Source organism: Leptosomus discolor, chromosome 5, assembly GCF_034619465.1.
Source record: "Leptosomus discolor isolate bLepDis1 chromosome 5, bLepDis1.hap2, whole genome shotgun sequence".
Lineage (NCBI taxonomy): Eukaryota > Metazoa > Chordata > Aves > Leptosomiformes > Leptosomidae > Leptosomus > Leptosomus discolor.
The window spans coordinates 21,874,766-22,163,123 of NC_141395.1; the positions used below are offsets into that span (position 1 = coordinate 21,874,766).

General features: G+C 40.9%; 6 protein-coding genes and 1 non-coding gene across 9 annotated transcripts in view; 4 read left to right on the plus strand and 3 right to left on the minus strand.

Annotated features, from left to right (window-relative positions):
* Positions 1–42,252: 42,252 nt before the first annotated feature.
* CERS6 (ceramide synthase 6) lies at positions 42,253–172,376 on the plus strand. The gene is made up of 11 exons (XM_086465516.1): positions 42,253–42,422; positions 81,898–82,003; positions 85,656–85,786; positions 109,925–109,982; positions 136,513–136,563; positions 140,921–141,013; positions 147,862–147,990; positions 152,031–152,137; positions 168,078–168,234; positions 169,255–169,278; positions 172,215–172,376. The coding sequence occupies exons 1-11, from the start codon at positions 42,253–42,255 to the stop codon at positions 172,374–172,376; spliced, it is 1,188 nt and encodes a 395-aa protein (XP_086321642.1).
* Positions 172,377–188,588: 16,212 nt separating this feature from the next.
* Positions 188,589–192,121, minus strand: SPC25 (SPC25 component of NDC80 kinetochore complex). The gene is made up of 6 exons (XM_009957160.2): positions 191,968–192,121; positions 191,817–191,882; positions 190,867–191,013; positions 190,624–190,728; positions 189,717–189,815; positions 188,589–188,713 (listed from the first exon to the last, which is right to left on the minus strand). The coding sequence occupies exons 1-6, from the start codon at positions 192,119–192,121 to the stop codon at positions 188,589–188,591; spliced, it is 696 nt and encodes a 231-aa protein (XP_009955462.1).
* A 7,775-nt stretch (positions 192,122–199,896) lies between these two features.
* G6PC2 (glucose-6-phosphatase catalytic subunit 2) lies at positions 199,897–206,556 on the plus strand. Its single transcript, XM_009949286.1, has 5 exons — positions 199,897–200,114; positions 200,441–200,550; positions 203,728–203,839; positions 204,733–204,848; positions 206,045–206,556. Exons 1-5 carry the CDS (start codon positions 199,897–199,899, stop codon positions 206,554–206,556), a joined length of 1,068 nt encoding a protein of 355 aa, XP_009947588.1.
* A 5,615-nt stretch (positions 206,557–212,171) lies between these two features.
* Positions 212,172–259,080, minus strand: ABCB11 (ATP binding cassette subfamily B member 11). Of its 3 annotated transcripts, XM_086465001.1 has the most exons (30): positions 259,005–259,080; positions 254,111–254,132; positions 253,698–253,708; positions 252,503–252,543; positions 250,356–250,597; positions 247,328–247,415; positions 246,274–246,407; positions 244,241–244,412; positions 242,368–242,492; positions 241,474–241,648; positions 240,255–240,368; positions 238,153–238,263; positions 236,108–236,233; positions 235,104–235,307; positions 233,666–233,836; positions 233,087–233,294; positions 232,326–232,377; positions 230,937–231,015; positions 230,875–230,902; positions 228,228–228,247; positions 227,200–227,343; positions 222,730–222,834; positions 222,470–222,631; positions 220,159–220,362; positions 216,621–216,862; positions 216,352–216,508; positions 215,126–215,323; positions 214,134–214,340; positions 213,114–213,260; positions 212,172–212,372 (listed from the first exon to the last, which is right to left on the minus strand). In XM_086465001.1, exons 1-30 carry the CDS (start codon positions 259,078–259,080, stop codon positions 212,172–212,174), a joined length of 3,966 nt encoding a protein of 1,321 aa, XP_086321127.1. The 3 variants fall into 3 exon arrangements, with proteins under 3 accessions (XP_086321127.1, XP_086321125.1, XP_086321126.1); XM_086464999.1 differs by lacking the exons at positions 228,228–228,247; positions 253,698–253,708 and adding an exon at positions 252,647–252,694 and having other exon boundaries at positions 227,200–227,358; positions 230,880–231,015; positions 232,326–232,404; positions 233,093–233,294; positions 252,503–252,551; XM_086465000.1 differs by lacking the exon at positions 228,228–228,247 and having other exon boundaries at positions 227,200–227,358; positions 230,880–231,015; positions 232,326–232,398; positions 233,093–233,294.
* Positions 229,431–229,502, minus strand: TRNAG-UCC (transfer RNA glycine (anticodon UCC)). The gene has a single exon. It is a non-coding gene; the product is annotated as a tRNA-Gly (tRNA).
* On the plus strand, positions 245,707–276,880 carry DHRS9 (dehydrogenase/reductase 9). The gene is made up of 5 exons (XM_086465002.1): positions 245,707–245,781; positions 272,332–272,679; positions 274,345–274,603; positions 275,610–275,773; positions 276,650–276,880. Exons 2-5 carry the CDS (start codon positions 272,361–272,363, stop codon positions 276,874–276,876), a joined length of 969 nt encoding a protein of 322 aa, XP_086321128.1. The 5' UTR covers positions 245,707–245,781; positions 272,332–272,360; the 3' UTR covers positions 276,877–276,880.
* Positions 276,881–281,800: 4,920 nt separating this feature from the next.
* LOC104352955 (retinol dehydrogenase 7) overlaps positions 281,801–288,358 on the plus strand; it is a 7,313-nt gene continuing 755 nt past the window's right edge. The window contains exons 1-4 of the mRNA XM_086465962.1: positions 281,801–281,828; positions 284,430–284,747; positions 286,350–286,608; positions 287,863–288,026. Coding sequence (XP_086322088.1) covers positions 281,801–281,828; positions 284,430–284,747; positions 286,350–286,608; positions 287,863–288,026 — 769 coding nt within the window. The remainder of the gene's footprint in view (positions 281,829–284,429; positions 284,748–286,349; positions 286,609–287,862; positions 288,027–288,358) is intronic.

The following is a 288,358-nucleotide window of genomic DNA, read 5'->3' on the forward strand; positions in this document are numbered from 1 at the left end:
TTGTGCAGCTTATTCAATGAGGACTTTAAGTTAATAGAAGGTTATTCCAAAAAGGAAAGCAAGTTACTTCTGTTTTACTGTGTCGCTGAGAAAGCTGAAGGAAGGGTAAACTCACCACTGCTTAACATTTCATCAGAGGGTGTATCAGCATCTTGCAAATATGGAATCATTTGTGCACTGAAGTTCGATTTTCTTACAAGCAACAGTTAATCTCAGTATAGGGGCTCCTAGTAGTAGAAAAAAATGTGGCATGTTTTTGTGCTAAACTAATGATTCCTCTCAATCTCATTTTTAAAAGCTAGGGGATTAAAATGTTTTCATATGCACACATTAGAAATTATCTGCCATGAAAGTAAAGGTCAGCAAGACTTGGAAGAAGAAGTATTAAATTGTCATTCGATATTAAGCTTAACACCAAGACTAGACAAACTTGTTAGTAGAGAAGACCTTTCTGCCAGAGTAGCATGAAAAATAAACAAACAAACAAACAAAAAACCCCACCAAAAAAAAAAACCAGCAACAGCACAGGCCAAATCAATCAGCACAGAAAAATGGGTTACTCACTATTGATGGAAAACAGCCAACTTCTCCATCTGTACTCAGTTGTTGTGGATGGCGGCAGGGGGTGGTTAATTCCTGAGCCATGAATTTCTGTGATGCTCCTGCCGTATCAGTATCTAAACTGCTGGTTTACATCTGATACCATTAAAAAAAAATTTTCTTCTGATTATTGTCCAAATTTGTTCCACTGATCCTGCAACTCTGGGAATTTCTAGAGTGCACCTGCACTCTGCAGTTTCTTGAAATGAGCAGGGAAGAACTTTCCAGGATAGCAATTTTATAAACAGTGGGACCTGTGGGAAATGTTCTGTACGTTCAGGGTACAACTTAAGAAAAATATCAGAGCCTCAGATTCGGGTAAGATAATGGAAAAGAAGGCAGCAGCAGGACCTTGAAGCGGTTGGTCTGTGCCAGTAGGCCAAGCTGCCTTTGAAAAGCAGGTCCCCTGCTGGAGACATAGGAGAAGAGCCCAGCAGTACTGCAGGCTCTGCTATTCGAAGCATTAAAGGCAGTAGTTCTTTCATAAGACTTTTCAGACACTGAAAAGAATAGCAGTCTGCAGATTTTGGAGATTCCAGAGAAAGAGCTAAGGCTTACTTAAAATCACTGATCTCCAGATTGAAGTGCAGAACGGTCTTGTCTGAACATAGTTTGGCTTTTCCTAGTGCCTGAAGACATAGGATTCCAAGAGATTTTCTGGGTCACAGAGTCCAGCCACCAAACGATTGATTCCAAAATGAAAAAAAGGCTTTACATAGCCAGGCTACAATCAAAACCGGCAATATTTAAAACCCAGTAGGCCACCATGGAGGATGAGTTATGCCAATGCTCAGATCTTTTGATAGCCCCCAGTAGTACCCTCTGCAGATGGGGCGGGAGGGGGGCTAGTATTTAGAGCAAAATGACTCAGACTTCATTTCTAGGTTTGAAGGATTTAGACAAGAATAACATTGGTGCTTACAATAACATTTCAGACCAATTAATAAGCTTTAGACATAAATATACCTGTATGAAGTCAAAGACAAGCATGAAGACTGGGGTTAGTAAGCAATGGTACGTATACTGGTAGCATGCACAAGAGATAGCTTCCATCCATTCCTTTTTTTCTGAATAGAAAGGCAGCAGAGGCAACCTAAACAGCTGTATAAGCTAGCATAGACTAAACCAGAGAGAGAAAGAACTGTTCTCTCTGCCAGCACTTCTACCTCAGAGAAACAAGAGAAGTAAAACCATCCTCTCTCCCCAAAAATGGCCTAATATTGCAGTTACAACCATCACATGGTGTAGCACAATTATGTACGTAAAGTTTGAAAGCCTCTAATTTGGTAGTGGTGAGGGACGGCTGTGCTTTAAATGACATCATGAGACAGAAAGGCTGACACAAGCAGCTGGTACTGATGGGAGTGTACTAAATGGTTTCAACCTCCCTTTCTCTTCTAGTGAATGTATAGTTACATAGGTAACATGCCCATGATTGCCACTAGAATGCTTGCTTTCATCAAAGCTTGCAGGTTAGGTTAGTTTCTGCTCACACGGAAGACATGAGAATCTTGTTGGTAATTAACATTATGAAAACCGTCTTACTTAATATGCTGGAAAACCATTGATTTGGAAGTTGCTCTCAGCCGTGCTCTTACTAAGTCTCACTGAAATTAATGTCTATCAGAGCACAGTGACCTTACAGAATAAAGCACTTTTATTTTTTTTTCCTGGGTTGAAGGCCTTGATGCCTTTGTCTCCTTTCTTCTCCCCCTCCTTGTAGAGCTTTGCAAGCTGTTCCACTCAGCAAATTTACTTCTTAAACTCAGTTAGGAACATTTTGTGTTCTGGATTGTTGAACCAGTAACTATTAAGCTAGAGTTTATTGTTATATATCCAAATGGGCCTTTTAATTATTTCCTTATATGCCATACCCCAAGCTGTTACCAGTCCTTGCAATAGAAACTTCCATTGCCTTTCTGGTAAGTCCAGTCAATGCCACAATACATGCCACTGTGATTAGTGACTTTCTATCAGAAACAGAATGAAGCACTGTTCTGTTTCATGTAAACACCAAACCTTTTTCTTAAGTATTTTCTCGTTTGACCACCCTATTTTTCAGGCCACAGATACAGGAAATGCTCACATCTTTGTCTCAACCACTCTGAATGTGACAGGCTTTGACAGGTATATTGAAGATGTCACTTAAAAGAATAATGGAGCCTATGTGACCTTCTCTGCAGAGCTGGAGAGCAGATGTAGCCTTAGTCTCAATAGAGCTTATTCCTCAACGTCGCAGCTAGCATCACATGGTGGGAACCACTGTTAAGGTAGTTAAGTCTTCACATCCTCCCCATCCAGTTTTTCAAATGAGACCATGAGAACACATTTTGCAGTTAACTTGCTGTCGCTAGCAAACCAGCCAAAACTTGAAAATCACCAGCTGAAAAATGACTAGATCATTCCAGCACCGTAAGCACCAGCGACTCATTACCTAAATGATGCCATGATGGCACACCAATGATTATACATTTCAAACATTCAAAGTTCAGAACTGTGCATACACCTGGAATATTTACACATTAGCCATTCATGTGTTGGCAACAATAGCCTTTTTGCAACAAACGCCTTTTGGAACCTGCAGGAATGACAATTTCTGCTGTGATGATTTGAATGAATTTAGGATACAGTCACCATGAAGATGACAATGGACTAAAGATTACTGTTGCTTTTGAACTCCGGTTTAATATCATTAAGATGTTGTGGAGGTGTCTGCCTTACTGAGGCTTTTAGCAGGAATGAACTCTCTGTAGCTGTGAATGGATAAATCTCAAGCATATAAAAGAGTTGATCTAGGAACTTCCATGGCTTTCATCACTGTAGGATATGAACATCTCATGCATGTTAATAAATTAATCTTCCCATACCAAAAGGCTGGGGAATATAATTGTCTCAATTTTGCAACTGGAAACAGAGAAAGCTTAAGGGATTTGCTAAAGGTCATACAAGAAGTCTGTAGCAAAACTGGGAATATAACACATATTTTCTAAGGATGGGATTTCACACAGCCTCTCAGCATGATCAGGGACCTAATCTGGCTGACAGCTAATTCCTGGTTTGGTTCATCTGAAAACATTAGCTAGTTCACCAGGCAGCCAAACAAGCGATAGAGAGGATAAACAGAAGAGACGTGAGAAAAGTGTGGGCAAAAGCAGGGAATGGGATATGCCAGCATTTAAGCAGCAGCACAGTTTTACCTTTGTTGGATGATCATGAAATGACACTAAGTCCAAAACAAGTAACTTAATTATAGAAGGCTGTTCATCATTTGAGTAAATGACCCTGGCCTTCACTCGTTTTCTGTTCAGGATCAAGGAAGGAACAGTTCATACTTTACTGGAAAGCTACAAACTTCAATTCAGCAATGTTTATGAAGTGCTTGAGTTCTTGGGATTGAAACACTTTAAAATGTTTTCCTTTTAGTTTTGGGGATGTAAGCTGAAATAATTTTGTAATCTAAATGCCGTAAGTGTGCCTGTATATGAAACACAAGCATTAAACAAAAATTTGTGATGACATTTAAAATTTTGAGGTTTTTTTTTCTGATGGAAAACCTGGAATCTGATGGGCAGCACTTTCTGGGAAATCAAAATGGCCGTTAGAAACAAAATAAACCTTGCTCTTATTTTATGCTTTCTTTTCAGCATTATGATTTGCAAATGAGAAATTAAACTGTCCAGAGCTGCTGGCTAAATTTCCCCTCAAGTAATTAAACAAGATTCCCAGTCCAACTTGAGCATTATAAAATGCTGAGGCTCCTGTCTCTCAGGACAGCCTGCTCTGCTTTCACAGGACTGGCAGAGCTCCTCAACCTAGGTTATCCTTGAGGAAGAAAGCTGTTTGATGAAGAGCTCCCGCGCATGTCAGGGAGCAGTGAGGGCTGGGCTGCCCCATGAGGGCAGGTGAGCCAGAAGCCACGGCTGCCAGTAAGACAAACAGGGCCAGTGGCCACACCGAGCAGGGGGCAGTCTGACAGGACCCCAGCCAGGCGAGGGGGCAGGCCCCAGCGATGGCAGCCAGTGTTGATGTCAGACCGATGACCACCAGGCAAGTCCATAGGGACAAGGAAGGTCCAAGCTGCAGCTAGGAAACTCAGTCAGCAAGGCAAGGTCAGGATCAGCAGGGTGCAAGACTGGGCACTACTACAGCGTAGTAGGCTCAGGCAACGATGAAGCGTAGCTACAGCATGTCTCAGGCAAGGACCCCAGGCAAGAGCCTGAGCTTGAACACAGCAGAGGACCCAGGCAAGGCTTCTCATAGCTCTTTCTTGCAACTTGGCAGTTTTCACAGCACCCTGATCTGAGGTTACAGAGCACCATGTCCAAGCTGACCTTGAGTACAGGCAGCGAAACCCCTAGGAGTAGGGAAAGAGGTTGCAAATCCTGTTGGTGTGCTCAGAGCCCTGGCAACATGGGCTTAGCATCAAGAAGTCTCAAGTGTTTCTCTTGTTGGGAGTGCTTGCCATACCCACCATTAATTTCCAGAGTTGCAGGGCAGGGCAAAAGTACTGTCAGCATAGCTTCAGATTTGGATTCAGAAAACTGGTTATTGCTCTAATCCTCTCTACTCTAATAAAGTGCTGAAACACGGTCATCTACCCAAAGAAGAAAGTCCAGAAGTTGCCATCCTTTCCTATTTGTCAATTGAAGCTCACAAAGCTTCCTGATACCAAGGCAAGCTGTGGAATAATGTCTGAAACAAAAATACGGTAACAAATGAGTAGTCTCCACTCTAGGAAGATTAAAATCCTGTTAAGGCATTAAAAATAGAACTCAAATCTAAAGAAAAATCTTTCTTCCTCAGAACAATGAAATGCTTTAAAGTCCCTGAACACTAATTCCTTTCTCTCTTATCTGTAAGAGAAGCTAAAACGTACAGTAATAATCTCCTCAAATATTCACAGTATTAAAAAAATACGTTGACACAAATATTTATATTTTAGTCGTCTTTAAAAGACCTTTAAAAATTGCTTGGGGTCTCTCACCATTTGTGGAATTGAAGAAAAGGAGGCTTTAAATGTAGTGAGATAAACAACATTATCTCCTAATGCATCCCTTATTGTTTTTATGATTTCTTTTAAAATCTAATTTGTCCGTGAATGACAGAAACGTAAACTTATCAATGCTGTGCTTTTAATAGACAAGAAGCAGAAATTCAGCAGTTCAGGCACAACCTATTTTTACGTTTTATTTGCTTATCATTAAAACAAACAAACAAACAAAAAATCAGCGAACATCACTATTCACAGATGCCTTACCCATAAAAGACCTACATTTGCTATACAACATGCCAAGAAAGCACTGCTAATTTTGTTCCAGTCACCACCAATAGTACATTAACTGTGCACAGGTGTCAGATACCCTAATATAAGCAGGTTTTGCTGTTATAGCCTGTAATGCGCCCTCTGCAAATACAGCAATCAAGGTCAGAGCTCCAGCCAGGTACTCTGGCCACTACGATTGCACCTACAAAACTTATAGTAGCAGAAACCACACTTTAACTAGTTCTGTTTGCCATGCTTATGTACAGCTGCTCATTGTACCAAAATAAAAGCCTAGTTTTGCCAATATACAGGAAAACATATAACAATGCCAGTAAAATGCAGGTTTTCCTCTGTTGGTAAACAAGTCCTAGCATAGACACACCTTTGTCTTAACCAGTGATTACTCCAACACGTGCCATAGCGCTGGTATGAAGTAGTCACTGATACAGGTCATACCATTTACACAAAGCATCGGCTAAAGTGATGTAGTTCTGGGATCTGATCTTTGAGTGGCACCAGAGAGAGCTGTATTGAAAGACGATGCTACAAGCAAGGGCAGCAGGCACAGCTCGCTCTGGGATGTGTGGTGTCCAGATTGAATATTGCTGGGGAACAACCAAAAAGCAAGAATAGTATTAGGTGGGAAGAATGGGGCAGCTGGAAAGCTCTGGGACAACTGAGTGTCTGACAGTACAAAAGACAACAGGGAGATACTTAAACAGAGCTTTCATCTGAATCTGTAGTGTCAGTGGGAAAAAAACTGTCTTGGACTACCACCTCATTTTCTATAGTAACTAGAAACTTTTTAACACATCATGCACATTAGACTACGTTTACTTAGAATAAGTTTACTGCAAAGCTGTATTACAAAGACTTGAGCAATGCACTACACATATATTTGAAATGTATGAGTGCAATGTCTTTTAACCAAAGGAAAGTGGAACTATGAGGGAATATGCAACCTGTCTTAGCTGTGTGCCTGTAGGAACTTACTCTGGTTTGCTACAGTGGATTGGGTTGTGGCTCAAAATGTGAGCAAAAACTTCATTGTCCACTCCAGGAAGAAAATCAGCAGAGGATAGAAAACACCCCGGTGTTCCACATGGGACTGAGAATCAGTACAATGCTAAGGGGAGACAGCTGACAGACCTCAAAATCCAGGAAGACCTGCAGGTGGTTCTAACAGCAGCCACGCAAATGAGGGCAACACTTAACGTACAGGGAAAAAAGAAATGCCATGAAAGCCTTTGCTTCTGTGAGTGAACAAAAGTTAAAGGCAGGGAGGTAAATAATTATTAGATCAAAAAAAGGATGATTGGCTTGAACAAAATGTGGACTGTGATTGCCAAAAATATGTCTGAAGAGCAGAGCCTGCAAAGTTAAAGCCATTAGCACAGGTTGGGACAGGAGCTGCCCAGCTCCACTTACCAATTCTGGAGCAAGATCCCACCCTTACGTCAACTCTTTTTTTAAAGACAGCAGAGCACTGATCTTTACGATGTTAAAGAAAAATATATTAAAAATTATAGTCTATATGTGGATTTAAAAAGCAAACACAAGGGTTAGTAAAGTTTTATATTGGCCTCACTGTAGCTTCTGTGATATCAGATTAACTGTGGAGACTTGTGATATGCCACGGACACAACTTCAGTGGAGACAAAAGATTAAGTCCTAGTGACAGAAAAAAAAAAAAAGGCATGGGTAAAATCTTTCATAGACTTGTTTATGTCAATGGCAAAAATATATAATTTAATATTCTCAGTCTGCTGGAACAGGTATGCGAAAGGAATATTTCAGCTAGGCAGCTGGTTGACAAAGTCAGACTTGTTTAGCTAGACAAATACTCTAGGTTGCAGTTTGCGTGGCACAAGTTTGAGCAGGTCACAATGAAGTTGGTTATCTTTTCCCCCTTAATTCAGTACGTTGCTGAAAGTGATTTTAAAGTAATACCATCCATACTGAAAGGGATTGTAGTGAAAGTATCAGATTCCATTTCATTGATGTCATATCCTGTAGCTAATAGTGCAAAGTGCAATTTAACAGTTGTAACAATGAATCATTGTTGGTAACCTGTGGATGTTTTTGATAGAAAACTCCAAACTAGAATGCTTATAATGAAAGAAGCTGGAGGCAGAGGAAAAGATGGGATGTGCAAACCTATATTGAAATAGAAAACCTGAAGTAACAAAAATGGTGACTACCTAAGAATTAATGCCTCTTGGAAAAAAGACAAAAATGGAAATAAGTCATCACACATCAGAGATGACAGATAAAGTCATCTCTAGCCAGAGACAGTGAAAGGGACATATGGCACCTTACCCAGCTCCCAGAAAGGAGGGAGTCCAGACATGTACAGAATGAGATGTAAGAGTGATGGTTTGCTGCAGAACTGAAGCAAGACCACCAAATCCCCTGATATAAAACAAGCGGAACAAATGAATTTTCCCTATCAACAGTGACAGTGATATCTCTACTGAGATCACTCTCATTTTTAATTTGTTAGCCGTCTAAGTAGGTTCCTTTTATCACCCGGAAATTTTAAAAACACCCATATATTTTTAAATGTCCAGAAAGAAAGTTGAAGCACAAAAATCAGCTAAGGACTTTCCTATAGTCATTCACACCACTTCAACTGAAGGGCAAGAACTCCTTTCTCTGCTACAAGGTTTTCAGCAAGCAGATATCTGAATGTATTCCAAGAATCTATTAATACCGTGGTTAAGGAAGACCAAACAGGTTTTTTACTTGCTTTTAAATCTGATATTTTTTCTCTAATAGGTAGAACATGGTAGCCTTTAATAATCGGAAAGGAAATTAGTATCTCCTCTGCTGCTTTGTCAGAGAAGGAATAAAGTACGAGTTCTTTTTTGTTAATTCTCCCAAGTCTCCCAGCAAGTGACAATACATAAAGGGTTTTCTGTTGTCTCTCCCTAAAAGGGACAAGTCTATGTTGTCTCTTTTTTGTACTTCTGGAGTTATATAATAGTATTTTTCACTGCTTGAAACAATGCAATATGTAAACTCAAACGATGTAGGAGTTACAACATTTGCAAGACATATTTCTTCTGCTGCAGTAAACCACTATTTTTAATGAAGCAAACAACAGCAAAGGTTTCCTTTCACAGTATTTGTCTGCATATTTATTGATATTTTCTTATAGAGTTCACTATGAACGCTGTATTGAACAATTAAAAACCAGCACAATTATAGACACAGAGAGAGAAATTAGAAAACGTGTTTACTTTTTAGATTCAGATCTTGTCTGCCAAATGTCTTAAATCAAATAATAAAGATTTATACTTTTAATTAGTGCCTTAGAGTCTGGGCTGTGAAGTACATGAACTACTCTAGGCTTACACAAGATTTTCCGGTAATATGAATAAAATAGGTTTAGTTTTGTTTGCTTAAATTAACATTTGCACTGCAGATAGTACTAGTCCTCTTCAAAGCTGCTTAGAAATTCTGGCAAAGTATTTATCCAACTGTGTAATTTCTGTGAAGCACTGATATCTGAGCTAGTCAAAAAGCAGGAGGAAGAATTTAAATCAGTTTAAATGTTTTTCACCCACAAGTGGCCAAAAAAGAAAAAAAATTTGGCAGGTGCGTTTGCAGAGAATGTAAATGTAACTCACAAGAGGTGTAGGACTCGGCCCTAGTGCCTAAGGCTCACTGACATCAGTAAAAGTGAAGCATCAGCCCAAGTGAAGCATCAGCGTATGAATGATGAGACCCTTCAGGAAACTGCCTCTGCTGACTGTGATGGACCCCAAGCTGGGCACAGTGGTCTCCCTCACCATCACCACTAGAACTGTTTTCTTTGGACATGTATCCAACCATATTTAAACACCTACACACCCCAATGACAATGTGAGATCTCTGAATGAGCCTCAGGGTTCAAAGGTCACTATTACTTTTAAATGGAAATCTTATATTCTGCAGAGCTGGGCACTGATTCAAGTCCTAGATATATATATCAGGCAGGCTGCCTTCAGCCGGGGGAATTGCAACCTGACACACACATTATGAATCAGGAAAGTAACCTGTATTGATTTGTATTAGTGCTGATCTTGTGTTCCTCAGCAAGGTTCAGGTGACATTTCCACTCACTTGATGAATTATAAGTTCATATCATTTGTAGCAACAAGTCAGACAAACCCAAAGAATTATCACTTTCAAATGAGAGATTTCATGACAGAAAGAGCCTATGTTTTCTCAGGTTTTGAAGTAGTTTTAATACTTTAATATTTTAATGGAAGAAGAGTAATACTGCAGGTGGACAGAGAGGCTTCCTCTGGCTGCAGAGTCAACACTGTCTCAGACTCCACCACCCCATCAGTCTTCAGTCTCTTTGCAGAGAATGCCACCGAGCATCATTTAGCAGCAGCCCCAAACTGCAAGGAAAAAATGAACCGATTTCAAAGCAGCTGCCACTCACTCAGCCAGGGGACAGGGCCACGTACACTCTGTAATCACAGGCAAAAGGACCTATCTTACCTGCAAACTGTCAGTTTCTAGGTTCATAGGTTAGTTTTTAATTCTCACTCTTGCCTACTCTTTGCTTATAAGTTCAGCTATCTAAGCAGTTTTCAGAAGCTTGAATTATTTTTAGCAGGTGCATGTGTACATCCTTCTGCTACTTATAAGCCTGTTCAGTCAGAGAGGTTTATTTAGACTGTAGCATATATATATATTTATACTCTCAGCAACAAGGTTGTGGGAGGGAATAATCTCTTATCATTCTAATTGATGCTGTTGGGGGATGAAGAAAAAAGAAGTTTTCAGGTCACAAGCTCTTCAGTTCTGAAGCAGAAGCAGCAAGCTTAAAGATGGGTGCAGGTCAGAACCGGAGACAGCTGGCATGGACAGTGTGGTGGGTTGACCCTGGCTGGATGCCAAGTGCCCACCAAAACCGCTTTATCACTCCCTATCCTCAGCTGCACAGGGGAGAGAAAATACAACAAAAGGTTTTGGGTCAAGATAAGGACAGGGAGATCACTCAGCAATTACCACCACAGGCAAAACAGACTTGACTTCGGGAAATTAGTTTAATTTATTACCAATCAAATCAGAGAAGGGTAATGAGAAATAAAACCAAATCTTAAAAGACACCTTGCCTCCACCCCTCCCTTCTTCCTGGGCTGAACTTCATTCCCAAATTCTCTACCTTCTCCCCCGAAGCGATGCAGGGGGATGGGGAATGGGGGTTGAGGTCAGTTCATCACACGTTGTCTCTGCTGCTCCTTCCTCTTCAGAGGGAGGACTCCTCACACTCTTCCTCTGTTCCAGTGTGGGGTCCCTCACACAGGAGACAGTCCTCCATGAACTTCTTCAACATGAGTCCTTCTCATGGCAGACAGTTCTTGATGAACTGCTCCAGTGTGAGTCCCTTCCACGGGGTGCAGTCCCTCAGGAACAGACTGGTCTGGTGTGGGTCCCCCACAAGGCCACAAATCCTGTCAGCAAACCTGCTCCAGCATGGGCTCTTTTGTCTCCACAGGTCCACAGGTCCTGGCAGGATCCTGCTCCAGGACAGGCTTGCCACAGCATCACAGAGCCCTTTGGGCACCCACCTGCTCCAGCGTGGGGTCCTCCACAGGGTGTAGGCAGACATCTGCTCCACCATGGACCTCTATGGGCTGCAGGGGGACAGCCTGCCTCACCATGGTCTTCACCACAGGTTGCACGGGAATCTCTGCTCTGGCACCTGGAGCATCTGCTCCCCTCCTTCTCTGACCTTGGTGGTGCCTGCAGAGTTGTTTCTCTCACGTATTCCCACTCTCTGGTGCAATTACTCCCATGCAGTATCTTATTTCCCCTTTCTTAAATACGTTATCACAGAGGCGCTACCACCGTTGCTGATGGGCTCAGCCTTGGCCACTCTGTCTTGAAGCTGGCTGGCATTGGCTCTATCAGACATGGGGGAAGCTTCTGGCAGCTTCTCACAGAAGCCACTCCTGTAGCCCCCCACTACCAAAACCTTGCCATGCAAACCTGTTACAGATAGAAACAACCCTTGCCTTCAGGAGAATGTTTTTAGGACACAGCCAGTGCAGATCTGGCATCTCAGTTTCATCCCAGGCAGCTTTCCAGAGATGAGTCTAGGAAGGAAAAAACATAATTTCACCACATATTAAAAGTCATAAATTCAGTACAGATAATTTACATCATACCATGCCTGCTGTCGTTCCAGAGCTGCTGACTCTATATCCTACAGCCCTGACATCTTCTCTGCTGCCCTTCTTGCTGTCAGGCAGCTGTGCCTTACAGATGCCAGTCACCGTTTTCCCACAACTTGTTTAAAGGGTTTAAACTCCAAGTAGTTGCTCCCTACCTGTATTTTGCCTGAGGTTTAGTGACTCTGTACAGGACTGAAGAAAATCCATGTGTTCAAGCACTCATTTATTTTCTCCAGCAGTATCGGAGCTCTATAATAGATGTGATCTCTCATCTTTATCCCACCATAGCTTTACGATACCACTCCTTACTCTACCATATACCCCAATTACTTTTCCCTGTGGGCTATTGCTGGCACTTACCACGGACAAGGGGGGTGAGAGCACATGCAGTAGATGTGTGCAAGGGAGAATACAGCTTGTGTTTGGTTTTAGCATTGGCTGTATTCACAGACTTGGAGCTTTTTGTAAGGTGGCTGTGTACAAGCTGTGTCTATCAGGGAGCAGCGAGGGCTGAGCTGCCCCATGAGGGCAGGTGAGCCAGAAGCCACGGCTGCCAGCAAGGCAGCAGGTCCAGTGGCCACATCGAGCAGGGGGCAGTCTGGCATGACCCCAGCCAGGCGAGGGGGCAGGCCCAGCAATGGCAGCCAGTGTTGGTGACAGTCCGATAACCACCAGGAGAGTCTGTAGGGACAGGGCATGTCGAAGGTTGAGCCAGGAATTCCAGGCCATGAGGCAGGGTCAGGATGGGGAAGGAAGAACCCTGGCACAGGCAAAAGTGAAGCTTAGGCAAGGGTCTGAGGTTAGACGCAGTCTCCAAGGCGAGGACCAGAGGCCCCAGGCGAAGCATTTCAGAGCTCTTCACAGCAGGCTGGTCCAAGTCTCCAAGCCATTCTATATCAGAGTGGGCCTTGAGCACAGGCAGCAAAACCTCTGCAAGCAGGCATTGCCTGGTGATGCTTTTTGGGCCCTAGTAGTCCTATGGCTTCATTTTAACTCAGTTTTGTCCATTGGGAGTTCAGCTTTGCAAAGGGTAGGGGCTGCTGGTGGGGACTGTACTGAAGCAGTGTTTCTTGACATGGGTCCATCACATCTAACAGAGCTCTAAAGTTTAGGACCAGGACCTTGCAAGTGTTATAATATTTGAAGACAAGCTGATGCAGGTTAATATTTTGTACTAGGTATGTTGTGCTTAATGACGATCAAACTGAAGAATTCATTGCTCATTTGCATGATTATAGTGAAATTTTTCAAAATTTTCATCATACACGGGGATCCAGATGGTTCACAGCTGTACCTGGCTCTTCCTAGCTCTGGAACATGATCAGATGAGATGGGAAGGACAGCCAGAAATTTTGTGGCAATGTAATGTTTCTCCCAATGTGTGTACACTCCAATGCTGTTTCATTTGTTTATACTTGTTATTCTGTTTTCATCATGTTACCTATTTTTTGAGTCATCTTTCCTTGTCATTTAAAAAAAAAGTTAGAGATTAACAGCATAATCTGACTGCTGAGATCTACCTTCTAAAACATTTTCCTTTAATCAGAAAGGACATCTAAATTTCACAGGCCTTTTAAACAAGTCTTATAAAAGTCTGTATTCAAATGTACAAGAAGAGAGAATAAAGGGAAAGAATCACTAAAAATTTACTTCTTCAAGAAAGTTTTCAGTTATTCATTTGCACCAGCTTTATTCCCTGGTATATATGTGCAAGCGTAATGAATGTGCAACATAATTTGGTTGGTATACAGTGCAGTAAACAAAGCTCTTTGTAAGAGAACTGCAAAACCAGATGGATTGCTAATGTGAAGGCACTCGGGGAAGCTGCAAGTTACTGGAATTACCCTACCATCTTCTGTTCCTAACATTCAGTTTGGAGGGTTAAATAGTTGTTTTGCACAGCTCTTTGGAAGTGAAAAAATGCCACCCCACTATCATGCTGGCATACCAAAAATATAAATCTTTACACAGTTTCCACAGTTTATCTTTCTTCAAATACAGTATTTAGCATGAAGAGTGATTTGGTTAAACTATTTTCAATGCTTTGATTTTCCCTTCAAAAAAATACCCAAATCTAGAGCCTACCCTCAGACTTCAAACATGCCCCAGAGCCCAGAAGGCTGGAGAACAGAGACCTGCGTTTTCCCAGAAAAGCCCGCTTCTCCCGCCTTTGCGGAGAACGGGCAAGCTGAGGCACAGGCAAATGAGACAAATATAAAACAGATTCACGCCAAAAAATGGGCCCTTCTATTATCACTGCCCTATGGTATGCTTGTTGAAATATGCCAGTGGTCGTGGGAGCAACTGCTCGGGGCACAGGGAGGCTGGATTTTGCTCCCCACTGAATGCCTTTTCCTAGAGAGAGCTTGTTCAGTCTCTCTGAGACAGGGCCGTCAGCACTACACCAGGTGCAGCCACAAGCAGGAAAGTCTTCCAGCCTGGTGCTATCAAAGAGAGCAGGGCTGTGATTTTCTCTGATTGTACCAATAGTCCCTTGGCAAAGAAACTAATTAAATTAGGATGATGGAGATGAAATTTATGTCTATTTCATTATTAAATGACTTAATCAAATCTTCTATCAGAAAGCAGAAATTGTGGACCACGTAACACTTGAAGTGATAAACTATTAAAACAGGAGCTGAGAATGAAGTAGCAACTTTTAATGAAATACCAACTCTAAAAATTATGTCCCAAGTTTTTCTTTGTTGTGTATATTTTAAGTCTGATCATGGCTTTTACTGTAAGAAGTGCTTTGACATAGTTACTGTACGCCACAAATCTTAGAATTAACTAGGTAATCTTCCAGCAATGTCATTATGGCAACTTAAGCGACTGCCATAAAATTTAAAAAGAAAAAAATCCTTCCTTTTCTGTTCCATTCATTATTATTATGATTCAAGTCTTGGAGAGAGTGAGGGAAAGAAGAGAAAATGGAAATCATTTCATGTTCCAAAAACATAGAGTTGAAGGCATGTATTTGTTTTAATCAGTATTATTGTAACTTCCATCAAGGTTATCTAAAACCTGTCTCTTGCCATTTGTCTGCATTTTGGTTTTAGAATACAATTTTTAGGGGTGGGATGTCCCAGGAATTTGTGGAGGGATACCAGGTTCTAGCTCATGTCCTGAAACAACTTTTTTGTTCCTGACCAGCACTGGCTCCGTTTGGGAAGGCAAATGGAAAGTAACCCTGGGGATGGACACTGCTCTGCATAACAGTTACTTTAAAAAGGCAGATAAGATCATGCCAGATCAAAGCGTGATCCCAGAGTGAGGGTCTTGCACAAGATGCACATGTGCCTTCTTCAGCAGTAACTTAATTTCCCTTCTCAACACCCAGGTAACAGAATAATGCTATCTCAATTAATAGTTCTAGTTGCACTTTTCTAACTTCTCTATGTCATGTATAGTGACAGTCAGGCTTTCAGCTATTGAATTTCCCATTAAAATCCTGAGACTTGATTCCTGCTGCCTAAACAACCCTTGCTGCAATTGCTGCTTAGATATTTGTGTCTCCCCAGCCTCTTACCCCTGTCAAACCTCAGTCAGGCGATCTTTGGATCAGTTGGCACCCAAATGCCTTCAGATGCTCTTCTCACCTGAAATCTATCATGTCACAATAGTCTTTTTCAGCTATTCTTCTCCCAGACAAATCAAAGGACAAGATTACTTCTAAGACCAATGCTCATTTTACCTCTGCAATGAAAATCAAACCATCGGGAGCCAATCAACTGATTCCTTAGAGGAAGGCTGAAGGTGGCAGTCAGATAGCTGTCACCTGCCTGACCTCCGCAGCAATGGAAAGGAACCTCAAGCAGGTAGCTGCCTCCCTTCTCCTCCAGGTAGTCAAGATGTGTAAGGGTTGATATCTGCCATTTTTCCTGACCTTTTCCCTATGGTACTGGAGAGAAAATTGCTTGTCTGAACTTGATGTATTAAATTAAATTTTTAAGCATGTAATATTTATATTTTGTGGATAAAAGTATCCAGTAAAGCAATTTTAAATATGTACTTTACATTTTAATGTTGAAATTGCAGAGGGAATTTAGGGATGAACACCGACACGGTGGCTAAGACACAAAGAAACAGGCAGTAGGGTAGCCACCTCTCCTGGCTTTTCCATAAAACTGGATTTTAAAAGGATGCTGTAGTATCCTTGGTGATTAGATATACTAGAGTACTTTTCATAAGCACTACAATTTTAACAAACCTCTATAGCTGCACATAAAGAAGAGGAGAATCCACCCAATCTCTTGACTATTGAAGTACTTTCAAATTGCATTTCAGAATCCCTTATAGAATCAACATTTTTTTAATTGGTTACTGATCCTGGTCTTTTCCTGCAAAACCCACTAACACTCCTTTTATTCTACTAACCCTATTCCAGCAATTCAAAAGTCCTATCATACTTATATTACAACCTTTGTATAACTCTTCAGTGAGTTCTTCAGGTTTTGACTAAAAATAAAGTGCTAAAATTTACAGAGTTAATGCTGAGACTGGACCTGAGGAGTGATTCCCAGCTACATGTTCAGATGATGGCTCTATGCAGTTAAAAGCAGTGGTCTCAAAGGAATAGCAGTGCAAAACTCTTTGAGACAAATCTACAATCAATAAGACCTCTTATTTGGATACTGGCAAAATATCAGTTGTTACTGTGGAGTGGATAGGATAATTTATCACAAAAGTTCCTACGTGCAAAACATACAAATTTTTTTAATGCATGATCTTTGAAATCACAGAGGGAAAATTCAATAAATATTTTTCTTTCATTACATAATAGCAGGTAGTTTGCCAACTGATGCAGCCATCACATACTGCAGATCACTTATTTCCTGGCAGTTAACATCGTTACTGGTGTGATTGCTTGGGCAAGTTTTTGGCTGTATACTCCTATTGTTTTAACCACTTTGGTCCTATTTGATCCATGGTAAAATGCCAAGGAAACAGTGATATGCTTTTCCACTCTGTCTCAAAGGTCCTCCTTTTCTATGCTTTGATCAACTTTGATGCCTCTGGTAATGAATTTACAGATTAAGTGAGCTTTTCCTTTTCCTAGAAAACATCATTCAAATTTAAAAGGCGGAAATTTTTCTCTTCCCTCTTAGTGAAAAGTGATCAACCAGCCTAGAAAAATTAAGCGGTGCTACTGGATTCCTAATTGTCTATGCCCTGATTAACTGTCATTTCTATCTCTTATTTTGTCTTCCTCCTCTTGACTTGGTACTTATTATGGCGGCTATACAGAGACACTGAACCTCTGCAGTTCCACTAATAATTAAAATATTTTAACTATTTCAGGGAAGAATGAAAATATCCACAAGAAAAAACAATCTTAAGAGAGCTGACTTTTTTTGAGAACACTGTTACTCCCCTTTCCATGCTTGAAGCTCTCCCTTACATAAATAAATAATATTTGCAGATGCTTGGCAAAATCAAATTGTAGTGACAATGTAATCTGATATATCCATCACTGGGACTGCAGTTGGTCCTTAAAGGAGAATGGACTTGCTCACCAAATAGATTTTTTTCTGTCTCCCTCTGCTATGATTATCCACTTTATATGCCTCAATACCAATAGAAAAGGTCATCCTAGTTCAGAAAATGCTGGCTAATAACCATGTAAAGACAAAGAGACTGCAGAAGTTGCTGTCCTCCAGGTCTGAGATAACAACTTGAATCAATGCCTGGTCTCTATAGAGGAACGGATTTGTCTGAAAGAACTGAAAAACGAGAGAGTGTGTATCTGAATGCAGATTTCTTGAGGCTTTATAAATTATTTTTGAAGTAATTGAAGGCTCCATCTTGTGCCCAGCTGTAGCTGAAAACAGAGTTCACAGTCAGTAAATTTAGCTAAGAGCAGCATTTGGTGTTTTATGGTGGATTTCCAAATTCTACTTAATTATTACGAAAAGAATTATTTGCAAGAATTCCTCCTGTAGACCATGTGATGTAAAACTCTACCTGACACAGCATGTAAAGTTTAGGACTGTTATTTACTTGTGTAGTATTTCTCTTTAATTTAGTGAAGTACAGTTCTCAGGAAACTTTCCAGTGAGATGTAAAAGTACACTTCACTAAAGATAATTTAGCCATCTCTGTTGCTAGTTCTCCTTAGCAGCCCAGCCTGTCATCATCTGCCCTCTCATCTCTTTCCCACTTTGTTTTCAAAACTCTGTTCCAAGCAAGAGAAGTTAAATCTGCTGATTTCTTGCCCTACATTTGTCAGGCATTCCATATGTCTTGGTATGTAAGCAGCATAGTGGTGACTTTCCAAACTGTACAGTGGCACCAAGAAGTGAAAAGACAATGAATTCTTGATAAGCGGTAACAGCAGCACATCAGCAGCTAAAGAAACAAAATTAGCCTCCTGTCTGTCCCTGTCTTGTTGATTCTGTTGTGCAAAGTCGATGTTATGTAGGAGTTTGTATCAATAAGATTAGAATAACATTTGTGAAAAAATCAAATTCTGTGTCTTGGCAAGAAAATATTTTTTAGTATTAGACAATGTGTCTATTATAGAAAGTAACCAATGGTTTATTGCATCTTGATTTCAGTGAAAGGAAACAGAGGGATGCAAGATGTCTTAGTACCTTACACAGTCCTCTTACACTACAAAATAGAAGGAATGTAGCTGGCGCCTCACCCTCTGTTCCTAAGGTGGCCAGAAAATGCCAGCTCCCAGGAAAAGTCTGTGCAAATGCAGCTTTAACTTCCTGTGTACTTCAGACTTCCAGATGTAAGTCATCAAGTCCTCCTATATGAAGACAATCTCTGGCAGGAGGGAGAGTGAGGTTTGGTATCTGCTGTGCTCAAAAGTTATTTGTTAGAAAGACTAAGATAAACACAGACACTCCAGATGGGTGGCCAAATGCAAGTAGTGCTGCTGACCATAGGTCAGATCTGGCAAGAAGTAATTTCAAAGGTTTGAATGTGAAAAGAATAGAAAATAGAAAACCTCCTCCCCACAACTTTTTATAAATGGGTGCAGTCAAACGTGTCACACTGCAGGTTCCATCTCATATGCTGGAAGATGCTGTTCCTTCAGGATAACCAGCTGCTTATAACAAGGTGTAAGGTCCCCTTCCATGTGCCTGTGGACTTAGCACCATGCAGAAGGGACTTATTGTGAAAAATAAATTCAACAGGACAGATACAAGAGGAACTCACCCGCAGCTATGAGGCAGCACCATTCACATGTCTGTGTTTTTACTAGCTCTTCCCAGCAGTATGCTCCATTTCATATCTGGATTAAGATGTATCCTGGTGAAATTAGATCCTAATTAAAAATATTAAACATTGAATATAGATCAAATATTGCAATGCCACAGAAGAGAGAATATAGAGCATTTCCCAACATTATGTTAAGTCATTTTCAAATCAAATACATTTTCAGGCTATATATCTATATTGAAAAAGTAATTTTCCATAAATAGCAGTTTGCCGTTGTAGGACAGAATAACCTTGAACAATAAAGTTAGTGGGAAATTTTTTCATTTGAGCCAAATGACATTAAGTTCAAGCTCTTACTCAAATATGTGTTCAGCAAAACCCACTAGGTTTTTAACAAATAGATAATAAGCCTCAATCTTGCATGTATTGAAGATGACAAGACGTTTCTGTCATTGGCAAAATACAGATTTTAGTGCACACATGAATTAACATAGGTGTCCTTGGTACATATTTATACATGAACTGTATGACTAATACGGCAGTCCAGCATCTCTAACTGGTTTCAAATGAAAGAACCTGTATCAGCTCCAAAAGAATGTTTATATTCGGCCATGAGAGCACAGACATCCTCCCTAGCTCTTGAAAAAGATAGATATATGTCATAAAGCATGAGCTACCAAATTAGACCGTCAGTAATGTGTATTTTAAAGGACCCTGAATATGCATTGTAACATGGTCAATACAATACATTTGTAAGAACCTGTCAGTGAATAGGAGAAATTCACACATCAGAAAATATGGAGGGTGTATGCCTTAAGTATTCAAGGTTAGCTATTCAGTTTTAATCTCAAGAGTCTATTTTCACCTTGATGTGTGAGCATTAGTATAAGTGGATGCATGTCAATGCATGAATACTTCAGAAAGGAAATGCTAACTGATGTTACAACAAAATATTAAAATAACAGTGGCTGAAGATACTTCTTTATAAACATCTCTTATGGTACATTGGAATTAATTTTGTAGTAGCAAGGTATCCTAAAGGGGTACAGTGAGACCTAATTAATATTTGCAGCACATTGTGTCTGGGTGAAAAAAGCTAATAGAATTCTGAATTATTAGTGCCCACATGTCTTCTGTACTGTGACTTATGAGGAACTGTCCAGGTCGCCATAAAGCATTACAGGGAAACACAGGGACATGGGCTGAAACACCTTCTCATCAACTTGTACCTAAGACTTATTTTTAATAACAAACAGTTTTATTTCAAATTACTGACAATCAAAAAATACATCTGGAACCAGTCGTGTCTCTGGAGTTCTTGACTTTCTGATGTGATGATCAAACCTGAGACAGTTTTATTACACATGAAAAGCAAGCACTCTTCATACAAATAAATCAAACAAACAAACAAACAAACAAGAAATTGAAGGGATCTTAAAAGTGTCCTTAAGTGTATTTGTCCTGTAGCATATGAAGTAAGGAAAAATAACTATAATTGGTTTCCCATGTTAATAGGTTACAAAAGGTCAGTGTTTCTTCCTGCTAAGTTACTTGGAAAATAGTATTTAATATAAATATAAATATAAAATTGGTATCAACACATTACTGATAAAGAATCATCGCTGAAGCCACTTTCATATGTGTGTGGTATACCACTGGTGAAGGACCCAGTGTGGCAAGTGGATTTCAAAGTCAGACTTTAGATTTCCCTGGTTTAATGCATTTTTAAAAGGAGAATAAGACAAGATAAGCAGGAAAGCATCAAAGAAAATAAGTATCATCAGTCAGAAGGAAGTTTCATGTGGGTGGGGTTTTTTGGCAGTCCAGCTTTCAGAGATACATCCTGCATATCAAAGGGCAGTCTTCCCTGATCTCATCAGTGTCCAGAAAGAAGCTGGTTCTGGGAGGCTGTCATTTGCAACAAGCTATAATCTTGCAGTTGATTTCATACATCCAGCCCCTCCATATTAGTATAGAAATCATTGCTTCCTCATAGGAGGAATTATCTTCCTATTAGTTAAGTCAATACTGTAGGCAGCTTTTCCATATTCCAAAACCCCGGAATGAGCGGTCAAGCTTATAAAAAGCAACTCCTTCATTGCCATCCCATTACCCTTCTTTTTAATTCAATACCATTTAAACACCACGGCCAACGTGAATTGTGCTGCAAGTCACAGTGCTGATCACTGCAGACAAGCTGCAGCTTGTTGGTGAGTATTTGATGTCTTACAGTCGAACAGCATCAGTTTTGCAAATCAATGATTAGGCTCCTGAGTGACTTTTGGCAGCAGCACCAACAACTACACTGTCTGAAGCTGCTGTAGGAAGACTGTGAGGAATTAAAAAGGGAAGGATGTGAAACAGCTCCATCTGAGGGAATTATTTTTTATTTAAACTCACTTTGTTTGGTGTCAGTTCCAACAAGCATTAACTGGCAGAGAGGAATATGCTACACACCTGGAAGACTCAGCAGTGGCAGCAGCACCAATGCCACCTTTCCAGAGCTCTCTGCAGAGCTCCCCTTTTCTCCCCTAAAACCGTGCAAAATAAGCACAAGGAAGTGAGACTCCCTGTAGTACTTTCACAGTCCCCATTGCTACTGCTGCGTTCACTGACATACTCAGAATCACAGCTGCTTTTATTTCACCCTTGGTCTGAGCTCTTAGACATGCACAAACACGTACTAAACGAGGCTGCAGGGAGCTAAAACTCCCTTTTTTAACTGGTGTAGAGCAGGTGATAACTGGCTTGCACAGGGATACATTCTCAGAGATACATTTCTTCTCAGTAGCTGATTGCTGCTGGGCAGTATCAGGAGTTTGCTCATCTGAGACAATCAGTAGATCCTGCTTACAAGTGCAGACTGAGCAGTCAAACCTATCAAGCAGCTTGCCAGGTAGAGAAAGACATCTAAGGGCCATCCAGGAGTGTTTTAAGAACATGGAAGAGCTGAGGTGCTAGGTCCTGCCTCCTCTGAAAATGCCAGAGACTGGCCTAGAAACAGTGCCTGAGCTCTGCCCAGACCAAGATGGTTTGGATGCACATAGGATCCAAAGTTCAGGCCTAATTACCAAGAATCCTGGTGACAGTTAATTAAAGAACTCTGACAGTTTTGTAATACTATACATGACCACACTATCTATTTATTGTGGAAATGACTGTATTTGCATGATACTTTTTCCTGTCCTGCAGACTAAAATTATCCTCGTTTAACAGCTGGAGAGGAAGCAGAACTACAGCAATGTGAAATGATTTGCCTAAGGCCATGTTGTGTTTCCTTCACAGAAATAAGGATATGAATTCATATTTCTTGGCTCTCAAGCTAGCTCTGGTCCCCATTCTTATTCTCGCACCTTAATCAAATGATCATTTTTCTCTGTTTTTACAGATTTTGTGTAGAGCAAAGAACTTAATTCTTGACTTCAAACAAATCTTTGATCAGATTGTTCACTCAAGCGTTACTGAAAACTTGTTATGGCTAATGTGTCCAGGAACACAAGCAGGGTATGCATAGATGATCTGCTTGTACTGATATAATCAGAATCTTCCCATTAATATATTATTAAAGTTACATCATTATGTTTAATTTAGGTAACTAATAAAGAAGTTATTTGCCATAAGCTTTTAAAGAAAGGTTGAAGTAACTTCACTTAATCAAATATACTTGACTTGCTGGGGTCCCTAAATACATTTTTAAATAAGGTTTTAAAAAACTTACAGCAAACAAACTTGTTCCATAGTTGCCAGAAAAGATTATATTAAAATAGCTTTAAAAACTTATCCAACAATCCCCCAAACTCATAATTTTCGTGCGCTTTTTATGCTGTGCAACTACAACATAAAGGTGAATACAGAGGTATTAAAGAAACTAATGTTTGGGTTTTATCATCCCAGTTTAATTCTGCAATAGAAAAGAAGCTGAAATTATCTAGGAGGCTGTCATTTAGGAAATTATCCAGGAGAATAAAGCACAGTTTGTGAAGAGAGAGGGGAATTTTTAAAAATGGTCTCTTTGAAGTTCCCCAGATTAGATAGAACAGATTTTTCAGTGCTGAGATATGCAATCAACTGTAGATTGGAAGGGAAAAATTAAGCTAATTGTATGTCTCATAGGAGTTCAAACTAATTTAAAACTTAAAATGAAGCATCACTGCAGGTCTCTCAATGGGCATCTGTGGCCAAAAGAGCAAACAAGTCATTAAAGGGAAAGAAAAGCATAGCAGATACAGTGTGACGGAAAAAATCCTGCCATTGTTTGTTCCCACACTGCAGCATCAGCTGCATGGTCTTGGTAACTCCATGTCAAAAAGCATATCACAGAGCTAATTAGAGTGGTTTCAGGAAAAGGGGTGAATCAGAAAGAGATGATCAATCAAGGGAATGGAAAAAACTCTCCCATGGAGGCAAATTAGAAAGACAAGAATTGTTTGCTTTAATGAGGAGATAAATAAGAGTATGGTAGAAAAAGCCTGAAGCTTTCTGTCTGTGCTACTTTTATAGACAAGACTAAAGCAACATTCAATTAAATTAAAAGATGGACATACAGAAGTAATGAGTCTGTATACCAGACACATAATATAACCTTTGTGTTCACTAGCATGAGGAAAACGATGAAGGCTGACAAATGATAGTTAGAGCGTACCTGGATAACAAACATCCAGAGTTGTAACTATGGACAAAGGTCTTTAAAAGATACATTCAAGGGATTCACAAAATCTCTATTAGATCAGGAAGAAATCTAAAGCGTGTGTAGGGGGAGAGTGGAAGATGTGATGTTTCCCTCATCTGATGTCTAGCAGAGGCCTTCCATGTTCTTCTGAAATACCTTGTACTGACTGCTGACAGATAAACTGAATCCTGGACCAGATTCAGCTTGGTTTGTTTCAGTTCTTGGTTTGGTCTGGTTTGTTCATCAAAAAAATTAAGTTCTTGACCTTACATTTTGTAAATGTATTAATTGCCTTGAATGCATTGGCAATCAACCAATTGCAGTGATACAAAACACTGAAGTAGCATCTGCCTGCTGATGAATTTCAGACATGAATTTACAAGGCTGGAACTCTCCTTCAATTCCTGCTTGCTATGACCTGTGCTATGTGTCAGGAGAAGAGGAAGAGCTGCAGAGCCTCCTCCCAGTCCGCCCACAAAGGCTGTACTTGCCCTGAAACATCCAGGCTGGATTCTCAGCAGGTCTGACTCAACCTATGTTCCTTAATCCTCCTGCAGTCATCAGCTCTGATGCAGAGCCTCCGCTCTGTCCTCCTGCAGGCCCTGTAGTACAGTGGGCATAAGGTTAACAGGAGGTTCTCCCAGCAAGTAAGGATTCGTTGTGCAGTAAATGTCTTGAAGCCTCAAACAGAAGAGGCCTCTGTAAAACCTTGTCAAAGGGAAGTGTCCTTGGGCTGTAAGTGCTTGAATTTTTGAGGTATCATTACTCTTTTTCCACAGGGAGATTGCTTTACATCAGGGACAAGTGCAAGGTGCTGTGACAGTCCATTTTAGTGAGAAGCAGGCTAGCTGAAGGTAGAAGGAAGTAGTTTGAAACCACATATGTGTTTCATATGTCTCGGATTAAACCACATCAGAACATAAATTGCTCTGCTTACAATAGTATTTTAATACAAAGTAGTTATTTAAAAACAAATACACTTCATCCACATATAATTATTCCTAATGTGGCATTTAAATGATGAACAATCACCCAGTAACTGCTTTTGTTCCGGTGCAATGACATTCTGTGGTTTATCGCCTGTTAGGTTCTCCAGCTAGATCCTGGGCTTTATGATAGGGTTAATTTTAACCAGCTCATGACTACAAACTTTTAACAGATTGGTTTACATTAGGATTTGAAAAGGTGTTAGTAAACACTGCATGTTAAACTAAAGCTTTCTCTAGCAGAGTCTCAGTGGAGTAAGCACAGCCACAGGGTACATGAGAATAACAGCTGCCAAGTGAGCTGAAAGATTTTTCACAGTGGGGCATCCCTTTCTCCCAGTTCCCAGCCTGGCAAGATGGATATGATCTGGCTGCCAGCATGTGCCACTGCCTGAAACTCTTGCATGCCAGAAAGCTGACTATTTGCAGCACCCGGTTTCCACACAGCATGTGTGCAAGGAGGCCAGATTTCCAAAGAGCAGAGTTTGTCTCACAGGTGGGGCCACATCACTCAGACTTTCACGGATTTATGCAATATCAAGGATTCATTTCCAGCCTGCTACCTTCCTGCCAGAACATGGTCACCAACTCCCTAGGGATGATGGTTTGCCTTCTTTTAATTGTGGCCTCAATTTTGCATAATGCACTCTGAGACATCTAGCCCTTGGGTTAACTTTAACATATGGTAGATGTTGCACATTCCTTAGTAAACTGTCTGCTAGTGTGAAGCCAGGAGGAATGCCCCAGGAGAAGATTGTGTCTTTGCTAAGTGAATGTATGCAAAACAGTTGAAGTGAAACAGCTTCTGCCCTGGGGAATCTGTCTCAGAAAAGAACTTAAATGTGTAATGACACCTTCAAGAGTCCACCCAAGTGAATGACAGTGGGACTCTCCCATGGTGCCTTCCAGAACCACAGGGCAGGGTGGCAGCACATGGGCTGCAGCCATTGCTCATCCATGTGGCACACTTCCCTCCCGGCATGTTCGCACAGGTGGCATTGCAGTCTGCAGTTTTCTTTGGAAGGGTGTGACTAATTGTTTACATCTAATTGACGGATTCCTCTTTTGTCATCTGTTGCAAAAGTGAGCAGACCCCCCACACCTCTCACCTAGCCCCTGCTGATGTATCTGCCATTAGCATGGGAGGCAAGAAGGCAGCACCCATGGGAGCCCAGGGGTAGCTGCGAGGATGTGGCAGCGTGGGCAGCCCTGCACTGAAGCCATCTTACCAGGGACTCCACCAGGGCCAACCCTGCTGTGGGGCACCAGGCACCCTCCCAGCAGAGCCAGATCGAAGTCAATCAGGAGACTGTTTCTGTCTGTCCTGACCACCTGGTGAGCCACAGCCTGCTCTTCCCCAGGTTATGACATTTGGAGACAAAGAATTCAAAAGCAGCATTAAGCAGATTTTCCCCCAAGTAAATCCCAGTCTTAGGAGCCTGAAGCATAATGGAGCGGCAAGGCAATTATTTTTTTCCTCCAACTGCTAACCTTCCTTAGCTTCTGGCCTGCCTTTTTGCTGATTCTCAAAAAAGGGTGATTTGTAGATGTTTATTGCTGAAATTTGAAGTGATTTAAAATGAATGCTTAGATGTAGTATCACTTTGAGAACTAAGTTACTCATACATTACTTATTTTATAAGCAGTTAATACTTTTTAAGGACTTTTATAATTTATTAGCACACTTCATATCTTATAGTTTGTGCAGAAATGCCAATTAACCTACACAATGTGCAGTCAAGATAGATGAGGATTAAGTCCCTACAGCCATGTGAATAGCAGAGGTGCAATGACCTGAAAATTGTATCCTTAGCTCCTTTGCCTGTAATTAACATAAATTCACCAGTGGAGTGCCTTTCCTCTTTTTATTAATCTTTTATCTCCAGTCCTGGATCTCTGTGGTTCAAGCAATTAGGACAGATAGCTTATGGTTTCTTTACTCTTTCAGATCTGACTTCAGACTTGCAAGGGCTGCTTGACCAGGCTTTTAAGCTGGGGGACATGTGGGATGGGATGTGACCATCCTGCATATGTGCAATAGATTTCCAGTTATGCAGAAAATGTCAAGGCATGTAACTAACCAGCTCTTCAGCTCACATTTCTTGTGCATGTGTTTTCATTGCACATTTCTGAATATGCATTATGTCTCCTCTTCTTTACTCAGTGTTAGCCCTTCCACACCTTGTTTTGTTCTTTGCTACCTGCTGGCCCACAAGTACAAGATGCAGTGTAGGACCATGGAGGACGTCCTTTTGGGCGTGGAGCAGAAGCTGAGAACAAAGGACTTGTGGCCTTCTCTGCAATAACAGAGGCATAGTTCAGGATAGGATGACCAAAATATTTTAATAAGGAACAGAAGTGATGCTTCAATGCTGTCCCCCTTGTTTCCAGAGGCACCTAGTGAAAGTAAGAGTCTACTGTTCTGACTCCAGTTGCTGTTGATTGGCATAAATTTTCACACATCTTTTGCTTCTGGCTTGCATTTCAAAGCTACACAGCTGTCACTAGAGCCGGTCAAATGAGCAGAGCTGCAGATGCATGTGGTTAGCAGACCAGGCGGACAGTTGAAACTTCTCAAGTCCTGATGTGGCTACTAGTATCACCACACAAGTCAAGACTATCAGAAAGAGGTGTCTAACAGAGAGACATCAGGGCCAGTGTTAGATGGCTGTGGTGAATGCTGTAGGTAATGCAGGATTCAGGTTGGTAAACAAGTTCATTACAATGTTCTTTTTTCTCTGTGCAATTACTTTAGGTTTAGGCTCAAGGTAAAGACGAATGCAGACCTTTGTGTGTCCTTGAAAACAAAAAATGTATTATACTATTTCTGATATTTTAAAAGTGTAAAAATGAAGGTTAAGGGAGGTGGCAGGGCTTCACAGGGACAACAGGAAAACTTCAAAAGCAGTAGGATGCTTATGCTGCTGCTCAGAGTTGCAGGAAGACTGAGCCGTGTTTTGGCTTAGAAATCTTGTCCCACCAGCTGAGATATTTATAGCATGCTCCTTTGTGCACCTCTTTGAATATAGTTCATTTGTTAAGCAGGAAGGGTCTTAAAATTGGTTAAATGTTTCCTTAACAAGTTCTGATATCAAGAAGATCTGGAAATCTACAGCTAAAAGAAATGATGGAGAAGGCAAGAATCAGTGTGCTGGGAAATAAGTCACCATGAGTCACCATCTGACAATGCTATAGCAGGTCTATGAAAGGAAATAAATCTAGTGACTTAATGGGCAAAATTGATAGGATTAGAGGTGTGCTGAGAAGCATCTGATTAGAGTCATCTGTTTAAGATGGAATGACATTAAAAGTAGAAGGTCATAGGATTTAAGGATTAGGAATATTAAGCTTAGAAAAATAGCAAACTCAGAAGTCAAAGCTGCTGGACAGTCATTTTTGGCACATCATCAGTTACTGCAAAATAGTGGCATGTGATTGGCATAGGTATGCAGTCTGAGCCATGTATGGAGATGTGGTTATTCTACTTGTAAAACCACCAAATCATCTTCAAATTATACGTACCTTTTACTCTTTCTTTTTTTTTTTTTTTTTTTTTTTTTTTAAGGCCTTTAATAGCTAGCCTAGGAAGGCAAAGATTACTAAAGAATCTTTTTCTCAACAGCCCTCCTGATGTGTGTCATCAGAAACAGACAAGATGAGAAGAAATGAGAATTTGCTAGTAAAAGATTTCTGGAAAATGCCATGGTACTTACCTGAAACATGTTATCATTTATGCAATGAAAGGGGAACAAATAACTACTAATTTAAGGTGGATCTTGTTTCTGATTACAGTACTTCCACACAGCTAAAATAGACATACTGTCAGCTGAGTCTACGTAGTCTTGGCATAAAGAGAGAGGTGGAAGTAGTCTCTCCAGCAACCTTGGGGCCCCAGTTTCTATTAACACAGGAGTTTCCCTGTCATGACGTTGTGTCTCCAACCCAATGTTATGGCATGGCCAGCCCAAGAAGGGGTAACTGCTAGTTGCTCTACTAGCAAATCTCACTCACAAGTGATGGTTAAGTAAGATATTTTTCTGTTGTTTTGAGCTACTAGATCGGGAAATAGCATATGAAGTGGCCCTTAAGGTAAGTGATGTGCTGTGGACAAGACATCAATTTCTACTACTACCAGGCAGATCATAAATCATCTATAAATGACCCATTGCCAAGTGCAGTTCCCTTCATAGCTGCTTCACCTGATCCCTGAGTCAGTCGGCGGTGCCATCAGAGCTCAGACTTCTGCTAGTGCTGCTTCCTGCTCCTCCAAAGCTAGTAGCAACAGAGTCCTGCTGCTGGTAGCCTTTCTGATAGTCCTTTCAGTCGCACTTTTTCTCTGTTACCTGAGCCTTTTGCAGATTAAACAGCAAGTGCTGAGGTAGATGAAGAATGAAAGATGAGAGGTTTTTAAAACACAAATCCATTTATCTCCTTGGCAATATGCACTCCTTAATGCTGGTACCTTTTTCCATCCTGAAATTGAAAATCTGTCAGTGTTACTCCAAATCTGATTGGTATTGGTGAAATCCTTGCTCGTGCTTGTATTTGCCTCTCTCCATGCTGTTTTACTAGATAACCAAACATGCTGAGAATGTTGTGGTAAACATGCTGACTATCTTCAATACTTGTGGGTGAGTGATTTTTAAAGCATATTTTAGTACCCTCCTAATTCCTATTTGAAGCAGCCTGTATACACTTTGCTGGTTTCTCTCAGTTATTGGGCTGATTTTGTAATCAAATCAGCATGAAATAAAACAGAACATCATAATTCTGTGAGTGCACTAATAAACAAAGACATTAACCATCTCAAATAATACTGTGGTAAAAATATATGTATTTTCACAGCTTAAATTTAGTGAACATTGAATTTGATAATGAGTGGAAAAATGACCACATACACAGGAAAGGACAGAAGAGTGGCAGTCAAGTGAGACAGAAAAATGGCTTAGAAAGCAGTAAAAAGTCTGCAAAAGGAAAGAATTAAAAATTGTTGATGCAGAAAGTCAAAGAAATAAACAGCAACTGGGGATTTAAATACCTAATTAATATTATCTTGCTACAAAAGGACACCTGCAAAGCATGGACTACTGGATCTTTTTACTGTTATTGATTGGTAGAAGAAAAGAAAAAGATAAAATTGCTGCTTCCAGCTGCAGTTAAAAGCAGTTGATAAATTGACAGTAAGTGCTCCCTCACATGGTGACTACCCACACTGTTGTTAACTCTGCCCATCCTTGCAGATGCTTGTACTTTGTTTAGTGCTCAGTGTTATGTTTTTTAATTCCTCCCCAGTTTGCTCTATATCGGGTAATAGATTCAGTAAAACACAATTCAACACAATAAACTAAGCAGTGAAGTATTTTCCTAACTTTATGCACTGAAGTTTTAACAACTTTTCAAATTAGAAGCTGACCACTTCTAATGCTGACAAAATGTTACTAGTTCTAAAGTGGGGATTTTCTACTTTTTATATTACTACAGAGCCTGAGTCAACATACTGTAGAGTGTAAGACCTTACAAGATGCATGCTGAAGATTTAATCCCAAGACTGTTTGGACTCTCTGCTTTCAGACTGACTTATAAAATATTATTGTAGTGAAATAAACACATCAAACACGCTATTATGGTACAAAGAAAATCTTGTATACATGTTGCAACAAGCAGAGGATTGTAGCCATAGTATTGTGACATTATCTGCTGACTAACTTCAAACAAGATCTAAACATCCATGTAGCAGAAGGCACAACATATGACCCAAAATAACATGCCAGGGAGTGTTTGTTTTGCCTTGCAGTGGAAGTTCAAGCTAGAAACTACATAACATTTTCATAAAAATAGTTGAACCGTCCCCATCTTTCCACCCCCCTGTGCCCAAAGCTGTGCTCTAGGGGACATCAAAAATATAATTCAGGGGACTTAACATGCTTTAAAGAAGTGGCATTTGCTTAAAGACAGGCAAACTGTGTATTTTGGAATGCAATGCAGCTCTGTGTGTTTGGCTCTGCTTAACCACAGCTCATGTGAAGAGTTTTTGTGTGTTTGAAATTGCACAGCTATAGCACACTGCCTGCCTTCCCCCATCATTTCCTGAAAAAGCTTGTTATGGTGCTGCTTTGGTGCAAGAAAATGTCACTCCCGAATTGAGGCAGTGGGGTATAACCCATCCCAGCTCCATCTCCCATTCCTAAAGGCTGCAGTGTTTCTTCTGCTCTGAATCACAGCTGTGAGATTTCACAAGCAATGGAAACTGAGCTCCGAAGACTGAAGAACCTGAACTTGTTGTGGCAAGACTGGAGAGCACCAGCCTTGTCCAAGCGATTTGGGTTCAGCTGGAATCATGTCAGAGCATTTCTCTCCATCCCCTTTCTGCCCCTGAGGGCGGAACAAAAGCATGTTGTACTTGGTGATCAAATCCACTGGAAGGTGCAACAGGATAAAGAAAGATGATCTTTTCCTTACTTTAAACCGTGTCCCTTTAACTCCTTTCCTACTCCTCCTGCCAACACTTTGGGCCCCAGCCAGCTGGATCTTCATCCTCTGTTGATATCCTAAATGCATAGTTAGAAATGAGTGCATTGTGGTTTGCATTATTTCATTTGTTCATTTCTGTAATAAGTTCTTATTTCTAAAAGCAGCATTTTCTTCCCGAGGTTTAATTACTTGGGGTTTCAGTAAATGAAAACCTCTTTTACTGATAAAAAATAGTAAATAATGACAGAGATAAGCAGTTTTCAGATATTTAGTCATAAGATAAGATTAGTTAAAAGATTATGTTTAACATTAAGTGATACCATATTTTTTTTTCCCGTGGAGTATCCTTTTCGAGAAAAAGCCATTGTTTTGACTGAAACTTTGGGGAATTTTTTTTTTTTTTTAAGACTGCCAGAGTTAATTGATATTATTCAGCTACTCTCATTTACTCCCTTCAGAGTTCTCCTATTTAATTTAGCTGTCTTGATACAGACCTCACTCACCAGGAAAGCTCCTAAGCTTTTGCAGCTGTATTTATTCTGGTCTTTTATGAAGTACATCAGCTAACAAAAAGTAGTTTCCAACATACAATTTATGTTTGTAAAGTTCCCAAATTACAGCCTGGCCCCCTTCATTGTGCAGAAGGAAAGGCTTCCTCAGCACAGAGTGTAAGGAGGCAGCACTAGCACAAAAACTGCTTTGCAGCAGTGCTGATCAGCATGTAGTTTGATACCTGAATTTGGTTACCATGGAACGATGAAGACCACCAACCTTAACAGTATCTACTGTTAACTGGGAAATGAACAAAATAGTACAACTACTCTGTGCCTGGTGAAAGGATGCCCCCCACCAAAACTCTGATTCGAGAAAGTTATTCATTGATGTACTTGATTTGTACAGGGGAGTTGCATAGAAATTCTTTTGATGGTACCTCTAATCAGTTAAAATAGCCTTCTCCTTTGTTTTGTTCATGATTTTGTATGAAGTTCAAATGTACACCAGTTTAGGAAAACAGCAACAACTTGGTAACAGTCAGAAAATAATCAGCTCGGTCACCTGCATTTTCTGTCAGTCTGATATTTTTCCTCTAAAGTCAGAGACAAAACTGCCACTGATTTCAGAGATGTACACAAATGATAAAAAAATCCACAAAACCACTCATGTGTAGTGTTTTTTTCTTATCTCAACACTATACGCTTTTAGGAACTCTGGCTTCTAGGTCAAAAGAGACACGGCCTCACAGTTTTGGAATCTTTTCTAAAAAAATTATCTCAACTCTATGTATATATGTAGAATACAATGTTATGCTAAAAACACATTTCTAATAACCACTTTTAATCCTGTTTGGTAGAATGCTTATGTAGTTAGATTATGGTATGCAGATTATAAGCTTAGATCTGTAAGTCTTTCCAAGTACTTCTTGTGGGGTTTGCTAAGCTGACTTACAAATTTTGCAGTCCTCTGCCATTCATGAGGATGTCTGTCTGTCTGTCTGTCTATGATGTACCCACTTTACAGTCAGCCTTGCTTTACAGAACAGGAGGAGCACTGATAACTCTAGGGTTCTCCCCTACACAAGGCAGAAGTAAGCACTCAAGGCAAAATTGCCAATATCTCTTCCTTTCTCTTGGTTTGAAATGCAATGGGGAAAAAAAACCCATAAAATAATCACCAAGCATTAGAGCCAATTCAACCTTTTCAAGACTAAGTATTACTTCAGAAAATGTAGTCTTTCTTACAAATAAGAAAACTTTTAGTAACAAAGGTCCAGGAAAAATTGTTCCTGTTGTTGATATTCTCTGTAACATTTTTATAAATTGGTGTCTCAAGCGTATAAAGAGCCAGCATTGCAAATATGTTGTTGTTAAATTAATTCTTAGTCAAGTTTCCATAAAACAATTTTGGTGGTTTGTTTGGAGCCCTGTGAAATGTAAAATCCTTGAAAAAACTTCTCTAAATTTGCCTTGTCCTTCCGGTAAATATCTCACAAAAAGCATTATGGTATTTTTCCTCGAGCCTTTGGAGATATATGAGTAGTGTTGAGATGTCGTGCAGCATCAGTATGAGTATACCAGCTTATTTGCTGTGAATTTTTGTAGTCTCATAACAAACTGGCAGTCCTGCTCTTCTGCCTGAGGACCTTCTCTACTCATTTGGTTCCTCGGTATTCAGTTTATACATCAGTGAGGCAGTAGCTACTGCATGGATTTTTCAGGCGTGTCCAATGTTAATTATACTGATGACACTAAATTCTGTGCAAATTCTCTCCCTTACTGAAAACGAACAATGAGGTCAGCTCTGACACTCTGCAAATCACACCTGTCATGTTTGGTGGGTACAGGAGGGACGGTTGAGGTTATTCTCTCTTACTAGCACAGCTCAGGACAAATTCACTTGGATTCCTCTTCTTCCTCTGCTTCCAGATGAGGATGCTTACTGGTCTGCTGCACAAACCAACACGGTTGATTCTCACTCTGTATTTGTATTATATCCTTTGTGCAGCCTTCCTGTTTCTGTGTAAGGTGAGACTGATGTGTGGGTGAACAAACGCCCTCATCTCCTCTTCTGGAGGCTTGGACTGATATTTGTAAATCTTTACACTTTTTAATCAAAAAGACAGTTGCTAAACAAGCCACTGCTTATCCCAAAAGGCACTGTGGATGAGAACAAATTGAAGGAATGATAAATCCCTGGATAGATTTTGCCGCTGTGCCCATGTTACCGTGCCTGGACACAAAGCAGCTATTAGCCTGAGCTGACCAGCCAACTCGGCAGCCCAGGTGGCAGCTTTGGGTGTCAAGAGAGTGACAAAGGCTCTGGAGAATACAAATGGGCTGCAGCCACTAATTCGAACAAGAGTGTAGCCCACTAGGAAAGGTAAAAGCCCACTGGCCAAAGATGAAATATAACATTTAAATCAAGGTATTTAACTGTTTTATATAATAATATAGTGCCCATATACATTGTCTGGCAGACGAAGTATGTTGGTGGTTTTTGCTTTCATGGGAGGAATAAAAGCAATCCCTTTTTCATACTTTGGGTGAAGAAAATCCTTATTTTCTGTTGATTAGTTATCCAACATGAACTTGCGAAAGAGAGAACACACACTGGGGCAGAAACAAAGCTGGGCAAGCTTGAAGTGTTGTTCTCTGATTTTGCCTCTCCACAACTCCAGAGAAAACGGAAAAAGAGTATTCTATTTCCAATTCAGAAAATGCTTAAAGCCATACCTAACTAATTTACTGTGTCACTGTCCGTAACAGCTATGGTCTGTAACAGAGGGAGGAGACAAGATGGTGTGTTAGCTTCCTTTTTTGGCGTTATGACTGTATTTACAGGATGTGGTAAGTCGTTACGTTCACTACAGAGCATAAGCAGTGCTAAAGTTACCCAAACAGGGTTGGGCCCATTGAGTTATCAACTTGGTTTTCTGGTACCTTTTCCACTTAACTGATTAAGTGCAATAACACATGACCTATAATCTTGAGAGCCTTGACACTGTCAGTATAGCTAAGGGAATCTTTAATGACTATCTAAAGCTTTAAAGATATACTTGTATTACAATTATGATGTGTCTGATGTCACCCAATCCTTTGATTTATATTTTACTTCCAATTCACTTAAAAAGTGAAATACCCTTGTTTTTGCAATGTCTTTACAAATTAAAGGACACTTTGGTTTGAAAATGTCAGAATAATATATTTGATGACTTGATGAAAATCCTAATTTGATAAATTCAGCATGAATTCTGTGACAGTTTCAGTCAACCCAAAAGTACATTTTTGGTGAAAAAAAGTATTCTGCCCAGCTCTCCCTCCACAGCTGTGAAATAAGTACATCAAAATTTATAAGGCACATGTTTAAAACTATGTAATAAGAAAATAAAAATCTCTTGCCAGCCAGTTACCTGTCCTCTAACTCCTAGGCAAACAATAATTTACATCTATGTGGAGTCTTTAAACCAAATACCAAATAGCATTGGCTTCATTCACGTGTGAACACAAAGTGTTACCAGATGACTAATAGATGACATTGTGACAGTGATGTTAAAAGAGCTCTGAAGAAAAAGCCGAGATGTCCAGGTGAATGTTCTTTTGGGCAGAATATAATTACCTTGAAAGCTGCCTGAAGGTGATTGGTAAATAAGCGCGTTTAGTTCCGACAGTAATTTCTGGAGTTGTCAGGGCTGTGGTTTGATAAGGCAGTAAATAACTCCCAGGCTGCCAGGACTGGAGCACAACCTGCAGCCATGAGATGGGAGGTACTGATCTCGTAAAAGCTCACACTGGCAATGCAAATACCCTGTAAACAGTGTGACGGGTCAGCATTGTGGCAGCTGACTTTTTATGCCAGATTAGCGCTCTCATTGCGTGGAGGGTCAGGTATTGTCTGTCCTCTCACAGCTGACATAAAGCTGGCAGAGACTCCAGATTCCTTGTTCATTGTTGAGTCAGGCACAATAATTTGGTTGGGCAGTGCCCAGATTTTACTGACTGTGGAAACAAGGCCTGGCTACTGGAAGTCTACAGTCCCCCAGAGCATCTCCAGGTGTTGGGGAGACAAGATCCATACAGCTCCACACTGGCTAATACCCTAAACAGTAAATTCTGATCATTTGAAGGTTTGAAAAGCTCCTTTGTTAAGTAAATTATAACATGACTCTATAGCCCAGACCTGACACATAAATAGATATGAAGTAGATGTTTCTGAAATGCCAGTTGAAGTGTAATACAGTGTATCTAGTTTCTGATAAAACCAGCACTTTTTCCAGCCACCTGTCTATGCTAAGAGTTGTGGAAACCTCATTAGAAGTCTTCTTGCAGGATAATTTAGTTAACATTTGCAGAAGATTCAGACTGCTCTTACTACAGTTTGAATAGGGTCTAGTTCAGTTTAACATAAGCTTGGGTAGTTAAGCAACATTGAAATCAAGTGAACTATGACTGTATCACAATTAGGATGTACACTTTGGCACCCTTTCTCTAAATCTAGAGCAGGAAGTCAAACCAAAGTGAGCAGTGGAGACCAATGAAGCATGGGGACATACAGTGACTCAGGCAATCCCTGCTTCCTCCTCTCCTTCTGATCGGTCTTCATAGAGCAGTTCTGTTTCAGGTCTTGACTTTAATTGGAGGCCAGCACAAGGCACAAACACTTCCGAGGCTTGTAAACCTCTCTTCCAGCTAGAGCTACTTGTCCACACATCTTTTCATGACAGCCAAACTAATTACCATTGCATGTCTTCCCAAGTGACAAAATTTGTCTGCCAAGACAAAAAATTGGGAAGTCTGTGAAGTAATATATCTTGGGGACACCTACTGTAATGATGTATTTTAAGCACTATTACACAGAGCTCTGGTACTGATTTGAATTCAGTGAACTTTGGTAATTGGGTGAAGCCAGATTGGTCTCTTCAGACCAATACAATCAGTTGGGACTGGTTTGATTAGCCCAGCACAGCTTTTGTAATGAAGACTGATGCTTTATTTGTGTGATTTTTTACTTTTTCGGTGAAATAATTAGAGAAGCTGGCAAAACTAGCAGCACAAGAAACTGGAAGTCCCCACAGCTGCTGAGACCAGCAGGTAGAAAACATGTTAGAATAATGACAGCTCAGGACCATGCCTCGCACTGCTGCTTCCCCCATGCCCGTGGTCCTCCACATTCCCCAGGAGGGCACAGAGCAGTCACGCAACACCCAGGCAGGTTTTGGCCCTAGGTGCATCATTAGTGGCCTAATGATATGGACCTATGGAAATGGGACTGTGACCGTTGCCTTTACACAGGTCAGCCATAGCCATCTCTTCTGCTGAGGAACAACCCAGTTCAGATTTGGATAACAAAAAGTCTCAGTAGATTGCACTATTGGCACCTGTACTATCCAGTCCATTAAATGGACTGGCCCAGAGTCTGATCGCAGTTCCCCGCATGTAAGCCTGGTGCTACTCCAGAATTACAACCAGCTAAATGAGATAAAAAATTTGGCTGGTTGCTTTCAATTCTTCAGCACTCCTTTAGAATCAAGAGGTTTTGCTGCAGCTTTTCCTGTTTTGGTGGAGGAAGTCCTCCAGGTGGCCAGCAGTATGGCACAGACACATTGGTGCTGACAAATACGTGTTACCAAACTCACTCAAAGCGGTTTAGAGATGCAATGCATGTTCCTGTTGACTGCAGATGGATAAATAAATCATGGCAGGTAAATAAAAATAGTGGGCTATTACCCGCTGTAAACTAGTAAAGCTGTTTTTGAGGCATTTCCCCAGTAGGAAAGATTGCTCTCAATATCCTTGAGAGCGATCCAAAGCCTCCAAAGTTTTGTTATAAGGTTGTAACTCGAGCTGTATTTGCAGCATGAATGTAGTGCCTGAAAACTTCAAATGGCATTTCTGTGCTAAACAACTGAGTCTAAACAGCATCCTTCTTTTCTATGCAATTTTTGCAGTACCTGTTGGAACATTGTCCAGATCAACTGCTACCTTATGTGTCCCATTACTTAAAGCAAGTTTCTCTTATTTTAGAGTGGTGTCTAAATACTGCTCATTTTTATTTTTAATCTTTGCTTTGTGTGCATTTATATCTATGTGGAAGCCTAAGACAACATGAACCATTGCCTATTTTAAGCAGTTTAATATTGATAGAAAAGAAATTTAAATTCTCCAGAGAACGTTATGAATTTTCATGGTGAGACCCCACCTGCAGTGCTATGTCCAGCTCTGGGGCCCCCAGCACAAGACAGACATGGACCTGCTCGAGCAGGTCCAGAGGAGGACCACACAGATGATCAGGGGGCTGGAGGACCTCCTCTACGAGGCCAGGCTGGAAGACCTGGGGTTGTTCAGTCTGGAGAAGAGAAGGCTCCAGGGAGACCTTCTAGCGGCCTTCCAGTGCTTAAAGGGGGCCTACAGGAAAGGTGGGGAGGGACTCTTGATCAGGGAGGGTAGTGATAGGATGAGGGGTAACCATTTCAAACTGAAAGAGGGGAATTTAGATTAGAGTTTAGGAAGAAGTTCTTTACTGTGAGGGAGGTGAGCCACTGGAACAGGTTGCCCAGAGAAGCTGTGGCTGCCCTCTCCCTGGCAGTGTTCAAGGCCAGGTTGGATGGGGCTTTGAGCAACCTGGTCTAGTGGGAGGTGACCCTGCCCATGGCAGGGGGGTTGGAACTAGATGGTCTTTAAGGTCCCTTCCAACCCAAACCATTCTATGATTCTATGATAAAGGACGGATTTCTAATATAACTGTATGTAAAAATAAATCACATAATTAAAGCCCTCAACATTTACAAAGTTATTTTTCACATCTATTGCCTTCATTGATGGTATCAATGCATCTTTAAGGTCCCTTCCAACTCAAACCATTCTATGATATCTACATTGGAAAGCATCACATGTTTTATTCTGATCTGTGAGGAAGTAAGTACTAGCAATCTCCCAATCTGATGTGAAGAGGCTACTGGAAGTGCATGGCCATGGGGATGCTGGTGGGCAAAGGAAGACTTCTGCTGTGTGAAAATGCAATTAATACACTTGTTATAAGCCTGAAAGAGGAACTTTGTTAGACTAAGAACAGTAATTTTATTCCTAAATCTGAGAAACATTTTCTTTTGTGCCTAAGATCTAACCTGGCTTCTTGGTGCTAAACAAACAAACAAGACAAAAGCAATGAAGTCCTTCATTTTAGACTGGCAACTCTGCTGGCTGTTCAGGGTCTTGAACTAGTGATGTACAGTCTGCCAGTTTTCTTTTTTTTCTTTTTGGAGCAGAAACAGAAGTTCAGTAACTTAGGGAATTCATGTATATGTTTTTATTTAGTTAGTAATGTCATATACTACAAAGAGTGCCCAAGGTGGGCTTTTGGGCTTTGGAGAAAGCAGACTTTCAGCCCTTTACATTTTTGGGGGGCAAGTTCTAGAACTATCTTGGAATAAGCTGCTTCAGGATATGAGACCACATATGAAACCACACTTTTTAAAGTTTTGTTGAGCTCCCTTTTGTGATACAACAGTTTTAAGAGGCAGAAAAACAAATCCTGGCAGTATCTTTCCCTCCAAAGCATTCAGGCATCCTCATTACATAGTCCTGTCTTGGCTACATCTACATAATTGCTGCTACAATTTGAATTCAATTAAAGGCTTTTAATTGGTCATCCTCCCAAACATTTCAGAAATGTCATTCATTTTCAGATATGCTTAAAGATCTGTCATCCTAACATAATTTTAGTCTGACACAAAAGTCAATTACACTAATTGTTTGGCAGGAATTAACCTCTTATGCATCATCAAAGTATTACTGTTGCCAGGTTCATTTTGCAAAAATCTATTCCTTTCCAGTCTCTGTACACAAGCAATGCTGAGTACCAGTGCCTGTGATCCTCAGTACTGGCTGGGAAAGAACTACTTCATCGTATTGGAAACAGACATAAATATTGATTGGAACATTGAAATATACTGCAAAAAGACAGGTCACCTTCAGGTGCAGAATAATGAAACCAATTTTCTGATTAAAATTAACTTTGTCCTAAACACAATTATCATTGATGAAGCAAATGGTTTTCTGTGTATTGTCAGCTATTAAAATGATATCTAAAGACCTTTCCATCAATAGATTTCAAAGTTTATGCTTCCGAGGTCATCTTGAGGACATGCACTCATATCTTCATTTAAGACTCACTTATGCAAGTCCATTTAGAAAGTGATCCGGATGATTTGTGGATTGTCACTGAAGAGAGGTGTACGTATATGTGAGCTCAGGTGTTTGCAACACAGTGCTGGAAGATGAGCTCTCAGGGGAAGATTTGGGGGTTCTAGGTCACCTGGAAGAAGGGTGAAATCTGTCTGTGAGAACAAGGAAGTGAGATATTAGCCAGTCACATTTTTGGCACTGGCTAAAAGAGGTTTTGCTGATTGGGGCAAAGAAATGTTTTCTTCTGCTCAGAAAATCATTATTTGTAAGTGAAGAAGGCTGCATTAGAGGTGTGCAATTCCCATGGTCAGTTTTCCCTCTGAACTGAAACCACAGCAAAGCCCTGGGTTTGGACAGATAGCTTGTGTCAGAGACTCACACAAACCTCACATGATTATGGACAGGGCAGGCATCTGTGGCGAGCTGAGGGCTCAGATGGGCACAGGCAGCGAGCACTGTGCTAACCACAATGGAGGAAGAGACAGGGCGGGGGGGGGGGTGGGGGGGTGGAGAGGGTAGATCTGGCAGTGATGCTACAGTGCACACTTTTTTTCAGATGATTTGAAGGACTAGGTGTCCATGGAGCAGCCTCCAGCTACCAGCTCTTTGCTCTCTCCCCAAGAAGAAACCACAAGAACTGAACCAGAATATTTACAGACACTTAGGATGTTGGCTCAGCAATAAAACAGAAACGTCCAGTGGCAGGTTCACCCACATGGTTCCTCAGCCATCCTGCCAAAGCATTCCCTGAAACTTCCCCAAAATGTCCTAGGTGGAAATTCCTTCCATATACAGAAACGGTTTGTTTTGTTTAAATTGGTATAGCATTTTTCACAGCATCAGGGTCATGGGTTTAACTTAGAATTTTCTTCGGCACGGAAATGTCAGTACAGACCTGAGAAGCTGTGCTATTAACATTTCAGGAAGGGCAAGTAGAGTCAGTGAGAGGAAAAGAGCAAGCTAGCAGAAAACCTAAAGGCAGGATGGTAAAACTTAAGAGTGTGCCATGTGCAGAAGTCAGCGTCTCTTAGTATTCAGTAGCCAGCTGGAGAGTGTGATGATACAGGGGAGAAAACTGAAGCCATCTAAAATAAAGTGAGGCAGGGCAGACAAAATAGTGATGTTACAGGAGCAGTATGTATGAAGTAATTTTGCATGTGCCTAGACCACCGTGTGTATAATCCAGCAGCTACAGCTACACTAAAGCCTGCTAGCCACCTTTGCTGTAAAGTCTAGTGGAGACAATTATAGTTTTCCTCTTTCAGCTTGTCTCTAGAGGGACTGGGCAGTGAGATAAGGAACCGAAAGTAAAGACCTATGTAAAGACCAAAAGGTTTTCTTTAGCTGGGAGTGCAAAGCCACAGTCCTAACCTCAGTTTTGTTGCTGATGATACTTTCCCATGCCTCACTCACGCCTGTTTGCTGTACGTGCATACAGGGTTAAGTCATTAAATGTTTCAGAGGGCCCTTTCAAGCAGGACAGTCCCTCTCCCATTGAAACACCTGGGCAGGAGAGGGCTGAGAGCAGCGCTCCTGGCAGGGGCTGCTGGCGGGGACCAGGCTGGGCAGCCGACACCGGCCCGTGTGGCTGTGCAGAGTTCAGAAAAGGAGGGCGTTTTGTCGCTGCCATCTATTTCAATCAGGCGACAGCCTTTCTAGGATGCCGGGAGCCGCGCGGCGGGAGGGAGGGCCGCGGCGCCCGGACGCGGAGCCGCCGGGCCAGCGCTGAGGCGGAGGCCGCCCCCCAGCCGGGTGTAGCGCGCTGCCGCTGGCAGCCCGGGCCGCGGTGAATGCCCCCAGGCAGGGGTCCCCGGTCGCTCGGGCCGCGTAATTTCTGGTTCAGGGTTCGTTGGGGGGTTTTGGAAGCGGAGGGGGGGGGCGGGGGAAGGCGGCTTGTGGCCGCCCGGGGTGGCCAGCCCCGGGGCCGCCAGCCCCGGGGCCGCCTGAGGCGCGCGGCGCGCCCCGAGGCAGCCGAGCAGCGGCGGGGCGCGGGCGGGAGCCAATGGGGGCCGGCGCGGCCGTGTGACAGGCGGGGCGGCCGCTGCCCCCGCCAGGCGGCCGGGGCGGGGAGCCGGCACAGCGCGCCGCGCCGCCCGGCAGCATCATCCTCGGCTGCGGGGCTGACACACGCCTCCATCCTCCTCTTCCCCCGGCAGCCGCTCGCACACGCCTCGCCGCGGCGAGGGAGGCCGGCGGGCGGAGCGGAGCGGGGGGCGCCGCGGCAGACAAAGCAAAGATGGCAGGGATCCTCGCCTGGTTCTGGAACGAGCGGTTCTGGCTGCCGCACAACGTCACCTGGGCGGACCTGCAGAGCACGGAGGAAGCCGCCTTCCCGCAGGCGGAGGACCTCTACCTCGCCTTCCCCCTGGCCTTCTGCATCTTCATGATCCGACTGCTCTTCGAAAGGTAACGCCGAATCGCCCGCGCCGCCCCGGGCTCGGCGGGGCTCGGCGGGCCGCGCGGCTTGCGGCGGCCGCTCGCTGAGGGGTAGCCGGGGAACCTCGGCTGCCCGGCGTCCTCCTCCCGCCGCCGCTTCTCTCCCGGCCTTGCCGGCCTCTCGCGTTTTCCCTCCCCCCTCGGTCGGTCACGTAGCGGGCCCGATGCGGGAAGGTGGAGGGGTTCGGGAGGCAGCCGGAGGCAGCCGGCGCTCCTCTCCCGCTGCCCGCAGCGCGGCCCGGAGCGGGCGCTAGGAGGCGAGGTCTCCCCGGGAATGGGCGCAGCCCTCACTCCACCTGCGGCGGCCGCGGCGCCCTGGCCCGGCGCTGGTGGCGGGAGCAGGAGAGCTCTCCGCCACCTGTGCGAGCCGGGGCCTGTCCGCCCGCGGGCCGCTACCCACGGGCTGCGGCGGGGTGCTGTCCGGCCCCCTCAGGGAAGCCCCGCGAGAAGCGCTGTGGGGACGGGCCGGGGCGGGAAACTGACCCAGCGGGAGAGTTTGCCCGTGCCCGTGCCCCAGCCGTAGGGTCGCTCTGCGGAGAGTAAACCGGGGCGAAGCCCGCGCTGCCCTCCCAGTGCGCGGCCGCGGGGCGCGCTACGCCGCGGCATAGGGCTCGGCCTCAGTCCCGCCGGCCGCTGTTGAACTGGGGCGTCGGGTGGGGACGGGAGGTTCGATGGTGGGCGCGGTGGTGCGCCCGAGCGGAGTTTTGCTTGGCCAGTCTGCGCGGTAGCGGCGTGCGCGGTCCGTGCCGTGTGTCGGACGTAACTCGCAGTGCTGCCGGGACGTAGGACCTCCCCGAAGAAATGCTCCAGGCGCTGTTCATCACCGTTCTTTGCTGAATGCAAAACACACATTTCACAAACGCAGAAGTACGTATATATGTATATTTAAACGCAAGGCGTCAAACTGGTGACTGGTCAGCAATGACTTTTTATTTTCTGTGAGCGTTTCCCCACGGATATTTAGGAAAGGCCGCCTGTCACAGGGAGGCAGCTGAAGCGAAGGGTTGCTCACTTGCGCAGGCTTCTGTGCTGCCTGACAAAGGTGGTATTCCCTCCATCTGCAGAGAACAAAAGAGCGATTCCCTATGCCAACACCTACGTGTCTTCAGTGCTGTCTTCCAAGGCAATGCTATTAGGGTAGTCAAGGAAGATAAAGGAAGACCAGTAGGTACCGCATGCCAGAGGAAGGATATAAAGATGCTTTAAAAATGATAAAATAGCTGATCTGCCAGGTAGCACTCCACATCTCCTAAGTATTGCTTTGCCCTGATTAGTATATGACACCTGGGATGCTGGTTTTTGAAAAACTTGGCTGTTTTCATGGCTCAGTTGAGAGGACCACATTTGTTTTGAAAAATAAGCTGTTGTGGTCTGTTGTTAACTTCTGTGATGCTTTACAGATTTACTGAAAAAGACAGCAAAACTTGTGGTCTGCCTGGAAATCGCAGGTTATCAAAAGTTAACTTAAACACTTACTTATTTAATACTTAGTTAAATACTGCATTATAGTTACAATTTGAGTACCAAGTATTATTTAGATAATGTCAAATCATTAGTGGGTTTTTTTCCCTTTGCAGTCTGTACAATGTGTACTTTGGAGCACTGAAAGTGGGTGCATGATGTGGCATCTCTTGCCATCTGAACTGCAATATGTATCACAGCAGGGCTGTGTTTAGGTGGAGGAACAGTTAGTCAGGGAGACAATTTCAGCCTAAACTTAGAATCACGTTGTTTCTACTGGTTCTGATGCAGCTGTTGTTAGTGTTAGAGAATCTACTCTGATTATTTAGTAGTCTGTATCCATTCCCTCTAGTTATTTTTCTTTGTTCAATTAATGGAATTTTAAATTTTGCAGTACATTATATTTTTAGGTGTTAGATATACAGATAAGAAAATCAGTACAGTTTCAGATTTCTCTTATTTGCTAGCCTAATTTTGAAATTTAGGTCTGAAAATGTGTTCTGCTAGCCTGATAGTGGGGAAGAGACCTCCAAAGAGATTTTATTAACAATTACTTATGTATGTATTTTTTCCTTTCTAATTTCAAATCAATTGCAAACTCCTCTGTGAGAGTAGGATCAAGCAGGTTTGTGTTGGATTAATCCACACGGCATGGTACAATTGTGATTTTTCATGTAGAGCGTTTTATTAAAGCAGGCTGAGCAAAAGCAACTGGACCTGCTTCCACTGATCAAAGCAGGGGGATTGTCTTTGACTTGAATGGGGGAAAGATCAAGCCTTATTATTGCTCATTAGTAATTTATTTCGTCAGACCTCTGTGCTTTGTTTGTTGGGAGCCACAGAAATGCCTCATGCACATCGTTAATTAAAGGCTTGCAATTATTTCAATTGATAAAGCTAGACAAGATCTGGAAGGGAAAAGAGAGGAATGTCTGTTAACTTGATCATTTTTCGTTCTTCTGTGTATTAAAACAGCTACATTTTTTTCCTTTCAAAACTCAGGTTATGGATGAGTGGTGTTGTACATGCTACATCCTGGAACAGTCTTTTTGCAGATGTGTAACAGTTCCCTGTTTTTGCAATGGTAGTAATTAAAAATAGATGCTGTGTTTAAAAAAAAAAAAAGGTTTACTTTAAATCCATAGTTGTACTGCAATATTTGTAACTTCAGTGTATTTTCTATTTTGTTTTGTAAGATACCTAATTCAGGTGCTCTTGTAATACTTTATACTGGTAGGTAAGCATTCACAAGGTGTTAAGAATCTGATTACGTATTTTATGTCCATTATGTGTTTTGTATCCATTATTTCCAGACTCCTTCACAGCAGCTGACTGCTAGGCTGCTGAAGCAGTGTGGTTTTACTTTCCTTGCTATGAAGGGTGACTAACTTCATGGGTCTTCACAGTAGTAAGAAGTATGGTTCACAGGGAGCTGTCATTTGGACTTCATATGGCTTTGCTTACAAAGTTTGTGGTATGTCTGGGGGGTAAAACTTGTCATGCTAAGGGTTAAAAGTTTACTTCCTTCATATGTATATTTATATACATATATATTTGTGTGGACATATTTGCAGGCTCAACTGAAATGACAGAACTTGGAAATTTTGTTCTATACATGTTCACCTATTATTAACGGAGTTAATCCTACTGGGGTTTTTTTTATGTGTGTGACTGGTTTGGTGAATCAACTAACAAAGTCAAGAAAAGAGTCTAGACACTTCTGTGGTTTTGTTTTTTTTTTTTCCTTTCAAATAAACTACTTTTGTTGATTCCCTTGTCCTGCCATCTCTGACCAGCACTCTTGAATGAAAGGAAAAAGTAGATTAGAACATTAAGTGTATGCTGAATCACTTCAGCAATTGGATCTGATGATGGTGATGAGTGTTCTTGAAATAAGCTTTGCTCTGAGGTATAATCTCATAACCATGAGTTTTAGTAGATCTATATGCTGAGGCCACTCTAGTTATAAATGAGGTGCTAAAATAACTGCCTTTCCTCTTTTCCCTTCCTTCTTATTCATCTCTTTCTTTAAACACAAAGTACATTTTGGAAAACTATAGTAACTAAGTGCAAAGATAGCGTTACCTAGTAATCTAGAAGATGGCAGGAGTTTAGCAATGCAGTGGTAATATGGGGTCATACTGCTTCATAGTATCCATCCATTTTGTGTGTCTGACTTTTTTTAAAGGCATGTAAGCAACTAAGGATCCCCTCCTGTACTACACAATGCCTTCAGCCATAAGGAGATGACTTAAGTGCTCAATAATATCAGTCTCTGTCTCCCCAGATCCTTTCCAGTTCTAGTGCAGGCAAGAGAAGTTAAAGCTGAATTGAAACTGGTCTTGCTAATAGCAGGGTGTTGTAGTTTTGATTGGCCTAAAAAAGATAAAGAAGCATCTATTATTCTGGGCAAATACAATTTTTCTTCTTTTATGGGGTCACATAGCTCTTCATCCTCTGTCCTAGACCTCACTGCTCAGAGGCAACATCCTTTCCTATCCTCCCAAGCCTGTCCTCTGTGAGGGGCATGTGGTTATATGAAAACAATGTTCACTCAGCAATTGGTGTGCTTGTTGGACACAAAACAAGAGGGTAACACACCTCTGCTTTAGAGGCTTCTCTCAAGGGAGAAGTTAGCTGAATCCTCCAAAGGAAGTACTAATTAAACGGATTTCTGATGTGGTCCAGCAATCTTCTGAGTCAAGTAGTCTGATATTACAGTTGGCTCATCTCCTCAAGTTTCTCATACCTCATAATTGTAGTTGCAGTATACTTTATTTCCCTCACCTTGTAAGCCGCACTTTGGGCTCAGATCTAATGAGATCGCTCCATAAATCTGCAAACTAGGCTTATAATGCCTTTATTGTCCTCTGGCCTTGAGAGGGGAGGTGGCAGGGGGGGAGCTGGTGCAGTTCTCAAAGGTGAAGTTGATATTCCTCAGGTGATGGAATGGCTTATGTGGTCAGGGATAGCTTGATTATATATAGGAACAGCCCTCCAGCTGCGCTAATTTAAACTGAGCCAGCCTCATCATTTACTATGTCAGATCAAGATACTCTAGACATTGAGCATATGGAAATTCACAGCTTTTGTGTGACATTTTGCTTTTATAATGATAATTCAGCCTCAAAGGTAACCTCAGCTGACTGTTATTTAGTGAGACACAGTAGAATTCCTAGTGGATCAGGGTGACAATACAATGACTGTATGTATGCACATATATATATATTTTGCTAACTGTAAAAATTCATTCGGGTGACGATACATTAAAGCCTTGCAAGAGTTTTTCGTATACGGTGTATACATACAAACTGGATTTCTGTAATTCCTGAGACATCTAGTGTCAGTGCTTTCTTGCAAGAACAAGGAGGCTAGACAGGATACATCATTTGGAAGAGGGTGTACAAACTTGGTGCATTTCTAGCAGCCTGAAACCTCAGCTGGGGAGGTTGGGTGGGGCAATGATCACTATTTCTAGCAAAATTTGGTTTTAGGCTGTGATATTTGTAGATTTCTTGCTCAGTTCCCTGTGTGTTAGGTGAAATCTGATTGTTCAGTATAATTCACTTGTGTGTCAGTGGATGCACGTGTTCACTGACAGTAACCTCAGTTTTTTCCTCTACTTATTTTTATCATTTCATAAGATGGCCTGTAGGGTCTTTTTTTGCATAATTACTATTTAATAAATGCTTAATTCAGTTGAAATGGAATAGGACGTTGAAATTGATAACTTCCTATGAAAAGACACGGGCAATGTAAAGAAAAGAACAAAAAAAGCTATTTCTTTTAAACTTTAATTTATTTTTAAAATAGTAACAATAGAGCATTAGCAGTAAATAGCTTTAAAATAAACTTATATCTTGCTAATGGCACTATCAATTTCTCTGTATTTCTGTTCACCAATTCACTGTCATTTATGTTTCCTTTATGTAAACAGATTTTGTTTCCTAGGGTTGCAGGGTTTGAGCTTCAGCCACTAACACAAGTAGATACCTCACAACAAAATGATTGTTTTTACCTGGAGACCCATTGCTTGTCTTGGGCATGGGAGGAGCTCTGTCTTACCAGCTCTGACCAGTGTGGTGTGTGCTCACCCGCCTTAATTGTGTCTGTGTTGGCTGGTATGCATCTCTGTTGTGTAATGTAGTTGTGTGTTCAGATGTAAGCTGAGAGTGTTCCTTTAAAAGAAGGTCGAGTGCATAAAATGCATACTGTTTAAATGTTCTTGTACATGCACATTAGTGCCAATCTTAAAATTGGGAGTTAAATGGGAAATATGTGTTGAGCTCCAGTTGCCAATGCCATTAAAACTGATTTCTAAAACACTCAGGTGACAGAATTATGACAGCCAAACCACAACTCGGCTGAGGGGAAGGTTTCAGTGACAGATCACTAGTGGGTACTGGGAGCCTATTACTGGGCCAGAGCTGCTGTTAGTGGGGTTTTGTCTGAGTGCAGGTTCCAGTTACTGTTAGAAACTCCCATTGGATTCCTGTCTGGATTCCTGTAACTGCACAATTTGATCTGAATTACCTGTGGCTCTTTCATTGCTCCTACTTCTTCCTGTGTCACTGATTAACAGGCATTTGCTAAGAATTTGTTCTCAGAAAAAGAGATCTTCTGCTATGCTGCCTCTTTCTACACATCTGCAGACCAGTGTCTTATTAGTCCATACAAAGTATTTAGTAAATTAACATTTGGGGAAATCTGTTTGCTTGACTCTATCTCTGTTATCTGTCAACAGAGCAGAGAGGAAGTGGATGCCTGAGCTGAATAGTGCATACTTGACCATATTTATATATTGTTTTTTTGGATTTTTTCCAACAGTTGTTAAATATCCCATGCCTACTGTAGTTTGACAGTTAATTAGCATTTGGGGTTTCTGTGCCTGTCTCAAGGTGGTCTTGGCGTTTTGAGAAGAAAGTTAAAATTACAACATAAAAGTATGTAGTTTTCATAAGTGATGTAACGTTATATAATGTTCAGTAGTATTCTTAAGACTGTAGTTGCGTCTTATGGACAGTCAGATGTGTATCAACAGTCCTTGGAGGTGTTCATCTAACACCTTGATTGTTTTGTGGTCTCCCACACCAGTGACTCCCTTCACTTACTGGGCACTTACAGATTATGGTGGTGCAGCAGGGATGTGCATCCAGGTCAAAGGAAAGGGAAGGAAATGTGTGGGTCTCTGATCATTTGAAAGAGGAGTAAGCACTACTGTCTTGCTTTAAGGTGAGCAAAGTTTCTGACAATCAAGTGGGCTGAGATATTCCGTCCTCTGCGAGGAAGTCTTTTTAGCACATGGTCCTTACAGAAGACTAACTCTACACCATCTGGCATCCATCAATTTCTCACGAGGATGATGCCTTTCTGGTTGTTCTGAAGTAGTCAAATTGTGGCGGAGGTGGGAGAGCTGGAGTATTTAGCATAGCCTGTTATAATCTTAGAGATGGTTTTCATGATGCCGGTGAACCTGTAACACAAAACTGTGTACTTCTGTACCAAAAGCAGAGAGTAAAGTGTAATGATTTTTTTTTCTATGTAGTTAATAAATACCTCTCGTAATTGCAAATTTTGCTGTTGGTAAGCTTTCATACTGCTGAGCAATTGTGAAGCCTCATGTAACTGTTACTGATGAAGCATAATCAAATTTTAACTCTCAAGGTAATTGTCTGTAGAATTACTAAGAATGTCTTAGAGCCATAAAGAAGCATAACATCCCATTAGCCATGTTGTGTATTTTATAATATGTAAGATACGTACCTATTTGTATATTGGCTATTAATCCAAGTCACATTTTGCACAGGGAGAAAGGTTCTCCAGGCTACCTTGTATTAATGAAATATCTTTATCAGGTTCACTGACCTAAACCTCATTTTAATATAATAAATGATGCACTTTAAAGTTTGGTCTGAAATGATGAAAAGCCTTCTTTGCACTCACAGGTCACACTAGGATGGGTAAAGCAGGATATCTAAATCACTTGCATTTTTTCCCAGTGTGAGTGCAGTAAAAGCTTCCTTTTAATAGTACCTTCCCTGTCTTGGTTTCTGCTGTAGGGGTGGGGGGGAATAACCTATAGTACTGTACTTAAAAAAACAAAACAAAAAACCCCCAAAAAACCCCCCAAAATCCAGCTGACATAGTTACACTGTGCAAAAAACAGAAGATAGAGCTCAGAGCGTGTTCATTGGCATAAAATCTTAGATTCTTGCAGCTCAGTATTTGTGCATTCAGTAGTGTTTGTCTGTCCTTTGTAACAAGCTAGTTGCTCTATTTTTGACAGTCATGGGATGACCCACAGGAAAAAGTGTCTCTTTTATTTGTTACACATCTACTTGTTGCCCATTTGCCACCTTCTGAGATAAACAGTGTTTTTAGTTCTGCAAGCAGAAGGGAAAAAGGCTTGATAGAAGTGATGTTGAAATCATCACTTTGGAATTGGGATCTCTTCAGTCCCATTTCAGCTCTGTTGCTGACTGAATTCAGTTCTATCTGACATTGTGAGGTACCTGAACTTTCACTGGGACTGTTGCTTACCGTGTCCCTGGGACTCACATCCTTACTGAGAAGAGAGTGGAAGCAGAGGCCGCTCCCAGCTTCTGCTTTGCTATGGTTTTTGGCATCCTGTAGTTACACAGAACTTTAAAGTATGAAAGCTGCTTTTGCACAAATACTGTCTACCTGGACAATTGGTACAAATGAGCATAACTGCCTAGGCTAATCAGAGATGCTTTCATGCGGTGGCAGGGAATTGCTAATTTGGTGCATGTTGTATAGTGCGAAGTAGAGAGACCCTGCTCACTCAAAAGCAGTTTCTGATCACAAAAGTGAGGATGTGAAAAGAAGATCAGAGTGGTAATTGTAATATTACTTGTGCTTGCTTTTGCTTGTGTCTGTTGTGACTGTGTGATGTATCTGTTGCTGAGAGAAATGCAGTGGTCCACATAGCTGGAGATAAACTGCCTGGTGTGCTGTTGTGAAGGGGACAGTCCGAACAAGGTAGGTTCCTTGAGAAGTACAGAAATTAGCCTTAATATGGCCACTGCTGAAACTTTGTAGGTGGGCAGCATAAACATGGAGCGCTAGCATAAACCTGCAGGCATTACAGTGTGACAAAGCAGACAAAGTTAAATCTATGTGCAGTAAAAGTGAGATGAGAAATTTTGGGGGTGGTGGGTGAAGTCGGGTGGTGGTAAGCTCCTCTGATACGCTTCTCAACCAGGAGACCTGCTCAGCTGGGGAGCTGGAGGGCTCCAGCCTCTCACCAGCTGACTGATGGGGCTGTGGCTCTCCTGGGCACTGGCTGTAGCAGATGAGACCAGTGAGTCATCAAGACCGGAATCCCCCTTGCAACTGGTGAGACCAGTTGCTTCTGTTGAAGATAAAGTTTTAGGAAATGAGTGAGTTACGAGCAGGAATGTGCCTGTTGACAAGCTTTTCTGAAGTTGTCCATTAGATTTTCTTGAACTACCTGCTGTTTACTACTTGCAGTTGTCCAAAGCATGCTGCTGGATCAGATGATTGAGTCCAGTTGGGTGTATTTATTCCTCTTACAGGCATCATGTTGGAAAGAAGCCATTGAGAAAAAGAAAAGCAAGTGGTTAGACCACAAGCAGAAGCATGTTTTGCATATATTGAAGAAATAATTGGGTAGTAATTGGGTGGTTGATACTTATCTGTCATCTTTTCCCGCAAACCTAGTATGAGAGAAGGGAGAGAACTTACATGGTAAGAGGGTAGCCTGAAAATATGAACCGTTCCAGTGCCAGATGCTCCCCAGGATTACAACACCCATTGTACTAAATTAACTTTGCAGTGATTGCATTGATGTGATTATGTCAAATTGAACTGCAGAGTCCTGGAAGTGCTGGTGGACAAGAAGTTGAGCATGAGCTAGTAATGCACCAGCAGCCTTGGGGAAAGTGTTGCCAGTAGGATGAGGGAAGAGATTTTTCCCCTGTAGTCAGCACTGGTGAGGCCACGTCTAGAGTGATGAGTCCAGGTTTGGTCTCCACTCTACAAGATATGAACATACTGGAGTGAAGGCAGTGAAGGGTCACTAAGACAATTAAGGATTTGGAGCATCTGATGTATGAGGAGGGGCTGAGAGACCTGGGACAATTCAGTCTGGAGAAGAGAAGGCTCAGGGGGATCTTATCAGTGTGTACAACAAATAACCTGATAGGGAAAGTAAAGAAGGCAGAGCTAGACTCTTCTTGGTGTCCAGTGAAAGGACAAGAGGCAACAAGCAATTGATATGCAGGAAATTTTGTTTAAATATGAGAACAAACTTTCTGCTGGGGTGGTGGTGAAACACCGGAACAGGTTGCCCAGAGAGGTTGTGGAATATCTGTCTGTGGAGAGACTTGAAAACTAACTGGGCACAGTCCTGCTCTAGTTGACTGTACTGTGAGTAGGAGGCTGGACTTGGTGATCTCCAGAGGTCTCTTCCAGCCTTGGTGATTTTGTGAAATCATAAACCTCACTGTACGGCATGCTTTCACAATGAAGGGCTCCGAGGGCCTCCGGGGATCCTATGTCTGTATGAAGTTTATAAACTGTGCTGGAAACCTGAATAGGTGAGGCTTAGGTGGAACTTCACTGTAAGCCTGCAGGAGAAACTTAATTAGGGCAGAGCACATAACACTTGATTGAGTGGACATCTGGATTTTCCATTTGCTGTAGAATGGGTCTTTTGATTTTATTGTAGTCTGGCATGTGAGCAGATGGGATGTAAATCAAGAAATAGATGTTGACCTCTTCTACCTAAGACAGGAACTACCTTGTGAGTACCCAAAATGAAGTCTGAGTTGCTGTGGTATAAACACATCCTGTTCCCTTCTAGGATCAATACTTTTGAGTCTCCTACAGCATTAAATTTTATTATAACAGGTAATTTTGAGGATAATTTTAGTTTTGTTCCCCTTAAGTTGATTCTTCTCCACATTGCAATATCTCCAAGATAATTTTGGTTTTGAAAAAAAATTCACAGCAAGAGGTGCTTAGAAGACAGGGAACAGTGATCACATGCCTTACTGGAAAAGCTTTAATTCCCTTTGTGTTCAAGATAGTGAGAGTAAATGAGTCTTAGGAAAAAAACAAGAGAGCCCAGTCTTTAGTTCCACATTCACTAATTGTTTATATAGGTAATATATGTATAGTTGTAAATACATATGTTTGTATGTGTGACACAGTAATTTATACAGCACAGCGGCATCCTAGCACTCTGACATAGTACTTTTTTTTTTTTCTGTTTTATTAAATATCATTAAATTAAAAAATTTTCTTTAAGAGCAGCTATAGAATATTGACTGGTCTAGAAAATTAGATGTTTCAAAATGTCAGTTTGGGGTGATAATGAAACAGTTTGATATTTGACAGAAGAAACACACCCTATATGCTAATTAAAGGAACTCTCATGTGTGCTAACCTGGAATTATTATTTTCTAGACCATTTATAGGAAATGAGAAAAATACTTGGTTTTCTTCCAGTTTGGAGTGAAATGGAAATTTAGAAATGTCAAAAATTTCATCAGGAACAGATGTCCTGACTTTCAGCCAGCAGTGATAAATGGGTCTGGTTACAAGACAACAGTGTAGAGATAAAAATGAGATCTGTATAGCATTACCAGCCTCCAGAAGCATATATTCTTGACCAGCTCTTAATTTAAGAGTTAGTTAGTTTGCATCTGTATGTGTGGTGCACAGAAAGTTTGTTGTGTTTGTGTTGTTTTGTATTTTATTTATTTGAGAAAAAAGTTGTATCTCTGAACAGGTTGATTTTGTTGAAAATAGGCTGATGGTTTCCTAGAATCATGGCAAGAGCTCCAGTCTCTAGCCTGGCATTTACCTTTAGTTGTCAAGATAAAAAGTGCCCTAGCAGACATGGAAGAACGCTACTTCATCTTGCTTGCTCTTCCACTGAGAGCTGACTTCAAGGTTTGAAGAGAAAGTGCACTTTGTATCCATCACCGTAGCACTACTTGTGTTTTGCCTTGTTCCCTGATTGGAATGACTCAGGCGTAACACCATGGCTTTGAGCTTTAAATACTAACAGCAAATCTCTTACTCAACTAAGGTGCCTTAAAGAATAGAAAACTGCAAAGTTACCTTGAAGCATCTACCTTTACTCTTATTTTTAAGTGCATTGTAGTTAAATCATTTTCCCTATTCTAGAGGGTGGCTTTAGTGGTGGTAGAGGGGTTTTTTTGGTGTTTTTTTTTTTTTTGTTATATTTTATTACCATGTTTTCATTTATAACATGTAACGTGACAGCCATCACATCTTTGAAGCACCAGGGCTGTGTACAGCTAGAATTTAGGATTCTGTTTGTTTCATGTCTGCTATGGAAGCTGCCTGTTAATGATTCAAAAATAATGCATTGTTTTGGGGCAAAGCATATGATTCACGGCACTTTAACACACTCTCTCACTCCCCATCTTACAGCTGTGCCCCATCTCAAAATAAATTTCCCTTACATGTCTCAAATTAAAATTAAGGTTTATTCCAGTATTTCTTGCTATGCATATTTCTGATCTTCAGCTCTTCTTCTGTGTACCCCATAAATGTTTCCTTGTCCTGCATCTGCTCCCATCTTATTTTTTCTTTTTATTTGCTCTCTTGTTGATCCCTGCCCCCCCATTTGAACAAAAGCTGTCTATCCATGCATGATGTTCTGCAGAGCTGCTGATGGTGAACAAAGGCAGATCTGAAGTTTATGTCTTGAGGTTTGTCCATTGCTGCCCAGCTGTTGTGTATGGAAGAGGCAGAAACTGAAATAGAGGAAGCAAAGTCTTTCACTCCTCTTCAGTGCTATTACAGGGTGTAGTGACTCTATCATTCAGATGAGCTACTCTTCCATTGCATCTTTATTGAAGGCTCTTCCATTGCACCTTTATTGAAGAGCAGTGGTAAGAGCATTACAGACTCCTAACTTAGCTTTTAAAATCGCGTTTAATTGTAAAAGTGCCATAGAGGAAGGCCTACTGAGTGCAGTGGTGTGTAGGAAGATAGGTTCGGGTTGGGGAAGGGTTTCAAGGTGATCCTGATTCTATTAAGGATCTTTCTCAGTTTGGTGGAAAAGAATGTGTTGATCAATTTAATCACTAAACCATCGAAGTGTTTATTAGGAAAAATCATAGCTTCTTTCACATTTTCTTTCAACAAAGTCCTGTGTCCATACCAGGAAATATTCCTTGAAAAATGGTTTGGATATAACCCAAGTGCATTGACTAAGAAAATGACATTATCTGCTAAATAATCTGCCATCTTCTCCCAGCTCTCAGAGCACAGTACAATGAGAAACCATATACAGAGCACGAGGTAGCTGTCAAAGCAGGGATGTTACCAGCTATGTGATCCATAAAGGGATTCACAGAGCAAGGAGAAGGTAACCTTGGTTTCAGTCCTCTATATCCCGTGTTTTGTGTGCAATCTCCAGAGGACTTCTGCTTCTCTTGAATAACTGTGTTTGACTTTAGACCCTGACCAGAATAGGAAGGTGTTATATGGATTGTTGTTTGATTTTAATTTTGTTTATTCACAGTGGTGATCCTCTGTCTTGGGGAAGTTTGGGTGTCGTCGTGTGTGTCGTCGGCCCCCCCCCCCCCCCCCATTTTTTTCAGGACTAGTAGTGTATGTTCAGCCGTGGAGTATTGTTCTGTCTGAAAATCTCACACATAGAAAGTTAGTTAACATTTGATGTTAACTAGAAAGACTTATGCTTTTTTGACAGACTAAGACGTGGGCCTCTGCTCCTGCATGGTGTAATGTCATCGTTCAGTCAAAGGGATCACATGGTAGCCTTGTTTCTCCTACCCTCGGTCCCTTTTGAACAAGAGCATCTCTAACACTGACTAAAGGCATCAGGTCTGCAACTCTGCGACAGGCTGCAAGCACGCACCTTGTGGACAGCTTTCTTGTGTCCTGCCCCAGTTCTGCTCTTGCATAAAGCTGCTTCTTGGTGGAGAAGAACGTCTGATACATCTGCAGTGGTTGTAGCTCCTGTCAACAAGTGTAGGGTGGCCTGGAAGGAGTATCCTGGTGTTGCCCTAAGAGGTACTGTGCTGCAGCTGCATGGCTGTCGGGCGCGTTGCAAGTAGCTTAACACGGACCCAGGTGTTCTGTGTAAACTATCGTCACTGCCAGAGTTACAATATGAGCATCTATTAAGACCTCTGAGTACACACAAACAGAAAAAGAAAAGTGTCATCCTTGATGATGATGATGTTTGTTACACATGGTGATTTTGTGATTTGGAGAGTACAACTGGGGTGGGGCGGGGGGGGGGGGGGGGGGGGGGTGGACATGTGGATATTAAATAGGTTCTAATGATGACCTCCAGGACGGTTTCAACAAGTCTCCTGTTCTGGTTCACAACAGGGTGCTTTTTTTGCCTTGCCTGGCTGCTGGTGTTTATTTATATTGAATGACATAAGGAGGCCTCTGAATGAGTATGCTTGCATAATGAATAGGAAAATGGAGCATACTGGATCCACCCTGTATTTCGTTACAGTTCCCCTTTGCCAAGCCTTCACTTGGAGAGTTTGGTTAAATGTCCTCCCTCAGCTTTGCCTACAGAAGAGTAAGTTATCAACCAGAAAGCTTACTTGCAGGAGTGTGCTCTGCAGCCTTCAGAGCCACTACAGCTCCAGCCTGTGGGACAGTGATTGAAAGTATCATGTCTGGTCTTGCTGTTGACATTGAAAGAGCAAGGCTTCTGCCCTCAGGAGGTCTAACTTTGAGTGTTACAGTAAAGCAAAGGACTCAAAATTAGTGTGGTCATGCTCTTTACTGCTGATTTTGAGTGATCTGTTGTGTAGTCTTAGGGCCTGGGATCTTTTTTTATAGTATGAGTGTAAGAACAGTAACTGCTTCATGCTTCTAGAATGTTTTCACATTGTTTAATGAGAACTATCACAATAGCAAAAAGTTTTCAGAACTTACTGCAAGGTGAGCCTTTCTGCTGAACAAAACCCGCTTCGCTGTGGACAGTTTACAGTCTTACAGGTGCAGTTGCTTCTGTTCTGGGATAACTTCAAAATGTGGCTGGCATATATGAGGATAGAGAGAAAGAAGGAAGATAGAAAGTTTAATCTTCACACTTGAGTTTTCTGGGATATTTTTCTCTCCATCTCTTAAAGACTAAGTATAAGGTCCTAGTGACTGACAGTTGCCATCAACCGTGCATAGCATCCACTTCTAAAGACATGCCATTAATCGGTCTCATTTGTGCTTTGGCAAGGAGAGACCTGGAACAAGATGAAATTAACTACAAAACATGCAGAACTTGTGGGAATCCTTACTGGAAATCTGTTTTGGAGAACCCAAATCTTGAAAAAAGGCATTGCAGCTATAAGCTGTAGTGGCCACTGGAGAATTTGCTCTTCTTACTTTTCAATACCTGCTTAAATAGTGTCTTGCCTGGAAAACTACCAGCGTATTACTTAAAAGAAACAAAAGAAATACTCTTCGTGGTAGGAAAGTGCAAACTGTCAGACTATCTTAATTTCAATGGTATCGTCTTGCTTTGCCATCCATTTACAGTGTGCCCAGAAGAGTCATACACAGGGTTGGATTTTTTTCCTTCCTTATTCCTTACCTCCAAAATTGTATTGAAAACATAATAATAATAGTGATGATGGTAATATAATATTTGCCTATTCCAAAAGAATGTTTTGAGATGCAGGTCTGTAAATGGGACTTAATGCATATGAACAGTTGAGAAAGGTCTGAGTAATAATATGATGGCTGTGTAGCTGACTGTGTGTAATAAGACTGTGTAAAGCTGAAAAACTAGCAGAAGGGAATGCTGCTGCTTTTCTATGGAAGTATAACACTTGGCATGAAGATCTGCGAGTAGAGAGCTGCTGTGTGTTGGCAGTGCTCTGTATCAAAGGGATGTGTCCTCTTTATTCGACTACATCGAAATAAATTTTGGAACACATCAAAATCTGTATTTTAATCATGCTTTTGGACATCTGAATGGTATTTAGGACAGGATATAAAAAGTTAGTATTTACAAAGTTATTGTCCTGTAATTGTTGTAATTTTAATGAAGGACTTGGTTTACTCTTAGGCTTTATTTATGACAGTAGTACACTACTGCAGTGTACTTCAGCTCTCTAAACCTAGTTTTAGGTTTAGATCTTGATCCTGCAGCTGGATTATTTATGGTATAAATGAAATAGTGATTAAATGTAGGTTCTTTTGGTCCTACTGCAGAACACACTGATTGATTTTGATGTTCCAAAGCCTCTTAACTAACAGTGTTAAAATAATGAGTAATAAAAACAAAAGTTTGAAAACTTCTGTGCCATCAATAAATATTTGCATCTCAAATGACAGATCATGACAAGTCAACCCCCTCGTGTGTGAGTAATGCAAATAATTTTTGCGGAGACACAGTGCAGCAGCCACATGGCTTGTGGTGTGACAATCTGCTGCTCTTCAGTATCTTGACACTTCTGTTGCTTACTTGGAATGTAAAGTTTAGGAAATTAATTACTCTCCAAATTCCTCCTGTACTTGTTAGGTAAAAATTGTTAATGAAGAGGTTAAGAACCAGAGGTAGGAATGGGGCAGAAAAGTAGAATTGGAAGGAGCACACAGGCGTTTTCTGGATTGTGGGAGAGGGGACTGAGACTAAGGATACAATGTGAGGCAGGGGGGAAACATGACCATGACGTATGTGCGTGCAGCTGGGAGGAGCGCAGTGTAACTGGGCATGCCTATTTGTTCTCACTAGAAACAATGTGCATTTGCAACTGCTCCTTTCAGATATACTTCTAAATTCAAAGGTATATGAGAGCTCTTGTATTCTGGGAGAGACTTGGTGTTTTTGTGATTTGTCTGCCTCAAGTTGTGCATGGGACAGATCTGAAAATTCTTAAGTAAAATTTTAATTCTTCTTTTTTTTTTTTTTTGAGGTAGGCAGTAGAAAGCCATGTTGTTTGTATCATTGCAATCTCCTCCCACATGGAGGGGTGTAGAACGCCCAAGCACCACTGCCACCTTCTTGCAGCATCTTTAATGAACACAGAGGACAAATAAGAAAGAAAAGAGATGCCAGCTGGCTAATGTGACCCAAAATTATTACGGACTGGTATCTATTTATCTCTGCTGATGGCATCTGGAAATGTGCCATTTGAAAGAGACAACACCCTTGCTACTCTTTCCAAATTAAGTCAATATTAACCTTGCAGGCTTGGTTGGAAAATGTAGGTACTGTTACTTCTGGCAGGACTTGGTGAGAGATTGGCTCTTCATCATTCACCAGAGCCATGGATGGTCAGTGAGACCAGGAACACCGACAGGAAATACAGATTTATATAAACCTTTTATTTGGGGTAGGTGATTTCCGTCTGTAGAAGTTACAAGTAGTAATAAACCAAGCCAATTTCTGATTCTAAAGTGAGAACTCCGAGGACAGAGGAATTGCGGCTGGGCATGAGATGAGGTGACATGCTGTCGTATGTCAATATAGCCAGGAAGAATGGGAGATACTGAAGATGGAGCAAATGGGTGAAATTTGAGTCTGGTGGGCCTTTTGTGGGGAAATAAGCAAAATACTTTTATATGACAAGAGTTCTTTAAAATGGACTCCAGCCTTTTCTTTGAACTGGAAAGAGACCATTGAATCTGCCTGCCAAACTCTGCTATTGACAAACCAAGAAGACTGATAGAAGAATTCTTGATTTCAAGATAGAGAGCATTTTAAATCAGCTAGATGAGGTATCCTTCATATCCTTAGGCTATCACGGTACAAAAAGTACTGCTTGAAGCACCTAGGGATACTTACAGTGTGCTGCTCTGATGACTTGATTAGCACTAAGGTTTATTTTATGACATTAAAAATAATGCCAAATAATTGTTCTTGCTTTATGCTATACAGTAAGGGAGGACGTGTGTGTGAAAGTGTGCCTGTATGAGAGAGAAAAATGGTAGTGTTCTCTAGTAACCCAGAACAGCTATGATTGCCTGGATCATCTAGAAGCACAAGATGCTTTCAGCAATTAATTTATAAACTTAGCAGATGTTCATTATGGCAGGAATCCAATAAAGGACAAGAGCTGTTATCTGAAAGACTGGTAGTATGTTTTCCCAATCACTGAGGCTTAAGAAGGAAAGCCACAAACTTTTATTTCTTTATTGAGAAACACCTGTTTCATAAGGGAGATCTTCTGTTAAGTTTCCAATTAGAATATCTATCATAAGATGTTTTAATGATCTAACAGAAGGAATTTAAACAATTGAAAATTGTTTACTTGCTTTCTTTACTTAATGCAGTTTGACTGTTCCGAGAGCTGCTGTTGAATTGTATAAAACATTGATTTGGGTAGCTTTTTAAATAAATGAAGGAAAAAGTAATTTCCAGCTTGATTTTCAAGTATACTGTAATTTCAGCAGGTAGTTTAAAAGTAAAACTAAACTTTGTTTCATATAGAAAGCAAACCGAGTTGACAATGCTGTTCTGCTAGACGTCTTTAAAGAACAATGCCAGTTTCTGATTGAATTGTGGAACAAGAAATCATACTTCTGCAAATGAAGCTGATCAGATTATTGTACAATTTGTCTGTTGAACAGGATGGGGGAAAAAAAACCCTTTTGAATCTGAGACTGTGTTTCTCATTCTGGGACAGTATTTAAAAAACAAAAAGATAAATAAAGGAAGTATTGTTTAGGTAAATACACTATTCTATCTGACCTGTGTTGAAAGGATTAATATAAACTGAAGCTTCAAATTTTTATAGAAGCAAAAGATCTGTATTAGACCATCATGCATGAACACTGCTCAGGAAGAAGGATTGAGCATTAGGGTACAGACTTCGAAACTGGGTATGGGCTTTGCTTGGAGTGAATCAAAGTATACTGGATGCTGCTACCTGACAGTGTAGTGGTTCCAGAATGTTTTTAGCTTGGCAATTTTCTCACAAATGCTTGTTTTCCCTACCGTGCTTTGTCCATCTCCTCATATTCACCTCAATAATACCAGCGCTGCCATTTCTTTCCTTACCTTCTGATCTGGTAGACATTAAGTAGAGCTAGTTAGATTGTGGTTTACATCTCATTTTGTCCAGATTCCAAGTGTCCTTCTGGGTTCAGGTTCAAGATGCCTCCCCCCTCTTAATGTGTCACTGTCAGAAAAACAAATGAAACAAAAGACAACCAACAAGAAACACCTAAACCTTTTCCTCAGGATTTCCATAGCTGTTTATCTAAGGTAGTGAGGCAGTAATTGTTTATGGCTTGCTGAGTTGAGGATGAAAAATTATCCAAGACTGGGAAGGTTTGTGATGGCTATAGATTAGATCCAGCTCAGAATCAAAGGCCAGATGGGGCTGATTTAAAGGAGTTATGTGTAGCATAGCCTTGTCTTCAGAGGAATTTAGCCAAAGACATGAAAGGTAAAGGTAAAGAAACGTCAAAGACAAAGGCTCCCCCTGCACATTACTGAATTTAGGATGCATTCTGTGTAGTCTGCTCTTCAGCTATATATTGTGCTCCAAATGGCTTTTTCCGGTGGTCTGTGATAGCTCTGGGTTTCCTAGTAAGCAAAAACTGCTTTAGTAGCATAATTGAAACTCTGCTGAGCACCTGTGCAGAAAGAGAAATACGACAATTTCCATTAATTGGGGCTAAAACGGCTCAAGACTGGTTGTGTGTTTTGCCAGATGGATCTGCAAGTGTCACATTTCACAATGGCTATTATTTTCCATCAAAGCAAATGAATGAAACAGTCCTGCTTAATAGCAGCACGCTGTTTCCCACCACTGAAGTCCCTTGGCTGCTTGTAAGCAGGGTATCCCAGTCCTCCTCACAGGGGAAGCAGCAGCATGAGCAGTGTCCACTGTCACCACACTGTTAGAGGAGGCACTTGCCACTAAGAATCAGGACTGGTTCCACCACACAGCCACTGGGGCATGCCAGCATTCCGCCAGCCTTCAGCTGTTAGCATAACATCCTGTGTCACTCAACCATGTGAAGGTTGCGGTATGTGGCTTGTCAAACCAGTTAGGTTGGCCATCGCTGCAGTAAGTCAGGAAGTTGATTTCTTTGCCTTCTTGCAGTAACTTGTCAGGCAGCATATTGCGTGTGGTGGAAATGGAGTTTGAGAGCGATTTGTTTTAGTATTCGTCTGATACAGAATTGCATGTCTTTTTTTTTTTTTTTAAATGATGAAAGAGAGTGCCTTCTGTTTGTGCCACAGAAGGAGAGAAATTAATAAAATTGAGTAAGCTGAAATTGGACTGACTTGATCCCTACATTTTATGAAGAACATTTAATGCCTTTGTGATAGTGAATATATGAATTTCAGTATGAGACCTTTTTTCCTAAAACATAATTATTTAAAACATACACAGGGTGACTAGTAGATACAGAAACTAGTATTACAGTTACTTTTCGGAATTCTAGTGTCAAAATGGAGATATTTATGAGGTTTCTAAAACTGTTTACTCACGAAGCTGTAGAAATACACAAGCAAGATGTCATTAAAAGCAGCAGATGCTATAGTGGTTTTGCTGGAAGCACAGCAAAAGCAAAAGCATGGCAATTTCTCTATTTTTGCCTCTTTCTAGCCTGTCTTTATCTGCCTCTTGCCTCCCTCCCTTCCCTTTTATTTTTTAACATGCATCGTTGTTTGGCTACTAATGGATCCTGGTAGCATTGAGTACGTATGCTCTAGGATTAGGATTTGTGAATTGGAAAGACTATAATGATTTAATTTTTCCCCCTTCCATCTGTATAGATGCATAGATAACCCCCCTGATATGTACCAGGCAGAAGTAATCTGAGACCTGCATGACAGGTCTGTTGCATTCTCATGAATTGATTTCTTCACTAACTACTGAAAGCTAAAGGGGAGGAGGGCTGGGGAGGAATAGCAGTGAGGTTGACTAGCAAAAGATTTGACCTAGTTTTTTCAATCTGCATGGCTCTGCAGACAGATTCAGTTATAAATCTGCCTCTTTAGAAGAGCTTTTATTTATTTATTTATTTATTTTTGTTCCCTGCAGGAGCAGCTGCATTTGTTTTGAATGTTCAAATTTAGTGGGTTAAAACGTAAAACTTTGTCATCATTGTATAGTGTCATGGAAATGTGCATGTATGGTGAGGAAGTAAGGGAAGGCACCTACTGTGGGGCTTTCTGCTTTCTACCCTGTCCCTCCATCATTTTCATTTCTGTGTATTGGATAGCTGCATGACATTGCATGCTTGGTTTTTCATCCTGCCTGCAGTATTACAAACTGCATGAAATACAATCACTCTTCACTTTGTGCAGGAGTTGTTGTGATGCTGCTTTGCACACAAAGCTAAACAAGGCTGAAAGACCTTTTTTAAAGTTTTTGATAACATCTCTAAGCTAATCGTTTTGCCTTCTTATTTCTATTTATAACAAGTGATCCTGGCCTTTACTTGGTTTGCTTGTTTTTTTATTTTTCTTCCTTTATTTAGCAGTAGAGGACCAGGGATTAGTACTAAATACTATAACAGCATGGGGATTCGTGACAGACTGACCCAGTGCTTTGACCCTCCAGATGCTCTGGATAAGCATTGCAACAGACATCTGAAGGGGGATAGTCAGTCACTGAGTGGGTAGGTGTATAGGTATGTGTATAACATTTGTCTTCTGAAGTTTGATTGCAGAGATGTTTCCTTCTAGAGCCATTTGTTAACTGAAGTGCAGGGCTCTGTTGCTGGCCAACAAGGGTTTTACCTGTCTGCGTTCTTAAATAACTGGTTTTGTTCTTGACCCACTTGCATCTGGTACAGGAAAATGATACCCAACTGAAACCCAGGGAACAACTTCTGTTTCTGAAGCTGCTCTGAGATGTAGCTGGAACTGCATGAGGAGACTGCATAAACCCATCCTTTCTGGTTGCACCCTGGCTTCCTACCTGCCCTGGCCTGAGGCTCTCTTTCATTGTGCTTGTCTTGGTTTGAAAAGACAGGTGTCTGTGGAGGAAGGCAGGAGCCTCCCTTGAAATGGAAAGTGCAACCCCCTTCCCTCCAAATTATTATAATTTTGAAATTAACAGGCCTTCAGGCAAAGATATGGGGAATAGGAATAACAGTTCTTTACTAACATATATATATATATAACACAAGGCAGGGAAAAACAAACAACCCACTGGTTTACACTGACAGAGTCAGGAATACAACCTGACACCCTGTTAGGGTGGCAGTAGCAGTCCGATAAGATGCTGGCTGCAGTCCTCCTGAAGCGATGGATGTAGTTCTGTGGAAGCAGCAATCAGGTAAAAGAGTCTGGTCTTCCTCCGAAGGTCCAGTGGTCGGCAGGTAGCTCTTGTCCTCTGGAACTCCAGTGGGGGGAAAAGCTCCTCTGGGAATCCAGTGGAAGAAGGCTGCTAGGGTGTTCAAAATCTCCGTTTTTATTTGGCATGGACTGCTGGGCTCCTTCCCCCCCCTCCCCGGGCGGAGCATCTCACAATGGGATGGGGAGTCGTGAGGCAGTTCCTTGATGGGCCATTAACAGGAGATAGCCCAGGAGCGAGTTATCGATGGGTCAGGCGATAAGGCATTGTTGTGCCCAGTAACAGGAGATAGTCCAGAGGGGGGAGGCAGGGAGCACCGCCCCACCTGGTCTCAACAGCTCCTGAAGATGGTAATAGAATATATTTTTTTTTTCTTTTGGCACATTTTACACTGTAACCCAGGACAGTGCTGTAGGCAGTGGTGCTGGAGCACAGTTTCATGCCGCTTTGCAGTTTCTCCTGTTCACTCATGATCTCTGCTCGCTTATGGCATTGGCTGTGGCTCTAATGTTGGTTCTGGCCAGCTGGAGAGGCTCTTGAAGACAGCAAGTGTTTCCAGCTCCCAGTTGGCAAGGAGGGGGCCACAGTAATGGGGAAAGAGTAGAGCAAAGGTGGTGCTTGGATCAGGCGAGGTTCTGTAGACTTCATGGGAACTCCTTAGAGGTTGTCTCTCTCTTTATCTGGCCTGTATGTGTCAGTCAACAATATTCAGATACTTTAGGCCTGGAAAAGTATAGTTTCTGCATGCTGCTGTGACCTTGGTGTAATAGCATTCCCCAGCCCTCCTCTTTCCTTCTGTCTTTGGTTTTGCAAGTGCTTTTCTCTGAAGCTGAAAAGGTATCACTGTAGGTAGAAGCTGATACTGCAGTGGGGTAAATTCATCACTGTTTCCAGTTCTAAAGTAAAATTGGTGATCACACTGTAGTTCTGGGTGTTCTGAAGACTTCTGCTTTTCTTTGTCTTCCTGCTATAAGCATGGAAGCAGTGGTCATGCTCTTTGGGAGCTAGGCTGTGTCAGTTACATTTCTCTAGAGGACAATGACTGACATGCATGTCAAGAAAGTGACTGTCAGCCCTGGAGCTGAAAGGAGGTGCCCGCTCTCCGAAGCTGCTCCGAGTATCCTTCTGAGGCAGTACATCTGCTGGCCTGACATTTCCAGTCCCACTATTAAGTGAGCTATGGTCTTAGGCTGTGATACTTCCTTATGTGTCCTGGATATAGATGTCCTATCCAATCTGTTCTCAAGGGAAGACAGAGTTTGGTCTATAATTCTGTGTAAAGTTGGTAATTATCAACTACTCTCAATGCTTGCAAAACCCTGCACAGTTGAAGCACTGTGCAAATACTTAACTGATGTGCATGCTGAATGTTTTGGAGTGTATGCAACAGGGAAGTCTTGGCAACACACTGGCTGAGTGCCTATGGTGAGCTGTAAATGCTTGTATTTGCCTGGGCAGACAGGCTGTATGAGTAAGTCTTCAAAATGAGTCCTGCAGCGATTCCTACCTAGGTGTTTCCCCACACTCTTCAATGTCCTCCTTTCTTCCTCCTGTTACCAAGCATACAGCACTCCACAGTTCAAGTGCAGCAATATTACACACGGCTAATCTCTAACCCAGCTGGGTGAGAGACTGGCTGTCACTTCCATTTCAGTTGGCAGACCAACATACTAGATACCATACTAAATAGCTTTTGTGCTTTTTCCACTGAGCTGTCCATAATTCTCCATGAATTATGCTCCAGAGTGCTCAGTTCGCTGCAGTACCTGGAGCAAGGGCATGAGCTTTAACGACCTTTGGAAGAGGTGATCCTCAACAAGACAGCATGTTTGTGTCCAAGTTCTGCTGGGTGGGTTTTGGTGGTTGGGCTAGGTTAACTTGTGCCTTTAGGAGTATCCACGTTGCTTCTTTACTCGGGCTGCACCCTCACATTGCCTGGTCACAGCTTATTTTAAAGGCAGAATGTTTTTCTCTTTGACTTTTTAGTTATACTCCTACATAAGAATTACTTGATGACAAACCTTAGGAACTGTATTTCTTCCCATTTAAAAAATAATGGTTCATGGTTCACAATTGCATAAAAATCTTCTATAATCACATGATTATAACTCAAATGGGTTCCCAATTTTGGTTAGCAGTGTCTGGGTTTACATTCTAATAGAAGGTACTAAACCAATTCAGAGCAGAGCAGAGTCCAGTTCCTCTGTAATGTGATGGTGGTTGTGGTGTGTGGAAGAAGCTGGTTTTATTCCAAGCAGCATGTGCTGTGGAGTGCTTAAAAACAGATAAATAAGCAATGATCCAAAGGAGATGAGAAGGTATATAGCACCCCTATGAAGAAGTACAAAGAGTAACAAATACTTGCTGCTTTAAAAGTTTTGAGTAACCATTATCTTACAAGTATTTTGTGACCTGTCAGGGCAGATAAGTTTTTCAGCACTGAGAATTTGTCTCCTCCTTTTTTTTAATTCAAAGTCTAATAGAAAAAGAGCCACCTCTTGTGTTATTATCTCAGCATCACTTACTTGTGGCATCTAATAGCAACCACCAGCGGACAACTTATACCCACCTGCCCAAGTATTTATTTTTTTTTTTTTTAAACCCTCTGCTGGTAGAGATGAGCAGTTATATAGAAATACTAGGAGGGAATCACATTTCAATCAGGTGTCCTTTATGGGACCATTCGAAATGTGCAAGTTGCTCTCAAAAGTCTTGTAATGAGCTAGAAGAAAATAGGATTCTAACAGTTTCCTGTGTGTTTCGATGTACAAAATACCCTTGCTTTATGGATCCAAGGTGTAAATGATTCACAAATACCCAAGATATGAGATTACTTCTTTTCTTCTGTTTGCACGTGCTGCAGCACTGTCAATTGCTGTCAAAACTGGTGTGCCAGTATGGTTTTCGTGCGGTGAGCTCCTGTGGCTGGCTGGTAGCCGTGCGTGCAGCTCACCAACACGTTGTGCCACAAGCCTCCCTTCCCTGTCTGATGTTTCTGGCTGCAGTAGCCCAGGGAGTCGCTTCCAAAGCGGCGTTTGGGTGATCCACTAGCAAATCCTATTATTTGTTAATAGGATTTGTTCTTGCACTGTTTTGTCCGATCACTAATTGTTTATCGCGCATTAGGAGTACAATGAGATGCCTGTCAGCTGTGTTATGAGTATTTTGTGTGCAAGACTTATTGTTTGCCTGTGATGGCAGGTTTTGCTTTGGGAAAGCCTCAGTATGGAAGGCAGAAAACAAAGGCCCCACGTTTCAAACACTGCATTATATCCTCTGCTCTGGTAGGCACTAGTTTCCCTGGCTCCCCGATAGGCGGAGAGGTGCATAGCGGGTCAGTAAGCTCATCTGGAGGGCTGCATGCTCTGCACTTGTGGATGCAGAGCCACAGCTGCTTTCCAGATTGCCTCTGCCTTTCCGAAGGAGTGCCCCACTGAAATGGCAATCAAACAGGAAAGCATTAAGAAAATTCAGAAGTAATTTGAAATAGAATAGAAAGATGAAGGTGAAAAATGTACAAGGAAGCTTGGAAGCTAGTGAGAACTGGTCGCTATTTTTCTTTGTTGAATGTTTTGCTCAGTCTTGGTGGGATTTAATGATCACACAACACAGGTAGAAACTACTGAAAGGGGTCCATTTGAGCTGGTTTTTGAGGTGTGAGCATTCATGTAGGTATCTTTACAAATCTTTTGCTGAAACACTTCTTTCAGAAAAACTAATAATATTTCTTTTAAATTATAGGTGTCCAAATACACTTTTAAAATCCCTTTTCTCAGAAGAGAATACTCTTTAAGAAATACTAGTCAGATTTCCAAAGCAGAATCTGAGTGTGGTCCTGTGATGGCTTAATGAGCTTCTAGAGAGCTCATGCTCAGGTTTGCTTATGTCTCAGGTTAGCAATGCTGTGCTGATGGAGTGAATTGGATCAGGTCACTGATCCAGCTGAAAGCTGGATTCTTTTCTAGGGAGGTGGGCAGGGATAGTCTGCAGTTTCTTTAAGCCCTAATCTGCTGTTTCTGTGGCTGCAGGAAAGGTGGCAGGGTGGGACGAGTGGGTAAGGAAGCCTGACTGCTTTGAGTGGCTGCCCCTGCTCGGGGTGCTGTGCCCAGGCAGGTGGGGACGGCCTGGGGGAGCCTACCCTGACCCAGATTAGTTAGACACAGCTGGAAACTCCAGCTGCGAATTTTGAACAGTCCTTATCTTCTTGAGTAGTCTTAATTTAAGGATAAAATAGGGATTTTTTTTTTTTTTGCCTATTGGTATTGGTTTTGTATCTATTTGTATATATTTGTACATAATGTATATATTTCATTATTTCCTTATTATTATCTTTTATTGTTATTGTTTTATTAAAGCTGTTTTAGTTTTCTTTTCCAAACTGTAAAGTCTGTCTCACTTGTTCTCTCTCTCCTTTTCCCTTTTGGGAGGGGAGAGGGGTTAGTATAGAGCATCTGTCATTTGTTAGTGGCTGGCCCAGCCTCAACCGATGACAGTATTGGAAGTTAATTAGAAATAAACTGGAACTAGATTTTTGTACCAGTTAGGAACAGGATTTTATTCTGAGCTTGTGCAAAGTGTCTGGAAAGAAATAAGGCTTCCATTCTTGTAATTGAGTAGTCAAGACAATTTGCTGAAACTTGATTGTGTATATGCACACATCTATAACATAAATAAATATGTATGACATTACATGTGCTTTATGTATGTGTGTTTGTTTCTGTGTACATGCCAGCCAGGATGAAAACTGGTTCATCTTGAAGTTCCCTCAAAAAGTTTGATGATTTTGTGACCTAGCTCTTGGAATGAAAGTTTAACCTCCAAGCCAAACCAACCATCCCTATTTCAAGTACTTGTAGAAATACAGTGAGGTATGCATGACCTATTCCCTCTTCAAAGAGAACAGTTTTCGTCAGAATAAAGATTTAGTGTGAGCTTTCATCTCAGAGCAGGAAAGTTCCTGAAACACGTCCTACCTCCTGATGTAGGGAGAAATAGGATTTGCACCAGAGGTAAGAGTGAGGCACGTACTTAAATTCTCTTTGTGGTATGCCATGACAACCCACGCGCAGTGGAGGAGGCAAACTCACAAGAGGACGAAGAGGAAGCTTACAAATATTCAGATACTTTGTGATATGTGCTCTTCTTTCAAGACCTGAAGTTTGTGCCTCTCCCAGGTAGTGTGATGACAATGTTCAGGAATAGAGCATGCTTATAAATCGTGCAGGCAGGGTGGGTCATTTGCTCAAATGCAGATGCACGCTTCTAGCAGATGAGTGGAGGTTTGGGCACGGCCGGTCATGCAGCACCTGCCCTTGCTCAGGGGCTGGTTGCAGAACCTGTGGAGGAAGGCAGCACGGTGGGATCCTTGAGCCAGACAAGTGTTGAAACATTTTGAGGACTTACATTATTTTTTTTAATGTTCCATTAAATATAAACCATCTTCTCTCTTTTCTGCTTTCAAAAAATGCATGCTAACCCGACGTAACATTTTAATGAGTTCCTGTTCTAGGTGAAAAATATAATGTCTCAACATCTCAGACACCTTTTAGTATTTTCCAGGAAGGCATTGCTGAACTGTCCAGTTCTGTTCTGTGACTTGCTGCAGTCTTTTGTAATAGTATCAGATGGACTGATCGTTGTTAAAGTGATCACTAGGGTTTTTTAACTACATCCTTCATTATTTTGCCTCCTGGTAGTAAATAGATCAGAATAAGGAAAATAAATTAGAATGTAAGAGGAGGACATTGATGAGATGAGCTATCACTTAATGACCTGGCTAAGGACTACCATGGAGGAACCTGGAGGAGCAGCATTGGCTTTATAGTGGGCAGAGTTACATTATTTGTCAGAATGCTTGCTGAGGCTTTTACTTCTTTAGATGGCTGTTCTGAGCCGCTTAGCAACTTTTGGGTCATGTCCAAGCAGCAGGTAACTGCAGCTTCTGTTTGCATCTTGGAGCTGCCTTGGTAGATGAAGGAGAGCTGCATTAAGAGTGTGTGTACATGCCAAAAGGCTGGTGGATGGTATGCCTTGGCTAAAGCTTTAATGTAGACAGAAGTATTGCTCACTTTTTTTTTTTCTTGCTCACATATTGGAAATGTGACCAAAGTGAAAGATCAAGTAATGCTGCAGGGCTGGTGGGTTAGAACTGAGCCATTCTGTGAGGGTGGTCTACTGCAATTTAAATATTATATTGTTGCTCTTGCCTTTCTATCTATGCTTTTCTTCCTGCCCTTTTCTCTGTCCAGCATTTAATCCCATTTGGGCCATGTGTCTTTTCATATGTTGATGTTTTATGGCTGGCTGTTCACTTTGGTTGTCCCAGACTTGCTGAAATAAAGGGACATATCAGCTCTGTATTTTAGGAGGTGACAGAGGGGAGTAGGAGACAAATCTAACGGGTGAGGAGTGGCACAGAAGGGTTGCATTGGGATTGACTGTTCATTTTTACCCAGCACAAGAAGTAAAAGACTGGAAATGAAACTGGCGAGTGACGAGTTCAGAATAAAGGGAGGTGGTTGTCTTCACACAGCCTGAATTTACACGGGAGAGGTCTGCCACAGAGTGTTGAAAGTTTGCATGGGCTCAGTGAGATATTAATGCAGCTTAGGGAGGGAGGGCTAGCTCTTTGGGGACTGCTGTGTGCAGAGATGCCTTTTTTGGGCTAGAAAGTCCCTAAGCCGCAGCTTTTTAAAAGTTGGGAGAATATTTTTATCTCCACTGACCTTTAGCAGTGAGCTAGAATTCTGTAGACCCGAATTGTAGCTCTGACCCTAACGTGTGTCCTGATTTTACTGTGTGCAAAAGGGTGAGAGTAATACCTTCAGCATTGTATCATCCATACCTTCTATAGCCTTGGTAATGCTGGTGAAGGGAAGCTGAGAGGAGACATTGTGTGTGAGAGGTGGGTGCATCTTCCCTTCCATTCCCTTCTCCCTCTGCCTCATCTGTGCTTGGAAAGTTACAGAGTGACTAAACTCTTTATTTTTAGACATTACAAAGAAAGAAGGCATTAGACAGCTGGCTGCAAAATATTTATTTGTGGCCTTTCTCTACATTTGTGCTGTTCTTGTTGCTATTCTGGAGAGAGCATGCAGTTCCTCCCCGCTTCAGCTTTTCGGTCTTAGAGTTTCAGGAGAAACTGAAATGCATATAACTTCATGCATGCATATATTAAAAAAAAAAAAAATGCTTCCATGTTTGGAAAACATGGCTACTTCTGTTTGTAAGCTGCTGGCCTCATTTTTGTCACATTTTCATAGTAGCTAACTGAGCAAGCAACTGCAGCACTGCAGGTAGAGGCTGCGCTGGCGTATTCCCATATTGGTGACTGAACACCCTCTGCTCCAGTCAGTCCTGTTATGAACTAACCTGCAGCTTGAGATAGTCCTCCCAAACCTTTCCGCTTGTGAGAGAAAGGATTACATAGGTTTACTGGCTCAGTGAGCCAAAAGGGTTTAGCAGTATGTGTGAACAGGGGCTGGAATCGGGGCTGCAATCAGTGGGGTCTGGCCTACAGCCTGTGATGGGAGCTAGCAGGTGTGCAAAGGTAGCTGAAGCCAAACAGATGTTACTGGTTTTTTGTGATTGGAGCAAAATCTCAGGAAAAAGAGAATATTTTTGACTTTGCACAATGGGGAAATGTGACTTTTAGATGTGTATGTTCAGTCAAAAAAAAAAAAAAAAAAAGGCAGAACAATATAAATGTGAGAAATCCAGCCGCAAAAAAACCCACGGTTTTACAGTAATTGAATGGTATGGGTCAGACATATCAGTCGTGCTCCTTAGAAGTAACTCTGTAGGACAAAGCATTTCATAACACTGAAACTGCTGCTGAGTGATGAGGATAATTTGTTTTATTTACTTAAAATGGTGTGCATTAGTGCCGCACTAGCCGGTAAGCCTGCAAGCTGAAATACAGCTACTAAATCCTTTTTTTGATCATAGCTACCTTTCACAGACTGTTGAGTAAAGTGAAAATTTATATTATGTGAAAGTACTCTTGGATGGAAGCCCTTGAGTCTCTTATTGCCCTGAAGCATATTACTGCGACCAAATTTTCTTTTCTAAAGCTGATCTGTATAAAACCATTTTTCATTTACATAGCGTCCAAAGTATGAAAAAACACTTGATGCTGAATGTTGTTTTGCTAGGCAAATATGCTGGATTTATGGGGCGCTTGGTTTCCCAGCTGAAAAATTACTAAAACCTTTTTGAAGGTGAAGCATTGCTCTTGCAAGCAGAGATGGAGCAGCTTTATACAGCCACGACGTGTATGTGTCAGTACTCCTATTGCATCAAGTGTTACAGGTGTAGTGCTATTCTTTAGCCTATCTTTTATATCCATCTTTGGTATATATTAAAGGAAAGAATATTTTCTGTCAAAAGACATAAAAATGCATGGGAGTGATGCTGTAGTGTTACAGGGGCTGTGGTAGTACTTGAGTACTAGCGACTGGTATTCCAGGGGGGTATCTGGCGGATGGAGCAAGCCTGATAGAGCCCAAGTGTAACGATGCATTGGCTTCTGCCACCACTGGCTTCTAGGACTCTGCCCACACTAGATCCTAGCAAATGCCTGCACTGAGCAAAGTGTTGGATTGTGCTTTCTTATTTTAGATGAGCAGTTTCTCGTTCCGCACGATTATTTCCACCAGCCCTCAGTGGCACTACAGCCTGCTGCCAGCTGAGCTCCCTGAGGTCCAAATATTGTAACAGATGTATTTTCTACTGCCAGTTTAGCTTGTACTTTGATGTTTGTTATGAGGGATGAGCAATGCCCTTTGTTAGGAAGAATTTCAAATAGCTTCCCAGCTCTGTGTTTAAGAAGTAAAGGACATTAAAGTAAAGGTGATCAATATGTGGGTTGGTTGGTTTTGGGGGGGTTGGTTGGTTTTGGGTTTTTTAAAGCCTTTTAATGAAACTTAGAATACTTTGTAGAAATGCTGAAATCAAAACCATGTTTGCTTGTTGGAAAAGTTTCTCAGGTCAAAACATTTACAAGAAGCTTTCAAACCTTGAAAAAAACCCCAAACCCCAAAGTACTGATTTTCCAGCAATCTTTTTTGCCCCCTCTGGTGAGTGTAAGTGCTGTCTAGTAACGTAAGCCAAAGAAAGACAAAAACCTGACATATTCAGTAGTCTGTATTCTCTCACAAGCTGCTTAGCTTTTATTTTTAGAAACACTTGTGGGTTTCACAATATAGTGCTTAGTTTGTATAATTTGATGGGAGGTATGGCATAATGATGCTGGTGTGGAAATAATAGCTAATGCATCTCTAACAAGGAGAGAAGGAAAAGCGCCAGACCTGTCAGATGAAAGGCAGATGCATATGTGTGCTTTTCTGAAGTCCTTTCAGGAAGCTTGGGAATAAGAACCCCTGAAAGGGTTGGCTCTGAGCTCTCCTGAGCACTGCCTCTGAGGCAGCACTTGTGACGCTCAGAAGCAGAAGACTCTTGCTGATGTACTGAGTTGCGTGCTGGGCTTCTTGCTTGGGCAGGTGGGCTCTTACCTTTGAAAAGGTTTCATTGTGGGAGTCGTGACCCATTTCCCAGCACACGCAACAAATTTTAGTGAAGTTAACTTTCTTGTATAGCTGCTGGATGAGGTTAACTAGATTAAGACCCTTGTTTGTGCTTCAGACATTGTATTGTGGTGGGCCTTCTGTAGCAGAAGCTGTTGGGAAACATAAAGCTAAAATCAGTGCTGGGATAGGTATACTGAAGTGACTACCCCACTTATCTATTGAATTTGTCCTAGGAATATTAAAAATTTTCTGCTTTTTTATTAGTAATAAAAGTAATTTCTGAATTAAGTAGATTAGCTATGCAAAACTAACAGAACAAATTCAGCAATTGTTTTTGTGTTTTCATGGCAGTAAATCTGTTGAGCGTCTGCTCAGAAACAAGCGTCTTCTGCTTTCACTCATCGTTGTAGTTAGAGCAAATTTAGATTGTTTCTGTTTAAAACCAGCAAGCAATGTCCAACAAGTCAGACAATTGTAATCAAAAATCCATGAAACAATCTGTGTTTAGAGAGCATAAAGTAGATGAGCTGGGAAAATTTGTTCTGCATCAGTCTTTCAAAAAGGGAGCCAGACTATTCAAAACAGATTTGGGCACTTCTTTAGCACAGAGAGGAATTTTTACTGGTTGTAACTGCCTTCCTTGGTATTTGTAAATATACTAACAGGAAACTATGAGATTTGATGGACATACTTAATTTGTAGGAATAGTTGCTTGGGGTTTTTTTGTAATGGAGCTCACAGCTGGCTGGTGTTAGCAACATGACAGTCTTATATGCAAGCACCACTTCAACTATGCCTGTGTCCAAGAGAGAGTTCTTACCAGGTTCACAGAGGTGCTGTATGTATGTAATCAGATCATACCACTTAGCTCAAACTAGAGTTTGTTATACTTGGAGATGACTCAGATGCTCTGCACGCTTCACATTCACTGTAGTTTTCTCAAGTTTCTCCATGTAGATGCATCCTCAGCACAGGAGGGGGTGATTCAAACTCTCATCGTGCACCGGCAAGCAATTAGCTCAAATGTCTTTGTGGACATGAAAGGCTAAAGCAAAAATGCATATTCTCAATGTTCATGGGGACTTTGTAGCCAGGGTTCTGCCTGATGGATTAATGGAAATTTTAGACTGTTAGCACAGATCGTGTAGGAGCAGTCTCCAGGGTGATTTTATGCAGATGCTTTGTGCCAGGCTGAGGTACCTTCCCAGAAAACAGATTTGCTGATCGAAGGATGGAGGGGCTCCTTAAGTTTTGGCTGCAATAAGAGGCCATTAGTCCTGTCCGTTGATCCATAACATAACCTACTTTTGATAAAAATGAAGGACAAAAGGGAGTGGTTCAAGCTGTGATCAACAGATGTTTTAAGAAAGCGTGAAATGTGTACTAGCTTAGCTTTTATTTTACAGAGCCTGTTAGCCATTAAAATGTGTTACACCTAGATAGAAAGAGTTATTGCTTTAACAAGACTCAGGAGGAATAAGAAGGTTGATAAAAAGCTAAGAAATGACAGTAGTAGGGCAGAAACTGAAATGTATTCAGTCTTTGCTTGCAATCCTCAGGAGAGGTTTCGAGGTCAAGGAGCAGGCAGGTCACTTGTCTCAGTGCATGTAGTTTGAAAGTTTTAAATTAAAAATTTAACAGATTTCAGAAACCTTCTTGACATACAAGAACGTTTAAAACATATTGCATGTGAATGGCAGGACAGGTTATTAAATCTGATAGGGGAAGTCCATACATTTTTTTTTAAAAAAAAAAAAAGTAAAAAATCCAAGCTTATTTTGTTGGCAGTTATTCCTTTGTTTAGGGCCTAGTAAGACTTCTTGCAGCTCCATCCCTCATGATGGTGACTTATTTTAGGTATGCCAATTTTAAATGTGACAGTGTAAAACACTCTTTTTGATCTACATAAAAGAACATCATCTTGATTAAGATTCTCTTGAGTGGACAATCTTGTCCTTATCCTGTAAAAATAATTGGGCATGAGTTCAATAGCTTTTATTGCAGATTACGTTAGGACTATATAGTAAATTCAAGAATTAGATAGTAAGTTGTTATCCTCCCGCAGTCTGGGGGGAAAAAAAAAAAAAAGAAAATCCCTAGTGGACTTTTTTGTTCGTTCAGTCTATTGCTGCACCATTCTTATCAGTTCGTGGAGTTCGAGATTGAGAGAAAGGGAAGAGTTGTGGAGTTTGGGTTTTTTATGTTGTTGGATTTTCTTTTTCCATTCTTTTGCTTATTTGCCTCAGTAAAAATGGAGAAAGGTTTATGGCTTTCAGTTTCTGGATTCTTGCTGTCTTGTTCTAGAGAGAATTTTGGTGAAATGAAGTAGTTTCTAAATAAAGCAGAAACATTTGACAAATAAGCATTGCAAAGTAGTACGATTTTATCACTTCAAAGGGCATGGGAAGGAATCCAAAAATGCTTTGAACTGGTTAACGTGTATTGCTTGCCAGCTAGCATTGTCAATTATTTTAAGACTGATGCTTCTTAAATCGAAAATTTAGAACAAGCCATTGAGTATTTTCTTCATATCTCCCCATACATTTAAAAAAAAAAAAGCATATTTAATTACATGAATCAAATATTCATTAGACCTGTTAGCTTAATGGGTTTTGTTTGAGGTTTTTTGGCCCTGTTTGGAAAGCCTTGATTCTTGCCAATGTTTTAGGCTGTTTGAAAAACCTGTAATCCATTTACCTCGTTGTGGGCTCTGTGGTGGTGTGAGCATCTTCAGAGCTGCTGAGAAAATGTTGAACATGGATTTGCTAAAGGGCAGCCACTGTGATCAGCTCAAAAATGGCAGATGACCTGCTGGTATGAGACACTACATTGATGGGCCCTACAGGCATATTTCCAGTGCCCCAGATGGCTAAAGAGTTGCTATGTATTAATTTCTGACCACAGTGAGGGCAAAGATTATATGTCACAAGTAGGGCTGTTTGATTTGCAGTAAAATCCAGAGATTTTTTTTTTTTTTAAAAAAAAAAAAAGGATCTTTTTACTTTTCTCCTCCTCCTTCATGTGGTGATTTAAAATAAAAAAAAAAATTAATGGAGACTTTGCTAGTGCTAATGAGCATTAGCCTCCAAGGATATGAGGGTCAGTGCTAACCATTTCTAGTTAATTCTGGGATTAAAATGATGTCATTTGGCATGATGAAAAGCAGTAAACGAAAAAGTTTATATGGTAGTTTTTCAATGGTTTTCATTGGTGCCCAGCGACAGGACAAGGGGCAACAGGCACAAACTGGAGCACAGGAAGTTCCGCCTTAACATGAGGAAAAACTTCTTTACTCTGAGGGTGGCAGAGCACTGGAACAGGCTGCCCAGGGAGGTTGTGGAGTCTCCTCCCCTGGAGATATTCAAAACCCGTCTGGATGCAATCCTGTGTGACCTGCTGTAGGTGAACCTGCTTTAGCAGGGGGTTGGACCAGATGATCTCCAGAGGTCACTTCCAACCGCTACCATGCTGTGATTCTGTGACTCTGTAATTAATTAGTAAGGTTCAAATGGCCAGTGAAGGAGAACAGAAAAACCTCTGTGAGTCAGTGGGGGCATTTTCCTTACTCTTTTATTAGAGGTTACTGTATCAGTGATCCTGCAGTTATGTTTCCAGTTGATGTGCCCAGGATGGTTTGTGCTTATAGTGGATCTGACCTGTTTGTATTTCTAAAGAGAAACTTTTACAGGGTGTGGAGTGCCCAGACAGTGGAGTCAGCATATTTTTAAGCTGTAATTTTATGAATGTGAGGAATTAGACATCTAGTGTGGAGCAGTGAGAATGGCTTCTGAAGTCTGGGGGTTTGGGGTTTTGTTTTCCATGGGGTTGATGGCAGGGTGGGATCCTTGTCTCTCTCTATGCAGCAGTGTGCCTGCTGTGATCACTGCGAAGATCAAGTGGTGCCCAACTGGCATTTACCTTCCTCAACCAGGGCAAAATTAATTTTTAGTTGGGGGGTGTTGTTGGTTTTGGGTTTTTTTAAACTTCGTTTTCTACTTATTCATCTGTTGTAATAGCGGCTGTCTTTGTCTAGTTGGCATTTGTTAAAAGGCAAGTGGGAAACCCAAATTGGTACTCATTCTTGATCAAATTTACATACTTGTGGTGAAAAGATGTTTCTTTCTATGCTCCAGGGGAGATGGGGGATCATTTTGCAAAGGGTTTCTTGACTGATCTCTGTGTTTGGGGTGGAATATGAGGCCTTGCTGAGACTGTTGTAAATGTGAAAAAAACAAGATCCAAAATGCAAACCAACACCTCCCTTCAGGGGGTACAGGACACTCAGAAATGCTTGTTGGCTTCAGGCAGATGATGCGGTATTTATGGGCCTGTGAAGGCTGAGTGCTTTCCACTCTGATGATCTGCAATAACCAATGTTATCTGAACTGCCTGGCTGTGGGCTTTTTGGTTTTGTTTTTAAATGTGGCTTTAGACTGTGAATGAGGAAGCTGCCTTTAAAAAGGTTCTTGAATTCTGAGTTTAATTCCCTTTTTTATGTTGTTCTTTCATTACTAGATCCAGAATAGATGGGGCTGCATTCGGCAAAAAATGCTTGTCTTAAATTTCTGTGTAATTGAATACCAGCTTTCGATTCAGCTATACTGGAATCCATTGGAAAAGCGTTTGTTCAGATTTACATGTTTTAAAGAGAAAAGTTGGCAATATACTCAGTTCTGCTCTCCTTACTCTTTCACAATAGTTCTTCGCTCTTAATTGCAGTACCTTATGCAATAAATAGTCCCATGGGTTTCAGTAAGACTGCTTAGGGAATCAAACACCACAGCATTAGCAGAAATGGAAAAAATGAATAGTGCTTTTAAGAAGTGCAACGTTTGGCAAAATACTCGTAATTTGTACATGTATCAAACATTAATTCTCTTTTATTTACTTCTGAATCTTTTAATTTATTATGGAAAACTGGTGAGAATTATGTTAATGATGCTTTTTATGGCACCTGGTGTGACACTTGGGATTCTATTGATTAAATTCTACTTTAAAATTTATTTTAATCTTGAAAACCAATTTTTATACTGCAAGCTTGAATTTGTTAACTTTTTGTATGAAAAGTAAATATCTCTTAAATTTGACCAGTTCCACCAAAGGCAATCACATGGACATGGCTCATGCACACTTGAATTGGTGGTCATGCCTGCTCAGTATTGCAGGCATATAAAATATTTCTGTTAAAAGTGCTTTATTTCCATTGAGTGTCCTAGTAGGAATTAACAATCCCTTGAGGGGATTTTTTTAAAGCTGCTTTTTTTTTTTTTTTTTTTTTTAAAGTGGCAAAAAGAGCACAAGAGCATATCAGGAAAGAGACCTTTGTGCTTTGGTTTTTTTAAGCTTTCTCTGTCCCTTCCTCCTTGACATAGCTGGCCAAGATCATCCTGTGTCTTGCAGCTGCGTAACCTGCACACATCCTTACTGTGTTTTGCTGTCTCTGTGGACAAGCTCTGGTTCGGGTCATGTGCTCATTCTTCCAGTGCATGTGAAAAATATAAGCAGCAAAGGAATAAAAATTTATATTCCTTTAGCGAATATCAGATTGAATCAGAAAATGTGTTTTGTTTTAGGTAATGGATATAACATCATCATTACAGTTCTCTTCTCTTTTTAAAATCTAGACAAACACTTTATCTGTGCTTTGTTCTGGATTTATTTAGGCTGTTCATTAGCCAGACGTCATTTTAAGAATGGCATTTAAGCAACCCAGCTGGTTTGCTTAGATTTAAATGAAGATCAGCTCAGCATGAAGCTTGTTAGAATTGCTTCTTGTGGAATTTTTCTAACTGGGACTTTTTAATCTGCTTTTGACTTTTACCAGATTAAATTTTTTTTTTTTTTTTGAATTAACATGTTTAGGGAACTGCCTTTCTATAGGAGTCATATCATGGCTATCTCATTCCTTCACTCAGCTGGAGAAAAGCAAAGCATAACTTGAAAGATGCGTGTTTAAAAACAAAACAAAAAAAAACACAGAAAGCCTCCACTGAACAAAAAACCCAAACCTTCCAAACAAACAAACCCAAATCAAGTCTTACTTCAAAGGAGGCTGACTTTGCAAGTGCCCAGAAAATCCATCTGAAACAATTTTTATTTTTGTTTTAGTGAATGTGTCTTGATGTTGCTGTTGATGTTGATGGTGAAGGCTGAGCTTGGGTTTCTCCATGAATGCGTGAAGCTGATGAAGTTGTCTCTCATTTCTTTTATTTGTTTTTATTCCACCTGCAGCATTCCTCTACCCTGTTTCTCCTTATAAGTAGAGGCTTGTAGGGCTTTGTAAAATTAGCTTGAACACTGATTGACATCCCCTTTACTGTCTGTCTTAGGCTTGCCTCTTGTCTGCCTCTATTGCTTTCTCTTCAGGAAATTATTTAAATTTCTTTAATTACTAAGACTGGAATTTTTGGGTTATTTCAGCTTTTTGGTGCAAACAGGGACATTCTCAGCCCGTCTGTTACATTGCTAGAAGTGTTTTACAACTTCTTCAGCACCTTTTTGGTTATCAGCTAACAGCAATGGCCAGCACTGGTTTGGTTATGTCAGTATTGAACTAGAGAATACAATTCTCACTTCTTCTTTTGTCACCTTATACTTCAAGTAATATACACATTTCCAGAGTAACTAGGTTGCAGTGTATTTACATATAACATATACAGAGCTTATATGCTTCTGTTTCATGAGCAGAAAACTGGACTGCTTTCTTCTCAAGCTTAGCAGTGAAACTGGTATTGTCAAAGCTCTTAACTCTAAAGCAGGGAATTTACACTTGATACAGTGCCATCACTTTGGTTGATGCTATGGAGCTAGTAGTATGGTTGCAATCTGCAGCTGCTACAGATTGTAACCAAACTTTTACAGAGTGTAATAAGGTGTTTGGGTTGTTTTTTCTGTTATAACATACAAGAATCAAATAGTGAGTTCACTGATGCGCTGTCTTTGGATATACTACTGCCCACCTCCCTTGCAAATAGCCATGAAAATTATTTCAGGCTATAGAATTGGTTTTCATGTGGGAATAGGATCAATATATCAAGAATTTTTCCTTGGGAAAAAAAGGTAGTCTGGTATCAGCTGTCTTTCTTTACCAAATGCTATTGCTGTAACCACTGTAACGTCACTTAGAACTTAATTCTCTTTAATCAGCTTTGCTGTCTTAAACATTGCAGAAGCAGCAGTTGTAGCTCAAAACAGTGCTTAAAATGTGGCTTGCATGTGGATAAGAATTCCGTGATTTTTAAGAGCTTGTGCTCATTCAGTTGGATAAATGTGGAACTATTTCTTAGCTACTGAGTGTGTTGTTTTGGTCCCTGCTGGCAAATGAAGTCATCGGAAATGGAAGTCTTTTAAGTGAAGTCAAGAGTTACGTAGTTCAAAGATGGCAGAAATTCATACTGTTCATATATGAATGTGATTCCTATAGAGACTTTATAGCTTTCATGGGGATTCTAGAGTTGGACTCATAGTCAGAAATAATTTAGTTTTTAGTGAGTAGAATGGTGGTCTTTGAGTGTATGTAATGTAAGCTATGTAATTCATCTCTAAAATGTATTGGAGACACCCAGTTTACAAACCGAATGAACTTATAGATTGATATTTGGATCTGTGAGATTTTAGCAGAAGAGTTTGAAGGAAGAGCAAAGTCTTTGAGGCATGGCTCAACACCATTTACACTTTATGGTTTAGAAAATTGTATTGACCAGGCAGTTTAAGTGCTTGCTGCCTTTAAGGGCTTTGTTTGCAATTTCCACTGTGCAAAAGGAGTCCTGAGGCAGTAGCTACTCTGAAAACTGATTTATGAAAAAGGCTCTGTTTGAAGGAGAATATTATGTGCTCCTCATCTCTGCAAGCTGCCCTGCTTTTTTTTCATTAGTTGGTGCTTCTCTAGGAGGCATTCCTGTCATGCTTTTGTTCTGTCCCTTTTTTTTTTTCACAACATGAAAGAAAATCCTCTGTTTCATGTGCTCTGTGGAGTTCCTTTCATCCTTCAAAGTGATATTGCTTACTTTGCGGTGTAATCGCCTGTATGAGCTTGCTTTTGGACTGTAAGGCTAAGTATTGTTTTTGTTGTCAGGGTTATAATGTTTGCTCATTTACTACATGTCATTGATTGATAACAGTAATGAAGTAAATAACTGAAGGGTTTCACTTGAGTTTTCATTCTTCTGTTTCTCACAGGTTCATTGCTAAACCATGTGCCTTAGGCCTTAAAGTCCAAGCCAATGGACCACAAAAAGCTCAACCTAATGCTATCCTGGAAAAAGTTTTCACAGCTATTACCAAGGTAGAGTATTTAACTAAAATATTTACCTTCTAAAGTGGGATATGGCACTATAAACTGTCTGAACAAAACAAAGCTAACTGCTAAATGCACTGCTGCATTTTTACAGCTAAAATCAGAACATAGAAATGTCAAGGTTGTCATTGGCACGCCAACTTAAGCAGTTGTGCATCCCTTTGTGACATCTCCTGTAAGCTTTTAATCAAAAAAAGTTGTTACAGAAACTCTTTGTAGGTGCCATTTGGCCACGTACTTTAATTTGCTTCTTATCTTTTAGAAATTTCCACAAAATCATTGTTCTTTTTTTGGGGGTGGTTGGTTGGTTGTTTTAAAAAAGAGCAAATAGTGATCCAGTGAGATTTGCCTTACTGTGTTGTCCATGAAACTTCACAGCTACTCCTTCTAGCGTGTAATGGGTTTGCATGGCAAGGCTTTGGTAGCAGCAGGGGCTACAGCTGTGGCATCTGTGAGAAGCTGCTGGAAGCTTCCCTTATGTCCGATAGAGCCAATGCCAGCCAGATCCAAGACAGACCCACCGCTGGCCACGGCCGAGCCCATCAGCGACGGTGGTAGCACCTCTGTGATAACGCATTTAAGAAGGGGAAAAACTTACTGTGCAAGAGCAATTGCAGCCAGAGAGTGGGAATATGTGAGAGAAACAACTCTGCAGGCACCAAGGTCAGTGAAGAAGGAGGGGAGCAGATGCTTCAGATGCCAGAGCAGAGATTCCCGTGCAACCTGTGGTGAAGACCATGGTGAGGCAGGCTGTCCCCCTGCAGCCCATAGAGGTCCACAGAGGAGCAGATGTCTGCCTACACCCCGTGGAGGACCCCACGCTGGAGCAGGTGGGTGCCCGAAGGGCTCTGTGATGCTATGGGAAGCCTGTCCTGGAGCAGGATCCTGCCAGGACCTGTGGAGACAGAAGAGCCCATGCTGGAGCAGGTTTGCTGACAGGACTTGTGGTCCTGTGGGGGACCCATGCTGGAGCAGTCTGTTCCTGAGGGACTGCACCCCGTGGAAGGGACCCACACTGGAGCAATTTGTGAAGAACTGCAGCTTGTGGGAAGGACTCACGTTGAAGAAGTTCATGGAGGACTGTCTCCTGTGGGGGGGACCCCACACTGGAACAGAGGAAGAGTGTGAGGAGTCCTCCCTCTGAAGAGGAAGGAGCAGCAGAGACAACGTGTGATGAACTGACCTCAACCCCCGTTCCCCATCCCCTGTGCTGCTTGGGGGGACGAGGTAGAGAGTTTGGTAATTAAAGTTAAGCCTGGGAGGAAGGGAGAGGTGGGGGCAAGGTGTCTTTTAAGATTTGATTTTATTTTTCATTACCCTTCTCTGATTTGATTGGTGATAAATTAGACTAATTTCCCCAAGATGAGTCTGTTTTGCTGTGGTGGTAATCGCTGAGTGATTTCCCTGTCCTTATCTCGATGCACGAGCCTCTTGTTACCTTTTCTCTCCCCTCTGCAGTTTCGGAGGGGAGTGATAGAGCAGCTTTCGTGGGCACCTGGCATCCAGCCAGGGTCAACCCACCATGTAGAGGAACTGCCTGAGCACAAGGAGCTGGTGGCTTACTGCTGTCTCAGCTGTTTATATTGTGATGAATGTCCTTTGGACTGGGTGGCAGGGATGGGGAGAGAAGCTAGAAAAGTGAGGGGAACTGACCAAATAATGTTTTAGAGCTTGCAGATTTTTTTTGTACAAGTTTTTCCCCCACCAGTTATGTCTGTCTCTACAGCTCTCACTGTGTGATATCTCAATGAAACCTGTATCATCCTGTCCATACTTTTGAAGCATTTTGGACTTTCCCCTAGCAGTGAACAGTGATCAGGTGTCCTTTAGTGTTCCATGAAGACCTCAATGCAATGGTCAGCCGCTTTGTAGCGGAAAGGCATGTGAAGGGCAAAGCCACTGTGATGCAGGAACTGCCCAGTCCCACCTTGGCTCCAGGCTGCACCTGGGCATGCCACAGCAAAGGCATGAGCCTAAATTTCAGAGAGTATTAGAGTCATAGAGTGCAAAATTTGGTTCAGTGTCAGGGACAGTGAAACATGCCATGGATCTGACTTGCTTGTGTGTCCTACCCTATCCTGAGATCACCATGGCACTTGGTGGTTTTTCTGTCCTGTTTTCAGGGAGGGAGTTGCATGTACCTGCTTCTAAAAGCTGCAGCACATGTGCTCTCAGCCAGACTCAGCTGGAGGAAGATTTTTTTTTTTTTAATTTTTCCTTGCAGAGTCTGCTAGTCAAACACATGGCCTGAGTATGTGAAGTGATCTAACTAATGCCTGTGAGTCACGGTAGGAGCTGGCATACACAGCTCCCAGCACCCAGAGTACAGAGACAAGTGGGAAGAACTCCAGAAGAAAGTATATACTTTCCTGCAAGAGTTTGGTATGGCTGTCTGGTAGCTCCTCTCAAAGACACTGCCCAGTTTAGCTAGCCGTGTTTTATTGAATCACGTGCAGTGTTTCTTGCTAGTCAAACTCCCAAGAGCTGCATCAATTGTTTGATTTTTCTAAAGTTACAGAGAATGGCTTTTCTTAACCTTCCTTTGAAAACCTAGTGCCTACTTTGGTTGACTAAAAAACTTTTTGGGTTTTTTTTTTTTGAGATAGATGGCAAATACTTCACTCTTCTTGTCTCATCCTTTCGTTCCCTTTCCTTCCTGCCTTTTTCTGGAGGCTGATAGATGAAACTTTAGCGTGACAAAAGCTTTGCTGTTTTACCTCTTGGAACATTTTAAAGAGTCTTCATTGTGGCAGCTCTTGTATCTCATTCAATGTATGTAACTGGCTTGCAGAAATAAAGCTTAAACCTACAGAATACAGATTGTGCAAAAGCTTTTCCTGTTTCTTTAAAAAAGAATGTGATCAGGAGAAATACATAAATAGTCCTCGTGCAGTACTGTATGCATAGAACTACTGCATGATTGGAAACATGGCCTGTACCAATCTTCTCTGTATAGTAGTCAGATTAAGGACAAACTCATTTTCTTTTGCCTTACTTTTGCACTGGTTTGCAGCTGCTCTCATGGAATGAGAGTTCCATATTTGCTGCTTCGGAGAATAATTGTGTGTAGCTAATTTTACATTAAAAAATTCTCTCTTCCTGCTGTCAAGGTGATTTTCCTTTTGAAGTATCACTTTAATGACCTCATTTTTTAACAGTAACATACACTAGCATGAGATATATCTTCTTTCCATGTCAGTCAAACAATCTACTACTGCAACAGTCGATAGGACAAAGATCCTCATGCAGGAAGATGGAACAGGTGTAGTGTGTGGCAGGCAGCATGATGTTTGTAAGCCCTGCTGCTCGAGAAATGCATGATATTTTATCCCAACTCATCATAATCTTCAAGTTTCAAGCAAGTTTTCATCCCATTGTCCCCTTTAAGTTTCTTATTACTAATAACCTGCACGTGATATTACACATATATCCTTCTGGATTAGTAATAGTCACTGTAAATATATTTTGATGTGGATATGCCAGCAAGAGATTTCTGTGACAGTAATTTTATTTCTATGTATCCATGTGTCTGACAGGCAGCCTGTAAGACCAGTGAGAGGCAATAACAGTGGTTCTAAATTTAAACTGGAGCTACTGCAGTTGGGCAAAGAAATCATTTTTGTCCTTCTTTGTTTTATAGCATCCAGATGAGAAGAGGTTGGAGGGCCTCTCTAAGCAGCTGGACTGGGATGTACGCAGCATTCAACGTTGGTTTCGACAAAGACGCAACCAGGAAAAGCCCAGCACACTTACGAAGTTCTGTGAGAGCATGTAAGGATGCATGTTGTCTTCTTGAATCTTTTTGAACCTGTGTCCTCATCAGTTTTCCCCTTTGTTCTTCACTGTTATTTTTGTAGACAGGTAGAAAACGATACAAATTCATAGAATATAACTTCTTGAATGAGAAAAACAGTTGTCTTTCTCCTGAAGGAGTCAGATTGTACTTTTTGTGTACTTTCAGTGGCGAAAAGCTTTCAGAAATCAGGAGATTATGATTCAATACTGTCAGGGTGCCAGCCTGATCATTTGAGACAAATTACCTGTTATTAGGGTGGGAAGCTGTCTTTACAGCACAACCTTTAGCTATACAATCTGACAGAGATCTGAGATGGAGGAGTAAAGATAAAAGCCAATTGGGTTGTTAAACCCCTTCTTTGTTTTTTCTCAAAGCTTGTCCCCCTTACTAGCCCATTTCCTTGGGTGCGCTGAACTCTGAGAAGCTAAAGGCTCCTGTGCTTTCTCTAGGAAGTTATTTTTCACCTTCACTTCTAAGGAATCTTTCCCAGCATCCAGCTGCTCTTCAAACTGGTTATCTACATAAAGGTTGTTTTTCTAATACAACTCCATTGGTTTTAGTATCTGAGTTCCATTTCCATGCCAGCTGCATGTAACGTGTTAGTTCTTAATCTGCATTGAAAGAGCATGGAAAATTAAATCTACTTAAAATATTTACATGTTTTTCTTAAAAGAGGACTGATAGACATTGAATTCATAACAAAACACAAAGAAAACACTAGTTTATTTCCAAGACTCAGTAATTCCAACACTCAGCCCTCTAGCACTGCTGAATGTTGTTTCTTTGATGTGGAAGGTCATGCGTTTAAGGCAAATTTTACATGCTTCAAGTCAAGAGACTTGGCAAATATTGCTAAGACCATAAACAAGTATTGGCCTTATTATGCCCTGTTCATCAAGTAGTTGTGTTATTGCTGGCTTAAACCTCTAGTTACACTTTTTGTTAGCGGGGAAAGAAGTGTTAGGTAGAAATGTCAGCAGAAATAGAGGAAGCCTGTTTAAGTTAGAAAGTAGATCTTAATTAATCTTGTTTTCCAAGTTTTGGAGTTTTATTATTCCTAACAATTCTGAAATGATTTCTTTAAGAAATTGCAAGTAAAGGAATACAAAAACACTGCAGACCGGCCAGAGAGACAGGGGAATGTGTGTATGTGTGTGTGCATATATATATATATATAAAAACATTGCAGAATATGCTGTTGTATCATTGATACAGATTTCCTAAATATATTTCATACTTTTTTGTTTTGTAGGTTTCCTAAGTATTTTACTTAAACTTTATTTTCCTGTGAAAGACATACAGGAAGGTTCATAATATGGTCCTGAATAAGTAATGTATTATGGCTTTTTTATTTTTTAAAGCCAAACCGAAGATGAAATGTTATTCATGTAGCAACTGATACTTACTTTCGACTAAGGACTGAATAGGAGAGGAATTAGAAGAGTTACTGTTAAGCATATTGTCTCTAGCTCAGATAATTAGAATCTTTTTATTTTAGAAGAAAGATAAATTGTCTAAAGATGATTGTCCTTTAATAAACAGAAGAACTTAACTGTCAGAATGCTTAAGTCCTTTCCTTGGTATTTACCGCTAAAATCCACCCTACTTAATATTTAATAAAGCCAAGCATGGGGAGATTATGGATAAACCTAGTTATCCTGTTATCCTGTTGCTAGCAGCTTGTGGTCTTAGAGTTGCTAATTTTTGAGATCAGAAGGGCAACCTTTTTTCTACAAGGGTTGTAGCTGTTAATGTATACGCTTGTCTGCTTAACTTGTACGAAAGGTTGGGGAAACTTGGAAAAAAGTTAAAACTGTATTACTGTTAGAGCTAGCATATTTGGGTGGTATGTTTGGCTGCTTCTATAACTCAGGTCAAAGACTTCACTCTCTTGCATTAGTGCCAGCACATTTGGGCCGACCTAGAGGTAGAAAAAACTTAAACATACCATGAAATAAAGGCACAGATAGGAAAGTTATGGGTGCTGAACTTGCTCCTTTCTGGCATGCATTATGGAAAAAGTGTGCAGATGAGAGCTATGAGTGCAAACTGGGAGGTAAAGTCAGGCTGTAATGAATGCCATTAACTTATGCTGACAGAATTAAGTGCCAGCTTCATTTAGAGAGGGCCATTGGGCATTACTGTAATATGTGTACATAATAGTGATGATAGTAGTTGTCCAGAAAGAAGCAAGGTGGCGTAAATAATAATAAGTGGATAGTTCAGCTTCTCTGTGCTTGTGGTTTGTAGAAGGTGCAGTGGGAATTGCCTCCCCATCTCTGTACGTACATGCTGCTGTGAGAATGTGCTGTTATCCAACTGACCATGTGTGCATTGCCCTGATGGCATTTCCAGTGGTGCAGTGTGTGCCACCAGCTGTCCTGTCACGCATGCTGGATGGAGTTGCTGGTAGGTAAGTCAGAACAGCACTGCGAAGCCAGGGATACCCTTTTTTCCCCTCGTGGGTTTTAAACAGGTGTCTAGTTAAATTTATCCATCAGGGCACTAAGCGAGATGCTTCACTTCAGTGTTTGGAGGAAAGAAGTCTTTTGTATGAGGTCTGTAGCCTCTTCACAGGTATTGAGTTAATGGGGTGGCTTTTTGGATGAAGAGTCTGTGTGTGGCAGCTGCTTCGGAGCTCTGGACTGCATAAAGGACATGTTCCCATGACAGTCATGGGAAAGGGAGCACTTCAAGTCTTCAGTAAGTGGGGCACCAGTGGAGGGTTTTGTAGCCCTGACAGAGAACAAAATGTGTTCTTATGTAATAAACAGGCACAGCAAGCAAAATGACGGTGATCCCCACCTACGCTTTCAACTGTTGAGCTGCTGTTGTCCTTCTAGTGAAGACTTCAGTCTTGCTGGCAACTGCATTGATTGACTGTGACTGGGGAGAAAAGTGACAGAACCCACAGCAAACGTGGAGCCGTTTAAAAAGAGCTACAACTCTTTTTACATGGAGACGATTCAATTTACTGCTAGAAAAAGTGTTCCTTGGGCACAGAGTGGCTTTTCCATGATGCAGAGGAGAAGGCAGCTGTGCCAGAAGGGCCGTAGGCCGTTTCTGACTGTCTTATCTTTCTTGCCAAATGAGTAGTGTGGTACTATCTAAGGTAGAGGAGCTTCAAAGGACAAAGGCTGAGAGTGAAACTCAATGATAAACGCACTTGGCAGGGAAGATTGACACCCAAGATCCAGGCCCAAACAGACCAAACCAGTAACCTTAATTATTAGATTCTTCTTGTCTGAGATTTCTTAGTTTCTCTAGCCCTTACCTTCTTTTCCTTTTCAAGAAACTTCAATTCTGATCCTAAACAGAGTGCAGAGGATTGCCAAAACCTAGACTTCTTTTTTTTTTTTTTCAAAATGGAATAATTCCTTTGCTGCCAGCCTTCATCAGATGTCCTGGGAATTACCAGATGGTGGTTATATGATGCAAAAGGCAGCAATAAAATCTCTTGTCTATAGACACTGTGTGTGCCACAGCATTGTAGTGAAAATAAATTACTTTTCAGGGACCTTAACTAGCAATCACCCCATAGAGTTTTGTGTGTCAAGAGAAGGCACCATTTGATTGTCAGAGCTGTGGAGACCACTAATGGTGAGACTTCAATGGCATCACATACCTGCTTAAGATTTCAGATACTATGGTGAGAAGTACCTATACAAAATATGAAATAGGTAATTTCACTAGGTGATGATTCATGATCTAGTATTAGTCAGAAAGGCAGTAATAAATGGGGTGCTGAGGGTTATTTTACGAGCAAGTCAGTGGGTTGTTTCTCAAGGATTTGGTGATTCTAACATGAAACTTGGAGTTAACCGGAGAGTGTTTGTAATCACTAGGAAAGGCATCCACCTAGTATAACATCAGATTGTAATGCTCAGGCACTTAGATTACTGTATTGGCTGCAGGCGAGAATCTTAGCTTTTCCATAGCTTTTCTTTCTCTTGTGGGATTTTAAGTAGTTTTGCTCCTTTCGTCAACTTGAAAGATCCAGGGTGCATAAAGGAGAAGAAAAAGTGGTGAACAGAGCGTGCAAAGTGGACTTTTCTACTGCCATGTGTTTCTGTTGGTTTTTATTCCTTTATCTCTGTCCCCATGGCACTACCTTTCCTATCAAGGAAAGACAAGCTTTCTTCTGAACACAAGGAAGGTGAGGTCCTTGTGCTCTTCACTTTGAGTATGCAGTGCACGAGAAAACACAGAAAGTAGATTACCGTGAATCTTTTCTGAAGCTTGTGTGGTTTCTGTGTTACTCATGGGAGAGTATCTGCAGTATTTTACAAGGCTATAAGTTGTTTCTGCAGAGGACTATCAATCTGTTTGTAATGTTGTATCTGAATATAGTAGAAAGGGAATTCCGGGCATGGAATAAGCTAGTGGGGAAAGGCCTTCAAGGTATGCTGGGAACAACTGGGAGGATGTCACTCTTGGAAGACCATGAATGGTGACTTTGCTGATTGCCAGACAGAATACAGGATCCAATAATGTCCTTGTTAATGTCTGACGTGTCAGAAAGCCAATGCAGTGGTGATTCCCAAACCAGTTACAGTCTCTTCCCAGTTTCAGTGTATTGCACTGCTGCTCACACTACCCGTGTGTAGGCATGTCAGCTTTTCTCAAAGACTAAATTGCATAGAAAAAGCAGGTGTCCTGTACTCCTCCCTTACTGTCCAGAGTAAAGAAAAGGAGCCTGTAATGCCCTAAGTTGTTAGCCTGGGACTCTGGAATGTCATCAGGCTCGTGACTTGTCTGTCCTGCAGCTATGTACATTTAAGCAAGCTGTTTATTAGGGACGTTACCATTGTTTCCAAGGAGTGGCTGGCGGAAGCATATGGCTGAGAGAGTTTTTTGAGTTTATGCAACAGTCAGCATGTGAAAACATGGAAATGTGCGACTAAAGACACAAAGATATTTTTTTTCCTCATTCTTCTCTAAAAGAAGCTTGGTTACTAAAGTTCTGTAAGTAGGATGTCTTTTAGTTTTGATGTAGGGGAGAGAAGACTCTCTGCCTCATCTCCTAGCCGGAACGTACTCCTTTTCCTAAGGAAACTGTGTTTATGCATATTGCTTTTGGGGAGATTTTATCTATCTATAGCTGTGTATATAGTGTGTGCACATGTGTGCACATGGATAGAGATAGATAGAGACAGATATATACAAAATTTTTTTTTTTTTGCTTGTCATGCACATTTGTGTGAAAATTTTATGGACAGTTTGCAACTTCTTGGCCATGGACTTCTGGACAAACAGAGTAATTCTTTCCTACAAAATTGTACTAGAAAAATGGCTATGCGAAGGAAAGAAATTGAGACAGCTGCTTGGTTGTTGAAATTTTGAACTGTGCTGATACGAATCTTAATGCACATAAAAGAATTCATCAATCTGTGCTTTGTGTGTAGCAGTAAAGCACTAGAAAATAAACAGGCATCAAAAAGCTTCTAGCTCTGAATTTTTAATAGACTCAGGCCCTCTTAAGTCAGCTTCTAAAGCACTGCTGAATACAATGATCTTTGAGATGCAAGGAAAAATATGTGGTAAATGGTATTATGGGTCCATTTAATTCTGATTTGTGAATACAGGTTTTCAGCTGCCTCAGTGCTACATGTAACAGAGGACTAACCAGTGTTTCAAAAACCAGAAGAGAGAACAAGGGGATGGGTCTGTAAATCTGTGCTATGTGCTCTGGGGCAAGTGTGATAGTTACTGTCCAATAGCCATAGAATTGCCAAATCTCCTCGTATTCATCTGCTGTTTTCCAAGGGACATGAATGTCTGTTCTCTGTTCCTCCTTGCTCTCTCACAGGTACAAGGCATAACCTCTCCCCTGCTGCTCTGGTCTGTTCAGATCTAAAGCACTGGTAACTCAACCCGCTGCTTGGTGAAAGGGAAACTGCACACCTAAACTAGTATGCTGATAAAAAGTCAGAGGTTTTCCTTGCTATTATAGAATAATAGAATAGTTTGGGTTGGAAGGGACCTTTAAAGGTCGTCTAGTCCAAACACGAGAGCTCAGCCTCGTCCAACCTGACCTTGAATGTTTCCAGGGATGGGGCTTCTACCACCTCTGTGGGCAGCCTGTCCCAGTTTTCCACCACCCTCACTGTAAAAAATTTCTCCCTAATATCTAGCCTAAATCTACCCTCTTTTAGTTTAAAACCATTACTCCTTGCCCTATTGCAACAGGCCCTGCTAGAAAGATTGCTGCCTTTAAGTGCTGAAAGGCTGCTACAAGGTCTCCCTGGAGCCTTCTTTTCTCCAGGCTGAACAACCCCAACTCTCTCAGCCTTTTCAAATTAGTTATCTGAGGAATTACTCTCACTTAACATAAATCTTTATGGCTGACAGGATTTCTTGTTGTTGGAACGAACTATTTTATTTTTATTTTTATTTTTTATTATAACACACACACACAGAGCCATGTCCACAGTTGTTGTTTTTTCCATGTGAAGTCCTTGTTGGTTTGTACTAGTTGTGCTTGAAAGACCAGTTAAAGTTGAGTCTGACAGCATTCATCAGAAGTAAGGACCACTTTAATTGTGTTTTCTGAAGGTCTTTATTGATTACTTATTTATTCTTTACTAAATGTCATGTAACTAAGTAATGTGTATTTTTCCATTAAAAGATATGAGAACTTGATGTCAATGAATCCTGATTGATAGCAGTATGTCATAAAACTGCTGGTGAAAGTAAATTGGTGGCTCTTAAATAGCCATAAATTGCTTGTAAAGCAAGAAGCGTGTTCTTGTTTGGTTTGGTTTTTAACCACTAGAAGAAGGGAGGCATAAACCTGCTGTGTGATTTCTAAGGTAGTAATACTAGAGAAAGAACAATTAATAACAAAAATGGATTCTTGGTGTTGTCAAACTTGTGACGTTCTATTATTCTTTTTGTATGTTAAGTGCCTCTAAAAACAGCAGCTTGAAGATCAAAGAATCATGGAATGGTCTGGATTGGAAGGGACCTTAAAGATCATCTGGTTCCAACCCCCTTACCATGGGCAGGGACACCTTCCACTAGACCAGGTTGCTCAAAGCCCCATCCAGCCTGGCCTTGAACACTGCCAGGGAGGGGGCAGCCACAGCTTCTCTGGGCAACCTCTTCCAGTGTCTCACCACCCTTGTAGTGAAGAACTTTTTCCTAATATCTAATGTAGATTGGCCCCATTTCAGTTTGAAACAGTCACCCCTTGTCCTATCACCACACTCCCTGATCAAGAGTCCCTCCCCACCTTTCCTGTAGGCTCCCTTTAAGTACTGGAAGGCCGCTAGAAGGTCTCCCCAGAGTCTTCTCTTCTCCAGGCTGAACAACTCCAACTCTTTCAGACTGTCCTCATAGGGGAGGTGCTCCAGCCCCCTGATCATCTTCATGGCCCTCTTCTGGACCCGCTGAAGCAGGTCCATGTTGTCCTTATGCTTGTGGCCCCAGAGCTGAAAGCAGTAGTGCAGGTGGGGTCTCACCAGAGCAGAGTAGGGGGGAGAATCGCCTCCCTCGACCTGCTGGCCACACTACTTTTGATGTAGCCCAAGATGCGATTGGCTTTCTGGGCTACGAACGCACACTGCTGGCTCATACTCAATTTTTCATCCACCAGCGCCCCCAAGTCCTTCTCCACAGGGCTGCTCTCGATCCACTCATCATCCAGCTCATATCTGTGCTTGGGATTGCCCTGACTCAGGTGCAGGACCTTGCACTTGGCCATGTTGAACTTCATGAGGTTTGCATGGCCCCACCTCTCCAGCCTGTCAAGGTCCCTCTGGATGGCCTCCCTTCCCCCCAGTGTGTCGACCACAGGATCTGAGCTCTTATTTACTTGAAAGAAAGTTAACATCTAAGAAAGTCACCTTTGCCTTCACAATGGAACCAAAGGCTGCACCTTCACTGTCATGCTCCATTTTGCCCCAGGCTGTCTCATCTCCCAAGGCCTGCACTTCATGAATACTGATTTGCTACTGGACCCCCCTCTGTGGTGAGGCTGCTACCTCTTGCCAAAAGGGAATGCAGGCAGTATTGAAAGGATAATTCATTGAAAAGACAATTCGCTCCAGCGTTTCCTTCAGACAGATGATATGGATATAAAGTTTGCCAAATCTGACTCTTCCAGCTGGGATAGTCTTGTTATCCAAGCAGGGCTAGTGCCTCGACTTTGTGCCATAGGACAGGCAGCACATGCTTGGTCTCAGGCTATAGGAACACCATTCCGACAAGATGCAATGCCTCAGTCTTAGTATTTCAGAAGTGTGAATCCTTCTTGCAGGGACAGAAGAAAGGAAAGGGGGGGTGACAAAAAACCCCACAAACCCTCATAATATTTCAGAGCTGTATTTCATATGAATGTAAAGCAGATTCTGGGCACATGCTATCCAGTGTTCCAGCCCTGAACATTGTGGATATTAGCCCATCCAAACTAGTTGGTCTCTTGTAACCTTGAACTGTATGAAGTGTCTGGGTAAGGATTCATACATCAGGTGATACAGGTTTAATAATGGTCTTAGTGTAAGGCAAGGGGAAACAACAAAGGCTAGCTTTTATACTACTTAGGGAAAGCTGTCCTTGAAGGCAATAGAACTGTTACTGGTGAAACCTTTATAAAGCTGGGTTGCCTGTCACTATTTCTTATTGTGCTGCTAGACTGAGCAGAACCAACTGTTTCATTGCCATTCTAAATTAAAATTTTCATTAAATGTAATGTAAAAGTATGTTACTTTGCACATGCAAATAGTGGCACAGTGGCTGTAGATGCTACAAGGCTTGTGCAGGAGATCAGAGGGACAATGGAAAAAGAGAGAGGGTTGCCTTAGTACAAGGTAGAAGTGTATGGAAATGATGACTTGTATAAAGAAAAGAAATGGAGAACAGCAACTGCCTATGTCATTGTGCAAGAACCATTGTGCAAGAGATATTAAATGAAAAAGAAAAGGAGCATATTCAAAATTGAAGTGAAAACAGTTTTTCACACTCTTGGTAATTAAACAGGATTTCATGTTTCTGTCGTGGAATTCGTTGGTCTCCTGAGGCAATAATTCAGCAGTAATTTTTAATTAAAGAGATTTTTTTATTTACTTGGGCAACCAGAATATTTGGCATTGTCCTCGTAAATAGATTGTACCCGTTGTTTGCTTAGAAAACTTGTGAAGACTAATCTGAAGTCTTTAACTATAAAATATCACATATGCTGAAACTGGAATATAGAGGTAAGGAAGAGAACAGCCATGTGAGCAAATGGCATTTGTGGCATGAAGAGCATAGCAGGGAGTAGGGGCTCAGGTGTTGGCAGTCAGATTTGTGAGGCAGCTTGGTGAGGGAGGACATAGGTTTTCAGTGAGATGTGGAAGGAGTTGGAGGCTTTGAAACTGTTCCAGAACAGGGAAGATGTGACCTTTGCTGAGTGCAAGAAAAGTTTATTATAGCTGCAGGTCATAGGGAAGTTGAGATAAGTCATGGATGCCAAAAAGAGGATTCTTGATTGAAGTCATCTAGCAAGCGGCAACTAAAGTGTAGAGAGTAGGAAGGACAGTCTGGTAATTGTTATCTATAGTAAGCATGTAAAATACTGCAATTTTATCACAGTACTGTACAAGTTACATCTAAACTCTGGGATAGATACATTCAAGGACCTATTATTCTCTTAAGAGTATTATATCTAATAATATCACGGAAAAGGAAGAAAGATGTGCTTGAATGCAAGGCCTCAGTAGAAGGTAAAAGAGAATGAGGCATCTATACTGACGCTTATGTCAGGGAAACTAGTACTGTGCAAAAAGGCCTGGGGTCATGTTTGGATGTATAAAGCAAAGACAGAAATCCTGCTCCATGTTACAGCTCCTTGAGAGTAGCACTCAGTAGCTCTGTAGATTACTGATTCCTTTGTCTGATACCAGGTTACACTAAGTAGAATTTCTGTTTCTCTCTAAGCTACACGTCAAGTCAGTGCAGGAGAGTATTGGTGAAGCTTTTTATATAGTGTAAATATGCTTTTTCGTATGATGTTGTTCAGAGCTGCTTCACTGTTGGCTTCCCTGCTCCAAGAGAAAGAGGGTAAGAAGTACTGATTGCCTAGAGTTAACATAAAATATAGTCACTTGTAGTTTGAGTCCCTGGGCACATAAATACGTTAATGGCTGGCAAGCTGTCCTAATTTTAAAGTTGTGAGAACACAGTGCAGCCACTGACAGCAATTTTAATTCTGCTGTAACACTTGCTCTCTGGTGAATCAGGACTAAACATCTTGCACATACCTCCTCTCCAACACACAGCTTGCTCAGCACTCACACTTCCAAAGGCAGAGTCTGGGCAATCACGCCCAGCAGCTACAGTGTGGTTTGTTGTGAGTTTATGCCTCCAGCTTTGCCTCTCAGCGCATCTGTATTAGGCTCTGGACTACTCACACTTCTTTGGTGTCCAGGCTGGATAAGTAGCTTAATTATACATCCTTTTATGATTTCATTATGTGCTTTGTGCTGTGGTGTACTTGCACAGGCTGGCTTAGGCTGTAGTTCAGCAGCACAGGCTACTATTGCAGCTATAGTAAGCAGTAAAGGCCACCTCCCTGACCTCTGCTTCCTTGCCCTCCCATTTGCCCTGCCCTGTGCCAGACAGCTGTACAGGTGTTTCATAGGGCAGCACACTATACTTACTGGTGTTAAAGGTCGCCCTACATAAAAACATAGGGTGCTTGTCAGTCACATTTTCCTGTTGCGGGTCACACGGTGGTCACATAAGCATGCTGGAGTACTGTTGCTTATGGTAATGGGGAATACGTACGCATCTGAGTAACAGAAGGGAAACTGGGGAGGCATGGGCAGTACTTGCATTCAGTGTGAAAGCTCAGGTTTTGGTGTGGTGGAGGGGAGAAGGGAGGGAAATTGCTGCAGGCACCTGGCGCCTTCTGATGTGGCAGGATGGGAGACGTAGTGTGGTGGAGCAGGGCATGGTGTGCCATGCAGTGCTCTAAGTGCATCTCTTCCTGCTGACAGCTCTATACAAGTCCTTAGATTAACACTGGCTAAGATAATGATTGCTTTTCTGCTGAACAGGTGCTCCTATGGCTATGTTTACACCCTTTATCTAACTCTTCCTATCATTATTTCTCAATTTTGAATACTAAAATACTGGTTCTGGCTCTGCTCTTGTTGCCCTGCTATTCGACTGCATTACAATGCTGAACCATCTGGTGAAGGGGAAGGGGGGAGCAGACTTCTTGCAACTCTGTAGTATGCTGCTCAAGAGGCTCCAGTTAGTTCATGAGTAGTAACAGACCCCAGAATTAGGCAAGGCTGGCAGTTTCCCTTGTGATTCCTTTCCTGGCACATCTGCCATGCTCACATGTGAATCTGGTCTATGATCTCTGTTTTCTCTTTTTAAGCTGGGCCTCAGGACATCTCTGTGCCCAAACATGGGATTAGGGGGAAGTTAAAACATTGGTTAAGTGTCAGGAATTGACAGTCCTCTTCCCATGCTGTTCCGCTGGAGCAGACAGGCAAAGATGTCCATGCCATGTCCTCGGACTATGCTCACTGTATTTTTAGACTGTGCTGTAAGCACTTTTCATTTTGCATCTTATGAAATCCTCCTCTTCCCTCAAATTGGATTACTTAAAACTTTGAATTCCCTGCCCTTACTGCCTTCTGTGACACAGTTTTTAACACAATTAATAAATTTAAATTAACTCATGTGCTGGTCCTGGAAAGACACCATCACTTAACATTATCATTGAACATTAAGCAAGGTTATAATAAATTAACTAAGTTTCCATTCCCTTGCGGTTTGTCTGCGCTCATCATTATTTTATGTTATGGAAATTAAATAATTCTTCCCTAAGTTCTAGTTAATGTGAACACCAGTTCAAAATCACAGTCGCAATATAACAATTAAAGGCAACTAAAGGAAAACTGCAAAGACTGCAGTAGCTGCTGCTTTCTTATGCTCCACATGCCTTGAATTGTCTAGCTCTAGATTATGGAAGAGACCAACTGCCTTCTTTGGTCAGCATTGGCTTTAAATTAAGTTGCCAAACACTACAGACAAGTGGCTTGAAAGTGAAGGAATGTGGAGACAGAGCTGGGATTTTTCAGAGGAGTGTAGGGGATGTATGGCCAAGAAAGCAGGGGCTCAGTCTGGGATGCTGGGATTCAAGACTACTTTTGATATTTAGTAGATGGAAGTCACAGGGCCTAAAAACTGACTCTTGATGGTTTGGGGAGGATCTTCTGTGCATTCAGCACAGGGTGTTCGCCCAGTTTCTCTTGTTCTACTTGAAGCATTGGGCTGCTTCTTCTTTACCATTTGTTAGTGTATTTGTGATGCTGATCTCTCCTAAGTGGTAGATTTCAGGTACTGATATCTCTTGTTCTCTTGATAAAAATTTTTCATTGATGCCAAAATTTGAGGTCTTGCTTTATTTCTCTTAAATGAAACTTTCCAATAATAAACCCATTCTTGCCCAAGTAGAATAGCAAATAGTGTAAAATAGTTATTATGTATTGATAGTGAAGTTTTAATTTACTTCTTAGATCTGTAAAGTGCTTGTAAGTTCATTTCATCTGTGATGCTGGATTTACAAGCTGAGTGGGAGCTGGGAAAGGCAGCATAAACATTTCCTCCCTTTCAAAACATATTCTGCTCTTTTCATTGTTTTTATCCTGTATGTTTGCCGTTTGCTTCATTTATGTGCCTTAGTGGTTACTTGTGCAATTTTTGCCTTGTACTTTTTACCTCCTTATTGCTTTGTCTTTTCCTAGAAAGTTCTTTGTTCTGTTTCTAAGATGTTAATTTTGTTACCAATCCAAACTAGGCTTTTGTTCAACCTGTTATGTATTTTTAGTATGAAAGCGGCATGAGCAATGTTTGCTTAGGCTGTAATAACTTTCTGAAATACATTAGAAGCATGTATTTATTCATGAAGAGTTACTGTCAAATTCAGAATAAATTCTCCAATCTTCTGTGGTTGCAAATATTTGGATCTTCAGTAAATGCAGATATGCACCAAGTTCTACTCTTATTTTCATTTAAAAAAGAAAGACAAAGATGAACAAAATGCTAATTTAGAAGCATACCCTTCTTACTTCCATTTCTTCTGTCTTCAGAGTTGTTAGCTGTTCTGCATGTTCTAGCACTAGCAAATCGTGTTTGCCAGATTCACACTGACCCCATACAGATTTGCTCTTCAGGGGTGCCTTTTGCAGCAGGTTGTTCTCTTCCACAGGAGACTGCAAACTACACAGACTCAGTAATCCAAAACTATTAGGTATCTTTCCCTATTTCAGTCTCTACCAAAAGAAAGAAGCTTCAGTATGACTTGTTCTCTACAGGTTGCTAGTCACAATCAACCCGTATCAAAATACCTTACTTGCTGAAGGGTAGTGGCAGTAAGGGTTTTTTTTAATACACGGCAATGAATTAACTGGCATGCAAGTCCTTACTCCTCTCTTCTCCCTCATATTTATGTTGTTACACAGTTTTATGCTACTTTTGATTACCTTTCATTTTATAGATACATGGACTGTGTGCGTCTGTTCACTGAGACACAGAGTTACAGAAGAGAATTAGCTTCCACATTATTTAATATTTTTCCCTTTTCCCAGGCATTTAACCACAAGGTTTTCTGTGTTAGTAAGTTGTCCAATAACATACTTTCATGCTTTTTAGAGAAAGTTGAACTGAGTATTTTCTTCAGGTGTAAATAATTTGTAAGCTATTGTGACAGCTTGTCATATGCTGTTCTGACTTTTTTTTTTCTTCCTCCATTTTCATCGCTGAGAGCTGAAAGCTCTAAACTAACGTGGGTCAAGATGATGCCTGCCTAATACTGTGTTTGTACAGCTATCTATCAAAATGCTTTTGTGGAAAGATTTCCCCTATACCTACATGGAAACAAATTTTTGATTGGCAGGATAGTTTTTGTGATATTTGAGCATAACATCATATGTATGTCCAGGACAGCAAGGTAGGCATCACTGCAGTATTGTTAGGCTCAAAAGAGGCAAGCGGTGGCCTGTAGCTGAATAGGTGTTGCCTGTGGCCTCAACAAGAACATGTACGCAGTGCTGGTGGAGGTGAGAAACTTGCTAGTTCCCCTAATGCTTTTTGGGATGATGCTATGGTAGTTGTTAGTGTAAGCACAGCATATAATAACCCAATGTTCAATATAGCCTCTGTCTTCTCCTGCTTCAATGTCTCACCAGGGTGGGTGTACACAGACCTGCTGTGGCAGAACACAGAGCCCAGGCTGCAATGGAGACCTTTCTGACAACTTCGTCTATATGCTACGTTTTTCACTTCACATGCATTCATGTGATTCCTCTCATTCCGTTTTACTGATCTCATTAGTATGACAGGCCCTTCTGTTTGTATTGACTGGTGCCCAGCTTTTGCTCATTCAGAGATCCTTTGTTTTTCACTTCCCTGAAGTTCAGGAAACTGGCAGCTGAAAAAAACATGAGTATGTGAGAGTTAAATTTTGTTATGGATTTCTCCAGAGGAGTCAAGTAATGCATCAGCTGATGTAGTCCCTGTTACTTGCAGGTTAAATCTTCTAGGATCAGGCCCTGAAACAGGCTGAAATTGTGGCTATCAGGCTATTGGGCTTCTGGCTTCTTTAGTTTTATTCTTGCTCCTCTGACAGCACTTTTGCATGAAAAATAGTACAAAAATTTCCTGTCCCTGTTTCTTTGTGGCGTGCTTGGAATACTGAAGGATAATATATTAAATATTTAAAAATAAAAAGCGCGCCAAAACCAACCTTCATTGTAACAAGCATCTTACAGTGTTTTTTCTCAAGTTTTGGTGATGCAACAAATAATGACTGGGAGGTAGGGAAAGGGGAGGAACAGAAACGGCTAAATGTACTTCTTCAGGATGAAAAAGGGAAAATAAAATTAATGACAAGGCGAGGGTTGAATGGACTGCTACAAACTTTGCTTCTTCTCCTATATCAACTATGACAGCACTGCAACTCCTGCTTAGAAGATGGTCTGGTTTATCATCTGAAATGAAAGTACAGAATGTGAAAAAACTGCAAACCCTCCCCAGAATACTGATCTATAACTGTGTAATATCAAGGGTGTGTGGTTGCTGTGCACAAACTCAGTGTGTGTTGCACAGATCAAAGTATGCTGCACAGCTGGGTGGTTTCTTCAGGGAAATGGAGAAACAACCCCAACACCTAGCCTAGTACTGGAAAGATCAATACCCATAAGGGATCAGCGTCTGCTTTAGCAGGCTAAAAACCAATCTGAGGCATTTGACTTAATGTTACAGGAAAGTAACATTCAGCATGAGAAAAAAAAAAAAAGGAAACGGCTAATACAAGTTGGTCTAAGAAGACAATTACCTGTCACAGAAGTGGCATTATGCACATATGATGACCTCATGGCTAGGACAACACTGTTAGGTGAAAAGCAAATGCAATCTGAAAGATTTCAAGTTTTTATTCCTCTAGAACTAGAAAAAGAGTGGGACAGTGAATGGCTGTTGTGATATACACAGGGGACCTGAAAGGCCATGTTTGGCAGTGACATCTGTTTTTTTCTGTGTGCTCTTCCTGTGAGCTTTCCAGATAGTAGTACCTCTTTGTAGGGCAAGATTTGTCAATACTAATAGATCTCTGAGGTCTTATCAGAGCTTTATTTCATGTAGTCCTCGAAGCACTCAGAAGAGAACAGTTGCATAACCATTAAACAGAACCTATGTAACTTAGGAGGAATTACCAAAATATCTATTGTATTATGCATCTTTTCTGGTCTAATTATATAAACATGCTTTATTATTTATAAAACTGCATCACTTCAAAATTTAGTACTATGTTTCCTTTTTTCTGCACTACTAAATTTTGCTCTTACGACTTTTAGAGCTGCATTTTGAGCATACAGATTTAGGACAGGACTAGTCTCAAGTGGCACTGTAACATTAAATATTAAATAACTGATTCAAACTGCAGCCAAGAGAAAAATCAGATGACAGTCAAATCTTAAGCCAGAAAGCTGAAGTGGAAAGCAATACAGATTTCTCAATTTATCATAGCTGCTATTTTGCACATCTTAGTAAGGTGTACTTAACTGTCTCCTTCCTCAAATAACTTCTGCTTAACCATAATGCAGGAACTATTTACCATTTGCATGGTTGCCCCAGTCTAACTCAACAGCAGTACCATGCCAAAAAGGGCAAGAAGATTTTTATTTGTTTATTTAGTTTTAATTAACATTCTTTACATCCGCTTGCATCTGCCAGGCTTTGCAGAAATGCAGCAAATTATCATTATGGAAATCCTGGGAGGCAGCAAATTGGGGCAGTGGAGCTACTGCCATCAACCATGTTGTCACACTTGCAGCTTTGTATGGGACTAATTATCAGGAATGAAAATAAGTAAAGATTTAGTGGAGGGTACAGACTGTTTGAAGCAGAGTTGCACTTCTGTCTTGTTTCAGAACCATTTGAAAGTAAGCCATGGGGCCGTCCTACATGCTAATTTGGTTTCTGATCTACTCTATGTTTGGGTTTTCAGTGTGTAGGTCTGTCATGATCTAAGCATGTACAGATGTAGGATTTAATAAAGCTCTTAGTTTATTTTAAAAGAGCTTTATTAGGTGAAGAAGATTGTGAGATTGGAACTTGGAGCAGAAATTCTTTAGGAGATCTCTCTGAAAATTTGAAAATGAAAACATACATCCATGTGCACCAGGCTGAATGCTGAGACTGTGCCACCTCGGTTATCAAATCACCTTCACCCTGTCTTATTTTAGTTCTGCCTGGAAAAGAGTTGGAACTCTGATTTTCTAAATTCCTTAAAAAGCTGATGTCTCAAAAGATGCTGGCAATTTGTTGCTTTACTCTTCTAAGTAGTGATGCAGGCTGTGAAGTATTCCAGTCATCCACCATAATCCCCTAGCAGTCCTGTGGGATAGTACTGCTCGCTGCTTTTGTGTGTTAGGGCTTTGGTGAGGGAAGGCAAAACATCCAAAAAGATTGCTCAGAATGAAACACAGTAACACCTGAATTGTTGTGTGTCTGATATAAAAGCATGGTTTTATGTAAGATTAACTACTGTAAGATTAAGTCTTAATACTGTAAGATCAATGCTTGTGATACAATACAAAAGGTCTTAAGCTTGAATTTGTAAGACCATTAAATATTTAGGGTGATAGTAGTCCTCCTACATTTTGGATGGATTAAGCATTATTTTTCTGTACTCTGTTTTGTATTTTTACATGGTTTATTGCCTAAAAAATATTATCTTTGTGAGGATTTTTTTGTTGTTTTAGGGGAGAAGGGTTGCTGTTTGTTTGTTGGTGTTTGTTTTTAACCTAAAGTGAGCTGTAGGTTGGTAGACAATGTGACAGATGTTAAGAAGTTGATCCAGAAGTTCGGAGTCCATTGATTTTGGGATCATCCTCTAAATATGTCTCCTTAGACGGAACCATCTAGAAGGAATGCATACCTCTGGCTATGTTAGGAGCAGCATTAATTGGATTGTTACCCTGACTGAATCAGAAATTTGAAGGCTCTGATACAGTGTTCGGGGGAGCAGAGAAATGCAATGTGAGGATAAAACATGGTCTACTTTAAGTCACAGTGGGCGTGTGGGGAATTTAACAATGCTTCCCATTTAAAAGAAATAAATATTCAGTATTGTTTAAACTTAGCCTCAAAAATGCTCCTTTGAGCACTCTCACAGTGAATGTATGCTTCACAGCCACAGGAAATCATTGCAACAAAAACAGTTTTCAGTCTCAGATAACTATTGCAATAGCCCAGCTATCTGCTTGCCCAGTTCAGTCAGATGGTGGGGATTAAAATGGAGAACAAGATGCATGATGTCAGTTCAAGCCTCCTCATCTTCTCCAGAACCAAGGCCCACACCTGTGGAGTTTGTGTTAGGCTTTCGCATGAAAGCCTGAGCCCAGAGGTCTGTCTGCCACTGCCAGGAGTTGAGTAGAGGGTCACAGAACAGCAAATCTGAAATTTTACTGAAGTGAATTTCCATGGGAAAAACTTCAGGAGCCTGCAGTTTCTCTGAAAATAGTTTTCAAAGCCAGAAAGCCCATTTCTTCAACTGCAGGCGATGTGGTGAGCCTATGGCTTGTTGCTAAATAGGAAGGATTTTTTAATGTTAACTGTTTTGAAGTGTGGCGTTCTTACATTGCTGTTTGTGGTCCTGACTGTAGCAAATCAGTGGCAAAAGCATCTTTTTAAATAACAGCCACAATTCTGGAAGCAAAATTATTGTTATGTTTTCAACATTGTGTGTTTATTATGTTTCATCTTTGCTTGTCAAAAGGCAGTTTGGATCCTTGGACACCATTGCTGGGCCGCAGGCACTGATTTGAGCATTGGAGCCATTAAGGGGTGTGTGCTTATGGTGGGGAGGACTGTGCACTGCCAGGGGTGTGCTGCAAAGTTGGGGCTCTGCAGGAGTTCCTGTGTTCGCAGCCCAGCCAGCCAGTCTTCCTGCAAAATAAATGGAAGAAAGGGAAAACTGCAGAAGCAGAGAGGCCTTGTGCCTCTTCAGCCTTACTCCTGGGAGAAGCGACCCTTTTCTTGGGAGTGCAGCTCACTCTGCTGGACAGCAGGTCCGTGAGAAGGATGGCATCTTTCTGACACAGAGCATGAACCCCATGTGGAGGGCTCTGCAAAATATGTGTGCGTGTATATTGGGTAGGGGCGTGCTTTGCTTGAATGTTGCTTGAACAATTTGTTTTTATTAGCTGAAGTTTAATCGCACATTTCGGAGCAGAAATTTGGAGGGAAATTTTAAGGACAAAATTCATCAGTGTGACAAAGGGAACCTGGTTGGACATATGCATGAAATCAGTGAAGTGCTTGCTCAAGTGTGCACTTAAATAGTTTTTGCTGAATTGAGCACAATGGGGTATACCACATTAGTTGGCAGAGGTTCTTCAACTTATCCATCTTCTTAGTGTTCTGAATCATGCTGAAGCATCTTTAAAGTTTCATTAGCAGCTCAGAGTTAAAAGGGTTGAGAAGTTAAGAAACTGTCTGCATTTTGGATCAGGAGTGTGCTTGCATGTTGAACAACAGCAGTCAGATCTGTTGCTGCACTCTTGAGGTGCTCTAGAGCTTTCATCTTAAGACTACATTAGAAAATAATTTCTTTTTTGTTACCAAAGAGTCACTTTTTAGCTTGACTCTTCGCTGCAGTGTGTCACATCCGTGTTTGAAATGCTGGCCTGCTAAGCACTAGCACAACCTGAAGAATTTGCCAAAAATGCCATATGTAAACAGATATGACCTCCCTCATTCTGAGCTTGAGCAGACCTGGTCAATCTGGAAGTCTTGTAGGCATGTTGGTGCAGGACTAAAGTGAACTTCATAAACCCTATTGCAAGCAGACACATCAAGTCTTCCAGAACACTTGTTCCTTGAATGCTTTCATCTGGGTTTGCTGAATTTAAATTAACTAAAAAGTCTTTCAAGCAGCACACTTTGTGTGTATGTGGGTCATTCATATTTTCTGTCTCTCTATAATGGACTGGGACAGTGTTTCAAGTCTAAGGGCCGGAGCAAATTCTTACAAAACAAAGCAGCTTCAGCCGTGGTGATTTTTCAGTTAAATGTAAATTGATGTGACGATTGTCCACAATGGGGTGCTTCACCTAGTGGTTTACATTGTATTGCTTTAACAGGGCAGCGAGTGTTAATGGGGGGAAAGGGGAACAAAAAATATCTTAGTACAGATCTTGCCTTGCTTTTCCTTCAGTCTGTTGGACTCTGCTACTGCTGCTTTAGAAGAATTTGTTCCTTTCCCTGTTGCAGACAACCAGCTGTGACCCAAATGATTACTGTCCCCACATTCAGTGTGAGCTGCTGATGCTTAAGAAGGACCTTGAGCAGGATATCATAAAGGGTACTAGAGAGGCTTTAGGCCACTGGCCAGACATGTTCCCTTCCCTGGGGTCTGTGCCTATTGAGGCTGTGCTCAGGCTAAGGGCTTTTTCCAGCCATAAGAGTTGGGACTATTACCTAGGACAAATTAAAGACCTCTCTTAATTGCTTTGTGAATTCAGTTGGGAATGAGACTTGATAACTTCACACTTAAGAAAAATGTCCTTCTCTTCTATGATGTTCTGTGCAGACAGAAATAACATTTTGCCTAAGTTCCTGAAATAGTAAGGTGATTGGGATGCTGGGCCATACTGTGAGTGGGCATGATTCCTACTCTTAGCTGTTTCCCTCCACTTGCATCTCTTCATCAGTGGGCTTCATTGAGACCCAAACAGAGGGATAAAGAAGTATATACTGTAGATTTTGAATGGTGGATTTCATTAGAGTACTTGTTGCAAGAGAGTTGAATTGAGAGTTCACCTTTGGAGGAATCTTGCTGAACAAATCTGCATTGTATGAAACATGTTTGTCTCGTACCTTCTGGCCTTGTCTGTATGATTTTGAATGAATAATGCAGCTTCATAACCTAGCTCCTGTCCCTTTCCTTCACATTCTTTATCCCAAGTCATAGAGTATTTTCTGCTGCATAAAACAGCTTCACAAGAGATGGTCCTACACGTGACAACTTGGTGGCTAACAAATGCTTCAGGAGTGTGTGAGATGACAGAGGAGAAAATTGAACCTAGGTTTTCCGAAGTCTGGCAGATGTTCTTACTGCTAGGCTATGAAGTTAAAAGGGGTTGCTGTGGGGGAGTGAGGACTGCTCATATGCCAATGAAGCGTCAGCAGGGTTTTAGGTTACTGGCTTCCTGCATCAAGGTAGGAAACTGCCAGAGAACTGAGTGCTAATTCAGTTCCCAGTGTGTCCAGAGGCATAGTGATCTATGTGTGACCTTGTACGAAGGATTATTGGTGTATCTACCATTAAATTTCTTATAGTACGTAGCTGACAGCTATAGATAGACTTCCTGCCTTTTTTTACTCTACAGCTGAAGCTGATAGGAACAGTATCCCTTAGTTTTGACTATTTGTTGTACGTATATTTCTTCTGACTGTAATGCCTCATAAATGCCACTCATTCTGTAAATGGTCTTAACTGTTGATTTAGTTTAATGTTGGTTTTATACATCTCAGTATATGTTAATTTGTAGGTAACAAGGATCTAGTTACATCTTTGCCTCTTTTTTTAATTTTCTTTTATTTTAGAAGTCAGTTACAAATGAAATATCTCCAGTTGTAAGGTCATTGGTGTTAGCAGTTAATGTGTAACATTTACTAAAATGTTGAACTTAGTTACTTAGCTAGTTAGACCAGCTGTATTCACTTACTGTATAATAGCAAATACTTTAATAACTTAAAATTCATTTTCTTCCAAGCCTTCTTGCGTTCATCTATTTGACCTTGGCCAGTAGATGTTTTGCTGTTAATTGCAGCAATAAACTGTCTACAGGTAGTGGTAAAACAGCATGCAAAACTCCTTGGACTTCTTTGCATGGGATTGAAATTCCAATTGCAGTATTGAGCCAGCAGAATTTCCCTTTGAAGCGCACAGAAAAGGCAGCTAACTGCCTGGTACAAAGTAGTGTAAAGTCCTTTGTAGCTCTGCCACCACCAGAGTTAGCTGATTAATGATGATAAACATGCTGGAGGCCAATTCCAACTTTGCTTTGTTTTGAATTTTTCTCTATTGCAGTCTGACCAAGCTAGAAGTTTGTTGAATAGGTTTTGTGGCTCTTGTTTAGCAGGAATAAACAATTTTTTCTACCAATATTACTTGGTTTTTTAAGAAGTTAGCATTCCGACCAGCTTTGTCTATCACCCAGTTCTGAACTTACTTTGTCTTCATCTTCTGGTGCTCAATCCAAGTAGACTTGTTTGGCAGGTTAGGGAAAAGGAGGAAAGAAGACCAACAGCACATATTAGCACACATTTGTATACATGTATCACCTTTGTAGCATTCGAACAGTTGGAGCAAGTTGTTTTTCTTTGGCAAACCCAAATAACACCTGGTGGCTCTTAGTTCTGAGTTTTTTTCCAAAGCTCCAGAAATTCTCATACAGGGCCATCCATGGCTTTAGTGCAGATCTACAGCAGTGGCAGCACTTTGGGAGGTGGGTGGAAAGTTAGATGGGGAAATCGGTGTTTCAGGAAAAAGCTTTTTTATTTCCTCTGAGGTGATAGTCGCAGGAAATGCTGCAACCAGTGTCTTCCAGACATCTGTGCAGACTGCAGAATCCCTGAGACCCACCATCTAAAACTTAACCATTAGCATGTTTCAAGTACTTTAGACTGTCTTTGAACTCCTCTGTGGAATATCGCATCTCCCAACACCAAGCTACAAGTGTCCTCAAATATGTTACGAGTTTTGCTTGGAGAAATGTGAAATAAAGGAGATATTGAGGGGATTTTTAAAACAGGAAAACTCTTTGTGAGGAATTCGTCATAACTGCTCACACTTAGGAGTGAAAGAAGGGCACTGGAAGTGCTCAGCAGTGAGATTAGGTTAGACAGTTTTTCCCTCCTAGTATTTTTATTTTCAGTGACAGCCTTCAAACTTTCACTGAGGTATGTACCCTTGAAGTTAAATGGCAGGTTTTCTAGCCTAGGACTAGCCTAATGAGAAAGTTGTTACCCAAATAAAACCTTCCTTCCTATTGCTGTCCTTGCTGTTTCTTCCATGTGTGTGATCTGAAGGTCTCTACCAGCGCAACTGATGTTTTGCCTCTGAGTACTCTATTTTTGCAGTATCTTGAGGAAACTGCTGGCATGAAAGCTGCGAGCTGTGTTGCTAGTGTGACTGAACCCTACAAGGGATTGTATCATATCAGTTGAACAAATTAATCTCTGCAGTGCTGTAGAGGCTATAGAATAAGAGGGAGTTTCTGTTCAGTTGAAGTATCACACTTTAAATCTCATTGATGTTCTTAGACTCTCCTGTACTCAACTTGTCAGAGAGTTATTTATGTATAACACAATTTTCTTTCTAAATACTTTTAAAAATAGCTTTGAAGAGAAAGCTTAGGATTTGCGTAGGAGCATTTTCATTTTCAAAACTGTTCCAATAATGTCTGAACACACTTCAGTGCCAATTAACCGTAAGCTAATATTTTTACCAGTGAAGAGAAAGTTGTGAGTATTGTAAAATATATAGTTGAAGATGATTCCCGCTGCAGTATTACCTCACACTAAAGAAGCCTAATTTCATCCAGTTATAAATGTGATGAATAGGACCTCGCTGCTGTCTACGTTAAGCATGTTTGTGTAGTCACTGCAACCCTTGGAAAAAAAAACCCAGGAATTCCTCCAAGAATTTACGCTGCATGAGGTTTTGATTTAATTTCCTTATACTTCCATTGACTCTTCTTTCCTAAGCCAATAATGGATCCAAAAGATAGGAAGATACTCTGTATGTCTTCTTTTATTGGGGAAGGGAGAAAGACATAGAGGAGAGGATGATTTCATATTAAATTTCCTGCTGGTTTCTCTCTTATTTTCTGTGGTGTCTTGATCCTCGCTTCTAGTTTGTCTCTATCTGAAAACAAAAACTAGAAACCCAGCAATTATTTCTTGTGTACTTGGGGAAATGTAGAATAATCTTTATCAAGGAAACTTTTTGGAAGTGGAGTAAATTGTGTGTGTGTGTATATATATATATATATATATATATATATATATGTATCCAGCATATCTGTCTGACAAATGCATTCCCTAAAACCAAGAGTGAAGTGCTGAAACCTGCTAAGCAAAATTCCAGCTCGTTGTGAATGATGCTTTTCATTACTAAAGACTGTATTTGATGTGCAGCACTCGAAATTCACCTGTTGAAGACTTAATAACATGTCCTATTATCATTGTCCTAGTGTCTAATAACAAGTGAACTTCCCTGCAATAGGTGTGCGAATTGTCCTCTGCCCTCCACTGTCCTGCTAGTTTTCATGAAACTTTAAAATTGTCCTTGAAAATTTGATTATTTTTTTTTCTGTCATATTTAGGTGAAATTAGCCATTCTTTTCAGAGGGAGGCTGAGAAAGCAGGCACATGAGCACAATGCATGATAACAAAAGTTGTAGAAAACCAGACCAAAATTTTGCTTCAACTTCTGTTAACTTGACCAGGGTGTGGTCATTTGGCAAAGCTGTAAGAAATCATGTGTTGAACAGTAAAGTGTGTAAACCTGGTATCCTAGAGTTAATCTCTTGTGCCTTTTGCAGGTGGAGATTTACATTTTACCTTTATATATTTACCTATGGAGTACGGTTCCTGAAAAAGGTAGGCACTTGTATTATTATGCTTTTATAACACATCATGGATTTGTTTGAAGTCTCATATAGATATAATATAAAGCACAGGCATAAAACTTATGTTCATGAAGAATAAAAATTAGAATTTAATTTGCAGTCATAAAATTAATTGCTACTGGCATTGGTAAAGAATGTAAGTTCTTATCAATATTTAATGGGGTAAAAAAAAATTTGTTATAGCAACATGCCTAGTTCACTTTATTACTATTTGTTATAGGCATTAAGCCGGCAGTAAGGCTTAACAGAGTATTCATCTCAATTTCTGCATCATCCTTGTTGAAATGCCTCTGGCAGAGGTTACTTTTTATTAACAAACGAAACCTGTTAGTGTTTTATAAAATGCTATTTTTTGTCCGTTCTTTGTCTGATGTACTATGGAAAGAAGTTTCCATGGAGTTTCCCATCAATGTTGTGTTTTTCATTTTTTAAGCAGAGAAGGGTATGGATAGCTTCTAAATGCCTTGCCATAGACAGTGATATGGCTTTATGGTGCAAACTCTTTTTACAATGTGACTAGTTCTCAGAGCTTTTGTGCACGTCTGGCCATATTTGTGTAGTTCTGAGAGGTGAAATTAGGGGTATGTGTGGTCTCAGAGCACTCATGTAATCTTATCTTCATTTGGGACAAAAATTTTACATGAGAAACCTTATACTAATGTTTCTGGTGCTTTGTAAGTGAAAGTAGCTATTAAAAAAAATCCTTATCATTTTTATGGTTGTAATTCTTGAGGCTGTCCCAGATGCCAGGCACTTTAGTGCCAGCAGGACTGATGTGCCTGTGCAGAGGGGAATCAGAGCAGTTCTCGGCTATTTAGCAGTAGTTGGCCCCAGAGGAAGTGTGTGCACCAGTCCTCCAAACGGACCAGAGCAGCATGTAATGTACAACCTCTCCCTGTCTCCTGGAACACTTATACTTTGCGTGTACTTCATCCACTAACATGCTGTATGATCATGATCTGATGATGTTTCCTGCCTTTGATTCCATCCATGTTTGTGGTATGAAATACAACAATAGTTTCAATAAGCAATTGTCACAACCTGAAAGGTCACTTGGCCTGCAGGTCACGACCATGGGTTCGTAGGGTTCTGTAATCCATGAGGACACAGAGGCTTTCTCCTCTGAATTTTTCTACTTTATTACAGATTACCACAAATACCACAAAAATCACCATTAGCAAGTATCACAACATCACTGCTGGAAAGCATATCTATGACTAATACAGTGGCTTTCTCTTAGCACAAAGAAAGTGTCCATTCTAGGAAAAAATCTGAATACCAGCATTTCTAAAGACTAAGAATACAGTAAGTGCATGCTTCGTGACAAGACGTTGTGCGCTGTTTCTAAAGGCTGAGTTAGCATGCAAAGTGCAGGATGTCTTCTGCCCAGTTCAGCATATCACTGCAGTTTGAGGAGGGCTGGCTGACATAGCATGGTTGTTTGAACAAGGTATACCATTGCTTGCTTAACAAAGATCAGTTGTGTAATTTTGCTGTAATTTTAACTTCCAACATGTTCAATTTTTAGAAGGAGAACTTGTTCGTTATGTAATTGTGTATGTATTTTTAATTACTCATTTTTACAGTGTTGTAAATGAGTCTTGCACATGTTATGCTCTTGTCATAATTCCATTCCATTGTTCTACTTCATATACTCTGGTCTTTCACATAGGAATGTATATAAATTAGCAAAATTATTATTGTGATTGTATTTATATTTACTCCATCTCCCTAGTAACATTGTATAACTAAAAGAAAGTACAGGCTTTTTGCTGTTCATTCAACACCAAAGATTTTGCTGGGTCCACTTTGTGGGGAAATCTGGATTTGCAAGGACTAAGATCCAGATCCGAAATCTTCTTTCAGCACTTAGGTACAGTACCAAAGTGGATAATCCTTTTTAATTTGCTTGGCTTTCTTAATGGAATAATTGGAAAGAAACACTTAATTGTGTCCTTAGGAAGCTAGTGAAAAAAAGTTGTGTGATAAATTCCCATACAAATTTTATAGAAAGATCTTTCCTTCAAAAAGATGTTTTGCCTGGAGAGAAAGTTCCTTTCATAGTCAGCGGTGTCTTGCTGTGCTAGTGCTACAGTAGAGATCTGCATCCTTTCAAATAATAAGGTCTGTTTGAGACCGTCCCTAAGATACCTAGTCCAGGAGACTGATAAGCATGGTGAGTGAGCCCAGGTGCATCAGCAGCCCTGATGGGTGCAGTTCCATCACAGCAACATGTGCTGCCTTACTGGGAGAGGGTGAGAAAGACTTCAGTACATGTTCTGAAGAACGGAATATGCCACCAGCATAGCACCACATTGGAGATACTCATTTTGACTTCGTTGTTAACCCCAGCCAGCAACTAAGCACCACGCAGCTGCTCACTCACTCCTCCACTCCCAGTAGGATGGGAAGAAGAATCGGAAAAAAAAAAGTTAAACTCATGGGTTGAGGTAAGAACAGTTTAACGACTAAAATAAAACATAATATAATAATAATAGTAATAATAATTGTATTGAAAATTAATATAGCAAAAAGAGAGAAATAAAACACAAGAAAAGACAAGCGATGCACAACGCTGTTGCTCACTCCGCACTGCTGACTGATGCCCAAGCAGTGATCCGCTCCCCCTGGCCAACACCCTGCCGTTTATATACTGCGCGTGACGTTTCACGGTATGGAATATCCCTTTGGCTAGTTCAGGTCAGCTGTCCTGGCCACTCTCCCTCCCAGGTCCTTGTGCACCTGCTTGTTGGCAGAGCATGGGAAACTGAAAAATCCTTAACTTGGGATAAGCACTGCTTAGCAACCACTAAAACACCAGTGTGTTATCAACATCGTTCTCACACTAAATCCAAAACACAGCACTGACCAGCTACTAGGAAGAAAATTAACTCTACCCCAGCTGAAACCAGGGTAGACTTAAAACCTAAGCTAGTACATAACTTTGGATAGCTGGATAAGACATTTTGATACAGTATGTCTTTCAAAGATCCAAATGTGATAAGAATATATTTTTGAAAGCGAAATTGCATTTTGGTGCTTTTCAAATGAACAGAATTATTCAAAGTTAGTTGGTTTGTCTGTTTCTGGATAGTTGACATCCCTGATTTGAGAAAGCTGGATTTGCCATCTTGAGTGCTCCTTATTAGCTGGTCTTATGACTTTTTCCTCACAAGGTGTGCTCTTTAGAAAAGTGAACCAATTCAATTGTACAGAAGGTTCTCCCTAAAACACTATGCCCAATGCATTGCCTTTTTTATAGTTTCTTTGTTGGTTCTTGAATTGCCAGGCAACAAAATACTGACTCCTGTGTTATTGTCCTTCCCTCCCAACTTGACCTAGTCTCCTTGCAGCCTGCCGCTCCTTTGCTTTGCTGCATGTGTTGCTGACCTGATGGGTTTTTTTGTTCATGTTTGCCTCTCAGATGTTCCTTCCTTAGTTTGTGGGGATGCAATTCATCTTTACCTACAAGACTGGCATGGAGCCCGCCAATTACTTAAGCACCACTTTGAGCTAGTTTTGAGGTCCTTTGCTTTGTGCTGGCCCTTTGCCTAGAGGTGAATTTCACCTCTTGGATTCTTTCTGAAAACACCTTTCTCATAATGCCCACAGCACATGAATCATTACTGCTTTGTCTTCTACTGTCATCTTCCCTGCTTGCTGCATAAATCAATATTACTGCATCAATGCAGTATCAGCAGAAGGGTGGATGTCTGTGTTTCCTTGTGCCCACCAAACTGCCCAAGAAAGATCTAACGAGTATACTCTAGCAAACCATCATTTTTGCAAAGAATGTCATTAGGTCCTCGGTGGCTTTGTAGAGCTGACAAGCTTATCTGGCTTTTTGGGAAGACATGCCCAAGCTTAATAAGCAGTAATTAGTTAGCAGTCTTACCAACTCTATTTTAGTTCTCCAAGTGTGATACTGTCAGCGTGGCACACGTGCTGACATTAATTTATTTTTATAATGGTAGTAGCAAACTGCATTAAACTCTTACATTTGCCTGGCTAGAGCATCTCGCAAGGAGAAAGAGGCCTGGAGTTTCAGCTTTGATTTTCACTTCCCTACAGAAGCACATGAACGCTAATAAAGCTGTCATTCGGAGCAGTCATAGCTCTCTCTAGAATGCCGTGGCAAGGTTGTCTTTGTTACTGTCCATAACTGCAGTTAATGGCTGATCTAGATAAAAGACATTTCTGCACCCAAGAAAGCAACATCTAAGTCTTTGTAGTAACAGCTGTGCGTGGTATGAGATATCAGTTCTTTTGCTATGCTGTAATTGCTGAATAAATTGCTGGAGATTTAAAAACTTTCTTCTCACTGAAAGCTGTGTCTCTTTATTGAACTGTTCTCTTGGGTTGTTTTTTCTAGTGATAGATGTGTGCTGTTAAGTCATAAATAAAAAAATCTTGCTTCTGCTGAAGAGTATTTTTAAAAAGTCTCAATTCACAGGGAAAAAATGCCTAACAAAGCTTTGTCTTCCAAGTTTGCTCTGTTGCAACAGAATCTGTCAACCTATATGTTTTAAAGAAGTTTTTGGCTTAGTGGTGTTGGCAGGACACTTAGGTTGGACCATTTTGCTGAATAAAGTTCACCATGAACTTGTTGCAAATTTGCGGTGTGTAAGAAAAACTTAGCTAGACCCAGTTAGATAAGGAGAGACGTCCTTTATTAATGATGCACACCAGGAACATGGGAGCCTTCCCAAAGATGTCCACCTGCACATTGCAATCAACAAATATTTATATATTAAATTCATACGTATTTAGTTTATACAATGCATGTTCAATTTCATCCTCTCAATATTCATTCTTCTTTCCTCACTTCTGATGCAAATTAGCATGCAGCCTCTGTTGTAGTCTTCTGTTGTTCTCTTTTGAGTAGGTGATATAACTTCAGTAGGTGGTCCATGAGTTGGAGGTCTCGACCACTCCTTGAATTGACCATGTTTGGTCAAGGAACATGTCCTTGGCTCGTAGGCTCTTGGCTTGTAGGCTCTTGGCTCGTACCTGCTTCGGTCATGATTCAAAGATTATACACAATGGGTACCATCATAAATCCTGTCTTGCAAACATCTTGGACTACAACACATTTTCCTTGTTTCTAACCACTAACAGATTATTGGTTAATGAATACTTTAGGTCTGGAATTTTACGTGAGTATGCTAGCAGCATTGGCAATACAGATTTTATTTTATATTTGATCTTTTATTCCATTTGAGACTTATTTTCCCAATATAATCATTAGTCTCTTTTACTAATATTCACTAATTAGAATTCAAGATGGGAAAAGTAAGGGGATTTCTAAGTAGTATCCTAAAATCCTAAATTTGGTGATTTCTGTAATAAACTCAGGAAAATCCTTTAGGTTGGGAAGGCAGAGGATTGGCGGTAGGGTCTCCTGCATGTGGCTGTTTGTTGTAGGCCATGGTGTCATGGTCAGGTGCTGATGTTGTATATGATGGTTTTTAGCAATGTAAAGTGTGCAAAAACTCACGCTTCCACCCTCTCTCCCTCCCTCTATCCATATGGATAACTGCTTTCCGCATCCTCTGGATCATAAAACAGCTGCTTCACAGCATTCTCCCCCGCCTCCTGCCAACTCCACTGCTGAACTCTCAAGGCAGGAGACCTTTATGGAGTCTGCACTGGTCTTGTCCTCAATGCCTCCTAACTCAAATGGGTGTATGTTGTCAACTTTGCCTTTGTTGTGATAACACAACTCATGAAGTGACATTGTATGTATGAATGAACTTCTTTGTTGTATCGTGTACTGTTGATGGCATACGGTATATCCAGATGCTTGGGCCTAAAGAAACATTGAAAGTGCAATTTTTACCATTGGTATCTGCCTTCTTCAATCAGGAGGTGATTTTAACTGCAGGGTGCAGCTGTGTGATTGGTGAGTCTTACAAATATTTGCAATATCAAGAAAGTATGTGCCCCTTTCAAGAGTTACAGTGAAGTGAGAGAATTAAGTCTCTGGTAAGAGAGCAGAGAAGGCAAGGCAGTTGCTTACTTACTCATAAATGTACCATACGTAGAGGAACAGCTCACAGCGTTCCAGATACTCAGCCAAATCATTGCATCACCTAGGAATTGTGTCTTAATGTGTATGCATAAGAGACCAACAGACTTCAGTAAAATTTGTGCCATGGAGTTACTAGTATTTAATTACCATATTAGCCATTCCTCCCTTCTGCAGTTCCTGTGTACCTGTAGCCCCTTTTTTCTTCCCTCTCCTTTGCATCAAAATAAGTAAATGAATATTTCAGAGCTGCAAGGTTTAATTTTATTAGGGGTTTTGCTGTCATTGTCTGTTACTAGTGAAGTAACTAATGGCATGTCAATGTCAAAGCATCTCAAAGATGAAATGGTTTCTTTGGTCTTTGTTTCTTTTTTAGATGTTCCTTATAAATTCTTGAAGTCCTCTCTGACATAACATTTTCAATTGTAGCTATCTTATTTGTACTACCAAGTAGTGTAAGAGTGGGATGAGACTTTCTGCTTCCCAAAGAGTCTTTCATTGTTGAAGTGAAATGTATGTTTGTGTCTGTTCTTCCAAACCAGAACTTTCAATCTGATGAAAATGAACTGTTAACTTTCTAGGTAATGAGTATAAAGCAGATGTTGGGAGATTGATGGGTTTGTCACTCCACCCTAGCACCCCATAGCACTGTGTGTTTCAGGACATGCCCTGCAGTGTGATGGCTACTGCACTGAAGGGGTGAAATAGGTCATTGTAATTAGGATTTGAAGTCACCTCTGTCATTTCTGATAATTTGAGAAGAGGGGATCGATGTAAATGTAGGTTAGAGTTCAAGACAGTTCACTTTCTACCTCAAATATTACCATTTTCTGGGGTAGACTTGGTGATGAATATTCTTCTCTGTGAGGAAACAGACTGTGACACCAACTTTCAAAGAGAAGGTGAAGGTTTCTTTCTTTACTCACTGCCGACTCCATTACTCGCTGCTTTCCACAGCAGATTTAAATCATTTGGGGCTAAAGAGGGAGTGGCCCACAAAATCCTTTAATGCAAAGAATTCACCTTTCCATCCACTCCTCATTGCCCCCATTCTTGGCAAAATGGCAAATGCTAGATTTGACCATCCTGTCTTAGTTTTCAAGCTTCTGAAAGAGACATTAGGTCAAGCCTTGCTACGTTTTGGCAGTATGGACCAAAGACAGTCCTTTCACCTAAGTGTGTCAGTGCTTCATCTGAAGTGAAGCCAAATTTAAAATAGCTTTGTATTTCTTCTAGAACACCCACAGATTGTCCCCCAGCGTAAATGTTTACTTTTTTAAAATTTGCCTATTACATGCTTTTCCTGTAATTTATATGTATGAAACTAGAGTTTGGGGTTTGCTTTTAGTTTTACTTTTTAAACTAATTTCCATGGTTCTTGTTTTTAAATTAAGTGGTGAAAAAGATGACAGAATGATATAGAACATAAATGCCTACAGTAAGTGGTCTTACAATTTCTGTTTACTCTTTTATTAGCTTAACAGTAATCCAGAGTAAAGGCAACGATAAGAAATTATCTAATACAAATCTAGCATTCTTGTGTGGGTGGTACTGGAGCCCTAGTAGTGTTGGAAAGATTTTCATCTTCATAGGTAATGCATGACGAGATAGTGCTAGTTAGTGGCTTAGAAGACCAGTTGATCTGTGATGCAATGACTATTATAAAGAGGTATTTGGTCTCAAATGCCATCATCACTGTGAAGCATGATTATGAAAATCTGGTACGGCCCTAGGTCTTCCTAGGAGTTGGCATAATAACCTGCATACCAAGAAGCATGTTTCTTTACCCTGGTAATAAATATACTACAGCATTCTTTGTATCTTTATAAATCAGTATAAGATTTGAAGCATAAAAGATAACTAAACAATTATATTTCCACTCTGATTATGTATATGCAAATTCTTCCCCTTTCTGACTGTAGCTGAGATTTTTCAGCACTACCATTTGTTTCATTTGCACATCTGCAAAACACTTCCTTGCAGAGCACCACACCAGTATTGATGCCAACAAGACATTAAGTTCCAGTGACATTAAACCAACTGCTTTGCTTATCGCTAACATTAGGACAAGATAACATTTTTGTTTTCTTCAGTAGCATTTGCAATTAAATCAGCAGTGGCTTGCCTCATTAAGAGTTAATGGTCTGATTGTGCTCCCATTAAATGGAAAAATTAGCATTAGCTTCGGTGATAAAGAAACAGAGTGAGGAATTCGGGATTGGCTTGTTGCTTGCTTGCTGATCCTTAGTGCTAAGTACTGTCTGTATAATTCTGTAGAATGAAAAAAAAAAACTTCACAAACATCTGGAAGCAAAGCTTCCAGGTGACATATGGTGACTTTTCACATTCAGTTTCCTTCCTTTAATTGCCCATGAGAATTACAAACTCACAAAAGAGCAGGAATTCCCTGCAGTAAGAGTCTTGTGAAGTCTGTACTGAGACTTGGGATCCTGAAGTTGCATGTAAGTATCCTACTGGGGAAAGGACCATCTGCCTAGATAAACAAATAACTTTTGACTTGCTCTTTTTCAAATTTAGTGTTAAAGTAAGGCTGATGATACAAGGATGCTGTATCTGTGTTTGAAAAATGCCAGGTGCAACAAGCTTCTGTATGTATGCAGCTGATGGAGCATCAGTTCTGCATCTCTCTTACTAAGGAGTCATCCCCTACAATAGAACTGTCTGTCATGTAATTGCAACTGCTAACGGTGCAAGTAGATTGCAAAACAACAGGAAAGCCATACTGAAGTGTAAATTTGACTCCAAAAACCTACTCAAGTGACGTAAATGTATGGAAGGCAGCTAGAAAAATAGCAGTGTAGAATGGAGGGGGAAAAAAACCCCAGCAGGTAGAGCTCCACTTCTGCTGTTATGAAAGTTCCTCTTTCTTGAAACCATAGGATGTTTCAGAGGAAGAAAATGAAGTGCTTATCCTTCTGTATGCACTAACCGCTAAGATAGCCAATTACTGTGTGACAGCAGGAGATGCTTTGTTAGTGGCCTACAGTTTCTATGCAGCCTTAGAGAGAACCTTGCTTCCTAATGCTTTTTTGTGAGCAAGGGTGCTTTGTTTTGCTGCTCAGCTGAGTTGGCATGGTCTTTGCCTCTTTTTGGAATAAAATAGCAACAGCAATACATGCAGATGTTACAGCCCTGGGAGAGCAGCATAGCATTTGTAAATGCTGGTTTGGATTGCTTACAGTCAAGAATTTGAGAGCCTAAAGTCAGACCACTTTCATTTGAAATACAAAAAAAACCCCCTTATCTCTTCATGGTGTGGTGACTGGGTTTTGACATAATTTCTGTATTACAGTTTACCTGTATCTCTTGATTACTGAGATTATAAACCTTAGAGGAAGTAAATAGTTGTTGATATGTACAGCAACTTCATAAAACTATTATATTTGGGGAAATGGGCATCTCTGTGATGAAGATTGTGAGTTCATATCCCTGTGGGCAATAAGACTGTGACACAGGAACAATAGGATGTTTACCTGGAGTGATGTCTCATTTGCCATTCTGGTTTTGGAAGTTTCCTGCTATCTATCTTTCTATCAATTTTGCAGCTATTTTGGCATTAAACTGTTTAATAACTTCACCCTATGCTGTGTCTTGCATCTTCTGTCACTGATACTTCATCTTCGGTTCCTTCAGAACATCCTGAGGTCTGTTCTGGATGTGATTGAATGTTCAGATGTCATCAAATACATCATCATTTATTTTAGCTGTTAAATAAAACAGTTTTTGAAACACTAGCATACGCTTCCTCTCCTTAAAGGAAAAGTGTGTCTCAGTTTCTGGTCACTAAGCTGGTGAGTTGGTGATGACTTATTTCAGTCAGGTTCAGGGACTACTAAAATGCAACTGCCGTCACTCTTGTTTGCTCTAGTTAGTCATGGTAAGATGTTTTGAAGGACCTGCAAGAGGCAGTGGACTCTTAATTTTGGCCAAAGTAATATTATAGCACAGATGCTCGCAGAATCGCACAGAATGGTAGGAGTTGGAAGGGACCTCTGGAGGTCATCTAGTCCAACTCCGCTGCCAAAGAAGGATAGCTTAGTGCAGGTCACACAGGAACGCGTCCGGACGGGTTTTGAATATCTCCAGGGAAGGAGACTCCACAGCCTCCCTGGGCAGCCTGTTCCAGTGCTCTGTCACCCTCAGAGTAATGAAGTGTTTCCTCATGTTGAGGTGGAACTTCCTGTGCTCCAGTTTGTGCCCGTTGCCCCTTGTCCTGTCGCTGAGCAGCACTGAAAAGAGCCTGGCCCCATCCTCTTGGCACCTGCCCTTTAGATACTTAGAAGAATATTGATGAGTTACTATTAGTGTAAAATCACTGCAGCACTTCTGTGTGCATTTATATAATTTAATCTTATTTCCTTTAAATGGAAACTTTTCTTAAATGATGAATAAATGGATGAAAACCACACACTGTCAGTATTATCCCAAAGTTATTTCCAATGTTGGAATATTAAGGTTGAATTGAGTCACTCTTACGATTTTAAAGAGCAAGTATATGTTTTTCCCTATTATGAAAGATGTAGTTCATTGTATTTCGATCACCTATTTCTTTCTCAGCCATATAGGGTCTCAGCAGGCTTGTGGAATGCTCAGCATACATTATAAACACTTCCCTACACTGACTCAATAAAGTAGCTTCATTCAGTAACAAATTGCTTTGTCTAATAAACAAGGAATGTAATTTCACAGCTGTACATGAGGTTTTTGGTGCTGGTGCTGTTTTTTCTTAATTGTTCCTCTAAGAGCTGAGTTGTATCTCCATGGAGCAATAGAGGCTACAGGTTTGGTTGGTTATTTGTTTGTTTCTCTTTTCCTAACCTGGTTTGTGTAGCCTTGCAAAGAATGACCTGAGCCCAACGTGAGTGAAGTCAGTGGTAGTTTCCTACCTGCTGTACAGCATTTGTTTTCTGGCCTCTCTATCTCAAGAATGGCCATGGAAATCTCATGGGCTTATCTGAAGATGAGTAGTTGGGAAGGAGGTACAGCTTTATCCCTGCAGTTCTCTTGGAAAGGCTGGTTTGTCATAGTGGACCATTTCCCTGTTGACCTCAGTTCTTCTCTTTTGTACAGCCCAGGGCTTGCTGGCACTGGGAGTGGCAGGACTGTTCTGAAGAGAAACTAAATTTTACGTAGTTCTATATAGTCTTTCCTTTCCCATATACTCCTTAGCTACCTCTTATGTCAATATTTTCTTCTTTTAACTTTCTTTGTCAGATCACTGCACTGCTTCTCCCCACTTCTTAAACTGACTTTATTATTTTGGGGAGTGGATTTGGGAATCCTCTAAGTCTGCAGTTTTGATGTGTTCCTGTGGGCTACAGAAAGGCTACCTTTTTCATTCTGCTCTTGTTGCCATCTTTTTACCATGGTCACTTTATCCAGTATCCACATGTTTTCCCGAAGAAACAGGTAGCAGTGACCTCGATTTAGCTCTCAGGGTCAGTTGTGGATCAGCAGACTTGCATCAGGGTCTTTCATCTTTCTGGAGATTATTTGTTCCCGTCAGTTCTCTAAAACGAAGAGAATAAATAAGGAGTTTTATTTCTGAACATCGCAATTTCCAGAGTGCTAGTGAGAACAGGGTGCTTCTGCCTTCCTCAGCAGTACTGTGCCCTGTCACCTGGCGGTTCAGTAAGACAGAGGGTAGCCGGGGTTATCATCAATTGGCTCTGGAGGTACAGTGGAACCAAGCCAGGGTGCAGCTGCTTTGAAGCCAGCTGGTCTTTCTCAGTTATCCAGCAACTCTTCACTGTAGTCACACTATGGGAGGTACACATGGTAGCCTTTTCAAAAGCCTCATGCTGGTTGCAATGTTTTTTTGAACTGTGATTTTTAAGAATGCTTTTGAAGTCATCCCACCAATTTCATGAGAGAGCAGTTGTAGCAAAGGTGACTGCATCTGCAAAGAGCTGTTCAGATATTCAAGCGGAGCATGGCCGTGAGTATTTTTCTTTTCCTAATGTCACTGATTCTGTATAGATATCACTGAAAAGGATTCTTTCGAGCTTGATGACAAGTTTCAAAGTTGATGTTTTAGCTGCTATACTTACTTGGGAAGCTGTGCTGTTATTTGTGGTTACTGTGCACACTAGGCCATGATAGGTGGAGACTAGGTCTGCAGTAGAACGAAGCTGCTAATAGAGAAGATCCCTGACTGTGCTTTCAAACAATCTTGTGTAATTCCTTTACTTGGCATTGGGTAGAGAAATGAAGAAATAAACAGGAAGTAATTTTGAAAATCCTGTTTGAAATGAAACCTGCAGTCATTGGGCTGTAAATGTTCTGCTCTGGGATTTGTGCATTGTTGCAAATTAGGTTGCAGGTAAATAAATGTAAGTATATATTCTTCAAGCATATGTAAGGATAACCAACCAGTATATAGTGCCAATACCATGCTTCATAAAAGCCCTGTGTTTTACAACTATGATAGCTCAGAAACATCCTGTTGAATAAAAGCCCTTGGACTTTGAGAGCACTCTCACAGGATTCCTGTATAGACTCTTCCCCTCCACTCCAGCTGGACTGATCCTTGGCTTCTGATTCCTGAGCAATGCACAATGTTTGAAACCAACAGATACAGAGGTGTCAAGTGATTTAATTGGACTTCTGGATTTTCATTTGCTCAGGATCATGAAATTACCATTTCAGTTTTCAAAATAAAAGGTCGTGCTGCAGTTTAAATGGAGTTTTAGTTAGAATATTAATGATATTGTTCTGAAGGAAATAACAGAAATGTTTGAATGCAGAAATTAATAGTTTCAAATTCTTTGCACAAGTCTTCTGCAGTCCATAGAGAACATCCTTCATGGGGACTCTTGGTAACTACTGTCATTAGAAATAAAGAATAAATTTATTTTTCCTTGATATTGTATGGGAATCGTAAGAGGGCATCATTCATACTTAAAGTACTGACAACAGCTCTTCCCACTGGAAGCTATCCTACACCAAAGATCACCTGTAGTAGCCCAGTTCCACAAGGCAGCAATTGGTAGCTGTGGCTTTTTTAACTTTTTGGATTACTGTTACGATAAAGATTCATCATGGGTAGGAATTAATTTTAGTAGATCTAATCTGTACCAAAAAAAGCTGCTAAATTGAAAAATAAATTTCTGTATTGAAAATGTCTAATACCCTGGACAGTTTTTGGTCTTTCTAGCAGTTGAACAGACTTGATTCTGTTGTAAAAGTTTCTCAGCTATTGGAAAGCTATTCGCAGAACACGTTGCCTATTACATCATTTGGAGCAGAAAAAAATGAGCTGCCTCAGAATGGTCAGTATTTCATTTATAATTTCAATCTCTTGCTGTACCTGGTGCATCTACTTTTTCATGAAGCTAATGCTTCTGGATATTTTGCAGAACAAATAATACTAGAAACACAGCATCTCAGAAATATTCACGCCACTGTTTGGATACATCTGACTGTCTGACTCTTACAATGAGACTGCTTAAATCAAGCTAAATTGTTCTGGTTTTAATGCTGGGATACCAAAGCATGAGTTTGTGAAATACCTGCCACCTTGGTTTAAACCAGAACTTACTGTAGAAAACAACAATGTGTCAAGAGTTGGAAGCAGGAGGTTTGCCTCCAGAGCCCTTGCTACTGACCTCTTGTCTCCTTCATTCTTGAATAACTTGAAGCAGGCATTCAGTTGGGCACTTTTTCTAGTCTAGTCTGCATCTGTTGTGACATTTCCTTCCCATGTTATACTTGAAAGGTTGTTGTATTATCTGTTACTGAAACCTTGGAATTACTTTTGTTCAGTGAGCTTATCTGCCAATACTGGATAAATACTCTCATTTAAATGAAGAATGTCAGAGGCCACTCTGGATCCTTTTTAGCACAATGCTAATATTTGATATTTTACTGGGCTATTAACAGAGGGATACTGTGATATGTATGCCACTCAGGAAGGAAATTAAGCATGTCTTTGGCAGATTGTACTTGCTGTAAATTTTATTTGGACTCTCTGGGGTTATTTATTTTTATTTTTTCTTAATCAGAACAGAAATGGCTGAGTATCTGTAAGTGTTGAAAATTGTTAAGCTAAAATAATTTGGGATGTTAGAATCATACTGTTATTCCTTTCCGTGAAAGCAGGGCTGAGCGTTAGGTGTTAAATAAAACAATTTCTAATGCAAGCAGGAAAGAGCACTCATGTGAGTCTCCTGAAGGACACTGGTGTGAAAAAGGGGAAATGCCATATTACATTTTTAAATAAGCATCATGAGTGGAAAGGTTCCCAGTAAGACCAAAGTTAGATCCCATCTAATGGAAAAGGAATTTGCTTCAGAGGTCTGTTCAAAAGGGCATAAAAATTGTTGAGGGCATTTAGGAGAGATTAATAGAGTGCTTTGGGTGTCTGAGATATGAATCATGAGTCATGCTGTATGAAAGATCAAAGTCAGTGGAGAAACTTAATTTTAGATAACTCCAACACTTCATTGTACATCAACTGGGAAAATGAGTGCATTTTGGACAATGAGGATTCATAAGAGAAGGCCAGTCAGCATAGGAAATAATTTATTGTGTAAGCTGTTGGAAGTTAAGGTAATAACTGGATCAGACAAAAGAGGACAAATCTAAGCTGGCTGGCAGAATTTATTTGTGGCTGAAAGGAAACAGAAGTTTTTTGAAAGAAACAAGCAAAAGGAGAATATCAGTGATATCCTAATTCAGTAATAGGACCCTGATGGCAACAAGACTTTCAAATGCAGACAGTGGGGGCAAAGCTGACATAAGCATGGGGAGGAAAAGGGAACGTGCTGATTTAAAAAATATCTAGAATTGAATTTCACTTTATCAGCTTGGAATCTGTGTGTATTTAATAACATCAGAGTAATAAGTAAATGCTCTGTAATCAGCAATTTGAAGAGTTAGAATCATAGTCGTTTAGGCTGGAAAAGACCTTTAAGATCATTGAGTCCAACCATTAACCTAGCCCTGCCAAGTGCAACACTAAACTGTATCCCTAAGCACCACATCTACACCTCTTAAGTACCTGCAGGGATGGTGACTCAACCATGTCCCTGGGCAGCCTGTTCCAATGCTTGACAACCCTTTCAGTGAAGAAATATTTCCTAATGTCCAATCTAAACCTCCCCTGGCACAACTTGAGGCGATTTCTTCTTGTCCTATCACTTGTTACTTAGGAGAAGAGACCAACACCCACCTCACAACAACCTCCTTCCAGGTAGCTGTAGAGAGCGGTAAGGTCTCCCCTCAGCCTCCTCTTCTCCAGGCTAAACCCCAGTTCCCTCAGCCGCTCCTCATCAGACCTGTTCTCTAGACCCTTCACCCGCTTCGTTGCCCTTCTCTGGACACGCTCCAGCACTTCAGTGTCCTTGTAGTGAGGGGCCCAAAACTGCACACAGGATTCGAGGTGCAGCCTCACCAGTGCCGAGTACAGGGCCACGATCACTTCCCTACTCCTGCTGGACACGCTATTTCTGATACAGGCTGGGATGCTGTTGGCCTTCTTGGCCACCTGGACACTGCTGGTACTGAGCCAGCATCTTTACTACTTGTACATTACACTGTTGTTCAGGGCAGCGACCTTGTGTTCCCCTGTGGACTGGTTGCCAGTTTTTACTTCAGCACTGTATTTGTCTTCTTGGCAGCTCAGCTTTCTAAAGATATAAATTTTTCAGTATCCTATACATAAAAATAGCAGATCTAGAGGAAATAACTTCCTGAACTTTTATTTGGGCAATTTTATGTTAAAAATAGGTTTAATTCATCTGGAAACTAAGGTGGCTCATTCATACCTGTAGCAAAGTATTTAGCACAACACTCATCTATTGCCTGGAGCTTTTCATGTTTTGCTATTCAGATGAATGAAGCAGTCCTATTTTCCACAGCTAATTAAACCTGAGCAAAGAGTACATTTTTGGATATAAGAGCAGGTTATTAATAATCTGACTGGTGCTTTGAGTTGCCATTATTGGGTTGAACTCACTGTTGAGGTAGTGACTTGGAGAGGATAGCTGTGTCCTCAATTAAGCGAGTAAAATCTGTAGAACGATACGTATTTTTATACTATAAGGGCTTCGATTCATACAGCTGCTTCACTTTACCCTTAAATTTGTAGGGAAAAGAAGCTTGCGAGTTAAATAAATGTATTATTGGTAAGCATTTTTTTTTCGTATTATATTCCCTTCCAGTGTTACCCTGTTACACCTCCCAGAGCTTTCTCATTTCTCCTGTCTATTGATGGTCTTGGCTACTGGCTATTGAACAATGTCAGAAGTTAGCATGCGGAAATACTGCTTTAAGTTCAAATCTAATTCGGAGTTCTGCTTCTATTTTTTAGGTGCTATTATCTCACATGTGACTTAAGGAGTTTCACCAGGGATTTCTGGTTTTTGTTTGTAGTTATCCCATCCTATCCCCAAGATTTGTAGACTCAACAAACTGAGGGAGAGCAAACTCTCAACTCTTGCCCAGTTACTCTAGGTTTTTGCTGTGCCCAAAATTTACTGTTTATGGTTTTATACTAAAACTTAATACAAATTTAGCAGTTATAAAACATAAGCACAGTTCCTCTGTTCTGGTCTCTACCAACCACTCTTACAGTGCTAGTTGTTTTGAAAGATCAGTTGCAGAAAAACACCACAAGTTATGTCTGAATAGATCCACTGGGGGGATCACAAATGGAAACAACAAAATGTTTTTATCTGTGCACTTCCACAGTGGGAGGAGATGGTGAAAAACAGAGAGGAACTGGATGTAAAATTTTATGTAGGTTTAGACATTTTTAAAGGTTTGGGAATTTATTTTGGCCATCTTCCTTTGGTCTAGTGAAGTAAATGTTACAGCCACTGACTCAGAACTGAGCAGGAAAGAATTCTTTGCAAACTGTGTTTTTATATTAAAATTAATTAACATTTCCCCCCACTCTCATTCTGTTAGAGGAAAATACAATATGAGAGAGATTTCCTTACTGGGCTTTTTTCAGGCAGTACATGGTACTTGTGGCAATATTAAATACACCAAGAATTAGTTCAGTAGTAAAGACACCTGCAGCCCCACGAGTGAATTGCCCAGCTGCAGTATATATACACTGCACCTCAGAAAAGTGCAATGGTTGCAGGAGTGGGAAAGGAAGAGGCTACATCAATCTGTCCTTACTTGTTGCTTAGAGTTGTGCCTGGTTTTAGCTGTGCCCCGTGACTGAAGTGCTTAGAAATGGGTCCCTATCTAGTGACCATCACACTGGTGTGGCTGGAGATGGGGTGCTTTTGGCCCACCTGCTCCAGCAGTCTGTCTGAAGGAGCTCTGCTCCCTGGGTCATCAGGTGGGACTTGGTGGTGTCTCTGTGTTTAGAAGCAGTCAGCTCCTCTGTCAAGGTTTTAGTGGCAGCACTGAGATTGCGAAGTTCACTGCCAAAAGGCTTCCTCACTAGCTGCCTGTAATGGCACTGTGGGATTCAAACACGTTCTTGCCTCTCTGGGGATAAATTTTGGTCCTGTGAACTAGAAAAATCCTGCCTTTCCTATTAAAAATTCTGCAGTTGCAATAATTTTCTGATTTTTTTGGACTGTCAGGGATGATTTTGAGACCTTGCTGCAACGTGCCCATACAAAGGTACAGCAAGACACAGCAGCTGGAAGAATGGAAGGTGGAGGGGGTTTTGTTTGCTTTTTCTCTATACAATTTTTTTCCAGTAGTCAGTGTAGGTTAATAAATACCAGTCTTAAACATCTTGTTTTGCGCGTGGAATTGTGCCTTGGTGCTCACTTAGTAAAGAGTTGTTGTTTTGTAATTATTAAAACCAGACTGTCTCCCTTTGTGCGCTACATGCAATAATGGAGCATGTCATATGTCAGTGCAATAAGCCCTTAGGGCACATGGTGAATCCTGCACGGGAAAGCAGTTCCCTGGGGATTTCCAAAAGTCAGCACCAGGAGTACGATGAAGGATGTGATGGTAAATGCTTCATATCAGCACGTGGCATGAAAGTTAGTGGCTGGCCGAAGTCAGACAGATGCACTCTTCTGTCAGAGCAGCCACAAATAGGAGCTGTAATTACAGAAAGTAGATATGTAATGATGAGTTTAATTATTAACCACTTTCCTGTATGCCTTTGAGCAACTGTAGTATCTGAGCGCTGGAAACCCTGGAGCTTTGTTGAAGCTACATCCTGTAGGAAAATGAGGACTACTATGAAATCATGCAGCTCTGCAGTGATCTACCAGGGGTGAACTGCCCTATTTATTTTTTTAATAATTGGCTTTTGGGATTTTTGCTGGTCTCTTAAAGGTGTAATTTTATACAAGTCACCCTCTTACAAAGATATGGTTTGCCAAGTGTAAACCTCAGAACCCTCTCTACAAACTAATTCGAGACCTACAGTTGCGTTTTCCTGTTTCATAAATATCCTCTTCGATACAAATTCTAGGCTAATCGATGCGGTCTGGCTCTGTGATCGAAAAATACAAGGCAGCTGTAAAGCTAATGGGTTTACAGCTCCTTTGCTTCACCAGTGTTATCAGGCATCTGGAGTGCTCAGCTGAATGTGTCGACTACTTTTTATGCACTGTTCTTACTGTGCAGATACAGCAACTATAAAATACATTGAGTAGTGTTGCTGTGAATCCTGTTACCCGCAAATGAATAGGAACTTCAATCTGGCTTCTACAGTATTTGTATAGACCTTCAGCTTCTCTATAAACTGTCGTAGCACCGCTGGCTGTCCAACTTGCTCATGACAAAACAATCCTTGAAAATGTTACCATTACACATGAAGGCGTAAGTTTTAAAAAGTTTTGCTTGCTACAAAGCAACTAGCTGAGGAAGTGTAAGAGGAAGAAGGTACATACATGAGAGCAAATATTTTAATGGCTGCGCCTGGTAAGGGCTGGTGGCTGGCTGGTCAAAGCAGGGGAAGGAGATGCTACAGCTGCCAGCTTCTCCAGCTGGAGTGTTCTTCATTTCTATTCAATGCATGCAATGCCTCAATATTAGGACCCTTCCAGATTCTCTACAATTATCTGTTCTTTCTGCTGTCTTCATTTTCCACGTCATTTGGAAGTTGAAATTATGCATTTATCAGCACAAGACATAAACACCAGATCTCTGTACATCATCTTTTTAAAGGGAAAAATGGATGTATGTCATGCATGGAGCTTACTCTGCCTTTCTGGAGATCATTTTATGTAAATAAATCCAAACTTGAATTAATCTTTTTTCTAAAAATACTTTTGTGCACACGCATATATTTGCATTTGAAATGTCAAGTGCATCTTTCAGTGATTGGTGTTAATCTTGGCCTTTTATGTGTCCTTCCATATATTTTATGGTTTCCGATTAGTAGAAGTATCATTTTTAATTATGTTTGGAAATCAGCAGTGCAGATTGCTGAGAGGAAAGGCTGAGCGCTCTTCATTGCAAAAGCATTTTTACCCCTAACACCTTGCTTCTGCAGACACAAAGCACTGAGCTCTAGAGAAAAAAAAAACAGTTCTGCAAAAACTTGTAACAGCTTGCTTAGTCACAGTATATGAGAAGAGAACCTCAGGAGGTTCATCAGCAACGTGTCACATTGTCTTCACTTCTGTTGTCAGCTGTGCCAAGAAATATGAATGACTGCTTGGGTCTGTGAAGAATTTATGAATATGCTATTCCTGGTGTGAGAAGCAACTGCATCCCAAACCAAATTGCCAGTCACTGGAAGGAAGAACACACACAAGTTGATACAAAATAGTAGCTATGGATTTTGTTGGTTTGCTGAGTTGTCTTTGTTCCTAGCATGGGGTTTTGTCAGAACATAGTGATTTTGTGGGTAGAGGAAGTATACTTAATTTTGATGTGTAGGTGCCTAAACACTGGTGCTTGCAGAGAGTCAGTTTATTCCACTGTTCAACCTGCCATAAACAATACCAGGCAGTGCTGTTGGCGTCATTTGCTGCTAAGGTTGTACCTTCAATGCTTGTCACAGGTGGCCAGTAGAGACTGGAAACCGTCTGATGTATTTTTTAAATCAGTGAGACCTTAGTATAAGAAATGCTTAAGTAGTAGCAAAACAAATATAATAACCAGGGATGATATTAACATGGTTCGGATCCTGTCTTATCCAAGGTAATTTTTCAGAGGATGACAAGAACAAAACACATTTTTAGGTAATCAGAGAAAGTTTCCAAGACATCATAAATCAGAAGTTCTTGGAGGCCAGGCCAACTTAGTGGAAGATGATATAAACTTTGAAAAGCTGGCTCAGAACTTTCTTCTGGTTGTTCCTTTATAAATCTTCTAAAAATTGAGGAAAAGGAGGAAGAGTTTAATTTTCTTGATGCTGGAGAGGAAAATGCTGCAAAATACTGATATTGGTAAAAGAACAAAAGTCACTTTCTGTGACTTGTAAAACTGTGACTTGTTTTAAAACAATTGGAGTTTTTCTGTAGTTAAGAGGGGAAAAAAGTGTATTCAGTTGTACATTATATGCAGAAGTATTCTGCTTAAGAGAGAAAGGCTGCAGTAGTCTACGCTTAATACTGATCCCCATTGAGACAAGTAAGAAGATGAGGAGGGAAACGCAGTGGAATTTGTATCGAAGAAATTAATTTATTGAAAAATCTCTTGGTTTTACTGTAAATGGGTGGAGTAATTTTTACACTAGAACATAAAGCCTCTGGCATGGGAAACTACAGAAGGATGCTTTTTATGCTGCCTGGTAATCTGACTTTCTCTCTAACATCAGCAGCCATTCAGCATACCATGCCAAGAGGATGCAGGTGTTGCAGAAAGAAAAAGAAAGTGAGCAATTTAAGTAATTCCCCTGTAAGCAACTGCTTCTTCAACCAAGTGATGTGCAATAGGAATGCTGATTAATATATTGAAAAAGAAAAAAAATTGCTATAATCACTAGGCATAATTGGGAAAAAAGTGAACACTGAGATACTATTTAAGAACATAGAAGATCATATGCAAAAAAACCCTACAACCAACATCCCAAAACAACTGTTTGGGGATGCATAATTGGCCTTCTGCTGATGTTATGACAGGTGCTGTACACTAAAAGGCTGTAATTTTCAGTTCCTGGGTAATAAATAAGAAGAGGAAAGTATTAAATATTTCTGTATTTTGCAGTCAACAGAAAGATTGTAATCTCCTTCTCTCCTGCTGTTGCAATCGAACTTCTAGGTAGATGAGCTATAACTGTAAAGCTCAGAATATGGCGTGGTGTTGGCCCACATGAGCAGAAAATGGTGTTCTGCCTGTGGTGGGAGAAGGCAGCTGCTGTTAAGGAAAACAGTGTGTATATGTCATACGTCATACATATGTATCAGGCAGCAAACGTTAGGTGAAATTGCACACAGCATTTGGGGGTCTAAGTAAATGCTAATCAAGAGGAAATCTTCTGGCCTCAGTTGTACCACTTGTTTCCGTGAAGAGCAAGGACTACTCTAGCTTGACAAGAGATATGAATGCTGTGAGGCTTCTTTGCCCGTATCAGTCCAGAATAAATGAGGTGGGTAGAACTTTGCCAAAAGTATGAATTATCTTGACTTTAATTAATAGTGCTAATTTCTGTTCCGCTTGATGTTGCTTGTACGTGTTGGAGACAAATTATGTAAAGCTGTATCCAAACACATTAACCAAGCCAGATAAAATCTTGGCCTTTTTTGTTTGCGGAGTAGTGAGCATATACAAAGGGAATGATCAGGATTTCTGTATTGTGCTGGTTTTGTTTTACAGGATCAAGAGTTTTCTGATTTCAAAACCAACTTAAAATCTTCTTTTGGTCTGAGGATGTCTCATTTTGGTTTGAAATGTGGTTTTTACCATAAATAGGCGTTTGTGGTATGTGGGGATTCTGTCATGTTTTTCCTGGATTTTTACGTGCTGTATTCTGATAAAAACAGCAGGTAGACTGTATTTCTTTATTTGCTGGAAAAGTCAGAAGATTTTTCTTACTTACTGGGAGAATGGTTTGGGGAGTTAGAACATACCTGTGTGGTTAGGAGTAAATTAGGTGCATAACAGCTCTTTTTAATACTCCAGACTGTGAGGGCGGAAGCTGCTCTGTGGAAAGCCGAGTTTTGCTGTCGTGATGCTTAGTGATGTACTTCTGGAAGTGTTTCTTCAGTGTGTTACTTGTTTCAAGTTTATGGACTACAAAAAGTAAAAATGAGTGCCAGCAACACTCTTCATTTTTTGCCCATCTCTTATTTATCTATAGGCTTACACTTCCAAGGACAAAGCAACACCAGTGCTTGTGGGTACAACTTGCATATGGAATTTCTAGTTGTGCCAGGTACAAGGAAAAATGACTCAGTTGCTGATCCAGCAGCTTGCAGTGAGACAAACTGTGGAAGAAGCTTCACCTGCCCAAAAGCAGTTATTTCGCAAATTTATGTGACCTACGTGTATATATATTTATATTTACAGACACAAGCTGATTCTATAAAATGTGCATGGAATTCTCTTACACCTGTGACATGCCTGATACATGCACATCTGATGGTTGGCTTGCTGACAGTATGGGAAAGTATTTGCTCATGACACGTATGGCTCTCGTCTGTCTTTTTGAGAACCTAGCCTGTGGCTTTTGTGTGTTTCCTATACTCAGTGGGTTCTGCTGGGTACATATGGTTGAGAGAGGGGTATTCTTATTTTTATTACTGTATGATGAACCAAAATTTACCTTGTTATTTTAAAATAGTACTTCATCAGGTGCATCTATTGCCTCCCTGATAAAATACACACAAAAATACCTTTCAGCCAAAAAGGCTGTCTAGGGAATTGATCACAAATGGAAGGTTTTTTATTATGCTACTTTTTTTTCCCTCCATTTACTATCGAAACTGACCTTTCACATATTAGGTACTAGCAGCACTTTGAGCAAGACATGCAGATTTTCATTGCTTTGGGGCTTCTGAAAGCCAGGGCCCAATTAGAAGCTTTCTCTCAAGATAAGTGGACAACAGATGCAAAACAACGCAAGGCTTGTGGCTAAGCCGGCAGACTTCTCAGAACATATGTTCTTTTATTTCCTCAAATTCTCAGTCGTTCCCTTGTCTCATGAGAAGTTTTATTTCTGAAAGGGTTCTTTAAAGTTACTCCCTTTAATCACAGAGAGATTTGATGGAGCTTTTGACAGATATTCCTGTAAGAAAATGAAAATAATAGAGACTTGTTCCTTAATATTGGAAGTCACAGCAGATTCAACAGCTGTTTGTCATCCTCCTCTGTTGTTGATACTGCACTGATTAGGCACTGCATCAAAGTGTGGTAAGGCTTAAGTTTCCATCTGAACTCCTTTATGTTCTGTAAGAGAGGTTGTCAGCATTGTAGGGCTGGTGCTTTGTGCCTGACATAATTGATGCTGAAGTTTTTAGTATTCTATTTCCAGCTTAAGGATGCCTTTTTGTTATCAGGATTCTCTTCTCCAGTCCCCCCAGGTTCCTCCCTTCCTCAGAGATTATATACGGAGGACAAGAAGGTAAATGGAAATTTTGGGTGTTCAACAGGCAGTGGAAACAGTAGCACACTTTTTATGTTCATCAGAAAAGGATCTGTTGCAAAGCCAAGTCAGTGACCTTTTCTCCCTGTCCATCATGGGACTTTTCAGGAAGAGCTGAGCTCACAGTGAGCTTGCCTGGTGTGAGGAAGTTCACAAATGTATCCTGTGAGCACACGCAGGGCTCAGCTGAGCCCTGAGAATGCCAGTATTAGGTTCTTTCTGATTAATCCACCTTTCACCAGTGTGTCTAGCTGTCACACTGCAGATTGTGTGGACTTTTTTAGGATTCTCTCCTTCCTGCTGAAGCCTGCACAGAGTTTCCCACGGTTGTAAGGTTCACAGAGGGCTAAACAAGATGCTTCTTGCTCCAACTATAACCATAGTCTACATGAGAAGTTAGGTTCAGTCTAGGACTGTGTTCATTGTCGAGGTCAGAGAGGAAGGCTGTGCTTAAACCAAGCTCTTTCTCTGCCTCTTCCCTAAAACCTTCCAGGGCAAGCATAATAAAATCCCTTGCTGCTACAACTGTTAGAGGCAACTCAGAGATGCCAAGACAATGTCAAGGGGAGGGGAGTCTGGGGAGGAAAGAGGGGTAAGAAAGTGGTGTAGGTGCCCTGCTGTCTTAGCCACTGTTGCCCACATAGGATCCATCAGGTTTCCAAACAGCTACTCAGAAGCATTTTGTTTGAGATGGCAGTGTGGCTTTCTGAGCCTTATGTGGCTCGGAAGAGGCAGATGTTCTGCAATGTGTTGGTCTTTGAGGCTTAATGCATATATTATATTGTCTGTCAGTTTGTGGTATCCTTTCAGGTTTTGTGGTTATGGGTTCCTCCAGTGAGGCCTATTTCATTTAGCGTTCGGCATTTTAATTGCACATAAACCTCAGTATCTGCAGCTCCTACAGCAGGCATCTCTCTGAAGAAGCCTTAAGATGTCATAATATTTGAAAGAGAAAAATGTGCATTTTTTGCCAGCACCTGTAATTTAGGTTGCAAAATAATTGGATAGGAAGCATCTCTTATCTCTTGTTGAATCTGATATGAAAGACAGTTACAGCTTTTCAAACCTGGCTAAAACTATAAATTATCCTACAATATTTGGATGGATCTAATTTAGGCAGCTGTCAGACAGAAATGTTTTAGATTCTGTATATTAGTAATGCTTGCAGAGGGGCTGTGACTGTTTCCAAAAACCTTTTTTTGTTGCATGGAGAACACACTTAGCACAGTAACTACTGTGGAGATGTTTGAACAAATAAATTGCTTGCATGAAATAATTATTCCTAATAGAGAGAAGGATTTTAATCATTCTTACAGCATCCTTGTGAGAGGTGTATCAGAAACTCTAGGAGTTTTGTTATTTTAAACATTGGTATACTGCTCAGGTTACCGTAAGAATTATTCCTTGCCATTTCAGGAGCATTGGGGGTATAGGTGTGCAAATTTTACTTTATCTTATTTTCCATGTGAAGGACACATTCAAAAAACTAGAAAGAGTCTTTAGCAATCATATTACATCACTATTAACCAATAAAGGCTGATACAATAAATGACAGCTAGAACTTAAGGTTATCAGTTGGGAATTGGGCTGTAATTCTGACTAGCATTTATCCTGTCTTTGGATATGGTACAAATCCTTCCTACCCGGCCCGATTCTCAGCCACACACATCTTAGTGTTCGTTTTATTTGGTTTGATGCTCACCCATTATATTTTGCATGAGTTTGTTATTATCCTTTGACTGAGCTGAACTGCTCCACCTGATGGTGAAAACAAGAAAGTGCCGTCTCATGCAATAAGGATTTATTTGAAAAAATATAACCTAGTGGAAGCATTTGATGGTGTAAGGGTAAGTGTGCTTTAATCCAGGATAATGATGTTTTATCCCCTTTGTATTTGGATGTAGAGCAGTTAAGGTTATGTAAAGGAGTTGCACAAAGATCTTGAATCCACAGTTTTCTTCAATGTTTCTAGTGAGATACCCAGTGGGTGGGTACTTGTACTGTGGACATATGCTTCTCAAAGTCCAGATGCTGCCAGAACCTGAAATGCAGCTGTGCTTTGCAAAACATGCATATCTGAAAGGAGTTGTTCTTGCTCGTTCATGAAGAAGGAAGTGTGGCTGTTCTTATTAACCAATGTGGAAATACTTAATGGTTCAGTGTGTTGGGTAGAAGAGCTTTCCCATATGGTATTTTCTCTTTCGAGTCCATTTAGTTGCACAGAAAAGGGGGTAAAAACTAAAGAACTCTGAAAGAAACAACTTGCTTACAAGAAAAGATTTAAAAGGTTCTCTTGTGGCATTGAAAGAGAAATAATCACACAAATCTTGTGCAAGCAGCAAAGAAACAGGAAGCATAACAGAACTGTATGTTCCCAGGTCTTTTAGTTTGCCCAGCTTTTTGCAATGCGAGACTCTGTAGATACATGCTACAATAAATTTGTCTCTGGCACCTTTCATGTTGGCCTAAAATACCAGTATTGTCCAAGTGATAGCAAGATCTATCATCTCTGGATGATCATGTCTTCAGCCAGGAAACCAAAATGTACGATTTGCTATCTTGAGCTGATGGGGCTGGGATGAAGGATGGATCCTGTATGGAAGGATGCTTATATGTAGCAGCATATGCAAGGAATGTTCTTTAAAATACTTGAGCAGCCTAAGGCCAAGATTTCCTGTGCTATTGAGAAGGTGCTGTGAGATCTGACCACCCGAACGCAAGCTGATTACATTCATCCTGTGCTCCTGCAAAAGTAAGGTCATGCTGCACCAACCAAAAATCTCTGTGAACAGGCAGGCTGCTCCAAGGCATGCTGTGAAGCTTTGAGGAACCTCCTTGTTGTGTTCAGTTTTTGTAGCCTCTATTAAAAATTGCAAATTTTAAGCTGTTCCTGTAGTTTTGTCCTTCACTTGTATTAACCATATACACTTACATTGCCCAAAATGGTGTGTACAGACCTTTTTTTTTTTTTTTCCTTCTCTCTCTCAGGCACCCTGGCTCTGGAATACCAGACAGTGCTGGAACGGGTATCCATATCAGGTAAAAGTTATAGCGCTGCCTAAAAACAAACATGACACCTCTGCAGAGCTCTGTTTTTATTATGGTGGAGCTTTGTGTCAATGTGTTAGTGTGAATAGGCTACTCGGCATTTTGGAACATTGCTAGATGCTCCCCATCTTGCTTGAGTTCAGTATGGGAAAGATGAATGTAGCTGTCATGCCTGTTTTGAAATGAAGCATCGGATCTGAAAACAGATCTGGGAAATCTAACTGTGAAAGCAGATATCTGCAACAATGGTAGAATGGTCATTTTTTACAAAGTTTTGAGGATACTGAAAGTTTTAACAAAGCCTCAGATTCAGCGGGTTGGGAAAAGCCAGTATAGTCCTCATCGCTGTTATACTGCATACAGGGTGGGACTTAATCCCTGGCAGTTGGTGTGATCAAAGAGGAGATCAAAGAGAGAAGGTAGGTTTCTCCTTTAGGTACTTAAATAAGGGTATCCAGTCCTGACCTCATGGAAGCTTACAACAAAAGAAGGTGAAATTAATGAGAGAATTGAGAATGGTTTCAAGTCTTTATTTTCAGCAATGTCTGTATTTTCATGGATTCAAAAAGCATCAGTGTTTCTCTCTGTTTTAGGTCAAAGTATATAATTTAACTTCAAAGAAAGGACTTAAATCATTTATCTTCTTTACTAAGGAGAAGAATGCCACTGTTAAAGTAAAAGGACCCTTTCAGGTTGTGCCCTGCTGCACTCATTCCCTCTTTCAGTCCTCCAAAACAATTTTGTTCAGGTTTGAAATTTGGGTTCCTTAAAACAATCTGCAAAGCAACAGTAACAGTACACTTATTCCTTACTGCACTGCTAAGATTATAACTAGTTCCAGGAATATTTAATTCCGAGGTCCAAGTTCTGGCCATCTTTCACAGCAGCAGTTGCCCAATGGTGTGCAGGTGCTGCAGTAATGCCAGGATTAGCTGCAGCCCCACAACTCCAGAAATTATTCTCTGCCAGGGTAAGAAGGAGCAGGACAGGTGAAAGGAGAAGGGTAGAAATTTTATCGTTATCTGGTTGAACAGTGGCTTCCGAAGTTTGCATACCCAAAGAGCTTTGAGAAACTTAGGTGTTTTCCATTCCTTTGTGCTACTGGACATAGTAGTTAAAGTATGGGATGTATTTAAACAGAGCAATCAACCTGCTCTAAAGGATTCAATGTATTTTTCAGAAAAGATAACTCCTGAACTCTGCCTTGGCTGTACCACAGCCTCATTTTGCCTCCTGGTCTGATAGAATTAACTTTCAACATGGATGTTGTGAAGATCAGTGAATTAATTAGATGTTCCCTTTTATTATTATTAATGATAACAGTAAGGTAGCCCTTTCAAGGAAGACGTATCACCATGTATATGGTTAGGAATGGATTATGGAAACCATTTTGAGAAAGCTAAGAGCCACCTGTTTCCTTAATACCCTTCGTATAACAGGAGGCAACAAGAGATTAAAATTGTGAAGAATAATTTTTGCTTTTGTTGTAAATCAGAGATAACAAAAGTTCCACATGTGACCTAGTGTCATAGTTTAAGCCCACCCAGCTGGCAACAAAGCACCCCGTAGCTACGTGCTCACCCCTACCCTGTCCCCTGAGGAATGGGGGGGAGAAAACACAACCACAAAGCTCAAAGGTCGAGGCAAAGCACAGGCTGCCTCAGAGCCAGGGTCTGCTGCAGGCCTGGACCCTGACCCTCCCTGGGGCCCTCCACGGGCTTCAGGCCAACCTCTGGGCCACCGCTGGGCTCCACGGGCTGCAGGGGCTCAGCCGCCAGCTCACCACGGGCCGCAGGGGCTCAGCCCAGCACCTCCCCACGGGTCGCAGGGGGATCCCTGCTCCGGCACAGCTCCCCCTCTCCTTCCTCACTGACATGTGTGTCCGCAGGGCTGTTTCTCTCACCTCTCCCTCCTTGGCTCACAAAGACTCACAAAGAACTTGCCCAAGACATTTTTCACTCTTGAATAAGGTTATTCGCAGGGGCACTGATTGGCCTGGCCTTGTCCAGAAGCAGGTCTGAATTTGAGCCAGGGGAGCCTCTTACTGGAGCCACCCCTGTAGCCCCTTCCCTCACTACCAAAACCCCGCCAGACACAAACCCAACACACCTAGTAAGACAGTCTTAAAAATTTTTAATAACATTTGAGGATAACTTTTGGTAACTTTTTTAATTAGTCTGAAGTCTAACTATAAACCTGAGCTTCTTTAAAATGCTGCTTGCTTTTTTTTTTTCAGCATCCAGGAGTCTCAATAGGGATCGTTGAGGCATCATACTTAGCTGCTATCCAAATATAATTGACATTGAATTCCAAAAGCTCCAACAAAGAGTTTGCAATGTTGTGGGTTTTTTGCCTTTTTTCTTTCCTAAAGGGCAGAGTGTTCAATCTTCATCCCTCAGAGATTTTAGGAACAATTGTTTGTCAGAATTGATATGGCAGCAGTCACTGGTGCCTTTCAGTCCTGTTTTCTGCTATTTTTGTGTTATCACATGCAAAAAGAGAATTACTTATGGTGAAAGATCATGAATCTTGCTGGTTAAAGAACATATATTTACCAGACTTACCAGAAAAACAAGTTCATTCAGAAAGTTAGTTATAACTTTTAGAGGGTGGCAACTATACTTACTGTATCTAAAATCATGCTACTAGTGGAGAGGGGCCCTACAGAAAGCAAATCATCAAATAAAATTCATTATCAAAATCATTGCCTCAGAGATAATATGTCTACTGGGTGCTAACCAGGATTAAGTACTGTGTTTTCAATTTGGTTTTTTGTTGTTTTTTTTTTTTTCTCAACTAGATAAAATTTCTAATCTTTTGTTTGCTTCAAATCCGTTGTAAATTACTCAACACAGGATTGCAGACATACATCTGGACTTACTGTACATATAGTCAAATGGATCATTTGGGTGACAGCTTACCCATAAGCACAGAATAGTCCTATTGAAGTTAAGTCTATGGAGAACAGAAACATAACATTTAAACTAAGTTATACACACACTATTGATCCTTTCATGGAGGGAAACCGTGATATCTTTAGAATCGCCATACATTATCATTATATATGGATTTAGAAATGGTAATGCTATTATTAATAAAGCAGCTGACAATCTTAATTGTTTTACTAGAAATTTTCCCCAGTGAGTTGTCTTGCAGTAATGAGTATAATAGTTGCGGTTCATTGCTAGCTCATATTCTCTTCCCTTTTTTTAATTACACCTGATTAAAAGCTTACTGGCACTCTCACTGAATCAGAAAAGGATTATATTGACCCAAGAAATAGCTTTAAAACATTGATTTTGAGTGTACATTTTCCATAAAGCATAAGCATATGTCTGTATTTAAATAACTTACGTAGAGCGTTCAGTGGGTACCTAAGGACTAGTTTTCAGCTGCAAAGAACTGGTCTGCAAAAGGGAATGGGAATAAAAGAGGCAACTGAAATGTCTCTTGCCAGTCAAAATAACTCATGCCCTGCTTGGGTGCATGGTTGTGCCAGTGCGAACTGCTCTAGAGATGGTTGATCTAATCCCTCAGGAGATGCCCTCAGGAGCTTCTCCTGTGTCAGTGCCCCTCTCTGTCACTGCAGTGGAAGACATGACTAGCAGGGAGGCACAATCACATGGAAATCAGAGTAGCTCCTAGGACTGACTCTCTTAGGCCGGGGGCTAAACAGCTTATGCGTGCCACCAGTTACCTTCTTCGAAGTTACTTCAGGTTGGTTTTGGCTGTGCATAGGTTCCCATGTCTTGTTTTTATTTCTTTTACTTCTAAACATCTGTGTAACCATGTTGTATATCAAACAAGACACCTGGATAAATTTAGTTTATTTTCTTCTTTCCAAATGTTAACATGTTCCCAGAAAATGGTTAGATTCTTTAAGAGTAGGCTTTTATATTAGAAAGAGCCCTGTTTAAAGCTCACAACATTTTCATCATGAGCAGATGAGATTATATACTAGCATTACTTTTCTCTAATCTGCTCTAGCATTGTTTCTTTTGGTGTGCTTTAAACTCACATTACTGATGTACAGCAAGATGTTTCAAGTAATCTTTCAAAACAGACTTAGGAGCACTCAGAATTTAGTTTGTTCTAGTTTCCAAACAGACAACATGATAATTTTTTGGTATTACAATATTACAGTACTGTCAAGTTTAAAACATAAGAGGAAGGTAGGTTGCGAAGCTTTATTTTTCCAGAGCCATTGAAGTTTGATACATAGTTTCTTACATAGGATGCTTATGTGTAATTCAGTAATCTCCCTGTGATTAAACGTGTCTCCTATAGACCTCAGCTACCCATAATGTCAGTTAGACTCTATTAACCTTTTCTCATCTCCATCTTTCAGCCACTGATGCCTGACCTTCATTATTACTATATAGTTGAATTGTCATTCTACTGGTCCTTAATGTTTTCTCAATTCATTGACATCAAAAGAAAGGTAAGAACACTGAAAGACTAAAAACATTGAAAGCTTTATGTGTATATCTTTCTTGATTTGAAGAATACCTGTATTACCTGTGCAGTGAACTGGAAATACTTCTTTCTAGTCACCACCTCTTGCAGATATTCATCACTGAGAAACTGGTGTTGAAGTGCTCGTATTACTCTAGTTCTTATTACTGTGGTGTGGGTTTTTTCTGCACATGGGAAGGAGAGCCTGGAGTAATCAAATATTCAAGAGAAAATAACATCAGCCAAAAAAAACTACTTTCATATGGTGACTTGAGTGGAGTTGAATATGTAGTAGCTAGTACATGTACTGTTTCTTCTAAGATTTAAATGATAAAATATCAATGACAGAGCAAGACTGCCTCATAACTTCACAGTATCACTTTGGTGAGATCTATGAGGGCTTTCAGTTTATTCTACAAAGGAATGGTAAAAACAGGGATACATTTAATATTAAAAAGTGATGTTACATTTAATCTTACCTTTATGCTTATGAAATTTCAAGTAGCTGAGCATTGATATTAAGAGGCTATTAATCAAGAAAATGAAACTCTGGCCAAACATTTTTGCAGTATCACTAGTAACCTGTTCCATATTCCTTCATCCAAGTTCTCTCCTCCAAGGAGAGTGCTAGTCCATAGGAGAACAGGCAGCATGACAGTCAGTCTATAATAATGATCCAGTAAGCTATTCTTGCAGGGTTTTTTGATGTTGCAAAATTATTTGTTTAAAACATTTGGAAGGATTTTATAATATTTTTATGTGCTGCCTTGTGCTGTCATTTAATTAAATGGTTGTAGGCTATGATAATGGAAAAATCCCTGTTTACTAGAATTTTAGCAGGAGTGTAACTCTGAAAAGATTAAATGAAGGATCCAGTATGTCTTGAATAAATTTATCTGCCATTTGGAACCAGCACAGTGTGCTCCTGGAAGTCTTATGTCAGAGCTATATATATAGAAAAACACCTCCCTATTGAATTTCCAAATTTTTCCAGAAGTAGAAATCTCAAGGAAGCATCCACAAATTTTAAATCCATATTGGAGTGTAAACTGTAAACAAAACAACCAATTTCGGATGAATACATGTAAATCCCTTGCTTGCATTGTCTGTAGATACTAAAAATTCTGTTAATCTTCAGCTCAAAATGAGTACCACTTCACTGTTTCAAAAAAACAGAGATGCAGAAAAACAGTGCTCAATGGAGCTGTATGATAGTGGACATGAGTTTAAATCAAGAGTAATATTGACTAATATATGTAAGCTGCAGGTGCCAGCAATACTGAGTAGCCGTTTGTCGATAGGTCAACCAAAACCAAACCTCTGCAGCAATGTTACAGAATTGTTCAGCTTATTGCTGCAAAAATGTATTGTGTCTATTCAGTCCCCCTACATTCATATTTAGCCCTCTGCACTGTGCCATTGGTTGTATTTGATTTTCTTCGTGTACTTCTTGAGGGAGAGGAAAATGTAACAGCATTGCAGTTGCAACAGTACTGCAGTTTTGCAGTACAATACATCTTTAAAGAATATTCAGTTCCTGACTAGTTGCTTTGCTGATTTGAAAAGTAATTGCAGGCTACCTGAACAGCATCTGGGTTCAGTGCTGAAGTACACTTCTGAAAAGGGCCATTGGGAGGGTCAGTAATACCTTTCCAATTTAATACATCTCATGAGTAAATGCTATAGCTTTTTCCCTCATGGCTTGGAGAGTTTATTCCCATTGGTGAGCTGAGCACAGAGCTAAAGCCTGATCCTGTCCATAGTACAGGTACAAGTAAACAGTCTTTTGCAAGTCTGTTTCTCAGTTATATGTGAACAATTTATACTTGTCATCAGGAAGACTTTGCAGCAGCCTACTGTGGAAATAGACTGGGAGATGGAGGTGGGGAAGTGGATCACTAACAGCTGAGTAACACACCTGCCACAGATTTGCAGTGCTTGAGCCCGGAGCACCAGATCAAAGCAGTGTCCCATGCATCTGCTGTGTCTGAGAATGTCCAGTGTCCAGCAGAGAGCAGAGGCACAATATCCGCAGGGCAATGATAGCAAGTCAAAAGCCTTTCATTATAAGCACCCTGCAGGACACAGTGGAGATGCCATATCTATAAATAACCTATTAGATCACTGACCAGTTTGGACTGTGGAGACAGTTCTTTTTGTACTGTAAGCAAAATTGATAACTAGGGAGGTCATACTGGAGAAACGCAGCCGTGCGCTGGTGTCACATAGTAAAACTGTTCTGTGTCCAGGGGCAAGTGCAAGCTGTCAAGAAACCCAAGAGCTGACAAATGTTAACACTGGCAGCTTACAGCAGCTGACAAAAAGTAGTACAGAGACACCAGCTCTTGCAGCACCATAATAGTTCTCTTTTAAAGAGCAGGTTTAGTTTAAAAAGTGTGGAAACCTCTTAAGGTACCCAGTATGAAATAAGGCTCGGTTTAACTGGAAGAAGCAGGAAATTTGCCAGCTAATATCAGATGCTATTGTAATATTTCATGACAGCTTATACAGAGCAGATTAACAGTTCTTAGCCTGAGAAACCTGTTGATGTTCTCATGTAACAGTGAGAGGAATATTTTTATCTAAGTCTTGATTATTATTTTAGATACTTTAAATTCAGAAGTGCCTGTGTCATAGTCTGGTATGATCAAAAGTGCCCTGGAAGCCTTACGTACTGCAGGAATTCAGGCAACCACTTTTATGTAGCTGGGTTTCTCTCAAGGTGAGGTGCAGTCTCAGGTCTTCTCTGAAAGCACCAGCACTCAACGCTGGCCTAACTCCAGCACTGGTGTTTTACTTGCTGTAGCTCAAGAGAAATGTACTTGCTGTTTTCCATCTCCATTTTGTTCTTCTCTAATAGCAAATTCATGACTTTAAAATGACTTTGACTTGGTTTGCTGACTTTCAAATACCTGTTTATCTTTATTTAGATGTTATAAATTCCACCAGATTATCTTTGCCTGGCTGAAGAGGCGTGAGCAAACTATTTGGGCTGTTGCACATACCTACTATTGGTATTAAGGCAGTGAACTGAGTAGATTAACTTTTACGGTTTTGTAATGGCATGTTGTTTGCTTCATAAACACCTACTATGTTGCTGTAATGATGTTCTACCCTTAAGGGTTTTCATTTTCAATGACTGCAACCTAGTATGATTTTGGTTTTTTGTCGTCTCTGTCCAGCTTCCCATACTCCTCTTTTGTAAAACACAGAGAAAAAAAATTAGACCAGGCAGCTTCGTTACTCTCACAAGCCCCTGATGAGTTTTAAAAGCAATGAGGCTTATTTACATGCTTTCTGGATACCTGAAGTATTGTTTGACAGAAAAGTATTTGATGCATGTATTTAAGGGAATGTATAAAATTTCTACTCAGTCAGTGTTTTAACAGATTTGTGGAGGTTCTATGAGGCCTTTCTGTGTATTTACACCTTTTAGTTGCAAGCATTTGGCAATTCCTAGAGCTTCTGTGTTTTACTTTATTTTTAAAATGGCAGTTCACTCATTCCCAAAATAAAATAATCTGTAGCTGCTAATTTTTTTGGATATTCCTTTTTGATTCTAGAAAATTTATGCAATGTTTCACTAGATCTGTATCCTGGATTCTTTCTTCAAACTCAGTAAAAAAAGGGTCATAGAGCTGATTTCTTTTGTTTCAGAGGACAGGAGTTTCGATTGTGTACATTTTGCAGACCTTTACTAGAATTGTTATGGTTGAAACATTTATCTGGTGATATTCCCTTTCCCTGTTGATCTGTTACATAGCCCATTTCCAGAAGCTGGAGTGGCTAATGAAGATGATGTTTTACCCTTCACTGGCACTAATGCTATATAGCAACTTGGCCATTTAGTCAGTGAGTGTGACATGTTAAACAAACGCAGGTAGCAGAAGCCTAAATTCCAGAGGGCTTGTCTACAGGTTGAGACCCATGGGGCTCCTCTGTTGTCTGCCCTGTGTCCTTCCACTGATGGTGTCAGGAGTAGGTTCTTTCCCCTATTCTTAGCCACATATTTTCATGACACAGGCATGTGACATCTTTCAGCGGTTACAACTGGAAGCTACAAATCTGCAGTAAATAAGTGCACCTTGCACAAACATACATACAGTTTAAATACATTTAAAACAGAAAAAGCCCATTCCTGTACAGCTGCTCTTCTGCTGTGTATGGGTGAAGGCGTTTGAGTGAGATGGGACCAGAAGTACCACTTGATGTTATGGGAACTTGTACCATTAGTTTCTATGTATTCATTACCCTTATGTATAATTAAAATTTAACAGGTAGCAACTTCAAAGCATGTTTTTAATTACTGACATAAAGAAATGTCACAAACAGGAAAGAAAGGACCAAAATAACAAAAGTAGTCTTATTTATATCACTGCTACTTTTTTCTAAGAATTTTCAGTAGGTCAGTCCAGCATCTCTGTTCCAGAGCTGGCAGTCAGATAACTGTCTCTTTTAAGAAACGTTATTAGAGAAGTTGCTCCCTGGACAGCATTTCTGTAAGTAGACTCATGCAGAAGTGCAGAAGACTGCTGCCCAAGAGCGTTAGGGTTGCTTAGGAATAATTCATATTGTCAGGAATGCCTTGAAGAGTTCCCAAGAGGGACTAGAAATCTCATATTTGTAGAACATGAATGTGTCAGCTATAAAAACAGAGGAGATTTTCTACTTGGCTTGTTCCTCCGTTTGGAGTGCCTATGCGCTAACGTAACTGCAGTTAAAAGGAAAATGAAGAACAGTGCCATAGCATTTGCAGCTGAAGCAGGTAAAGAGCTAGGCTGCAGTATGGCCGTATGGCAATGCTAGAAACTTATTTCTAGTCTCAGAGAATAAGGTAGGTGCTTTGCTGGTTTGATTATGGTATGATGAAATGGTGCCCATGTGTGGGTTTGTAGTTACTGAAATGACTAAGATGCTGTACCCCTGCTTTCCCTTAAGACCCTTAGAAAGCAAAACAGCCTTTAACTCTCTTTTTGTTCAGCCTGCTTTAATAAAATTATTTAAAGCAAAGGCTTGATATGACAGCTGAATGTATTTGATCGTGCTCCAGACTGCTGGGGACCAAATAACCTGGCTGAGAAATGTTAGGTGTATACCAAACTAGGATACATTTCTCTGCTTTTAGACTTTCTTTTTCCTTTTCTCCCTCCCCACACCCCCTCAGCTCTTGTGTTGGAGATACTGGCAATGCCCATTGGTGAGTATGTGTAGGAAATATGACCTTGCAGCACCTGATATCATTAAACATAAAATGATGGGCTGGGAGGAGGTCCTGTCCCTATTCAGTTAGTGAGACTGCTCAAGCTGCAGGTTTTTCCACAGATTCCAGGTGAACATTGCAGTGAAGCCAAGTGCTGGTACTGAGAGGCAGTGGCACTGCACATCCTGGAAAGCACCAGTGCCTGCTATGTGCCTGCTGCATTCCCAAAGAGAGGTACAGTGACACAGGGCAGTTACTCTTCCCAGTACTGGAAAGACAGAGCCATCAGCAGCTGTAGCTGCTGCATTTCTGGGGTTGACCATGTTAGTGGGAGCTCACCAGCACTTTCCATAGGGCCCTCCTGCCCGACACACATACCGTCAGTCCCTTTGCAACCAGGTGCTGCCTCTGTAAAGACTGCAGTGTTTCAGTTTTGGTTTCTCTGCTGTGAGCTGCTTAGCTGAAGACTAGCCCAGCTCAGCAGGACTGGCCCACGAGAGCTGCCAGAAAGCCAAATTCCACCTCCCAAGATGCTTGGTGAGCAGGCTGCCTGGAGAAGCTGCTGGTTCTACTTGCCTGGATCACTTTCCATTCAGACAGCCCTGCATGAGAGCCGCTAGATCTGGTGAGAGCTGTGGTAGTAACTCTGCACCCGGTGCATGGAGAAACTCCCCAGTCAAATGATGCCTGTGACCTTTTCTTCAGGGTTTTGATATCACTTTCTCAAAACTGTGTGGGTAGTTCAGCAAACTCCAGCTAGACTTCTTTTTGAGTTGGTGCCTTGCAGAGAAGAGTCTCGTCTCTGCAGTTCCTGTTCTCTCAGTAATCAGTCTGAGAGTCTAGACCAGGCAGAAAGGTCATTCCCTCTGCTTTGCCTGCCCCTTGGCATATATCTGGGAATGTAATGTTACAGGAGCTTCACTGCTTCCAGTATTTTTCAATAGTAACAGTTTCCTGCTGGCCAAATAACTCAAGAGTTTCTGATCTGGAGACCAGCTGACCTCCATGATTTGGGAGGCAGTAGATTAGATCTGAGTAGGAGGAGCTGCACCAGCTCATTTGAAGACTTTTCTGACCCTGTTACAGTGTGAAAACAAAGCAGCTTCATTAAAAATGAGCAAATGAAAAACTGGAACCAGGATTCTCAGCTCAGTGAAAGCTCCCAGTTGTGCTTGGCAAGTGACTGTCGGTAACTCCTAATGCGGTGGAAATGTGTTTCCCCTTCCTTTGTAGCTATTTGAACTCTTGTGAATGGTGTGTTATTTTGCATACTGTATGTTGCTTGGTGTATAAAAAATACAGTGTAATTTGATTTGTATGTACATATGCCTTTTCAGAGTAACTTCAGGCACAAATGTTTACTTCATTAGGTTAAATTACTATGAACTGAGAAGCGTAGAAATTGCCTAGCTTTCAACAATATTTTTGCATTTCGTTAACATACAATGAATTTTTTATTCAGTCTAACTGAAATATATAGCAGCGTATTTAATGCACTTATGTAGCAGGATCTTTATGTAACATAACCATAATGCTGGGTTTAAAAGGCATCCATCCATTTTTGTATATGAGTACTGAATCTCACTGTATGCTTCATTGTTTTTTTATTTTTTCCCTGCTTCTTGCTGCTCTAGGATTTTGGCATCATGTTTACACATCACATTGTAACAGTCACCCTGATAACCTTCTCATATGTAACCAATTTGACACGAGTGGGAACCTTGACCTTATGTCTCCATGATGCGGCTGATGTTGTCCTAGAGGTGAGATAATACATATGTCATCAGCATCTGTACATGGTATTCTCTATTAGGAGAGCTAGTGTGTCAGCAGGTAGCATCTATTTGCTATGCAGAACAAGTATTACCTAAGCTAAGAGTCCAGTTCAAGATGGTAATGGTGATTAATATAGTGTATTTCCTTGCTGAAATATATTACCCTTGTAGCAGTGCGTGTTTGTGACTTCAGCCCGGTTTATCTCTTGATAAGTTGCTTGTACAGAGCAGAGACTGATAATGCATTGCATGCCAGGAAGGGTTACACACAGATTTTGAACATAACATGTTAAAGTCAAAAGTTTGAAGTTGCAAAATATGGTGGTGACTGTGGGGTAGAAGCTCCTGGTTCTTGACCCCTCTCTGACATGGTGTGTGGGGCCAGAACCCTGTCTCCAAAAGAATCAAGGTGTCACAGTTTGTTTCTCCTGTGCTTTGCTGGACAGAGGGTGCTTTTTGTGCGCAGGCAGTGAGCTCACCTCTGGTCCCCAGGATTTTCCAAGTTCCTGTGCTTCCACATCCAGATGCCAGTATTAAGCAATTGGTTTTGGAGAAGAAGGGATGATTGAAATTCTTTTAAGTCAAGATGGTCCATAACTTCCGTAGCAGCAATTTAGAGATGTTGTCATTGTCTATCTGCATTAGATTTTAGACAGCTCTGGGTGATGCTGGGATTGGGCTGTCTGTGAACTCTCTATCAGGATCAAACTAAAATTAAGAACTATTTTATCTGAAGTTATTTTTTGTTAAAGAAGTTGCAAGGATCTTGTTATGCAGGAATACAGTCTCACTGTGTGAGTCACCTGTCACAGAATCAAAATCTTGCCATTCTGATTCAATAGTGCTGTAAATCTGGTTTTGTTTTTTAATCTTTTTCTGATCTAGAAGGCACATGACTGCCTGAGATAGAAAACAACAGAGAATCTGGATTTATCCTGTAAACATCTTTACAAGTTTATTCTCCTGTTTTAGCAATGCTTGTTGATCCATTCAGCTAGCTGTGGGTTCACCCAAACTTTCTTCATTACTCTTTTCTCACCACCAGAAGGACATACTTGAAGGTGTTCATTCCAATCAGACCAGTGTCTGTGGAACTATAAAACCACTGGAGAGACAGCTAAACCCTTACCTTGAACACAGTGAGATACATATTTTTGCTCAATTCCTCTGTTAATTCACTGGCTAAGACAAATTGCTGGTATTCTCACATGATTTGCAAACATTCAGTAAATACACTTCCCCACAAGGCACATACTTTAGTGGTCTTTCTAGTCAATTCGTTCAGTCTGTTCTAACTGGAAATACTAAAACTACTTGAAAGTGTAAGAAAGAGAATCACAAGCCCTGAGCAGCATTTACTAGGAGGGCCATTATAACTCACTCAACAGAGTTTCTTGTGCTAGGGCAGTGGTCATGGCCTTGGTGCCATATGAGAGAAGATGGACTCTTACACACCGCTGACATTACTGAGGGGAAAGTCAGTGCAGAGGCAGAAAATTGTCAAACTGCAAAAGAAGCTGGAAAATATCTTGCCATGGTGGGTCAGTTGTGCACCCGACCTGTTTTACATTTTATGTATTTGCAAAAATGAAAAGCTATTTCCAGAGGCCACTAGACTCTTTCCACCTACCATGTCCAGTGGAAAGCTGGAATGCAACATTTTTGCTATTCTCATTGCAGAATAGGAATACTGGAGGTGAGGTTTTTTCCGTAGGTCTTAAGGCACCTGCAGGTACAGAAGAGTCATAGTAAGATTTGCAGGAATACATAGCTGTTCTCTTAGGTCTGAATGAAAGTTATCTTGAATACTCAAAGCAGCCTAGCCATGGCAGGACAGACGAAGTGTAGAGTAATTTTCTTGCCTAGGAAGCCATTACATTAGCTTAAACGGAAATCTAAGTTAGTGAGAGGCAGCTTTCAGGATCCCAGTAAGTTGTTTACAGGGTCTTGGGTATCTTTGCATTGCAGTACAGCTTGTGGGTTGGAAATGCTGTGACCTAACCTTCTGAAACACTTAAAATGCCACGTATTTGAGAACCTTGAGACTTTTCAGCTTCAATTAATGAACACCGTGACAGTTTTGATGCCAGTGTATGGATGTGAATAGCTGCCAATTTGGTATGCTTCTGGTGTATGAGCCTACATAGCTGACAGTTCAGCCTGAATCCTTTCTGTCAGGTTCCAGCCATGTCCTAACATATTTTCTAAAAGAGCAGGGAATGGATACTTCAGACCAAGGCAAATAGCTGCACTATAAAATAAATGGATTTAAGTAGACTAGCAAGAGTATGTGGAAGAGCTCTGTTACTCAGTTGTAGTCACAATTTTTAAGCTTTGAAAATTGTGTTGTGTTTTCTTAGGTGGCCAAATTCCATCCAACAACACTATACTCTTTCCCTTTTTTTTTAGCCCTTCCTTATCAAATATAATATGTAGCTTTGTTATTTGAGAACTGACAACCCAACAGCTGTACTGGTTTTGAGAAATGGCATGATACTACTACAAGTTGCTATAGCAATATCAGATTTGCACTATGAAACCACCTTATTTATACTGCTGCCATCCAAAATCCCTATCTGAACTTTCAGTCATCTGAAAATCAAGGTGTCAGTAACTCTTCTGCTTTGCATGTTGGCACCAAAGTGTTCTCTTTTTCTTAAACCAGACTGTGATTACAAACTGCTAGGAGATTCATTTGTGTCCACTAGAATATAGGGCTGATTTGGAAGAGTTATGTTTTTTCTTTGCAGGACTGGTGGCTTTCCTCATGTTTTGTGAGCTTCCTAACTTGGTTGGTTTTGGCATCCAGATTGTCTAATACGAGCATTGAGCACTTTCAGATTCAGTGTGTTCGTACCAAAAAAAAACAGACAGAATGCAAGAGTGCCTCTCACCATTTTAGGCAATTCTCTGGTTTGCATTCTGCATTCAGACTAGTATTCTGTGTGCATAGTTGTAATAATTTTGCTCCCTTTTAGCCCTCTGGGAAGTCTACACAAGTAAGCATCTTCTCAATGTGGGAGCTGGATACAGTTCCCCTCGGGGTGGGGCTTTGAGAGGGTACCCAATGACTTTAAGTGGACACTAAATCAGGGTCTTCATGTACTTCATTGTGCACTGACTCTGGATATATTTGACAGAAAGCATAAAGAAAGACTGTCCCTGCCTTGAAGCAGATTTTGTAAAATAAGTAACTCCTTACACACATGAACGCAGTGGAACCAGCATAGATGTCTTAAAATAGGCTTGCTTGTACATGCTGTTTTCTTCAGGGAGAAGAGGGCAAAGAAACTTTAGGGAAGATCAGTGTTTTAATGAGCAGTTTGAGTGAAGAGTAGTTAGTGACTCTGTCACTGAGGAGGAGTCAGAAGACTGCATGAAGACAAATGAGAGAAACATGTGAAAATAGGTTTACAGCAACAAGTTGGAAAACAAAAGTTGGAAAGAGAAGGGAAGAGAGCCTTGGAAAAAGATGTGAAGGGGAGGGGTATAATCTTTGAGGTGGAAACTGTTCTGTATAGGCCAGAAAGAAAGAAGAGATGCTATAGAAGAATGTAGGACATGGGGCATAATAGAGGATTTGAGACAAAGTTTTTATATAGCAAACACTAGAAGGTCAGAGAGCATGGGACAGGTGGAAGATGGATGGATGCTGAAAATGCAAGTGGAGCATACTGGAAAGGTGAGAGACAGGTAGGTAAAGAGGTTGGGGACAAGGACAGCGTATGGCGTTCAAAAAAAAAGGTTTAGAAGAGTTCTGTGAATCTGAAATTGTAGGATTTCGAAAAGGAAATTGAATGGGGAAGGAAGAAATGAGATATATACTCTGGTTTTATGCAGTCTGTGTTTTTTTCTGAGAAGACATTTTTTATCTGCTTGGTGGAGAGGAGTTTCAAGGTCACTGCAAGGTGCCCCAATGGAAATGTTAGTGATTTCATTAAAATTTTATTTCTTCTTACAATTTGTACAGAAAATAAGAGAACTCAGTTGTCCTCACAGAAGTAAACAGACATATCTTTCTTTTACAGGCTGCAAAAATGGCAAACTATTGCAAGTGTCAAAAACTGAGTGACCTTCTGTTCCTTACATTTGCCATTGTCTTCATTGTCAGTAGGCTTGGCATATATCCCTTATGGTGAGTAAGCATATTGTTTTCCTCAAATGCTAAGCATCAAACAAGCTCAGAAATAACTATGTTGTAATTGAACATGATTCATTGACATTACTTTGTTTCCCAAAGCACCAGGAAGAGATTCAGACATAACTAGGTGCTGAAGTAGCCTGTTTGCTAGTGTGCCATTGTGTTTACTGTGTGCTAGACAAGATACATATGGGGTTTCTGCTGGTTTTAAGGTGGAAGTGGATTGGGGACCACATAGATTCAGGTTAGCAGTTGGTTGCCTGTGTTGGCAAGAAGTTAGAGAAGAAATAAAATATTAGTCACCAAAGACACTGACCAGAGGCTAAGCTTGAAGCTAGGATCTTCTCATTAGCTTTCAGTGCACACTTTGTGAACATGTTCAGCTTAAAGAAAAACACAGTGAGACAAGGAAAGTCTGGCATCATCTATAAGGATGTTATTGCCACACAGATTGCAGTACGACTGCAGGCTACTCGTTTTCCACCCCTGCTTTGAACTGGGGTCCTAGGGAAGCTGTGTAATATCTATAAACTAGTTATACAGGTGCTACTGTAATCTCACCTCTTCCCAGATAAAGGCAGCTGCTTGCATGTGCATGTACTCTGTCTTCTAGGTACACACGCATGCACACAAAGAGGACATAGATGTTTAATTCTTTATCTAGGGTCTTCAGCATCCAGAAGGCAGCTGGCTAGTTAGGAAACCTATTTCAACCCATTTGAATGAGTGTGGAAACTCATTCAAGTTTTTCTGTAACCTTTGCCGTATGTATGAGGAGGGCTGGGAGAAGGCGTTGGCCTCACTCTTTTGTGTTCTGGATCCTTCCTTTTTCCTCATATGAACAGAACTAACCCAAATATCTGTATCCCTATGAGAGCAAAAGGGGTCTGTCATTGCATCAGAAAGCAACAGTGACAGTTTTGGTTTTGGGAAGCACCAAGAAATGTTTCCTTTTGCAGAGTTTTATTTAGAGAGGTTACCACCAAGCTCCTTATTTAAGCATGCAGAGGATTTACAGATGCCAACATGAACCTCTCTGCCATAGTTTCCTTTCAAATCATCTATAATGATATCTCTTTGGGGTTTTGTTAAGGCAAACAGGATAAGAGCAAAGTGCCCTTAGGGAGCGATGTCATCAGCCCTGCTTAACAGTACAATGTAGAAGTCTCATTTAGCATTTAGTGACTCCAAAGATAATGTGATAATGCCTGGTCCCTACTGCCCTGTGAGTTGGCGAAGGACCATGACAAAAGGAGAAAATCGATAGACACACAAACTGCATGTTTAAATATGCTTGTTATTTTTTCCAAGGAGCAATTATTTTGTTTCTTAAACAGCTTTGCTTCCTCAGTCCTGCCTTGAAGCTAACTTGGCCATTCATTGAATTTCTGTAAATGAAGTAAGCTAGTTCTTCTACTTGCATGATCTCAGATAGGAAAAATGGTGGCACTCCTGCTTATAGTATTTCATCTGCCTGTTGCATTCTGGTTTACACTGAGAAATGGAGGGTGGACCCGATTCCACCAGTGCAGTTCTGCCCTTGGAGACTGCAGTACATGATTGCTTCAGGGAAGGCTCAGTCGGATGATGACTGGAGGGATTTCACAAAAGGGAAGGCAAAGGGGAATTCATACTTGACCGACCTGATAACCTTCTGTGATGAAATGATTGGCTTCGTAGATGAGGAGGGAGCAGTGGATATAGCCTGCCTTGACTTCAGTAAGGCTTTTAACACTGCCTCCCAGAAGAACTTGAGAGAGAAGCTGATATCGTATGGCTAGATGAGCAAACAGTGAAGTGCATTGGAAACTGACTGAGCAGCCAGACTCAGAGGGTGGTGATCAGTGGTATGAAGTCTAGTTGAGGGCCAGTAACTAGTGGTGTACCCCAGGGGTCAATACTGAGTACAGTCCCATTCATCATCATTAATGATCTGGATGATGTAGCAGAGTGCACCCTCAGAAAGTTTGCTCGTGTTCCAACCTGTGAGGAATGGCTGATACACCAGAAGGTTGTGCTACGATTGCAGAGGGAAGGAACCTCAACAGGCTGCAGAAATGGGCCAACAGGAATGATGGTCCTGGGCAGCCTACTACAGGTGACCCAAGTTGAGCAGGGCGGTTGAACAGAATGATGTCCGGAGGTCCCTTCCAACCTCAGCCATTCTGTGATTCTGTGAGCTACCTTACATGTTTAGCGACTCCAGCATTTAAACCTCACTGTATTATTTGAAATGGCAAAGAAGGAACTGCTGACTTGAAAATTTTTGTTATTCAAACACAAACTTTACCAGATCACTGCTATGTGCTTGCTTTGCAGAATAGTCAACAAAGAGCAGATTAATCTTGTCCATAGTGCACGATTTTGAAGGAGGTCATTAGTCTTCACACATTTAACTAGAAGCAGCTGCCCAATATGTTTTTTCCCGTGAGACATCTGAAGATCAGCAAGGTCCAGATTTTCCCATCCTTTTACATCCTTGCTATAGTAAAGTTTTGGAAAGTCCACACTTTTAACCTGAAGTGTTTAAAATAACACTGGGTGTTTATAACTGGAACTGAAGAGCAGAAACTGGAGGTTCATGCTTTCTCGAGTGATTTCTATGAAGTGTTGCAGCCAAGTGTCACACTGTGCAGGAAGCCCTTGGTAGGACTAAGCAAATTATAAATTAAAGATTGACATGGCTAGTGGGAATTGGGCATCATAGAACTGAAGTCTGTGTAAGCGTCCCTAATACACACCTCATGCTATTTGACTGGCAAATTACCGGAGATTACCAGCACCGTGATAAGTTATCTAGCAAGTGTCAAAACTTGAGCCCTGCCTTACAGCTGTGGCATTTTGTGCTTGTGTTCTGGGTGTGTCCATCTGTTCCCATATACGGTAGGTGACAGCAGCACTTCCATGCCACTTTAGATTGAACCCTGTCTGAATCCTGCTCGGTAGAGTAGCACACTGGTCCAATGTGCTGAAAGCGGGGTGAAAATCAAAGCAAATACATCTGGGGAAGAAGGAGAAGGAAGAGGGCTGCACAGTAGTTTCTGTTGTTGATGTCAGCTCCCTTGGTACTGAATATTGGGCTAATGAGGGCAGCAGGTTACAGCCGTGGGTGAGGTTTGTTGCTGGGATGGAAAAGATCAGCAGACTCTTGAAGGCAGTGAAAGCAGAGGGATTGTGTGTTATGGGAATGCAGCAGCTGACAGTGTGCTGTGTGCTCCTGTGTCACAGATGGAGTGGTTACTCTGGTAAGCCCTCTGGCTCTCCTCTCCCTTAATCAATTAAAGAACACATTTATTTATTTGAATGTGCAAATGGTGCAGTGTAGTATATACAATCTCTGATTTTTACGACCATCTTATTTCCAAACGAAAGCCTTGATACGTGCACTCCTAATGATTACTCTTACATACACCTATAACCACAGAGCCCAGAGGCAGTTTCATAGTTCTCAGCTGTACTGTGGGCATTGCGTGTGGGAGTCAGGGTTAGCAGGGATGAAGCATGTGGTGTATGAGCTTGTCTCTCCCAAATCCTTTTTCTCTATGAAACAGCAATTCTAAATCTTCACCCCCATTAGCTTGCATGTCAGCAAAGATGAGTCATTGGAGTGGCAGCAGGCCAGGAAGAATAGTTTTGCTCTGCTTTGCTGAATATTCAAAATAGCAAAATTTGGTGCCTGATTAATATTACATAAATATGCAAATTTTTCTAGCATGAAAACAGAGGTACAAAATTGGTGTGCATGTAATGTAAAAGGAAGACTGTAATTTATAAGAAAACTTTCCCCACGCAGGAAGGTGAATACCCAAGATGGGCTCCCAGAGATGTCGCTTATGAAGCGCTGGCATGCTGTTGTGCTCCGGCTTTGTACAAGTGCCATTTAAATTTGCATAAAGGTGCTAATAAAGAATTCAGAATATATCAAATGCTGTTGTTTGAAGGTTGTTCAGCAGCGAGTCTAAGACAAAAGAAACTGGCAATTAGGTATATATTTAGCAGTCTTTCTGCAGGCATCTGGAGTTCATTTCAGCAATAATTCAAAAACCCCAGGACACTTTCTGCCTCCTGCTGCTAAGTGAATGTAGGAGTAAAGCTGCTATTTTCACTGACAAGACATTTTCCTTGTGAAATTCTCCCACTTGCGCATAATCACTGTTCTAGCAAATTACAACGTAAAACACAACTCTCCGTGAGTCAGGGGCAGCATGATGCCTTCTCAGGTGATGTAGGATTGTAGGGAGAAGGAAAGCAATCTCAAACTAAAAAATTGACATAAATTATGTGTGAGCCCTTGGCTAGTCTAATCAGGCTGGGCAAAGCAGTTACCTTAAGCCTTTCTTTATTTCACTAAGCCTTGCAAATTCCACTTCCCCAGGCCTCAAATGCTTGTTTTTGCTGTAGTTACATGGACATAGTCTTCTCTCTGTTGATAAAGGAATGGTTTGCTTTTTGCTGTTTTGTTTTTCTTTCAATATCCAGGAAGGGAAACTCCATGGGGTCATAATATTTATTGATTATTTTTTGAGATGTGCAGAGGCCAAACAGGTATCTTCCATTCCATGAGATATGATTGAAGAAGGTGATGCACTGCATTTTCCAGTCTTTCTTAGCTCATTGTTAGCTGCAGAGTTCATGTTGTGAGAACTGTGAAACTCCTCAAGCCTGGGCTGTACAGGAGGCCCAAGACTACTCACTTCTTTGCTTATTCTTCTGGAATACACACTTTTTTTGACAGGGTGGTTTGAATAAATCTTCTAATGCTGTGAAGAGCTTGGTATCTGAAACTGGTTTCAGGGAGTGACCGTGAACCACGGTGTTTCCAAGAGCTTCAGTGGAAGAAAGGTGGTTGGTGTGGAGGGAGATACAGTGTTACTAAAGCTGTTCATCGTTTTAAAAGGGAGCTTAAGCTAACTGCAGGTAAACGTGTAACTTTGGGGTTTGAAAGAAGGCAGCGGCTGCCAGGAAAGCTAGGCCAATGTTTACCAGGTGTAAGCACTAAGCTGGGTAAATTCAGGTTCTTTCAGGTCACTTTGACTAGTACACAGTTGTTTTTTCACTACTTTTGATTATTTTTATAATCCATTCTATTGTATGAGAGGTAGAACACAGTGGGTTTCAGGGAAGCATTGCTGACAAGTACTGTCAAAAGGTGAGGAAGCAGGGAAATGGTGTTGGCATTCATGTGAACTATGAGGTCTCAGCATGCACAGGTTACATACATGCACTGACAAATGTAGAACAGTGGCTTAACTGTACAAATGTAAATGAAAGCTTGATTTAAGCTGATTATAAAGAACACAGGTCATGTTCTGCATGCGCTGTCCCCCAAGTTCTCATCTAGACAAATTTGGTATAATCCAGGTAGTCTGTATGCCTTCCTCTCCTTGATCTCTTCAGACACTCTCAGTGCCCAGACTACTGTACCATGTTAAAAACTGAGGACAGACAGTCAACCACTTTGGTTAGTTGGTATGGTCTTGTTTAATGTCAGTGGGTATGTCTTAACTGGATCTTCCATTTGTGAGTCTGTTTGGAAAGGTCCTATCAAAAAAAGGTGTCAAAAATAATTCTCACTTTTACAACTCAAAGCTGTTTCAGGTGCATGTCTCCTCATCAGCTACAATGTACAGTTGCTAAATGGGATTTTTATGCCAACAAATCCTGTATAAGCATGAGTCTGCCAGTCCTCAGACGAACAACTTAGTTCCTTATTATTCTTTCGTTTTTAAAGCTCATGAGAGTACACACAGTCTGGCTCATGGCTGATTTCTAATTGCCTTTTCATGGCGATGAATATCTGCATGGACCAGAGAAGCATGGAATGATCCTCACTGAGTTAAAACTGTGTTCATCGAGGTTTGCTCTAGTGAACCCTAGTTACTTATTACTAATCTTTCTCTCATCTCTGCGTGACTGGCTGAATAGCTCTTCCTCAGTTCCATCACTGGTTGAACAATAGCATGGGATATAGCCATGCTGTTAATGCACACACTGGGTCTACAAATAGTGAGCCAGTATTGCCAGTTTGTACTGTTCTCTCTGCTTTGTTTTATCCTGGAAGCAGCTTCTCTCTGAACAAAATTGCAGCTTGAGTTATGAATAGGGCAGCACAGAGACCCCATGAGTAGCAGCTGCTGCAAAGATTTGCTGAACCTCTCGTTTTCCTAGCTTTGTTCTTTTTCTAGCTGATATTGACTGGTTTTGTGCAGCTCTTAACATGCAGGGGAGTTGAGTTATCATCTTTCATACTGGTTTTCTTTCCTGGCACGTTTTCTCCTGTTTGGCCCTTGGAGCATGTGTATTGTGGTAAGGCAGCATGTGGACACCAGCAGAGTCACCCTGCTTCATTCCTCTGAACATACTGGTAAAACAGAAAGCTCAAACCTACCCTTAAAAACCATGCTAATATGTAAAAGCAACACGTAGGCACTAGTTAAAGCACAAATCCTGGTCAGTTACTTGGCATGGTAAGAATTTAGGTAGCCAGATAAATCCCAACTGCCCAGACTTTGTCTGGACTCTGAATGAACACAGTGTTTCGTGATGGTGTAGTTACTTTTGCTTGACCCTGAAGTCAGTGAAAACCTTTCTAGTCTGGCTAGTATTGTGTATAGAGCTGGACAAACATCTCTGATTGTTCTACACTAAAATAACTTCTGACACTGTTTTGAGCTCGTTTTGCTCAGAATATTGTCTAAACTAGAGCACAGTCTTAAGTTGTTTGTGCATAGAAGATAATGAAGGAATACATTATGATTTTGATACTAGATTCCTGATGTTATTCATGTTGTCACTGAGTGGATGCTGTGGAACTAACAAAAATTATCTAATGTGCTTATATTTCAGGCTGTTTGTAGTTTCAGCAGGCAGCTTATAACCCAGCAGTTTATCAAGAGCATTTAATTAAATGTTTTGGCAAGCTAACAACAGTATATCTGAAGAACTCATCGATTTCAATTTATGGATTAAAAAGATGGTTTAATAAAGTCTCCATAAATTTACTGAAAACTCTTGTCTTAGCTGTTTAGCAGGGCATATATAATGTTGTCATCCCATCTGCTTTTGACAAAACATTATCTGATGTTGTCCTTTCTAATGCCTGGTTATTTTATTTCCTCAAATTGTTTACAGTGCTTGTGAACTCAGGCCTCTGAGTGCTACATGAAGCAAAGCTGAAGTCTTTGGAGTGCCAGGTTAATACTGATCCATCTATTTACAGGGAAGCTATAAGAAATGAAAAGGTTACAGGTGTCATTCACCATTGTGGGTTTGCAGTGTAAATAACAAAAAGTGGCATTTGCTCAGTCTTTCCATTTTTAAAATTTTCATGTGATCACAACAGGAAAAAATTATGTGAAAAAGGATTTCATCAGGCTTCCAAAGCTGATTCTTACCCTCATTTTTAGTTTCTACAATCTGTACCCTGTGGCTGTAATAATGCTTTTAGTTGTCAAGGATAGGCTGTTCAGTCAGCCTCACTTTCCTCTTAGTATGAAATACGTCCTTTCTAAAACCTGTGCTCTGATTGAAAACAGGACAGAAACCTGTGCTGTGGCACTTCTGCTCAGAATTATTGTGATGAGTGTAAGTATCCCAGGGGAAGGGAAGCAGTACTGGTGTTTTTCTTGTGGCCAGACATGTTAGGCACTTTTAAATCAGCTCAGCAAGGCATGGTGACTGGAGAGTGTGGATGACCTGAGGATGCTGAACTGAGAGTTGCTTCTGACATGTTAGTCAGCTTCCCATATAAGCTGCTTTGTAGTCAGCTGAAGTTTTCCAAGTCTCCTCTGAAGTTGCATCACTTGCAGGAAGGAGGGGAGAAAAAAAGAGGCTGACCATGGGAACTTGCAGTTTGACTTTTTTTTTTTTTTCTAAAAGAGAGGGATGTGAGGAGACTTTTCCCCAAAGTACATATTAAAGTGTTGCCCATTCTGTGGAGGGGAGAGCTGTGCTGGTATGGTAGTACCACAGACTTCCCATATGAGTACTGACAGTCTGGGTGGCTGTAGGTTGTTCAAGCATGTGCAAACATTTTACCTCGTCTCAACCCCTTTTCTCTTCGAGGCTGTATCTGTAGCACCAGGGTTTGCTGTTAGTGGAGCATATTTTGTAGTGCTACAGAGTCAATAATATAAGTGAAACAATGCTACTGGTTCATCACAAGCCTGCTGATGTATGTGGGACATAAAAAACATAGCTGTACAAAAGTGTAGGAGTATGGTAGTTATCTTACAAGCCTGAAATCATAGAATCATAGGATCATTAGGTTGGAATAGACCTTTGAGAGATCATCAAGTCCAACCGTTGACCTAAACACTTTGGGAGAAAGCCAGCACCCATGTAAATGAGCCCATTCTGTTGATTTCATCAGTGTTGCACAATGGCAGAATTTGACCCATAATCACTATGAAAGTGGAGATCATTGTTAAGAAAATTGGATTAAACTGAAAATGGTTTAAGGCTGATTTCCCAGACTTTGGTGTGGAGGAAATTCTGACAATGCTTGTGGGGGCAAAGGTACAGTTGATTGGGTTTTGGTGGGGTTTTTTTCCCACCCCATCCACAACTTTTGGCATTTCTTCTGAAACTGGACCATAATATTTGAGTCATTTGTTTGAAAGATGAGTCCTTGGCAGACACTGTGCCACCACACTTCCTTAAACTGTGTGATTTTTATGGATTTAAAAATTATTCCATTACTCTAGGGACATGTTCTCAGGACTAGACTAATGAATCCAAAGTGTGGTACCCTTACTACTGATGGTATGTAAGCCACCTGAAAGGCATTGGGTACCTGACAGAGAATGATCTGCAGTTGTTCTGTGATGTTTTGTGGGCTTTTGAATGAGTTCTGTTTGGTTCCTGCATTTAGAGAAAGTTTGTCTTTTTCCCCAAAAATGTCTGACATGGCATATAGCTAAACATAAAACAGTGTGTCAGCGTGTGCTCCAAAAGCAAGAGGAAGAAATACTCCTTGGGCAGAGGTACTGAACCTGTTTTTAGTCAACAGAAAGAGGCATGGGGAAGGCTTTTTTGTTCTCTGATACCCTGTTTTGCAAAGACTGGAAACTGACCTCCTATAGTTTATAACAAATGCCTTTCCTATTTGGAGAATAATATGAACTCCAGGCTCTTCATATGTATTCTCTGTTGCTCATACAAATTTTTTATGTAAGACTGGAGGTTTTCAGATTTGGAAATGTCGTTCTTAGCATAATGTAGTTTCTCTGTGCCTGTGTGTTACGATCACAGGCCTTTACACAAGCATTTTGCCAGAACACATTACTGATATAGCATTTTGCTGTGTATAATTACATTCTGCTAGGAAATTTGAATTCTCTCCGTATCCTAATGTCTATTGAAGGACTCTCCTGAGATTTGAGCTTGGATTGTGAAGGTGTCTCTGACCCTGCATTCTTGGTTTTTTCCTACCCACAAGAGTGGAAATACTATTATTCATACCAGTCGCTGCAAAATCAGTTAATGGGCAGTAACTGTTGATGACAAGGAATTTAACGAAGAGAGGAACACAGCTGAACCCAGGACAGTGACAGATTGATCAGAATGGTCTCTTTCACAGTACATCAAACATGAATAATTTCCTGCCTCTTCCATCATTTTAGTTAAGTAATTGGAAACCCTCTCAATCTACACAGGAATTAAAATAACACGATCTCAGTGGCAGGGCTGTGATTTCTGCAAAGAGGTATTGTTCTCAATTAGTATTAGGACAGGAGCCACCCATCTTTACAGCAGCTGAGCTTGTATTAGCACCATGTCAGGAAATCCTCTGGTGTAGGGCTGGTATGGGTGAGCAGAGCTTCATGTGATGCTGAGCTCACTGATAAAATTGAAGTGTGTGGATTTAACGTTGCTCTGAATACTGACTCAAGAGTTTATATCCCTTCTGTTGCTGCATTTTGCAGAGATCTTTCATCAACTTGCTGTCTAAAAGAAAAGGGTAATGAGCATCACCAACCGAAATGTCTGAGGAATCAGTCTGAGATGCTGTTGAAAGATCATCTCTTTCTCCCCCCCATCCTTCCTTCCCTGTTTCATTGATGCTATGTGGGTGACTGGTTCATCTGACTTGTCTCAGATCACAGTGGGTCTCTGCTACTCCCCTCAGATTTGCCATGCACTGATTAGTAGTATAAATCCTACTCTGGGGGACTCAAAACCTAAGAGACGGCAGGATCTGAAAAGGGAAACCAGCTTGTTCTTCCACTCAGCAAGAACCAAGAAGCATCTGTTCGGAGCAGAACAGTGATATAGACACAGCAGCTGGCCAAGCTGAAACTTGAAAGAAGAGGAAGAAGTTGGCAGTACAGCCCTTTATGTACTGGATTTGCTATAATTAAATATTTAGCTGTGCTGCAGCTGGAGGGCTCCAGCACATGCAAGTGCTATAGATCAAAGTTTCTTCAATGTAATGACTGTATTGCATATAATTTCATACCCTTCTCAGGTAAAAAGTTGGGTAACTCATCTGAAGTCTCTCATGCAGAAACATTCGTGTCACGTCACCTGTTGTGTGAAGTTAGCTTAGCATTGTCATTGTAAGTATCGAAGACCGTCTGAGATATGAAGTCCTATTAGATTTCAGTCAGGGTCTAAATCCCAGAGATAAATCTTGACTACCGATGAAATGTAGCTGATTTATCATCCTATGGCTGATCAACGTACGCACATACATGTGCTTTCACACTCCACTGCCTCTTCATTTATCTGTGAATCTCAGTGATTTGGTTTTTTTACCCGTCAGGTTTATGGCATCTTTTGAGGAAGTAGTCCATGGTGTTTTATAAACAAGCTAACAGATTAGTTCTCCCAGCATCTTTATGTGTCAGATAAGATGTACAAATACCTTGTGCCCATCTTTAACAGAAAGTAAACTAGGTAAAGAAATTTGAAAATTTTTTTGATCACATAATGAATGAATAGAACAGCTAAATCCAGAATTTAGGACTCCTGACTCTTTGTTCTCTGATCTTGGTCACTTTTTATCATGTATAATGGAGAATAAAATACTATGTTTTGGGGTCAGAAGTAAGTGCAATTGTTTATTTTTTAAAGGAAAAATTCAAAAAAGCAGGAGCTTTGAAGCATTGCTGGCAGTAGTATTGTCGGATTACTTGCACTAAATAGGATCTGAATTTCATTAATGCCCACCTAAATTTGCTTTGTAATGAATGCAGTATTGAAAGATGTCCCAGTGCAGCTGGTTATGGTGCAATATAGAATATTGTTGTCTAATATACACTTGGTAAAGGAGAAAAAGACATTTATTCTGAATTATTTAGACAAGCTGGCATCATGTTTTGGTGTCCTTGTTTATACTTTGAGACTTCTGGCTATTGCACTGCAGTAACAACATGCCTTTCATTCAGCATGTTGCATGCACAGTGTGTTGGTCACTGGACAGTGCTGTAGAAGGTAAGGCAGCTTGAAGTAGCACTCATTTCAGCTGCACTCATTTCAGCTGCAGTTTCTGCTCCCATTGGATGTGGTAACAGTGCTTCATTCTGCAGAGTTTATAATGAATTTCCTGCCTGTCTGGAAGAATGCCCGCTCTTTCCCCATGGCCTTCCTACCTCTTTTCATACCTCTCAGGATCCTTTCAGAAGTAAACACAGAATGCTTTTGCCAGTTCTCAGACAAACGTAAATAAGGATTTTACTCTTCCACCCATCCCTCTCTCTATCTCCCTTCATCTCCCTTTTCTCCTTTTATCCCTGGTGCAAGACACATGATCAACTTGACAAGAATTAGGAACCATTATCCAAGAGTCTGGACCTGTGCCCACTAAGTTGAGGGGAGGGAGTGTAACTTTATCTGAGTCAGGGTATGGGCCTGTCGCCAGTAGCCTCCCAACTACTGCTTCACTGACTAGATAAAGAGTTAGTAGAGGAAAAACCTATGTTATTGTTGATGTGATGCGGCTGATTCTTTAGTAGTTGTTGAAAAATGTTAATTTTATTCTGAGTGTTCAATTAGAGCGGTAGTACAGTAAATACAGAATTACCTCTCCCAGTCACTCAGATATTGTGACAGTTGTCCTGAAAGTCTACGACAGATTTCTGTAAGAGTAGATTGGATCTTCAGTGGCGAATTTGTTTTCATTTGTCTTCATCAGCCACACTACTTAATTCAAGATGCTAAACTGAGAGCTTCACCTGGCCAGGTGCACAACACCACTTTGGGGTGCCTTTAACAAGGGAAGAATACCTTCCATGAGGTTGTGCTGTTTTGTCCAGCTATCAAAATCTTTCAGGGCTTCAGAAAAATTGCTACAGTCCAGAACCGATTTTCAAAAGCAGAAGCTAACACTGTTTCAAATTGCAGAGACCTGAGAAATGCTGACCAAAGCTTTCAGAGAGGTAGAGCACTTGCAGCTTAAAGTAATTTCTCCCTGTGAGATCAAGTCCAGCTGTTTCAAGTCAGATGCCAAGAATCAAAGTTTCCACTATTCATTATGAAAAGCTGAGGTTTAACCACTGGAGAGCTTTGAAAAATTCCAGCAAGCATCTTAGCAGATTTAAGTGCCTGAATGTCTTTTTGAGTATTTGAACGTAGGATTTATTTGTATATACATCCTATAGGCACTTTCTCCTTTGTCATGCTGCTTAATCCATTCTCATGCTGCTTTTTCCAGTCCCCGTTGTTTGTGTAGTTGGTTAAAATGTTTCCATTGAATCCTTTCAGCAGTGGAATTGGTGGAAAGTTGTCTGACCTTTCTTACCTCCCTCCCTTCCTCAGTGTCTACAAGTAGAATTTCTCTCTGCCCACTAACCTTAGTATTTTTCCCCCCATTTCAAACTTTCAACATGAAATTATTTATTCTGAGAGAAAGTTTATTTGCTTTCCTCCATTTTTCCTATAGTTTTCTGTATTTTTCATTCAGCTTCTGTTCAGCCCTGCTTGCTTAGACATAGACTTAGTTCCATCTGCACACCTAGCCTGCATGTCAGCTCATCAACCCCTCTTAGCATTGCTGAGCAATTAGTGAGATCCTTTACGCAGCTTTAATGGAGAGTTTCAGTGCTGTCCTTAGTTTGCCAGACACGAGCAGGTTAGAAAGGGGTCTGCTCTTTCAGTGAAGGCTTATTCCCCATATCTAATACACAACAGATGATTTGTTTGCATGGTCAAACTGCTTTTGGAACCAGAAGAACTGGTTTTGGTCTTTCTATCTTCCTGGTATTTTGGACTTCTGGAAGAACGGACCATCTGTGTCTCTAATGCTGCTTTTTTGACTTGAATCCTATGGAAGTCCTCAGAGCTGAATTTGGTCCAGTAAATGAAAATATGAACAGAAATCTGTAGAAACTGTATTTACAATGCTGGAGCATATAAAATTATAGACATGGAAAAAGACAGTTGGATGTAAACAATGGTAGCTTTACATACAGGAGCTGTTGATTTCAAGTTTGAATTTGATATAGTGGTTAGAACTGAAATAAGTACTGGTGAAGTAAAACAGTGCTGACTACAGCTGTGTTTTGATATGCATGAGAGCATCTCCTTGAATTATAAAGTGGAGTGTAGCTGTGCCATGTAGAGCTACCATTGACAGAACAAATTACACAAAGCTGAGACTGAAGAGTTTTAGCTGACAGAAGCAATAATATGACAGGGTTTTCGCAAACTGGAAAAGAGTTTCTTTTTCTGATGTTCACTCCATAAACAGAAGACAGTATAAAAACACAGCTGTATAGTAAGGTTATAAAACATCCACTTCTCAAGAAATTATGAAACATTCATGCAGTTTAGTGTAAGAAGGCAAAAATAAAAAGCTATAAAATTTATTATGAAATGCCCTACAGTATTAAGGCCAGTGTATTAGAAATTGCTGGTTGGGTTTTGACCAGTCCTATTTATACACATCAATCATTACCACTAAATGTTGTATTCTGGGTTTGCTGTCTGTACATACTTATTAATACTACTTGAGCTGATTTTTATGTTATTGGAAAGGATTGTGGCAAATGTGATTGCTTATTAAAAAGCTGAGCCCAGTATCTCTAACTTCAAATGAGAGCTTGCTGTTCTGAAGCCCTTTTAGGACCTCAGTTCCTTCTCCTGCCCTTAGACAAAGCTGGTGCAGCCCGAGAGCTGTGCAGTCGTTTGCTTGATTAAACGTGCCATCTAGCGGCTAGCGGGTGATAGGCAAAAAAGAAGAAACAAAGCTAATGGTCTTTTTGATAAATTTTTACACCAGCAGGGAAAATTGATGGAGATTCACAAATCCTTATATTGCCTTCTTTTTCTTCTCCTAATTAACAGGCATTCACAGATCATGATTTGTTTCCAAAAATGTCATTGTTTCTGCTGTCCACTTCCTGCTCTCAGGCTGTTTGCTGAGGTCCAGATTGAAATCATCTGCTGTGGCAGAGTATTTGAGCAGAATAACTAGTGCTGTATTCACAAAGCTTCAGAAGTCATATTGTAACATCACTGTTACTGCCTGCATCTGAAATGTTGATTCTCAAAAATTTGCTTCAAATGTCTAGAACTGCCCGAATTTCATAGAATCATGGAATGGTTTGGGTTGGAAGTGACCTTTAAAGGCCATCTAGTCCAAACCCCCTGCAGTGAGCAGGGACATCTTCAACTGGATCAGGTTGCTCAGAGCCCCGTCCAACCTGACCTTGAATGTTTCCAGGCATGAGGCGTCTACCACCTCTCTGGGCAGTGTGTTCCACAGTTTGACCACCCTCATTGTAAAAAGTTTCCTTATATGTAGTCTGAATCTCCACTCTTTTAGTTTAAAACCATTACCCCTTGTCCTATCACAACAGAATCTACTAAAATGTTTGTCTCTATCTTCCTTACAAGCCCCCTTTAAGTATTGAAAGGCCGTGGTAAGGTCTCCCACCCTATGTCACCCCCAAGCATCCCTGTTGTCTACCTGTCCTTTATGTAGCTGCTAAACCTCACTCTTGCTTGTACATAAGTGGTGTGCAAACTGGATTTTGTGCAAAAAGTGGCCACTAGAGCTACCCGGTACCTTAGCAGTTAGTACAAGCACCCAAGATGTTGAAGACCCAGGGTTAAGCCCCTTGACTGGTTGATTATTTTAACTTTGGATTCCTTTCAGTACTGAGGTTTTCACTAAATAAGAGTTTATGTTGGGACACTCAGCCAAAGTCGGTCCCACCCGCCATTCTTAGAAAACCCAGTAAAAGGCTGAATCCTGCCATGCATGTGCCATTGTTTTCAGATGCTGCTGAAGTCTCACTTTAACTGAATGGTCTCAGACTGTTTTCAGTTCCACATAGCACATCAGTCACGTTGCTGATACCAAGAGGGCAAAGACGTCCATAGCTGTGTACACTGAAACAAACACATCAGCTTTGAGATTGGGTCTGGGAGAGAGGGCTTGAGGCCGGAGTACCTAGGGAGCTTTGCCCAGCCTTTGGTAACATGGGAGAGGTTGCAGCTCATTGTCACAGCATGGGAACATGGTTTGAAGAACATGTTCCCATGAAGAACATGGTAGACATGTGGGTTGCACTCTAGTATAACAGTTCTCGCACATGCTTTTACCCTTTACTAATATGGGGGCACCGAACCCCTACTGGTGTCAGCTGAGGTGGAAAAGGAATAAAGTGAACTTTGTTATTAATTGGGAAAGGAGTTATTTGGGGCAACCAACACTTGTGAGCTTTATAAAAGAAGAGAAGAAATTCACACTGAGGACCTCTGTTTTCTATATGTGATGTTTGCAAAATGAAGTTAAACACAGAAAGCAACGTTTTGACGTTTTTTCTCTCTAGAGACACCTGTATGATTCAGTACAAGTCACTATTACTCTGAAAACCAACTATCTGTGTGGATCCCGTCTAATCAAGTACTTATCATCTTGATTTAAAAAGGGCTCCTGTTTGTTGGCACAAGGAAAGTGTTATTTTTCTGTCGCTTTCTCTTCTAGGATATTAAACACAACATTATTTGAACTGTATGAAGCTCTGGGCAATTTTCCTGCCTTGTGGGTCTTCAACGTGCTGCTTGTGATTCTTCAAATTCTGCACTGGTTTTGGTCTTACCTAATCATAAAGGCAGCCTACAAAGCTATTTCAAAGGGCAAGGTAAGACAGCACGGTTCTGTTTCATGTTTAGGTAGGATTTTAACTTTTTCAATATCAATACAGGGTCACTGACTTTTTGGTTACTTTTTCTTTTTGATCCATAACACGTTACTGAAGACACATGTTGATTTATGTAAACTCTTCTTTCCTTTCATGGAAACTTTTTTCCATTCCTTCTGACAAATATCACATAAGTTAATATACTCTTTATAGCATTTGTATTTATATGTGCTTCCACACTTCTTTTTTATAATCTGGTACACTGAACCAAATTACATTAGGGAAATTTCATTTAAAAAAAAAAACAAACAATAAGCAGACTGCTTTCTTGGGCCTGCCTTTTTCTTCTTTTTAGTAGTTGTTAGCAAAGTGTTCATTTCCCAGCTGGTAGTGATAGTAATAATAATACAAATTGAAATTCTGCTGACTTTGCTAGTGGCAAAGTTACAAATCACGGCCTCTTTTGGGTTTTGGCATTAATGAGGTTCTATGAAGGGCTATGTACTTTCTTTCTAGGATTCCCACAGCGAGACCTTTTGGGATAAGATTTAGTGTCTTGATGCCATTGTTACATTTGACAAGAAGATATAATTCACAGAAATGCTAGCCCCGTTACACTTGCTGTGCAGATACAGTGCTCACATTTACATAGGACTAACACCGATCGTTGCAAAGTACAGGGTGTTTTGCCCTTAAAGAGTAGAGCGCATGAGTAGATATTTTAGACATGTGGCCGCCCCCGAAGTGAATGGGATTGTTCTGCAGAAAACTGCTTTCTGTGAATGTACTGGAGAGCTCAGCCTTGGACTGGACAGAGCCCAGAATCTGCCACTTGCCCTGTGTGAAAGACAGTGCATTCAATGAACTGTATTTTGCCTGGAAGCCACACTTCAGTCTCCTCTGCTTTTAGCAATTATTAGCCTCAGCTGTCCTGTCTGAATTACACCAGTGACTTCAAAGAGTGCTTTGTACTCTCTCTTACTCTGCTTGTTTCTCCTTTCCCTTGTGCTGTGCTGGAAGGCTGGGAAGTGGAACCCCTTGCATGTAAGTCTCTCTAAATTTACTATGCAAAAGTTTTATTCTGCACAATACTGATGTTTGTGCATTTTTTTTTTTATAATTTGTAGTTTTTGCTTGGTGTTTTCATCCTTTGTGTTTATATATTTAAATGAAGGCTATCTTTAAAGGCCATTTTTACTTCTTGCCTATGCATTACCTAATAGTGTTCAAACCCACATCTATCAGTAGTATCTGAGTGCTATTATGCTACAAGATTTTTTACACATATGTATCAGCAGGATAAGCAGCTGCTCTGTCACCATTCAGGAAGCATACTTGAGAGTACAAGTCCTCTGCCTTGTAGTTCAAACAATTGCACAGGAGAAAATTTAGATTGTACAAGATCAGAGTTAGACACTCGCAGTAAGACAGCGACCAGGTTGAAGATGCATATGTATGACACATACATGGAGGATTCTTCTTCCTTCAGATCTTAACTTACTTCCTCACTCACAACCCTGTTCTTTCCATTTCTGCAGTAAAATAAGCAGTTGTGAAAACATTATGGATATCTTACAGTAGATCTTCATCCTTAATTATTATTTTATTTTTATGTTACTAGTGTCCACCTTTGGAACAGCTCAGCTGATAAAGCAGTTTATTATCATTAAATTTGTAACTACTCCTGATCATCTATTTCTTACTCACTGTTATGCTTAGGTGTTTCATAAACCTAGATATACATTTTCTAGACTCCTTCTGTAGAAATTACTCCAGTGGGTTCTTTGGGGGATAAACAATGAGAACTAAATACTGCAAGATGTGTTGTATTCGTATCAGTGCAAAGGCCCTGATATGTTGCTGCATTTTAAAAATGAAGAGAGTGGATCACATGTTTAACAGAAGTGGCTGCAGCATAGAATCTTCTTTTGATTGTTTGGCTTTGGGACAGGACCATAGCAGAAGGATTTGCAGTGAATCTAATATATTAAGAGAATTTAAGATGACACAGAGTTTTTCGATCATCTCACCTGCCCTCAAGTCAATCACAAGCACTCAGTACCCTGTGCTGGGCCCATTCTCTTCTGTCTGATGAAAGTATAATTCTAAGTGTATTTCTGTATCCTCAACAGCTTTAATATAAAAGTCCCTTTTATATAAAAGTGACTGAAGTAATCTGTTAATTGAAGCTGTGTAAGTATGGAATCAAATTTCTGACATCAGCTGAAGTCCAGTTTCACAGGTGTCAGAATTGTGGGCTTGCTAGACATTGGCATTAAAATCTTTACTTATTAGGAGATATATGGGAACTGTGCGTTTCTTTTTAATCTGTTCCCAAGTGGAATAACATCACTCGGGTATTATGGTATTGCAAGGATTGTAGCAACATTGGGAGTCCCAAAGGGAAATGGCTGTTTCTGAGGCGAGAGCTCGAGAGCAGAATTGTCATGAGCACTTTCTGGGGTAGAGGAGGATTACTGTAAGCAAAAAAATTACATGTAGTGGCCCTGTTCTTTAATTGTTTTAATTTCTTTGGCAAAAAGACTCGACGTGGTTTGCCCCCTTTATGTCCATTTGCTGGTAAAGTCAGTTGTAATTGCCAGATGTGGCAACCAGCACAGCATGGATAGATTCTGAACGAATTAGGCAGCTCAGCTGTTCAACCAGGGATAGAAGCAGGCTTGGAAAGCTGCAGCTTTAAAACCACATGCAGCTTAGACTTCTGACCTTTTTCCATTGATGCTGTTTTTTACTTCAACTGATGCAGTTATACCACTTTCGGAGATTTTTGAGATCAGACTGGGTAGAGCTCTGGGTGACCTTACCTGACTCCACAGCTGACCCTGGTTTGAGCAGGAGGTTGGGCATAGACTTCCTGAGGTCTCTTCTGACCTGAGTTATCTTATGATCCCACACATTGGTAGTGTCATTGTTACCTGTCTGGGAAGAAAATCCCATTAAAAAAAGGTCAGGCAAGGCCTTTTCTTTGCAGGATTTTCTTTTCTGTTGCCCTTGTTTGCTTTCCTTAACCTGCCTGTTCTTGGCTTCCTCGTGTTTTTACTTATTTTGGGTGCACCTGACTGAACGGCGTGAAGCAGAGTCACCTCAGCGATTCTGAAAGGAATCAGCTCTTAAACTTAGTGATCTTCCTTTTTGACCTTCAAAGAGGTCTACAAAGGAGAAGAGTAGACCCCTTAACCTAAAGAATAGCATTCACCCAGTAAATGGGTATAAACTGGCAGGAAAGACTTCAGCTGGAAATTAGCAGGATATCTCTAACAATTAAGGTCAGTCTGTTTCTGAAGCAGCTTTCCAGTGACATGATGGGGCAGACAGTTGAACTGCTCAAGTATGTTCGTGATTCCTGTAATAGGGACTGAAGTGGAGTATGTCCATGGTTTCCAAGCCCCATTCTCACCACTTGCCTCCAGTCAGTGACTGGAGTTACCTGGTGCAATGAGTTATATTTCAGCCAGTACTCTCCTACTGCCAGCCCATAGCACTGTTCCCTGGAGCTGAGTAGCCTCTAGAGAATGAGTTGGGAGGTGAGTGAGAGGAAATTAGGTTGAATATTTTGTTTTATCAGGTCAAAGAGAAGCACACCAAAGGAAGCACAGGAAATAAAAGGCATAGTAGGAGGGCAGAGGGACTGGGGCCTCCCAGTCTTGGGAGATTGGATTGTTGGTTCCTTTAGTCTGTGCACAACCCTTTGCCTTGAGCACTGTGCCCTCACTTGGACATGCTGCCTTCAATGCACCAGTGCAGAGTTCTCACCCTGCCTTTGCACATGGCATATGTGTGTACAGGCATCTGTGTTTGAAATGAGTCCAGGCAGGCAAAGGCAGAGAAGTGTGCCAGAGTTGAGATTGCCTTCAAAGCTCAAACTGAAAAATGTTTGAATTCTCTGATCCTCTTGAACCAAAAAGCTCAGTTGTTACCTTACAGTCACCTACTGCTTGCTTCTTTCTCAAATTCTACAGGTAGCAAAGGATGACCGAAGTGACATTGAGTCAAGCTCAGACGAAGAAGAAACAGGACCTCGTTCAAAGACCCCGCACAGCACTATCACCACTAATGGGACCAGCGGTGCCAATGGGACAAACGGGTATCTTACTGGTGGCACTTGCTCAGAGGAGCATTAATCCTTCAGTTCAATCATGAGACATGAACAGAATGAACTGTTTGCTACTGGACGTAAATTACAAGTTGTGAATGCGGTTTCTTCGTATATCTCAGCGTCAGAAAAAAATAGGAGTATCAAAGCATTCTGATAGCGCACTGCCGTATTTCCTGTTTGTGAATGAAGACCACACACCATTCTGTATACGTAGGCATGCTGTATGTGTATGTAACTGACACAATTGGAGCAGTATTTTCACTTGTACTGTCTTAAAAATATTATTTATTTTGTATTCTTTTGGGAACTTCTGGACAAAAGGGAATATCCATTCTCAAAGTTTATCTTTTGGGATTCTCAGTGGTGGAGTGTCACGCTCAGATCTCTTCTGTCCATCCCTGATGCTTTTGCTGAGTCTGCTATAAGTAATGGTTGCTTGATTTGTTACTTACAGTAAGATAGAACATAGTTTTATAGACTCTAGATCTGCTTCAGATATTTTTGCTATCTTTGTGTTTTAAAATGCTGGTTTTGAAATTGCCTATCAAATCACAGTGGCCGTTCCTCCAACATAAAATTTTAGAACGCTGAATTGATATTTTAAATAGTAGGTAATGTGGTCAATTAGCAATTTGGGGAAAAATACTGTGGTAATTGTGGGATATTATTTTAGCATAATTTAAAATTCAATTTGGTGGTTAATTGCATTAGAAATAGACTTGATTTGTTGTGCAAATACCCAGAAGCATTGATGTCAACAGTTAGGATAAACCCATTCTCACATTATTCTTTTTTTTTTTGCCTTGCAAGTTTTGACCTCTACAGATCTTAGCTTTTTGCAGAGATTCCATGTTGAAAGGTGTTTGTTCAAGTGCACCATTGTGAATCCAGACCTCACTCCTGAAACTGTTCTTGGACATTGGATGAGAGCAGGGGTGTAATGGAGAAAACAGCAGATTAAAAGTTCATTGCTTCCTCAAACACAGTTCAGTCTAGGTATTGTTCTTATAATTATTGCTGCTTTCTTGGTAGGGTGAAGAGAGAGAAGGCAGAATGTCGTACATTACTAGAAGTAGTTTTATCTTAAATGCATGAAAACTTGAGCAAAATTCACTTAACACAATGTTCACAGCAAACTTTGAACACTCAGCAGTATTTCATCACCTCTAGAAATAAAATTAAGGATGTCTGCAAAATAATTTTGCACTCCTTTTTCATCGAAGATTTAGAAACTTTCCCAAAGAAGACAAAGTAACACCCAAAATAAACATCTTTTTAAACATTATATACATGCCAGTTTCTAGATCAAAGTTTGATGTAGGATGCTAAGGATCATACAACACTTGCAGGACATTTTCTGTGATTTGTGACAGCAGTGCCAAAAGTAGGCAAGGTTCTTGGGTAACAGACTCTATGCAACCTACTGTTCCAACAGTATTGTGTATGTGCACACAGAACCAATGTGCTTATAGACCAAAGACTTATATATATATATATATAAAAAAAAAAAAAAAAAAAAAAAGGGGAAAAAAAAAAAGGAAGGAACAAACCAGGAAAAAAATATAAGCGTGTCTTCTATGTACAAAGGGGTTGGAGTGCCATGTTCAGCTGGAACTCTAAGCCAGGAAATCTTTCTGGTTCCTTCCACCTATGCAAATAGCAAAATATACATGGTTTCCAATGCCATAAAACATGTTTTAAGGCTCTGTTTGATACAGACTCCATTGAAGAAAGTTGTGTTGCCACTTCTTTCTTTTGAAAATCTGAGATTTATCGTATTCTGCTGGTCGCTCTTGAAAACTTCTGAAGCCTTTCCGTGGTATACATAGGGACCCTTGTGTGTTAGCAAAAAATGTGCTAAAAGTAAGGGCAGAATGACATGAAAGAAAATAATACCTCCACAGACCATAAAGGTAAGAAAACTGAAAAATTGTAAATCATGGAAGGAGAGCTGTCAGTTTTACTACCCACAGAACATCTTCTGAAAAAGCTAGGTAACCTTGTAATTCAGCAGCTGTATAGCTTATATGTCCATGAGTATATCTGAGGGAGCAAGGGAGTCTTATTTAAATCTCCTTCTCCCCAAAAAGTTTCTCTGCCTCTAATTTTTCTCATTTGCCTCTTGTGCCCCTGATTTCATGCAGTTATCTGCAGGGCAGTTTATACATGTGAAAATACACTTGCTTGCAATAGAAAGTGTCCCATCCACAGTATTTGAAGTGACAGTTATTTAATAATTAATGCCAAGATGATACCAAGATTTTAAAACAAAACCATCCTGAGATGTATTGAATGAACATTATGATTTCTGAAATCTGACCTGCTAAGATGGTAATTGAGAACAGCTGTTTAAACACACCTCTTTCATGGTGTGATTACTACCTCCACTGAACCATTTCCTTTCTGCAAAGATGGTTACAAAAACGGCATTCTGGCAAAATATTTTGTCTTACATGGGGACAGAATGTTGCTCCGAGCTATCGACGTACACAGCATAGACAACATACGATAGTACTGTAATGTTGTTGATACCAGGACAGAGAGTAGTTCCCAGTAACAGGCCCTGTGCAAGAGGCAGGAGACCCATGGTCCCTGTTGGTCCTCCCCAGCTGTGCTCTATAGTGTTGTTCAGATGTACAATCAAGGCTACAACCCTTGAGATGATTTAGCATCACTGGCTATGTATGCTTTTAGTGTATCCCCACTATTAAATAATGCAACTTTGATTGAAACTCTTCCTTTCAGGTTTAAATTCAGTTGCATCTATGATGCGCTAAAGCATGTACACAGTTAGCATGGTTCAGCTGACTCCCAGTGACTTACTTATCTCCTCTAAACCTGGCTTTTTGGAGTCCATTCCTAGCAGCCTAGAATAAACTTAGTGCAGGTGTGTCTGGAAAATAGGTGAGATGAGAGATTCAAATGACACATTTTGGGAAATGGGTTAAGAGTGAGAAAGCATTGAGAGCTTCACTAAACTTTGCTAACTGATCACTAGACTCTCAAGCTACAGGTATTTTATGAAAAATAAAAATTCACACAATTTTTTCTCTTTAGTGGGAAGGACCAAGTGTTTTAGCAATCATACATGGCAGTGTGTTTTAATTCATTGCTTTAACCAATGGATGTTAAAACTTTGGCTTTATCTTCTACTCTGCAGAGAGAACATCATGCAAATATTTCCTTTTTCGTTTGTATTTGTTGGCTTCTCTGCTTAAGAGTATTTCAAGGTGCTTTTGGAGGCCATCAAGTATTTAGAGGATAATCACACATATTCCAGGAAATTGATTTAAATGATTCCCATGGCTCATGGTAAATGCAAGATCTTAAAAGGTTCTATATATTCCTGCCTTTTGTAGAATTGTCATTTTAGTTGTTTTAGATATGAGGGTTTGTACTCTATAACCTATTTGTCTTCTATGATCCCTTTTTATAATACAGTACATGACACAGTGGTTGAGATGCTGAAGCAGAAAAATGGGGAAATAATACGTAGAGTTTTATTAGTGAATAGTAAGAATTTTTCTTCTCTCCCTTGCAGCCCAGAATATAGTAAAATAAGATTTAGGTCTTCTCCCTTTGTTTACTGTTTCCCATATTGCCATATTTTGTACCAAAAGGAAAATACTGGGGTGGGGGTGTTTCGTAAAAAAATAAAAACAAACATTGCAGTAAAAGGTAGAAATATCTGATCAAACAAGAAGACTGGACATTGTAGTCTTTTGGGTCTCAATCAGTGTTAAATAGTGCTAGTTCTAAAATACCAAAGTATCCCATGCTGTTTCCTTGTTGCCATTTTGTAGTTTTTTCTATGTGTTGTTTATTTAATGATTTTAGCAGAATTGAACTCCAGTGTCACAGCTTCATTTGCTCCTGTCTCAGCCTGTGGCCATTCTGTGTGATTGCCAATGCCAAATCCTTTTACTGAGACTCAAGTACATGCACTAAAGCTTTGCTTACAGTGAAGTGATTCTTGTCTTAAATCTGTATCTGTTTCAGGTGAAAATCACTTTCTGATTCTGAATGGGACGTGACGGTGAAAGCCGTCGCTGAGCAGCAAATGTCAGTGATGGTCAACACTGGTTGATTTAGATGCTGCATGTGTTTTATGCAGAATATTCTAGTAGGAAGCCTCCTGCCTGTTTCATTCATCTTCTCATTACTGCAGCCTTCCGTATTCTCAGAGGAATATGGGCTACCATTGGTTTTCTACAGTTGAAGCTTTGGTATTTTTTTAATCTCTTTGCTACAGCTCATTTTTGTATGTCTCCTATTGTCTACTTCTTGTGACATTTGTGCGAGAGGAGCTATCGAATACTTTTTACCCTTCCTGTAGTGTAGACCCTATTAGGCCTAACTTCAGTGTTCTGCAAACTACAGTTGCCTTTAAACCATAAAGCAAAACCAGTTTGTATTACTTGTTTTGACTGGTTTTGATTTGGAGCAGGGACCTAATGGGAACTTCAGTAAGACAACCTTATTCTTTTTTTCTTTTCTTTTTAAAAAACACTAGCGGACATTTAGAAAAGTGGCATATGTGTATAGCCTTTACATTTTAAAGATTTCTGATTGTAGTTGTGATGAAAACACAGTGTTTGAGTGTGTCTGTACAGAATTCTCAGTCTTCAAAATTGCTTTCAATTAAAAAACTGGAGGAAACACTATGAAATTATGTTTTGGAGCCACATCAACATTCACACATGTCAGACAAAAGACAAAAGACAAAAATTATTGTCTTACATGACCTAAAATGATCTGTGCAACGAAACACATTTTCTGGCTTATGTTGACTGCCTGTTGCCAGTCACAGTGAGGCAGATGACACTATTTCACCTGTGTTTTCATGACAATCCTGTGCTTGAGCAACTCTTTCAGAAATGCAGTGATGTGTAGGAACTCCACTGTCCCAGACACAGTGATGTGCTAGCTAGAAGTCCTTTCATGTGTAGCTGTTGTGTAGAACTTTGAGAGTTACTTTGTGTTTAACTCGGTTGGTTTGGGGTTTTTTTAATATGGAAAATCATTATTCCTGATAAAATCTCTGGAACCAATCAGTGTTGTGGGTTATTTTAATTTGGAGACACTTTCATAATAAACATAAGTATTAGGAATGTAGTGTTGGTTTTCGTCTCTTTTCTATGAAATGCAAACAATGTTTTCCTTTGTTTTAGCTCAAAGATTGGTATCCACACTGCAGACTCCAGCACTTTTAGAGCAGGACCCAAGTATGTCTTTGCTGAGTTCATCACTGCGGTATTTTATGTTATTTCTTGTATGAAACTGTTTGTGACATTAAGTGTTAGAAGGACAAGTTCTCTCTATAAAAATTAAAATACTTTTATTAAAAAAAAAAAATAAGACATTTTGCTAGAATTTCGAAAGTAAAATTTTGGATATTAATCATTTCTGAATGTCCAGCTGGACCCACTTTGGAAAAGCTGACTTTTTTCAATCTATGTGGTCAGAGTTCTTAAAAGTAAATGTTCATTCAGATGTTTGAGACTAAACTGTCACTCAGCAAAGCACCACCTGCCAACCACTTCTGGAAGTGAGAGAAGAGGGCACTCTTGTACAGTGGTTTTCCTGAGAAAAAGCTGCAGCTCATGATTTTGCCAAAGAAGCTGCGTCTTTCAGACCCCTACCATGACAGCAGACCAAGTCTGCTTGCTTATCTATGATAGGAGTCTATGTTTTTTCATTACTGTTAAAAGGAAGAGGATAAAAGGTTGTGGTTTTTTTAAACAAGGAGCTGTCTATGTGTAGCAATGCACTGAGCTGGAATTGCTTTCATGCACTCACCAAAGTAAAGCCTACAAAATACCATTGTCAGGCAGCATTAAAGGTTAGGAGGAAGTACAGAGAAATGGGATGTGTGAAAACATTCTTACAACTTCAGGGGAAAGTTGAGGCACCCATTCTCATAACACAAACACCAATTATATAGGAGTCTTCACACATCAGTTGAAGTTTTGCCTCTGGAAGAGAAATAAACCCAGGGGTTTGCATTGTGTTTAAAGAACTAATTACTCTAGTTGGTAATATGTCTCCATGATAGTATATAGAGAGAATCTTGTAGTGCATTTAATCTGGCATTTAAATTCTTGTTTATTGAAGAGATTTATGAAGAGATTTAATTATGTGGAAATTTGTCCAGTTGTATGTCTAATGTCTTTTTGCTTCCTGTTCCTCATATACCACTCAACTTATGTAGCACAAGCGAGAACCACTGTGTACAGAAAATGACTCTGTATAATGTGGAAAAGAGCAAGAATTTTTTTATGTACTGCCTTTAAGTCTGTAGAGGTCCCTCTGTACAGGAAACACAACGGTTCTCAGAAGACAGGAGGTCTGTGCTGCTTTAGAAGAGCTAAAAGGTGGCGACACAGTTGCCTGTGGTACAGAAGGTGAGTGGAAGGAATCCAAATGTGTAACTGTGCCAGATGGGCAGGTTGCCACGCGACTTGGTAGCTCACCATGATGTGATGCACAGAGGGTGGGAGCTTGTGTGGAGGGGTTCCCGCTCCACAGTGTTAGTCCCAGCTCTGCAAGTGTGGGTGAAGGGTTGCTGTTTCCCTAATCTATGCTGGGTTTTTGGTCTTTGTGCCCTGTTCTGCAGGATGCTAGTCCGGCCCTGTGACAGATTTCACACTGCCTACCCTTGTCAGTGGGTTACCTTCTTTGGGCCAGGGCAACCCCCCCCGTATCAATACAGGCTGGGGGATGAAGGGATTGAGAGCAGCCCTGCCGAGAAGGACTTGGGGGTGTGGGTGGATTAAAAGCTGCACGTGAGCCACCAATGTGCACTTGCAGCGCAGAAAGCCAACTCTATCCTGGGCTGCATCAAAAGCAGCATGGCCAGCAGGCTGAGAGGTGATTCTTCCCCTCTGTTCTGCCCTGGTGAGACCCCACCTGGAGTGCTATGTCCAGCTCTGGGGTCCTTCGTACAAGAATGACATGGACCTGTTGGAGCAAGTGCAGAGGAGGGCTGTGAAGATGATCATGGGGCTGGAGCACCTCCCCTGTGAGGACAGGCTGAGAGAGTTGGGATTGTTCAGCCTGGAGAAGAGAAGGCTGCGGGGAGACCTTGTTGCGGTCTTTCAGTACTTAAAGGGGGCCTATAAGAAAGATGGGAGCAATCTTTTTAGCAGGGCCTGTTGTGATAGGATAAGGGGTAATGGTTTTAAACTAAAAGAGGGTAGATTTAGGCTAGGTATAAGGAAGACATTTTTTACAGTGAGGGTCGGGAAACACTGGCACAGTCTGCCAGCGAAGTGGTAGAAGCCCCATCCCTGGAAACGTTCACAGTCAGATTGGACAGGGGGCTCTAGGCAACCTGATCCAGCTAAAGGTGTCCCTGCTCACTGCAGGGGGGTTGGACTAGATGGCCTTTGAAGGTCCCTTCCAGCCCAAACTATTCTATGATTCTTAAGTGGATTTCACAGAGCACGATGCCAATGTGTGCTCGGGTATGGAGGAGTCCATGACGGTTGTCATACGGTCATCGTAGGCTGGTTTCCACAGAGTTCCGATGCTGGGGAATTTTAAAATGTGAACACACTCAAAAAGAATGAGTTATACTAAATGAACGTTGGTATGTATAATGTGTATGAAGCTGGAATGCATGCTGGGCAAAGTTGCGTACTTACCGAACTTCTCACCGGTGACAGCCCTCCCTCCTGGTCTGTAAAATCCAGAGATCACAGTTCTGTGAAAAGTTAATTCCAATAATAACTATGTATTAACTAGGCAGAATAATTGTGTACCTAAGGTGTGTGCCATGCCAGGCCTAACTCTGCCAGTAGAAGAGAGCAGTGCCCACAGGAGGCCTGTCCACCATGTAGTGGAGCAGGGACCAAGGGTAAGGCTAACACACCTTCTGGCTTGTGCCTTAAAGGTGGCTTTATCGCTATAGGACAAAACACACTTGAGGAAAGTGTTTTATACCTGTCTTTTTTAGCCCTGAGTCTGCCAAACCATTGATGATTCTTGTAGAGGGATTCCTTAAACGTAGAGTTGTGTGCCATACTGAGGTGTTTGTAAGGTGCTGACTTTCAAATGTATTGTTTAGATGTGACACAGAACCATGAGATTTTAGTCACTGGGAAGTGTAATATAAAATCAAGTATTATAAGATAGTTGAGTATTGTAGTTTTTATCTGTAAAAGCAGCATGACCAACTTGCAATGTTAGTGCTGTAGTTCACTAGTTAGATGAAAACATCGTGTACTTTTTAAAGCTATTTACTGGCAACATATATTTACATTCCCAAATTAATACCCTTTCCTAAACATCCGAAAAACACCATTGTACCTCTGATATTTTTTAAACACTTTCAAGTGTAAGGTCCTCTCCTTAGAAAATACTACGCAGCTTATTTTTCAGTCTTCCCAAAAAGGGACTGAGCAAGGCTCCCATACAACAGCATGGCGGTAGCATTTCTTGCCATGTTCAGGCAACTTTTTGCAATCTCCCCACATGAAAAATAATCCTGAAATTCAAAGGTGGGATGTGGTCCTTCCTTAATTAAAATTGCATCAGCTCCCTCCTGCATTAACCTAACTAGCAACTTTCTGTCCTGTTTCTGAGCTTATTGTAAAGATAACCTCCCCTTTTAACTCCCAGTAATAGTAATTTTAATTACTGTTGTTCTCCAAAGTTATCTTTGAAAGAGCTGCTTCCTACCAGAAAGGCTTGCTATTTTACAGTTATATTTGTGTAGTCTCTCATCTAAGTTTAATTTAAACCTAATTCAGCCAAAGAATTTAGTTATTACTGTATCTCATTTTTATATGTGGTTTCTCACTGAACAAGCCCCAAGTGAGATCAGTGCCCATAGCTCTTATTTTATGGACAAACTAATCCATATGCCAGCTCCAGAAAAGGATTCACATGTTAGCAGTCTAGATTGCTTAAAGTTCCAACACTTGGTCCTTCAGCAATGTTGAGGAAGTGATGAACCCAATTTGTGGTAACCCTGGACTGAGTGGATGTAAAAAGCAGCCAGGACTGCTGTCCAGACCAGAAGCTGTTCCCCTTTTATAGCAATTGCCTACTAATTGAATCAATTTTTTCAAAGAAATTAATTTTGTCAAATAAAAAGCATATGAACCATTGAAATTGCTCAGTTATGCTATGATGGTCTGTGCTGCTCTTGCAACTAGTCCAAGCATCCAGCACAAACAGAGCTGTTTCACGTAGGAGAATTCTTATATAAGAACTCATCTGTAAGGTTTGACAGGTTACTACTATAAAATACTAACTATATTATTTGGAAGAGGAAAAATAGATTGCTAACAGTGACATCAGCTGCCATCTGGATAGAATTAATGCACAATTAAAAGCAAGACCGGATGCAAATTTTTAATACTTGTTCTGCACCAAACAATATAGCTGAAAAATTATAGTTGAGGGAAACTTCAGCAGGAGCAGCTGAGAAAAGTAAAATGGCTTTGTCATGTAAATTGCATGAACAGTGACTGTAAATGCGATACTTTGATTCATTGCGATGCCATTAGCAGAGCACTTAATAAAGGTGGTCCCTGCTATAATACAGTCCCAAGCAGACTGTCAGAATTATGGACTAATCTTAAAGAAGGCTGGAACCTAAAATGACAGGTAATTGCTGCAGAGTTGCAGTTGGCAGCATGGAGGATTGCACGTCAGAAGAGGTTTTCCCTCTTTCCTTTAGAAACATGATTTTATTGGATGGCTTGTCTGCCTTTGCACTAAGTGTAGGAAAATACAGGCCAGTAAGTCAGTCATGCTGATACTGACAACTAATGTTAAAAGAATAGAATTACCAATTTGCTCTGTTGTCTTTCTGTTAATGGGGTTGTGTCAGACCTGGAGTTAGAGCAAGTTTATCTCGTTGGCTTCATTTGGGAAGTTAAGTATTCATTATTTGCCTGTTTTTATTTTTAACCTATGAGGTAAGCATTTACACAAATGTATTGTGCATGAACTTAGACAGCTAGTGCACCACCTGCGAGGTCACCCCCTCTATCACTTCTGCCTACTCCTCACTTAGCCAAAAAGTTAATGTATGCAGTCTGCTCTTAAATGCCTGGAATCCTTTATGGTAATTGCCATCAGTGTAAAGTAAGAGTAGCATGCTTCTAAATCAAAACATTAATGGTGTGTAGCTGGTGTTTGTTCCACAGATCTGTTTCTCTGCGAAGCCAGTTATTCCAGCTGAAGCTCTGATGCAGATGGTACTGGATAGTGAAGAACTGAGCTCATGATCCGGTAGCCAGTGCAAAAGAATCCATTGAGGCAAGTCAGTCAAAGAGCTGACTTATCCATCAGTCACAAAACAGGGGAGTCAATAGCAGCTAGCATTGTTCAACATGCAGTGACTGAAGAAGAAGGAAATCAAATTAACACTAATTGTATCTTCTTTCAATTCATCATTTCAGTGCATAACCACTTCAAAATATATATATAAGGTCATATAAAAAAACCACTACACACTTGCATGATTAAATGCTATTTTTAACGTAGCCTTAACAGCTTTTGAGCCTGTTGCTCACTTAGCCCAAATTTGAAAAGGAGATTGTGTTGCAGCTATTGCTGTTCTTACAGTGTACTAAAAATCAGCAACCAGGTAAATGAGAGAACCACAAATCAATGCTCTGCACTGGAGGAAGGGCAGGCAGAGTGCGACCGTTGTCCTGTGGCTCCAGCAGCAGCTAAGCAGAGGGTAAGCTGGCGTAACTCGGGAGTGGTGCTGGCTCTCCTCCACAAGGGAGGCTGTAAAGAAGAGCTGGGATATTGCAGTGAAGAGAATGCCACCGTTTAAGGACAAAACCAGATCTGTAGGAAGTCAGGCTTCATTACCTCTGCTTCTGCTGGAACAATTTGTTTATAAGCTCAGGATTCTAAAGGGTTCTTTGTGTATAATTGTTAAGAATGATTAGGGATAATAAGAAGGACAAAAAGAATGGAGTCTCACTCTGGCAATCAGAACCATTCCCCCCAACCCTTCAGACACACAATCCTATTTCAGCAGTAAAGCCTGATGTAATTGGATTGCAACTATTGCTTTCAAAAAGGTAAGATTATTACCATAATTATTTAGTATAGTTTATTCATACAGTTAAAAAATGTACTGTAATCAGCCTGTGGGACTAAGTGATTTATGTGTGCATATGTTTGTTATATCGGGTTTGGCAGGGCTTTTAAAAAGTTATAAATCACTCACAGGTGAGTTCACAGTGATTTTAGAGTATTATAATGACAGGACTAATTTAGACAATTTCAAGGTACTGAGTAAATTCTACGGTTTATTGAAGCATTAGAGAAGACAGCAAGTAATAGAACACAACTGGAATATGGCAGAACCACAGCATAACTTTCTTAATTTTCACAAGCGTAACCAATGCTTGTTTGTTTGCTTTTCAAAATTCGTCTGGCAACATCCAAGAGGGTTTATGAAAAATGTCAACAAACTCAGCTTAGCCACCTCCACTCTTGGTTGAGTAGGTGTGTAATAAAACTGTTCTGTTAGCCAGAAGGACTCTTGCAGTAATTTGATTTCTTTTCAGATCTGACCTCCAGCTAACATGCAAACAACAAGTGTAATTAAATACACTTAATACATATGTTACTGATGTTTAATACTATTTTTTTTCCGACAGTCCTTAAAATCACAGTGTGTTTCCAATATCTATTAAATTCAACACCTTTTTTTCCAGATTTTTACATTATATTACAAGATAAATTTGATGAGATGCTGAGCACCAGTACATGAGCATTTTTCTGTATGGTCAGCATTAGTTGATGGCCCACACATTTCAGGCTTTGGAAGCTAAATACAGGTCAGCAGTTTGAAAGGGAAAGTTGGCCAAACTGATTTATGAAAAAAAGAAAAACCTTTACTGACCTTCACTAAGAGCTATGTCTGCCTTAAGAGAAACCTGATCCTGCTGATAGAGTACTAGCACCAACTGGAGGCGGCTGGTTGATAGTCCCTAAGTTGCACATTGCTTTTGAGCTCAAGAGCTTCCCCAAGTGCTCTTCAGGGCATTTCAGTCTGTATTTGTATGCTATCCAGTACACTGAGGTCCCGATAATTGTACCTATTGGGTCAGTGTACAGTATTATCCTAGTTGTCCTTACTGGATATCACTGTATTGTGCAGCTTCCGAACAAATAGAAAATTCCAAACTTACACAGATACAGGTTTGTGAAATTCTATAAGCACTAAGTGCATTTGATAAAGGCACAAAGGTTTTAAGATTTTAAGACAGATCTTCAGCTAGCATAACAGCTGTTTTAGGGATGTCACAAGCCAGTTTCACTTTATATTTTATAATAATCAGACAAACAAATCTATTATGTACACTTTCCTAGCTTTTACCTGCTTTTGGAATGCCTGGCTCTGTTTTAGAGGAAGTAAGATCTGCATCTGATTTGCCTTGGTAAATATAAGCAGGTTTATTATTCAAACTCCAAAAGGAGCTCTAAAGATTTAAATTACACACAATAAACATTTCAAAATTTACTTCTTGCTTTAGGCATATGCACAGAACATTTACAACCAGGCATATCATCTTTTCTAGCAAATAACTCCTAGGAATGTAAATTCCAATGCAGTGGTTGTCATATATTTTGTGTTCCGTGCATAGCAATCTTGGCAAAGTAATTTTGTTAGAAGCAATAAAGCAACTACTCATGTCTGGGATGAACATGACAAGAAAATGGCACTAAGTCTGAGCATTTATCTTTGTTACCCAGCACATGTTTCAATTTTTTTCTCCTGTGAAGATGGTGATCAAATCAGATATGCTAGAGTGCGTCTGAGCAATAGGTACACCCTTAATGAATAAACAGCTCCATTTGAAAACACGGACAAGAGGTGGCCGTGCACTGCCTGTCTTTTTGCTTCCATACCACAGCTGTTGAGCATCCTGAAGCTCTTACTTTCCAGGGCAACTAGGAGTTGCTTGGCACAGACAGGTGGAGAAGGGCAGGAGTGTGCTTCAAAATGAATACAGCCATTCTGGATATAGGGGCGATGCTGTTAGCAAGAAGCCAGAAGGGATAAGTTTTCCAACATGGGAGGTGAGGGCTTCTGTACAAGGAAGGAGGAGAAGAGATACCAACAAAGCAGGGTAATGCAGCAGTCGTAACTCCTGGGAGAAAAAGAAGTGGGAAGTGCAGAGCTAGCTGAATGCATTTTTTTTAAGTACTGTCTATTGACCTACATAAAAGTGCCTACAGCATTCTTTTGGTGGTAGAAGCAGCTAATTGAAAGAAATACCTGCTATTTAAGTATTCCTGTTACGATGGTTGAAAAGGAGGCAAAATCTGCTAATGATCAACTAGACACACTACTTGAAGGCAATCTCCCAGCCTGTACCTCTGTCCCATTGTCGGTTACAAAAGTCTCAGAGAATACATGGGGTTTATGGGCAGGGCAGAAATTGAGCATGTATTTCATTTGAGATGTCATTACACAAATGCCTAGTAATCTCTGCTGCCATTCGGTTCTAAAATTGTAATCAGCTGGCACCTTTACTGTTCTTACTGCTCTTGTTTTGTGTATAGTTGCCTGTAGCACAAGAAAAAGAAAAAAATCAATAGGGCATAGCAAGGAAAATGATGCATTATTTAGAAAATAGCAAATTATGCCCTATAGGGAAGACGAAATTGGTGCTCTCATTTTTTGAAGCCAACATGTGCAAACATGGGTTACTGGGTTTTGTTAAGATGCACTTTAGCTACCTCATAGAAGATTGAGCACGTGGTCTGTGCTGTATCCAGCAGGTTGTGCAGTGAAGTTTAGACACACCAAGTGATTTTAAATGTGGTTCACATCCGACTGGGCAATGTTCTTAACTGTAGTAAGAGTGTCTTGTCAGCATCACCAGGTTTAAATGTGCCTAAATGGCCACATCTTACAACTTAAGAGGCTGATGAAGGCATAGGAATAAAAGGGGTACAGGGGTTGGTGGTGTTTCTTTTTGGGTTTTTGCCCAAGTATAAGATTATAGGTTGGGGTGAGAACAGGGAGTGTTGCTATAGTTACATTAGTAAACAGGAAGACCAACATCTGCGCCAAATGCTGATTTGGACAAGCTCTGGCCTGTCCTATGGCCTACCTCACATTAACAGCAGGAACGCATTATGTGTGCATCTCACAGTTTAGTTTCCTTCCAAGAAGAATGCAGTTTGCATTTGAGACATGAACTGAAGTGGTGAGGATCAGGAGATACACTCCAAAAGTCCACTCCTGATAAAAAATGAAATGCTAATGTAGATACATGCTGTATAAACTTAGAGAAGCTATCATCCGAACTAGCATCTCACAGGGAAGGCGAGGTTCTGTTTACAGGTGCTTTGATACAGTTAATTTAAATGAAGTATTTTCACTTCACATAAAATATTCTGAAGTTTTCTTTTTATTGAAAAAAAATTGGAACATTCTTCAAAAAGATTTTACAGGGTTATTTTCATTATTTAGGAAATGCTAGAATTCTAAATACTTTTTCACAGGGTTTTCCTAGTGTTGTATATTTTTACTCTTTACACTCTATTTCATTTTTGTGTACTCGAGTATTTTGTTGTGAGAAGGATCATCATTAGTTTTCAATTCAAGTGGTTTTTTACTTCACTAGAATTTCCAGGACTGAATTTAGTAAGATTTTATTTGAACTATGTTATATTATCAAATGGAGAGTTTTCTTTCTTGTTGGAGCTGGCCATTTAAATATTTTATGAAAAGGAAAAGGCTTTACAAATAGGATAGAAAGAGTAGTTTTAGTCAAAGCTGAGTACTGTGGCAGCAATAGTCTTCATTATAAGCTGCAAGATACACAATGATTTATCTACATACTTCAGGGTTTGCCATGTCTGTCACTGGAAATCTTAAATGATAAGTAGTCCTTCACTACAACACTGTTTACATAGTAAAGCAAAATGACTAGTCTGTTCTAAGACATACCCAGTAAACCACTGAGGCTGGAAATCTCACAAGCGTTACTCCACGGCAGTTTGAGTTTCAGGCCAGCTGGGTGTTTTGGGAGCCAGGAACCTCTGGGCTACAGCAGGGTTCTATTTCAGGTCTCTAGGATTTCTCATCAAATCAACACAAAGTTCCTACTTGCTCCTATTAAGAGCTTTATTCGAGAACAGCTTGCGCTTCAAATGGTTTTGTTACTAACAGTAATCAGCATCCACACAAGATCTGAGATAGGCAGTAAAACATATTTTTAAAGCACTATTTGCATGCACGAAAATGAATGGTAGCACAGGAGAGTACAAAGACAGGGTAAAAACTAAGGTAGTGACCTGTGACAGTCAGATAAGCTCCAGTGCATTATTTTTGGTAGGTTTCATGCCTATTTCAACCACATACAACCCTGAAAGACATTTCTATGCTTTTGGAAGAGACACATAAATTACAGAAAATACTTTATTTTTAATATCTTCCTGGGGCAGTGTTGTGCTTTAATGCAGCAGGCAGCTGAACGCCAAACAGACATTTGCTCACTCCCCCCAGTGGGGTGGGGGAAAAAAGAATCAGAAAAAAAGGCAAAACTCCTGGGTAGAGATAAAGACAGTTTAATAGGAGAGAAAAGGGAGGGAAAATAACAAGTGATGCACAATGCAATTGCTCACCACCCACTGAATGGTGCCCAGCCAGTCCCTGAGCAGTGGGCCGTCGTCGTGTCCGTCCCCTCCGCCCCCCCCCCCCCTCCTTTTATTGTTCAGCATGACGTCATATGGCAAGGAATGCCCCTTCGGCCAGTTGGGGGCAGCTGTCCTGGCTGTGTCCCCTCCCAGCTCCTTGTGCACCCCCAGCCTCCTTGCTGGCAGGGCAGCAGGGCAGCAGAAGCTTTGAAAAGTCCTTGACTTGGTGTAAGCACTGCTCAGCCACCACTAAAACATCAGTGCGTTATCAACATTATTCTAAATTCAAAACACAAGACAATTAACTCCATCCCAGCCAAAACCAGGACAGGCAGCTAAATAGAGATGATTACATCATTAAACTACTTGCTACTAGATCAAAATGTACATGTCTGGAGCCACTCAGTTAAAGAATTAGTTGAACTGTTGTTCAAAGAATGATCCAAAATGTCTCTAGATTACAGTGGACTAAAATACTGTATTAATTATTTTTCTTTATTTAGAAGTTAGAGTAAGACAAGGATAAATACATACTTTCACAATACAGGAAGGAAAGAAAAAGAGTGTTCTACAGCTAGAGAGGTATAAGCTAGTTTTATGCAGACTATTTATAAGACAATGCAGTGAAAGCTTTTCTGATGTTGGCAACAAATGCAGAAAAATTGTTAGTTTCTCTCACTTTGAGCTGGAACTCGGCTATACAGTCCAGAGGAGGAATACAGGAAGTCACTAAAATGACAGAAATTTCCAAAAGATTAATTATTACAAAAAAGTTCAATATTACGAGTTTTTCCATGCTTATGAAATACAAATTTAGTTTATTATCTTTGTATGTTTTAGCTTATTTTTAGCCTATTAATTTCATGAAATTTTATTTCAGCAAAGACAAAGCCTCAAAGAACACACAAATTTATTTTATTTCCAGACTTCCCACTCACTGCTTGTGCTCCTGCTTGAATTGTTACAGCAATTCCCAGTAATCCATAGACTGCTCAAAAATTGAAACACATTCCTAAACATTTTTGTTGCTCTGCAGGCAGAAAGACTGAAAACTGGAGTAGCCCTGCATGTGATAAGCTTTTAACTTCAGCACAGTTTAGATTTGAGTTAGTAAAATCAGAAATCTATTCAGTCCATACCTAGAGGTGTAGCAGAGCAACAACACCATCTGTCTAGAAGCTACTCAGCACAGTACTCAAAATTACTGCTGCTGTTCTTCACAACTGAAGCAAAGTCCGTATGGCAAAGGCAGCTTTAAGATCCAAAAGGCTGTACCCTTACAGAAGAGGAATGCTGGATTTCAAGTTTTAATCTTTCTCCTATGTCACACAACTGCAAGGGGCTCCCCACAACAGTGGGAAACCTAGTTTTTTCTGCCCTCCAGGCTTCTCAAACAGGTTGAAATATGCCTGTCAGCATACACACTCACTCTAGCATAAAGGCAAGCAGCAACAAACGACAAACTGGAGCATCTATCTCTATATCTCTTCTCTCTCCTGCTTTGCTTAATACAAAGTAAACAGCAGCTCCACAGATGGAGGAGAGTGAAGATAAGCAGTTGTATTTTCATATAAATTAACAAGACAAACTTCGTTAAAAATATATATTACCATTGCAAGATTTTTCATTCAGAAATTGGAAGATAAAGGTTGCAACTAAACTGCACTTTGTTCCTCTCCCCCCTTTTTCAAATAGGGGCATCAGATTGCTCATGTATCCAAAGTTGACATACCTTCATAATCTCCTTGTTCATTTATGGAAAGGGTAAACACATACGGTTTGTCAGGATCTTTGTGATCAATGTGTCTGAAGATAAACTGTAATTGTTCATCTAAAGCAAACAAACAGAATTAAAACCATTAACCCCTGCTGGAGAGTCACAATGATGACTTAAAAAGTCACAACATGAAGCTACAGTTTCAATTAACAGTCTTAGAAAATTTACAAATTAACCAACCCTGGTCGCTTGGAAAGACAAATGCATGTTAACATACCATATTTTGCCATTTGAGACAATGGTAAACATAGAATCATATCATAGAATCATGGAATGGTTTGGGTTGGAAAGGACGCTAAAGTTCATCTCGTGCCAACCCCCCTGCCATAGGCAGCGACACCTTCCACCAGACCAGGTTGCTCAAAGCCCCATCCAGCCTGGCCTTGAACACTGCCAGGGAGGGGGCAGCCACAGCTTCTCTGGGCAACCTCTTCCAGTGTCTCACCACCCTCACAGTAAAGAACTTCTTCCTTGTGTCTAGTCTGAACCTGCCCTCTCCCAGCTTCCAACCATAACCTCTCATCCTATCACTGCAGGCCCTTGTAAAAAAGTCCCTCCCCACCTTTCCCGTAGGCCCCCTTCAGGTACTGGAAGGCCACTAGAAGGTCTGCCCAGAGCCTTCTCTTCTCCAGGCTGAACAAGCCCAGCTCTCTCAGCCTGTCCTTGTAGGAAAGGTGTTCCAACCCTCTGACCATCGTGGTAGCCCTCCTCTGGACTCAGTCCAACAGCTCCATGTCTTTCTTGTGTTGGCAGTTAAGTCAATTCTTCAGCTGCGTAAGCTAGTATGGCCTTCACTGCACAATCCAACATTAACCACATTATGTCACTGCACATGGAAACTATGGAAACCACAGAAACTTACTGGGAATTCTGCGTATCTCCAGTCCAAGCCGCTCTTCAAACAATTCCTTAGACTTGCATAATCGTTCCATTCTCTCCTTATCAGCTTTGGTTTTAGAAGATATTACTAGAATTTTAAAAGCCACCATAAATATCAAAGTAAAGGTAGATATTTAGAACAGTAGAAAAGCCCATCAAAAGCAAATGTTGAAAATAATTCCTCCTCTAATTAAGAAAATTTACTTCTTATCCTTTGCTTACTTACTTTCCTTTTTCTTTATCAACTCTTCTTTAAGCTCTTGGATGCTGTCAGTCAAGTCCTTCTTTTGCTCTTCCTCTTGATTGAGGTTAGATTTTATTTCTGTCAAATGCTCTTGATTTTCTGATATACGTTGGCTCTGCTGGAGAATCTCTGAAAGGAGGCAAGAAAATACAAGCATATATAGTTGATTGGTTAGGTCCCTGCTATTTAGTACTTATCTACATAGTTCGAGATGACTTATCTGAATAAAACCCAGTGAAATGCACTCTATCTCAGCTGAAGACAGAAGTCAGCATAACTATACTAAAAGTATCAGATAAAAGCTTAAGTGAAAAGTTATTCAGAAGAGAAGCTACTAAGCAGAGGGCTCCTCTGATAGTTCAGTCAGATGCAACTTTTCTCTGGTGCCAGCACTATATACAACTTCAAAGGATGAAGAAGGTGGATCCTGTCCACAGACAAATAATTTGATACAGAGCAAGGAATGGAAACACTGACTGATGTTAGCGTTGCAATTGTTTTTACCTGATATTCTGAACTTTAACTATAAAATTCAGAGAAGTTAATCCTAGACTGATAGGCTGACTGTATTCTGTTACTAATATGGAAAAGGCATAAGTAACCTCACAATATTTAACTTTACTAAGCAATTTAATTTACTTTTCCTATTGCAGTCAGCAAGTTCTGGTACTTCATTGTTTTAAATACTTAAGCATCAAAACCACTACACATAAAACTTTTACCAGACTTTTATCTTTCTACATCATCAATGAAGTTTTCCAACAAATTGCTTTTGACTTGCAATTTACATCCTGTAACCAACCAAATATGTTTGGTTTTAATTCTGTCTTCATTCTGATGTTATTTACCTTTTAAAAGGGGAATTTAAACATATTATTCTGTTGTATTAAGTTAGATATGTTAGACACAATAAATAAAACACCATACTGTACCATTGTTATACTCCTGAATTCTATCAATCATCAGGTCCCCTTCTTTTAGCTTCTTGGACCATTTCTCTGTAATGGAAAGTTATTTCCATTATCTGAGGAAGTTTGATAACTTGGAGAAAGTAGAAGTAACAGGAACATAGAGCCTTTTTACCTGAAAGCACTTTTATGGACTCCTTGCATGAATCTCTCAGTGCTAAAGTCTGAGTGATCTGTTCAGTGCCATAAATGCTTTTTAGTTTGGTCCAAAACTCTTTAATTTCTCTTTCAAAAACGATTATTTCATCTTCAGCCTTTATGTTAGCCATAATGCTGCAACAAACATGTAAGTAAATCAACACAGCACCAAGACACACCAGACAAGCACAGCAGTTATAACTCAACAATTACAGGATAAAACGTTCAGGGCCGTTTATCCCCTCGGGTTGTTGTTTAAACCTCTTCCCGTAAGCCGTTTTTGTTGTTACTATTACCACAATAAGCAGTAATGCTGGAGTTTCTTTTGCTTCTCCACCAGCGGTGGGTTACCTGCCTCAGGAGGCGGCCCGGCCCGGCGCTGCGCCCGGGACCGCCACAATACCGACAGCCGCTTCCAGGGCCCCGGCGGGCCCCGGCAGCGCTGTGCCGCCCTCGCACCGAGCCGGGGCCCGCACCGAGCCGGGGCCCGCACCGAGCCGGGGCCCGCACCGAGCCGGGGCCCGCACCGAGCCGGGGCCCGCACCGCACACCTGCAGCCCAGGCGAGGGGCGGGCAGACACCTTCTCCCTTCCCCGCCCGTCGAGAAGCTAACGGCGACGGCCGGGCTATGGCGGCCCCAGGAGCCAGCGGTGCCCCGGCGCGGCGGTACCTGCTGGGCCCCGCACTGCAGCAGCCCAACCCGAGGCCGCTCGCATTCACCAGCTTTCAAACCGCCGCCGCCTTCCCGCCTCCCCAGCAGCTGCTTTCTAACTGGGCACCGCCCGTCGGCCGCCTCGTAACAAGCGCACCGCTGATTGGCTCAGCTGTTCTTCCTGCTGCGACTGGAGCCGCAGGGTGTGCTGGGAGCCCTGGCGCTGCGGTGATGGTCCCCGTGAGGCGAGGCGGCACCGCCGTGGCGGGTCGGGTCGGGTGGCGCTCCCCGTGCCGTGGAGCCCCTTGGAGGCGGTCGGTGCTGGTGCTGTGAGGGAGAGGCCGCTGTGGCTCCCTGTCCGTTCCCTGGGCAGTGCCCGTTAGGATTACGAGGAGTTCTCAGGGCCCGCTGAGAGGGCGGCGACTGGGCTGTCCGCAGCGGCGGGGAGCGGGGCCGGTGCAGGTGAAAAGCGCAGTGCGGTTTGTGCTCCTTGCTGATCCGTGCTGAATGAACCCAGCGCGCACTGGGGAGCGGGCTGGCTCCTTTATGTTCCCCTGAAGCCAGAACTTGTTTCCCGCGTCGGGTTTATTCACGGAACGTACTTAGGGGAACCTAGTCATAAAGTTTCGTGCCGCTCCTGAATTGTCTTTTAGTTCCCCAAGCCTGAATTATCTCATGAGTCGGGAGCTATTTACCATCATAAAAACTTCCCTTTAATCTATAAGGTAGCTCTTTATGATAAGAGACTGACGTGCAGAGGTAGTTGCAGTCCTTTGGTATGAACAAAAACAATACAGCAGCCCTGCCAGTCAAACTCTCATCATAAGCCTCTGTAATCGTGAATGTCCTCCTTATGACACTGCACCTAATTTTTCTCCAGTTGGGTATATTCCCTTTTGGCTCTGGGTGGGTGCTGGGTTGCGATCCCAGGTACCAGCCTTCAATCTATTGTGGAAGCTACTTGCTAATCGTTTTGTTACCATAGCTAATGAGGTTCTCTGAGCTTTAATTTACTTCAGCGCTACTCAGATGATCTCAGAATAATGTAAATTTAGTAAAGCTTTGAAGATTGGTGTCTGAAACTGTTAATTAGTCTTCTCTACACACACACACACACCCCCCTACCCCACCCCACCCCGGGTCTGAAGCAAAGTGTGAGCTGAGACCGCCAGCAGTTAGCTGCATTATTCTTGTATAAACTGTTACTACTGGTGAATAGCACTTCTACCCAACTGTATTTCTGTCTCATTGCACTTGGACGCCTGCTCTCCAGATTTCAGTTTCCTCAGTATTAGTGGTAAAACTAATTATTAGACCACTCTTTCTTATCTGCTTCAGATAAATGTACTGAAGCTGGGCTGGTTCAAGGATGACTGGCTAGCCACATAGAAATTTGGGCATTATGGAGCCAATATCTTACTGCCTTTTTAAACTAGGACCATTTCTCTTCATTTCTCTTTTTTTTTTTTTTTTTTTTTTTTTTTATTTTACCCCCCTGATCAGACCTTCAGCCTTAGCTGGGTAAACGCTGCCAGTATAAAGCTTAAATGTTGCTGCTGACATTGCTAGCCTTTGTTATTTGAGCTCGTAACTTTCTGAATGCAAAATTTTCCCAGCTGCTGGAGTTCAGTTGAACTAGTCTAAACAAATCCTGAATTCTAATCTGTAATCTTTTGGTGGCTTCTTCAGTCTGGTCTCTTCTGAGTCCTTTTGTTAACATAGATAATAGGTTCACCCCACAGTAGCTGGCACTAGCTCTGAACCGTTAGGTATCTTTTTCCATCAGTGAAGTTTCTGTAGGTTTCATTAGTCGTATTCCTTTGTTTTAGACTCTTACCAGCGAAGACTAAATACAGCTTACTAGCACAATGCGTACCTTAGTTGAGCTTTTTTCTGACTAATTTGGGAGTCCTTCCTTACAGTTCTCTAGAGACATGAACGTAACAGTATAACCTACCCTCAGCCTTACTTTCCCTCTACGAACTCTCCACAATCAGCTCACCAACAGCATGTTTAAATGAAGCATGGTGATTTTGGCAGATACTAGTTTTCTGTACAAACTGACAGCTTTTACCAACCGCAAACAGAAGTGTGGCCTCATGACTCAAACTAGCACAGGTCATATGCTTCTTAAGTCCTCAGTCCAGCTGGAGTGACTCTAGTCATATGATTGGTGTAAAATTCTCTTGCTTCACTTTTAAAGGTATAGAGTAAAGAAATTCAGGGCACAAGCTCAGTGAAGGGTGGTTGCATCTTGAAGGCAGGTAGCTTTTGTGATGGAGGTGTGTTTTGGTATTATAAGGAGATTATAATGAACAAAGATCATCCAAAGGATGGTATTTTGTCAAAAAATGGCAGAGTGTTGGCCCAGGGTAGCAACTATGCAACTTAACGGTTCCATGATACCATCAAGTTCCCATCCCAGCAGTGGTGTCACAGAGCCTGGCCACGGTGATCTCACTCCACTCCACCCTCAGTGCCATTTTCTATTCAAGTCAGCACATCAAGCTCCCCTGATGTTGCCAGCTCCCAAGGCTGCCAAGGGAACTTCCGTGGAATGGACTCCTTGTGTACCCTGCTGCACTCTGTTCTGTATCTTTCCTTAATGTGTGAACAGTGCTGTATCTTTAATGTGAGTTTAATTTCCAAGTCACCTCCAGTAATTATTGCACAGCTTAGCATGGGGCTAGTTTCAGGGATTAGAGCATGGCAATAAATAAGGCAGTGATCTTACCAGAAAGGGAACCAAAAAAACCACAGTGAGATCGTTGCCCTTATGGGTCCAGACTCCATTTCTGCCTGCAGTTTATGGAACTTGAAGGATTTTTATTCACTGTTAAACTCTAGGTTACATGTGATTTCTCTTCATACTTAAAATTACAATCACTAGAATTCCGTAGATAGGACTTTTTCATGAACATGCCAGAATTGTCTTCTATTCCATGTATGTGCCATTTACACTGTTACACACACACACACACACAAACCATTAAGGTCTGGCAGCTATTGTTATATTGCAAACACGAGTTTTGTTGGGTTCCTGTATTTGCACAGGTAACTTCATAGCAAGGAATAGTGATGATGTAGTAGCCAGGAAAGATTAGATGAAGGTGGCAGAATCAAGAGAAAGCAACTGGTTCATGTTAACATTTGCTAAACCTCTGCTGGTTTGTCCGACCTTAACTAGGCCTGAGTCCAACGAGGAATGCTTGAGGGAATGAAATATGGAAAGAAAGAAAGAGCTGCTTGAAAGATTCTTCTCTAAATCTAAAATTAAGATGTATCTTGTCAGTGTTCCATTTGGAAACTATTCGTACATAAGAAAATAGCTGTCAGCTGTTGTATATGGTGTCTGCTTATGAACTCACTAAACTGCTGGTTAATTCTTGTAGCTGGTCCAGTGCCAGTGAAAACACTGATGTGAAAATTAATGTTATTGTTCAATTAACTAAGCATAATGTACCAGAAAGTTAGGCCCAGTACATAGGCCTCCATTAACAGTGTTTTAGAAAATGTTTGCTTTGATGGCTTGTCCTTCCCTTGCAAACATTTACTTAACAGCATCTGATATCCGTTATGTAATATTTGCTCTAATATGTAGGTGTGAAGCAGCTGTAAACATTTTATTCTCCCTTCAGTGGATCATCAACATGATTCCTGTTTCTACATTATTACCAAGAATATAAAGTTTTGGATAGTCTCTGGTTTTGCATGTCTTGGAAAATACAATAAATCAAGACAATATCAATAAATTACAAACTCTTTATATGAACAGATAGCATTTTAAAGGTTTTTACTTTGCACTAAGATCTCATTCAGTCATGTGAAGGCCAAACCTTGGTTCTTTAATATCAAAACAAGACAAAGCTTTGATTAAAAAACTTAATTACATACATATTCTGACCATTTGTACAGATCAATAGATTTCCTCACAATTCCACATACTAAAATACAGCAAGTAGTTCTATTTCAGATATTATCTGAAGTGACTGTGAAACACTAAGGGCATTACAGAAGCATTTTGCAGAGCTTTGTGTAGAAAAGGAGGCAAAAAAAGCCTATTGAAGAAGAATTTCTCCTTTGTTAGTTTAAATGGCTTATTAAATATAGTATTTCAAGATACGTTTCACCATCTTTTGGCTGATGGTTATTAGAGCTAGGGAAGTCTTTAGTGTCTCAGACTTTTATATCTTTATATGTATTTGTATGCCAAATATCACAAACAGGCCAAGAGATGACTCGCGTCGGTTGTTGATTGCCAGTTGGATGAAGCAGGATCATGAGTGCTCCCAGGCACAGTGAGAACATCACCTGAACAGCCTTTCTCACAAGAACCTGCTTACCTGTTCCAAAAACTTCCTGTTTTGTAGATTGTGGATTTGTTGGGGTTTTTTTAAGCATCTTTTATAAACATGACTCCTCTGGTATGTCTGAGATGTGGACGTAGGAGCTTCTGGAACTGTCAGAAAGACTACAGGAGGAAATGAAAGCTGTTTTATGTTTGCTGTTAGTCTTTATTACGCCTGGCATGCTTATTTTTCTATCTAAGCAGAAAGATAATTAGCAGCATATGAATCAGCAGCAAAATGTTTAAAATTAAAATTAATATCAGGAGACCTTTAGTATTTACACTGAAAGAGGTTGCTTTACTGACACATTGCGAAGATGTACCTACAAACATTGTATTAGCAAGGTTTCTGGAGAATCAAAGTGTGCCTGAGTGGTTCTGTCTGAAGAGTGCAGCCTGAGCAGATGCAGCACTGTCCCAGTGGGTGACATGGGGGTGTGGTTTTATATTTATAAATAAAACAAACATGCAAAACGTTATTGCAATGGTTCTGCACATCCTGTGTCAGAGGCAATTTTTCTGATACTATTGAGTAATAGTGGTGGTATTAAAGACGGATTGAACACTGATATATTTTGTTATTTGTTCTGCTCTCCTGAGGACATTAAATGGTATCTTGGTGGAAACTTACTTATTGCAGAATATTTTTCTGAATAGGACAATAGTTATTTAGACTTAACCTCATTACAGTTACTGTTTTAACTAAGTACTAGAAGTAAGGTGGCTGTTACTCAGCCACCAACTTGACTTGATGTTTACACTCATGTTTAAAGCTAATTGTTCTTCATAAACTAGACTGAAAAATAGAAGAAAACCTCAGATTCTCCACATTTTTGCATACTAAACCAGGACATGTGTAAAAGAGTGGGGTTTATTGTTGTTATGGTAAGTCCTACTTATCTTTAAAGGAGAGATATTTTTGCAAAAAGAAAAACGTGGCAAAAGGACATTTTCTGTAGTAATAAGGCATAAAAAGTTGTTTGAGAGGTGTTTCTAAACAGGTAAATTCTTGGGAAAGAACTGGGAGTTCATTTATATGACAGTTCCCTTGGTGGACACCCTGAAAAATTATAAGCTATACAGCTTAGCAAGCAGAAAACCTCTCCAAGTATTTGCAGCTAAAAAGCTAGGAAATATTTGTGGTTGAAATATCCAGAAATTTTGGGTTTGGAAGGGTTTTCCTTGAAATCAGGTGATAGCAGTTGAAGCGAATAATTCAGTCAATGTACAGAAAAATATTGTAGTAGTTATTCAGAAACAGTGCATAGAATTTTAAAACTCTTCTTAACTTCAAGGCTTTCCACATGGCTCAGTGCAACTGGTAGCAATAAACATAGAGGATTTAAAACTGCTAAGAAGTTTCTAAAAACAGGCTATTAATAGCTAAAGTAAATGTGAGTAGCTAAAGTAAATGGGAGGTTGTGTCAGGAAGAGAGGTCTTCTAAGTCCATTTAATTGTCATGCCTTATTTGTTGAATCTACTTAATGTTTCCATGTGACTTCCCTGACCACACATCATAAAGCCCTGTTAAGCCTCTCTTCAGCAAAAACAGTTAAGTAGTTCATGTCTTTGTCTCCTCAGCTTGTGTAGTTTAGCCTTAAGTGCATGGAGAAAGCAGCAGGGAAGCACGCCCTGCATATATACAGCTGCCTTTGTTTTCTGATTGTAATTGTTTCAGATACACAGATAATCTTTAATAGAAGATATGAATATGTCTGGATATTAGAGCCTGATAAAGAACTGAAGTTTTCCTCTGGCTGCTCAGATGATATCAGATGATGGTATCATCAGATGATGGTATCATCAGACTTCTGGTTTCCGTTCAATCTCTTGTGGAAGAAAGTTTTTCATGTAGCCACCTCACAAACGAACATAATCTTTTCCTGTGCTACAGTTATTAGTACTAATATTGATAAATCTGATGTGCTAATACATTATTTGCTGTATACACCTAAAATCCTGCTGTCTGGCAGAATGTCTTGGCTGTTCACGCCGAAGAACCCAAGTGCTTCATTTGGGAATGCTTCAGGGAAATACTCATAATCGTCTGTTCCCAACCTTGTTGGGTTTGTGAAGCGGGTCTCATTTCTGCTGGGCTGGGCAGCGAGAAGGGGGGCTGCAGTAGCTCAGGCTTCTGCTCCCACTGGCAGAGGTGTGTAGGACTTGCATCACAGCAATACTGAATGAGATGACTCGGAGACTAAGCTTCATCTGCATCGTGCCCTGGATTAACATGGCCTCTTGTATGAAGGAAACAATTGTTTTTCAGTGCTTTGAGATATTGCTGCTTTAAAAATGAATCTAGAGCTCAACACCATCGTTGATGTATGGATGCTGGTTGTATTTGCCATGACTGAAAATGTGTTGTGCAAAGTATTAGACGCAGCATGGTAGCCAAATCCTGTTTTGAAGTGAAACGTACAGCTTTAATGACAGTTCTGCAAAGACCAATTATTTGTGTATTCTTTCTATCCTTTATGCAGGCAACACTTAATGAAGTATACACATTACTAATGTCCGTCCTGCAGAGAAATGAACTGTGAGAAAATTCAAGCAAACATGTTCCAACTGTTCATACAAAGGATTGCATAAGTCACACATTGTGTTTCCACAAAACTTTCCCCACGATTTGCTGCTGCTCAGCATGTACTTCACTTAGTTTCCTCCAATTAAAATTTGCAAACAGAAAAGCTTTCCAGTGCTAACAGACTCGTGCTTTCCCGGAGATTTGGAGCCACGTGTTCCAGGAATGGCTGGCTACACCACACCGATACAATATAAAGGCAACGTCAATCACCTTCTCTCACTTTTTAATAGCTCCCCTCCATGGTTCTTATTCTCCATCACTAGAAACTTAAGATTAAAGGAACTTTACTATATTTCAAGTACAGTTTAATCCATTAAGATGGATCTCCTTCATAGCAATGGCGTGCTTATCATTCAGCGTTTACAGAGGGACTACAGGGCTTACCAGGATTTCCTTAACTTTATGTCACATGTTGGCGATCCCCGGAATATATTCTCAATTTATTTTCCTCTTTGGTTTCAGCTCAACCAAGTGGTTGGTACTAAAATGATATGGGTGGCAGTCATTGGTGATTGGTTCAACCTCATATTTAAATGGTAAGAAGTTGGATTTATTTTAAAATTTAGTGTTTTTAATGATGGTTACTGTATGTGCCTCAAGTTTAGAAAACTTTCTGTGAATAATGTACTAGTAGACTTTCCCCTGTAATTACAAAATGGGAATACACAATGAAGATATTTAAGATATGTTTGAAATGAGATGTTGATACGACAAGAAGAACCTGTACAACTATTATAGAATAGTTTGGGCAATATGGCTCTTCATATTCATTGTAAGATTATTTATCATACTTTCCTGAGGCCTTCTGATATAAAAATCTTTTTATTGCATTTCTGCTTAATTTTATTTTATTTTTTGTCAGGATTTTATTTGGCCATCGCCCATACTGGTGGGTGCAAGAAACAATGATTTATCCCAATCAGTCGAGCCCATGCCTTGAACAGTTTCCGATAACATGTGAAACTGGACCAGGTAAGAAATATTGGAGGTTACGTTGGCACATTTAATAGAGAGAATGGTTTTGAGGGGAGGGGATGTGGCTTATGAAGATCTTGTATGATATATAAATCTGAGAGCTCAGGTTTAAAATACCACCAAAACACAGGACGAGAAAAAGGAAGAAATAAATGTGATGATAGGTATTTGATTTCTGTGTGACAAGAATGTTTACTTCATTGCCTTTGAACAGTGCAAGGGAGGGGGATTTTCTTTAAATATAACTCCTCCTAGAATGAACTGGCATGTTGGAAAGGAATTTTCACAAAACTTGTGTCGTAGATTCAGAAAGAGTGATTCACCTGCTTCGTGAAGTCACTTTAGGAACAATTGCAGTGCCAATGACATCAGCTTGGGGAGAGAAATTCCATGTTGTTTGAGAGTGTTCCGAAACAGAGCAGGGGGCTCTTGAGTTTGAAGGCTTTTGCACTATTGCAAGAATTATTCAAACCACAAAAACTGGTAGGTGGTTCAGTGTAAATAACAGTAGTATCAACAATCGATCATGTAATGTATCACAAGTGGAAAATGGAACCCCTCTTCCCAGAACCAGATACTGTCACTGAATGGGGGATGGGGGTGGGGGGAGGGGGGTGTACAAATACAAGGAAAAAAACTTCTTTAAAACAAATGTATCTTTTCAATGTATTTTCACTTTTTTGCATCTCATTGTCTTCTCTGTGGAACTCAAATACTGCTGAAGTTAAATGAGCTTGTGCAGCCCTAATATGTGAAATAAGAAAAACTTGCTTGGAGCTAACTGACTGAATTTAGTTTAATTCGTTGTACAAGAAGATACTGACTGTGGAAATGAATGTGCTGTGCGCCTCATCAGTGCCACTGCAAGCTTTAAGTGGTTGCAGAGCTGTGTATTGTTAACAGTGTCCTGCATTATATCCCATTGCGATTTTGAACAAGGAGCTTAAGCCCTTGTATCAGGCAGGGTTTGATAATGCCTGGTCTATATATGATCTGCAGTCTGTTTCAAGTGAATTCATTTGAGACCTAACCTAAAGTATTGAAGTCCTTCAGATCTTTTCAAAAGCCTTCAGAACGGAGCCCATTCAGCACCATGTAATTCCAAGCCCTGGCTAAGGAACCAGTCAATGCGTTTCATTTTGATTCATGGAACAGGAAGGCCTTTCTTCCTGTTACTTTCTTCCTGAAGTAACACGTCATTCCTGTTTCTGTCCAGTGGGTAGACTGTCATATCAATTCCTTATTTGCACTCACAATGACCACGTTTTTCTCCCACCTCCAGATATTTCCTTTACCACTGACAATATCTGTGGCTCAGCTGTTCCTCATTAACAAGAGGAGGTGCAGCCAGTGCAGCTGTTAGGTGCACACAGTCATTGTGTGAGCTTACATGGTATGTCACACACCTTTTAAAATAGGCATTTTGTATGAAAAAAATTAGAGAAGCTACCACAGACATGAGAAAGGCATATCCAAATATTGCTAGGATAGCCTGAACCCCAAACTCTGCGGCTCAGCAAAAGGGAAAGCTAGGGGAACTTTTTATATGACTACATGGCAAGCAATCTAGGACCTGAATTTGGTTTGAATTTCTGAAATGAACTGAACTAAACCCCTGCAGCCATCTGTTCTGTAAGGTTTTAAGAACATAAACCTTAAGGTGGAGTTTATGCTGTTTCTAGTAGGTAATTTGCAGATGAACTATGAAACATTTTTCCTAGATGACATTTTCCTAGATGAGAACAAAGAGAAGCTTTCCCAGTGCTGATATACAACATTATGGTTTCCTTATCAGTGACATTTGTTCTCTTGTGAGATTTAGAGGTGTACATCTGCTACAAAATTAGTGAAAGAGTTGGTAGCGTGACTATTAAAGGTAGCGCCAAGTGGAATACTGAAAATGAGTGCAGAGAGCCAGAAATCATTGTGCTTGTCCTCCCTAGGCATTCCTGCTTTGCTGCCTCACTGAAATATTCTTTTGCTTTGCAAACTACTATATAGTGCTGGGTCATAACACATTCTTCATCCCAAATGATTTCTTCTGGCAGTGAAATAACCCTGTACCTTTTACTTCTCTCTTGTCTCCACAGAAAGCCAAGCTGTAAAGGTCTGGTATAGACAGATTCCAGTAATTTTCTCTCCTTCACTATTTCAGTTTGTTGAATGTAAACATAGTGAACAGGGGAAAAGAAGTGACAGAGTAATTTTAGGTATCATTTCCCTTTCATCATGCCAGCATACTTTGTTTTTTGCTGATTTTCACAGTTGTAGGAACTTCTCTGTGGCTTCATATTGTTTCCAGTAAAATTAAAATTTGATTCGTTAAATTGAAACAAAGTACGCGTATATTATTAGAGCTGGACTGAAAAGAAATCACTGTTGATCTCTATATGAGAGCATGTTCCCTGTTACAAACTACTGTGGGTACAGCAGTTAGTCCAGTGTGTTGCAGCATCATTTCACATGCCAGTTTCACTGATAACCTGTTTCCAAGCTAGTTGAAGTTGGACACACCTTAAAATTTATAAAATAAAGTAAAGCAGAAAGACACAGTTCTTCCATCACACTTCAGATACATTTCTAAATTTATTACGAAACCGAAATGTGGATTACCTGTACTGTAATATTACTAATGAGACACAGATCACAATCAAAACTGCTAACGCCGTGGTAGCTGGAGAAGCAGATAAGGGGCCGTTTTGAAGGGCCATCTAAAATTACACTGGTACTTTAGTTTAGAATGTGGAGCTAAATCTCCGTTGCTTCCCTTAATTATGAGGCAGCCCATTCAAACCCTATGTCATCTGATCCTCATATATCCCTTCTACATTACATGCTACAGCCCTAACAGAGCCCTAGATGCTCACAATCCAAGTCTAAGTAATGGAAAAATACAGTGCTTTCCAATCAAGATACCAGCTCACACCAATATAAGTTGGTTAAGCAGTTGCCTACTTGATTTCAGATAAATAGTCTGGATTCTGTATAGAGGAGTATTATGAAAAATTCATATTGAGAAAATTAACTTTTGAGAAGCAGTTGACATTCTTTCAGCCTTTGTTAACCGTTTTCTTTCTAAAGATTAGGTGAGTAACTGCCAGTAGACATTTTCTGCATGACAAGTGTTGCAGTAGTAATTTTCAAGCTTGAATATTTCCTTTTTGTTTTTACTAGGAAGCCCATCTGGACATGCCATGGGATCTTCCTGTGTCTGGTATGTAATGGTCACAGCAGCACTTAGCTACACCGTTAGATGGAAAGAGAAATCAGCAGTTACCCTTCACAGGTCAGTGCCTTTCCATTATTCGAACTCATACAGTTATTTCTTTATATACATGCTATGTTTTTAATGGACTTATTTTAACCAAATATTCATAGTCTGTTCTGTTCAGTTTGTAAAAAAAAAAAAAACAAACCAAAACCAAACAAAAAACCACACAACACCAACAAACTCTCTATTATGATCTACTTCAGCTGAAGAAAAGAACCTTAAGAGGATTTATCCATTGGTATAGGTTTGTATTTATTAACTTACGGTCATTGCATATGATATCTCTGAATCAGCTCCTCTTAGAGGTTGTGTCACGTCTTCAGTGTTGGAAATTTTGAATTCTATTCTTTGTCTTTACGTGTTGGATCTTTTGGTTAGTACGTAAATTTACTGCTTTGATGGTAATCCTTCTTGCCCCGTTTTAAAGCGAATGTGCCTAATGTTGGCAAAGTTCAGTGTAACTTGTTACTCAGCTCTGTGGGGAAGTCCTACAATTGCTTTGATGTCTATTCTTTCCAAGCCTGACAAGGTTGTTCCCATACTATGTGAATTTTGTCACCAAATAATTGAGCTTTTGCATTTAAGTATGACTTCATGACAAGAAGTATGTTCAAGGTACTAGTGCTAATTTAACTCGCCATTGACGACTTTCATCACTAAAACCATCATGGTGTCTTGGACTGAAACTACTGGGGTCTCTTCCTGTGGCTCTAGATGTGGCTGCAAGAGCAACGACTCTTGCTGATGTTTTAGTACTGACTTCCAGTTTTTAATCACCTGATTCTAAACTTCTCTACTTGTAAACCTCCGCTTGGTAAAAATATGAGCCTGACATGAAGGGGCCTGGTGTACATTACTAAGTGAAATATCTTGCCTTAATTTTTAACCATCTTCCTTTTCGCTCTTAGACTGACATGGTCATTCCTTTGGAGTATTTTTTGGATTATCCAGATCAGTGTGTGCATCTCGAGAGTATTCATAGCAACACATTTCCCTCATCAAGTTATTCTTGGAGTATTTGCTGGTAATCCTGCTATTTTTTCTCCTTTTCAACTTACGTGCAAAATCTGAAAAAAAAATGAAGTATGAGAAAAGGCAATAGATTTTTAGTGGTGCTACTCAGCTTGCAGCTCTAGTGGTGCTCCCCACTCTCTGGAAGATCAAGGATTTGATGATAGTCTAAAGGTAAAACTTGTGAGGTAGTATGTATCTGCTGGCTTTGTAATTCACACAGGGAGTGAGCCCTTGTCCGCGTGCCAGTTGATGCTGACTGCATCATGTCCACAGTGCCACAGGCGAGCGCTACCTCATTTGTACTGGCTGCATCTGATCTTTGTCTGTGCTGCCTTCGTGGAAGGGATCAGAGAGGAAGTTGCTCCTATTTGGCCTTGGCCTTTCCTCTCAGGAGGAGGCTATTTTGTCCACTTCAAACGGTGTCCAGGCACAAACTAGCCTGTGGGCAGTGTGGACAAGTACCTGGCCAGAGACGTGGGGCAAAACGGAGAAAAAGGCAAATTAGCAGTGAAAACTCCCCAGGGTGATTTAAGAAGCTAAAGTACATTTTTCAGAGTTACTTAAACGTGTTTCAAGTTGGCATTTAGCGAGTTCGAAGTATGAGCAGTCTCTCTAGTACCTATCTGACTTTGAGGAGGGTGACCAGCTGCCTGCTCCCGTTCTCTTTCACGGATGCGGGGCAGCCTGAGCAGCACTGGCCGACAGCTTGCACTCCAGCTCTGCCTTTTCACAACCAGGATAAAATGAGTAAGAAAGAAGATAAGTGTGTTCTGTGGCTTTTCCTTCGATACTGAAAGCCTGTGTGGGAACTGGTGTTGAATTCTGCATTGCTGGAGCCGGTCTTTGAGTGAGGGACTCTTTTGGAAAAGGAATGTTCTAGTTTACATCTAATATTTGATAGGTTGTCGTCTGGGAGATGCAGTCAGGCCTAAGGTACCCCTCATGTCAAAAACATGTAGTGCTTGGTATTTAATTTCTTTTTTTTTAAATTAGCAGTTTTGAGTGGGAGAAGAGGTTTTGTAATGCACTACAGAAGTGGTAAATTGTGTGTGAGTGTAGGTGTATATATACAGATATATATATATATAAAATACATAGATATATTCTTCTGTCTTCAAAAGTCAGATTCTGCAGGGCCACTGTAAAAAGTGCTTCTTCAAAGTACAAGTGTGTTGTTCCCTGTAACACTGGGTTTCTAATCCACAGGCATCCTTGTGGCAGAAGCATTTGAGCACACCCCTGCTATTCAGACAGCAAGCTTGAGAGTGTACATCAAGACAAACTTGTTTCTTTTCGTCTTTGCCCTTGGCTTTTACCTAGTCCTCAAGCTTCTTGATATCGACTTGCTATGGTCTGTTCCAAAGGCCAAGAAGTGGTGTGCCAACCCAGACTGGATAAACATTGACACAACTCCATTTGCTGGACTGGTGAGGAATTTAGGCGCACTCTTTGGCTTAGGTCTCGGAATTAATTCTGAAATGTTCATCACAAGTTGCAAAGGTAAAAATAGCTGTAAGAGAAGTTTCCGCATATTGTGTATAGCTGCTTCTTTAGCTACGCTGCAGCTGTATAATTTCGTTAAGATACCTACTCATACTGAGTATTTATTCTACATTCTTTCTTTTTGTAAGAGTGCAGCTATGCCTCTGACTGTAGTTGCCTTGGTTCCGTACTGTGTCCACTCGTTAATGAGGACAACTGAAAAGAAACTTAATTAGATAAAGTTTCCAAATGGTTAGCAATATGGGAATGGATATGAACTGGTCAAGAACCCTCTGCAAAGGCAGTTTTGCTAACTCATTTTAACGAAGGGGGATGCCACTGCATCTTTGATGTGCTCCTGGTAAGTAACCAGTGCATCCGAAATCAGTACGTTCAAGAGTGACTTTGGCAGCTCAGAAATATTAATTGCTGATTTTATTCCTAGAAATATTGCAACCACACTGCAGTATGGTTAGAAATGACCCAATACTCTGGGTCATAATGAAGTTTTAATCAACTAGTTTTATTTAGCTACTTGGTGGTCTTTTAGTCCTGTCCATCTCCAGCTAGATGGTGCTTCAAGCCTCAGTTGTACATAGTGATAATATTTAATTTTTTTGTATATAGATATTGTGTGTTAAAGTGCTAGATAATGGTGTGGCAGTACCACACTACCTACAACTGTACAGCTGTACTCAGTCACTGTGAAAAAGGCCAGCATAGTGATAAGCAAGGCTTTAGATTTAACTTATTGAGCTTTCTGAGCAAAACAGCTTCTGATTAAGCCAGATGAGAAAAAAATAAAGGTTTATTTCAATTAGACTCTGTAGAATATATTTTTGCATTACTGTGTGGTTTTTTCATTTTTACTTTTTGAAAGTGGTCACATAAATCATGAATTATACAGGTTGCACCTTTGATATGGAAAATGTATAATATGGTGTAACAAATCTGTGGGTTCTGTACATCTACACAGAGCAGCAAATGAAGAAAGTTGTCCATAATGAAATTACCTCAGCATATCACCTCAAGAATGTTCATGCTCCTGTATTGCAAAGGTAAATTAGTCTAATTCTCTCAGGTCAAGTGTCACAAACCTGAATCACTGTCAGTAGTTGTGTAAATCATGAAAATGTGATTGCAGACTAAGTCACTGCAAGTTTATATTCTTGCCAGCTTTGTTTACCTAAGCACACAAGTAACTAATATGATAAATATATGTTTGCTATATAACATGGATGCTCTAGATAGGCAGGGGCAGGTACTTTCCCTTTTTATTCATCATTTAGCATCTACTGTTGCATCTTCCCTTTCAGTGCACAATCTTTATGCAATATTTTGCTGATACCATCTCATAATACTTACTTAGCATACAAGCAGCGTAAGGCTGTCATACGGGTAATGATGGCTGTGCATGCATGATCTGACAGCAATAAGGCTTAGAAGCTGTAAACATGATATTGCTTCCAGACTTCCAACTAGTTGTGGGAATAATTGAAATGGAAAGGATCCTATTTATTTGGGAAAACAAGTTGAATAGTTTGAGTTGGCCTTTGGGAATGAACAAGATACAAATTACAGAAGCAAATCTGAAACGGGCATCCTTATTTAAGAGCCTACTAAGACTACCTTGAGTTAAGAAAATTAATCATCTCGTTTTATGGTCTGAGGAGCATTCTGCTTTATGTATCTCCTGCTGCCTTCTTTAATGGTTCTCTGAACATTTTTTCCCACAGCACCAGGCCTGAAACCAGTCTTTTCTACAATCATGACTCCTTAAGCAAAATTACTAAGCTAATGGGACTAGAAACAAATAATGGAGATCAAAGATAGCTATGCCAAAGATTTCTCCCATGTTCAGGCTGCTCTGTGCTTTGTTATTTTCCACCAATGAGGTGACCTACAGAGGCATCACGAAACACTAGAAGGTTGGTCTACCTGTCCTTCTATCCCTCACTCTTGCTGGCCAGCGGCGGGGGATTCTTTGTGCGCAGCCATCTGTGGCTCTTGCAGCACTCTTCGGGCCTGCTGGCAATGGTGGCCATTTTAAGCTGGGAGTTATAGGTAGACATCACATTTCTAAGCTCCTGCCACATGAGGGTCTGTGTTTCCCGGTACTGACAAAGAATCTTGGTCCCTCTGTTGGGATAGGCACAGCCATAAATGTAGAATGACAGCTAGCATTTCTGCGGTGTTCTTCAAAGTCCTGTACGGACATGTAAGAAGACATGGGCTCTTGCTTGCTTTCTTGGAGCATCCTAATAATTCAGCCTGCAACTTGAGTGCTTCAGGGACAAAGGCCTGTCGTGTCTGAACCACCTCTTGTTCTTTATGCAACTATTAAAACATTACTAAAACGAAGAATGGTGGGAAAATCAATAAATTAAGTTAGTTTAATTTTACCAGTAACTTCAGAAATTAGCCTATTGATAAAGTTATGGCAGTAGAATGAGACACTTTCTGAGCAGCTGAGTGTGTTGGGCTATAGAGTTTTGTGCAACTGCCTGAAGAATCTCCAAAGAGGCCTCCCAAACCTTCAGAAAGTGTTAGCCTTTTCCAGAGTGGTGGGATAACAAGTGTCGAGTCAGAATCTCGATATTTTGATAGAATTAGAATTGTAAATCATGAGCCAGCCATTTAGTTGATACAGTGGAATAGGCCTACATGTCCCTTAGTTAGGCTTTAGTGCATTTATCACAGTTGAAAATTATACTTCAAGCCTTATTTAATAAGAGTGTGTGGCATCTTAACTAAGAGCTGTCAAACTCTTAAACATTTAAACTGTGACTTCATCAGGCTTTTGTGGCTGTTTATGTTGTTAATAGTTGGAACAGATACAGAGCATATACACTTACATGAAGACGGGCTGAACTACTCAACCTAGTTTGGGCTGTAAGGCCCCCTTCTGAATTAAGCTTTTCCTTTGTAATAAGGAGGAGGGTGGAAAGTGCTGTCTGATCCTTTTGCTCCCACTACTGGGATTCCAGGAGACAGTTAATCTTTTATTCTTGACTTAGAGATGCCCAGATTGGGATAATGCAATTCCGAAAGACCTTCCATCTCTCTGCAAAAACAGTCTCACAAGCCAGGAGTTATATGAAGTGAAAGTGTCCCTCACTCCTCATACAAACTAGCTGCTGAGTTGACATTACGTTCAGTTCACAACACTCACTTCTGCTAATACGCAGCTTTTCTTTTTGTCTTCCCCCTTCCCTGTTATGCCTTCCTCATGGAAGGACTCTGGCCACAGACAGGGTGTTCCTGCTCCGGGTAGTCTAGTTGGAGCAGGGGCTGAATTTGCAGAGCAGTTACTCCGGTGCCATCCCAAAACTGTATCAGGGTTATATTTGTCCAGAGGAATAGGGTGATTGGAAAACCAGGTAATGCAGCTGCCATGGACTGTGCAGAGACACGTCAAACGACACTGTCAGCTACTGCTGTCAAGACTAATAACTCAGGGCTGACTCTGAAAGACGTAAGCAAATGCCTTTGGGTCTGCTCAAGGGTCTTGTCGCCAAGCTCCAGGGCTGGGAGATCTGACCTGTGGGGCAGCTGCAGAGGAAAGGCCAGTCCAGCTCTGCCCCAAGCAGTCCATCAAGGCGTGTTGCTCATGCCCAGATACACCTTGTAGCTCCGCTTGCACTTCAGTCCCTCTGCACAGTGCTGAAGGGCGTTACAAGCGGCTGGTGGTCAATAGCACACAGGTATAAAGTGGCAGGAGGTGGCACCCAAGCATGTGTAAGAAGGACCAGCGCAACTGTTCGCGTACACCGTGAGTGCCGTCAGTTACGCAGGCGCACTTCCCGACCCGTAGCTCCCCACAGCTACCAGCTGCCTGAAACCAGGCCGATGTCACAATGAAGAGCAGCAGCAGTACCGCCCAGCTGGGCCCCGTCACTGTGCTCCTGCAAGGAGATGGTGTCGGCCTTCTCAACAGCTCCGACCGGCACAGCAGGCCCTTGGTATAGACATGAGCTAAATACATAGAAATATTGTTACCTGCTGCAAGATACTTAGGTGTTTGTCTGAATGGTTAGAGATGACGTGCTAAAGCACAAGAACCAGTAAAAATACAATTTATTGGTGTAATTTGGGCCACGGAAGTGGTGTCCTTTAGGCAAAAGAATTATGGAATAAGTACACATAGTCATTGTAGTTTTTAATAAAGGGTCATTATTTTTCCATGGCCTTAAAATACTCATGCAAACTAAATATCATATAGGTATGTGAACAGGTTATTGATAGTCACTCTGTCAATAGTTTCAGTCCTGAGCCATCCAAACTAATTATTGCTCTGAAACAAAAAAAGGCTAAAAACATTAAAACAGAAGGCAAATAATGCAGCTTCCTATTTAATTTTCAGTTAAGAATTAAGATACAGACTTCCTTGGGAAAATAGCGTTTCAGTGTCAGCTGTGCGATTTCAGTAGGGTCTGTTGAAATAGTTCTATTAATGGAGTTGTACAGAAGTTGAAATTGTTTTTTGCTGCCTGGAATTAAGGGATGTAGGTTAATAAAGTTTTCACCATTACGCTCTATTCAAGTTTCAGCAGTTAGTTGGTACCATTGCATAGTTTTATAAAAAACTCCACTGCGGTGTGGTTTGTTATAAAGTGGGTGAACCCTCCTGAATTGCAGCTTTTAGGACATGCAGAATGATGATTCCAGTTAATAGTCTATTATTCAAAATCAAGATTTAAATTTTGAAACTGTAATTTAGACTTCATGCCTCCCTGCTTTGTCTCCAAGATCCCAGGCACTAGAGAGTCCCATTGTCCTGCAGACAATAAATAACCGGTGACATATTTCAGAGGAACATGCAGTAAACTGTTACAGACACAAGCTTCTGCCAGAAGAAGATACATCCTGACCTTTGTCATTTCTGAATGAATTGTTGCTCTATTTGTAGACTCTGCTTAATACAAAGAAGAGCTGATTATGGCTATTTTTTTTTTACCACCTTTACTGCATGTATGTATGATTTCTGTAAAAATACTCCCCATTGCCTTGCCTTTGGAAAAAAAGAGAACATATAATCCATCACCATCTCCATAGAAGTGATTTAAATAACTGTGATGATTAACTGTAGGATTTTACATTGATTTAACTGAAGCATTTATTCCTATTCAAAATCTATTTGACAGCTTTGGTCAATGGTGAGTGTAGGGGAAATGATCCTCCCCAGCTTCTGTTCTGCTTCTTGATTGCTTTCCTTTTGTGGAGCTGCTGCCTTTGTAAGTACCGCATGGTTCTGGTGGAGGAGCACGGCTGTGCCGGCTCAGGGCGCTGGGGTGTTGGTGCTGTAGCTGCGTGCGGGGGAAGCCCAGCCTCCCCCCGCAGCACGGCTGACCTGTAGGGTGTGGAGGGGTGGCGGTGCTGTGCCCACAGGGAGGGTACCTGTGTGATCCTCTGCAAGGCGAAGGTAAGGAGAGATTTTATCCCTTCAGATACACAGCGTCATTCCTGAGGTTGTTTTTGATTCGTACAGCTTACGTAGAGAAGTGGCAGTTTCCAGAACACCAGAGCAGAGTCTTCCTTGATTGCTAGTTGAGGAATGCCAGGACTGTGCAGTTTGGCTGCAGATGGTGGCAGTTCCCCAGCTCGCCAGCAAAGCTCCCATTTTCGGGCTTTCTTTCCCTTGGCAGTGGGCCAAACTACTTCCTGAATGCTTAGTCCCCTGCCATAGCCTGACAAGCGTGCTTGATGCAGGAAGCGACGTACATTTAGGGCACCACAGAACTCACGGTGTCATAGAGCGCTCTGTAGCACAATGGGGTACCACCATACACGTACCTACCGCAGAGTATTTGCTTACAGAAAAGAAACCTTTCAAATTTAGAATCACAGTAATTCAGCTAATTGGGGCTCCAGTGGTAACAAGCTTGTAATAAGCTCCTTCCATGGCCATGAGTTCGTCATGAGTGCCCCTTTCAATGATGAGTCCTTGCGACATCACGGCGATGATGTCAGCGTTCTGGATCGTGGACAAGCGGTGGGCAATGACAATGCAGGTACGCCCTTCTCTGGCCTTATCCAGCGCTGCCTGCACAGTCTAAAGGCAACAGACAAAGTGTCAGAGTGAAACTCTGCAAACCCAGTTGGGAGAAACTGGAGAAATCCAATTGCATCAGGGTAACTAACCATGCTGTGCAACACTTGTAAGAGTGACCATGAGGCTTAATCAATGGCTGTGTTATGGGTGTGCTTAGCTGGATCATGAGCTCAGTTTATTAGCAGTACAAAGAAGGGACAGGTAAACACAGACAGCAGGAGAAATTACAGCAGGCCTTCGTTCAGCCAACAGGCCGAATGACAGCTCAGTGTGGGCATGTTTTTAAATTTCCACCACCCCAATCTCCGAGTGTAACCAAGCTACACAAATTACTGCCCAAGTTCTTATGCCCCCCACTGCTGTTTTTTTGGGGTGTTCAGGCTCATCATTCATATGCTTGAATACATTTTTGGGTTTTTAATGTGCAGAAGCTATATTCATGAAACATTCCCACAGAATGCTTTGAAACCCAGGGAATTAGTATGCACGTTTCTGAAGAAGTGCTGCCTCTCATGGGCAGTCTAAGAGCCCTTGTAGCTGGCTGGGTTTTTTATAGCTGTGCTTCCTGGATCTTTTGAAAAGCTCATTAAAGTTGTTAAGCGCTGAATTAACTGTGTGGAATAGTGTTGTGGTCGTGTAGTGGAGTACGTTGGGATAGAATAGAAATAGAATAGAAAAAGGCGTTGTACATCGTAAGCCATTGTAGGAACTTTCGCCTGTTGCTTATTGCTGCGCATTTACCTTTTCACTTTCTGTGTCTAAGGCAGATGTAGCTTCATCCAGTAATAAAATTTTAGGATCTCGGATGATGGCCCTCGCTATGGCAATGCGTTGTTTTTGCCCACGAGACAGCTGGGATCCTTGAGCCCCAACATTAGTTTCATATTTCTGAAAAATACACAAAAGGGAGATTTCATTCAGGTGTAAGCAAACACACCAGTACACAACCTGAAGGAAGGGCAGGAGGGGAGAGGCGAGAGCGCTGGCCAGTGCTGCCTTCTCCTTAAAACACCTGGTGATGCAGAAATGCTGTGGGAGTGATACATGTGTTTGGGGATACCTTTCCGAGCCATGCTTTGCAGTGCGTGTGGCCTGGGGGCCCAGGCAGTGTGGTGACAGCCCTGGAAGGAAAATTCGATAGCAAGCTATTGGCTGATTTGTTCAAGGCAAAACAAATCCCCCCCCAGATCTGGGAGAAGAGGCTAAAAGTGATTTAAGGGCTTTCTAGACAAGTGAGGTTTTTTGGGTGCCTACGTTGTAGCCATACCTTTTCTGTTCTTCTGATTTATATTTCTATGATTTCAGTGCATTTAAATACTTCTTCAGTGCACGTAAGACCCAGCTTCAAATATTTTTTTCTAAGTATCATGCCGCAGTCACAGGGCAAATCTCCCACAGCTGGGAACAGGATTTGTTTTTCCTGACTCAGTGTAATGCTTTGACTGCTGAACTGTGCTGCTTCTTACTTGTCCATGGCTTTGAAAAACCTTCCCTTTTCTCCCGGATCGGAGTTGTAACTGCTGGTTTCAGTTTTATAACTATTTGCCTACTGTGTACAAATCCAATTGCAGCTCAAGCCCAAACTCTCAGGAACACAACAAATGGGCACGACAACCCTTTTACTCCTACTGTTATAGCCATAAAAGTAAATAAAAGGTATATGTGTGTAGCAACTTTAACGGGGCTTGGAGCAACTTCTGCTGCAATGAACAACGAGCAGCCTGTCTGTAGTTCCACAGCCAAGGCCTCGCGGGTACTTACATCAGGCAGGGACATGACAAAATCATGCAGCTGAGCCTTCTGGGCCGCTTCTATGACTTTTTCCAGCGTCGCCTCTTTGGTGTTACTGCCATATTTGATATTATCAGCAATGCTGCAGTCAAATAGCACAGGCTCCTGGGACACTATTCCAATTTTTGATCTAAGAAACTGTACATTTATTTTCTTGGTGTCGTGTCCATCTATTAACTACCAGGAAATAGGAGAAAACTTGAAACATCATTCCAAAATGACAGCCTCCAGAACCCAAATCATTTATAGCAAAACTAAATGATTTTGCCATATGACTAAAATGCAAACACAATTGATTTCAAGTGATTTGAAGAATCTGCTTATATTTGACTCCTTTTTTTGGATGATGTGTATTTTCTGGGTATGTCTGTAACCCAGCCAAACACTAGACCATTTGCTTAATCTTCAGTACAAGTGAACCATTTAGTTGCTTAAGGTTAGGCACATGCTTTGTTGTCTTCCTGGCATAGTGATCACCACACCTATTTTTTCCAATGAGAAGACAAACTAGATGGTTAAGTGGTTACATGAGGAAAAGATATAAAAGCTTTTTAAGCTGTCAGTCATTGAATAACTGGAAGGTCATTCTAGAGAAATTCAACCTGTGAAGAAGCTGCCTGTTGAAGCTGTACATTTAGGGATGTTCTAGACTCTTCATTGCTCCATTCAGACTTTACTTTTGCTTGTGCTCCTACAATGTACGCCACATGTTGTATGTTTCATACAGGAGCTACCAAGGTGAATGCCTATGGCCTACATAATGCTCGAGGTACACCTGCTCTTGCCTGAATACCTCTGAGATGATACTCAGGAATTGTCCGAACTTGTTTGGGAAGGAGCTGAAGCCCCAAGCTGCATATGTACGTGCCACCACTGCTAGGCTGCACAGTAGGACACATTCAGAAGAGTCCTCGTAGCATTGCTGAAACCAGCAGCACACGCACCATGTTTCCCTTGCTTACCACACTGCCTTCCTCAGGGTCATAGAAACGCTCCAGAAGCTGGACACTGGTGCTCTTACCACAGCCGCTACTTCCAACAAATGCCAAAGTCTGTCCAGGCTTAACAGCTACAGAGAGCCCTTTCAGGACCTGAATGTCAGGCCGAGAAGGGTATGTGAATTTACAGTTAAGAAATTCAATGCTTCCCTTGAAATCATCCTGGTGAAAAAAAAAAAAGAGAAAGATGGTACAATGAGCTCGAGATCAAAACTGAATTGTAAAGTACAAAGTAACTCTTCCTCGGATTCCATTCTTGCATCTCTTATTTAAAGTATGACATTTGTGCTTGTGAAATGAGCCCAGAAGGAGGGATAAAACCACACTGGCATAGCTGGCCTAGAGATGAAGCCATTAGTTATAACTGTTGCTCTGCTTATACTTGCCCGTTCTGCACTGGTCAGAGGCATCAACTGGAAACAGGATTGCCTTGCAAATGGGTAAGTGTTTTATTTTAGTACAGACACTGTGTAAGTGTAAATTTGGTGATAATCCAAATACATTTGTGCAAAAAGCTGGATTTAGAAAAAAAAATAGTCAATTGAACTTGGCAACATTAAAACAATGGATGAATTCAGGTCAGTTTTCCCAGAACTCTTAAAAAACCTCTTTTACAAAACTGTGAAGGGACTCACAATACCTTATTTTCATGGTTAGAAGCAAAATACTTAATGTATTTAGTTCATAACATTTACTTCAATTTTTCATTTAATTCTGAAAAAAGCAAGTTAAATGAAAAACAAACTCTGAATTTTCTAGCTCTGACTCTTAACCAAAAATTGAGCATTTTCCTTTTGTCTGACTCAAAGGTGATTTGCCTCCTCATGATCAGCCCCAACACTTTGATGTGAATGGAGAAAAGCCTCCATTATAAGCTAGCGGTAGTCAGGTTTATGTGCGAACTGTAGAGCAGAAAGGAAAAACATGCTGTTCTGTGAGCCATCCAAATTGGCCCTATTCCAATTCACAGGAGTTTCACACTGATGAATTCCTACTAGCCACACTTTATGTTACCCCCGCTGTCTAGTACCGAGCTCGCTGCTTCCGAAAGAGTGAAGACAAATAACAATTATACAATCAGCGTAACCTCCTTGTAAAGCAGTGATCCTCGTTGACTTAGAAATCGTTAGTGCAACGTCAATGCTTATACTGAGCTCAATGATGTCACAAATTACTCTTCTCCGTCTTACCCATTTTTCCCCGTTTTCACTGTAAACACTGATTTTAGGAAGCTGATCGACCAGTTGAAAAAAGCGTGCAGCAGATGTTTTGGCTTTGGCATAGTTTGGGGTGTAGGAAGAAGCTCTTCCCAAAGCAGTGCCACTGGTCACAATAGCAGAGATCACCCTGCGGGGAAGAGGCACATGGTCATTCTTGGGAAGCCATCAGGAAGATGAACACTACGCTGAGACCAGCGCTTCTGGAGCGGAGCTGCTTCTGGCTGCAGGCAGGCTCTCACCTGAAGACAGAGCTGTAATGGAGGCCTTCCGTGTCAACGAGAAAGCCACCGTATCTGTAAGAGACAGCATTGGCAATGAACACTATGCTCTGGGCAAAGCCAAAGCAGGCGCCGTAAACGTGTGCTTTTTTGATTGCAGCTCTGTGGGGCATATCCAGGTGCTTCTCAAATTTGTTGATAAACATTTTCTCTTTCCCTATCCCAGCAACAGTCCTGATGTTGGAGAGGGCTTCACTGGAGATCTGGAGGAGAAAAAAAAAAATGGGTAAAAGTCCTGAATTTTACTTGGAACAGTAGAGTGTGCTCTTTCACAAATGCATGATTCTTTCATGGACACAGGGCACAAATGCCATATATAAATTGATTCAGATATGATACAGACTGGCCCAAATATCAGCCAACATAAAGAGAAACTTTCCTACAAGCAATGATGTACTAAATTCTCAACAGTCATAATAGGAATGCTCTGCTCCACTAGAGCTGTTGCTGCAAGCGCACCTACCTAAGAAATCAGGCACATGCTCTCACCTGTAACTTATTCATGTAATGTGAATATATCGGACATCCACAAAAGCAAAAATGGTTTTACCAACACTTTCATTTCCTTGATTGTGTGCAATTACTATTTACAGATGCTTATTTCAATTATTTTATTTGTTTTACTTATAGCAATAGTCAGGGCAAGAGTTAGAAGGCATGCTAGCCCCAAGTTCTGTTTCGGAAATGAAAGCCACTTGAATTGACTATGTTTCCTCACCTGCTCACCCTCCCTCTTTCTCTTGTTTATGTCCAAAAAAGCCTGATGAGATGGAACATATCAATGGAGGGTAACACCTTGATTCCTCTAACATCAGTGACACAATTTCCAGGATTTTTACCTTGTGCATAGGCAAAGAGTAAGCCAATGCTTGCCTATGTACATAGGAAAATGCAACACAGGCAATTATGAGATAGTCCCCATGGACATTTCTCTGAAGCTTTAATTAATTGTAGGCTTTATATTGTGCTCTGTTGCCAGTCATAATTTGGGTTTCTGTCCCAAAAAAATAGCACCACAGTTTGATCTGTACAAGTACATTGACAGTTTGTTTGATCCTAATTCCACCCTAATTATCTCAAGTAATTTTATTAAGAAATCTGTTTCAAATGCTGTAGATTGCCTGGACTGATAGTAGCTTCATAGCATGACACTTTCCTTTGGGAAGCAATAGCCTGGTATATGGCTTATGAATGTCTTCAGCATGTAGGAAGAGATCTGATATGAGTCATTAAAAATATTCCATCCAATTTCAGGTTTTTTTCCCTGGCCAAAATTGAGAGTCAAATCTCTTGCATTATCATACAATGTGAAGGAGCAGATAAGTAGGTATTGTGAATTGGATTGTTTGGCCTCTGCTCTTCCATGTTTAGCATGGCTGATGAGCAATCACCGTGGAAGAACTCAAAGAGTGTTTAGCATTTAGATACAGTGCTGGCAAATAAATTAGAAAATACCGCCAGATGTAATCAGTCAGTGCCTAAACTGCTGAAGTAGATTCATCGCATTGAGTGCCCTTTTCATCCCAGCCTCTGGGTTACTCTGTTGAATAAAAGTTGATGCCTTGACTCATTAGTGAAGTTTCTCTCCTTGTCAAGACAGTATTTTGATTTTGATTTACTTTTTTAACCCATTAAACCATTCTGAATGTGGGCCTTAAATCTTCCTTGGCTTTCTGGAATTGAAGATTGTTCCTAACAGCGCTCAACAGTGGCCTGTGAATGTACTCATTTGATCAGTGATGCCAAAGTCAAGTGATACTAAGTAAGTCACGTAGTACCTTCTGTGCATTAAAAAAAAAAAAATAAATCCAGAAATCTGCATGTGTAGGTAGTCAACATGATTTTTTCTTTTTTTTTTTTATTTCTATGCTCCCAGTCATGACATGCTTCTTTAAATCACACCCAGAAATGGCATTTGGGAGCTGATGATTTGCTTCTTCAGAAGGCAAAAAGGGGGTGGCAGGCTGAGCTAGCTGCAGCGGGCAATGGGAAAGAAACAGCCAGCAGATGCGGAGCTGAACAGAGCAAGGGCTCCAGTCCATGTGTTTGCTGCACAGATTAAGGTCAAGAGGAGGCTGAAGGTACTTGGCTGAGAGCTCAGATGGGTAGAGGGAAGGTTCAGATGGGGCAGGGTGGAAGGTGCAATGGGCAAGATATTTGGCGGGCAGGACTTTAAGGCAGGAAGGAGGAGGATTGGGAGGAGTGAGAACTCTGCAAGAGTCATTTTAAGATGGGCTAAAGTAGCTTCGTAGAAGGAAAGTCTGAGGCTCTGAGAGGGCCTCCAAAGGTTACTTTTTCTGATGCTAGAAATATGGCAGCCTAAAGCAGGGGAGAAGGCTCAGTCATTACTCTGAGCGGGGTAACCTGAGGTTGTCTTCCTCATGTTGCCTGTCTTCAAATCCCCTGCATTTCTGATGCAGTTCAGGTTCTGCATAGTTGAACCAGGTGTATTTAAAAGGTATCAGGTACTGGGTCATGTGACAGAACTTAGTGATCCAGAACTGAAGTCAAAGGAGTTTGAGTGTTTCAAAGGCAGCAGAGCTGCGTAGGAGTGAGCTTGTGAGAAAACGGCATTCCTTTCTCCTGCATCCCTACCTTGTCCTTGTTTGGTACATGGCCTGGAAGTCTGCTCAGCCACTGCTACAGTGACTACAGAAACCTGTTCTCAGCCTTTGCCGTGAGGCAGTTCGCAGGGTCTTGCAGCCAGCGGAGCATGGGATGCTGCTAACCATGATACTGGAGCTAGAGTGATGGGGAGGAGGGCTTTAGCCAGGGGTCACTGAACACTGGACACATTCTTTCCAAGGAAAGGAATTTCCTTCCTCATTCCCATGCTGGTTGGTTTACTACCCACACAGGTGTGTATTCACTGTGGAGCAAAATTTAAAGTATTATGAGAAAATGCTATTTCTCCTGTTACAAATTAATGGAAAAAGAGTTAATGCTTATCTGAATAATAAAAAAAAAATACTTATATACTAGCTGAGAAATGAGAATCGACAGAATTTTGACCCTTAAAAACCATACATGAAAATAAAGTTATGCCTGTGATCTAGCAGCACACATTGTAGGGCCCACTGCAGGAAAAATTTTGCTCTCTCTAAAATCCACGTACTGATCTGTGGGTTCGGTGCTGAATTCTCAGATGTGAGGCTCCCTAGGTAAGCAAGTATTGCTGCTTTCTGAGGACAGCATAATCACAGGGCACCAAAAAATGGGTATTTAAATAAAACCCAACAATGGTGAATCAGACAGCTGAGAGATCTGCGCCTACCTGTTAAGTCAAATAACTTTTGAAAAGTCAGTCATATTCCATGCAGCAAGTGCTGTTGCAGTTAGGGAGTTCCCCTGGTGTTTCCATGCTTTGACAGGCTGAAATATTACAACTTATTTCCAAAACATTGCCAGTTTCATTACATTTGAATTACTGATGGTCCCAAATGCCTGATTTTTCAACTACCCATGACTGCAAATATAAATTAGTTTTAAATAACATTACCTGTCCAGTAGCTTCCAGCGCTTTCTTGTCCTGAGAGGCAAATCCTGTCAGCATTTTAGCCTGCACAGCTCCAGATAAGGCCAAAAATGGCAGGAAACACAGTATAACTAAACTCAGTTTCCAGCTGAAGTAGAAAGCAATGATCATGGCCACCCCAATGTTGGTAAATGCATTGACAATCATTCCTATCTGCGATCCAGTTGCCTTCAAAGAAAAGAGAGATGATTGACTTGTACTCCTATAGTAACTTCCATAATCTTTAAATAAATTCTCCTGTAAAACTTTAGAAAACTCTAATTTATATTAAAATATCATAAGGCACCAACAGCTGCTGACTACACTGGAATTTAGGCAGTATGGCTATACTGTTTCCAATTCATTGTATCAGGAGAAGGACTGCAAATGTCCCAATATTTCTTTCATCCACCAAACTTTCCACTGAGAACTCAGAAAATTGTTTCTAATGATTGCAAGAAAGATAATCTAACCATTTAAATTAGTTCCCTTGGTTCCTTAGGGAACCACTCACCGAATACTCTGTTTAGCCCCTACATCTATCCATCCACATTTAAATAATAAACAGAACCCTCTTGTAACTTAACCATCAACAACAAAGTCTCAGCTTTGCTAAAATCAGTAAGAAACATCACTGAGAAAGGATGAATTAAAGTGCATTTCTGCCTGTCTCCTTATTAAGGAAAAATTTTTAATATGCCTTTGACATGACCTTTATTAAATGCATTCATTTCTCCTTATGTACTTCAAGAACACTACTCTTTGTAATAAACTTGATTTATTTACTCAAAAGTTATTTTCTTTCATAGCAGTGAACAGCAGCCCTAGATAGGAACTAGGTTGCTATGTATTAGAAAAACCCCACACATTTGGCATCCTTGATCATTTTTAGTCAAATTCATTTGCAGGATGTGAACTTGCAGCATAAAATGCTCATTGTCTGCTCCTCCTCTGACCTGCAGCAACGAAGCAAGGTGCCTCGGGCCTGGCCGCAGTGGAAGGTGCAACTCCCAGCTCTGCAGAGGCTACCAAAAGGAGCAGCCATAGGGCTGCTCTTACCCGGATCCTGCAGCTCTAACACCCCACACACACTCCAAGAGTCCACTTCTTAACACCTGGTGCAGATGTTGCCATTCTCAGAGCTCAGACACTTGTGTGCATCTTCTCACCTTCAGCTCGCTCTGCAATAGCAGCAGCTGGCTAAGCTCTGGGTCAGGCAGTGAAGGGTGGAGGACACTGCTGCTCAAACAGCTCTGTGCTTTTTTCCTCAGAGCTGTGGGTTCTATGTGCTTCACTGCTCTACATGTGATTGCAACAAAGATGTCCCTTAGCAGGCTATTAAATGTAAATTAAAATATTACAAGTTTGTTTATTTCAATTAAAATATGCCCTGTAAGGCTGAAGAGGCTTACAGCTTGTTTCTCTGATTCTGTAAAATTGCTGCTGACAGGGGTTTTGAGAACCTCTTCTCTCTTTTGTCTTTTAAATTCTTAAAACCTCCATTAATAGTTTTTAAAAACTAACCTACCATCTTCGGTCAAGCTGAAACAGGACAATTTTTGTAACAAAGAAATCTGTGCTTCCTTCTTTGTTTCTAGAAAATTGCTCACATTGGAGCCAAGTAAAATGGCATCTGACTCACTTCTACCAAAGCATCACTTCAGATAGGTAGTATTTATAGCTCAGCATGATTTAACCCTCGCCCACTAAGGAACACAACAGATGGAGTTAGTGGTTCACTTTCCCAGACAATAAGTCACGCTGAAACCGGCCACGTGATTCCCTGGCCAGCACTGTAAACTGGTTTTCCAAGTGGACTGTCAGTTTAAATGGGAAGTGTCACAACAAGCACAACACCATGCTGAAACCTTGAAAACATGATTAGTGATGAATGTCACTAAAATATTAGTCTGACATGTTTTTGAAATAAACACTTAGCATTGTGGTGAAAAGCTAATTCATCTCCAGAAAAAAGGAAAACTTTTGCACCAGATGGTTGGTCCTTCCCGTTCCACTGATGGTTGGTATTTTATTGATTTTTCTGTTCTTGTTCTGATAATACAGGCAGGAATAACAGGCAGTAAATTGTGACCCTATTTGTGCTTTTAGGTAAATACAATGATAATAGTTCCACATTGACAGTCTATGATAAAAAGAAATAGCTTAATTGACTGACCAAGGACCAATTGACACTGACCTCGCTGGCTGCATGGCAGCTAATTTCTGTGACAATGTGTCAAAATAGGCCTTCAATCAGTGCTTATAGTAAGATGATCCTTAAGCTACCAGGTCTTACCCCTTGGACCTGTGAGGCATCTGTTGCAAGTCTTGTAGTCAAAGCACCGGGGCTGTTCTTCCGGTCATCAAACCAACCAATGTCTTGCCCTAGCATAGCCTGGAAACCAATTTTCCTTAACCGTCTTGTAAGCAGCTCACCAGACTTGGCAAAGGTGTATCCCTGGGGTGCATAAGAATAAATACAAATGTTGTACAGAGAGAGGTACCCACAGAGTAAGGGATCAGAAACGAAATTTACCCATATCAGACTGCTATTACCTGTAGAAACTGTGTGAAAAATGAAAGAATTCCAACAAAGACAAAGAGCAGGCAGACACCATTGATCTGGATTCTTTGTTCTTCTTCATCAAGAATGGAGAAAGTCTTTGAAAAAAAAAATGGGTGGCATCACATTAGAAGTGTGAGTTTTGCTCTGTGTGAAGTTTGTTCGTGACTCCCTATTGCCAAGCCAGAAGCCCGCCCTAGAACCAAAGCCAGAACACAGAGCTCTCTCTCTCTCTCACCCCTTGCAAAGGCCCGGTTCCTCACCTTTCCTAAGGTGAGCCTAGGTACAACATAATGCTTTTTGCTCCTGCTAATCAACAAGTTTCTTATACTCACTGTCTGCACACACTGCTGTTACTTGTTGCCCATCCCTAGTTATAACTAATCTATCATCCCCCCCCTCTAAACAAGATCCAGTGTGATAACCAGAGAACAGCAACGAAATAAATAGCATAGTGACAAAGCACAGTGCAGTAGCTCCCTTACCTCCCCCCTAATCCATGCCATTTGCAACCTTATTAGGCCATACAAAATGAACTCTGTATAAATAGTTCTACCCTAGTGCGTCTCTCCTTGCACAACACTAACGAATGCTGTAATTGCTACAGGTAGGCTTCAAGAGGAACCTACTGTCTTTTTCTGAAGGAGTGTGGATACGAGCTATTCGCGTACTGCTGTGTACTTCAGGAAAAGCATCAGTGCCTAAAGTAGAGCCCCTCCACCCATTCTGCTCCAGTCTCCATGGTATTTTCCTTTTGCCTCTCGTTCTTAATATCTGGTCTTTTTCAACACCTGCCAGTGTTACTGGCTGCTGCTGAAGTAGTGGTCCAAATCTAAGGCCATCCTTTAGCAACTCCTTTCAGTCAGAGCAGTCGATAGGTAGATCAGTTAACCTACCTGAAGTCGTTAAACTACTTCTGCTACTTGCAGGTATAAGCCACAGCTCATGTTTGTACTTGGACTGAATGAGATATAAGGTGAATTCAGTGCATGCATAAACTGTGTCCTACGAAGATTCTGGATTTTAGAATTGCTGTGATGGTATTTGCTGTATCATCATGGTATGCAATATCTAAACATGAATGAGAAAATGCACTTCATAGTAGTGGTCATGCCACACGCATAGCTAGCCTAAAACAACTAGGGCAATAGCTAACTACTCATCATTTTGAACATGTGTTAACATCTATGTCATGTTAATTATAGTGCTGTGGTACTTTTTCACATGAAAAAACATCAGCAAAATCTCTGTTGAAATGAATAGGAATTCTAATGAGTAAAACTAATAAACAGCATGATAGACACAGTATGTGATGGATCATAATAATTATATAGTTGTGAACTGGGATGAAAAACACGACTCTCCAGAAATGCCAATGGCTTTTTCACAAGTGATTTGCATGCTGTCTTTGCACAGTCATCCAGAAACACTGGGATGACTCCACACATGGATTGAATATAACATTTTTTCTTTTCACACTTTTTCGCTTTAGTTGAAAAAATAAATATCAAGTACAAGACTGAGCATTGAAAAGAGAGATAAACAGTTGCCCTAGGACCTTGCAGCGAGTCCCAGTAAGTATTTATACTTGTTATAAATTAGCCTTTGTTCATTGCTTCTGTATGGCTAGATGGTAGGCAAGACTAAGTGGGAGTCTTCATTTCAAGAAAGTCAAAGGCAACACAGTTCCTGATTTCAGGGAGGCTGGATCCATAGCCATGCTTATGAAAGGTGCTCTTGAAAAGGGAGAGTGCTGTGAGCTTTTGTTTTAATATTCTATCCTTATCACCCACATTCAAAGTAGTTCCCCCACTTTCTCTTATGCAAGAACTATGCAGTGAAAGGCCCTCCCAGTTCCTGTGGCCGGACTCTCCATTGCTTCTAGATAAAGGCTGAGAGAACTGCAGTGTCTGCAAGACACCTTGAGGGTTCCTGGTGAAGCCAGTTACTGGTCAATCTGGGATTCCTATTGCAAGCTCTAAATTCAAGGAAGCATCCCAGCTTGAGAAAAGCAATGGGCTGAAGTATGTGCTCACACTCTCCCTAAACTGAGAGCAATAGCACTTTATAGCCCTTCAGAAGGAAATATGGATAACGTTCCTTGGGAAGAGATCTCTGTATTGCAAACAGAGGATTTTTTTCCCCGCGCAAATCTGTCGCAGCTAAGTTTTTGACCTATGTTCTTGATTTAAAAAAATAACACTGATTATAGTAATAGGTAGCACCGACAATAGTGTCAGGTCTATAAAAGGAAAGAGTTGTTGCTGAAGTGTCCATGTTCAGATTACATAAGTTTCAGCAGTTTTAGTATGGACTGCCTTATCTGGGGCCATGGGCTACACATCCAATAGCAGTTGGAGCACATCTTCCAGTTGAGAAAAGATCCAGTTCCCATACTGTGAGACAGTTCCACAGCGGGAATCAAAGTATAGTAAGAAGAAACCACTCAGAAATTTGTTCCGAAGGTACACTTCTGATCTGAACTGATCAGAAGACATATCCAGTATTATCCAGTTCTTCATTCACTTTTTGGGATTAATTTCCGAGAAACTTCAAGGCAGACTTTGCTAAATTTATCCTTTCATTTCATAGCTGTGGGGATTTCTCCCCTCACTTCCCCAGCATATTGGTCGCAGAGTACAAGCCCACTTGTCTGTCACAACATCGCTGCAGATATTCAGATAGCCTGGAACGCAGATGCATATTCCATCTGCCTGGCTGCCTCAGCACCAGGCAGAAAGGTTTTAAATTTATGAATAATGAAACACAGATTTTGGACTTTGCTCACATTCATTATGACTTGTTTTTTTCTTGCAGCCTCTCTCCTTTGATGGACTGAGACCTTCAAGAGAAGAAATTAATCCTTGGCAATGAAGGCGTTTAGCATCTTGCAGGATGACATCAGCCGCAGACCTCCCAGTGTCTAGAAAACCTCTCTCAAAAGGAATCAAAGGTTAGATTAATGGCAGAATGCACATAGCAGTGTCTCACTTGCTGTCTAGTGAGAGACACAGTCTTTGGCATGAGGTCTAGACAGTCAAAAAGCGTTTGGAGGTGGCACACCTACAGCTAAAAGGCCAAGCACATTGGCTGGGAGCCACTAATCAGATCAACAGGGACTGGGACAGCTTTTGCTCTGCCCCTCCCTGGGTCTGAGCTGGCAAACATGAAGCTGCAAGTAAATATCAAAGTCCTGAGTAACTTCCCCAAGAGAAATGTCTAAGCCAAAACAACCCCCGTGAAAAAACAAAAAAGCAAAAGGTCAATCTTTCTTTTGATAGATTGCTGGCACTGCTATTAGGAGCATTTTCGAAACCCTTTCCTAATCAGTAGCTCAGATCTGGGGCATTCATTCATTCATTCACTCTTTCCTGCCTGAAAGGTTTCGGACCTCCAGTTTCTAGAAGAATGTCTGCCCTTTAGGTCGTATATTCCTTGCACACACATGTACCTACCGTGACCTAAACAAGTAAGTGGGAATGACAACACAATTTTTATCGTATCTCAGGTGGGTACCCAAACCTCAAAATGACAGTGGCATTCCCATTATTTTCCCAGTGAATTTGTCATTACTTTGCCTGGTAAAAAACAGCGTCAACAGGGGTTTTCTCTAGCCTTCTAATTATTGAAAATTTAGGACACTTTCCTAGGCATTAGTTAGAGCAGCACTGAATTTCTTCAGGCAGCCCTTCAGTTTCCCACTAACTTGGCAAATGTTTCCCCAAAAAGCTGTTTTGCAAAAGGGGAAGCATTCTCTTTCTATTACAGAAGTTTTTGAAGGTAAAAACAGTCATGGTTGAACACTTGAAAAGTTTCAAGCGAGGCTGAGAATTTTGATGGTAATGCGTCCTTTAGTGAATGCCAAGGTTTAAGGCATATTCCTATTTCCTGTTCATCTTGTCAAACTTGTTGACGCAAGTCTACTTTTTGCTGGTGAACCCTGTTACAATTCTCTCTCTCTCCCTGGACATTCTGCGGGGAGCACGCAGCAAAGAGCTGCCTGAAATGTATGAAAAAAAAAAAAAGGTGAAGTATTTTTTGGATCTGATCCAAAGCTTTCTCAAAGGCTTGGCCAAGCTTGTAGAATAAAATTCTGCAGGGAAGGACCTCTGCATGTCTCTCTCTCCACTGTACCTGCACATGGGTACATCTTGTCTCATCTAAAATAAACTGTATGCAAGTATACAAACCCACTCCCAACAGCTCCTGCGAAGTGAACAAAAGAGATAATGAAGAACACATGACAAATGCTAATGAGCCTACCCCTTCAAAGAGCTCACACAATAGTGTGATGACAGTGAAATAAATATCTCTACTGAATAACTGTTTACAGGCAAGAAGGCTAACCCCAATTACTTGATGAGATGTAAAGATTTGCCCAAAACATGTCAAATTTTGCGTCATACATTCACTCCCCTCTGCTTCAGAGCTAAAATACATTTTAAAATGTTACCATAACATACCCCAAGAATCTGACTGAATAACAAAGCATAGAGTGGACTGACTGCTCCATTCACAGCTGCTGCCAGAGATCCAAGCACCATGTATGGCCATTCCGAGGCATTGTATTTCAAAATTCTGGTAAATGGTACAGGCTTGACATCTTCCTCCACAACAGATTCCTGAGAAAACAGGTTGGATTTAGGAAGGGCATGCATTCCCCAAGTGATTTTTTCCTTTGAAAGTGAGATAAAATAGTTAGCATAGTCTGTTAAATGGCCATCTAGTGCCCAAACAGCTGCTCTAGCTTTGTACAGGAAGGGGCAATGGTGGGTCTTGGCTGCTGTCTGGAGCTCTTTTGTAGGGCTAGGAAGTCATGAGAGGGTTACATAAATCATAGAATCATAGAATCATTAGGTTGGAATAGACCTCTAAGATCATCAAGCCCGACCATTGACCTAACACCACCATGCCCACTAAACCATGTCTACAAGTGCCATATCAGCATGTTTTTTGAATGCTCCCAGGGATGGTGACTCCACCACTTCCCAAGGGCAGCCTGTTCCAATGTTCGAACACTCTTTCGGTAAAGAAATTTTTCCTAATGTCCAATCTAAACCTCCCCTGGCACAACTTGAGGCCATTTCCTCTCGTCCTATCACTTGTTACTTGGGAGAAGAGACTGACCCCCACCTTCACTACAACCTTCTTTCAGGTAGCTGTAGAGAGCGGTAAGGTCTCCCCTCAGCCTCCTCTTCTCCAGGCTAAACAACCCCAGTTCCCTCAGCCACTCCTCATCAGACCTGTGCTCCAGACCCTTCGCCAGCTTCGTTGCCCTTCTCTGGACACGCTCCAGCACCTCAGTGTCCTTCTTGTAGTGAGGGACCCAAAACTGCACACAGGATTCGAGGTGCAGCCTCACCAGTGCCGAGTACAGGGCCACGATCACCTCCCTACTCCTGCTGGCCATGCTGTTTCTGATACAGGCCGGGATGCTGTTGGCCTTGGCCACCCGAGCACACTGCTGACTCATGTTCAGCCGGCTGTCAACCAGCACCCCCAGGTCCTTTTCTGCTGGGCACCTTCCCAACCACTCACCCCCAAGCCTGTAGCGCTGCATGGGGCTGTGGTGACCCAAGTGCAGGACCTGGCACTTGGTCTTGTTAAACCTCATACGGTTGGCCTTGGACCATCGGTCCAGCCTGTCCAGATCCCTCCATAGAGCCCTCCTGCCCTCGAGCAGATCAACACTCCCACTCAATTTAGTGTCATCTGCAAACTCACTGAGAGAGCACTCAATCCCCTTATCCAGATCATCAATAAAGATATTAAACAAGAATGACCCAAATACTGAGCCCTGGGGGCACCACTTCTGACCAGCCGCCAGCTGGATTTAACTCCATTCACCACAACTCTCTGTGCTCAGCCATCCAGCCAGTTTTTAACCCAGCTTAGCGTGCAGCTGTCTAGGCCATGAGCCGCCAGCTTGCTTAGGAGAATGCTGTGGGAGATGGTGTCAAAAGCTTTATTAAAGTCCAGGTAGATGACATCCACAGCCTTCCCCTCTTCGACTAGGCAGGTCACCTGGTCATAGAAGGAGATCAGGTTGGTTAAGCAGGACCTGCCCTTCATGAACCCATGCTGGCTGGGCCTGAGTCCCTGGTTGTCCTGCACATGCCATGTGAGTGCCCTCAAGATGAACCGCTCCATAATCTTCCCTGGTACTGAGGTCCGGCTGACAGCCCTGTAGTTCCCTGGATCCTCCTTCCAGCCCTTCTTGTAGATGGGCGACATATTGGCAAGCCTCCAGTAGCCTGGGACCTCCCCTGTTGACCAGGACTTCTGATAAATGATGGCTAGTGGTTTGGCCAGCTCCTCTGCCAGCTCCCTCAGTACTCTCAGGTGGATCTCATCCAGCCCCACAGACTTGTGGATGGCCAGGTGGCAAAGCAGGTCGTTAACTGCTTCCTCCTGAATTATGCAGGGTTTATTCTGCTCTCCATCCCTGTCTTCCAGCTCAGGGGGCTGATTACCTTGAGGATAGCTTGTCTGCCTCGATTCTCCTTGCTCTCTTTTTGTTGTTAATGTATTTATAGAAATATTTTTTGTTGTCTCTCCAGACAGCTTTTGTGTCTCTAATTTTCCCTCTGCATGACCTAACAAGAACCCTATAGTCTTCTTGAGTTACCTGCCCTTTCTTCCAAGAGTGGTAAACCCTCCTTTTTTCCCTGAGTTATAGCAAAAGCCAGGCTGCTGCGTTGGCCGGGAATCGAACCCGGGTCAACTGCTTGGAAGGCAGCTATGCTCACCACTATACCACCAACGCTGAGTGCCACATGGCAAAAGACTACCTTCACTCCCCAGAGGAAAACAGAGTGATTCATACCTTGTGCAGCTCTACTGATTCCAACTTCAGAGGCTAATTATGAGTACTTTAAGATTTTCTGACACTGAAACTCAGGCTGTTCCAAATTGCTGCCTCCAGGTGAGGTGTGATGCAATAGCCAGTGCCAAAACCTAAACTTCTTCCTCACAAGCAGCTTTTTGTGTCACTCATGGAATCTTCTTAAATATTATTTTAAAGTATTTTGGGTGAACACACTGATCACACTCTGCGTCAAATTAACAGGTATGCTGTATAATTAAAACAAGGGAGATCTCAGAGTGATAGCTGGATTCAGGCTTTACACATGCTAATTATGCCTCCCTTCTGTGAAATATCCTCAAACTATATGCTGAATTCCCATAATTATTCCCAGTAAGAGCAGGATATTCATCATCAAATTATAACTTACCCTGCAGTTTGATTTGTGCAGAATTTTTGTAGCACTCAGTGTGCTGAGCGCTGCTCGTCTCCCTCAGTTCATATGGCTGAAAATGCCCAGAAAAAACAGACACTGTGAAGACCTATCTGCTGGAAATGTGGAAGGATGAATGGGTGGAAGAATCTTGTATTTTCTCTTCCTTCTGAGCTAGTGCCAGAGTGACAGCACTAAAGCCCTCTATTTATCCACACAATAGGCTTAGCAATAGCAAGAACAGTGACTTCGAACAGCTGCTCTCTGCACAGAACAACCATAGCCATGCAAACTGGCGCAGGGAACTTAATAAGCACTTTGGAAACCCACTGTTTCTGTGGGTTTCCAAATATATTCCTACATATTTTGCATAATTTTAAGGCATGCTGTCTTTGTTTTCTATGCCAGTTGGTTGCACAAGGACACCGTCAGGAAAAGGGCTCTGGGTTAGTGTGCAGTGAGGGTCCCTCTTTAGTCAAGTCTCCAGATGATTTTGAGACAAAAGTGAATTTACTCTTTACTGAACAAGAAGCAGTGTCATTTGTATAGCTCAGTGGCTATTACATTTCACAGACTGAGCATTTTGCTTTTTGTCAATTAATTCAGCTTTTATGAATATGTCTTTTTCAACTTAATCTATAACATATATCAATTTACCAACAGGTCATGCTCTGCTAAAAATTTTATATACACCAATAAGCATAACAGACATCAAAATGCAGCCTAAGTTTTACACAAAGGATAAGAACTGAAGCCATGTTTTTGTTTAAGTAGAGAAAAGGGGCAATCTAAGAACATGTATCTGCCAACAACTCCTATAACAGAGGCACATATCTACAGGTTATCATTACCAAGTAATATAACCTGTAATGTCGAAAATTTAATAACAAACTATTGGACCTGACCTTTTTTGCTTGTCCGTCATCTTCTCCATAAGAAGGCATAAGATACATAGACTCTGCATGATCTCTTGCAATGGATAAAGGAGGGTCAGGGACCACATTAGAGAGCTGAGACCTGGAACGCTGCCGAAGTGAAGCTCTGTAAAAAGGACAGAAATGGTCTGTTCTTCACCAGCTCAGTAACAGTACTTGCTCGCAAAGCAGGTGCAGTTTTCCTATCAACTAAATCAGGATTCATTGAAGCAAATAACAGGAATCCCACAGACTTTTTCTTTCTTTTTCTGTGTTCTCTCAGCTTCTTGAGAAGAAAATATCCCACAACAGGGACAAATACTTTTCAAAATCATATTCCACCCCCACCATTCAGATGTTGACTTATATGTCTATAGGCTGAGAGGAGACATTATTGCTCACTACAACTGCCTAAAAGGAAGTTGTAGTAAGGCTGGTGTTGGTCTCTTCTCCCAAGTAGCTAATGACAAGACAAGAGGTAATGGCCTTAAGCTGTGCCAGGGGACATTTAGATTGGACATTAGGAAAAATTTCTTTACCGAAGGAGTGGTTAGACATTGGAACAGGCTGCCCAGGGAGGTGGTGGAGTCACCATCCCTGGAGGTGTTCAAAAGACGTATAGATGTGGTGCTTAGGGACATGGTTTAGTGGTGGGCTTGGTAGTGTTAGGATAATGGCTGGACCTGATGATCTTAAAGGTCTTTTCCAACCAAAATGATTCTGTGATTCTATGTACCCTGCACCGTGTATTTCTTAGGTAAAATTGTGGTGTATCCTACTATATTTGCGCAAGCTGTTAAGACACCAAATCAATTCACCGTTATCACTATCAAGTAATTCAGTCTAGCAAAACAGGATGCTGAAACAGTCGACCTCTATCCCTGACAAAACATAACCCTGTAATGTAGGAGGCATTTGCATACATCTGACATGGGCTTGCCTGAAAGAAATAGTAAGTGTCTAGCTACAAGACAGTCTGGCTTGTAAAAATGCTTTAGCTTTTATCAGGTAGAAGCCATAATAAAAATGTCCTTGTACATTGCATTGATTTCTCGAGTAATTGCACAGCAAGTCATTTTTCAAGTGGCTGGACTGGAAGTGCATTAGATAATACAAATACATGGCTGTATGGTAGTAATATTTAAAATGGAACATTACTACAGTAGACCAGAACTGGAGAGAAGGTACTATGGATAGAAAGGGGAGCAAAATTAAGAGTCTTGGTATGTATCCATGGGCCTTCAATCAGTAACATATTACCTAAGCTATTTCTTTCCAAGTGAACTCTGTCTTAGTAAAATGCTTGCAGCCCTTCCACCCTCTTTTACGCAACATACAGAGAAGTGATTCATTAGCACCATTGGGATTTTGGAATAGTGGGATGAACTATAGAGATCTGGAAACATACTGAGATTTGCAATAATTTTTGAGACTCACCGCAAACTGGCCTGATAGCTTCCTCTGCTGAATGACTGGGCTTTCTCAAGATCTGGCTCAACCACATTATTTTCTGCTGCTGTGAAATATAGTATATAGAACTCTTCAGTTTGTGCTAAAATTGAATACAACCTAAAGTCCACTGTGGCTCTGCAAAAAGTGCAGTGTCTCCAAACCACAACTGGAAGGTTAGGAATGTGATACAACCTTGCTATTCAACCTACACGTACCGTAGGTTTTATATTTGTATTTGACATGATAAAGTTAACTGAATATTAACCCAAGGACCATCTCACTTGGGATGTGACTGCTAAAGGCTGTTTCCTCATTTTAACACTGTAAGAAAACTGTATCCAAGGTATGATGCTTCACAAAAATACAGCAGATCTTTCTATTAGACCTCCATTGCCAGAAGTTTTGATTCAAATTTGTGTCTAGTAAAACAAATAAGGTGTTTTCAGCATACTCTGTAAGTTTCTTGAGTTTCAGATGAAGCAGGACTGGCCTGTCAGCACTAAATGGAGCTGTAAAATGATGGCTATTGGAGGTCAGGATTAACGTTTCAGGGCAGATCTATATTAGGAAGGTCATTCAGTGCATATGCAGTATAAACACTTTGGCCAGGGCTATCAATGTATTACTTCTATGAATGCTAAAATAAAGGCGGAAGAAAAAAGAAGAAGCAACCAGCCCTCATTAAAAAAAAAAAAAAAATCTGCATTCTGTGGAATTTTATGTCATTTTATACAAGAAAACAAAACACTTACTTTCTGTTGCTTCTTTATTAAGAGCTGTGTCTCCTTTGCTTTGCAAGGTCACCAACATGAAATAAACCCCTTTCCTCTTCAAGAGCTCCTCATGAGTTCCTCTCTCCACAGCCCTTCCATGCTCAAACCCAATGATGACATCGGCAGCTTTGACGGCTGACAGGCGGTGAGCTATTGAGATTGCTGTGCGGCCAAGGCGAGCCTGCCAGGGAACAACAACAGCCCCATTCCCAGGACTGCACACAGAAATGCTTGGAACCAGCGCTATGTAATCTAAATCAACAGGAGTCTTTCTAGTGGTTTCAGCTGACTTTGACTTTCCATCCATAGCCCATAGACGAGCACCTGCTTCTGAGCAAAGCGAGCTACAGGTTTCTGTTAATGTCCAATATAATAAAAATTTATTTTCTGTCAATAATACTAAGGTTCTACTTGTGCATATGAAACAGCTATTAAGGAAAGCTTCTCACTGCTTTGCTGCTTTGCTGCAGCAATTGAGCAGCACCCTCTGCAGAGTGCATTAAAAATAATTTCTGCCCTTTTAAGTCCAATTTATGCTATGCTATAGCAAACCTTATGAAGTGCTTCTTGGACAGTAGCTTCACTTTCATTATCAAGTGCTGATGTAGCCATATCCAGTAGCAGGATTTTTGGGTTTCGCACAAGAGCTCGAGCAATAGCTATCCTCTGTTTTTGGCCTCCACTCATCTGGCTTCCACCCTCTCCAACATGAGTGTCAAATTGCTATGTGAAGGAAAAAAATGAAAATTAAACAGGTAACAAAAAGGTCCGTTAAGCTTCTGGTGAAGACATTGGTAAAATGTCTCTCAGATTTGTTCTGGGAGTAGACTTAAAAAATTGTCATCTTTGAAAGACAAAAACATTATTAGTGCACCAGATGCATCAGGAGAACTGATGAAATAACTTCCTTCATAATAAACAACATCATTTTGCCTGAACTGGGGTTCCAACCCAAGCCAAAAGTATGTACTGCCAAAAAGGTGAAATGTTCTGGTTTTGCTCAAAGTGACTGCATCAGCAAAAGCTGAAATGGAGAGGAAACACCTGCCCACTCTCCATCAGATGACTCGCCAGCAAACTTTCCACAGAGCTGGACGTGTCTGCTGGTGGCCTGTGACTCATGAACACTGTGTCGGTGATTCATGGACATCATAATCTGGTGGCATCGGGTTCAGGTAGAGAATTAAATAAAAACATAAAGCTTAGCATCTCAAGAGCAAAGATAATTACATCCACCTAGAGCCAAATCTTGTTTATTCCTCCATTTCCAGGAAAGAAACATGAGCCTTTACACAGTCTTTCTATGAATATTTTCCTGGAAGCCTGGAAATGCATAGATGAAGGATACAAAGTATATACTGACATTAGTTAATGGTACTTGAATCCTGTCAATCAGGTTCACTGTTGTAACATGTCCCTTTGAGAAGCTACTTGGCAAAATAACATTCTAGAACAGTAAACAGCCCAGTACTATCAAATATGGGCTTTGTAAGGAGGATACCACATGACTGGTCAAAGCTCTGTCGTCATAATGGAAGGAACCAGGGAGAAGGTAACCTCCAGCTAACTTACAGAGCTCGTACAAGGAGCTGAGCTTGTGAGGATCAGCACAGACTGCTCAAAAAACATATGTTGGTTAGTGAGAGTCTGGGCTCTAAATTGCTTTTGGCCTAAGCAGAAAGAGATCTCCATAGCATGAAAAATACGTATTTTAAAATCACGCTATGATTATTACCGTGATACTGAATGTTGTGCATTTAATTCCTGATGAACTAACTCTTCTCATTTTGTGTTGTGTTTTTTTTTAACTTGGTGACATACACATAGTAAGACCTGATTAACTCTAGCCAAAGGAAAGGCTGCTGCCTACTATCTATATTAATCTTCTGCCCTTCCACCTGAGCACAAACAGCTGCATGGGGGAAAGAGACAAAAGGATTCTCTATTTTTCCATCAAACTCTGCCAAGCATTTTACAAGGTACAGTATACCTGTGGCAACTCCATGATGAAATTGTAAGCATTGGCCTGTTTGGCTGCTTTGATTATCTCTTCCATGGTAGCTTCATCCCGACCATAGCGAATGTTCTCTGCAATCGTGGTGGCAAACAGCACTGGCTCTTGTTCAACAATACCAATCTGTGAGCGTAGCCACTGGATATTAAGGGAACGAATGTCATGGCCATCCAGGGTAATCTACAGAAGCCAATTAAAACATGGACAAAAACCTTTTTAAAAAAGTCTGGGACATTATCCCCTCTGGTTCAGAGACAAAGAAAATCACAATGGAAATGAAGGGCCTGTGATGCTGTGTTTCCATGACCAGTGTAAAAACCAGCTTTCCTACACAAAAGAATGCAATGCAGTGGCCGTAGTATTTGCTAGTTCTTGGGCCTAGGAATTGTGATATTCATTTCCCAATACCTCTTTTTCCTTGGCCACAGAAATAAAACCAGGTGGAAAGTAATCATAAAAATTATGATTATATGTCTACAATAAATTGGTTCTTTGTCTTTTATACATTCAAATACAGGTCACCATGTATGTGATTTGTGCCAACTAGGAACACATAAATGGAATGAGACTGTTAATAGATGTAATTTATATATTTAGCCAATCCATTACTAAATAGTAATTGCATATACTAAAGCAATATTATGGGATAATGATGAAATGTTCTATACTGTGTTTTCTGGAATGGAAGATGATCTGTCACTCCTGAATTATTCTATCTATAGGTATAGTTTTTACTTAGATCTAGTTCTGAATTTTTATTTTCTCCTAACAGTTTTTCTCTTTCACGTAATTATTTTTGATAACACTGTTCAGCTTTCCCCTGAAACACACAAGAGGATATTTTGGTCATTTAAAAAAATAAATAAATAAATAAAAATAAAATAAAGTTAGGGGTCTTCCTTCCCACCTTGGAGAAGACACCGTGTTGTTCTTTCAAGTCCCTAAGGCTAAAGAAGCACATTCTACGTTGGAAGACTCACCATGCCATCAGTGGGGTCATAGAAACGCTGGATGAGCTGTATTGTTGTACTTTTTCCAGCTCCACTAGCTCCAACAAAAGCTGTTGTCTCCCCTGCTTTAATAATCATATTAAGGTTATCCAAAATCTGGGGGAAAAAAAAAGAAAAAAAAAAAAAAAGAAACAGAATCTACCCATTCTACTTCTGTCACAGTCATGCAACCAATTGGGTATATTCTGTATCTTAAAGTGGAGATTCAAAGAAATTTTACAAAATTCAGAAAAAGATTATGAAGAAAGAGGAAAAAGAAAGCCAAATATTTTTACATTGTTTGAAGGGTTTATACATGCACAGCACTGTTTTCCATGACAGGCATGCAGATTTTGATCTTTGTTCCTGTTGTTCATCATTAAGAACTAGTCAAGTTAATACCATTGGGGAACTTGGCAATAAATCCTCTGTAAAGAACACTGCACATGCATTATGAAAGCCTGTTAAAGCATAAATATTAAGAATGTAAGAGTGAAATCATGTAGAAATATATGATACTTATATGCTTCTGTCTTTAGAAGCAATAGCACTCATTTCCTTATGCAATAATTTGCTTTTCCAAGGAGAATTTGTTAATTCAAACTCAGCAACAGAGAAATAATGGGGTATATAGCCAATGCTCCTGTACCTTTTCCTAGCATTTTAATGGGACACATGGCACATCCCCAGGCTAATGGAAGAGTTTTATAAAGTCTCCTTGCACAATTCAGCTTATTACTTTGTGTCCCATTCTAGCACTTAGAATCAGAGAATCATTCAGGTTGGAGAAGACCTTTGAGATCATGGAGTTCAACCATCAACCCTACTCCACCTACACCCCTAGACCGTATCTCCAAGCACTACATCTAAACAGCCTTTAAACACATTAAGGGATGGTGACTCAACCACCTCCCTGGGCAGCCTATTCCGATGCATGACAACCCTTTCAGTAAAATAATTTTTCCTAATGTCTAGCCTAAACCTACCCTGGTGCAGCTTGAGTCTGCTCCCACTTGTTCTATCATTAATTACCTGTGAGAAAAGACTAGCACCTACCTCTCTGCAATGTCCTCTCAGGTACTTGTAGAGAGCAATAAGGTCTCCCGTCAGCCTCCTTTTCATAAAGCTAAATAGCCCCAGTTCCCTCAGCCGCTCTTCATAAGACTTATTCTCTAGGCCTTCCGCCAGCTCTGCACTCTCTCCAGCACCTCACGTCTTTCTTGTACTGAGGTGCCCAAAACTGCACACAGTACTTGAGGTGCAGCCTCATCAATGCCGAACAGAGGGGCACAATCACCTCCCTACTCCTGCTGGCCACACTATTCCTAATACAAGCCAGGATGCCATTGGCTTCTTTGACCACCCGAGCACACTGCTGGCTCATGTTCAGCCGTGTGTCAACCAGCACCCCCAGGTCCTTTTCCACTGGGCACCTTTCCAGCCACTCACCCCCAAGCCTGTAGCGCTGCATGGGGTTGTTGTGAGCCGAGTGCAGGACCTGGCACTTTGCCTTGTTGAAGCTCATACAGTTGGCCTTGGCCCATCGGTCCAGCCTGTCCAAGTCCCTCCACAGAGCCTTCCTACCCTCACGCAGATCAACACTCCCATCTAACTTGGTATCATCTGCAAACTTACTAGGGGTGCATTCTATCCCTTCGTCAAGATCATTGGTAAATAGGTTAAACAGAGGTGGCCCTACTACTGACCCCTGTGGAACACCACTTGTGACCACTTGTTGATACAAGAGGATAATTAGTTGTAAGAGAAGCTGTATGCAGGTGAATTTGTCTGAAATTACTACAAATTTATGTTCAGCAGCAAGAAATACATATGGCAATGGATATATCAGAATGGTAAAATAAGCAGAATGGTAAGGAGAAGAACCCTTTAACAGAAGAATTATTTAGTCTACTTTTAAACAGAGGGTCTGGGCTTCTGGAAACAAAACTGCTGAAAATCTAGAAATTGCTGGCAGAACTGGGATATTTTGATTGTTTACAGTAATTGTGTTCACAGGATGGATGATGAATAATTACCTTTACATCTGGTCTGGAGGGATAATGGAATGTTACATTATGAAATTGAATTTCACCTCGTACTTTATCCAGCTTGTAGCCATCTTCTGACATGCAGTCAATGGTGGGTTTCTAGGATAGAATTTATTGTGTTATTTATTTGCTGTTAAACAGCCAACCCTGCTGCAGTAGATAAATATTCCCAATACCATACAAAACCATGGCACTTCTGTTTGAACAGCACTTGGCTGCACTGAGCCAGCAGCAAGCTCTGCCCCAGGGGTAGCAGGCAAGATACATGAAATTGAAAGCCAAAGTGATGGGGGAGATGTCACCGGTGGGTAGTACAGGCAAGATGAATGTGCCCTTTTCTCATTTCAGGCTTACTGCAATTAACACAATCAACCACTCAGCTAGTTTTTGTTGACTGAGTGAGGCATTTTGATTAAGTTAATTTAGTCAGCTCCTCAGGAATAAAATGGCACTACTTCCCTCATATAAACATTCTCCTACAACACTGAACAACCAATTCATTGCTGAAAATCTGCATGCTTCACACTTTGCATTTAAAACGCCGTCCTTGCACACCTAGTCCTAAGAGCTGGAATCCTGATTTCAAGTTTTCCCATGAAGTGCCTTGGGTCTTATACTTTTGGCCAGGCCTTGGGTATTGTGGACTCTTAGACATGAGCAGAGAACTAAGAGAAATTTGAGGAATCCCAAAGAAATCAAATTTTCTAAGGATAGATTTTTGAAGCATGGAATACAGAGAATGAACCAAAACTATAGCAATAGCAATATTTGGTAATTGAAACATGTACGGTTTTTTATGTAGCCTAAGAGATTGAAGGGAGTTTTAATACAAGAAATGTGTATGTTCTAAGATGCTAAGAACAGCTAAAAGATTGGTTCCTTTTCAGGAATGTATCTTACTTAAATTCAGATACTAAGCTATGAAGAAAAGTTTCATTGATCCTGCAAATGGGAATCTCAGCATGGCTATAAGTTTAGTGCCAGAAAAAAATCTGTATCAGGGCAGAGCTGTGCTTTTACTGTCTAATCACAAATCTACAAATGTGGCAAGCAGATGGATCTAATTTTGTCATCCTTTCTTTAGACAGATTAATTCTCACTTTAGTTTGCCTTTTTTACCCTGAGGTTATCTAACTCAACCTTATCTTGAATTTTGTGATTAATTCTTACTGTTGTAACTCTTTGTGCTTTCTAAATTTTTCCCTAAAAAACCTCCCCTTATTCATCTCTTTTTCGGTTTATCTTAGAGCTTTAGTTTATGAAGTGCATTTATAAGGCATGTGTTATCGTTATTACAGAACATTGAAGTGTTAATAAAAGGCCATTAGCATTACCACAGCCCCTCTAGCTGCCTTTATGTACCCTTAATGTGCTCTTTTGACAAGCAGCATTTTAATGTGTTTACACAGTTTTTAGCACAATAAAGCTTGTCAATGACCAGAGATATACTATGTACTGCTAAGAAACTAGCAGTATTTTGCCAACGACTAAATCTATACAGACATAGAAAGGAATCTTCATTAATAAATTCAAGTGGCTCTCAGACTTTGTCATACAACCTTATTTCAAATATCTGTCTGCCAAGATACTATTGTGATTAACATTTATGCCTGCTGTGTGATGAGTGCCTGTGCTTGTTTGGTCCTATTTTAATTCAGGGTAGCTCTGGGACAGGTGACAGAGCCACCTTTGCCACTAATGCCAATAGAGCCACATCTTTTGATGTCATCTAGAGGCTGGGAGCTAGATGTTTGCTGCAGGTTTGGCTGCAAGGTGACTATTACTTCCTGCCTATACACTTACCGTGGGACAGCACTGATCAGTAATGGTACGTAAAGAGAAATGGGAGTAAGAAACAGCAGTAGCTGAGGTAAAAATTCATTATTCAGAAACGGGCCATTTAAGAAATCTGCTCAACACCCTCTCTGAGCCTATGTGCATTCCACTAGACCTTTCTATTGCACAGTCAATTTTCCTTCAATTGCACTCGTTTTTCCTCATTTACACAGCAGATAAAACTACTACTGCTTGACGCTTATTTAATTATTTTTCCACTACAAAGTGGCACAGCTTAGAAACGCATTACTTACTTTATCTATTGTCTCAAAAACGTTCGCTGCAGCCCCACGGCCAGTGGCAAAGGCTTCCAGACAAGGAGATGCCTGGCCAAGATTTAAAGCTCCTACTAAAACACCAAAGAAAACCTGAAGAAGAGGAAAAAGAAATTAACAAAACATGACATCACATTTTTGTTACAGTTTAGAGCTTAGACAGGCAAATCAAACTACAGTGGCTTAATGACTTCTTGTGCAGCAGCTGATGCAGTGATTCACTATATGAGCATAATTAGCCCACAAGAAAGCAAACAAATGCATCTTAGAAGGGATGCTTCCAGGGACGTCTTTCTGTGGGAGACATCCTCCTTGAACAGAAGACTCAATTTTAGTGTTCTCGGAGTAATTTACCAAGCTCCATTTAGCAGGAAGTTTTGCACTGCATGCTGTTGATGGTTGGGAGATCTCATGGTGTGCAACAGTCAGAGAAGGAGCAGAAATAGATGCCTCATAGGAACACCCAGGACTTAACCAAGATTCAGGAGAAATTTACCCTGGGTTTGGATTGGAGCCTGCCATTTGGGCAGTCCTGGCTTAAAGCGAATAATCGAAATATCTGCAGATGTTGGTTGTATTGCATTTAGGTCATCAGTGTCTAAAGCATCTACTCTGCAGAAGTGCATGTATGAGTGCTGTGCAGGTTACTGTGGTTTTTTGTATACGCCGCAGAAGCCACAGCCATGTGTGATTTTATCAGCATATATGTTTACATATTCTTTGTCATCTATAGAGCTGGGTGGGCAGTTAGCAACAGAAAATAGTGATTCAAAGGAACAAAAACTGTTCATGAGAGAGAGGTTAGATTTGATTAAACTTTCTTTGGTTAGGTTTTTCTTTGCCGCAGTGGGGTTTTTCATCACAAAGTAAGTTCTTCAGAGAAGCCAATATTCCAGAAGCCATATGCTGACCCACAAAATGGGAAAGCTAGTTTCAGGCCTCTGTCAATTGTGGAGCAGGCTCTCAAACGAAAGCATTATTCTGACCACAGTAGGCTGCAATTCAAATCTTGGATTTTTTTTAAATCTTAGCCAATTATGTCATATACTTTCATACATATACTGAGTAATGGTCTTTAAAAGACATATATAGTGTTTGTTACCGCTGAGCCACCAGATACCAGAACACTACAAACATGTGTTCCGGAATTGATGTTTTAAGAAAGTCCAGAAAAGTTACATCACGCAAAAATGGGTACCTGCAGAAGAGTGCCAGGTGAATACTCTTCTTCTTCAAGGACAAGTTTAGAGCCATACCAAAAGGCTAATGCATAACACAGGAAAATTATAAGCCACATGTAACCAGTGAATAAACCCATTATTATTCCTTTTCGAATTCCCCAGTGCTGAGCAAACACCAGATTCTTATCATATCTGTAGAAAAAGAGAAAAATAAAAGGAGATTAAAAATTCAAAATAGGCAAAGACTAACAAAAAGGCTGTGCTATAGTTAACAATGGGTCCACATCAGGTTGACAGCTCTCACTCTGAAGTGAGAGACCACTGCTGAAACCAGCAATGCTCCTAGATCATGAAATCCTGGTATGTTCTAGTGTAACAAGCACAAGAAAAGACAAGCTTAGTGCAGATACATCACCATGGGGTTTGGGGTTTTAGCAGAGTGACACAGGATTTGAGAATTTGGCCAACGCTTCAGAGCACATCCTATAGACACGTTACATTTTATACAAATTTAAGAGAAATTTGCAGCTTAATATCATCAAATCATTAAGTCTTGCTGGAACTAGTTCTCTTACTTCGCTTGAAAGTATGCAAAGTTTTCAGATGTTCTGCAAAGTGATATATCAGACAATGTTTAGGGGGAAATTTGACAGTATGTGCCTACAAGTGGGAATGACTTGAAGATAGTATTGCTGATGTTTTATTTCACTGATTGACTGAATTATGAAACTGGTTTTGCATATGTAATGTTATTTGAAACCTAAATTTCTATAATATACATGCATATCATTCTCAAAGCTAACAGTCATTGTAAAATTTAGAGACTAATTGGCATAACTCTGAAGTGCATTACAACATTAGGTTGCTACAGGAAAAAGAAATCAGAGACTTTACAATTTGTCTAAACAAACCTTTCAACTTCTTTCTTCTCCCCACCAAAAGCAGCTACTGTTCTGATGGATGAGAGCACTTCATCAGCCACAGCTCCAGCTTTTGCATAAGCCTTTAATTCTCGGCCTGTTAGTTTTGCCACAGCCTGCAAAAGCATAATAAGTGCTGGTTACGCCTGAACTGTAAGTGCAGACAAGGACAGCAGTAAGCAGTGCTGGCTGCCACACTGTGCTGTTTGCTCTGCATGAGGTCACCTCCTCCACTGTGGCAGGCTTTTATTAGGCACCCACGAAGACTTCTGCCTTAGTATTAGGGCAAATACCTCTTAGCATATGTTTTGCAGAACAGTTAACCCCTTAGCCAACAGCTCTGCTCCAGGTAGCTAGAAAGAGCAGCTGACAACACTCGCTTTTCCCTCCCTCCCTCTCTGCTGCTACCTGGGCCTTAAGCAGACTGCAGACTGAGGGTCTGTGCATGGTGGGAGGAAGGGGAAGCTTAAGCAGCAAGAGCAGCCCTTTAGCCACGGTGACAGAGCTAAGCTTCGGGAAGAAGAGGTAGTGGTACTGATGGGGGAGGATGGAAACAGATGTTGCCCACCACTGTGCTTTGTTTCTTGGGCTGAAAGCAAACAGGTCTCTACACAGCAGCCCAGAGCATACTGGATGTCAAAAGCATACTTAGTCTCAAAAGAATGCTCAAATTAACATAAGAAAATGTAGTCATGTACAATTCTACACAAAGATACCACATTGGCTTGGGAATGACATATCACTAGAAATTGTAAAGTGTCATTATTTGCTTTCTCTCTTCAAATACCCTACCCCAAGCATCTGTTAGCCACTTTCGGAGACCAGGCTGGACTGACCTTGGGTCTGTTTTCTTTATGGCAAAAAACAAAGAGTTGAGCTGGAAAGGCTCATAAGGAGGAAACACCAAACAACGGGTATGTGAAAGGAGAGTTGGGGACAGAGAAATAAGAATGGAAGGGGGAAAATTACAATCATAAAGGGGAATGAGCTCAGAAAGAACTGCAAATGAAGGGGTTTATTTCATTCCCTGCCAGGATTCTGCTCTCCCACTTCACACTGAGTTGTTATTCATGTCACCTACTTACAGCCAGCACAAGATGATAAAGGAGAGCAGGAAGGCAAGAAATTAGTCAGTTGCATTAGAGGTTTAATAGCAAAATGACAGCAAACTGTTCTTGATGTGGAAGAAGTGAGATAGCCGAAGGGCTGAACCCAACCAAAGAGCAGAGTGTGAGAGAGTGCAGAGGAGGAGCAGGATCTGCCCAGGCCTGCTGGGTGTGGGAAAGGTGAGAGGGCAAAGGATCCTGCAGTTTCCTTCTTCACTGTGCTTCCTCTGCACAGTGACAGGGAGTTAGTAGGGAGCAGACTGAGGAGCAGAACGGGAACAACTGGGAGAGGATGCAGCAGCTGCCAGGAGCAGGGACAGCTTGAGGTAAGTTTGAGCAATTCTTTTCAACTATTTTACAGCTCCAAAACTTTATCACCTCTAAAAGCCCCTAATCTACATAGACAAATCAAGCCCCGTGTCAAGTAACCATCTAAACCAGGTGTGTAGTGACAGAGAGAAGGTGTAGGCCAGGTTCTGATCTCAGCAACCATAATATCCATCTGCAGGACCCAACAGAAGGTATGCTGTCACTCCTGTCTTAGAAACAGGATATATTATTCTGAGAATCAGAATAAGCAAAGTGGGAGCAAAGGCTGCCTCCCCTCTCCCCCACTCCTGGTTCTGCTGTGGCCATAGTCTGCCTCTCTTGGCTTTAAAAGGGTGTAATAGCCTTCTATTCCACCAGTCCTCCCAGCTCTATGGCATGACCTTCCCGGCTCATCATACCTCAACAGGAACGTCTCACCGTTCACTTACCAAGCCATAGACAGCTGCTCCAACCCCAAGCAGAGGGCTGGCTGCAATGATAACCAAGGTCAGTTTCCAGCCACTGACAAATCCCAATAGGAATCCACACACAAAGGTGGTTAAGCGCTGGATGAAGATTGCTACTTGGTCAGCAATAGCTTCATTAATTTTGTTAACATCACTAGAAAAAATTAAAAAAAAAACCAACAAAGACCAACGGAAGATTGGTGAGCATATCTTTCATTTGTGTGGCAGGTCTTGGCCACATTTGGGTTAGTTTCTTTCCCTTGGAAAAGGCCCTTCCTCACCACTATTATTTCCACCATCACCCTTTCCAAACACCCTGGGCTACAGTAAGGAAACCTGATGCCTTTACAATGGCAGAAGGCTTTTATGCATGAATACTGCAGAGAAGATATTGTCTTTTCCCAGGAAAAGTTGTCCTGCCAGCAGACTCATCCACTAGCTCGTTCTTACTACTGTGCCCCAGCTGATTCAAAGGAAGGGCAGAGAAATCCCAGGTATCTGGTAATGGAAAAACAGCACAGCTGACATGACATTCCTCCCACTATGAGGCACTGACAATGTACCATACTGCCTTGCTAAGGGGGCAGGAAAAGGGAGAAGGGCTGCAACTCTCTTCTAGTTCCACCTTCCACCATCTCCCAGTTCCTCTCTCAACCCTATTAGGTAGTTTGCTCTCTAAATGAGAGGGAGAGTGGGAAAACTGAGGAGGGCTACTTTATCAATGGAGGCAGTGGGAAAATGTAACATCTCTGTCCCATGGGAGACAGCGGTGCAGCTGTTAACATCATTCAACTCCTAGGCAGCTGCAGAGTTCTTTTATTCTCACTTTATGCATTGCCAACACAGAAAAAACTCCTTAAAGCAAAACAGTGATTATACTTCTGTCTCTCTTGTCTATCCTACCTCACCCCTGAGATCAGAACAACTGGGAACTCCTGGAATAAATAAGAGCAAGTGGCATTGAGGTTTCAAGTGCAAAGTTGTTAGCTCATTGATATATTAAGTGAAATTACAGTCCTCTATTGAAAAACTTAAGAGTATTGAGTTGAAGAACACGTTTATATTTCTTCTGGAAAATCTTTTTTTGTAGCCAGGAAGCTTTTTGTAGGCACAGGACGATGTTGTTCAAAAACCCAGGGAACTAAGTGATATTTGTTAGACAAATACATGCTCAGTTCCCGTTTTTTGCCAAAGACTTCACAGTGACTTACTTACACTTGGCATTTATTCCTCATAAAAATAACACCACAGAAAGTCATTAGATACCACTGGGCAGTGAGTAAAGGCAAATAAAATCCCCTTCAACTACAGGAAAATCTTCTGCAAATGTGACTACTATTACGCAGGCACGACTGAGAACAGGGAGCCATCTAGAGCTGGTATATTCACCTCGCAGCTGCCTTCAGCCCGTAAACAGGAACCACTAAGAAAAGGAGCAAGCCCTTAAAACTCCACTTTTCTCAAAGCTAAAGGCTTACCCGGGATAAGAAGCTATCTCTTCTACCTTGGGTCCCTTTCTAAAGGTAGGTGCTTGTACCTTCTTTAGCAGGAGATTAAGCAAGGCTCACTGTTTTCTTTTAAAAGCCAACAAAAACAAAGTGTACCCCTAATGTAATTTTCCTTTCTGGGAAGTGAGAGAGGGTTCAAACCCACATCTCCAGCCTCAGGGAAGTGTGCACTGGCAGCCAAATTATAGATCACTCTGAAAGGACTGGGCACAGGAGAAGGGAAGGATAAGAAAAGCTGGCAAAAAACCCTGCACCCCAAAACCAACAACCCCCCCCCCCCCACATTTACTGCCAGACAAGGCACGAAAGGGAAATAATTGGGGCTTAAGAGTTATGGCACTCAGTTTGAAGATGGGGGAGCTAATCAGCCTGGTCCCTGCTCCAGGAACACAGCTGTATCTTATAGCAGAAGGTGTTTGTTAAATGCCTAGTTATTGGCACTCTTGTTGTGTTTGGAAGGAAGTGCAAAATGTTCTCTGTAGTGTATGTTTTTTCTAGATTACTTACTCAGAAATTCGGGTGTTCAGTTCTCCTACAGATGTACAGTCAAACCAGCCTATATCCATTCGCATTACTTTCCTGAAATAAGCTTTCCTGATTTTCTGTATCTGACGAGCTGCAGCCATAACCCAAAAGCAGATCTGGGAAGAGCATAATGTGGCTGATAAATTGCAGTAAAAAGTCTTTCTACTCCCAACAAATGGGAAAGAGCAATTCAGCTATTGATAAAATTACTATTCAGGTAAAATACATTCTAGCTACAAAGACATGGTAGTTGTTTTATGCCTTTGATCTTTAAATAAGCCAATAATTTTATAAAGCCTCTGGATCAAGGATTTGTCTCAGTTCTCATAGGCTGAGAGAAGCTGGAAGTCAAATTAGTTGTGCTGTTACATGAATGTTATAAGGACAAGAATTTCCATCCACAGCTTAAGTAATACAGGGAGGACAGCCATCCTACCTCAGCAAAACTCTGGGATAGTTTTCAGGAAGAAGAATGACAAGTGATTTTTGTGATTATAAAAAGCTTCAAAAGCAGCAAACCCTTTAGCAGATTATGCAGGAATTGTCCAAGCTTGTGGCTCATCTAGGACATAGGGATTAAACCATTACTACAGAATATGTAGGGTGTGATTTTCTTCCAACACTAGGTTTACACTAGTATTACTCTGTAATATCTCTATAATAGAAACACAGAACTCAACACAGTTGTGGTGCATACTGGGAATCTGCATGCCCTTCACCTATTACTTTGGGAGGGCATGTGGATTCCATAGTAACCACACTTGAGCAAATATTTCTTGTGGTGTGAAAGAAGCAGCATGCATTCATCTCACTGGGTAAAATATCCTTGTACAAATGTATGCAAGAAATCCAAGGAGGTCTCAAACCTATTTCTAACCTATTTCAGCCGGTAGAATGAGAACTGAAAGCATCTGCTCTGCTCAAATGGGCAGCTGACTTAGCAGTTATACATAAGGAACATAATTATTGTATTATTATAAACTTAATTATTTAGTGATTTAAACTTCTAAATCAAAATAGGGAACAAAATACTGACTTGGAGGTATCCTAACACAAGTATGGCACAACCAATTCCTGCATAGTAACCTGCAAATGTGGTCATTTCTTGTTCAATGTCCAGCAGCCTGAAAAAAAAAAAAAAAAGGATTAGCAATGCTGATTTAAGTTTCTCACAGATTTCTGATCTGGTGTTTCTTCATGTTAGAGTCACGTCAGCTGGCAAGTTACCCTGTTTTGATAACAGAGGCACTGTTTCCCAACACTGAGGCTGTTGCTAACAGAGGCTTATTTGCTTGCTTTGCCTGTTGCACACAGGGGTAGAGCACTGGCAGTACCAGAAAATGCTCTGCTGTCCTGGAGCAGCCACACAGTTTCTGACAAACCCTACAAGACTTCATGCTCCAAAACAGCACAGACGAGAGGGTGTTTCAGGGAAGAGCTGCCCAACAAGTTTTCATTAGATGTTGAATGCACTTGCTTTGTGCCATTATACCAACTAATTACACTCAGATTTAAACAGTGTTTTATGGGGTGAAATGAGGGCTGTTAAAGTCAATTCAAGTATTACTTTGTACCGTGATCTGAAATTATCATTTATTTTAGCCCAAATAAGAGTATTCAATTACTCCTAACATCTGTGAAGGGTATTGAGTTGCTGCTATTGCATTTAGGTTACTTCGAAATAGGCATTTCCGGTCATTATCGGTTATGCTTTTACACAACTTTTTTGAACCATCCCACAGACAGCAAATTTTATTCTGCTTACCCAGAATTTGGTACACTGAAATTTTAAGGCAAAAGGGAACACTATGCACCTGACCTGATCTCCTGCAAAAAACAATCGTGGAAACAACTTAGGTGCCTGACATAGATATCCATTATGATTTTTAATGCTTTGATTAAGATCATGGAGCAGATCCTACTGAAAACTCTGCTAAGCACATAGAAAATAAGGAGGTGACATGGCTTCACTAAGGGCAATTTGTGCCTGACAAATTTGGTGGCCTTCTACAATGGGGTTACAGTGTTGATGGATAAGGGAAGAACAACTGACATCATCTACCTGGATTTGTGCAAAGCATTTGATACTGTCCTGCATGACATCCTTGTCTCTAAATTAGAGACATGGATTTGATGGATGGACTACTCAGTGGATCAGGAATTGGCTGGATGGTCACACTCAAAGAGTCACAGTCAATGGCTCAATGCCCAAGTGGAGACCAGTGACGAGCAGCATTCCTCAGGGGTCAGTATTGGGGCTGGTGCTGCTTAACATCCTTGTCAGTGGGATTGAGTGCGCTTTCAGCAAGTTTGCCGATGACACCAAGCTGTGTGGTGCAGCCAACACACTGGAGGGAAGGGAGGCCATGCAGAGGGACCTTGACAGGCTGGAGAGGTGGGCCCCTGCAAACCTCATGAAGTTCAACAAGGCCAAGTGCAAGGTCCTGCACTGGGTCGGGGCAATCCCAAGCACAGATACAGGCTGGGTGATGAGTGGATTGAGAGCAGCCCTGCGGAGAAGTACTTGGGGGTGTTGGTGGATGAAAAGCTGAATATGAGCCAGCAACGTGCACTCGCAGCCCAGAAAGCCAACCTCATCCTGGACTGTATCAGAAGCGTGGCCAGCAGGTCGGGGGAGTTGATTCTCCCCCTCTACTCTGCTCTGGTGAGACCCCACCTGCAGTGCTGTGTTCAGCTCTGGGGCCACCAGCATAAGAAGGACATGGACCTGCTTGAGCAGGTCCAGAGGAGGGCCACCACAAAGATGACCAGAGGGCTGGAGCACCTCCCCAGGGAGGACAGGCTGAGAGAGTTGACGTTGTTCAGCCTGAAGAAGAGAAGGCTCTGGGGAGACCTTCTAATGGCATTCCAGTACTTAAAGGGGGCCTACAGGAAAGATGGGGAAGGGACTCTTTGTCACAGAGTGTAGTGATAGGACAAGGGGTAATGGTTTCAAGCGGAAAGAGGGGAGATTTAGATTAGATATTAGGAAGAAATTTTTTACTGTGAGGGAGGTGAGACACTGGAAGAGGTTTCCCAGAGAAGCGGTGGCTGCCCCCTCCCTGGCAATGTCCAAGGCCAGGCTGGATGGGGCTTTGAGCAACCTGGTCTAGTGGAAGGTGCCCATGACAGGGGGGTTGGAAACAGATGATCTTTAAGGTCCCTTCCAACCTAAACCATTTAATGATTTTCTAATCCTGATTCTATGAATGTATCCTGCCTGGTGCATAGTTGCTGCTTCAGAGGAACAGGTTTGTAGCAAATCCTGTATTCTACCTGCCAGACCCATTTCAGAGGGCTGGCTTGGACAGCCTGAAGCAAATAATTTGGCCCCAGTCACCTACATGTACTAATGTGAATCACTTCCCACATGCTCTGAAATTCAGAGTCCTTTAGACAAGTAATTTTTAAATCTAATTAAATAACTAATAAAATGTCATTCAGAGATTAGAAAACTCTTGAAAGGATGCACTGAAAAATGAGCCTTAGGAAAAGTTACAGGTTCAAATTTGGCTTTGACAGATATCTGTATCTGAATGAATCATCTAGCCTCCATTTATTATAGTTAATGGAAAAAAAACCCAGGCACTCTTATAGGGTAGTTCATCTGACCTGCCTCAGACATCTCATATGATGAATTGCATCCTAGAAGCACTCATTCTCTTCAGTGACTAAAGTTTAGCTAACTTGCTTGGAAGTCAGCAGGAACCTATAAGTAAGTCCTCACCAGAATGGCCAGAAGTCATTATTACTTACTCTGTTGTCATCAGAGAAAACAGATTAATGAACTGTGTAGCAGATACATCTGTTATCAGAACAATCATCATCAAAGAATATTCTTGCTGACATCTATAGCTGAAAGACCAAGACCCAAGTTGACCTTCTCTCTCTCCAGGTAATATCTCCAGCTCAGTAACAGGACTGTGTAACAAGAGCCATGCCCCTTTTCTGCACTATGGATAGAAAATGTAAGCTTTAAAGGCTGAACTGGACCTTCACTAGCAATACATTCTCTGACAAGCCATAATAACAAAGGAAAAGAAACAAATACATGTACTACTTACCCACATCTTATTGTGGCGTTCTTTTCATTCAGATGAATAGTACCATTAATCCATACTATGGTGTTATTTACACATGTCTTGCCTGGGTCTTCAAGCTCTTGCTTTTCAATGTCATATTCAATAAATGTGTCTGCCATTGCACCAAGCACAAGCAACACCGCTGGCTGGGCTGCTCCATGAACAATAGCACAGAAACTACCAACAGCCATCATTAAAATTTCCATAGATGAAGAAAATCGAAACTAAAGAGACAGGAAAAAAATATGGTCTCTGCTGAGAGGCAGTCTTCATGCCAGTTGTATACTGATAAATCATTAATCAGGTGGATCAGATACAAAATCATTCTCTTGAAATTTCAGAATTATCTTCAATACAGAAAGAAGACAAATCTTTCTCTCCAATATAATCTAATTGCACCTGTGATTACAGCCTCATAAATTATTATGAGCTCCCTTTTAGCTGACAGCAGAATCTGACCATGAATGTATTATCATATAACATTAATAGTTCGATATCATTCCACATTATCATCATTCCAGAAACTAGCAAAAAGATTAAGAATAGTAATTTTAATTCATATATATAGTCTGCTTTGCAGATTTCCTGTGGGGATGGAGGGAGAAGGAAGGGAGGAAAAAGCCTTAGGGCATTATGCAGAGCCTCTGAATAGAGTTAGCCAATTTCTCAAAAGTCTGGCGTGCTGTGGCAGAAAGCCAACTAAACATCTCAGAGCAAGTTCTCATAGTTAATATTCTAAAACATGTTGGCTGAATCAGACAATTTTGCATTGGCTCTTAATCTGGGAGAAAAGGTTTGAGCTAAGTCCTATTACCTTGCACTTGCCATGGGCCAAGAGCATGAACACACGCAGCCGGTGATGCAGCTAAGATACAGCAACTTAGGTTACCTTTGTCATAGTTGTGTGAAGTCTGATTCTCAGGTTGAAGTCATGCATATATATATAGATCAAATTGCCCATATAGCATATCAGTATTAAATACTATATATTTTGAAATAGGAGTGTAAGGAGGAATCATAGCCTGCTGAAGAACCTGTCCAGGTTCTGCAGGTGCTATGATGAGTCTAAGGGAAGAAAGGGTGGGAATTTGGAAAGCATATGGAAAAGAGACATTAGGGCAGAGACAAGATAAAGGGAAAAATGAGTCAGTTAACATAAAACAGAAATAAATACAAGGTATTTCTACAAAAGAAAACTGTAGCACTACCACTGTTTTGAAAACCTTGCTTATAAGAAATCTCAGAATTCCCTTGATTAAAAAAAAAAACAAAACACACAGAAAATGCAGAGATATGTGATATCTAATCTCTCAGCACATCTGATGCACACATACTGTGTTTACCAACTGGACTTAAGGAGTTAAACATCTGTGCAAAACAGACTACAGAATTCAAACCCCTCTGCTTGATAGACATAGCCTTCTGTGTGGATAGACTGTTCTCTCCACCCAACTAAGAGTTGAGATACTTAGCCAGGTAGAGTACAAGCCACATGGATGTAACTGCACTAGCCCAGTACTACAGTCAGGACCATATTAGTTTGGACACATTACAGGCTAATTGCCTAGATTACATGCGAAACAGAAGTAATAAAACCTCTTAGCTGCATGCTGCTGGGTTGGACATTTCTGTACTACATTAATTTTAAAATTTAGATGCACCTTATGGGGGTCCAAGACCCATCAGAGGCTAGACATACCATAGAGTGTTGCGCATTCCCAAGTTTCTATAGTTACCAAATCTTTAATACTACGGAGCAATTACAAGGGAGCTAAATTATCTGCCAAATACCACACAGCAAATTTTTGGCAGAAGTAAGAATGAACCAAGGTCACCTAGATCCCTGCTGTGCATCTTAACTCTTTTCTCTGTATCTATCTGTACATTCAATATCATGTGTTTAATAGACAATTATGGCATGAATACTGATAATCGATATCAAGCTGACAAAATGACAAAGGGTTCTATTAAATTCTCATTGACTTTAATGGCAGAATTTCATGCCAAATGGTTTAATCCTTAAAAGTCTGGCTAACGCACAGCTATTCCCCAAAACAACCATATAGATTATTGTCACTTATTCTGCAGCATGATACACATAAAATATTTATAGCCATTGCTTTCATTACCAGCTGAAAGAAGCCAACACGAATACTGTTTTCTCTCTTTTCTGGTGACCTTCAAGAACAGAAAACATAAAATTATAAACTTGTATTTTGGCACATATTTTTTTCTATATGCAAAGATAGTACACAGAATTGAACTTAACTCACTTTTCACTTTTCTTCTCTATAAAAGGTTCTTCATATGTACAGAAGTTCCTAGCAAAAAGGATAAGATTTTACATTATTTCTTTTATTCTCTTGGTTGCTTCTCTGAAATTACATTTTATTTGAGACATTTTGCCCAGAATTTTAAGAGACAAGCCATTTCTTTCAGATTTCTTTGGAACCAGTGATTTGATGGTTCTTTTAAATTTTAGACTGGGACTAGAATGGAGGTTAGGTTAAAATGATCTGAAGTTTTATGCTGTGGTTTGTACACAGCTCCTCAAAACACTGTTGCTATAATGCGGATTGTGGGTTCTTTGAGGTCAGATAGACAAAATCCTACCATCCAAATTGTCAGCTATTCCTTTCTTTAAGACAGAGAAAGGTCCTGTTCCCATTCTCTCTTACACTGTCTGTATGTTCATATGTCCATAGCAGCAGTAGAATCTCTCACCCCCCACCATACAATGCTCCATTCTTGGGTTATTATTCTGTACGATCAGTCAAAATCTAAAGGACTAGTTGCACCATTATGGATAGGATCCATACCATAGCAAGTGATCATCAGCTGTGTAATTCAGTGATGAATGAGTTAGGATTTTCAATTTGGACTATTTTTTTTAATGAAACAAATGAATTCAAGCTATATTTGTCATGACCAGTTTTCAGAAACCAGATCCTAGAAAGCCTGAAGGAAGCTTCATGTGCATAGTAGGTAGGACCATATGTGTGTTCCATCTGAAAGTCCAACAGAATTTGGGTTTCAAGATATGTGCAAGGACCGTGGTAAACCTTGAATACTGGGCTGGTGCTGTCTGAGATGGGCAACTTAACAAAGACAAAAATTAAGAGATGCTCCTGCTTCCTCATTCTAGGACCAGTTCTCAGACTGTGTACAGTGTCAGAAAGAGCTGGCACAAACTACAGCACCCATTAGGATGTCCAGTCTGCTACAACATGGTCACAAGATCTAGGAATAGGGAGCCTCTTAACCCCATTCAAATCTCAGATAATAGCTGAAGGTCAAGGTCTCTAAATCATTTCAGCTTTTAACTGTCTAGAATTCTGCATTTAAATCTTAATATCTGAGCTCAAATTAAGTGAGCTAATTCCTTTTATTTTATAGTCTCACAGTTAAGCTTGAAGAGAAATTACTCAAGATTGATTAAAATTCCTGAAAAAGTCATTTCTCAAACTAAAAGCACTGAAGAAAGACAAATTTGAATATCAAATACATTTTCAGAAGAAAGACCATATTTTGCTGCCATTACTCTATGTTTGTAAAGGTTTCTAGGACTGTTTCGGTCTACCTGTGTCAGTTGTATCAAATAAGGCCGTTCAACTCTTAGAGAACAGCTTTTCATTAAATATCATATATTCTATAAATGTGTCAATTCGATCTGACGACATTAACTTTCTTGAATATTCCTAGAAATATTGATAGTTCCATTTGTGTCCATAACTTACTGTGATTTCTTGAAGTTGTTACCTGTTAGGGAAGATAAATTCACAGCCTAGTTAATAATTATTAAAGTACATAATCTTTTGTAGACATGTGAAACAAACTCTAGAACCCCATGGGACCTGATAATTCCTGAGGTATAAGCATATTATTCCCACTGATACATCTAGCCAGGGACACGAACTGACATGGATCTAAAAACTCTTTGGTATGTTTATATCAACTTATGTCTGCTTTCTCTTGAAGTAGTAGTCTCAAGTTTTCAGTCCCCAAAATGCAAAAAGGTTTTCACTAAATACATTATTCGGCCAAAATTCAGCTCGTTTTCATTGCAAACTGTTTGCTAGTATTCAACTAGTTCTCTTAGACTCTGTCTCATCGAGGAATACTACTCTAATGGCAGTCCACGCATGCTCCCTGAAAGGAGGAGCGGTAGCTCTTTGCTCTTGCTTTTCAACAACTTAGAGACTGAAAATATTGCAGAAGAGGGGCAGCCGTGCCCATGGCGGGTAAGAGGAACTGGTCACACTGATGTCTATTCTCAGGATACTCCCTAAGGACCCATAGCTTAGAGAAATGGAATTATACTACAAGATATAATTATGCTGTAGGACAACTCCTTAGTCCGCAGAACAGGTCTGGATTTAGCTCCCTTTCAGAAGATGTTTTGAAGACATCCTACCTAAAGCAGAGCGTATGTTGGCAGGGGCCCCGAAGAAGCATCATCATAAGGGCTGATAGAGAAAATATTTGCTGTACATCACTTGAGATGACAATGAGTAAAGAGCAAGTTTTATGTATTCAGCACAGTTTGGATAATATAAGGGCACTGGGCATATGCACCTTGCTCATTTACAATGCACTCGGCAACTCAGCATCAGGTTCAGAGCCATGGTATGCTTGTAAAGCAGCGCCCTTCTTTCTTCACATCTAGTGACACAACACTGAGGATACACAGGCCTGTGTCACAAAGCAAACACAATAGAACTTTGCATCACAATTCACAGAGGGTGCAAAGAAGTCACTGCAACCATAAATTTTGCCTCCATCATTTTGCTGCCCAAGGGAAGAAGGCTTTTCCACTGTGTACAGGGTTTTGCATTTCCCAAGGCAACAATGTTAGATGGAAGCAGTCTGAGTTTGGGACTGCGGGAACAGCTGATTACATCTCCCTTTTGAGGTGTTATTACAAAGAATCATTTGGTGTTAGAAAAGAGCCTGTTGTAAATGAAAAATAAACATCTGATTGCAGTTTTTTGAAGTTTGGCAGCAGGTGATAGCTGTAGTGGTTTGAAATCATTCCTAGAAGATTCTCCAGGGTTTATCAGAAAAGTTAATTTTTAGAGAAAGTGCCCTCTGCAGGCTGGTAAGGCAAAGTGTTTTGCAAAAAAAATGAAGGAATTGGCTACTGGGAGGAAAATGGGAGAAACGAAAGAGTCTGGTCAAAAAGCTTTCTGAGTCATATCAATTTAGAGAGCAAAATAAGTGTTCTCCAAAGGAGAAGAAACCCTGATCTATGAACTTGATGAGGGAAACAAGAGTATATCAATGCTGTACAAGAGTGTGAGGAGCTGCAGGCCAGGTCTTGCAGGCCAAAAGTATTTAAGCTGGAGGAGAATTTGGAATGATGTTACCTACTCTTAATTTGAAAGAAAGAAACAAATGAGTAACAGTTCATACTGTTACAATTGAAAAAGTAGAAAAAGAAGACAGAACATTATTTTTATAGAAAAGACAAGAATATAAGGAAGATGAAAGAATTTATTAACCCTCAAGAAAAAAGCTATAGTAATCTTTGAATGCTCAAAAAATTTTGAAAGACGAACTAAGGCATTTGAGAAAGAAATTTTACAATTTGAAGAAAAGCACAGAATCAAGCAAAAGTTGAAGAACATTGCCAAAAATCTGAGTTTTTACTGGTACTGTAAGAACACAGTAAAAGTTAAGCCTGAGGAAATCTGACACTTGATTCAAGTGATGAAAAATTGTACTCAAGTCTCCCAGCTAAAGCTGGCTCATAACTACACCTACAGATGTGGTGTTCAAGGGTTGATCCAGAGAGGGCTAATTCTTGCTAATATGTACAAAAGATGGTTGTTGAAACAAACCTCACTGGAGACAAGATCTATCAGCAGAATGCAGGTAAAGTTTTAAAGCAATGATGTTTTCTTTCGGAAAGGTGGTCTAGCAGTTCAACAAACTGCCCACTACATTAACCAGGAAACACAGTGCCTTTCCAAGGAAACAGAGAAGCCAGAAGCAAACTCACTTGATAGGCCAAAAAAAAAATCCCAACTGTGAAAAAACTAATCGCTTTAGTTCCAATAGTAAGTCTCTTGCCTAAATCCCGTAACAAGTAAAAGCGACGAGGATGTAAGACAAACTAGCAGATAAAAAACAACCCCCCAAAACAGCTAGATAAATCTGGGCAATCTGAGATTTCTAAGTACGTGGCCAGGAGAGATGAACAGTTCTCTGTCTCAGAAGTAGGACATATCCCCTTAACCTATTCACTCCCTTTTCTTCTCATTTGTCCCCCGTCTCCACCAATATGAGAGCCCACAATGCCCCATGCGTTGATACTGCCTTTAGTTAGCAGCCTAAGTGAGAAGTTTTTTAAAAAACCAACACACACAGTAGGAGAGAGGAGTGGAGATATGTACTTCTTCAGCACACAGATGGCTGCTCATTCCAGCAGGATACAGAGCAGTGTGCTGGGGCAGCATTGTACTAAGGAGAGAGCAGACTTTCAGAAAACATTCATGTTGGGTTCTTTCACAGCCATGGAGCTGAGGTTGCTGCTGCTGTGTTGCAGGCTTTAAAATCAGCTTCAGAATCTAGCACGCCAGCTTTGATTTTAAGAATACATTCAAGCTATTCAGAGAATCATTTCCTACAGTATCTTCTTACCAGCTGTTACAGTAGATTTGAAGTTCCTAACAAAACCAGACCTTTGAATCTGTTGAATAGGAGATTAGCTAGTCTAGGAGAAAAATCACAGCAAAGTGAAAGAGATTTGATGAGGATAGGTAAAATCAAAGGAATTATCTGGCTAACACAGAGAGACAGAAGGTGGGAATAACACCTTCTGCACATGAAGCTCTTGTTCAGCTTCTAATGTCAGAACAAAAAAAGCACATGTACTGTCTTCTAATGGAACAGCTGCTTTTATGTTTGCAGATACTGGTCAATCTCTACAAAGATAACTGCAGTCAAGTCTTAGTCCAAGCTCTGTTTGAATACTCCAAATGTGTTCAGAATCCATTGTTATGCCCACAGTTCTATGAGACATTCTATTAAAGATTGGGAGGAAATCCCAAATCCAAACAATGAATGATACTAGATTTGAAATAGAGACTTAGCATCAATCAGCAACTACTAAGATTTAAAAAAAACCCAACAGGCAACACAGATCAAGTTATAGCTGGGACACAGTGCTGCTACATAGCAGGGAAAAAGGCTTGAAGAGGTCTTAAAAATCAGTCATAAGGTCTTGAAAAGGTTTGATTATTGTCTGAAATTTCATGATATACATGGTTATGTGAGAATTTTGCTGCAGGCCACAGGTCTTAACACAAGGTAGATGTATGGTTCCCATGGAATGAAAAAGGCTGAGGCAGGACTGCCTTGAACTTAAGCTGTTATCTAAGCAGGGGAAAAAAATTCACTGTAACTCAGTCTATTATGGTATTCTTTGATTTTTTTTTTTTTGGTGGTGAAAAACAGTTCCAAGAGAGAGGGACTGTCTTTCAACATGAGTCTCCAGTTTTCTGGAGGGAATCTGTCAGAAAGTATTTCAAGTGAAATAAAACTGCATAGTCTTTGTCACTATCCAGCTTGATTGTTCTAACAACACATCTCATGCATGAAAACGAAAAAAACCAAAACTTGGGACAAAAAAACATCCCTCCTCCTCAAGCTGTGTTACATTCAGAGCTGACCTGAGAGGACCTATTTTTGTGATGAAGCAGGTGAAATTGTGAGTGAATGCCACATTTGTAAATTGCAATAAGGTCCATGTTTAGTACACAGGCTATTTCATGCATGGTTTGAAGTATTTCATTGGGTCCTAGGAGAATGTTTTTAATGAAACTTAAACACTTCCAAGATTCAGCCACAGCTGTCATGGAATTTGAAAATACAAAATGTATGTATACTTACGGAAGTTCGTGATATCTGAGTGCCGGAATCCTTTTGTGAACCCTTTTTACTCTATGTGAGGAGCATGTACATTGCACTGTATTGCAATTTAACTTCCATTATGTGCTACTGTTTTGCTTTCCTTTGTACCTTAGATTCAGTACAAATATTTGATGCCCTTCTCTTTGTTGGCTTTTCTCAAATCTTATAAAAAGAACTAAAAATATTTAGCAGTTTCTCTTCGTGTTTCTCCTTGACTCTTGCCGCATTTGGATTGGCAAAATGGAAAAGCGCACGTTGCAAAGGAAAAATGGAAGAAAAGAGGAAAAGTTCTGATAAGGAGGAATATAGAGCTTCTCACAGCAATAGCTCATATGAATTCTGACTAATATAACTATGACTACAGATATATGTGTTTGTTGAAAGCAGCTCTAGAAACTAGACAGAATGGTGTTTTTTTCCCCCCAGTAAACACCTTTTATTTGTACACCAGTGTGCTAGGCATAAAAACCTAGGTAGACACCATGAACTTGTAGGCTGATAAGTAAAGATTGTCCATGAGTAGGGATTATTATACAAAGTTTTACAGAAAAGTTGTTTTGCAGGCAGCATACCCATAACAGCAGGTATCACAAAACAGTATGTTTATTCCACAGACTATTTGCTTTGTGTTCTGTAGACTATTTACTCCACCTAGGCCACCCACCACCTATTTTACATGGTTTATAAAATAAGCAGCTGACTGAAGAATAAACTTACATTTGCCATCCAAGTCAAAAGCATGGTTATCGTCTCCCAATCTCTTGATGCTACGCAGAACAACAGGGTCAGACATGATGATTATTTACTTCAATCAGGAGTCCTGAAGAGAGAAAGGGAGGGGGGGAAATGTATCAGCATACATTTGCCTGTGAACGTACAACACTATTGCATTAAACTCTTGCTTACCTCGGTTTTGCCCTTGTTATCCCAGGGCAATGTGACTGATTACAGCACAAGTTATAACAGACTAGATGTCGCAGAGAGAGTAAAACTACAGAGTAGAAAAGCATCTCAGAGGAGCATGCCCAACTCACCCCTAAGGGCAAGGCCTCTGAAAGCCTTCAGTGCCTCCTACCTCAAGTGAGGGCTGCTCTGCCGGGCCTTGTGACACACTGCAAACAGCCCTGTCCCCATTAACGGCTCTACTAAAATAAACTACCATTTTTGTGCAGGAGACGTCCGCAGGTTATAGACTGAGGTATTGATATGACAGGAGACCTGCCCCTGCCTTGACCTGTCCCACCCGGCAAGGGCCAGCAGGACCATAACAGGGGGACAATCAGAGGACAAGAGGGGTGGCAAGATGGGGGCCCCAAATTCACACTGGCGTCTGCAGCATCACCACCACCAGCTGCACTCCCACAGCTCTCAGCTGGGATGAGTTACCTGTCAGGCCTGCTCCTCTGGACAGGTTTATTTCTAACTAGTCACGCTGACATACCGAGCAGATGTTGTACATAAGAAACAGTAAGGAGACAAAGTTAACGCTTTATTGTTAAAGAAGCATTTTTGTGAGGCAAAATCTGCCAGAAGCGCTATTTTTGGCCAGGCAGGCCTGACATCCAAGATGGCATCTGGGTAAAAGTGCTGCAGAAGCCCTCCCAAAAACATACCTTTTCATGCCTTTTCTGAACTTCAAGAGAGCTCACTTTAGCCTCTTCAAAGACCTACTTGGAGGAATCCCATGGGTTAGGGTTCTAGAAGGTAGGGGGACCAAGAGAGCTGGTTGCTATTCAAGCACCACTTTCTCCAAGCTCAAGATTGGTGCATCCCTATGAGGAAGAAATTGAGCAAAGGAGGTAGAAGGCCTGCTTGGATGAGCAAGGAAACACAGGAACAGGCTGCCCAGGGAGGCTGTGGAGTCTCCTACTCTGGAGATACTCAAAACCTGTCTGGACGCAGTCCTGTGCAACCTGCTGTAGGTGAACCTACTTTAGCAGGGGGGTTGGACCAGGTGATCTCCCAAGGTCCCTTCCAACCCCTGCCATTCTGCAATTCTATGATAACCAAAGTCCTTTCATCCACACCTTTGTTTAATGTAATGTATCCCAAAGCATAGTTACAGTATCTTATTCCAGTCATCAAACATCAATATTTGTATGTTTGTACTGCTATATAAACCTCTCACAACCTCTTTGAGCATATTACAACGCATTCAGATAGCAAAGCTTTAACAACTTTTACCCAAATAACACAAGAATTATTCTGTGTAAAAGACACATTTCCACAGATTAATTGTTATACCACCTGACCTCCCAGTCAGCTCTGAGTTTTTGTCTATTTAGCCCTCTAAAGGAACCACTCCTTTTCTGCTAACAGTATTAAAACTACCAGAATCCTTCATATTGGTGACAGCTGTGTGATTAGCTACAGCCCAGCAGTTCCTTACAACTGGGACAGGCTGAGAGGAAGCTTGGCTTTGAAATTACGAGAGGGTGAAGGAAATAACCCCATTCCTAGACTGAAATAGAGCAACGTAGTAGAAGCCTGTCCAGTGGTTCAGGATGCATGTGTGACTTTTAATAATTTCACTTCCCATAAAGTCCCAAGCTTTCATTTTTGTTACTTTTTCCCTCCAAACTGGCTTTCAAGAACTGCTGATTCGTAACCAAACCCTTCTCTCTTTTATCCTCTTCTCCTGAATCTTACGTGTACATCTCTTGTCACATCAGTGAATCATCAGTAAGTTACGCTGGAAAGACCAAAATCTCTTGATTAATTCTAATCATCCAAGACAAAGTTCAATTATTCTTGTTCGATTTTAACTACTGTTTATCAAAGATGCCTGAAGAACTCCCCAGGCAATTAGTGTTTCACTATCCTTATTGCTAAAATAATTTTTTCCTAGTGTCTAATCTAAATCTTACTTGTCATAATTTAAAGTCTTTACTTCTTGTGCAATCCACCAAGGATATGGAATATAATATTCCTTTCAACTTTGTAAATAGGTTGTATTTCTTTGAATAATACTAGAAAGTCTCTTCAGATGAAGAAAGTAACTCATTCAATTTTTCTTGGTAGGATGTATTTCCTAAATCACTGATAATTTCCACTGGTCTCCTTCAGATTCTAGCACACCTTTCTTGAAGTGAAAGCACCAGTCTTACCAACACTGAGCAAAGAAGAAGGATTATTTCACATCTCGCAGATTATGTTCCTGTTTATGCAACCCAGTGACATCTAGTTTTTGAACAGAATCATCACATTGTTGATTCACATTCAGTTTGTAATCCACCAAAGCCACTCATTTTCTGCAAACAATTTGCTACAGATGCCGTTGCTTTCCAAACTGTATTTTCACAGTTGATTTAATCCTGCCCGCTATTGTCCATATTTAATAGCACCTTACATTCTTCAGCCTGTTTTATCTGTTTGTTAGGGAATTTTACTTCTAGTCTTGTTCTCCAGCACATCTGCAGTCTGTCTTACTTTTATGTCACGACCAAATTTAATAAGGATATTCTCCATTGTATAATCCACACCATTATCAGTATTACTGGATTATAACAGAAGCAAGACAGATGTCTGCAGAACTTAATTCAGTACATCCGTTCATTTGGACATCGGTCCATTGATGGGTATAGTTTTTCTTGCCTAAAAGTTTCTGATGAGCAGAGGTGATTTATTCATCTGCTGGTCAGCAAATTCTGACCCCCTCACATTCTGTGACCTCTTAAATTGTGACCCACATTCTCTCCTTAAGTAAATGTGTAAGGTCAGATCATCACTGCAATAGCAAAATGTCTGGCCAGGACTAGAATAGTCACAACATAAAATCACAGGAGCTTTTAATTGATCCCCACATACAGTGAAATTTTAATAATATCTTTTCCATTCTCTGAGACAGATAGCAAATGGGCTGGACAAGTTATGGTACTTTCTTAGTTAAAGTCTCTATGTGTGCACATTTCCAGGTTCTCTTTCTGCTCTTTTATATAACAGAGAAAGCATGTAACACCTGCTTCTGACTAGAAAGAAAGGAAATCATCATATACGTATCACTGTTTCACATGGGACCTATCTACATATCATTAAATTTCACTTCAGATGGATTTACATCAAGCATATGGAAGAGGATTTAACAAGGGCTCAATTTCCAGATGATATTATTCAGTTTGTATTGAAATAAATGTAGCTTCCCAGAAAGAACAAGCGTACATTCCTGGCAGCTTTGAGTCCCTTGAGATTATGTTTCCACTGCAGATAGAGTGACAATTTTCCCCAAGTGGGAAAAAAATTTTCACTCACTTCTTCAGTGGAAATACAGCTTATTCTGCTCCCTCCCTCCTGCCTTTTGCTGTGTCTGATTGACCGAAATATTCTCAAACAGAAGATCTCCAAAACCTGTCATCTTAAATTTCCAGAAGTTTCTTTAAAAAAAAGAAGTTTCTCGGCCAGCTCATTTCTGGCAGTTTTGTCAGTGATCACATTCTCAAGACAAATTTTTTTATATATGTCAATTCCATTGTGAGGCTGGAGCTAGAGATCTCAAAACACAGACTTTTTGCTCCATTTCCAAAGAAGTTTGATAGTGGTAGCACAGACTGGGGAGCCCTTCACAGGGACATGATTCTAAGGAAAATACAACTTAAATATGCAATTGGCCTAAGGCTGGCCAGATTTTTACTTTAAGTATACGTCTTTAGGAAGGACACAGTTAAAAAAAAAAAAAATAAATAAAAGAATGAATACATTTCAAAACAAGCCATCAGTGTGAGAAAAATAATCAAATCACAACGTTTGTATCTTTGTTAAAGCTTTTCAGACTTTTGGTTCAAATGATTAAAGCATGATTGGCTGAATTAATAATACCCAGAAGATACCAACTGCAACCACACACTCATATTTTCTTCTGCAAAAAATAGTTCACCACAATGGTAATTTTACTAGCAATTTGTTCTTAAATATGAAGCCATCATTTGCTTCTAGATCCACTACTGACCACTTTGTGCTGTTTAGCACACAAGTAATAGAACCGTACAAAGAAAGCTGAGCTAATAGACAAACCACTGATTTTACACTGAAATTAGTATAAGCCAAAATGTCACCTGGGCTATGAAAATGTGTGCTGCTGGCGTAAAGAAGTGTTGTTCTATCTGTTCTGCTGTCAAAATGAATCTAAACTTCAAGGGTAGTATTTACACACACATTCCAGCAGCTTTAAAATACTTTATGACCTCACAGAAGTATGAACATACAATAATGAAGTGATATAAACCATTTGAACCATACTGCTGAATGTGGCTTCCAGTGAAAAGCTATGAAGTTGTTAAAAAAACATCCCCACTGCATTTCTGCTTCAGAAAGATAATGTATAATGTCATCCTGAAAATTGATGAAGGCAAAAGTAAAGCAAAGCAAAGTCACTGTCCACCTGTCCTCTTTCAGCTATTTCTTTGCCTTTGCAATCATAACATCTATACAAAATTTTGTAATGGAACATTGTAAAAATCAACCTGTCCTTTAAATACCAGTATAGAACATCATGCTGGGAAGTCTCATTTCAGTGCTTGCTCTGACACTGTATTTTAACACCATGAAATATATTTTGCAATTTTTTTTTTTAAGCCTGAGTGCTGATGCAGTTTTAAATAATAGGAGAAGTGGCAAAAAGCCCCTAATGATTGATAGACTTGAATAAGGATTCTATTTACAAACACTTGCTAGAGCTAAACTTTCTGGAATTATGTCACTTTTCCAATAAAATTGTGGCTGTGCCACATTTTTGGAAGGAAACACATTTTTCCTATGTTTTCTAAAGCTATCCACATACTATCCTGTCCAGCAGGCTTCATTCATTAGCTGACTTAAACAGATTAGTATAGCAGGTTATCATGCTGTATTAGAGTATTAAAATAACCTTCCTCAGGGTCTGAATGTTTAACTGGGTATCAGTACAACATCTTGAAAAATACTATTGGTGATGTCTGCATTTAAAATTATTTAGATAATAGAAATCAGAGATAATAGGTGTTACATCATCCCATCTACCCCACGTGTGCAAAATACAAACTAGGAACAGAGAATACCTCAGAAACTGCACTGAAGTGAAATGGCATTTTACTCTAGCCAATTAAGGTATGGCTGCTGGATTTTTTGATAAACAAAAATCTCTAAAGAACTCAAAATCCAGATTTAAACAAGTAACATTTGGAGAATGTTAACAAAGGAACATATCCGGTAGAATGAAGTGCCATTATGACCTGATCCAAAGCCCTTTGAAATCTGTTTCAAATCACACCTTTATTCACGAGATCTTTATTTAACCTAAAGGGGGGGGAGGGCGGAAACAATGAAAATTGGCCCTGAAAGCACTATCCTTTATTTTTCTTTAAAAATAGGTTCCTCAGATATTAATGATAGCATACATACAGAAAGGCATTTTGCTTCAAAATAGAACTTGAATGTCTTATTCTTCAAACAATCCCATTCAAACAAACAAACAACTCAAAAAAAAAACCCAAACCCAAACTTCTAACTGTCCAAAGGGAATTTAGCATTTAGCTTAGATTGTTCTGAAAAAAAAAAATACAGGTACATTTCAGTTCAGGAAGTATCATGAGTTGACTCTGATACATTAAACATGACAGATTTGTTACTCACCTGTCACTGTGAAAAATCATGTATCATAGAACAAATTGCAAGGATCCTGTTCAATTAGTCAGTGAAGCACCCAACCATTTCCTATCATGTTTTCATTATTCTAACCCATCTGTCAGAACTGAATCTTTAAATTGGGCATTGGCTATTTGCACCTGGGTCAACAACCAGGCGGTCACAATGGTTACAGTTCATTGACATCTAAGGGAGGGTTTAAATTTGACTAATGTAATCTCACAACATAAAGTCAGGGCACTTGGAAAGCAATTATACACATGGAGACCACAGAGGGTTCTACGGAAATAAAAGTTTGCAATGAATGTATGAGAAGAGATTATTATAGCATTACGTTATCAGCATTAGTATAAAATTACTTTATTAGCTGTGCAATAATTCAGCGTACACTCTTTCCCTGCAGTAAATAGCAACATCAGCTGAATAATATGAAAATTGTTTCAGAGATTAAGCTAAATTTAGATTAGAAACTTGCTCAAAAGCTTTGTTTTCTAACCCCTAGCTTGTCCCTCTCATCATGACTTCCATCCTTCCTTTAACATGCAGATTTTACAAGCCAGAAGCTTCTGAGTAGTAGTGAATCCTCATTGGAGATGAGCCCTCCATGGATTTTTCAATAAGGGGCATTGGTGAGGACAATGCTGTGACCTCAGCCAATGTCACCACAATGTTCAGAGAGAGATTGCAGACATGGTTTTGTTCCCCTCTGAATTACTTCTCACTAGAGAGAGCCCTGACTGATAGGAGAAGATAGAAAGGCAGTGCCTTAATCTTAATGATTGTCAGCTCTCCACAAGTCTTCTGTGCTCTCAAATTTTCCATCATAAAGCCTTGTGTGCGGAAGTGCATCACGATTAAACATAGCTAACTAGAGCTCCATTTTCCTTGTTTAGCATCATTATTGTGTTCACAGTGACAGCATAGGCAAACACAAACCTAGTGTTTTCTCCCATTTTCTTAACAAAAAGAAGCCTACTTCTATACTAATGTACACGGCATAGCTTTGAGTATAACACTACTCGAGATAATGTCACTGTGCTAATCATCTTGTCCACCACATCATAGAGCCAGGGATAAAAAAGGAAACCAGTTACTTGCAGTGCAGGGAGTCGAAAGGCTGGAAGAAAAATTATATGGTGAAGCAGAACTCCGCTTTCCTTCATTCTCCCCTGACAGCTTCTTCAGGAGTAATATGGCCAAAGGTCATGCCATGCCTTTGCTTTTCAAGGTACTTGAGCAGGGCTCACACTTAGCATGCAAGGAGGTCCAGCATCTCCAGACAAGACTTGGCTTGCCAGAGACAGAATATAATTTTAGCTTTACACAAATAACTTTAGTCTTTTCACTTAGAGAGATTGCTGATCTAAGCATTCAGAAAGTGTGTGCAGAGCCTGTTTCACACTGCTAACGAAGCAGACTAAGGCAGTGATGAATTTGAGATAAGACCACAGACTACCCCAATCTTTTTGAAGTGCTCTGCTCCCTTCTAAACCTCCGCTTCTCTCAACTCATCCCTACAAAAAAATCCTGAAGATTAATAAATTCTGACCTGACTTTATGACGTGTGCCATAAAAACTAATCTATGCTGAAAAATCGTCTGTCTGCATAGAGTGAAGTGGAGAACATAAAGCACTCAGTTTTGGTCCTGCTCACACAGAATCACCTTTCCCTCTTACAGTGCTAGTGGAAAATCTAGCCAAATCCACTCCATTTCCTCAAGACTTCTAGAAATTTGTTTCCTTCTGATGTCCTCGGAAGGGAAAACTCAGTTTCTGTTGCTAGAGTCATCCCTTCAGTAAATGAAGAATTAGCCACTGAAATAAAACAATAGAGAGCAGGACTTCAGTAAATCAAAGACACTGAGGACAGATGCTTCCATCCCTGAATTCTCATAGGGGAGACATGCAAAATTTTTGCATTTTTGGTAGGTTATAGATAATATTTAGTTCATGAAAGATGAGACATACTGCCAGGATAATTCCCCTCAGTTGTGGTCTGAGTTGAAGGGAAATGTTTTGCTTACAGCTCACGTAATTTTAAAACTACTTTGCACAGGAAGAAAAAGATCACAATTCATTGAGCCAAATGCAGTAATATAACTGCTCTTCGCTCAATTTGAGTAGCTGTTTATTCTAGCATATTATCACTCCAAATGAAGTTAATCATCTCTTCTCTGGATTTTTTCAAACAGTTCCTAAGACAAAGTGAATAAAAATTAATCTTAGATATTCCTGTACAGATAATTTCTCAGTAAGAAATGAAAGCCCATGTGCTCTTTTGGCACAGGACTCGTCAGCTCTAAGCTGTAGTCTATAACCTATTGATATTTATTCCAGTATTGAGCACACCTAGTAGCAGCAATCAAATAAAATGCTTCCAAAGCTTCCTAAGGATAATCAGGAATTTAGCACTGAGTGCTCACAGCTATGGAGGAGCAGGTGGCCACAGTTTTTGACCAGGTGAATAGACTCAGTCTGCCACTGCAGGCTGAGGCTCCAGATAAGCAGCTTGTTTCTGTGTTTTGCACTAAAGCCTGGATGCAATACAGCCATCTGGAACCTCTTGTCTGACAGAGGCACTAGGCAGACAGCTCTTATTCTTCATTAATTTACTTTTTAACCTTTCATAGACAGATTTATTTCTGTAGTAAGCGTACAGTGGTTCTGAGGCCAAGAAGAGACACTGGATTTTTCAATTCTGTATAATCACCATCTTAATTGTGCCACTTACAGTGACAGCACCTCAGAGTGTCGTAAGTGTAAGGCAGATCTCAATATTGTAGTACACCTCTGCTCTGGTGAGATCTCACCTGGAGTACTGCGTCCAGCTCTGGAGCCCTCAATACAAGAAGGACATGGACCTGTTGGAGAGGGTGCAGAGGAGGGCCACAAAGATGATCAGGGGCCTGGAGCACCACCCCTATGAGGACAGGCTGAGAGTTGGGGTTGTTCAGCCTGGAGAAGAGAAGGCTCTGAGGAGACCTTCTAGCGGCCTTCCAGCACTTAAAGGGGGCCTACAGGAAAGGTGGGGAGGGACTGTTTACCAGGGCACGTAGCAATAGGACGAGGGGCAATGGTTTTAGACTAGAAACGGTTAGATTTAGATTGGATATTAGGAAGAAGTTCTGTAACATAAGGGTGGTAAAGCACTGGAACAGTTTGCCCAGAGAGGTGGTGGAGGCCCCATCCCTGGAGACATTCAAGATCAGGCTTGATGGGGCTCTGGGCAACCTGATTGAGCTAAAGATATCCCTGCTCACTGCAGGGGAGTTGGACTAGGTGGCCTTTGGGGGTCCCTTCCAGCCCAACGCATTCTAGGAATCTATGATTCTGCATGATGCTTTATCTTCCTGTCCTCTGATCCTTTGAAAAACAAAGGAGAACACTTTGTTCACTTCTTTGTTTCTTCTGGATTTTGAAAATATTTTACTCCACATGCTATCAAAAATTTTCAGCTAAATAGTATGAAGGTGAAAGTAAAGTGAACTCTAAATAAAAGCAAGTTACAGCTCTCTTTCGGTACCCTGATTTAAGGTAAGGGACGTTTGAAATAAAGTAGATACAGTTTGCAGCTTAAATTATTAGGCAGATGACTTCCACATCTCTTCCTGGAGTGTCATCTGTTAAATTCTGATTATGAAATTAATCTATAAAAAATTATCACAGTTATAAAGGTAACTAGAGGGCAAAACCAACAAAATCAGGCTACTCTGTGGGACTCTGATCAGGGCAGAGACTGGAGGAGCAGGAAGCTGCAGGAAAGGTCAGTATGCACACACAGCTGGTCAGGTTGGCTTTATTCTTTTCTTGGCACTGCCACAGTTACACAAACGTGTACAATGCAAACTGAATTTTACATTGAGCTTACTGATTTGTGATTTACACCATTAAAAATGGAATTGTCAGTCCCATGGGGTGCATATGTACATTATTTCCTTCAAAGCAGCATGACTGTTGGAAAAGTTACTGTCCTTTCCAAAGATCTTTAGCAAGCATTCTACGAGGAAACTTCATTTTTACACCTAAGAGCAAGACTTCCTCTTTTGATGGCTGGGTTTTATCATTTTTCCTGCAGGCAAAAAGCTGTTTGTTGATAGGAAGTCAATTTCCTTTTTTTTTTTTCTTTTTGCAATCAAACTACATTTCTTCATACTGAAATGGGAAATAGCAGATACTTTCCTTACTGTGAAATAAGGAAAGTACCTCTAGACACAATGGGGATATTTCTGTGAACGTGACTTCTTCTTGTTATGAAAAGTAAAAAGTCCAAGTCTGTGATTGTTGGGAGCAGATACCTCCAGATGGGAGGCTAGCACAAAGAAAGAAACAAACTTATTTCTTCTCCTGTAGTCTAAATTATGAACAGAGACACTAAATCATGGTGTATTTATTTCTTGGTCCAAAAAATATGCTACATTGAAACTGCAAAAACACTGGAAGAGGTTGCCTAAGGAAGTTGTGGCTGCCCCCTCCCTGGCAGTGTTCAAGGCCAGGCTGGATGGGGCTTTGAGCAACCTGGTCTAGTGGAAGGTGTCCCTGCCCGTGGCAGTGGGGTTGGAACTAGATGATCTTTGAGGTCCCTTCCAACCCAAACTGTTCTATGATTCTATATGATTCTGTGAAAATACCATTTACAGTGGGTCCAGCATAGAAGCTGGGAGGCAGGCAGGAAGCAACTTACTTCTGCTAACTCACCTTGTTTCTATAGTTAGCCTCTCACCATCTGCTCTTAGAAAGCACCAGAAGCAGGACATGCACTCACTTATCCTGTTGATCCTACCCAAGCCTGGCAGCTGGTAATGATTTTTTCTCTGTTCCAAACACTGGTGCAAAGAAAAATAGCAGAGATAGCAACATTTCTAAAAAACAAAACAAAATACAATTTTAAATGCAAACTGTAACTTTTGTATCAAAACTAAGAGACTCAATGTGCTAAAAAAAAAAAAAAAAAATATCTTTTGAAAAGACATCTCTGAGAGTACCTGCCCTACCCTCTGGGCAACTGGCCCCTTGGTCACCTCGTCTGCTCTTGTCAGAAGGTGCTATGTCCTCTTGAGCCTGCCTGTCCCCTGCGCCTCTGCTTTCCCAACCACTCTCAAATGCCACCACTCAAATGCCTTTGGGGATTCTGACGAGGTGCCCCTTATCACTCTTCTTCCTGGAAACTAGAGAAAAATGCTTTTTTTCTTGACAAGCCCTTTGGGTTTTTTTTCTTTTCTGCTTTGTGACTCTATAAAAAAATTGGAGATAGATCTTTACGTTGCAAAGCCAGGCCACTGAGAGTAGGTGCCAGACCTGTCAGTCTCCCTGGCAGACTGGAGTTGGAAACGCAGCCTGTGCAAAGCACTCTGACTGAAAACCTTGTAATTTCAGGACTGTATTAACTTAATATCAAGTCCCACCAACCCACTGATTAAAGATCACAGGGATCAGAAGTTAAACCTGATTGTCTAAAAGTCCCCTGTTTGTAGACATGCCTGTTGCCGTGACAAGAACAGGCCTTTTCCCTCAGTCCAGCTAAATTGGTTTTTGGTTTTGTTTATTTACAAGATTACAAATCAGGCCAAAACTCTGTTTTGTTTATGTTAATTTACTAGTTATACTTTATATCTACCTTACAATTGATGTAGGGCATGGTGAAACACAGTTCTGTCTCCTTGAGAGAGGCTCTTAAACCTTCTCTGTCCCGGCGCCCCCTGGTTTGCCACCACAGCCAGATCCTGCACAGGATTTAGCACGCACCAGGTGCAGCTACCCAGTATGGCTGAGGGCCAGGGGCAGGCAGCTGTGGGAGGGCAGGAGTGGCGGGAAAACAGTGCCCCCATGCCAAGGAGGGCAGATCTCCACACAGCCTCCAGGAGCAAGCCTGGTCCTGGCTCTCATGCATAACAGCCAGGCACTGCCAAGGCTGCTAGTCAGCTGCAGGCGAAGGAAGGCTGCGAAGGTGTATGGCAACTCCAGGCAGAGCAAGGAATATTATAAAAAGAGAGGTAATTTTAGTAAGGGTTGCAAGAGAAGGAAAGCCAGCCGCTGTGCTGTATCTGCTGTGCATGCATATACATGCTGAGAGAAAAAAATTCCGTGTCGTAAAGGAACTTTGAAATACTACACAGGGAAGGCAGTTACCTAATCACTTCTTCGTACTTGCTTCACGACTGGTGCTGCACAGGAAGTTAAGCAACACAACCTAGCATCTCTGCATCGCAACTTTTGCAACACCCTGGGTAACATCCAGCCAGCATAAGAAGCTGCATTTCACCAGCATATGTATTTATGTAAGTGAACACCATGACCAGCCACAGGGTTTGGAATAAAAATGGAGATATATTGAACATCCCATGTTAGAGCAGAAAACAGTTTCACGTGCAGAAAATAAAAGCAGTGTTCCTGTTCCTATTGCGATGCTTAAAAACATCAGGTGTTTACAATTTCCTTTTAAATTAAGTTTTGCCATGGAGAATTTGGCCATAGTAAATGCAATTTCATTGCATCTTCTCCTGCAGAGTGGGACTGGGTGTAAGCAATCTCTGAATAGATCTGTACTCCTTTATGTCTGTTTAGAATGATTGTTTTTTAGTCGATTGCATTAGGCATCGCCTGTTTTCCAGGCCATGAGTACTAATGAAGAAGTATAACTAAATTGTTTTCTCTAAGTGAAATTTCGTTTATCATCAATAGTTATAAGTTCACTACTAAGTCAATTGGAGTATAATTCCAGATACACAGGCTCTTCCCAAACATACTTTGCAGTATTGCATGTTTTTATGCTGCCTAAGCTTCACTCCGGCAGGGGAAGTGCTCCAACCTGCACCCTCCTTCCTGTGCTCAGGGACCACATGCACACTCCGACAGCTTAGCTGTTGGGAATTTATTTCTTGAGAAGCAAGGTGACGGTACTTGCTACCCTCTTTCTTGAGAGTCCGGCACTGACAGCCAAAAGTTTTAGTCAAACAAAGTAAATAATTTTTCCAGGCTAGCATTGCTTGAGTATCCACAGTAACAAGAAAGGTTCTGAATCCTGCTGATCTTGCTTGACCTTTTGTTGCCAGCTGGCCCCTGTCTTACTCTTTAATTTTCTATGAGCTCACACTAAGTTCAAATATTTCTGTTGGTTTCCATGCAAATATTTCATTTTTGCTACTCTTTTCTAGTCAGCGTTTCTCCCAGATGTGTTCAGTGGGAGTTTATTGACTTGGCAGGAGTAACCTAATACACGTTATGCTTTGTAACCTTATTACAGTATATTTCAAGTTCGCATTTCTGCTCGAGGAAGGATTTTTTGTTTGTTTTAGCACAAGGATGCCACTGCCCTGAATTGTGCCTGCTTCTCTGAATAGTTGCTGTTAGCCAACTCAAAAAAACCCAAAAAAAACAACTAACAATCCCTTAAAAACTAGCAGCAGTTTGGGATTTTTTTTCTTCATTTCAGGATATCAAGTCCGGAAGACTCCAGTAAAAATGCTTTTCTGCATGTTACTCTGTCTTGGCATTGTCTCTCTGTGGTGGCATTGGAAGGCAAGAGACAGGATGAAGGTTACAAATCTCACCGGAAAATATATATTCATCACTGGATGTGACACAGGATTTGGAAATATGGCAGCAAAGATTTTTGATAAAAAAGGATTCCATGTTTTTGCCAGCTGTCTGACTGAAACAGCAGCCAAAGAGTTAAAAGCTGTGACCTCAAAGCAGCTTCAGACAGTGCTGTTAGATGTGAGAGATTCAGACAGTGTTAAGAAAGTGGCTGCATGGGTCAAAGCTGAAGTTCAGTCAGAAGGTGAGTATTGTGATACCTGTCTTAAAAAAAAAAAAAAAAAAAAAAAGGCAATAGAGTTTTCCTAAAAATACCATGCTATGTTCACAGCTTATTTTAATTTACATTTGACAAGTGTGTGTGGATGTCTTGTCACCTTCCAGAAACATGAAAGAAGATCTCACTAGAGGGATGTTTCGTACATCTAGTTAGTGGTATGGTAGGTAAATATCTGGGAATGTGCTCAAATAGTCAGGCTTATCGGTACCCCATTGTAAGAACAGGAATGCAGCTCCTGGAACCTTTGGTTGGGATGGTTTGCATGCACATGCTTATCTGGGTTATGGCACAAGTGCTCAGCCCTCCCATACTTGTTACCCGGCTAGGGAACAAATTACATAAATTCTGCTTGAAAAGCTTAAAGAGTTTTTATCTTAAAAACTGAACACATGCAACAAATTACTTGTAAGTAATCACTCATTCTATCAAAAGCAAAATTAGGTATGAACTCTGTTGAATAAATCTAAATATAACTATTTTGGAATATTGTTTGCAAGACCATCTGAAAAACAGAAAAACCCCTTATCTCCAACCCAACTAGTTATGCAAGACAAGATGCTGCTGACATTACTGATGCTAATTGATTTCAGTAGGAGTGGTATTGCAGTAGAGTTTACAAATGCCCAAGATACTATAAGCTGGATTCTGCTACCTTCTATGAGTCTTAAATCTGGTCTATTATGATGTGCCATAGTACCAATTATACTTAATGCTAAATTCCAATCTCCATTTGACCTTTCATCTCTTCATAAAATTGCTTTTAACTTGCCAAATTGCTTTTATTTAAAACTGTGCTTGGTTTCAGGCCAAAAGTGATTTTTTTTTTTTTCACCAAGAAAAACTATGAGTAAGGTCAGACTAGCAAAAGCATTCATTCACACAGCTCCAACAGCTGATACAAGAGAAGAGCTCGTTTTACAGTTTTGTTTTTTCCCCTCCCACTTCTGAGGGCTCAGAAGAGTTTTTCAAATCAATCTGGTGGTTTTTTCCCTGCCTCCATCTCATTTTTTGGAGCTGGCTGTTTATGTGAAAAAAGATCCTTCCCATTTCCGGTTGGGGCATGTCAGTCAATGTGAGGCATAAGTTCTCTGCTACAACAAAACCGTCAGTGGGGGGAAAAAAAATAGCAAAAGCCTTCTCTGTCACACAGTTCCCATCTTGTTTTCAAACCCTTAAGAAGGATTTTTAATTTTTTTTTGTTATCAAGAGCTGTTCTTTATTGTCCTGGCACCTCAACCATCTCAGAACCGAGGCACACTTACCTGCGTCTCAGGACACTCTACCTGTACCAAGGGCCAGGTCTATTTCTTACCTATTTCCTGTCACCCAGTATAGTTGCTCTTTGCCACACCTGGTCTTCCTCTACTCTCCTTTCTCCCATAAAAAGGCAATACCATCCCCTGCCCAAAATGCTGTGGCAGGGGCAAGACTACGCAAAAGATGATAGAAAGCATGGTGATAAAACTTTGACACCAAGAATAAAGCTGCAGGACATTCTCAAGCAATTCCTCCAAATTGTCCTTGCCTTCTTGGTCCCTCATTGATTTTCTGTGAAGTCTCACTCAGTTCAATTAATCTGACACATTAGGTAAAAATTTGCTTCCTGACTTTCTTCTTTTTTCCCTGCAGGTCTCTGGGGACTTGTCAATAATGCTGGGATTATGGGGACATCAGCTCCTACGGACTGGTTGGATATTGAGGACTTTAGAGAACCAATTGAAGTTAATTTAATTGGACTCATTAATGTTACAATAAAGATGCTTCCCTTGATAAAAAAAGCAAAGGGAAGGATAGTAAATATATCCAGTGTTGGAGGTCGCCTCGCATTCGGTGGTGGAGGCTATTTTCCTTCAAAGTTTGGAGTAGAAGGATTTAATGACAGCTTAAGGTATAACACTCACTATGAGGAAAGACCTTTTTTTTTTCCTAACTAAAAACCGTCACATGCAGAATAGGAGCTGATTTACAATCCTGGCACTTGGTATAAAACTGAAAAACATTAGACACTTTGGACTAATTCTTAAAAGTTCTTTTGCTCAACACAGATTATGTCGCTTTTGAATTGGTACAAAGTCTGTTGGGCACACAAACTGTCCTTAAGTATTATTGCAGCACAGCTGGTACTCATAACCTATCTTAGTGTGCACAGAGGCCTTATTACAGAGTAAGCTCCACCCCAGGGAACTGAGATGTCTTTGCAATATGAACCTAACTGTCCTAATTGAAAAAGGGCACCTAGAAACTTCCAGCAGCTGCCCATCCAGAAAAAATACATACCATGAGTTAACGTGTGATAGTAACTTTTGTCTAAACGTTGTCCTCCAAAGTATCTTCTCTTAATTATTCCAATCATTAGAGATATCTAGATAGCATAGCAAACTAAACCTGGGGACCACTGTGGCTTCTGCTTGTAACACAGAAAGGGAGTTGTTTGTGTGCCATTTTAGATACAGGGGCACTCACACAAGGCTGACAGATATGAGTTGGGACCAGAAGGAACAGTACCAAGCTGGAGCATCATCCAGAGGTTGAGAGGGATTCCCCAAGACATGTAAAATGGCTCTACATACTTGCATTTAGGCACCCAGACAGTGTTACAGACAAGTCAGATAACTAATTAGCTACTGCAAGAAACTAGGATGTGAAATACACTATGCCAGCTACTGCACAGTCACTGCCCACGCATGTTCTCACTCTGTGAAGCAGGTAAGATAGTTCGTCCCTCTTTCATTTAGGGATAACAAGCTGAAAGTTCACAACCATGAACAAACCTCACAGTATTTGTGTGCTGCTGTGCCATGTAAAGACAGAAATAAAAGTGTTAGTATAGCAAAAAATCCCACAGTATTAATAACAAAGTCTAATGCGACTAAATCGTTGGGCTATCTTTACAGGAGAGATATGAAAGCCTTTGGAGTTAAGGTTTGTTGCATTCAACCTGGACTGTTCAAAACAGCACTAACCAATCCAGCAAAGATTATGAAAGAGAAGGAGATTGTTTGGAATAAGCTTCCCCCTGATGTTAAAATGCAATATGGAGAGGAGTATTTTCAGAAAGGTGAGGCAATTTCCAGACATTTGTGACAAAAGAAGCAATGCATTTCTTGCTGAGAAAGCCTTGCGTAGTAGCATTGTATTTTCTAATAATTCTGACTTTTTGGAAAGACTGTTATATGAAAATTTACTCTTCAAATGCATCTGCATCACAATATGACGATCTGCACAAAAGACTTGTTCTGGGAAGCTTTATTCTAATCTCAGTTAAAGATTAATTATTCGTGTTGGCATAAAGCTTTTGAGCAAACTCCCAAACAGAAAAACTTTTATCTGATGATGTAATCAATGTGCTTGGTGTTTTTCTGTTATTATTGTTTATTTATTTAGTAATCAAATACGGATCAATTCCCTTTGCTTCGGCTAACCCCAGCAGTGAAGACAACCATCAGGACCTGTCTGACAGACACTTGGCTAAGCCTACTTGAACAGGGGCTGCTTGTCTTTTGATCCTCGGACTTTTTGCCTCTCAAATTTCTTCTTTACAATTGTGTTTCACAACTTTCCACAAATCAATTTCCTTACTACAAGAGGCTCATTTACAACTACAGCATTTCTGTTTCCCTTTGCCTCTTAAATCGCTTTGTTTATTCTGAGCTACTGTCAATGCTGGTTGCCTGTCCTCACACCACACAGGCCTGGTTTTGCCATGACTTTTCCACAATTACTGGTAACTAGACTGCTCCTGGGGTCAACTATATCACAAGGTCATTATGGATTGAAACTTGTTCCTCAGAAACTGCTATAAATTCTTGCATAGGGAGAAACAAGAAACACCAATCCATTAGTGAAACTGGACAGATCAGTGGTGGCAGGGGGTAAGAGTTAGAAGTCATCTTGCCTGGCTGTCACTAAATGATTTTTTTTTTGAGCTTTACAGATGCAGCAAAGAAACAAAAGCTGTCCAAGGCCTGTCTTAACGAGGACATTTCACCGGTTGTTCAGTGCATGGAGCATGCCCTAACTAGCCTCCATCCACATGCCCATTATGTTGTTGGGCAGGATGCCAAGTTGTTTTGGAATCCCCTCTCAAGAATGCCAGCAGTTATACAAGACTTCTTACTGCTGCGGAACAGAGCAGAGCTTGCAGTTTCCCACACAAAGTAAATATTTACCAATATATCCCCCATCACGGTCAAGGCTGATGCTGTAAGATCTGTCCTTTATGTCGGCATGATACAAACTATACATGAAGTACACACATATTCCCTATAAATGTAAGAAATATATCTATTTCTCCAATATCTGCTATTATTATTACAGTTGAGTCTGTAACTGCAGGTTACTCAGGAAGCCATTTTCCACTGCCATGGAAACTACTCAGAGATGAAACAAATGCTTTCCTCATGCTGATGAATTTGCTGTGTCATGATCGGGCTCAAGAGCAAGTTACCTGGTGGCTATGCAAATAGTGCTGGTTTTCAGTTCTATTTCTGTGGAGCTTGCAAAAGAGCAATTCTACTTTTCTCAGTGCAGCTACACTTAGGCTTTAGCTTGGTCATTTAGTTTATATCTCAATTTTCTGAAAAAGCTTCTAGAGCACATTTGAGGTGAATAACTCTCAAGTGGCTACTCTTACAGGTATTGATGGCATTGCTGTAGCAGATTTTATTTTACGACCACCTTTGTGTTAATAAAAGTGGCAGAAAACCAAGTTTTCTTTATTTAACATATAAGCCGACGGCTGCTGTCTGGTGAGCTAGTAGCTTCCCTGTCCCAGTCTGCAGGAGCTGTTAGCTTTCCAGGCAAGAAATCGTTCCATCCCAGTGAAATTCTTGGCTCCTGCAGAGCAGGCAGCATCAGGCCTTAGGGATGTGAATCTTGTCCTCTGAACTTAGCAGACAGCCCTGGTGTCATTTCACACAGAGCCTTTCTAGAAGTTAAAGTCTTTCTTTTTGATCCATCAAGATTACTCAGCCAAAAGTGATTACAGAAACAAAGGAAGTATGAAATTGCACCACCTACTCTGATCTTTATCTTTAGAAATTACAGTTTGGCTAGTTGAATTCAGTTCATGTCAGATCACAGGAATACTGTCAACTGCTGTGTGACCCTAGCATTGCAAAGGCTTACATTTAAAAGAAAATAGAAACAGATTTTGGAACAGGGCACTCAAGCTGTAAATACAGTTTTTAAATTAGAAATGCATGAAAAATATCAGCTGCTCAATGTATTACTTCGCACTGCACGGAGGATGAGATTCTGCTGGCATTTTCTCTCCTGGAATCAGACACCTTGTTTACCCAAATGCCAGAAACAAAAGCCAGTGACTTCCAGAAATGAGCAAACTGCAGTGTGCTCTGCTATGCCTATCAAAACCTGTCCTCCTCACAGGAGTGTATGAGGCAGGTGAATATTCAGACATACATTTTTAGGGACTAGAAGGGACTTGTTCAGGAGAAATTCCATGACTTCCACAAGGTCAGAATGTCCTGGGGGACTGCACCCACAGGACCTGGCTGCGGTCACATTGTTAGAGCTAGCACACAAAGGTGCGCTTCAAAACCTTCACTTGTCCAGCAGGAATAACATTAGCTTCTTGCTTTTCACTTGAGAACCAAATTTCCTTCCCCAATGTTATGCTTCAAGCAGAGTAATTTTTGCACATCCTTTCTAGGAATCAGGGATCTCATTACACCTACGGAGTCAATAGGAAATCAGACATTCAAATGCTGCTTTCTGCAGGTGAAAGACTGTCTCATGTGAAGTTCTCTAATGGAAAGCTACATATGGAGCTCACATTTTGCTTATGTGGTTTCTCTTCTGTTAAGTTGCCTCACATGCTGAGCTCTGAGCAAGTCAGAGGACCCTCTGTGAGAAAGGGAACTTTCCTCATTTTGATGTTTTCTGAGATGATAAGCAGGATCTATTCAGCTTTCTGAAATTATTTTCTGGAGTGCAAAAGCAGTTTGCTGAGGAAAAAAAAAAAAAACAGCAGTAAAGAAAGAGAAATTCCTTTTATGGTTTTCTCTCCATTTGTTTGGCAAAGGATTGCTACCTACCATAGCAGGACTCCTGACCTGACACTGCTGGAGAAATGTTCCCTGGTGATGGGCTTTGCATGCTGGTGGAGTGCTGTTTTATGGTCATTTCAACCATGCTGCAGAGCCTGTCATTTGAATCAGGCCAGACAGGACTAGGCAGGCCCAGCAGGCACGTCTGCAGGCCTGTGCTGGAAAAGAAACCTCTGCCAGTCCACTATTGAATCCCCGAAGCTGCACCCATCTCCTGACTGCCTGGAGAGTACTGAAAGCACAGTTACAACCAACATCACAGCTCTAGTGTGGCACTCAGAGTGGCAAAAGCAGCAAGAACTTCCAGGCCCAAGCCAAAATGAGCAGGCAGAGAAACTGGATGGGGAAGAGCTGCCCACCAAGCAGAGGATGACCTAACTCTGCAGCTCCTGGCACGGAGCAGCCAGACAGGTGTCACTGGCCAGTCTGGAATGGGCGGCCATTGCCATTGTCTGCTCAACTAAATGGGGCCAGATCACTTCGAGTTCCGTCCTACCACCTTGCTTGTTTTCCCCAGTTTTAATTTTCTTCTCATTCAATTAGTTTCAAGAAAGCTTATTCATTCATTCTGCCATTAAGAACAGCCTTTGCCAGGCCTCCTCACTTCCTGCAGCATCCAGCACTGCACAGCGCTATGAATGGGGAGGCATGAAGAGTGGGGAAAAGGAGTTCTGCTTACATTTTTATGCAATGAAAAGCACTCAGAGCTGGATCAGAAGTGCCCAGCAGACTCTGGGTCAGGGAGCAAACACACAAGTAGCCTAGCAGTCATATGTTAGAGTCTTTTCCCACACAAACTGCAGAGCTTCTGTTTGCTGTTTGTAGAATCTGAGCTTTTATTTGAAAAACATTGGTTAGTTACTCAGGCAATTGATTTCTTTCTAGTACTAAAAAGCTGATCCTCCACTGGAAAAAATAATTTCATCCCTCAGTTTTCACACACAAGGATATATCTTAAAAGATTAAGGCATATCAATAATAACTCGCTCACATGCAGGAGAAAAGGTGGAGTTCTGAACCAAGCTCTGTTAAATCAATGGAAAGACTCCTGCTGCTTTCAAGATAAAGCACAGATCAGTCCTTCCCAGCTGCGTAGATTAGTTCTGCCTAATGAGTCTTGACAGTCCCCCAGGCTCCATAGATTACTATATATAGCCAGCAATACTTATACAACACAGGCAGGAGTGGAGTATATACAGAAGATTAATACCAAGTAAGTCCCTAAGGTAGAAGCATCACAACATTATCAACAGTAGGGAGAGGGCTGTGCTTGTCAGCTGATGTACGGTGATCAGAAAGCACCACCAGACACAGAATTTACAGTGAGATTTTTCTGGAAACTATCACCATGCGGGTCTTACACAAGTTTACAAGTTTGACTTGGGCTGTTTCTATGTTCTGACACTGGAAATAACTGGTGAAGGCAACTTGTGAGCACCTGGAGGTATAGACTGAACTTGCAGATGTCTCCCCTGAATGTGAGTAACAGCACAAAACCAGAATTTGTGTCTATTTTTATAGTGAGCAGTACCCATTGTATGCATTTGCAGAACAGCTAAGAGAACTAATTAAGCACTTGTTTTTGAGTGCACAGACAAGAGAACATGCAGTCCCTTCCTTTCTAGAGTGATTTTAACAATTGTTGCTTACCTAAGCACCTACAGGGTCTGAATAAAATGCTGACTCGGAAATGTTCTTCCAAACATCTGGAATCGTTCTCTACTAATTTATTTTCAATTACTGGGTCAGTCACCTGAGAGTTTACAGGGTTTTATTATCCTGGGTGTTTTACCGATGCTGTGGTAAAAATCTGAAGTGCAAGCCATACAAGGAAAGATACAATCATACAGAGAAATCAGCCCCCATTGTACCAGACTACATTCATCTCCCTGCAAAATGCTGAGTAGGAGAGCTTGGTGATGTATTTCTTTTGAGGTGACATATTAATGAAGATCTTAACTTATCTGTGGACCACCAAACTGAATCATCACATTGACATTTTTACACAGCATACAAAAAAGCACTCCTTTTCCATCAAACAAAAGCACAAAGCTCTGCACATGTAGCAATATCACACCTAAGAGTGGGAGATGTGATGTGTTTGTGCCTGCATATTTGTTCAATTTGTTACCTGAAGACCAGGGATTTTATAGCTCTGGCAGGATGACCAATTACTAAAGTTTGTACTTCCTAGACTCTGGAGAGCTGTTGGGTGATCTGTCAGAGCTTTGTCTGATACATCTAAACCTTCCACTGAGTGCTACATGAGTGCTATTTCTGAAGAACCCAAGTCCCTAAACTTCCCCTTGGCAGTTCTTCCTCAGCATGCCTGGCAGGTCACTCTAACCCATTGCAGAGCATTGACTTTTGGAGGTTTGCACTGCCAGCACAGTGGCAGATGAAGGAATCCAAAGCACACCCAGACCCCAAACTTCACCCCAATCTGAGGTTCTTTGGCACAACTACCAAAGCAAATTTGCTGTGGGAGTAAAACGGTTACATCCCGCTTCAATATAGTCTATGTGCTTCGGTTTCCTTTAGTGCAGAGAAGAAAAGGGATGTTGTATTTTGTAGTCATCTAAGGATCTTAAAGGGCTCTCAGGGTAGTCATGCTGCTTTTCCCTAGAATCAATTGCCATTTATAATGGCACTTGTCTAGGCATAAGAAGGCAAGCTCTATCCCAAGAGTTCTCAATTTGCCAGGCAAATATCAAAGGTTTAATGGAAAGCAGGATCTGCCTTTAGCTATTTACTGGCTACATGAGTAATCAGAATTCAATATTTATGAAGATATGTCAATACTCTTGAAATATCATGCTGACATTTTCTCTGGAAACACACTCTTTGCCACTCCAAGCAGCTATTGGGAAATCGATATGCCCTTGGAAGACAAGTAGCTTTTTTAGTGCTCCACAATTATCAAACAAGAAATATTTTGCATAACATTGTACATTCACAAAACAAGACAATTTTCTTGGAAAAAAACTATTTCTGACCCCAGACTCCTTCCCGCAGCAATGACGTCACCTAGCAGAATAAATAGTGGTAGAAGGCTCCAGCAGAGCAAAACCCACCATGGTGCTCAGCACCGAACATCCATGTGTTATTCGGAGAAAGAGCACTGGTGCTTGGGGACAACTAGGTGGTTAGGGATTACAGGATTAGGAACACTGGCCCAGGGCTGATAGAGGAGAGGAGAACAGTGGAGGCTCCACACACAGCACTGCCCTCTCAGCTGTAACCCCTAGAGCCCCTTCTCTTACAGTGCTTCTGTGCAAATTATTGCTACCTAAACACAGGGACTAAAACTAAACAGAGCAGTCCCGGGTTTCTCTTATGGGGGCCAAGTAGGCATCCTGGTCAGACACTCCAAGACTTCTCCACAGAGCCCAGCTTCGAATTTAACCTGCCTTCCAGTAGTGCAAGCTCACTGCCTGCTGCTTCCTCCCTACAGCACAGTCAAGGAAGGAAGGTGTGATTTACAGCTCCCATTTCCTATTAAGTTAACCTTTTCCTCAAATCTCTAATTATTAATTTAATTTTGTATTGGGAAAAGGTAAATGGAGTCCTAAAATGATATTCCACAGCACTAGCTTGCTGAGTAGGTTGCTGAGGTTTATTGGTGCGGGGTTACAAGAGCCTGCTGGTACCAAGTCCTCTCTCTCTTTGTGTCTAGCTCAGCTTCAAATTCTAAATCAGCAAAGAAAATGTCATTGTCTGGCACATGGTCACAAATGGACTGGGGGTACCTATGATCAGCTGCTGCAACTTCCTGTTTCCAGACTTCATTTTACAGCACAGAAGCCTGAATTAGCCTGAGCTATTTCACAGTTTTAATGTCACTTTGTCAGAGCACACTCTGTGAGTCCTCTCAGAAAATAAATGACAACAACTCAGTGATACATTACAAAGATGATTCCAAAGTGCACACATTCAGGAACACTACAATCCTTGTCAGACTTAACGGTGACATTAACAGCAAAAAAGCCAAGTATCTAAGTGAAGTACCTGAAGGAGAAGGCCGATTACATCAGCATCAAAACAGCAGTGAGACAGCCTGCTAAAATAACCTGTGCAGCCCACGAGACAATCTAACACTCTAAAAATCCAGTGAGAGCCTCCCTGTAGATTGCAGCAGAAGGAGAAGCAAGCTCTTGTCTGTATATATTTGCTTAACATTTTAAAATCAGAGAGCATTAATTAGTAGCTCAGAAGTCCATATTGATGGCTACCCAGGCACTCAACTACGTAAAATAAGATCATTAAGTGACAACGAATGTTGTCACTTGTTATCATCTTTCAGCTATGTGACTGAGAGTCCAACACTCATTCACTATAGGATTCTGAGATTTCTTCCACTCCTACTTGGTGAGGTGACAGCAAAATTTAGAATCAGAATAAATCCAAGTCACTCCATGAACTCAGTAGGAACAAGGACACCAGACAGGCTCTAGCAACAAGGCCTAATACACTGGGATCCCTTAAGGCAGAAAGATTCCCTCCTTTTTGAGCACTTTTGGGATGTAAAAATAATCACTTCCTTTATTTTTTAAAGTATCACTTCATTCTTTGAGTACAAACACATTTTAAAGGCCAGATGTCTGCACCTCTACACATATGTAGGTACCTAGAGCCTAGGCTACTGCTTAGTACATGTAAAAAAATTTCTGTTTAACAGGATGCCTGGAAAATGCTTACCAGCCTTCCCATAAATATTTGCTTTAATCAATTATTTTGGTTTAATACTTGCACAAACCAAAAATACAATTAGAATACCAGTAATCAATCACAAAGATTTTAGATGGCAAGAACTGTATTCTACATTTATCAAAAATTTTGTAATAAGCAAACAGTATCCTCCCCACCAGAATTAGGAAACCTTGTGTTCCCTCGGTGTTGGTTTTTTTGAGGGCAATGTCTCCATGCATTTCCCCATTTCTCTATACAAACACATTTCCTATATAATACGCTCTACTGTGCTGTGTATCAGTACTAAACAGGCAATGAGGAAGGAGAAATCTCAGGCACTGCCTCAAAGTCTACTTTGTCTAAGGGGCAGAGAGCATATCACTCACCATCACACAGCACAAGTCACACGACAAATTAGTCATCAGACTCACCACTACAGCTTAGGCTTTTCTGGTTTCTCTTGGGGTCACTCTGCTTTCATGCTACAGATTAGAAGAGCAGCCTGGGTGGCATCATACATGCGGTCAAAGAGAATTATCCTTCTTCCCAGAGGAATTCCTCTCTCCAGTACTAGCACAAATAATCATCAACGTCCACAAAAAACCCCAGACACTACTGTGAGAACTGACACAGTCATTCCTTTCAGTCTGAAACATCCTGAAAGGACAGGGCTGACTAGAAAGATAGGTCAGCAAAGCTTGAAAACAGTGGAAATCTATTGAAAAGGGAGATACAGAAGATTTTGCCAAGGCACGTATTATTCATGGGGCCCGATCACATTGTGCCAAAGCTTCCACCCCTGCTCTCCCCTAACTTAGAGTGGGCTGGAACGGCTGCAACCTGAAACAAAGCCCCTTACTGGAATTGTGTCTGAGGAAGTTGCAGGGTTGGCTGAGCCCATTTGCTTCGTTGCATTTCTAGATCATTAACTTATTTGCATGTAGCTCTCACTTTCAGACTCACTGCGCGTAGCAATTTTGGCTTCCATACTTTCTCTTATCATTTACTGGCTCATCAGAGACAGTCACAGAGTGAGAAACCTGAGTGGAAAGCACGTCTTTATAACAGGCTGTGACACCAGACTTGGAAACTCACTGGCTAAATGGCTAGAAAAAAGGGGATTTTGTGTCATTGCTGCATGTGCTACAGAAAAAGGAGGCCAAGAGCTACGGTCCTGCTCCTCCCTCTCACTGAAGACAGTGAACTTGAACTTAGCTGACTCCAACAGCATTGCCAGGGCTGTGATGTTTGTGACTGAAGAGACAGCTGGGAAGGGTAAGTGGCAAGGTAATTTCCCAGAAAAATGATTCAATGTAATCAAATCTGGTCTAGCTAAAAGTTCTGGTGCCTCTCCACTCTCTGCAAAGACATTTTTTCGTCTTACTGATGAAATGCATACACTCTTCAGTTCTGTCATTTCTCAGCTCAAAGAGATTCTCCCCAAACAATGCTTGTGAGCTTCCCCTTTCTTTCACCAACAGGGTGCCTAAAAATCTAGTTTCTCAGTCTATTAAAAACAGACCATTCCCTTTTTCAGACTCTTTTTGGTGCAGTTGAAGAATCTCAGTGGGGGGAAGGTGCTAGCTGGTACCAGAAAGAACTTTCTTGACAATAAAAGCAGCTCACCCAATTAAAAATGACTGGTGCAGAGCTTCTTCAGCCCTCCTCTAGTAAGCAGAGGAGTGTTTTTGCATGGCTGAATAAGTCTAACTTTCGCAATGCACACAACAATTGCGCTGGCTGTAACATTAAACACTTGCCGTTTCAGAGTTTTCTTAGCGTTGTTACATAGGTAGCTCTCACTACTGCTATCATACACCTCTGAGCACTTGTCTAAAAGATGAAGAGTTTGTCCTTGGATACCTACGAGTGGAGTTTAAAAACAAGACTTAAGTGTTGGTTTTGGCAAAGTGTGATAAAGAGATCCGTGTGGTAAATACATTCAACCGTGGCAATACACATTTCTTTCTCAGTGCTGATAGCCCAAACTAGACATTGTTAAGAGCCGCCGAAGGGGATCACAGCACTGCAACTACCAGCTGTAACACCGTTATACCAAATAATCAGTAGGCTTGTTAATTAATTAACTAGCTAAAACAGCAAAACACATATCTTCTACCAGTAGGACTTTCTCCCCAAGGCTTGTAAAACACTCATCATGAGGGTTCCAGACCACTCTCGAACGCAGTGATTGAGGGTAAGGACAACATAGTTATTAGTGCTTACCTCCTCCAGCAAGGCCCTGCTTCCAGCTTGCGGAAAGCCACACGTTCTCAGTCGGTGTAACCACTGCTAATGCTGCCACCTCAGAGAAACTCTTTATGGAGGCTGAGGCTGGACTTCCGGCCTCTCTCTTCAGGTGCAGGCTGTCCTCAGCAAACTCTTGGAAGCGTCACTATTTATCTAGAGTTCCTCAAGTAATTTATAAGGTAGTAAAGCTGTATTATCAATACACAGGGTTAAGCTAATATTTTTAGAAGCACTGACTAATTCCACACGTCTTGTTCAGACCTTTAGACCCCAACTCAGAAAAATCAGTCTCTCCACTTTTATGTAGACTATTTGATTTTCACAGCAATGTAAGTGCATATTAGGAGCCCACATAACTTGAGCAAATCCAGATAATAAAGCCCAGTATGGTGGCCCATATCTCCAAGTGAAATAGTTTTCCTTTAATACTTTACCCATGCTCTTTTAGAGTCACCTTCAGAGAATTTTGCCAGAGTACAGAGTAGATCATACAAGTAAACCCCAGACAACTGTATTCATCCCACTGAAGTTTTTGCAGATCGCATGCTTGGTTCCCACTGCTACCTGAGAAACTCTAGGGTAAGATATTGCCACATACTGAAATAAATGGTTTTGTAATCCTCTTAGGGCTTTTTGGCTTGGTGAGCCATGCTGAAGGAAGAGCACCTGTAGCACCCACTGACTGGCTGAGGATCGAAGACTTCCACTCAGTGATGGATGTTAGTCTGCTGGGATTGATTGAAATCACAGTCAAGCTTCTGCCACTTCTGAAAAAAGCTAAGGGTAGAGTAGTCAATCTAATTAACGCCAAAGGCCTCATGGCTTTTGTAGGGGGTGGCTACAGACTGTCCACATGGGGCATGGAAGCTTTCTCCAATACCTTACGGTAAGTAGCTAGAAATACATACATGAATTCAAGTACAGATTCCAGATGTGCTGAGGAAAGGTAACTGTACATTTGCCCCTCTCATTTTCTCTCTGGAAATCTTGCCTAAAGAAGGAAAGGAAAATAGAAGGATGTTGGTCACTTGTTTGGGATTTCAATCTCCAATACTATGAACAGACCTACCAGGAAACTGCACTGGGAAAAATTTTCAAATCCTGGACAAATGGCTAGTATGCAGCTTTTGGGCATGTGAGTGCACTGCATACAAGAAAGTAAATCAACAGCATAGCCTGGTCAGACACCCAGAGTTTCCTGGGCAAGTTGTACTTTGTTGTACTTGCCCAATCAGTTTTATTTTTCTCCAATGCTCCACAACGTAAGCTGGGCAATTCCAGGCAGCAATCACATCACCAAAGGTACTCGTAACTTCAGAAAATTAAGCTGAGCACCCTTCACTGAAACCAGTTGTGCTGTACTGCTGTGAGAAGGCTAAGGCCTAGCCCAAGGAGTCAAGTCTTCACAAGGACTAGGAAGTTAGTTGCAAACCATTATGAATGCTTATATAAAGAAAGTATATGCCCCAAGGAAATGTAATATAAACTAATGTCTAATATACACGTGATCAATTCCTTTGCACATTTTGGAACATAGCTGCCTGGGTCTCTTGAGCTGCCCAGCAAGACAAAGGCCTTTTTCATCCCAAAGCAGTTGGGATGTTGCAACTCAAAATTACATAGAGGGAAGCACGCTATAAGAAAATGCACTAAGCTTTATTGCACTAACATTTAATCACTTAACCATAGCCATTTAACCATACAATGGAGAATAAAGTTCTAATCCAATTGAAATTTTTACTCACTTTTACTTTTTCCTAGGCACTTTAATAATCTATCCCTGCTGGAAGCCGAAATAATGGAACAGTATTTGAAATAGTCAGAAGTTTAGTTTGATAATACATGGCTAAGATGCAGCTTGTCGCAGGATCCTTTGCAATAGTCTAATGTAAACCGCACAGAAAGTTGTGAATCTACCTGACACTGCTTTTTTGCCTCAGAGTTAATTGCCTGCTGCATTTTTACAGGATGGTACGCTGCTATGAAGCTAATTTGAACATCTCAAAATTATTCTGACATTTGAGGATAAGAATCAAAGACTCAAATATTCATTTATGTGACAGACTTTCAACTTAGTTATGTTCAATATGCCATTATTGGTGGTCAGGGACAGTTACTGTTTTGTTTTTTTTTCTTCTAGGATAGAGATGCAACATTTTGGAGTGAAAGTAAGCATTGTTGAGCATGGCTTCTTTAACGCAGGAGTAGATAATTCAGATGTCATTGAGAAACGCCTCTTACAAGTTTGGGACAGACTGACTCCTGAGATCAGGGACTCCTACGGAGAAAAATACTTTGTTGAATGTGAGTAGGAAAAAGACTGTATGGAAGTTCGGGGGGATATTATCAACATGTATACCTGAAGCGAGGCTGTAAAGACAACTGAGCCAAGCTCTTTTCAGTGGTGCTTAGGGACAAGACCCGAGGTGATAGGCACACACAAACACAGGATGTTCCTGCTGAACATCAGAAAACACATTTCTACTGTGAGGGTGACTGAGCACTGGCACAGGTTGCCTAGGGAGGTTGTGGAGTCTCCATCTTTGGAGACATTCAAAAGCTGCATGGACACGGTCCTGGGCAACCTCATCTAGGTGACCCAGCTTGAACAGAGAGGGTTGGACCAGAGGTCCCTT

Excerpts from the sequence above, each read along its gene's own strand:
- SPC25 (XM_009957160.2), bottom strand. The coding sequence starts at position 192,121 with ATGGCTAACATAAAGGCTGAAGATGAAATAATCGTTTTTGAAAGAGAA. Across the intron at positions 191,014-191,816 it reads AATTCAGGAGTATAACAATG|AGATTCTCCAGCAGAGCCAA; the intron begins GTACAGTATGGT and ends GCCTCCTTTCAG. Across the intron at positions 190,729-190,866 it reads GTTGATAAAGAAAAAGGAAA|TAATATCTTCTAAAACCAAA; the intron begins GTAAGTAAGCAA and ends TTAAAATTCTAG.
- DHRS9 (XM_086465002.1), top strand. The coding sequence starts at position 272,361 with ATGCTTTTCTGCATGTTACTCTGTCTTGGCATTGTCTCTCTGTGGTGG. Across the intron at positions 272,680-274,344 it reads AGCTGAAGTTCAGTCAGAAG|GTCTCTGGGGACTTGTCAAT; the intron begins GTGAGTATTGTG and ends TTTTCCCTGCAG. Across the intron at positions 274,604-275,609 it reads GGATTTAATGACAGCTTAAG|GAGAGATATGAAAGCCTTTG; the intron begins GTATAACACTCA and ends CTATCTTTACAG.
- CERS6 (XM_086465516.1), top strand. The coding sequence starts at position 42,253 with ATGGCAGGGATCCTCGCCTGGTTCTGGAACGAGCGGTTCTGGCTGCCG. Across the intron at positions 147,991-152,030 it reads CGGCTGATGTTGTCCTAGAG|GCTGCAAAAATGGCAAACTA; the intron begins GTGAGATAATAC and ends TTTCTTTTACAG. Across the intron at positions 152,138-168,077 it reads CTTGGCATATATCCCTTATG|GATATTAAACACAACATTAT; the intron begins GTGAGTAAGCAT and ends TTTCTCTTCTAG.
- G6PC2 (XM_009949286.1), top strand. The coding sequence starts at position 199,897 with ATGGATCTCCTTCATAGCAATGGCGTGCTTATCATTCAGCGTTTACAG. Across the intron at positions 203,840-204,732 it reads TCAGCAGTTACCCTTCACAG|ACTGACATGGTCATTCCTTT; the intron begins GTCAGTGCCTTT and ends TTTCGCTCTTAG. Across the intron at positions 204,849-206,044 it reads TATTCTTGGAGTATTTGCTG|GCATCCTTGTGGCAGAAGCA; the intron begins GTAATCCTGCTA and ends TCTAATCCACAG.
- ABCB11 (XM_086464999.1), bottom strand. The coding sequence starts at position 259,080 with ATGTCTGACCCTGTTGTTCTGCGTAGCATCAAGAGATTGGGAGACGAT. Across the intron at positions 247,416-250,355 it reads AACGCCACAATAAGATGTGG|GCTGCTGGACATTGAACAAG; the intron begins GTAAGTAGTACA and ends TTTTTTTTTCAG. Across the intron at positions 235,308-236,107 it reads ATGACCCCACTGATGGCATG|ATTACCCTGGATGGCCATGA; the intron begins GTGAGTCTTCCA and ends TGGCTTCTGTAG.